Source organism: Scyliorhinus canicula, chromosome 13 (assembly GCF_902713615.1).
Source record: "Scyliorhinus canicula chromosome 13, sScyCan1.1, whole genome shotgun sequence".
NCBI classification, from domain to species: domain Eukaryota; kingdom Metazoa; phylum Chordata; class Chondrichthyes; order Carcharhiniformes; family Scyliorhinidae; genus Scyliorhinus; species Scyliorhinus canicula.
Genome location: NC_052158.1, coordinates 152,706,814 through 152,986,655, shown reverse-complemented (window position 1 = coordinate 152,986,655; position 279,842 = coordinate 152,706,814). Strand labels below are relative to the sequence as shown.

General features: G+C 47.9%; 2 protein-coding genes across 5 annotated transcripts; one reads left to right on the top strand and one right to left on the bottom strand.

Annotated features, from left to right (window-relative positions):
- The first annotated feature begins 82,677 nt into the window (after window positions 1-82,677).
- sec62 (SEC62 homolog, preprotein translocation factor) lies at window positions 82,678-182,088 on the top strand. 3 transcript variants are annotated; one of them, XM_038815585.1, is made up of 8 exons: window positions 82,678-82,791; window positions 146,227-146,335; window positions 150,950-151,055; window positions 151,949-152,156; window positions 167,232-167,327; window positions 176,162-176,222; window positions 176,685-176,804; window positions 179,075-182,088. In XM_038815585.1, the coding sequence occupies exons 1-8, from the start codon at window positions 82,756-82,758 to the stop codon at window positions 179,560-179,562; spliced, it is 1,224 nt and encodes a 407-aa protein (XP_038671513.1). In that variant the 5' UTR covers window positions 82,678-82,755; the 3' UTR covers window positions 179,563-182,088. The 3 variants fall into 3 exon arrangements, with proteins under 3 accessions (XP_038671513.1, XP_038671515.1, XP_038671514.1); XM_038815587.1 differs by lacking the exon at window positions 82,678-82,791 and adding an exon at window positions 85,964-86,079; XM_038815586.1 differs by lacking the exon at window positions 82,678-82,791 and adding an exon at window positions 86,280-86,376.
- Window positions 182,089-187,649: 5,561 nt separating this feature from the next.
- LOC119975711 (NAD kinase-like) lies at window positions 187,650-248,220 on the bottom strand. 2 transcript variants are annotated; one of them, XM_038815526.1, is made up of 13 exons: window positions 248,127-248,215; window positions 245,136-245,303; window positions 234,004-234,297; window positions 218,465-218,548; window positions 216,362-216,491; window positions 211,327-211,435; window positions 210,799-210,884; window positions 206,992-207,094; window positions 204,231-204,391; window positions 197,489-197,588; window positions 196,090-196,247; window positions 193,899-193,981; window positions 187,650-189,547 (listed from the first exon to the last, which is right to left on the bottom strand). In XM_038815526.1, exons 3-13 carry the CDS (start codon window positions 234,288-234,290, stop codon window positions 189,388-189,390), a joined length of 1,461 nt encoding a protein of 486 aa, XP_038671454.1. In that variant the 5' UTR covers window positions 234,291-234,297; window positions 245,136-245,303; window positions 248,127-248,215; the 3' UTR covers window positions 187,650-189,387. The 2 variants fall into 2 exon arrangements, with proteins under 2 accessions (XP_038671454.1, XP_038671453.1); XM_038815525.1 differs by lacking the exon at window positions 245,136-245,303 and having other exon boundaries at window positions 248,127-248,220.
- Between the last annotated feature and the right edge of the window lie 31,622 nt (window positions 248,221-279,842).

Genomic DNA, 279,842 nt, shown 5'->3' with positions numbered 1-279,842 from the left:
TACTGACGCAGCTCATCGCTCATGAACGATGTGCCCTGGTCGCTATGGATGTAGGCAGGGAAAGCAAACAGTGTGAAGATGCTGTGCAGTGCCTTTATTACGGTTGCTGAGGTAATGTCAGGGCAGGGGACTGCGAAGGGGCAGCGAGTGTACTCATCGATGACGGTGAGAAAGTATATATTCTGGTTGGTGGAGGGGAGGGGCCCTTTGAAGTCAATGCTTAGGCGCTCAAAGGGCCAGGAGGCCTTCCCACGTGGGCCTTGTCTGGCCGGTAGAAGTGCGGTTTGCACTCCATGCAGACTTGGCAGTCCCTGGTCATGGCCTTGACCTCCTCGGTGGAGAAGGGCAGATTGCGGGCCTTAATGAAGTGGGTATGCCGGGTGGCCCCTGGGTGGCAGAGGTCATTGTGGATAGCCCGAAGTCGGTCATCTTGCTCGTTGGCGCATGTGCCGCGGGACAGGGCATCTGGGGGCTCGTTGAGCTTCCCAAGACGATACTCGATATCGTAGTTGGAGATGGACAGTTCGATCCTCCACCTCAAGATTTTATCATTTTTTATTTTTCCCCATTGTGCGTTGTCAAGCATGAAGGCTACCTTCGTTGGTCGGTGACGAGGGTGAACTCCTACCAGCTAGGCAGTGCCTCCAGTGCCGCACGGCTTCCACTATGGCTTGTGCTTCCTTCTCAACCGAGGGGTGTTGAATTTCGGAAGCACGCCTGGTTGAGTGTGGCGGCCAGTGCGACTTCTGAAGCGTTGCTCTCTACCTGAAAAGGGATGGACTCATCCACCACGTGCATTGCGGCCTTGGTGATATCGGCCTTGATGCGGCTGAAGGACGCACTGGCAACATCCGTCAGGGGAAAAGTGGTTGTTTGAATAAGTGGGCAGGCTTTGTCCGCATAGTTGTGAACCCACAGGGCGTAGTAGGAGAACAGCCCCAGGTATCATTTTAGGGCTTAGAGGCTGTGGGGAGCGGTGCGTTCTGTGAGGGGGCGCATACGGTCGGGGTCAGGCCCTAGGACTCCGTTCTCTATGACATAGCCGAGGATGGCTGGTTGGGTTATACGGAAGACGCATTTTTCTTTGTTGTATGTGAGATTGAGGGATTGGGCGGCCTGGAGGAACCTCTGGAGGTTGGCGTCATGGTCCTGCTGGTCATGGCCGCAGATGGTCACATTGTCCAAGTATGGGTATTTTTGTGAGGGCCACGAAGAATCCAGCACGAGTCTTCAGGATACAAAGAAATAACATTTATTTACAATAACATATATATACAACAGCAGCTACTTCCCTTGCAGCTAACTCCTCTCTCTCTCTGCTGGTTCCAAACTAGCCAGCTTTATTTATGCAGGGAGTCTGCTAATGATTTCTCCGCCCCCTTTATTGGGGAAGCTCATTCTCCTACAGGATTGTGGGATTGTCATTAGTCCCCAGCCAATGGTAAGCAGGCAGGTTATAACATCCCTCCCCCCCCAAAGTCCAAGGAATCCACCGAAGACCCTGGAGAAGGAGGGCTTCGGACCCGTTTTGCCGCAGGCCGGACCCTATTTGCATGAGGCGCTGGATTGGGAGGCGTGTAACGAGGTGGAGACCGGCGCTTCCGTGATGAACGGCGCAACGGTTGTCCATCCACAACCCGTGGGCCCGAGGATTCCCTCTCTGAGGTGTCTTGTGTCTCCATCTCGGAGTCAGAGTCTGCTGCCTCCATCATCTCGGCGTCTTTATCTCCACGCGGTTCTGTCACGACCTGCGCAGGCTTTGAGTGAGGCACCAGAGGAAGATTGTGAGGAATACTTTCCATTGTGTCTCGTCTCTGTGGCTGTAGAAATGAGCTCCTGAGGCAGGGATCTTTGGAAGTGATCGTCTTCTGGACCGAAAATGGTCTACATGTTTGCGCTGGAGACGACCGTGGGCTTGCACCTGGTAAGAGATAGGGCCCGTTTGGTGAAAGATTACACCAGGGACCCACTGGGCACCACCAGCAAAATTCCAAACGAACACTGGGTCACCGGGCGTAAACTGCTGAATCGGCCGATGCCGATAAAAACCATGTCCCTGCCGTTCTTGTGTGCGACGTACTTTTGCGCTAATGTCTGGGAAAACCATGCTAAGGCGGGTGTGAAGTCTCCGGCCCATCAGGAGTTCCGCGGGAGCTACCCCAGTCACCGCATGGGGGGTGGTCCTATATGGAAACAAAAAACGAGCCAGTCTCGTGTCCATCGACGCAGAAGATTGCTTCTTGAGGCCTCGTTTGAATGTCTGCACCCATTTGAAGCCTGGTGGTAAGGGGCAGAGCGGATGTGGCGTATGCAGTTCATCTTCATGAACCTCGCAAACTCCTCACTTGTAAACGGAGTGCCGTTGTCCGTGACCAGTACCTCGGGGAGGCCATGTGTACTGAAAGACAAACGCATCTTCTCGATTGTTGCGCAGGACGTTATGCATCCCATCTTATGCACCTCTAGCCATTTAGACTGGGCGTCGATTAATAGCAGGAACATGCATCCTTGAAAAGGGCCGGCGAAATCCGCATGCAAGCGCGCCCAAGGCCGCTCTGGCCATTCCCAGTGATGTAGGGGCGTGGCCAGCGGAAGCTTCTGATGCTCCTGGCAAATGGAGCAGTTTTGGCCCACCTTCTCAATGTCGGTGTCGAGGCCTGGCCACCAGACATAACTCTGGGCCAACATTTTCATTTTGATCACACCTGGATGCCCATTGTCCAAGTCTCTCAGTATCAGCTCCTGTCCTTTTTCCGGGGCAATCACACGCGTCCCCCACAAAAGGATGTTGTCTTCCACGCTGAATTTGGACAGCTTGGAGGAAAATGCCCGCCTGGGAGCTGTCGATGTTGCCCACTGGACAGGACTATGGGCCGAACCTTTGACAGGACTGGCTCCGTCTGGGTCCACTCACGGATCTGTGATGCCGTAACAGGCAAGGTGTCCATAAATTTTAGGGTTGCAACCACCTCGCCGGTCGTGGGGGTCGACATGGGGCCGGTCGATAAAGGCAATCGGCTCAGTGCGTCGGTATTCCCTATCTGGGTTCCTGGTTTGTGCTCCAGAAAATACTCGTAGGCAACAAGCAACAAAGCCCAGCGCTGGATCCGTACGGAAGCAATGGGCGGTATTGGCTTATCCTCTGAAAAGTCCCAGGAGAGGCTTATGATCAGTCACGATAGTGAAGTGGCGGCCATACACGTACTGGTGGAAACGTTTCACCGCAAAGACCACTGCCAGGCCCTCCTTCTCGATCTGCGCGTACTTTTTTTCCGCTGCAGTCAGTGTGCGGGAGGCGAAAGCTATCGGCCGCTCGGCCCCGTTCTCCATCTTGTGGGACAGGACAGCCCCAATACCAGACGGGGATGCATCACATGTGACGAGCAAAGGCTTTCCAGGATCATAGTGGGTTAGTAACCCAGACGACGACAATTGTTGTTTTACCTGCCGGAAAGCAGTTTCTTGCGGCTGACCCCAAACCCAGGTGTGATTCTTCTTTAGCAGAAGGTGCAACGGGGCCAGTGTAGTTGCCAGATTGGGGAGGAACTTTCCGTAATAGTTTACGAAGCCAAGAAACGAACGAAGATGCGAAGTGTCAGTCGGGGCGGGGGCCTGTTGAATCGCGCGCGCCTTCTCTGCGACGGGGTGCAAACCTTCGCTGTCCACCCGATAACCCAGGTAGACTACTTCCTTCGCCTGAAAAACGCACTTTGTGCGATGTAAGCGAACTACAGCCTCTGAAAAGCGCCAAAGGACAGCCTCCAAATTTTCCAGATGTTCCTGCTCCAATGTCCCTGTGATCAAAACGTTATCCAAGTAGACAGCAACACGCGGTAAACCTCTCAAAATGCCCTCCATAACGCGTTGAAAAATAGCGCAGGCAGAGGATATCCCAAAGGGCAACTGTGTATATTCATACAGGCCCCCGTGTGTATTAATCGTTACATATGGCCGGGAGGCAGGGTCCAGCTCCAACTGTAGGTAGGCGTGACTCATATCTAATTTTGTGAACGAGAGTCTGCCTGCAAGCTTTGCGTAGAGATCCTCTAAGCGACGCATTGGGTATCGGTCGAGTCGGGAAGCCGTATTCACTATAAGTTTATAGTCACCGCACAAGCGAACTGTGATATCTGGCTTCATTACAGGTACAATTGGTGCTGCCCAGTCAGCGAAACGGACGGGCCTGATGAAACCCAAAGTCTCCAAACGAGTGAGCTCCCCTTCTACCTTCTCGAGCAAGGCGGAAGGCACCGGGCGCGCCCGGAAATAACGCGGCGTGGCTCCTGGTTCGACTTGGATACAGGCTACAGCCCCTTTTATTTTGCCCAAACCGGGCTGGAATACATCTGGATATCATCCTAGCACCCCAGTCAACCCTCCAGAAACTGTTTGGAGGATGTGCTGTCACTGCAACCGCAAATGGCGCAACCAGTCCCGACCCAACAGGCTGGGCCCATGGCCGCGCACCACGGTAAGTGGGAAACGCCCCTCCTGGCGTCCATAAACAACAGGGGTCATCATAATTCCTGCTATGTCCAATGGTTCCTCCGTATAGGTGGCCAACCTGGCCTGTGTGTCGGTTAATGTAAGAGTCTGTATACCCTGCTTGATGCGGTCGAATATCCTCTGGGCGATCTCGGAGACCGCTGCGCCTGTGTCCAACTACATCTCAAGCGGGTGACCATTGACCCGTACTGTCACCTTAATGGGGGCCACACGGGGAGCTGCCACACAATGCAGCTGCAGGCAGTCGTCCTCCGTCTCCATGTCCTCGGGAGTAGTCGCCACAGGTTCATCCAAATGAAAGGTACGGCCCCTGGGCTGGCCCCAGTTTCGGTCGGAACGACGGCGCCTCTGGCGCCCCAGAACCGGCGTCCACGACGGAGTCGGCGCCTACAAGTCTGACATGGACATGGCTCCTCATCCATTGGTTCTGGAGAAGTCTCCCTTCGGGGAGGAATGTCCGACGGCCACTGGCGTCGATCCGGACGTCGCCTCGCCCAAGGTACCGCAGGGGTGCAGGGGAACGCTTTCGGACGGAAGGGGTTACGCCCCAAGGCATGCACCTCCATTCCCTGTAGCTCCTGCAGTCCTCATTCTGCGCTCTCTCGGGACAATACTATTTGAATGGCCTGCTGAAAAGTCAATGTTGGCTCAGCTAACAACTTTCTCTGGGTGGCCGCATTGTTAATACCGCAAACCAAACGGTCGCGTAACATTTCTGATAAGGTCTCACCATTGTCACAGTACTCTGCAATCCTGCATAGCCTGGATAGAAAGTCGGCAAGGGATTCTCCTGGGATCCTCTCAGCGGTATTAAAGGTAACGTTGGACTATCGTGGATGGGGTTGGGTTAAAATGTTGCCCCACTAAGTTCACAAACGTTTTGGTGTCTGGCGCAGCTGGGTACGTAAGGCTCCTAATCACCCCAAACGTATGCGGGCCGCAGGCGGTGAGCAATATGACCACCTGGCACTCGTTTTCGGTGATATTGTTTGTCCGGAAATAGTTACGCATCCGTTGTGCGTACTGGTTCCAGCTTTCCAGCGCAGCATCAAAAACATCCAAACGTCCATACAGAGACATGGTGTGATAGAAAACAACTTCCAACCTGCATCCAACAAAAATCCAGGGAGGTGGCTTCAGCAGTGTAGACAGCTATTCACTTTAACCCTCGTCGCCAGTTTTGTGAGGGCCAAGAAGAATCCAGCATGAGTCTTCAGGATACAAAGAAATAACACTTATTTACAATAACATATATATATACAACAGCAGCAACTTCCCTTGCAGCTAACTCCTCTCTCTCTGCTGGTTCCAAACTGGCCAGCTTTATTTATGCAGGGAGTCTGCTAATGATTTCTCCGCCCCCCTCATTGGGGAAGCTCATACTCCCACAGGATTGTGGGAATGTCATTTGTCCCCAGCCAATGGTAAGCAAGCAGGTTATAACAGGTATGTAGCCCGCAAACCGTACTGGTCCACCATTCAGTCCATCGTTCTCTGAAAGACCAAGACTCCGTTAGTGACGCCTAAGGGAACTCTGAGGAGCTGGAAGAGCCGGCTGACTGCCTCAAAAGCAGTGTAGTGGTTCTCTTCCGGGCGGATTGGGAGCTGGTGGTAGGCCGACTTCAGATCAATCGTGGAGAATACACGGTACTGCGCGATCTGGTTGACCATCTCCTCTATGCGGAGGAGGGGGTACGCATCGAGTTGCGTGAATCGGTTAATTGTCTGGCTCCAGTCCACTAGCCATACGATTCTTTTCCCCAGTCCGGATGACGACCACTTGCGCTCCCCAGGGGCTGTTGCTGGCCTCGATGATCCCTTCACTCAACAGTCGCTGGACCTCCGACTTGATAAACGTCATGTCTAGTGAACTGTACCGCCTGCTCCTGGTGGCGATGGGCTTACAGTTAGGAGTGAGATTCGGAAAGAGTGAAGGGGGGGAGACCTTGAGGGTCGCGAGGCTGCACACCATGAGGGGGGGCAAGGGTCTGCCGAACTGTAAGGTCAGGCTTCGGTGGTTACATTGAAAGTCCGAGCAGTAGGGGGGTGCAGAGGTGGGGGAGGACATAGAGCTTAAAACAAGCGTACTCTGCGCCCTGCATTACGAGATTGGCGATGCAGTACCCCCAGATCTGAACCAAATGGGACCCGGAGGCAAGGGAGATTGTTTGGGAGGCTGGGTAGGTGTGGAGGAAGCAGCGCCTTACCGTGCTCCCGGAGTTGAAAAGACAGGAGGTCTCGTGTCCATTGACCCTGACGACCATCATGGAGTTCTTCAGCTGTTTTGGCTGCGACTGGTCGAGGGTGACTGTGCCCAGCTGCGGGTAGTCTGTGTGCTCGGTGGAGTCACAAGATGGCTGCCCCCATCTGTCACACGTGTCGGTTGGTGACGCGGCCGGCGGCCAAGATGGCGGCCCCAACGAGTCGCACGATGACGCGTCTGACAGGGGCATTCCGGGCAGGTACGCAGCCGCATTGCGGGGTCTGCGAGTCCATGAGTCGGACCTGGTGTGCTTTAGGCCGGCCCAGACAGACTCCAGCGAAGTGACTCTTTTTCCCACAATCGCTACACGATGCTGTGCGGGCTGGGTAGCACTGCCGGGGATTTTGGCTATGGCCACAGAAGTAGCACTGCGGTTCCCCGGGCTGGGCTGGCAGACGCACGGCACAGGCCTGCGACATAGTTGGGTCCGACGGGGGCCGCGATGAGGGTACCCACGATGAGGGTGCCCACGAGGGATCGGCAGGCCTGCGGGGAATGCTCTGAGGTTCTGGTAGGCCACCTCTAGCGAGGCCGCTAGCTTTACCGTGTCCCGCAGATCGGAGGTCCCGTTTTCCAGCAGACGCTGCCTGATATAGTTCGAGCGGACCCCCGCCACGTAAGTGTCCCGGATCTGTGAGTTCACGTGCTCCTCCGCCATCACATCTCGATAGCTGCAGTTCCTCGCGAGTAGGGTCAGGGTTTCGAGATACTCGGCAGCAATTCTCCGGCGCATTGACGGCGAGTAGTGAGGAGGTGTCTGGCGAATACCTAATTTACGGGCTTCACAAAGTGTGCCTTGAGTGTTGCGACCGCCGCCTCGTACATGGCCGCTTTCTCAATTATTACTGAGATTCGATGGTTCACCCGAGCGTGGAGGAGTCGCAGCTTAAGAGTCTCTGTGGGAGGCGTTGTGGAGGAGGTGAGGTAGGCCTCGAAGCATCGGAGCCAATATTCGAATATTTCCTTGGCTTCAGATGTGCGGGCGTTGAGTTCGAGCCTGCCTGGCTTTAGAGCAGCTTCCATAGTGCTGTCTACGACTAATAAATTGATATACCTTCAATTCACCAAGAGGCAGAGAGACCAAGTGAACAGTAGGCTTTATTAGTCATGAACTTGCCTAGCCTGAGTCAGTAGTACAGATGAATGCTGCCCACAAGAGGCCGGCCTTTATAAGGCCCCGGTGTGGGCGGAGCCAGAGGCGGAGCCATACCGGGGTTACAGTACAGTACCTGGAAGCAGTTCATATCACCACTTCCAGGTCATAGGTCACAGGTTATGGTATCATGCATGCATTATGGTGAATACATTCACCTCAGTAACCAAATGCAAACAAACTATTTGCTCAATTTCCTTTGCCCACCTGAAGGCACCTGTGTGACAACAGATAAGTGTCACCCTCAGTTGTGCATTTATGGGCCTACCTAATTGAATGGTGTGACCATGATGGGCTCCACGCTCTATTCCCCTCTCCAGACCCCAAGCTCTAATTCCCCATCGGGCCCCACAATCTATTTCCCCTCCTCCCATTTGCACTGTTTCTGATCCATCACATAGCGTCTGCTTCCTGACAAAATTGAAAACTGTCCCTTGACAAGCTGAAAAAAAATCTCATTGACAGGGTCAATAGGCCAAGAATCTGACTCACCCGGGTGACTAGGTCCTGCCTTCTATTGTCCTGAACCCAAGTTGCCAATGGTAAACTGGCACAAAGGCTGGTGGTAACATTTTCGCATATGTCTACCTTCACATTTACCCCCATATACGGGCAAAAATCCTGCCCTGGTTGTACTTCCAGCTTTCCTATTTGCTTCGACCATCGTGGGCATATGTCATACAAAGGGCAGCACGGTAGCATTGTGGATAGCACAATCGCTTCACAGCTCCAGGGTCCCAGGTTCGATTCCAGCTTGGGTCACTGTCTGTGTGGAGTCTGCACATCCTCCCCGTGTGTGCGTGGGTTTCCTCCGGGTGCTCCGGTTCCCTCCGACAGTCCAAAGATGTGCAGGTTAGGTGGATTGGCCATGATAAATTGCCCTTAGTGTCCAAAATTGCCCTTAGTGTTGGGTGGGGTTACTGGGTTACGGGGATAAGGTGGAGGTGTTGACCTTGGGTAGGGTGCTCTCGATGCAGAGCCGGTGCAGACTCGATGGGCCGAATGGCCTCCTTCTGCACTGCAAATTCTATGATATCTATGATTCTATGAAACCCTGTTTGAGTACTGATATATTTAGGTATTTACACGTTTGTTAACTGCCAAAATTGACCCCACTTATTCTAATGTTAGCTGATTTAGGAAAACGCAAAGCTTTGCTGGCTGTTCTAGAGGGTGATACAAAGTGGCCATACCACTGACCACAATCTAAAAATGTTACTGCACCTGAAAATTTTAATTATGTATAAAACACATTTTATTATATAGAAGCTGTTGATGCTGAAGCGTAAAATGGAAATCCAATCGGTAATGCTTCCCATTTGGGGATTTAAACATATCTTTCCGGGCACAATTACTTGCTCCAAGTCGAAAGATGTCCCAAACATATAAGCCTATTCTCCTGCAGCCTCTGTTGCAGTCCCAGCTCTGGTTAATACGCAGCTTGTCAATTTTTAAAAGAAAGCTGATGATAAAAATAATGATTGAGATTCCTGAAGCAAATGGAATTTGTTTTCTGTCAAAGTAAATTGAAATTAAAGTAGCGCACCTGAATGACCTCAAGGCATAGATCAAATCGTATGCCTTAATTAAAGTATAGGTCCAAATCCACAAGTGCCTAATTCATTGCTGGATAGGATGTTGTGATAGAATTGATTAGCTCTTCTTAATTTTTCACATTTGAAAATTTGATTCATTAAGGACTTGTCATCAAGAGAGTCCTTGCTCGCGGTCAAATACAACACAGCACGGCACACCAAATCCATTGGGTTTGGAAGGAAAAGTTAGAAACAAAGATAATTTATTTGTGTTATAATGGGGCAGCCTTTATTTTACCTAAATAGGCTTTTCTGTCATGCAAGTAATGATATTTTTATTTACAGATGGACGGGCCAATTCTAATGTCATTTCATAAATAATGTTAACAGTTCCCTATTTTTCAAACTTTACATTATTTGAAGTCATGTTTATGTAATTCACAGAGCCTGTCCAACCTTATGTCATACTTTGTTAACCTATTCCCAGTGTTTAAATGAACAATACAGCTTAGGAATAGGCTCTTCGTCCCTCCAAGCCTTTACAAGTCATGATACCACCCTTGGCCAAAACCCTCAGCACTTCCTAGTGCCATATCCCTCTACACCCATCCTATCCATGTATTTATCAAGATGTCTTTTGAATGGCGTTAATGTATCTGCTTCCACAACCTCCCCTGGCAAAGCATCCCAGGCACTCACCACCCGCTGTGTAAAAAAACTTGTCTCGGCACATCTCCTCTAAACTTTGCCCCACGGACCTTAAACCTATGCCCCATGTTGACTGACCCCTCTACCCTGGGAAAGAGTGTCTGCCCATCCACTCTATCCATGCCCCTCATAATCTTGCAGACTCCTATCACCTTCAACCTCCATCGTTCTAATGAAAACAGTCCGAGTCTATTCAGCCTCTTGCATAGCTAACATCCTCCAGACCGGGCATCATCCTGGTAAACCTCCACTGTACCCTCTCCAAAGTCTCCACATCGTTCTGGTAGTGTGGCGACCAAAATTGTGCGCAATATTCCATGTGCAGCCTTACCAAGGTTCTAAACAACAAATGAAATTTGACTAGGAGCCGGATTCCAATAAGAGCTCTTTCTACACATGCATGGATTGTGGACCTCATTTTAATCCCCTCCCCACCTTACCCAGTGAAAATGAGACAAGGGAGGGATGAAGACTTGGCCAAATGTATTTATTGGCTTAAGGTCAGCCCTGTTCCAACTCCACCAACCTGCAAGATGCCGATGAATCCACAAGAGGCAGGCCTAATTCCCATTCAAAAGTCACGGCCTTATCTGCTAAGCCAGTACGGAAGGCTGTGAATGGCTAGACGTAGCCAAGGTGAGTTTCTGAATGTTTTCGCCAAAGTGCTTGCGATCCGGGAAAGCCATTCTTGACGGGGCCCTTAAGTACCCAGCTCTACAAGGCGTCCTTGTGCCTCCCCAGCCCCAGCATCCCCACAATCAGGATGGATTGCAGCCCACTCCATCGACACTCCCCCCTTCATACTGATCAGCTGCAGACACCTTCTCACGATGACTGTCAGGTACCACTCTATGGCTGGTTTGTGCTGGAATTTAGGGGTATTTATGAAAATGAGACCTGGAATGTTGACATCCGCAGGGCCTTCATGTCTCTGAACTCTCCGACTATGTCACCCATTCTGATGCATATGTGCGCCATTTACAATAAAACAACCACACCTTCTCCCCCACTCCTTTTAAAATTGGGGCCTTGCTGTCTCAAGCACAACAAATTAGTTCATGGAATTTTATGTTCCTGTGCGGTAATCACCAGGCATGATTCCTGCTTGGCATGGGGCACATTGCCACACCAGGTCCCCCACATTTCACTCATTATTCATACATAAAGGAGAAGCTGATCAGATCTTGTAGCATGGCAGGATGGTAATTTGTGCCACTGTCATTACCTCATGTGGGTCAAATGTCTGGCCGCCACAGTGAAACGGCACCCCCACACACATTCACTCTCTGAAGCCCAGGATATGTTGTGACGAGTGAAGCAATGGCCCCGAGAAAATCCAAGCCACGGGGATGCACAGTGGCACCGTGGTTAGCACTGCTGCCTCACAGCGTCAGGGACCCGGGTTCGATTCCGATCTTGGGTGACCGTCTGTGTGGAGTTTGTACATTCTCCCCCGTGTCTGCGTGGGTTTCCTCCGGGTGCTCCGGTTTCCTCCCACAGTCCAAAGCTGCGCAGGGTAAGTGGCGGCCATGCTAAATTGCCCTTTAGGGTAGGTTTGTATGAATAGGACAGAGGGATTGAGCCTAGGTAGGATAGTCTTTCGAGCGGTAGGTGCGGACTTGATGAGCCAAATGGCCTCCTTCTGCACTGTAGGGATTCTATTCTATCTGCCCCAAGTTCAGTGACAAGTGCCTGCAGAGACACCCCCAATCATGTGACTCTGTCCAGTCCTTCCTTTACCTCTGCCCAGTCACTGCCCTCTCAACCAAATGTGTGCCATCGTGGACATGACACCCCAGGGAGGAGGACACCCTCTCCCAGTGGCCATGAAGGTCACTGCACCCCAAAACATTTATGCCACCAGGTCATTCCAGGACTCGAGCGGGGACTTGTGTGGCATATCACAATTTTCCACCCACAGGTGCATCCAGGAAGTGATGGATGATCTACATGCCCGGGCATCAGACTATATCACCTTTGAGCTGGACCAAACCCACCAAGATGTCTGATCTGCAGGAATTGCGGCTATTGATGTGATGCTCCAGATGCAGGGGGTGATCGATGGCACGCATGTCAATCTGCAAGCAGCGGAGCATCAGGGAGTGCCTTACATTAACATGAAGGGGTTCCACTCCCTAAATGTTCAGATCATGTGCGACCACTACCTCAGAATCATGCACATTTGTGCATGACAGGGACCTGTGTCCATGCATGACAGCTACGTCCTAGGTCACGCGGAGATCCCCGGTGTCTTCTAGGACTACCCCAGGATGACGGGTTGGCTCATAGGGGACAAAGGCTACCTGCTGGGGTCATGGCAAATGATTCCAGTGCAGAGGGCTGAGACCAAGGTAATGATTGTAATGAGACCCATCCTTACTACCCGTGCTGTCATTGAGCGGTGCATCAGACTCCTCAAGATGCAGTTATAATGCATTGACTGCTCTACTGGTGCCTTGCAGTTCACACCCCCCCCCCTCCTCCAGAGAGTCCCCCCCTCCCCCCTCTGCTGTGCCCTCCAAAGTCTGGCACAACAGCTGGGGACGTGTTGGAGGAGGAGGAGCAGGAGGAGGCAGAGAGACATGCGGCCTCATCTGAGAATGAGGATGAGGCAGTGCAAGAGGCGGTGGAGGATGAGCCCGAGGAGAAGCCGGAGGATGGAGGACATGCAGGGACAAGTGTCCAACATGTCAGAAGGACCAGGGAGGCCTCCATCACCCCAGAGTATCCCCAGACAAGGTTGTGTTCATCAGCTCAACAACCCCCCCCCCCCACCATTTCCTTCCCCCATCCCCCTGCCCTCCCATTTTTCCCACCCCGCCATTCTTCTCCCTCCTCCCTATCCCCTCCCCAATCACCTCATCCTCTCCCTCCATTTCCCTCCTTCATTCCCCTCAACCCTAATCCTCCCGTCACCCCCCTTCCCTCCATCTACCCATTCCCCTACCCCTCATTGCTCTGCACCATTTGCCACACCCCTCCCCCATCACCACACCACCCCCTCCCTGACCACCCAGTTCCTCCCTCCAAGGATCTGTGCAACATCACTCCAGGGTGGGTGATGGGCCTGTGTCGGCGCTGTCAGCGGGTCAGTATACAAGGCAGGAGAGTGAAGGTCACTCGCTGTGAGGAAAGATCTGGTGCTCCTCGGTTTCTGCTGAAGCCTGACTCCTGCCTCTCTGCTCACAGCACCTCACACCCATCCTCTGACGGGGTCTGCATCGGGGGCTTTTAATCTTGGACCACTGTGTCCATGGGAAGTGGGTTGGGGGGAGCAGAGGGCAACAGTGAGTGGGGGTACGGGCAGGCCCGCTGTACGAATTAACATGGCAGAGGCTTCACATGTATGAGGTGTGACATGTTTTGATAGTGAAAATTTCACTGTGACAGATTTCCATTTACCCTAGACAGATAGTGAACCCCACCCTGTGCCCACTCAGTGTTTCTCACGCTTCTTGATCTTCCGCGGTCTCGTTCTATGTCTAGGTGTGTCCCAGGATGCACATCAGAGTCGGAGGCAGCCTGCTGCTTCCCATGCCCTTGGTGCCCTTGGCAGACATCCCCTGAAGGGCATGTAGCCAGGGGGCCCAGGCTGACTTACCGGTGTCATTGGTGTCACTGTGCCACCCTGTTCTGCCCACTGCCCTGAGATGCACCAGTGTTAGGAGGGCGGGGATTTGGAAGAAATGGAGACGACTGTACTCTCCTTGGTGCTGGGTGCCACGTTGGCCTCTTGTGCTTCCTTCTCCCTGAAGGTGCCCGTAGGACCCAGGGGGACTCCACAGGATGGAGGTGCAGGTGAAATGAGCTCCAGAGACCTGAGTCATCGAGTGTGCCAATCCTGGAGGCTCCCCATTGTTTGCACCATGGTGTTGACACCCTCAGCGATGCTCCTCAGTGACTGGACCATGCTCTGCAGTGCCTTGGCAATGTCCACCTGCGTCTGGGACACATCCCTCAGCGACTGGGACATGATCTCTAGGCCTTCAGCCATGGTCATCACAGATTGGGCCATGCTTTGGACACCACCACTCAGGATCTGAACGTAATAGAACATAGAACATAGAACATAGAACAGTACAGCACAGAACAGGCCCTTCGGCCCTCAATGTTGTGCCGAGCCATGATCACCCTACTCAAACCCACGTATCCACCCTATACCCGTAACCCAACAACCCCCCCTTAACCTTACTTTTATTAGGACATTACGGGCAATTTAGCATGGCCAATCCACCTAACCCGCACATCTTTGGACTGTGGGAGGAAACCGGAGCACCCGGAGGAAACCCACGCACACAGGGGGAGGACGTGCAGACTCCACACAGACAGTGACCCAGCCGGGAATCGAACCTGGGACCCTGGAGCTGTGAAGCATTTATGCTAACCACCATGCTACCCTAATGCTCCAGGTGTTTCACTGTGGTCCACACCAAGCGGTATTGGGGTCAGCGTCGCACATTGTCTGCATCATCTACAACACCTGAAACCTTTGGGACTCCTCCAATTGGCTTTGCGGTTGCGGGAAATTTGCTGACAGCCCATCCTGAATCTCACAGCTTTGTCCGATCATCTGCATCAGCTCTGGCATAACCTTGTCCAGAGGCTCGGCACCTGGCTGGGACCCAGCTGTGTCCTGGGATCAAGCAAACCTCTGACTGCCGTCTTCCTTGTATGTTCCTGCCTCCACCTGATATGCATCAGCAACAGTGTGGTCCTCACCAGATTGTGGCCCAGAAGCCTGTCCATGACAGTCGCCCACCGAGCTGTGTGTCTCTGAGCAGGTGGAAGATGCGATGCCACGACAGTGGTCTCTTTGGAGCTCTCCTCCGAGGTGTCCTCTTGGGTGGCGGGGGGGGGGGGGGGGGGGGGGGGGTATGAATTTGGGTGGTCCGACCTCATCAGATGGTGAACCTGCAAGACATTGGACATGTGGTCAGTGAGAGGAAAGGATAATTTTGTCTGATATGAACAATTCGCTTGGGACAGGTCGTCTGGGTGAAAGGGCAGTGGATCCTCCCCTCTCTGGTGCAGGCTGACCTCGCTGTCGGTGGCTGCTCTCTCCTCGGGCAACACTGCGATTTTCAGGGTCCGTTCCTCATTGGGGGTGAGGACTCAAATCTGGGGCTGGTTTAGCTCACAAGGCTAAATCGCTGGCTTTTAAAGCAGACCAAGCAGGCCAGCAGCACGGTTCGATTCCCGTACCATCCTCCCCAGACAGGCGCCGGAATGTGGCGACTAGGGGCTTTTCACAGTAACTTCATTGAAGCCTACTCATGACAATAAGCGATTTTCATTTTCATTTCAATCTCTGGGCTTCCTCCACCCCTGCCTTAGCCCTTTCCTGCTTATTATGGCCATCTTGTCTTGCGGGGACAAAGAGAGAGCATTGTGAGCAAAATGCTTGCTGGGTCAGGGGGTCTCTAGCAAGAGACATATGTGAGGACCGCAGCTGGACATGCTGGTAGGTGTCGGGGGTTTTGAGGAACAAATACAAAGATCGGATATGGGGAGGGTGTGAGGTGGTCAACCAGTTGGTTGGAGGGGGAGGAAAGGGGTTTGGGAATTTGAGGGGTGGTAGATGGAACTGATGCCAGGAGAGAGGTGGTAATGTACCCTTGCAGCTCGTTGGAGGTCGTTGGTCTTCTTCTGACATTATACTGTGGTCCTCCTGGTCATGCTGCCCGCACTGTCAGCCTCCCAGGCAGCATTGCTGACCCTGCTGCTGGACCTCCGAGCACCTCGGGGCAACAGGGTGGTCCGACTCTCATCCAAAGCATCAAGAAGCATTGTGAGGTCAGCATCCCAAAGTGAGGAGCAGGTCTGCGCTCTGCCATGCTTGTGTGTTGACTGGGAATGAGTAGTGAGGGAGCACTTAAAAGCATCTCCCTCTTAGCGGCGAGCTGCTGGGGCATGGGTTGGGTGAATCAGACAGCCAGGGAGCCAATAATGCCAGGAATCTTGTGGGGGCTCACTTTTGTCACGAAGTGCCTTTGAATACAGGCCACAATCTCACCAACGCAGCCATCACGAAACATCCTGCCAAACGTGCCGAAACCGCACCTTGAAATGTTTCTGTTGAATCATGACCCTAGTCTATAAAGAGTGTCTTAGTGGAGGAAAGTCAGGTAGAGGGGCAGAGAGGTGAAGGCAGGGAATTCAAGAGCTTAGGGTTGAGGCAAATGAAGGCCCGACCACCAGAGTGGGACTGATTGATATTGGGGGTGCTCAAGAGGCCAGAATTAGATGGACACAGATATCTCGGAGTCCTGTTGAGCTGGAGATCACAGAGATAGGGAGGGACAAGAGCATGGAGTAATTTAAAAACACTTGGGCTGGATTCTCCGCCGGCAGGATGCTCCATTTTTAAAATAAATTTAGAGTACCCAATTATTTTTTTTCCAATTAAGGGGCAATTTAGCGTGGCCAATCCAGCTAACCTGCACATCTTCTGGGTCGTGGTGGTGAAACCCTCGCAGCAACGGAGGAAATGTGCAACCTCCACACGGACAGTGGCCCAGGGCCGGGATTCGAAACCGAGTCCTCGCCACCATGCTGCCCTGGGATGCTCTGTTTTTCCAGCAGCCCAGTGGTTTCCCGACGGCGTGGGGCTGTCCCCACAATGGGAAACCCCATTGACCAGCCGGCATAACGGAGTATCCCGCTGGCGGGGTGAAACAGAAATGTGGGGGGGCAGAGAATCCAGTCCGAGGATTTTAAATTATTGTAAGTTAAGAGGCAGGCAACAGAGTTTTAGAGGTCTTCAAGTTTGTGCAGGGTTGAATGCGGGAGACCAGCCAGGAATGTGTTGGAACAGTTAAGTCTAGACATAACAAATTTTACTGTGTCATGAATTTTCAATGATTGTATGATTTACAGGGCGGCACGGTTGCACAGTGGTTAGCACTGTTGCTTCACAGCTTCAAGGACCCAGGTTCAATTCCCGGTTTGGATCATTGTCTGTGCGGAGTCTGCGCGTTCTCCCCGTGTCTGCCCGTGTTTGCCCGTGTTTCCTCCCACAGTCCAAAGATGTGCGGGTTAGGTGGATTGGCCATGCTAAAATTGCCCTTAGTGTCCAAAAAATGTTAAGTGGGGGTTACTGGGTTACGGGAATAGGGTAGATACATTGGCCTCAGTCTGGTGCTCTTTGTAAGGGCCAGTGCAGTCTCGATGGGCCGAATGGCCTCCTTCTGCACTGTAAATTCTATAATTCTATTATGAGCTGATTGATGGATTGTACAAAAGTTCAACTGCAACTGATAACAAAGTTTTAAAAGCTCCAGAGTTGCTTTGGACAGTTTGTTGATTCCCTTAAATATAATTTTAATCCCTCCAGAACTAGTAGGAAGTAGGGAGTGAAGTAGATTGTAAAATCATAGCAGTGTATATTTTTCAAGCTCCTGCTTTTATTTTTGTCAAGCAAAATGTTGGAACAATGACATAGGAATGCATGATGACATAAGTATTTTCGAACATTTTTCACACTCTTATGTGCAGTATTGCTACATTGGAAATATTAAACTTTGCCCCTTCATTTGAATCATTGCATCAAGAATTGAAGAAACATGCTGTTTTTTTCCATTTCTACAAACTACAGCTCATTATAGTGTGAATAAATAACATTTTGTTTCCGACCTGCCCCTAGCTAACCCCATGGATTTGTGATACTGCGCTGTGTTGATTTTAACCCGGGGCTAGGACTCTCTCTGGGCACCTCAACTCCAATTAATCAAACTTCCAGATGTCAAAAAATAGAGTCAGTTAATTAATTTGTAACTTGGTGTCCTGTCAAGCAAATGCACTGAGCAAGGCGGATATGGAATTAGGACCAATGCTGTAATTATGGCACATGATCTGATGTTTGCTGTGGGATCACTCTGATGCTCTGATCTAATCTCATTGCATTGACCAATACAGGCAGTTAATTTATTTACTTCAGCTGTGTCTTTATTCCATGTTTCTTCAACTTTTAAATGAAATAATAGTAAATCTTAAGTGCAACTACAGCTGAAGGCAGAAGATATTTGTTTGACGTCTTTGGTGCTCTTCCCGACTTGAATGATAGGGGTGTTAATGTTGTTTTAAATCGCAATTTTGTTACATCCTTCATAATCTAAGGGCATCTCAAAGTCCTTGCCAGCCAATGAAGTACTCGTGAAGTGTAATCACTGCTGTAATGTAGGGAACGCACAGCAGTGTAGGTAAAAAGGAATGCTGTGAATACCAGTATGCTGAAATGGAGTCTGAAAATGCTAAAAATGTAGAGTGGAACTGCGATCGCGTTGTAGGGAATATGAAGCCAACTTTCAGGTGTTAGAAAAATGCACTTTTATCCTTTTCAACTTTTATTTCACAATCACATGGATGTTTTGCGTCTAATAGCAGCTACACCTCAATATAAAAACAAATTCCACTGCTACCTGTTTTCCAGCTGTACTATTTCTGTTCGATATCTGGTCCGTCCCTCTGCTGTTCGGGTACCTTCTCCTTCTTTGAGCATCTCACCTTCTCCATCATTTTCCTCTCCTTGAAAGTGATAATTCTCTACTGCCCACCCAACTACCACTCCAAATTAGTCACTGGGATATCTTCACTGTTTTTCTCCTTCATTCGTTAAACAGACAAGTTCCTCATTCTCGGTGATTTCAAACTCATCACGCTCTCAATCCTCTGCATTGGCTGCTCTCCAATCCTCCCTGAATCTCTCCCTCATATAAACTGCACTTCCCAAACTCATGACCATCCTTCAATCCTGTCATTTATTTAGCAAATACGAGAAGCTTCTTCCAGCCCTGCTGTGTTGAGTTCCATGGCCCAGACGTGCCCGAATCTCAGTGCTATGGAGGAGTTGGATAGTTAGTTCCCTAATGAAGCCTCGTCCATTTCACCTGAGTATGTAAATGGAGTATTGTGCAGAACACATGCCCACATTTACATTTCCTTGTCAGCAGCTCTATTAGGAGGTAGATATTAAGATTGTGCTTGGTGACAATAATTTTATGGAACAAGAAACCGTCCAGATGGACAGTTTCTCTGTCAAAAGGGATAAGATTTTGAGAATTGGAAGGAAAGAGGTTACGCCACTTCTGATATTGGAACAATATCATTATTTTTTCACTATTGCTGGGTCAAAAATCTAGAACATCCTCCTTAACAGCACTGCGGCTCACCTACACCATGTCAACTGCAGCGATTCAAGAAAGCAGCTCACCACCACCTTCTCAAGGGCAATTAAGGATGGGCAGCAAAAACTGGCCTTGGCAGTGACACTCTGATTCCAAAAGTGAAAAAATGTCAGGTCTAAATTGGGCAGCACAGTAGCACAGTGGGTAGCACTGTTGCTTCACAGCTCCAAGGTCCCAGATTCAATTCACGGCTTGGGTCACTGTCTGTGCACGTTCTCCCCGAGTCTGCGTGGGTTTCCTCCGGGTGCACCGGTTTCCTGCCACAAGTCCCGAAAGACGTGCTGATAGGTAATCTGGACATTCTGAATTCTCCCTCCGTGTACCTGAACAGGCGCCGGAATGTGGCGACGAGGGGATTTTCACAGTAACTTCATTGCAGTGTTAATGTAAGCCTACTTGTGATAATAAAAATAATTATTAAAAAAAGATTATTATAAAGGTATCAAAGGCATGATTGAGGGTTTAGTAGCAGATGAGCTGAGGCAAGGGTGAAGCCAGGCAATGTTATGGGAGTGAAAATAGGTGATTTTGGTGAGTATGAAATAAGTGAGCAGAGGCTCATCTTGGGATAGAATATAACACTGAGGTTGTACACAGATTGGTTTGGTCTCAAACTGTTGCCAGGGAGAGAGATGTGTCAGTAGCTAGAGAATGGAGTTTAGAGCGAGGATTGAAAACAATAGCTTCAGTATACCTAATATTTAACTGGACAGAATCCCTGCTCTTCCAGTACTGGATGTTGGATGAGCAGGGTGATAGTTCAGCAACATGGAGGAGTGGTGAAAGGTGCTCCTGAGATGAGTCAGTGTATATAGGAAAATTAACACAGTGGGCGGAATTCTCCACTTACCAACACCGAAATCGCAAAACGCGATTGGACGGAAAATAGCTTCCGCCGCTATCTAGATGCTCAGGCTTTCTAATGGCGTAAATACGTCGCGTGCCATGCGGGGTAGAAGTACAGTAGGCATATCATTAGCGGGCCTGACACCCGATACTCCGACGCCTCCGCGATTCACCACCTTCGATGGGCCGATTTCCCGACAGCGTCGTTCACTTGTGGTTTTAAAAATCGTGAACCGAGCGCACTGGCTGCTGAGCGAGAGAGAGGAGGTAGGAATTGGCGTGGAGTGACTGCGGGCTGCTTGCCCAGACACCGGTCATGCTGGCTAGGGCAAGGGGGCACTTGCCAGGGTCAGGGGAGGGGTGGGTGAGGGGCACAGGGGGAGCAGCCTGGGTATCCTCCCACAGGACTGGGGTGGTGTCCAGGCACCAACTTCTATTACGGCAGCCATCCTGCTGAACAACCACTGACCACCCACCCCAGCCCCTGGTCCTTCACAGTGGCACCGGCCATATGGGTGTGCCCACTCCCACACCCCAGCCCCCGCCACAGCGCACGCTTCCCCCCCCCCCCCCCACCTACGGCCCCGAACACCCCGCCTAACCAGCCGCCACCCACCAGGGGGCCACCCAGGGCCACACCCAAGGCAGCTCCCAGTCAGGGCGGTGTTAGCCAATGGTGCCCCCGGCAGCAGGGACGGGAGCCAGGTCCGGGGGCATCAATGGGGCCGGATACCAACGGGGCAGGGGGAGGGAGGCCTGCGTTGGCTGGGCCTGCCGTGCCAACCGGGGCCACCATGGAACCCATGGAACCTGGCTGGGCACGGGAGTATGCGCCATGCTAACATGTTGGCCTTTCACCCTCTGCAGACAAAGGTATTCGAACATCAACCTGCGATGCTGGCCACTGTGGTTATTTTTTTTTTACGCATTTTATTCAAACTTGTATCAAAGTAGTTACAGCAAATAAACACGCCGGGAAACATTCATCCCAACAATCAACTATACAGTTTGTACAGATTTTTCTCCTTTTTCACCACCCTCTCCCCATCACCCACCCCCCCCCCCACACACCCCCCTGCTACGAACTGCTCCTCAAACACGGTCACAAACATCCCCCAACTTTTCTCAAACTCCCCTGCTGAACCCCTTACCTCATACTTTATCTTCTCTAACCGCAGGAAGTCATACAGGTCACCCAACCAAGCTGCTACCCCCGGTAGCGATGCCGACTGCCACTCCAGCAAAATTTGTCATGCAGTCAGAGAGGCAAAGGCCAAGACATCGGCCTTCCTCCTCTCCATGAGCTCCGGCTTCTCTGAAACCCTAAATATCGCCACCAAAGGGTCCGGGTGCACCCCCTCCTCCACTACCCTGGCTAAGATCGTCAACACTCCTGTCCAGAATCTTCCCAATTTTTCACAACCCCAAAACATGTGCGCATGATTCGCTGGCCCCCGCCCACACCTCTCACACTCATCTGCTACCCCCTTAAAGAACCCACTCATTCTCGCCCGAGTCATATGCACCCTGTGCACCACCTTAAACTGTATCAGGCTCATCCTTGCACAAGAGGAAGTCCTGTTTACCCTTTGCAGTGCCTCACTCCATAATCCCCAATTGATCTCCATTCCCAACTCCGCTTCCCATTTCTCCTTGATCTTCACCACCCGCTCGCCTCCCTGCTCCCCCAGCCACTTATATATATCCCCAATTCTTCCCTCCCCTTCCACATCTGGAAGCAGCAGTCACTCCAGCAGGGTGTATCCCGGCAATCTAGGGAACCGCTTCCAGACCTTTCGTGCAAAGTCCCTAACCTGCAGATATCTGAACTCACTACCCCTCGGCAGCTCTACCCTCTCCCTTAGCTCCTCCAGACTGGTGAACCCTTCCTTCAAATACAGATCATTCACCTTGGCCAGCCCCACTTCCCTCCACCTCCTGTATACACTATCCATCCCCCACCCCGGCTCAAACCCATGATTCATGCACAGCGGCGTTAGCAACGACATCCCTTCCACCCTAAAATGCCTCCTCAGCTGATTCCATATTTTCACCCTGGACTGTACCACTGGGCTCCCTGACTACCTACTCGGAGCCATTAGCAATGCTGCTGTCACCATAGCCCTCAAACTAGACCCCTTGCAAGATTCCTTCTCCATCCTAACCCACTCTACCCCTTCTCCTTCCCACCACCACCACAGCTTGTCCACATTCGCCGCCCAATAATAATGAAGCAAGTTTGACAACGCCAACCCCCCCTGCTGCCTCTGCCTCTGTAGCAGGGTTCTCCCCACCCTCGGCACCTTCCCCGCCCATACAAAGTCAGAAATGATTGTGTCCACTTTCTTAAAAAAGGCCTTTGGTATAAAGATCGGGAGAGCCTGAATGATAAACAAGAACCTCAGCAGAATATTCATTTTCACCACTTGGACCCTCCCTACCAATGTTAAATGCAGTGTATCCCACCTCTTAAGATCCTCCCTGGTCTCCTCCACCAGTTTCGTTAAGTTCCACTTATGGAGCCCTGTCCATTCTCTCGCTATCTGAATCCCCAAGTACCTAAACCTATCCCTCGCTACCATAAATGGCATCCCCCCTAAATTAGCTCGCTGTGCCAGCTCATTCATCGGGAATACCTCGCTTTTCCCGATATTCAGCTTAATCCCGAGAACTGTACAAACCTCCCCAACAGGCCCATAATCCTTCCCATACTCTCCAACGGATCCGAAACATACAGCAGGAGGTCATCGGCAAAGAGCGACACCTGATGCTCCCTCTGTCCCCTCATTATCCCCCTGCCATTCTGTCGACCCCCTAAGAGCCATCGCCAATGGCTCTATGGCCAGCGCAAACAGCAGCGGCGACAGCGGGCACCCCTGCCTCGTACCCCTGTGTAAGTCAAAGGCCCTGCAAGATACCCTGCGGCCGTGTGAGCGGTGGCCACTCAGAGAGGAGGGGGAAGTTGCAGCAGAGGAACGGGCTGCAGAGGGGCAGGTGGCGGCTGCACAGGCTATAGGGCCGGCCACCCAACACGTCGAGGAGGAGGAGGAGATGCCAAGGAGGCGCCGCATGTGGCTGCAAGTGTACCGGCGCCGCATGACGTTCGAGGACCTGCCAGACCAGGGATGCAGCCGCAAACTGCGGGTGAGCAGAGGGACTGACAGACACATCTACCAGATGATCGCACACGTGGGGGAGGACACCCACACCTGGGCGCAAGTTGACCTGGAAGTTGCAGTGTTAGAGGAATGAGTTTTAAGAACGAGAATCTCAGGAAAGTGAGAGCAAGTTGTGTTCGCCAGTTCAGACCATGGTGAAGTTCACCACATAATTTCCTGACATTTCTGTTGTCCACAACATGACCACTACACCTTCATTCTCTCCACTCCTATCTCAAGTTTCAAAAGAAACTCCCACACACTCCCATCATTTTCTATTTTTATTTTGTCTTCATTGCTTCATTAACCTGAGTGTGTTGTCCTTTGCGTGGCATTGTTCACTCACGCCAAATTTCCTACTTAATCATTTCCCTCCCCTTGTTTTTCAACCCTTTGAAACAGGAAACACCTTTATAATCAGCAAATAGGCGATTAGTTTTCTTCAAAGTCTCCTTCTTTCCAAGGGGAACAAACCTTGTCATACTCTCTCACACATCTGTCAAAACTCAGTTTGTTTCCTGTTCACTTTTATTTTGTAAATCGTGGTGGTACAGCGCCCTCAGCTGGTGGATTTCTGATTTTATTTCAGTTAGACCATAAGACCATAAGACATAGGAGTGGAAGTAAGGCCATTCGGCCCATCGAGTCCACTCCACCATTCAATCATGGTTGATTTCAACTCCATTTACCCGCTCTCTCCCCATAGCCCTTAATTCCTCGAGAAATCAAGAATTTATCAATTTCTGTCTTAAAGACACTCAATGTCCCGGCCTCCACCGCCCTCTGTGGCAATGAATTCCACAGACCTACCACTCTCTGGCTGAAGAAATTTCTCCTCATCTCTGTTCTAAAGTGACTCCCTTTTATTCTAAGGCTGTGCCCCCGCGTCCTAGTCTCCCCTGCTAATGGAAACAACTTCCCTACGTCCATCCTATCCAAGCCATTCATTATCTTGTACGTTTCTATTAGATCTCCCCTCAACCTTCTAAACTCCAATGAATATAATCCCACGATCCTCAGACGTTCATCGTATGTTAGGCCTACCATTCCTGGGATCATCCGTGTGAATCTCCGCTGGACCCGCTCCAGTGCCAGTATGTCCTTCCTGAGGTATGGGGCCCAAAATTGCTCACAGTATTCTAAATGGGGCCTAACTAGTGCTTTATAAAGCCTCAGAAGTACATCCCTGCTTTTATATTCCAAGCCTCTTGAGATAAATGACAACATTACATTTGCTTTCTTAATTACGGACTCAACCTGCAAGTTTACCTTTAGAGAATCCTGGACTAGGACTCCCAAGTCCCTTTGCACTTTAGCATTATGAATTTTGTCACCGTTTAGAAAATAGTCCATGCCTCTATTCTTTTTTCCAAAGTGCAAGACCTCACACTTGCCCACGTTGAATTTCATCAGCCACTTCTTGGACCATTCTCCTAAACTGTCTAAATCTTTCTGCAGCCTCCCCACCTCCTCAATACTACCTGCCCCTCCACCTATCTTTGTATCATCGGCAAACTTGGCCAGAATGCCCCCAGTCCCGTCATCTAGATCGTTAATATATAAAGAGAACAGCTGTGGCCCCAACACTGAACCCTGCGGGACACCACTTGTCACCGGTTGCCATTCCGAAAAAGAACCTTTTATCCCAACTCTCTGCCTTCTGTCTGACAGCCAATCGTCAATCCATGTTAGTACCTTGCCTCGAATACCATGGGCCCTTATTTTACTCAGCAGCCTCCCGTGAGGCACCTTGTCAAAGGCCTTTTGGAAGTCAAGATAGATAACATCCATTGGCTCTCCTTGGTCTAACCTATTTGTTATCTCTTCAAAGAACTCTAACAGGTTTGTCAGGCACGACCTCCCCTTACTAAATCCATGCTGACTTGTCCTAATCCGACCCTGCACTTCCAAGAATTTAGAAATCTCATCCTTAACGATGGATTCTAGAATTTTGCCAACAACCGAGGTTAGGCTAATTGGCCTATAATTTTCCATCTTTTTTCTTGTTCCCTTCTTGAACAGGGGGGTTACAACAGCGATTTTCCAATCCTCTGGGACTTTCCCTGATTCCAGTGACTTTTGAAAGATCATAACTAACGCCTCCACTATTTCTTCAGCTATCTCCTTTAGAACTCTAGGATGTAGCCCATCTGGGCCCGGAGATTTATCAATTTTCAGACCTTTTAGTTTCTCTAGCACCTTCTCCTTTGTGATGGCAACCATATTCAACTCTGCCCCCTGACTTTCCTGAATTGTTGGGATATTACTCATGTCTTCTACTGTGAAGACTGACGCAAAGTACTTATTAAGTTCCTCAGCTATTTCCTTGTCTCCCATCACTAGATTACCAGCGTCATTTTGGAGCGGCCCAATGTCTACTTTTGCCTCCCGTTTGTTTTTAATGTATTTAAAGAAACTTTTACTATCATTCCTAATGTTACTGGCTAGCCTACCTTCATATTTGATCCTCTCCTTCCTTATTTCTCTCTTTGTTATCCTCTGTTTGTTTTTGTAGCCTTCCCAATCTTCTGACTTCCCACTACTCTTTGCCACATTATAGGCTCTCTCTTTTGCCTTGATGCATTCCCTGACTTCCTTTGTCAGCCATGGCTGCCTAATCCTCCCTCTGATAACCTTTCTTTTCTTTGGGATGAAACTCTGTACTGTGTCCTCAATTACTCCCAGAAACTCCTGCCATTGCTGTTCTACTGTCTTTCCCACTAGGCTCTGCTTCCAGTCGATTTTCGTCAGTTCCTCCCTCATGCGCCTGTAATTACCTTTATTTAACTGTAAAACCTTTACATCTGATTCTACCTTCTTTCTTTCAAATTGCAGACTGAATTCTACCATATTATGATCACTGCTTCCTAAGTGTTCCCTTACTTTAAGGTCTTTTATCAATTCTGGCTCATTACATAACACTAAGTCCAGAATAGCCTGTTCCCTCGTGGGCTCCATCACAAGCTGTTCCAAAAAGCCATCCTGTAAACATTCAATGAATTCCCTTTCTTTGGGTCCACTGGCAACATTATTTACCCAGTCCACCTGCATATTGAAGTCCCCCATGATCACTGTGACCTTGCCTTTCTGACATGCCCTTTCTATTTCGTGGTGCATTTTGTGCCCCTGGTCCTGACCACTGTCAGGAGGCCTGTACATAACTCCCATTATGGTTTTTTTGCCTTTGTGGTTCCTCAACTCTACCCACACAGACTCCACATCGTCTGACCCTATGTCGTTTAGTGCTATTGATTTAATTTCATTTCTAATTAACAAGGCAACCCCGCCCCCTCTACCCACCTCTCTGTCTTTTCGATAGGTTGTAAATCCCTGGATGTTTAACTGCCAGTCCTGAACCCCCTGCAACCACGTCTCTGTGATGCCTACCACATCATACCTGCCAGTCACAATCTGGGCCACAAGCTCATCTACCTTGTTCCGTACACTGCGGGCATTTAAATATAGCACCTTTAATTCCCTATTGACTGTCCCTTTTTGTTTTCTTAGCGTGGTGGACCTTGGTTTACTGAGCCTTTCCATACACTGTGTCATATTTTGTGAGATGGGGACTATCGTAACCTCTCCTGAGCTCTGTCTTTTCGTGATTTTTTGTAATCCTAAGCAGCTACGCTTCCCACTGATTCCTTCACCTCTTGGTTCCCTGACTTTCCCTTCCCCCCCAATCTCTAGTTTAAAGTCCTATTGACCACCCTATTTACTCTTTTCGCCAGAACACTGGTCCCAGCTCGGTTCAGGTGGAGACCATCCCAACGGTATAGGTCCCCCCTGTCCCAAAACTGATGCCAGTGTCCCATGAAAAGGAACCCCTCTTTCCCACACCACTCTTTCAGCCACGTGTTAACTTCCCTTATTCTTGCCTCCCTATGCCAATTTGCACGTGGCTCGGGCAGTAATCCGGAGATTATGACCCTTGAGGACCTGTTTTTTAATTTGAATCCTAACTCTTTATAATCTCTAAACAGGTCCTCTTTCCTAGACTTGCCTAAGTTGTTGGTACCGACATGGACCACAACAACTGGATCCTCCCCCTCCCTCTCCAATATCCTTTCAAGCCGGTCAGAGATGTCCCGCACCCTAGCACCGGGCAGGCAACATACCATGCGGGACCCTCGATCCTGCTCACAAAGGATACTATCTATCCCTCTGATAATAGAATCCCCTACAACTACAACTTGCCTATTTACTTCCTCCCCTTGAATGGCCTGCTGAACCATGGTGCCTTGGTCAGCTGACTCATCCTTCCTGCAGCCCTGTTCGCCATCCACACAGGGAGCAAGTGCCTCGTACCTGTTGGACAGGGTCAAGGGCTGAGGCTCCTGAGTTCCTGACTGCTGGTTCCCTTTACCTGCCTGACTTGCAGTCACACCCTGCTGTCCCTGGCCACTGGCAGGATTTAAACTATTTACTCTGACAGGTGTGACTGCCTCCTGAAACAAAGTGTCCAGGTAAGCCTCCCCCTCCCGGATGTGCCTCAGTGTGTGAAGCTCAGACTCCAGCTCATCAACTCTGAGCCGGAGTTCTTCGAGCAGCCAACACTTGCTGCAGATGTGGTCGCTGCAGCTCGCAATGGGATCTCCCAGCTCCCACATCAAGCAGCTTAAGCACATCACCTGACCAGCCATCTCTAATTAATTAATTTGTTTAATTTAAGTTTACGAGTTTTAAATTTGGGGCAGTTTGGTTACCAACCAATCAGATCACTACTTCCCTCTGACGTCACTTTTGAAATAAAAAAAAGTGGAAAACAGGAAGTTACCGTTAGGTCTGTATACTCACCCAGAGACTGCTCCTCCTCCTCTGAACGGCTCCCGAAACTAGGCCTCGATCCCCGGGTTAAAGTGAGTTTTTATACTCACCCAGAGATTGCTCCTCCTCCTCTGAACGGCTCCCGAAACTAGGCCTCGATCCCCGGGTTAAAGTGAGTTTTTATACTCACCCAGAGACTGCTCCTCCTCCTCTGAACGGCTCCCGAAACTAGGCCTCGATCCCCAGGTTAAAGTGAGTTTTTATACTCACCCAGAGACTGCTCCTCCTCCTCTGAACGGCTGAAACTAGGCCAACGGACAGAACTTTTTTTTTGGTTAGAGGAGGAGGAGGATGGGTGGGAGACACTACGTAAGTAGTGTTTCGGGTAAAGCTGTCACTCGAGAACAGCCCCTTCACAAACCAGCTTCAACTTACGCTGACCGCACTGCACGTATGCAAATGTCCCCGGAACAGCCAATCAGAAGCTCTGCTCTTTCAATCTTCATCTGCGTAGTGCCTATTTATTCTTTCCTTGGCGATGAAGGATAAATTACATGACCACAGAATGTTCCAAAATGATATACAGCCGATTAAATGCATTTGCAGTGTAGTCACTATTGCAATGTAATGTAGAAAACTCCTCAAGTTCAATTTGCGCTCAGCAAAATTCCACAAACAGCAATATGATAATAACCCAAAAAAACAGTGATGTGGAGATGCCGGCGATGGACTGGGGTGAGCACAGTAAGAAGTCTTACAACACCAGGTTAAAGTCCAACAAGTTTGTTTCAAAAACGAGCTTTCAGAGTACTGCTCCTTCCTCAGGTGAAGTCACCTGAGGAAGGAGCAGCGCTCCGAAAGCTAGTGTTTGAAACAAACATGTTGGACTTTAACCTGGTGTTGTAAGACTTCTTGCAAAAAAAAGTGTTTCAGTGATGTCGGTTGAGGGCTACATATTGGCTCGGACACCGAAGAGAACACCCATGCTCTTCTTTGAAATAGCACCATGGCATCATTTGTGTCCACCTTAGATTAACACCTCGGGTGGGGGGGGGGGGGGGGGGGGGGAATCTTCCAGTGCCTCCAATGGCAAACCCCCACCATGGGTTTCTAGGTGGAGGTGGGTGGGTTCAATGGGAAATCCGATTGACAGCGGCAGGACCAGAAGACCCCACTGCCGGCCAACAGCAAGCCACAGTGCAGCACTCTAACAGTACAGGAGTGACAGTACACTGTGCTGCACTCACTGCTACTTTAAGTAGCCATGTGGCGCCAGGATCACAGACACTTTCGACAGGTAAGCACAAAACTGTTTCAAAGCTCCATTACGCCACAATTAGATCACCCCTCCAACTCCATTATGCCACTCAAATGTTAATACTTACCCTTCCCATTACCTGCTATCCCATGACGGCTGCCCTTTTTCGAAGGCCTCTGAAATGACGTGAAGTCTGCAGCTGCACAGACTGAGGAGAGCAACCTTGCTGGAAATGTAAGCAGCCCCAGTTACATCAATGATCTGTGACCAACAATTTGGGATGTGAGCCCTGAACTGGGCCCAAGGTGGGCTCCACTCTACTGCACCTACATTGAGGGAGTTGTGGCCCTCCCACAACCCCTCCCCTCACACCACCCCCCACACAGGAACTTAAGGTGTGAAGAACCTGGTCATGACAAAGGCAAGGTTAATGATTATGTAAAACACTGGACTAAGATAGGAACCGAGACATGTGATGTCATGGTAACAAAAGTAAATTACTGCAAATGCTGGAATCTGAAACAAAAAACAGCATACACTGGAATTCAGCAAAGAATCGTCATACTTGAGACGTTCTCCATTCTCTCTCCACAGCTGCTGTCAGGCCTGCTGAGGTGATGTCATGGTGTTGGACACGAAAAGAAAGGAATGTTTGCATTTATAAACTTTTTTTCGCAAAGTGCTTCACGACAAATTGCTTTATACACACCAAGTTCTCGAAAACCTGTTTTTTTTTCTTCATTTAATCATTGATTGGATATGGACGATGCTTACTCGGCCAGCTTTTAGTGTCTGTTCCTAATACATAGAACAGAATATAATTATAGAATCCCTACAGTGTGGAAGGAGGCCATTTGGCCCATCAAATCTGCACCGACCCTCTTTGCACCCAAATGCCACACAAGCAGTCACCCAAGATTGGAATTGAACCCAGGACCCTGGCACTGTGAGGCGACAGTGCTAACCACTGTGACACCATGTTAATACCCTTAATATGGTGGTGGTGAGCTGCTTTCTTGAATCTTGCAGAGTTCCAGGATTTTGGCCCAGTGGCACATGCAGTGAGGGAACAGCAAAAGAGTTCCAAGTTAGGATGGTGTCTGGCTAGAAACAGCACATTATGCAGGTCCTCTCAGAGGGTGGTGAGTCTGTGGAACTCTTCCTCAAAAGGTGATGGAAGCAGAGCCTTTGAATATTGTTCAAGCAGAGCTAGATAAATTCTTGATAAATTAGGGGGTGAAAGGTGAAAGGTTATCGGGGTAGGTAGGAGGGTACAATCAGATCAGCCATGATCTTACTGAATGGCGGAGCAAGGTCGAGGGGCCGAGTGGCCTCCCCCTGCTCCTAATTCGTATGTTCGTATGAAAAGGTTTGACATTTTTAGACTTGGAACCAGGAGACATGCGGCAATTGAATACTTTACTTTTAGTTCAAGATATTCTCACTTGTGTATGGAATTGTTGTTTGCAGTGCTTGTGAGGTTCGATTTGCTGGGATGTTACTGTTCAATATTGCTTAGGACTAGGTTCAAAGAAGCAGAGCTAGTTGCATAATGTGAATGACCAAGTTATGCGTAATCGACAAATCCGTAGTTGTAAAGTGTATCCATCATACTGAAACCTGAACTTTCAATGGACCCTATAAATAGAGGCATACAGTTCAAATGCGAAGAAGCTTTGCTGAACTTATATAAAACAGACTGACCTCACTGTGATTATAGTCTCCAAAATTCTGGACACCTGAAGGGGGTGAAGGGGAGGGTTAAGGTGGGGTACGTGGCCCAGGAATAGGAGAAGAACCAGAGCGCCCATGATTTCCCTTCCAGGCCCTCATCACTCTCACTTCACCTCTTGAATTCAGCTCTGTTGTTCATGTTTGGACCGAGGCTGCAATGAAGTCAGGAACTAAGTGACCCTGGTGGAATCGAAACTCAGCATAAGTAAGCAGGGTATTACTGAGTAAGTGCCACATGATAGCACTGTCAACAACACATTCCATCACTTTGCAAATGATCAAGAGTAGACTTAGGGGTGTAAATTGGCCAGGTTGGATTCGACTTGCGTTTTGTGGATATGACATACCTGGACAATTTTCCACATTGTTGGGTGGATGACAATGTTGTAGCTGTAGTGTAATAGTTTGGCTAGAGGAATGGCTAATTCTTGAGCACAAGTCACACCAGGCTCAAATCTCTTCTGGAGTTGCTGTGTAAATGCCCACAGGGACGTCTCTGTGCAAGTGCAATTAGAATGAAATACAAGCTCGGTTTGCTCGTTGCTGACCACAAAATGCAGGCTGATAAATCTTTCTTGAGAAACCATGCTCAGATTTTGCTGGAACATGGCATCTCCTGCTGTTCTCTCTTAGTTAAACTTGTTCATCCATGTTTAGATTTTCAAAAACTTTGCCCAAATGTTTTCTGTAATTGTGACCTGATGACGGTGCAGTGAGGGTAGGCGACAGGACATCTGGGAACTTGGGAAACAACATGACCATAAGTGTATCTCCTTAATCCTGTGCAAGAGCCTTTCTTCCTCACTACAGATTGCTAACTGAGTTGTGAGTTAAAACTGAAATGCATCGTTCATCTGCCATTTTGTTTCAGTAAAACTCGGCCTAATGTACATTTGTGAAAAATATAGACTATAGTGAATCAAACAACAGTGTGGACTCAGTGTGTGACTGATAATGGTCAGGTTTATTTTCAATATAGAATGTTATTGTCTGACATTATTTGTTTGTAATGACATATAACACTAGTTTTAACCAACCTCAGTATACCTGAAGGACTTAAAGCCACAGAGCATTTGGGATTTCATAACAACACAGCATTAATTTAGGCAAAGGCCTCCCATGTGTTAAAATAGAGCTATGTGTGTAAACAGAGGTTGTGAAAGTTAGAAAAACACAGCTGAGCAGCCCAAGGGTTAAGAATTAATTTTCCTACTCAAAGGTGATGCAGGTTACAATTTCTCATCTCCAAGTTAATGGCTCTGCTTGACCAGGCATCCAATCAGAAATTAATTGCATTAGTTTTATGTTGGCATTCAGACATGTAAATAGCTGGAAGAGATAAGAGTACTTAACCCCAGAACAACACAACAGGCAGGTAAAAACACCTGTGACTTTCTAAATAACAATGCATGAGAACATCTCTCTGACTAAAGGTGAGGGCCTTGCTTATTCTCATAAAAATGAATCAAAATGTGATATCCAATTGCTTACTTCCCCAGTTTTTTCTCTCATCCCCTGTAGACCCGGCAGGGTTAATTTGCACATTTTCTTTTATTTTTTAAGTCTATTTATTGGGATTTTCAATTTTTTACAAACAAAATTCACAACAAACAAGCAAACAAAAGCAGAAAGTTAGCTATAGATGTCAATGTACAACAGGTACAGCACAAAAAAATAGTCATTACATAATCGGGAACAAATAAAACTGGTGATTCAGGGACAAAATTCCCAATCTGTCCCTCCCACAGATAAATGACCCATCCGCACCCAAACAGGATACAGGTGGCATTATAGACCTGCACCACACCCATCGCGACAAAACAAAATGCCAGAGAAGAAAACAATATCCCAAGAACCCCAGTGGTAATGGGAATCGACTTACTCTTACTGAGACAGTTAAACTCTTCCCCAGACCTAGACCGGAACAAGCAGCCATCAGTTAAGGTAAAGTGTAAAAACGGCAGGAGATCCCAGACCCGTGTTATGCTCCTCGTGCTCAATGTGGGACGTGGCCGATGCCCCTGACTCCTTCATGTGCGGGAAGTGAGTCCAGCTGTAGCTCCTGTTAGACTGCATGACGGCTCTGGAACTGCGGATAGACTCACTTTGGAGCATCCGCGATGCTGAGGAGGTCGTGGATAGCACGTTCAGTGAGTTTGTCATGCTGCAGATTAGGATTGGTGAGAGAGACAGGGAATGGGTGACCAAAAGGCAGAGAAAGAGCAGGAAGGCAGTGCAGGTGTCCCCTGCGGCCATCTCCCTCCAAAACAGGTATACCGTTTTGAATATTGTTGGGGGAGATGACTCACCAGGGGAAGGCAGTAGTAGCCAGGCTCATGGCACCGTGGCTGGCTCTGCTGCACAGAAGGGCGGGAAAAAGACTGGCAGGGCTATAGTCGTAGGGGATTCAATCATAAGGGGAGTAGACAGGCGTTTCTGTGGTCGAAAAAGAGACTCCCAAATGGGATGTTGCCTCCCGGGTGCACGGGTCAGGGATGTCTCAGATCGGCTGCAGGACATACTGAAGGGGAGGGTGAACAGCCAGTTGTTGTGGTGCATATAGACACCAACGATATAGATAAAAAAACGGGATGAGGTCCTACAATCAGAATTTAGGGAGTTAGGAGATAAGTTAAAAAGTAAGACCTCAAAGGTAGTAATCTCAGGATTGCTACCAGTGCCACGAGACAGTCAGAGTAGAAATTCAAGAATAGTCAGAATGAATACATGGCTTGAGAGATGGTGTAGGAGGGAGGGGTTCAGATTTTTGGGACATTGGAACCAGTTCTGGGGGCGGTGGGACCATTACAAATCGGATGGTCTACACCTGGGCAGGACTGGAACCAATGTCCTCAGGTGTGCTTTTGCTAACACTGTTGGGGAGGTTTTAAACTAATGTGGCAGGGGGATGGGAACCAGATTAGGAAGTGAGAGGTCAGTAAAGAGGCAGCAACTAAAGCCAGTAAGGTACTAGATAATAAACTCATTGTGACTAAGGGGAAGAGTAGACAGGGAAGAGATGATGAACGCAAAGGGACAGGTGGTCTGAGGTCCATTTGTTTTAATGCGAGAAGCGTAGCAGGTAAGGCAGATGAATTTAGGGCTTGGATTAGTATCTGGGAATATGATGTTATGGTATTACTGAGACTTGGTTGAGGGAAGGGCAAGACTGGCAACTAAATATCCCAGGGTATAGATGCTTCAGGAGGGATAGAGAGTGAGGTAAAAGGGGTGGAGGAGTTGCATTACTGGTCAGAGATGATATCACAGCTGTGATTAAGGAGCGCACTATGGAGGATTCGAGCACTGAGGCAATATGGGTGGAGCTAACAAATAGGAAGGGTGCAGTAACATTGTTGGGACTTTACTACAGGCCTCCCAAAAGCTAGCGTGAAGTAGAGGTACAAATATGTAGACAGATTATAGAAAAATGTAGGAGCAATAGGGTGGTTGTGATGGGAGATTTTAACTTCCCCAACATTGAATGGGACTCATGTAGTGTTGGAGGCGTAGATGGAGCAGAATTTGTAAAGAGCATCCAGGAGAGTTTTTTAGAGCAGTATGTAAATAGTCCAACTCGGGAGGGGGCCATACTGGACCTGGTATTGGGGAATGATCCCGGCCAGGTGATTGAAGTTTCAGTCGGTGATTACTTTGGGAATAGCGATCACAATTCCGTACGTTTTAGAATACTCATGGACAAAGACGAGAGTGGTCCTAAAGGAAGAGTGCTAAATTGGGGAAAGGCAAAGTATAACAAAATTTGGCAGGAGCTAGGGAATGTGGTTTGGGAGCAGCTGTTTAAGGGTAAATCCACATTTGAAATGTGGGAGTCTTTTAAGGAAAGGTTGATTAGAGTGGAGGACAGACATGTCCTTGTGAAAATGAGGGATAGAAATGGCAAGATTAGAGAACCATGGATGATGGGTGGAATTGTGAGACTAGCTAAGATGAAAAAGGAAGCATACATAAGATCTAGGTGACTTAAAATTGATGAAGCTTTGGAGGAATATCGGGAAAGTAAGACAAATCTCAAACGCGCAATAAAGAGGGCTAAAAGGGGTCATGAAATATCTTTGGCTAACAGGGTTAAGGAAAATCCCAAAGGCTTTTATTCATATATAAGGAGCAAGAGGGTAACTAGAGAAAGGATTGGCCCACTCAAAGACAAAAGAGGGAATTTATGCGTGGAGTCAGAGGAAATGGGTGAGATTCTTAATAAATACTTAGCATCGGTATTCACCAAGGAGAGGGACATGACGGATGTTGAGGCTAGGGATGGATGTTTAAATACTGTAGGTCAAGTCGGCATAAGGAAGGGGGAAGTTTTGGGTATTCTAAAAGGCATTAAGGTGGACAAGTCCCCAGGACTGGATGGGATCTATCCCAGGTTACTGAGGGAAGCGAGGGACGAAATAGCTGGGGCCTTAACAGATATCTTTGCAGCAGCCTTGAGCACGGGTGAGGTCCCGAAGGACTGGAGAATTGCTAATGTTGTCCCTTTGTTTAAGAAGGGTAGCAGGGATAATCCAGGGAATTATAGACCTGTGAGCTTGACGTCGGTGGTAGGCAAACTGTTGGCGAGGATACTGAGGGATAGGATCTATTCGCATTTGGAAGAAAATAGATTTATCAGTGATAGGCAGCATGGTTTTGTGCAGGGAAGGTCATGTCTTACAAACCTAATAGAATTCTTTGAGGAAGTGACAAAGTTAATTGATGAGGGAAGGGCTGTAGAGGTCATATACATGGACTTCAGTAAGGTGTTTGATAAAGTTTCCCATGGCAGGTTGATGGAAAAAGTGAAGTCGTATGGGGTTCGGGGTGTACTAGCTAGATGGATAAAGAACTGGCTGGGCAACAGGAGACAGAGAGTAGTGGTGGAAGGGAGTGTCTCAAAATGGAGAAAGGTGACTCGTGGTGTTCCACAGGGATCCGTGCTCGGACCACTGCTGTTTGTGATATACATAAATGATCTGGACAATGGTATAGGTGGTCTGATTAGCAAGTTTGCAGATGGTACTAAGATTGGTGGAGACTGTCAGAGAATACAGCAAAATATTGATAGATTGGAGAGTTGGGCAGAGAAATGGCAGATGGAATTCAATCCAGGAAAATGCGAGGTGATGCGTTTTGGAAGATCTAATTCATGAGCGGACTATACGGTCAATGGAAGAGTCCTTTGGAAAATTGATGTACAGAGAGATCTGGGAGTTCAGGTCCATTGTACCCTGAAGGTGGCAACGCAGGTCGATAGAGTGGTCAAGAAGGCATACAGCATGCTTGCCTTCATCTGACGGGGTATTGAGTACAAGAGTCAGCAGGTCATGTTACAGTTGTATAGGACTTTGGTTCGGCCACATTTGGAATTCTGTGTGTTGTTCTGGTCGCCACATTACCAGAAGGATGTGGATGCTTTAGAGAGGGCGCAGAGGAGGTTCACCAGGATGTTGCCTGGTATGGAGGGTGCTAGCTATGAAGAAAGGTTGAGTAGATTAGGATTGTTTTTGTTGGAAAGACGGAGGTTGAGGGGGGACCTGATTGAGGTCTGCAAAATTATGAGAGGTATGGACAGGGTGGATAGCAACAAGCTTTTTCCAAGAGTGGGGGTGTCAATTACAAGGGGTCACAATTTCAAGGTGAGAGGGGGAAAGTTTAAGGGACATGTGCATGGAAAGTTTTATACACAGAGGGCGGTGAGTGCCTGGAACGCTTTGCCAGCGGAGGTGGTAAAGGCGGGTACGATAGCATCATTTAAGATGCATCTAGATAGATATATGAACAGACGGGGATCAGAGGGAAGTAGATCCTTGGAAAATAGGCGACAGGTTTAGATAAAGGATCTAGATCGGAGCAGGCTGGGAGGGCCGAATGGCCTGTTACTGTGCTGTAATTTTCAATATTTGTTTGTACACTGATGTGATGACAAAGTGGCAAAAAACAAAGAGAGAGAGAGAGAGAGAGGGGACCAGGCACAACCAAACTTTAATACTCAGCCTAGGGCCTCCCATGGTAGAAGTAAAAAGAGAGCCAGCACAAGAGAACAAGCCAAATAAAGGATATTCAGACCTGCCTCATTGACAAGATCTCTGGCAGCAGTTAGAACAGTCAAAGGTGGAAATGCAAGTCAAGAGAAACAACTGACTCCACCCCCACCCACCCCCCCCCCCCCCCCCCTTCCCCCACCCTCAATGGAGAGTCCAACAAACCCTAGTCCTCAACATGGGCGGCACGGTGATGCAGTGGTTAGCACTACTGTCTCACAGCACCGGGGACCCAGGTTCGATTCCGACCTCGCCCCCCCCCCCCCCCCCAACAAATCCCTCAACTCTAACTATGGGGGACCTTCCTTGAATGTAGTGAGGACAAATCTAACCTTAGCACCCACCCTTAGAATAAAGAAATTGCACAAATCCCAAACTCAATATTCAGCCTTACATGATAAAAACTTTTCAAATTAAAATAACCCTACCCTGCCACGTCTCCCGGCTTCCCTAGCAACTAACGGTGACCAGGGGCGAAATTCTCCCCTACCCAGCGGGGCGGGGGTTCCCAGCGTAGCGGAGTGGTGCCAACCACTCTTGGCATCGGGCCTCCTCAAAGATGCGGAATTCTCTGCACCTTTAGGGGCTAGGCCCGCGCCGGAGTTACTCCCGCTCCGCCGACTGGCACCAACAGCCTTTGGCGCTACGCCGGCCGGCGTCGAGGCTGGCCGAAAGGCCTTCGCCGGTCGGCGTGAGTCCTTGCATGCGCCGGAGCGTCAGCGGCCGCTGACGTCACCACCGGCGCACGCGGGGTGGAGGGGGTCTCTTCCACCTCCGCCATGGTGGAGGCCTTGACGGCGGCAGAAGAAAAAGAGTGCCCCCACGGTGGGCTGCGATCGCGGGCCAGGCCACCGTGGGGGCACCCCCCGCCCCAGCTCTTTAAAGTACAGAATAGAACATAGAACATAGAACAGTACAGCACAGAACAGGCCCTTCGGCCCTCAATGTTGTGCCGAGCCATGATCACCCTACTCAAACCCACGTATCCACCCTATACCCGTAACCCAACAACCCCCCCCCCTTAACCTTACTTTTAATAGGACACTACGGGCAATTTAGCATGGCCAATCCACCTAACCCGCACATCTTTGGACTGTGGGAGGAAACCGGAGCACCCGGAGGAAACCCACGCACACACGGGGAGGACGTGCAGACTCCACACAGACAGTGACCCAGCCGGAAATCGAACCTGGGACCCTGGAGCTGTGAAGCATTTATGCTAACCACCATGCTACCCTGCTGCCCCCCATGCTACCCTGCTGCCCCTAAACGACTGCTCTCTCTGATAGAACCCCTCAATTGCCCCCCACATGGTGCACTTGACTTTTTTGAGGTATTAAAACTCCATAAGAACCCCCAAACATACTGAGGCACTGGGCGGAGAAGCTGACATTCACCACAGCACCACCCGCCTTTGAGCAATCAGCAAGACGAAGGCCAAAACATCAGCCCCCATTTCCAGGTCCGGCAGGTCCAGTATCCCAAATATGGCCCCCAACACACAGGGCTTCAGTTCAATTGCAGAATCGCCAACTTGGTGCTAAAGAAGGAGACCCAGAACCTCACAAGCTTAGGACATGACCAGAACATGTGCATATGGTTATCCAGATGATTCCCAAACTCACACTTATCCCCCACTCCCCCAAACAACCTATTCATCCTAGACCTGGTCAGATGGGCCCTATGCATTCCCTGCAACCATATTAACCATAATCACGCAAACAAAGACATAGTGTTCACCCTCCACAGAGCCTTGCACCACACCCATCCTTCAATTCCAACCCCAACTCCTCCTCCTACTTGACTTTAACCCCCTCCACCGAAGCTGCGTACCCCGCCATAATCCTTCCACAAATCCCCGAGGTGCTCCCCTCCTCCATTATGCCAGCAACAAAACCCTCTCCAGCAACGAGGACGACGGCACCACAGGGATCGTTGAGTAAACTTTTCTCAGAAAATTGACAACTTGGAGATACCTAAATGTATCCAACTGCGGAAGCTCAAATGTATCCGACAACTCCTCCAAGGTCGCAAATCGACCCACCCCCAAAAAACAAATCCCTCGTCTCCTCCGTTATAACCTGCCCAGATCCTATTGGCTGGGGACAATTGGTTACCCATGTTTCTTGGGGAATATGAGCCCCCCAAATGAGGGGTGGAAGCGATGCAATAATTAGCAGTGTCGCTGTCTACATTGAGCTGGCCAATGTGGTACCGGCTAGAGAGTGAACCAGTAGTGAACTGCTGGTAATGTGTACGGATTGTTACAAATGAAGTTACTTTCTGTTTGACTCTACAAACTCTTGCTGGATTCTCTGTGGTCCTCAAAAGATCCTGCCATCTCCTAAACCTGACGTCCAACCTCGCCAGCTCAAACATAATCATTTGCACAAATAAGCACCAGCTTCGATATCGCCCCCAATTTAAAGAGCTGCCAAAATTGTCTCTGTAGCTTTAATGTGGAGGCCACCACCGTGTTCGCTGAATATTTCCCTGGAGAAAACGGAAGCGAGGCCATCATTAATGTCCCCAACCCTGACCCTCTACGCGAACCCGACTCCCTCTGCACCCATAGAGCCTCAGGATCCCCATACCACCCCAGTATCTTTTCTGCATTCATCACCAGCAATAATATAGCAACGCCACGCCTCCTGACTGCTGGTCCCTCTAAAGGATTGTCTTCTGAATCCTAGTTACTTTACCCACCCAAATAAAGGACAAAATCAATCTCTCAACTCTCCCAAAGAAGGGTTTCTGCAGAAACATCAGCAAACACTGGAACAGAAACCGCAGTAAAATGTTCACCTTCACCGACTGAATTCTGCCTGCCAAGTGCAGAGGGAGACTATCCCACCTCTGCAAGTCGGCCTTGACCCGACTCACCAAGCTCACAAAGTTCGACTTGCAAAACCGCGCCCCCTTCCTCACAAAATACCAGGAATTTAGTGTGGAAAACTGCACTATCCCGCGGGGAGAAAGAGTGGTCATCCCGCGTCCAGGTTAGCACCTGATGTTACAGGAGCTACATAGAGGCCACCCAGGAGTCTCAAGAATGAAGGTGCTCACAAGAAGGCACACCTGGTGGCCTAGACTCGAAGTGGGCATTGAGAATATGGTAAAACAGTGCCTGATCTGCCAAGAGAATCAGATCTTGCCATCAGCCAGCTGCACCTTTGGGAGTGGCAAGGGAGACCGTGGGTGTGGGTTCACGCCAGACTTCGCCAGACCGTTCATGGGTTCTATGTTTTGAATCTTAATCGTCACCCAATCCAGAAGAATGGATGTACATCAATGGCCTCCACTACATCCAGCGCCTGCGTAGAGAGATGCTGACAGTAATTTAGCATCTGCAGAATATGAAAAAAAAATGAAAATCGCTTATTGTCACAAGTAGGCATCAAATGAAGTTACTGTGAAAAGCCCCTAGTCACCACATTCCGGCGCCTGTTCGGGAAGGCTGTTAAGGGAATATTGGAGGTCCTTATAATGGACAATGGGACCCCATTCACCAATGGGGAAATTCCAGGCGTTTATAAGAAGAATGAACTGAAGCACATCCATACGGCACAATATTACCCATCCTTAATCCTTAAACGGCCTAGCCAAATGGCCAGTCCAAACATTCAAAACCACAGGCTCGCTCGAGACAAAACCAGCACACTTCCTTTTAATTACAGGACCAGTCCACAAAAACAACAGGACTGTCACCAGCAGAACTATCAATGGGTTGGCGCCTCCTGACTGAACTCAGCTTAATGTTCCCCAGCTTAAACAGGAAAGTAGAGACAAAGCAAGAGGCCCAGAAGAAAAATCATGACAGCCGGAGACCAGATAGGACCTTTAGGCCGGGCGACACTGTCCACCACCGTAACCTCGGAGATGACGTTATAATACGGAAAACAGGGTCAAAACCAGAGAGAAAACCCTAAGAGAGCATGTTGACCACCTGAGAAAGCCTTTGAGTTGTAAAGAACACAAAGTTAGCCTTCAAGACCGTGTCTCTTGGATTACTACACCCAGTTTTATGAAGGGGTTTCACCAGCAGCTGAGCTGAGACAGGAGTGGATTTGAATGTTGTTACAGAGATGGAAGTAGGTAGTCTTTGTCATGAACTGGATATGAGATTGGAAGCTCATTGTCATACCGTTAATTCACTGTGAGACCGTGAGAACGAGTGAACATTAGGCTTTAATATCCATGAACCCGCCTACCAGAGTCGGCTGTATAAATGAGTGCCACCCACAGGTGGCCGGACTATATATGGCCCCAGTGAGGGCGGAGCCAGAGGCGGAGCCCACCGGGGTTCCAGTACAGTACCTGGAAGTAGCCCATATCATCACTTCCAGGTCATGGGCCACATTATCATACAGGCAGTACAGACAGCTCATGTATTAGGTGAAGTACATTCACCACACTCATCACAGTGACAAATAAGCTGTCAAAAGGCATCATCACCAGTGTATATGTGGGACATTTTGTGTTTTTGAATGATGCATTAAGTTGCAGCATGTAGATGGGAAATTAGAGGAAGCCAACCAGCCAATGGGTAGAAACAGCAACTCAGCAGCACGGTGGCAGAGCAAGTGCATGTCAGAGGCCGAGAGAAAGAACAAGGAGAGGAAATCCCAAGCCAAAAACTCATTGAAAACCCAGTCACCTCTGGTATGTTGTCCCAATTACCACAGAGCATTCCAGATGCAGATTGGCCTCAACAATCATCCATATACCCACCAGAACCCTGCCAAACACACCAGACAGTGAACATGGTCATCGTCACACCGAAGGACAAATTAACATTAATTAACGGGAATGAAAGCCAGGTAGTTTATCTCATCAAGTTGACTATTAGAGAATAGAACCATAGAATTTACATTGCATTCGGCCCATTGAGTCTGCACCGGCCCTTGGAAAGAGCACCCGACTTAAACCCACACCTTCACCCATCCCCGTAACCCTACCTGACTTTTTTGGGGGGGGCACTAAGGGCAATTTAGCATGGCCAATCCACTTAACCTGTACATCTTTGAACTGTGGGAGGAAACCGGAGCACCCGGAGGAAACCCACGCAGACAGAAGTTCCCTTCTCACTCGCAATGGGTTGCAACATGGAATTCACCGGAGAATCTTTCCCTTAGTAGGTATATTTCATATGTAAACAGGGGTCGGTTAGCTCAGTTGGCTGGACGGCTATTTCATGATCCAGAGCGATGCCAACAGCACGGGTTCAATTTCAGTTCCGGTTGAGGTTATTCATGAAGGCTCCATCTTCTCAACCTTGCCCCTTGCCTGAGAAATGGTGACCCTCAGGTTAAGCCACCACCAGTCAGCTCTGTCTCTCAAAAAGGGGGAGAGCATCCTTTGGTGACTTTCATTTCATTTCATATATGTAAAGTTGTCTTTCTTTTAATATCAAGAGTTTTCTTTTCCTCCTTTCTTATTGATATCATTATCTTTCTTTCATTTAATCATTAATAATTGTTTAATGGTTGTTTAAGAAAGATTTTATTTCATGCATTGCTTTGTATTGAGTTACTCATGCCTATTTGTCCAGAGTATGGCTCAGAGTATGGCATCTTGGGGCCTCACGGTAGCATGGTGGTTAGCATCAATGCTTCACAGCTCCAGGGTCCCAGGTTCGATTCACGGCTGGGTCACTGTCTGTGTGGAGTCTGCACGTCCTCCCTGTGTGTGCGTGGGTTTCCTCCGGGTGCTCCGGTTTCCTCCCACAGTCCAAAGATGTGCGGGATTAGGTGGATTGGCCATGCTAAATTGCCCGTAGTGTAAGGTTAATGGGGGATTGTTGGGATACGGGTTACGTGGGTTACGTGGGTTTGAGTAGGGTGATCATTGCTCGGCACAACATCGAGGGCCGAAGGGCCTGTTCTGTGCTGTACTGTTCTATGTTCTATGTTCTAAACCTAGCTGACACTCTGCAAGGGACTCTGACCCTGTAACAGCACCCTCAGCATTCACAGCCTCTCTGGGACACACTTCCTCATTTCCAACATTCTTTGAGATAAAGTCCTTCCAGTTTCCCTTCATGATTGGAGGGTGATGGCCCTTTGTTCTGCATTCCACTACGAGAGTAAATACTGAAAGGGCAGAGAAACTATCGAATCCTTCTATCATTTTAAACATCTCAATGAAATCGGCCCACAGCCTTCTGAATACAAGCGAAGTTTATGCAAACTGCCGCATCATTTAACTCCTTAAGCCCAGGAACAGTCTGATAAATTTGCACTGCATCCCCTTTGTGATCAATGTAATCTCCTTGAAGAGCACAGACCTGAACTATAACACTCCAGTATTGAGGGAGTGCTCTGTCGGGGGTGATGGGCATGATTCTCCAGTCTCGTCTGTGGCGGGGCCAGTTGCAAGCAAGAATGGAAATTTGGCGTTCCCGCAAAAACTCCATTCGTACTCAACGGCTCCAGAAAATCCTAGCCACGGACAGAAGATTTTGCCCGTTGTCTTTTGGATAAAGAGACAGATTGAATGGTAGTTAAATTTGCTGATGACACAAAGATAGGTAGGAAATAAAGTTGTCATGGAATGAGGGAGTTTACAGACGGGTTTAGATAAGTTAAATAAGTGGGCAAAGGTTTAACAGGTGGAGAATAATGTGGGAAAATGTGAACTTGGAGGCAGCACGGTAGCACAGTGGTTAGCACAGTTGTTCACAGCTCCAGGGACCCGGGTTCAATTCGCGCCTCGGGTCACTGTCGGTGTGGAGTCTGCACGTTCTCCCTGTGTGGGATTCATCCGGGTGCTCCAGTTTCCTCCCACAGTCCAAAGATGTGCAGGTTAGGTGGATTGGCCTTTGTGTCCAAAAAGGTTAGGTGAGGTTACTGGGCTATGGGGGATAGGGTGGAGGTGTGGGCTTAAGTAGGGTGCTCTTTCCGAGGGCTGGTGCATACTCGATGGGCCAAATGGCCTCTTTCTGCATTGTAAGTTCTATGATTCTATGAAAAATGGGGTACAGCAACAGTGGTTCTATCTGGGAGGGACATGAGGCAGTGTAGGAGGACTATGAAGCTGAGCTATGGGCCCCTTCTTGGGACGCACAGTCAATTGTTGATGGCATCACAGTGGACAGAATCCAAGTCAATAACAAAGGAGAGAGATCTCATTGCCCAAGAACTGAAATCCAATTCTTTCCTTCAGTGCTGTTAAAGGTTCAACATTGACAGAGTATAAAGTAGGAATGTAGTCTTGGAGAGTGAAGGCAACTGTGAAGGGGGCACAGCTGCATCCTATCTGGTATTCCATCAATGAAGGGCAGCCACAGGTTACCAATGAATGCCATTCATCACTGGCCAAAGAGCTTCCACTCATTGACAATGAGTAACGAAAGGCCATGACATGCCACTTCAAATAATGGAATGCAGAGCAACTTTGGTTTAATTATTTCATTTATCACCCCACACAGAGTCTCAGATGTCACATATCTGGAATGGAATGTTGCTCATCTCAATGTGTGCACGAGTGTCTCAGGGTTAAGGCTGAATCAGGCACAACGCAACCAGGGCACCGCCCCAAATCTGTGCAGCCCCCATTTGCCATAGCTTTCCCACCCTTCCCTTTCTGCACCTGTTAATCATTGTTTCATTTCAGAGAAATGGCAAAAAGACAAATGGATCCAGGGCTCAATGCTGCATTTCTCAGACTTCTCGTTCAATGGATGAGGCGAAGGAGGGAGAGGCATCACCACGCGCATATCCAGCAGGAGGCACCACTTGAGAGATCTGGCCAAGCGGAGCCTGAGCATGAGGACAATGAGGAGGAGAGACCCACATAACGGAGGGAATTCACCACACCAAGGGTTTATCATCACGATGTATCCTACTTAAAAATGAGTGAGAGGCGGTGCCGGGCACACTTGTCCCAAGATCTTCTACCTGTGCTACGTTCTTCATGAAGATCTGATGCCATGTGAGGTTCGAAGCTTTCCCCTGCCAGTGGTTCTGACTTTGAAGGTAAAGGCAGCCCTCAATTTCTTTGCCTCAGGGTCTGTCCAGGGATCAACAGGGGACATGCAACATCTCTCAGTCCGCAACACATCGTGTATAAGTAAGATCACCGAGACCCTTCACAGGACCAAGCTCAGAGATTCACTGTGTTATGGGCCAGGGTTTAGAGAACCCCAAAGTGTATTAGGGAGTTCACCTGACCCACAACTTTTACTAGATTGTGATATGGGGAGCACACGGCCCACTCTACAGGGGTGGTAGAGCAGAAATGGAAAAGTATTTTTTAAAGCAAAACAATGTTTATTCTATGAACTCAAGTTAACCTTTTTAAAATATACAGTGAACCACTTAGCAACCATTGGAACCATTCCATACTTGGAACTGTGATGTTGTTGCCATTACAGAGACCTGGTTGAGGGAAGGACAGGATTGGCAGCTAAACGTTCCAGGATTTAGATGTTTCAGGCGGGATAGAGGGGGATGTAAAAGGGGTGGTGGAGTTGCGCCACTGGTTATGGAGAATATCACAGCTGTACTACGGGAGGGCAAGTCAGAGTGTGGCGAGGCTATATGGGTAGAGATCAGGAATAAGAAGGGTGCAGTCACAATGTTGAGGGTTTACTACAGGCCTCTCAACAGCCAGCGGGCGATAGAGGAGCAGATAGGTAGACAGATTTTGGAAAGGAGTAAAAGCAACAGGGTTGTTGTGATGGGAGACTTCAACTTCCCCAATATTGACTGGGACTCACTTAATGCTAGGGGCTTGGACGGGGCAGAGTTTGTAAGGAGCATCCAGGAGGGCTTCTTAAAACAATATGTAGATAGTCCAACTAGGGAAGGGGCTGTACTCAACCTGGCATTGGGGAATGAGCCTGGCCAGGTGGTAGAAGTTTCAGCAGGGGAGCATTTCGGGAACAGAGACCACAATTCAGGAAGTTTTAAAGTACTAGTGGACAAGGATAAGAGTGGTCCTAGGATGAATGTACTAAACTGGGGGAAGGCCAATTACAACAATATTAGGCGGGAATTGAAGAACCTAGATTGGGGGCAGATGTTTGAGGGCAAATCAACATCTAACATGGCGGAGGCTTTCAAATGTCAGTTGAAAGGAATTCAGGACCGGCATGTTCCTGTGCGGAAGAAGGATAAATACGGCAAATTTTGGGAACCTTGGATAAAGAGAGATATTGTAGGCCTCGTCAAAAAGAAAAAGGAGGCATTCGTCAGGGCTAGAAGGCTGGGAACAGACAAAGCCTGTGTGGAATATAAGGAAAGTAGGAAGGAAATTAAGCAAAGAGTCAGGAGGGCTAAAAGGGGTCACAAAAAATCATTGGCAAATAGGGTTAAGGAAAATCCCAAGGCTTTTTAAATGTACATAAAAAGCAAGAGGGTAACCAGGGAAAGGGTTGGCCACTGAAGGACAGGCAACAAAATCGATGTGTGGAGCCAGAGGAAATGGACGAGGTACTAAATGAATACTTTGCATCAATATTCACCAAAGAGAAGGAATTAGTGGATGTTGAGTCTGGAGACGGGTGTGTAGATAGCCTGGGTCACATTGAGATCCAAAAAGACGAGGTGTTGGGCATCTTGAAAAATATTAAGGTAGATAAGTCCCCAGGGCCCGATGGGATCTACCCCAGAATATTGAAGGAGGCTAGAGAGGAAATTGCTGAGGCCTTGACAGAAATCTTTGGATCCTCACTGTCTTCAGGTGATATTCCGGAGGACTGGAGAATAGCCAATGTTGTTCCTTTGTTTAAGAAGGGTAGCAAGGATAATCCAGGGAACTACAGGCCAGTGAGCCTTACGTCAGTGGTAGGGAAATTACTGAAGAGAATTCTTCGAGACAGTATCTACTCCCATTTGGAAGCAAATGGACGTATTAGAGAGAGGCAGCACGGTTTTATGAAGGGAAGGTCATGTCTCACTAACTTGATAGAGTTTTTCGAAGAGGTCACAAAGATGATTGATGCAGGTAGGGAAATGGATGGTGTCCATATGGACTTCAGTAAGGCCTTTGACAAGGTTCCTCATGGCAGACTGGTACAAAAGGTGAAGTCACACGGGATCAGGGATGAGTTGGCAAGATGGATACAGAGCTGGCTAGGTCATAGAAGGCAGAGAGTAGGAATGGAAGGGTGCTTTTCTGATTGGAGGGCTGTGACTAGTGGTGTTCTGCATGGATCAGTGCTGGGACCTTTGCTGTTCTTAGTATACATAAATGATTTGGAGGAAAATGTAACTGGTCTGATTAGTAAGTTTGCAGACGACACAAAGGTTGGTGGAATTGCGGATAGCGATGAGGACTGTCAGAGGATACAGCAGGATTTAGATCATTTGGAGACATGGATGGAGAGATGGCAGATGGAGTTTAATCTGGACAAATGTGAGGTAATGCATTTTGGAAGGTCTAATGCAGGTAGGGAATGTACAGTGAATGCTAGAACCCTCAAGCGTATTGAAAGTCAGAGAGATCTTGGTGTACAGGTCCACAGGTCACTGAAAGGGGCAACACAGGCGGAGAAGGTAGTCAAGAAGGCATACGGTATGCTTGCCTTCATTGGCCGGGGCATTGAGTATAAGGATTGGCAAGTCATGTTGCAGCTGTATAGAACCTTAGTTAGGCCACACTTGGAGTATAGTGTTCAACTCTGGTCACCACACTACCAGAACGATGTGGTGGCTTTAGAGAGGGTGCAGAAGAGATTTACCAGGATGTTGCCTGGTATGGAAGGCATTAGCTATGAGGAGCGGTTGAATAAACTCGGTTTGTTCTCACTGGAACAATGGAGGTTGAGTGGCGACCTGATAGAGGTCTACAAAATTATGGGGGGCATAGACAGAGTGGATAGTCAGAGGCTTTTCCCTCGGGGGCATAGGTTTAAGTTGTGAGGGACAAGGTTTAGAGGAGATGTACGAGGCACGTTTTTTACACAGAGGGTAGTGGGTGCATGGAACCCGCTGCCGGAGGAGGTGGTGGAAGCAGGGATGATAGTGACATTTAAGGGGCATCTTGACAAATACATGAATAGGATGGGAATAGAGGGATACGGACCCAGGAAGTGTAGAAGATTTTAGTTTAGATGGGCAGCATGGTCGGCACAGGCTTGGAGGGCTGAAGGGCCTGTTCCTGTGCTGTTTTTTTGCTTTGTTCTTTGTTTCAAATGTTCTGTCCATGTCTGGCTGAAAATTACCACATCTTCGATGTATACCGCACAATTGGGTAATCCTGAAACAACTGTATTAGTTAACCTTTGAAATGTGGCTGGGGCGTTTTTCATATCAAGTGCCATTGGTAGATACCATCTGGAGTCACAAAAGCTGAAATCTCCTTCCCCCTTTCAGATAAAGGTATCTGCCAGTAACCTTTAAGTAAATCCAGTTTGGAAATAAAAGCTGATTGTCCCACTTTCTCAATGCAATCTTCCAAGCGTGGAATAGGATAAGAGACCATTCTTGTAACTGCATTCACCTTCCTATAGTCCACACACAACCGTTGGGTACCGTCTGGTTTAGGTAACATCACTATGGGTGAGCTCCATTGGCTGCAACCCACTTCAATTATGCCATTCTTAAGCGTACTCTCAATCTCTTTGTTAACCTGTGCCAATTTTAAAGGGTTAAGAATTTATGGATGTTGTTTGATCGGAACAGCATTTCCCACATCTACATCATGTGTAGCCATTTTAGTACTTCCCAATTTATCTCCACAAATATGCCCATGTGACATCAATAACTCTTTCAGGTCAGTTTGCTTTTGCTTTGGAAGGTAACTCAACAATTTATCCCAATTTTTAAGAACATCCTCGTTTTACAATTTAATTTGAGGTATATCAAATTCACAGTCATCTGGATTTCGTTCATCAATTAGAGTTAGAATCATTAAAACCTCCGTTTTCTCTCCTTCCCTTTCAAAGTACCTTTCAAGCATTTTCGCATGACACACTCGGTGAGTCTTCCTTCTATCTGGTGTTTTTACCACATAATTCACCTCACTTACTTTCCTTTCAATCTGATAAGGTCCACAAAACCTAGCTTTTAAAGGTTCACCTACCACTGGTAACAACACTAAAACTTTATCTCCACTGGCAAAACTACGAATTTTGGATTTCTAGTCCGCGACCCGTTTCATCACATTTTGTGCAACTTTTAAATGTTGTCTAGCCAATTCACCGGCTCTATTTAATCATTTCCTAAAATTCGACACGTAATCCAATACTGTAATTTCCGATTTCTCACTCACCAATTTTTCCTTAATCAATTTAAGTGGCCCTCTTACCTCATGACCAAAAATTAGTTTAATAACACTCTGGTATACACTCAGATTCCTCTTCCATATTTGCTTGCTGATAAATCAATTTTATATCCATATCTTTTTGTTGTAACTCCGCCACTTTTCCTGAACTAAACATACCTGCCTCATCCTCCACCTGTTCTTGTTCTTTTTCAACCATCTGTTCAAAAATAGTTTCTGATAATTGCACTTCAACTTCATCTTCACTCTTTGCTTTCTCCTCTTGTCTTAATCTGTGACTTTGTGACCTTGTTACCACACAATCCAGAAAAATCCCAGGAAATTCATTCTTCAAGACTTCAGTTGTCTGATTTTCCACTGGCTTATCAACCACAGTAGGCATCACTCCCACCTGCGATCCAGCTATATCATTACCCAAGATAAACTATTCCTGGATAAGATAGTTTCTCTATTACTCCTACCACTACTTCACCACTCTTCACTGGACTTTCCAACCTTACCTTATATAACTGAACACTACTCCTCTCACCCTGAATTCCACATATGATCACCTTTTCTGGCAACATTCTTCCCAAACTACATAACTCCTCATCTCTTCCCATTAAAGATTGACTAGCTCCCATATCTCTTAAAATTGTGACTTCTTTACCTGCTCCTCCTGATACACATGAGTAAACTTTACCCACACAAGTAAATTCTTTAGAGAGATCTGGCACCTTCTTATCAGTCACCTCTTGATCAGGCTGTACAATCTTTTGCGCTTCCTTCGCTTCACTTGGGCTTTCCTTTACCACTTTAACAAACCCGACTGTCTAATCCTGTTTTACCATATCAGCCTTCCCAGTGCTTTTCTTCAACCACCAACACTGTGACTTTACATGGCTTGGTTTATTACAGTGAAAACATTTGAAACTTTTCCTTTCTTTTCCACCCTCCTGGATCTCTTTTTTAATCTGAGGTACACTCTCCTTATTATCTCCCATCAGATCACTTTTAACTTTTCCACTTGAGTATTTCTCATGTCCCCAGTTTCTATCCCTCACAGGCTGAAACTGATGTTGGAAACCAAACTTTGATTTATGAATTAATTCATAATCATCTGTCATTTCTGCTGCTAATCTCGCAGTTTTAACCAAATTCTCTTCCACATGAGTTCTCACAACATCAGGAATTGAATTTTTAAACTCCTTCCAAAAGAATAATTTCTCTGAGAGCTTCATACGTTTGCTCTATTTTCAAAGGCCTTATCCGCCTATCAAATTTACTCTGTTTGAGTCTTTCAAACTCCATGTATGTTTGACCAAATTTTTCCTTAAATTTCTAAACCTTTGTCTGTAGGCTTCAGGCACCAGTTCATATGCACCTGAGATGGATTTTTTCACCTCCTCTTATGTCCCAGATACCTCCTCCGGTAGTGATGCAAACACTTCACTGGCCCTACCTACCAGCTTTGTTTGAATCAGTAATACCCACATGTCCTGTGGCCATTTCATTTGTTTAGCCACCTTCTCAAATGAAATGAAAAAGACTTCCACTTCCTGCTCGTCAAACCTTGGCAATGCTTGGACATCTTTAAATAAATCCGCTCCACGCCTTCGACTATAGCACTCTTTTTCACTATCCTCATCACTATCATCCAACTGTACGTTTCCCTTTACGTCTGCCAATTTTCACTGACTGTCATGTTTCATGGCCATTTTCTGAAGTTCAAACTCTCTTTATCTTTTTCCCTGATCTGCATCTCCCTTTCTCTCTTTCTTTTTCCTCTCTCTCTCTCTTTCATATTCAAGCTGCTTTAATTCTTTCTCGTGTTCCATTTGTTTAATTTGCAACTGAATTTTTGCCGTTTCCAATCAGTCAAACTGTATCTCAGGCAACTTTAAATGCTTAGCCACCGCCATAATGACCTCATCTTTTCGCATTTTGTCAGGTTATGTTAATTGCAATGTTTTTCCCAAATCTAACAGTCTGCTTTTAGTCTCTGTCCATAAGGTACTGCGTGTGACCGTCTCCATCCCCAAAAACCTCTGAGCCTCTGAAAGAGCCATTGTCCACAACACACACCCTACTTGAACTAAAATACCACATCTGAAGAGCGCCCACAATATGCTCACTCCTTACTGCCTTTAAGTTCACTCAGCCAATCCAATAGATAGACTTTTATCTCCCTCGAGCCCCGAATTTGTTATGGGCCAGCATTTAGAGAACCCCAAAGTGTATTCATGAGTTCACCTGACCCACAACTTTTAATAGATTGTGGTATGGGGAGCACACGGCCCACTCTACAGGTGTGGTACAGCAGAAATGGAAAAGTATTTTTTAGAGCAAAACAATGTTTATTCTATGAACTCAAGTTAATCTTTTTAAAATATACAGTGAACCTCGTAGCAACCATTAATTCAAATACAACCCACCAAAGACTACAACACTAATCCATTAAGCTTTCCTTTTAACATCCATTCGACTTAAAACACCTTTTACCAGAAGCACATCAGGTTAAAGTCATTACTGTTTTTAGTTTTAAATCACCAGGATCGATTTACAGTCTTTAGATTACAGAGAGATTCATACACCTTCTGGCTGTGACTGCAGCTATTCAGCTCGAAAACGAAACTAAAACACACCCTGCAGCCTGCTCAAAAACAAAAGTAAAAAGCTGACAGACAGCCCAGCTCTACCCACTCTCTGACATCACTGCAGTAGTAAACACCCATTTCTTAAAGGTAATCTCACTACGGATATCTATATACACACCCATTTATAAACACCCATTTCTTAAAGGTACTCTCATATGACAACTGGTTTCGCAGCCATCTCAGACTTTCCAAGAGTGCAGGATGCAATAGACTTCACGCATATGGCTATACGCGCTTTCTGGCAAAGCCCTATTGTCTATTAACTGCAAGGATTACCATTCCATTAATGTGTGACCAACTGGTGGTGCCCATCACAAGCATATTCTGCATGTGTGCGCATGGTACCCTGGGAGATGCCACCCTCTGTCACTCCTGAATTTTCAAGCAGCCAGAACATCTGAAGAGATGGCTGCTTGAGGATTGGCTGGTGACCCCCAATATGTCGCCATCAAACACATACTGAGGAGAAGTACAATGCTGCTCACAGCTCCACATGCCCCCTTGAAGAGCAGACTATAGGATTTCTGAAGAGTCGCTTCAGATGCCTGGACTGTTCAGGTGGCTCACTGCAATACACACTGAAGCGTTCCCCACAGGATTGCAGTGTGTTGTGCCCTTCACAATCTGACTATGTAAAGAGCCCTAGCAGGAGGGTGAACTGAAGGAGGATGAGAGATCATCGGAGGATAAAGATGTGGATGTTGAGGAAGCCCAGGGGGCTGCTGAGGGACAGTATGAGTGCGCTGATGCCATGAAGGGAGGAAGACACGGGAGACATGCCATGATTCTTTAATAGCTGACCGGTTCCAGAAAGAGTGAAGGGGCTGGTTTAGCACAGTGGGCTAAACAGCTGGCTTGTATATAAGAACAATGCCAGTAGCGCGGGTTCAATTCCTGTACCGGCCTCCCCGAAGAGGTGCCGAATATGGTGACTAGGGGCTTTTCACAGTAACTTCATTGAAGCCTACTTGTGACAATAAGTGACTATTATTAGTTAAGTGAGGTCATATGGACACACTCCCCGAGCCCTCAAAACCAATCCCTCTCATCTCAGGAAGTGGCCAAACATTCACTGGGAGAATGAGTCCTGCATTCACGTGCACATCCTGACCTTATAACTCGCTAGGACATAATCTTAACTCTGGTCAGCACTGCTCTGTGACTAACCATCCACTGAGGAACAACGTTTTCGATCCCATCTAATGATGCAAACTCTGTTGTGACTGAGATCAGAAGCAGCCTAGTGATCTCATCCTATAGGGTATGTCTTGGGTTGGGACACTGATGGAACCATCAATTCTACGGACTCGTGCTTGTAGGATTAGAATAGCGGTTTTAATATACTTACAACAGAGCCAGCCTGTTCGCCGTTGAACTTTCGATGAACTGGCCGGCTGGCTCTGTGGCACGGATCTTTATACAGCAGCTCCAGGGGGAGGGGTTTTGGGTGGAGCCAAGGGGGGAGCCCAGTACAAACTCTCGAGTACTCCCAGAGCTACTCCTCCTGGTGGTCAGGTAGTGCAACTGCACTTACAATATCGGTACATATATACAATGGGAACAGAGTGACATTGGTAACTTATAATACCGTGTGAATCTCATTCACCACATTCATCCCCTGTGAAAAAAATCAAGTCCGGCGGGGGTGGTGGCTCACAGAGTTAGTCTGTCCGGTGGACGAATTAGAACATAGAACATAGAACACTACAGCGCAGTACGGGCCCTTCGGCCCTCGATGTTGCGCCGACCTGTGAAACCATCTGAAGCCTATCTGACCTACACTATTCCATTTTCATCCATATGTCTACCCAGTGACCACTTAAATGCCCTTAATGTTGGTGAGTCTACTACTGTTGCAGGCAGGGCGTTCCACACCCCTACTACTCTCTGAGTAAAGAAACTGCCTCTGACATCTGTCCTATATCTATCACCCCTCAATTTAAAGCTATGTCCCCTCGTGTTGGTCATCACCATCCGAGGAAAAAGACTCTCACTGTCCACCCTATCTAACCCTCTGACTATCTTATATGTCTCTATTAAGTCACCTCTCAGCCTTCTCTCTAATGAAAACAATGTCAATTCCCTGAGCCTTTCCTCGTAAGACCTTCCCTCCATACCAGGCAACATCCTAGTAAATCTCCTCTGAACCCTTTCCAAAGCTTCCACATCCTTCCTATAATGTGGTGACCAGAACTGCACACAGTACTCCAGGTGCGGCCGCACCAGAGTTATGTACAGCTGCAGCATGACCTTCTGGTTCCGAAACTCAATCCCCCTGCTTATAAAGGCTAATACACCATATGCCTTCTTAACAGCCCTATTAACCTGGGTGGCAACTTTCAGGGATTTATGTACCTGGATGCCGAGATCTCTCTGTTCATCTACACTACCAAGAATCTTGCCATTAGCCCAGTACTCTGCATTCCTGTTACTCCTTCCAAAGTGAACCACCTCACACTTTTCCGCATTAAACTCCATCTGCCGCCTCTCAGCCCAGCTCTGCAGCTTATCTATGTCCCTCTGTATCCTATAACATCCTTCAGCACTATCCACAACTCCACCGACCTTCGTGTCATCTGCAAATTTACTAACCCATCCTTCTACACCCTCTTCCAGGTCATTTATAAAAATGACAAACAGCAGTGGCCCCAAAACAGATCCTTGCGGTACACCACTAGTAACTGAACTCCAGGATGAACATTTGCCATCAACCACCACCCTCTGTCTTCTTTCAGCTAGCCAATTACTGATCCAAACCGCTAAATCACCTTCAATTCCATACTTCCTTATTTTCTGCAATAGCCTACCGTGGGGAACCTTATCAAACGCCTTACTGAAATCCATATACACCACATCAACAGCTTTACCCTGATCCACCTGTTTGGTCACCTTCTCAAAAAACTCAATAAGGTTTGTGAGGCATGACCTACCCTTCACAAAACCGTGTTGACTATCGCTAATCAACTTGTTCTTTTCAAGATGATTATAAACCCTATCTCTTATAACCTTTTCCAACATTTTACCCACAACCAAAGTAAGGCTCACAGGTCTATAATTACCAGGGTTGTCTCTACTCCCCTTCTTGAACAAGGGGACAACATTTGCTATCCTCCAGTCTTCCGGCACTATTCCTGTCGACAAAGATGACATAAAGATCAAGGACAAAGGCTCTGCAATCTCCTCCCTGGCTTCCCAGAGAATCCTAGGATAAATCCCATCTGGCCCAGGGGACTTACCTATTTTGACATTTTCCAAAATTGCTAACACCTCCTCCATTTGAACCTCAATTCCATCTAGCCTGGTCGACTGAACCTGAGTGTTCTCCTCGACAACATTGTCTTTCTCCAGTGTAAACACTGATGAAAAATATCCATTTAACGCTTCCCCTATCTCCTCTGATTCTACACACAACTTTCCACTACTATCCTTGATTGGCCCTAATCTTACTCTAGTCATTCTTTGTTCCTGATATACCTATAGAAAGCCTTAGGGTTTTCCTTGATCCTATCCGCCAACGACTTTTCGTGTCCTCTCCTCGCTCTTCTTAACTCTCCCTTTAGGTCCTTCCTGGCTAACTTGTAAATTGTTCGTTGCAATCTGCGGAGCACCGGGGTTGCAGCCTCTTGCGGTGGCTGGGTGGGTGTTGAGAGCTGGGGTACAATGGCAGACTCCGGGGTGGGTCTCGTCCAAACTTCATACACCTCTGGCTCGACCGGAGACTGGAGGCGCTGGGGGCGGGCTGGTGCTGGCACGTGGAACAGGTGGAGCGAGCTTGCGGGATCGGGGGTGCGAGGGGGCGGCAGCATAGGGAACGGGTAAGGGTTTCCTCAGTGGGGGTAGGGGGGGCTGGATCCAGCGGGTGCCAGGTCCCGAAGGGATACTCTGTCCTGGCGACTGTCCGGGAACTCCACGAATGCGTACTGTGGGTTGGAGTGGAGGAGGCGCACCTTTTCAACAAGGGGTCGGTTTTGTGCGCCCTGACGTGCTTCCTCAGGAGAACCGGGCCTGGTGTCCTCAGCCATGCCGAAAGTGAGACCCCCGTGGTAGTGCCCCTAGAAAAAATGAAGAGCCGCTCGTGAGGGGTTTGATTGGTCGCTGTACAGAGGAGGGATCTAATTGCGTGGAGTGCGTCTGGGAGGACTTCTTGCCATTGGGAGACTTGGAGTTTTCTAGACCGGAGGGTCAGTAGGACGGTCTTCCAGACCGTCGCATTCTCCCTCTCCACCTGCCCGTTCCCCCTGGGGTTGGAGCTGGTAGTCCTGCTCGAGGCGATGCCCTTGTCGAGCAGGTACTGACGCAGCTCGTCGCTCATAAAGGACGAACCCCGGTCGCTGTGCACGTAGCTGGGGAAACCAAACAGGGTGAAGACACTATGCAGGGCCGTAATGACTGTGTGGGAGGTCATGTCGGGGCACGGGATGGCAAAAGGGAATCGGGAGAACTCATCTATGATGTTGAGGAAATAAATGTTCTTGTTAGTGGAGGGCAGTGGCCCTTTGAAATCGATCGCAAGGCATTCAAAGGGCCTAGAAGCCTTGACCAGGTGGGCCCTGTCTGGTCTATAGAAGTGCGGTTTGCACTCTGCACAGATCGGGCAGTCCCTGGTGACCGCTTTTACCTCCTAGTTGGAGAAAGGCAGGTTTTGGGCTCTGATGTAGTGGGCGAGCCAGGTGACCCCTGGATGGCAGAGGTCATCGTGGATGGCTTTCAGACGGCTGATCTGCGCGCTGGCGCATGTCCCGCGGGATAGGGCATCCGAGGGCTCGTTGAGCTTCCCCGGTCGATATTTAATATCGTAACTATAGGTGGAGAGTTCGATCCTCCACCAAAGGATTTTATCGTTTTTTATTTTGCCCCTTTGCGAGTTGTCAAACATAAAGGCAAACGATCGTTGCCAGAAGCCAGCACCCCTGAAACAACGGAGGAACAAAAGCTCAGCCTACTGCACGCGAGGGTAAGCCACAGAATCTCCACACAGCTAAATCTGGTCGGTTCTTACACCGCAGCACTGGCTTCTGCCAGGTAGGCCTTAAAACATCTCAGCCAGTGGGAGAAAATTTCTTTAGCCTCTGCATCCTGCGGTCGAGTTCTAGGCGTCCGGGCTTGAGGGCTGCTTCCATGATTTACTTCGACTGTTTCGTAAGTATATTAAATTGATGGAACCATCAATTCTACAGACACGTGCTTGTAGGATTAGAATAGCGGTTTTAATATACTTACAACAGAGCCAGCCTGTTCGCCGTTTAACTTTCGATGAACTGGCCGGCTGGCTCTGTGGCACGGATCTTTATACAGCAGCTCCAGGGGGAGGAGTTCTGGGCGGAGCCAAGGGTGGAGCCCAGTACAAACTCTCGAGTACTCCCAGAGCCAATCCCCCTGGTGGTCAGGTAGTGCAACTGCACTTACAATATCGGTACATATATACAATGGGAACAGAGTGACATTGGTAACTTATAATACCGTGTGAATCTCATTCACCACAGACACTAATACTGGGGAGACCCAGATGCCACTGGAGTTTCATTGCTGATGTGCTAACCTCACTCATTCCAGTCTCTTGAGGAACAAAGATTACGAACTTTTCATCATAAACGTCTGATAAAGATTTTAGCAAATCTTCCTGACAACACACAAGGCTCAGGAGACTAATTGCACTAAGGTCGAAATCACATGAATGTTAATCTCAGAGTGGGACATTATCACCGAGTGGGAGGATGGCTAAACCTCGAGGTGCTTGATGGCCGGCACAGATACAATGGGCCGAGTGGCCTCCTTCTGTGCAGTAAAACTCTATGGCCCTTGATAAGAGGATTCCAAAGTGCAAATTTGCAACGCCTTCAGTTAACCAGATCATTCACATAACCATAAAATGATTCCAAAAATGTGCAATTTAATTACAGTGACAATGCACCCTTGGTGCAGAAGTGACATGTAAACATTTCAACTGATATAACCCGACCACCAAACCTTGGTGCAACCCCAACATCCACAGCAGAGATGGAGACAGCCTGCTGACTGCTACGTCCTGATGTCTGCAATGACCTTGGTGAATGGCCTCTGCTGGCCTGAGCCCTGGAGGGACCTCATAACGGTCTCCTGCTCAAGGGCAGATGTGCCCTCAGTGGCCTGCGCTGCTGGAATGGTTACAGTACTAAATTATTTCATTGGTTGTAAAGCACTTTGGGCCATTCCAAAGTTGTTAAAGGTGTTATTTTAATGTTTGCAAAGAGCAAAAACATCACTATTGACTCCGACATCCCGATTTGTCTGTCCACAATCTTTAAAGTCGACAACTAATTACATGTGGATGAATGAGTGGAAGCACTTTCACTTTTGAACCAAAGAGTAAGTGACACATATAACCAGGAGGGACCTGAGGAATCAAACCATCCATTTTATTTTTCAAAACTACCATTAGGAGGGAACAACCAATTAAGTTATTCTTAATAACTTAAGAATAAAAATCAACCAATCAAGTTATTCAAAAGTATTTATTCCGGGAGCCATGCATTTTTTTCCTCCATGCACTGCATTTTATTGTTCCAGATTATGGTGAACCTGGATGTTTAATTGGTTTTCAGACTTAGGTGACATTTATATTTCTCATCTTCCAAATCCCAAGATCTTCAAAGATCATGCCATTGATGGGGAGACTCTCCCTCTCCTGACAGAAGGACATCTTCTAGACACAATGGGTCTGAAGCTGGGACCAGCATTGAAAATCCGATCTCAGGTTCATTCCAGGCTGTCACATAGTGTCAACTCTAACTTTATCCATCTCTATTGACAACCGCGATGGATGATTGACCCGGTCATTGGACACATAAACAATTATTGACATAACAAATGGATTTTCGCTGTTGCATCAAACCAGCAAATGTCCATTTTCATTGTGGGAAATTTAAAATAGTTTATTACTATCCTCCTCACATTCTTAGTCTTGAGAGTTAACTTGATCACATGATGCTAGACTGCAAGTTTCTTACAACAGTCACAACACCAGAAAAGCACTTCAATGACTGTAAAACACTTTGGAATATTTCTAGCCTGTGACAAGAGTTAGATAAATGCAAGAACTTTCTTTCTTTGGGTCAGAAGGATGAAGCTTTTGTCCCAGATATAATCTAATTTCCGATCCAGCTTGGTACTCCAACGTGTGAGCTTCTCTGGATAAGATGGGTTTGCCTGAACCACCCTTTCTTGTTGCTCTGATGGACTAAAGATTCTAATTGAAGAATAGTGCACCCAGGTCCCTGGCCAACATTATTTGATCAAACACAGAGTATCAAAAGCAGAGTAGCTGCTAATCCTTCTCAATGCCATTTGTGACAGAAAGATTGTTCAACTGCATAAGAACAAATGTCAGACGACAAAGTAATTCATTGTACGTGAATCACGTTGGGTTGTTTCTGCAAAGAATGATAAACTGCTTTCATAATAATCTAATTTAGTGTAACAAGTAGCTTTACATTACCACTGCAATGAAGTTATTGTGAAAATCCCCTAGTTGCCACACTCCGGCACCTGTTCGGGTACACAGAGGGACAATTCAGAATGTCCAAATCACCTAACAGCACGTCTTTCGGGATTTGTGGGAGGAAACTGGAGCACGCGGAGGAAACCCACGCAGACACAGGGAGAACGTGCAGACTCTGCAGAGACAGTGACCCAAGCCAGTAATCGAACCTGGGACCCTGCCACTGTGAAGCAACAATGCTAATCACTGTGCTACCGGCCTTCATCTGGCTACTGGCCTCATTGACCTAAACTAGGCAGAAATGTGACTTTTGTTGTGAAGTGATTTCGATTGAAAACAAGCCAATTCATTGTGACGCTCTGCATAATGACACAAAGACTGATAACCATTTTTTATTGATTCTCATTTTAGCTTTCTCGGCGTGTAGCGAATGTAATATATGCGAAGAACTCACCCCTCTCTGCACCTCTGCAGCATGCTTTGAGTGAAATGTCAGTTGTAATTTCACCCGTGACCTATGCTGGAGGTGCTGGTCTCTCGGGAACTCCATGTGGGCGAGACCAGCAAAACTTCAAGGTTCCAGAACAGAGTACAATGGGAAAAACAGACCAAGGCAGCTGACGGACAATGTCGCTTACAGACTCCTGAAAAGGTTGCGTTTAAATTGTTGAGCTGCAATCAGCATGTGTACCATTTGAATTTTAGAAAATCTCCCTCTATAAAATTGCCGAGTCAGAAATCTTCCTTGAATTGTAAATAAGCTGCCTGTAGTTCAGTGAGTAATAAATCATGTTGATGCCCCAGAAGCTAAGGTTCTAAAAGATTTCACAAGGATACAGAAATGGCTCCAAGTTTACAATTAAATAGAGGGTGGCGTGTTGGCACAGTGGTTAGCACTGCTGCCTCACAGCACCGAGGTACCAGGTTTGATCCTGGCTCAGGGTCACTGTCTGTGTGGAGTTTGCACATTCTCCCCATGTCTGCGTGGGTCCCCCACAACACAAAGATGTGCAGGGTAGGTGGGTTGGCCAAGCTAAATTGCCCCTTAATTTGGGAAAAAAGAAAGAATTGGGCACTCGAAATTTAATTTTTAAAAACAATTAAATATATAACAGGGATTTATCTTTGCAGCAATGGAATTTTCAGAATATATGGAGAAGCTAACAAAGTTAATTCTCAACTACAATTCCTTTCTTCTCTCTTTCAGTTTTTCTCTCTATCTCTCCCACCCATTCTCTCTTTGTTCAGTCATTTTTGCTTTCTCTCACTCCACCTTTGTGAGTTTCCATGCAGTCTACTGTTCACTATTTTTCTTTCCCCCCCCCCCCCCATTCTCCTTTCATCTTTTCCTCACCCTTCTTCCTTTTCTTCCTCGTTTTATTTTTCTCTTTTTACTTCACTTGGCTCCCTTTTGCTCTCACACTGTCACCTTTTGCTCTTTCTCTAGCTTTATCTCTGATTTACTCTCTCTTTCTCTTTCCTTCCATCTTGTTACCTTTCTCCTCTCATTCACTCTCAGTGCTTCATTCTCATTCAACTTTTCTCTCTTTCGCTCTCTTCTGTCTCTCCCCACCCTCCCCCAGGCCATTCTGCAATGTGTAAGCTGCCAATCAAGTACCATTAACATAACGTGGGCTGCTCCCAGTCCAGGATATTATGCAGCTTCACATATGGGGGAAATGTGGACTTTCTGCTATCGGCTAAAGTAGGAGATAGCAAGTCAACAAATCATTTTACACCTCTTCCCATTGAAATCAATGGAAATTTTTTAAAATTGGGAGAGGTGTAAAATGGGCTGCTAACTCACTATCACTCATTTTACACTAATAATAATCTTTATTATTGTCACAAGTAGGTGAAATGAAATGAATGAAAATCGCTTATTGTCACGCGTAGGCTTCAAATGAAGTTACTGTGAAAAGCCCCTAGTCGCCACATTCCGGCGCCTGTTCGGGAAGGCTGTTACGGGAATCGAACCGTGCTGCTGGCCTGCTTGGTCTGCTTTCAAAGCCAGCAATTTAGCCCTGTGCTAAACAGCCCCTAGGTTTACATTAACACTGCATTGAAGTTACTGTGAAAATCCCCCCGTTGCCACACTCCGGCGCTTGTTCGGGTACACAGAGGGAAAATTCAGAATGTACAAATCACCTAACAGGCGCGTCTTTCGGGATTTGTGGGAGGAAACCGGAGCACCCGGAGGAAACCCACGCAGACACGGGGAGAACATGCAGACTCTGCACAGACAGTGACCCAAGCTGGGAATCGAACCTGGGACCCTGGTGCTGTTAAGCAACAGTACTAACCACTGGAGTCACAATCTGTGTGTCTCATTAAAGGCTCAAAACTCAACTGCAAAATGCATAGTTTTAATTGCATTTTTCTAGGTCGCTACTCAGGCACCATTTTTAATTCGAGAGCACCCCAGAATACCTGCCTCTTTAACTAAGTTTCTACATGATAATTGCACAGCTGATGAGCAAACACATTTTGTTCCCTGATAAGTGTTGCCATAGTTTTCTTGTAATTTTTAGATAAAGTGACACTTGCACTGACCAGCTTAAGGTGAAGAAAGAGGCCATTCAACCCATTGTTTTGGGTCCATCTCTCTAAAAGAGCTACCCAATTAACCCCACTCACCTATCATTTCCTCACTCTCTTTTTCATTTTTAAAATTGAAAGATTCATGTGTGCCTTTTGAAAGGTTTTATAAATGTCATTTCCACTGGTGCTTCCTGTTCTAAATTCAATGTCCTATAAATTTTGAATTTAATAAAACAAATTCAGTCACAATTTTCGTTCCTCTGGTGGCAATTTTAAATCTGTGTCCACCAGTCACCAACTCACTGACCAATGCGAATAACCTTTCCGTAGATAACTTCATAATTCTCAACTCTTCAAAAAATTTATTAACACATGAAGTTTCAAAGATCAGTTCCTATCCACAGGCTCTGGTGTGTGAAATGCACAGCCAACATATTCTGTGTATCTTCTAGTTTCTCTTCGCCTTTGAGCCTCACAAAAGGTTGAGGGCTTTTCTCTTTGGAGCGGAGGAGGATGAGAGGCGACATAATAGAGGTTTATAAGATGATTAGGAGGATAGATAGAGTGGATGTTCAGAGACTATTTCCTCGGGTGGATGGAGCTGTTACAAGGGGGCATAACTATAAGATTCAGGGTGAGAGATATGGGAGGGATGTCCGAGGTAGGTTCTTTACTCAGAGAGTGGTTAGGGTGTGGAATGGACTGCCCGCTGTGATAGTGTCGGTCACTTTAGGAACTTTCAAGCAGTTATTGGATAGGCACATGGAGCACACCAGAATGACAGGGAGAGTGATAGCTTGGGCGCGATTCTCCGACCCCCACGCTGGGTGGGAGAATCGCAGGAGGGCCGGGCGAATCACGCCACGCCGCCCTGGCACCCCCACGCGATTCTCCCATCCCCCCCCCCCCCCAAATGGCATGTTGCGTTTTGCGACAGACCGCTCGGAAATCACCGCTCGCCGTTTCTAACGGCGATCGGCGATTCTCCGGACTGAATGGGCCGAGCTGCCTGCCGAACCCGACCGGTTCACGTTGGTGCCAACCACACCTGGTCGCTGCCGGCGTGAACAGTGCGCGACCGCTGTGTGTGGGGCCTGTGGGGGGTGGAGGGAGGATCGAGCACCACGGGCGTGCTCAGGAGGTGTCTGGCCCGCGATCGGTGCCCACTGATCATCGGGCCAGCGTCTCTAAAAGACGCACTCTTTTCCCTCCGCCCCCCGCAAGATCAAGCCGCCATGTCTTGCGGGGCAGCGGAGGGGAAGACGGTAACCGCGCATGCGCGGGTTGGCGCCGGCCAACCTGCGCATGCGCGGCTGACGTCACTTAGGCACCGCCGGCCGTGTCATTCCGGGCGCGCCGCTTTGAAGCAAGCGTCAAGGCCCGGCGCGCAAAATTCACGAGCCGCCGCTCCTAGCCCCCTGGGGGGGGGAGAATAGGGGCCGAAGAGTGGCCTCCGACGCCAGAGTGGAACACTCCGGATTTCACTCCGGCGTCAGCTGTTTGTCTCCCCTTGGGAGAATTGCGCCCCTTGTTCTTGGTTTTGGACAATACTCGGCACAACATCGAGGGCTGAAGGGCCTGTTCTGTGCTGTACTGTTCTATGTTCTATGATGTCTCAAAGCACTTGTTGGGGGGGGGGGTCATGTGATGCGAGCACGGGAGAAGCTACATTTTCCCGAGTACTGGCTCTGCTCATCTTTTAATCATCCTTGTGAACATTTATTTTTTGTCTTTTCTTGGTGCACATCGCTTATACTGTGTCCCGGGAATTGTTGGCCGGTGTTTCGACATGATACAGCTGAGAGAGAATGCTGAAATCCTAGCTGGTTCGTGGCTGCTGCGGGGGTTATTAATAGCGCAGTTGTTTTTGAGCAGATTCCTCCCCTGACGGTGTGCTGTGCACCAACGGATGATAGCTGTTCAACGAAGATGCTGTTCGGTTTGAAAATCTCGGCTCCGCAGTGCAGATCATCAAGGCCCAATTCCAAGCAATGAAGGATGTTTTTATGGAGGCGAATGAGGAGGTTCTTGCAATAGAGAGAGTACTGTCCCAGGTGGGAGCACGCCTGTGTCTGGTTGAGTTCATGTCATCCATCCTCACAGAGGCATCATGGCCAGTCCACTTAACCGACACATCTTCGGACTGTGGGAGGAAACCAGAGTATCTGGAGGAAACGGACACAGACTCGGAGAGAATGTAAAAATTCCACACAGTCACCCAAGGTCGGAATTGAACCGAGTCGCTGGCGCTGTGAGGCAGCAGTGCTAACCATTGTGCCACCATGCCGTCCATTTCGAGAATCCTGATCTGGAGGTTAGAGAGCTTAAATTCGGTGCAGCCCTTCAGGACAGCATGGTAGCACAGTGGTTAGCAATGTTGTTTCACAGCGCCAGGAACCTAGGTTCGATTCCGGCTTGGGTCACTGTCTGTCTGGAGTCTGCATGTTCTCCCCGTGTCTTTGTGGGTTTTCTCCGGGTGCTCCGGTTTCCTCCCCGAAAGACGTGCTGTTAGGTGAATTGGACATTGTGAAGTCTCCCTCTGTGTACCCGAACAGGCGCTGGAGTGTGGCGACTAGGGGCTTTTCACAGTAACTTCATTACAGTGTTCATGTCAGCCTACTTGTGACACCAATAACGATTATTATTGTTACATTGAATCTTGTCTTTGAGGGCTGGCGTTGGGTTGGCCTTCCAACCACTGGTCCTGTGTTGTCCTGCTCCTGATGTTGGTTGAGAGGGGATGGAGATGGCCAAGCCAGCCGGGTCATCCCCCCCACGACTGGAGCCTAGTTTATTGACCGCCTGGGTTCTGGTGAGATGGCATTCTGGAAGTAATGGTGCCTCGTGCTTTGATCATTTAATCATGGGAGATCCTGAAGACTGCTCATCGATTCTGAACCTGCCTTATCCTTTCTTTCTTTGTGTGTCAATGGAGAAGTCTTTACCCTGCGCACTGCCTCGCACCTCAGTTATTATTACTATCCTGGACTTTGCTCCCTTAAAATCATGTTGTTGTCATTTTATTTGCTTGCAGGGAAGTGAATATTATGGGTGTGATGTTCCGCACAATCCTGATTTAATAAGTTGATGTCATGTTAAGCTGAATGTTGAATCTGGGATTTGTGCACAGTCTTTTTATCCTTTGATCGTTGTGATGGAGGGAGGGGCGTGCTTTTTGTTGTCTCCCCCCCCCCCCCCCGTCTCGCTTAGATGGAAGATGAAAAGAGGTGGAGCGGGGTGAGGGTTGAGGGTATGGGTTGGTGGGGTTAGTTCTGTCCTCACTGCGTTCGAGGAAGGTGCTCGGTAGTTAGAGCTAATCGGTTTTGTTTTTTTCTTTTCTTACCCCTTCTGTTAATTCTGTCTGTGGTGATATGCATCACTGTAGATACTCAAGGGGTTAATGTAAATACATGTAGACTAGATAGACACTAGATGGAGCACCAGAGACATGACACACAGACACTCAACCAATAGATCAGTTAGAAAGGACATGACCAATGTTAGGCTTATTAGATGTTGTGGTATGAAGAGGCAAAAGTTCTGCTCCTTTTTCACCAACACACTTTTATTTGTTCCGACTGACTATTCACAAAACTCTACACATCACCAGACCCAGAGGCCACCTGAAGCCCCTTTACATATCAGTGTCAATCATTGGACACTTAACATAAATGAGACAACTAATTGCAATGTCTCTTAACCCATTACTTAACAACCAATGGGTATTCACGACACACACAGAAGTGACACTACCACAGGAGGGCATTACACCAACCCATATAAAAGGACACAGCACACATGATCTTCCTCTTTCCAGTGGAGACACTTAGTGAGACCACAGGGTTAATTCAACACATCATACCCACCACCTGGATTGTAGCAGACTGGTTCGTCAGTCTGAGTAGCTATAGCAGGATTAACAGGAGAGTTGAATCCAAGTAGGAGAATCGTTAACAGTTTAAAAAACGTGTTAAAGCTATCTCCAAGACTGAACCTTCCTTTGTCAGAGTGCACATCAAGGAAGCAGCTTATGCTACGTCAAGAGCATAACAAAACACTGTCTTACAGCTTCTTCCTTTGCTTTTGGGCCCAGGCGGACTGTGTGATATCTAATGGTTGTCTGTTGGGCCCTGGGCCTGAAGAAGAGGAGTTTAATTACTCTGTCAGTGTCAATGTAATTGACTCTTTGCTCAGGGGTTATCCGTTTCTTTTTCTTCCTTCTGTTATACTATTTTTGAAGCTATGGGTACGATGTGACTCTGTGCTGTTGCCTGTATCCTGTTTGGGTGCAAGTGGGTCTTGTATCTGTGGAAGGAACATGTTGGGGAGCTTGTCCCTGCTTCATCCGGTCTTATTTATTCCCATGCTTGCAATGACTTCCATTTTGTACTGTGCCTGTTGTACACCCACACTGTTGTCAGGGAGGGCTTGTTGCAGACAGCAAGGCCCACAAACATTCATTAAATGATTAGGCAGCTGTTTTTTTTTTAGTCACGTTGGTTGAGCAGGACACTGGGAGAACCCTCCACCCCCCTACCCCCCACCCGCCTCGTACTCCTGCACTTCTTTCCAATGGTGACACGGTATCTATTACATTACCTGAGAGGGCAGATGGGGCTACGAATCAATGCCTTGTCCAAATTAATGTATGTCAGCACCTCATGGGATATGTTGACTTTGATTTTTTTTTTGCTGAGGTCATGGAATGAGACCTGGAACCACAATCTCCTGGCACAGAGACGAGAAGGTTCCCACTAAACCCCGGCCGACACCTATCATTCTCCAGTGACACAGGTTCGTCCAGATTCAACTGTGACAATAATGGTCAGAACATCAAAGAAAGACAACACCACGTCTGGGCAGCACGGTAGCCTTGTGGATAGCACAATTGCTTCACAGCTCCAGGTTCCCAGGTTCGATTCCAGCTTGGGTCACTGTCTGTGTGGAGTCTGCACATCCTCCCCGGTGTGCGTGGGTTTCCTCCGGGTGCTCCAGTTTCCTCCTACAGTCCAAAGATGTGCAGGTTAGGTGGATTGGCCATGATAAATTGCCCTTAGTGTTGGGTGGGGTTACTGGGTTATGGGGATAAGGTGGAGGTGTTGACCTTGGGTAGGGTGCTCTTTCCAAGAGCCGGTGCGGACTCGATGGGCCAAATGGCCCCCTTCTGCACTGTAAATTCTATAATTCTATGATATTCACTTGAGTACAGGATAGAGATGGCAGAAGGTGTCAATCCCGGCAATGCTTTATCTGAAGCATCTTAAATCAGAGTTACAACTTCAGTTGGGTGCAGGAGATTTGATCACTTGTTCCTGTCCATTGATCTTCAGTATGGAGAGCTCAGTCACCTCCAACACAAGTCCAACTTTAACCAACTTGTTCCTTTGGTGATTGGAAATTTCTGAATTACTTTGAAAATAAAGGTGCCAGAAATATTCACAAAGCCTCTTCTGCGTTTTTACAATTTATTTAACATGTTCACTTCAGAGCATAAACTATAAAATTTTAGACGTTTTGAAATTTATCATTTTTATTATTTTTTGGCCCTGTTCTTATTTTTTTGTCACATGAGAGTACCTTTAAGAAACGGATGTTTATCAAATAGCTGTAGTGGATGTACCTGTAAGAAATGGGTGTTTAGTGATGTCAGTGTGTGGGTAGAGCTGAGCTGCGACTCTGCTTTTACTTTCGCTTTGAGCAAAAAAATCTGGTGTGTGTCTGTGTGTTTGAGTTTCGATTTGAAGTTGAAGAAGCTGCAGTCACAGCAAGAAGGTTCATTCTCTCTGCAATCTAAAGACTGTCTACAGATAATTTGAGTATTTCAAAGTAATAGCTGTTTCTGTAGAGAATTTAAACCTGCTGTCCTTCTGTAAAAAGGGTCTTTTGGTCTTATGGATGTTGTTAGGAAAGTTATGAAGGGTTACATACAGAATATTGTATCTGTGGGGATTATCAGTGTTGATAGTTGTTAAGATGTTTACTGTGGGTTTATAAAGTGTTAATTGGTTTCATAAATAAACAAAGTTTGTTTTAAAAATACTTTAGATCTCTGTTGCATCACACCTGTAAAGTGCGCCCTTGTGCTCCCCATAACCAAAATCTATTAAAAGTCGTGGGTCAGGTGAACTCCATGATACACTTTGGGGTTCTCTAAACCCTGGCCCATAACGTTTTCTATCTGATGTGTACAATAAAGTGTGGGGTGCACCAATAAGGAATACAAGTTAATGGAACATTACAAAGTATAGAATCGTCCTGATTCACTCAAAAGCCTAATTAAATGTAACACAAAATGCAGACCTTTTCCGAAAATTATGCATTCATTAATAAGATTTGAGCATTACTGGCAAGGGAGCGCTGACCCATCCCTGGATTCCCTTGAGAAGGTGGTGGTGAGCCCCTTTCTTGAATTGCTGCTGTGTCCATGAGATGAATTCCCACAGTGCTGTTCCAGAGGGAATTCCGGAATTTTGACTCAAAGGAAAGATCAATATATTTCCACGTCAGGATGATGTGTGACTTGGAGATGGTGGCGTCCCCATTGTAGCCACCGAAGTTGGCCATTCCCTCAATACAAAATGGAGGAACGCAAAGCTTGCAGGTTAAAATGGACAAAGTTTGCAGCACAAGCAGGCTGCAACAAGCCAATGTGTATTCTGTCTGCTAAGAGAGCAGACAGCACCGATACGAACATTCCGCATACTAATGAGGCAATCTCCGGGACAGTTAACATAGCAATGGAACGATTGCAGGGACAATGGACAAAAATAGGGAAGTGATTGCAACAGTGTATGGGAAACCAGACACCCCGGCACCAGCGGGGTTCGAAGACAAAGCACCTGAAGGCCCGCCCAGTAGCCAAGCGACAGCCTCAGTATTGGGGGGATTCAAACAAATCGATTGGGAAGAGACCCAATCGATCCCCAGCAGATAGAGGGTCTGCCCAAAGGGTGCGAAGCCCTAGGACCTATAAAAGACAGGTCTCAAACTTAGTTTGTTCTTCTTGACCAGCCCTCCTCTCTTGACCAGCCCTCTCGACCAGCCTTTACCGAAGAAGACCTTGGCCGAGAGAGAGGAGAGGTTTGGGACAGCAGCTGCCAGCAAGTAAGTGTCTCACAACGATTGCTACCAGAGATAGACACTCCTGACCCCTTTTTAACCCATACCAACCTGAAGTCTGCGGACCAGTGCAGAGCAAGAGGCCTTGTCCCCTGATCCGGCAGTTCCCTTTAAGATAAGTATTGGTTTATATAGTGGTAGGAATAGTTTAATCATCTTAGCGTGTGCATGGGTAGTATTATATTTGTATTATAATAAACTAATTTGTTTGAACTTACTAATTGGTGTATGGTTTTATTGCTTTGAACTTGACCTTGAAACTTGTGGCGGTATCTTAACGATACCTGGCGACTCCAGAACTAAGTAACGAAACAGAGCCAAATTGAGTGTTAAGCACACTCATCCAGAATGAGCAACATTTAGTGGCGACATCCGCCGGGACTCGATTAGAAGTGGGCCCCCCCACTCCGAGAGAACCCAGAAATTTGAATCTCAAATCCAATTGGGAAAAGGAAAAAATCCACACGTGTTCAAGGAGTTCAAATTAATAATCATAATTCGGAAGTGTGTTTTTGCATGCGTAACTAACAGGGTTGTAAGGTTAAACCGAGAGATTTTTGTTGCGACAAACTGTCAGGAGTTTTATAAGTCAGAACATAGCGAAAGCCGTACTCGTATTTTAAAGCATTGCCTTATTATCCCTCATTCCAAATTAAAGAGAGCATAGAGAAAAGGAAATGGCCATGCAGGCAATGGAACGCCTCATGAACCCAGAGCAGTTCGTGGTCGCAGCGACCAACAGTAGCAGAGTAGGTCAGTATCCCGTATGGGAGCTGGAACTCAGGAAGTACCTCAAAGGTAAAGGATGGCCCCTTTGGAGTGAATTTTGTGTGAATGAGGAGACAGGTCCCGGGAGTATAGGACATACTTAGTGGGAGAACCTATCTCAAATTCATAAAAAGAGTTTAGGAAAAGCACGCAAGCCGATGGCAATTGTGTCCTGCTTGGCACAATTGCGAGGCACAGAGGAGGTCGTTCGGACGCTCCGCAAAGAATTAGAAGAGAGGAATAGAATGAGCAAAGTGGATGTCAGGGGCATCGAAAAGGAGAATCTAGGTTTAAGGCAACAACTGGCAGAGAAGGACAGAGAGTTGGATGATGCCAAGAGGGCACATCAGTCTTGTCTAGCCCATCTGAGCAGTTCCCAAGCCCAGTATGAGAAAGCCTATCAGGATGTGCAGCGCGCAGTTCTGATAAGAGAAGATTCAGAGAAGCAGATAGAGGCACTGCAAAGGCAATGCTCTGACCTAAAGGCAGCTTTAAGAGCACTCCATGCTGCCACCACTGAGCAAAGGCAAAGCACAGTGGATCATGCTAAATGGAGGAAGCAGATTGCGCAGCTGCAATCTCTGCTTTCTGGGCAGAATGGGTTCCAAGAGACATTTGGGACCCAATTAGATGAAGAAAATGCCCCAGATTGGCAGGAATTGAGCGAAACCGCGCAGCGCTCTGTTCAGGGAACATGTGCGCCAGCAGCGCAGCAGAAAAGGAAAGCACCCCAACCCCCCACAGATCAGATAGCACCCGCACCTATGAACCCAGTCACCACCCAAAGAAAAGCAGCCGCAGAAGGCGCACCCGAGGTCACCTACACCACCCCCTTAACCGTAACACAACTAATGGACGCGTGTGAGAAAATCACCCCGTTCCTCCCCACTGCAGACCCCCACCAATTTTTCGCAAGAGTAAAACAGCAGGCGACCATGTACGGCCTGGATGAGCGAGAGCAAGTGAAGCTCACAGTTTTGAGTTTAGACTCATCAGTAGTAGCAGCCTTACCCGACCCACAGAACGTTGGAGGAGGCACCCTCGAAGAGATGCATACAGCTATTTTAGACGCGATAGGGAACAACAGAGGAGACCCAGTCGAAGGCCTAAATAAGTGTCGGCAGAAAAGGACAGAGCACCCCACAGCATTCGCAGGAAGGCTGTGGATTCATTTCACTGCCGTTTTTGGCGATTTAGACCGCGCACATTTAAATGGACCCGCACCATCATCTCCCACGCCACAGATGCAGGACAGAATGTCTGCAGCAGTTATGACCCCTCAGAAGAGGCCCATAATGAAAAATGGGTATTGAAAAGATCGTCCCGCGCTTGGGAGCAATCTGTCCAAGGCAAGGTAAAAGTAAAGACCCCAGAAGAAGCTCAGGCTGCAGCAGGTATTCAGGCAGTTAGAGCACACCAAAACCCCGCATGGGTAAATGAAGGAAAGAACAGCCCCCCACAGAAGTCGCAGGAATGTTACAACTGCGGACATTTAGGACATTTTGCAAAAGAATGCAACGCCCCGCAGAAATCTCAGAGAGGCCAGCAGACAGGCACTCTGACCAGGAACAAAGCAAAGCCAATCCACAGTATAGAGACGCTGTCAGGACAGACCAATGTGGACGGGACGGACTGATGGTGTTCGGGCTCCCCCACATGGGTCTGTGACACCCTCTGGGACCGATCCGGAAGACCGGTGGTCACAGCATAAATTAGAGGGAAGCCCATAGAATTACTTTGGGACACCGCACTACCATTAATTCCTCCACTACACCACAGGCAGACACGTGGCCCACCACAGCTTCAATTACACTCAGCGGATTTACAGGCCACTCACAGCAGGGACACATTACAGCCCCTGTATCAATCCAACTAGGGAATATCTCCACCAGACACCCCGTTGTGTTAGTTAATCTGCCCCGCACAGCAGAACACATACTGGGTATTGACTTCATGAATGCCCACAGCCTGTCGTTCGATCCAGTAAATCAATGTGTCTGGCGAATGGCGAAATCTGACAGAGCACCCGCAACTCTCACAGTAGGAGAGTACGCAAATAGGATTAGCGCAGTAGGCGACTATTGTTTTGACCCGACCATGCTTAGCACGGACAAACAGGTTAGGGCAGTTTTGAACAGACACAGGACAGCATTTGCCAGTCACCGGCACGACTGCGGCAGAATGACTGGACAAGTTCAAGTTACTGGACCTAACCCGAGACCACAGAGACAGTACCGATTTCCCCTAGAAGCAGAGGGAGAAATTGGAAAGGTTATAGAGAGCTTATTAGAGCAGGGTGTATTTAGGACAGTAGCCTCAACTAATAATGCCCCTATTTGGCCAGTGAGGAAGCCCGACGGATCATGGCGTCTGACCATTGATTATCGGGAACTCAACAAAGTTACCCCAGCAGTAGCCCCCACGGTAGCAACAAGTCCCAAAACCATGCTCAAGCAGGGACTCCACTCCAAATAGTTCACGGTATTGGACATTAGCAACGGCTTTTGGTCAATCCCATTGGCAAAGGCGTGCCAGTACAAACTTGCCTTCACTTTTAAAGGACAGCAGTATACGTGGACATGCCTTTCACAAGGATTCCACAATTCCCCCTCCATTTTCCACCAACAGCTGGCAAATGACCTGTTCGCAGAGAATGAAGAGAAGTGAGGTGTCCAGATGATGTAAAAAGAGGAACCGCTTGAGAGAAGCGCTGTCCTTTCTGATGGAACCTGCACGCATGTTTGTATGTTTGTTTGTTAAATGTTTGATATGGACATTGGCCACTCAGTTTTCAGCTGAAAAGCTTGTGACCATCTCACATTCCCCCGCCATATCACTGGAAATGTCTTCTGCTGAATCGATCAATGTTCACGACTTGTCTTCTGTTTACAGATGTTGTTCCCGACAACTTTAATCTGAAATGTCTGAAGCCCAGCTCAAGGCTTCACCCTTCACCCCACTAGGAGCATCTTGGCTCCCCTTTTTTTTAGGTACCCCTCTATTCTGGGAATAGAGGCTGCAATTCAACAATGACTACATTCTTGCCCGTTCGTTTCAGGTTGCTCAGGCAGTGGAGAAACGGCATTGAGGACCCGCCCTGTCCGAGGATCACCCCTCTGGTCAGCTAAGCTCGGGTACAGCACAGCACGCCCTATCCGGGGATCCCATTCAACTCTTACCCGTCGCGCCCATACGCAACTCATTCGACCTTATTCATTTCTAAAGCTTGGTTTCATTTTGTTAAAGGTAGCCCTTCGGCCGCCACTCCATATGCTATTTACATCCAGGAACATTTTGGGATGGTAAATTGCAACACTCTGCGAGACGGCTCGCACTGGTTTAGTAGATAAATATATGTCTGGTCCTAAATCCGCTTTTTTTTAAAATGAGGGTGTCACATGGAGGTGACCATCATAAAGGGAAATTTGGAACAAGAAGACAGATATACTTAAAGTCAAGATATTAAACTGAACACTAACAGATAATATGCTTGATCCCATAGCTTTCGGACGTTCGAGAGAGGAACCAAAGCAACAGCACAGCAAGATCCCAGGAAGGAAAGAGAAGAGAAGAGAAGAGAAAGAGAAGATGAAGAGCACTCCAATTGCTATGTTTTTAGTTTATGTGGCATCTGTGTGGTTGCACGTGGACGCAAACCCCCTTTCCCACAGTACAACATTTGCTAACTTCTCCCAAACCCAGACCACCCCCAGCCCAGTCAATGGTAACAGTACCACGACCTGGTGTACCAGATTTCTGACATGGAACTCCTTGTCATACGTCATTGAATCACTTTTGGTGATTGCAGTTCTCTGTATTCTAGTCCTGACCCTCAGGATGAGGAAATGGAGAAGGAGAGCCTACCACTCTTGTGCCTCAACAGTGTATAGAGTAAGATCCCCTATTTTTGGATTCCACCAGTCCCCCGAACCCATGGAAATGTAATCAAGTATTTATTTTTACACTCAATGCCTTTATAAAATAAAGAGATTCTTTCTATCAATGATGTACCTCTGCACTCGACTGCCGAGTCAGAGAATGAAATGTAATGATGCTGCTGTGTGAATGATTAAGGATTTAGAATGTTGTAGAATGTTTATATATGAGATGAAAGTAGTTTATTGAGGTTAGTTAGAGGTTCCCGATTCCAATTGATAATGCGCGTCCCCTTTGACATAGCGCCAATCAGAAATTGTTAGTTAAAATTTTTTTGCCATAATTGAGGAAAGGATAGAAGCCATGGAACTCGCTGAGGTCAGGGGACCCAAAGACACCGTACTTGGGTGATCCTTCATGATTTCTCATGAGGATCACAAGGAGGGAGTGTAGCCACCGAAGTTGACCATTCCCTCAATACAAAATGGAGGAACGCAAAGCTTGCAGGTTAAAATGGACAAAGTTTGCAGCACAAGCAGGCTGCAACAAGCCAATGTCTATTGTCTGCTAAGAGAGCAGACAGCAACGAAACGAACATTCCGCATACTAATGAGGCAATCTCCGGGATAGTTAACATAGTAATGGAATGATCCCAGGGACAATGGACACAAATAGGGAAGTGATTGCAACAGTGTATGGGAAACCAGACACCCCGGCACCAGCGGGGTTCGAAGACAAAGCACCTGAAGGCCCGCCCAGTAGCCAAGCGACAGCCTCAGTATTGGGGGGATTCAAACAAATCGATTGGGAAGAGACCCAATCGATTCCCAGCAGGTAGAGGGTCCGCCCAAAAGGGCGCGAAGCCCTAGGACCTATAAAAGACAGGTCCCAAACTTAGTTTGTTCTTCTTGACCAGCCCTCCTCTCTTGACCAGCCGTCTTGACCAGCCTTTACCGAAGAAGACCTTGACCAAGAGAGGAGAGGTTTGGGACAGCAGCCGCCAGCAAGTAAGTGTCTCACAACGATCACTACCAGAGATAGACACTCCTGACCCCTTTTAACCCATACCACCCTGAAGTCTGCGGACCAGTGCAGAGCAAGAGGCCTTGTCCCCTGATCCGGAAGTTCCCTTTAAGATAAGTATTGGTTTATTTAGTGGTAGGAATAGTTTAATCATCTTAGCGTGTGCATGGGTAGTATTATAATTGTATTATAATAAACTCATTTGTTTGAACTTACTAATTGATGTATGGTTTTATTGCTTTAACTTGACCTTGAAACTTGTGGCGGTATCTTAACGATACCTGGCGACTCCAGAGCTAAGTAATGAAACAGAGCCAAATTGCGTGTTAAGCACACTCACCCAGAACGAGCAACACCATGCATCTGCTGCCCTTGTCCTTCTTAGAAGTCATAGAGGTTTACAGCATGAAAACAGGCCCTTCGGCCCAACTTGTCCATGTCGTCCAGTTTTTACTGGGGCAGCACGGTAGCACAAGTGACTAGCACTGTGGCTTCACAGCACCAGAGTCCCAGGCTCGATTCCCCGCTGGGTCACAGTCTGTGCAGAGTCTGCACGTTCTCCCGTGTCTGCATGGGTTTCCTCCCGGACCTCCAGTTTCCTCCCACAGTCCAAAGACATGCAGGTTAGGTGGATTGGCCATGCTAAAGTGCCCTTAGTGTCCAAGAGGTTAGGAGGGGTTATTGGATTACAGGGATAATGTGGAAGTGAGAGCTTAAGTGGGTCGGTGCAGACTCGATGGGCCAAATGGCCTCATTCTGCACTGTATGTTCCATGTTCTATGTTACCAGTAAACTAGTCCCAGTTGCCTGCATTTGGGCCATATTCCCCCACATTCCCAGCTTTCCTACATCACTGTCTAAATGCTTTTTAAAAGACAAGATTGTACCCGCCTCTACTACTGCCTGTGGCAGCTCGTTCCAGACACACCACCCTCTGTAAGAAAAGATTGCCCCTCGAGACCCTTTTGTATCTCTCCCCTCTCACCTTTGACCTATACCCTCTGGTTTTCTTGGTGATAGAGGTTGCACGTTTGGAAGACCCTGTCGAAGGAGTCTTTGTGGGTAGCTGAACTGCATCTTATAGAATGATGTAAATCAAACAATAACAGTTCACATAATAGTACAAAGTATTAGACAAAAATCAGACTGGATGTGGAACTTTCAAATGGGGAAGGGAATTATATATTTGAGTATTGTGGTCTAATTATCCCTGCCACTTAACTCTACTTCGCCTGAATTGTTTCCTCAGTCTTTAATTAGGTAAAAGAAAAGGCAATTAAATATAGTTGACGTACAGATGGACTGTTACCAATGACTAACGGTGCAGGCTCGAGGCGGTGAATGGTCTCCCCCAAATGTCTTGGGGTGAGCTGCAGAAAATTAGCATAAACTGTCATTGGGGATTCCCTTAGAAATGGAAGCTAGACTGTTTTGATAATTGGCAGCCAATCCACAATGTTGGCACCAAGACGGTAATTTAAAACTTGACATCGCATCCAAGACAAGTAATGAAATTGAGTTCAATACATCTGGTAACTAATAACCACAAAGGTCATTGTTGTGTCATGAGATACCCAACAGGTTCACTCAGGTACTATGAGGAAGTACAAGGAAGGTCACCTGCAGCCCATAACTGGTCTGAACTACACTATGTGATTGATTCTATATGTGTTCTGAAGTGGTCGACGATCCCTATAAGATATCCTGGTTGTGTATATGTTTGCTCACATGTTATGAAACTGGACTTTACTGGATGGTTATATTATAAAATGTTTTATTTAACTTAAAGTAAATTGAGAATTCTAGAAGCACCCCAGAGACATGCCGCCGTGATGTGGTTGGTATGGAGAAGAAACAGTAAGCCACTGAACTATCAAATGACAATTTTCACAATTTTACGCAGTGACCTGCAGGAAAGGGACAGCTGTGTTTTGAGACACTGCGAGAGAGAGAAAGCAGCTAATACTGTATCGAAGCAAAATGCTTGTTTTGTGTCAACAACCAAGCAGGATGCTGGTTGAAAGGAAGGGATAGTTGGGACATTTGATGATTTAATGAACAAGAAATTGCCAAGATGAAAGTCTGACCTGGAAGACTCAGGCTGAATGTAACGATTTTTGAAGGACCCAGGAAGTTTTAACCTTGCACGGCAGTGAGAAACTGACTGTTGGAAAGTAAGGAATTACTTTGGACTTGTTGCTGTAATGCTGCTTATCTCTATGCAGTGCATAGCAAAAGTGGTTATAACTCATATGATGATTGCTTCGTTGATTAATGAAAAGTACCGTTTCCGTTAGTTAGATGTATTAATTGCTATGAATTAATGTTTGATCAAATTGATTTTTCTTTGTATGTTGTCATAAAAGTCTTTAAATTTCTGTTTATTGCTTGGAAATTCATCATTTTTATGTTTCTATGGGGATCATAACACGTGGATGGAGGTCCACAGGATGCAGGCAACGACCTCTCGGGCCACTGTCGAAAGGTTGCGTCACAGGTTAGCACACACGGAATATCTGAGGTGCTAGCTTCCGACAAAGGGATGGCATTCGGCGCACACCAGAACATATCTCCCTCAACTCCAGCAACGCCAGAGGCATCAATGGCATAGTGTAACCACCTCCCTCCGGATGTCAGACTCATCTGTACCCCTGCAGGAGCCAATCACAGATTCTTAAACCCAACATAATACAAATATAGGAAGTAAATACCCGGGATCCCCAGTTCTGGAAGGATGTTTTACACTCACCGCACAACACAACATAATCCTAACCTCAGGCACAGTACAGAATCATCATCAATCCACACATTGATACAGAGAGGACCAGCAGCTGTAAATTCGGATTATGGTCAATGATTCCCAACACATTAAACGAGACAGGATAAAAAGGAGAGCGACCAGGAGCAAAAGTTCTCAGGATGAAAGTGGACCAAGGTACATCCATCAGTCCATATTCTTCTGGCAGAAGCACAGTACAGGACCAGGCTCGGCCCCACGTCCTCACGGACTTAGGAGTCAATAAACCAAGGATATTCGAAGCACATCAAAAATCTAAGCCTCTCAGGATGTCTCTAGTAAGTTCATTCAAGAAGGGATGCACCAAGCATAAGAGGGGAAGAAGAAATCGATCACAGCACCCGTCTTGGCCTAGTCCAGAACATTCTGAGACAAAGGAGTCAATACCCCCAAGATACCCAGCAGGGCCCACCACCTCACTTCACTAACCACATCCCTGTATCTCACTAACCACATCCCGGTACCTCACAAAACATATGCAGGACAGTGCACTATCTCACCAACCAAATCAGGGCTGATAACAGAACATTGCTCACCCAAATCAGAGAGAACAACACCCTGCCCCATCAGGCAGGAACCCCCCCCCCCCACCCCGAGAAAACCCAAGAATATGAAACACAGACTAGCACTGTATGCCCTTGCAAGAAGGACGCTAGCGCTGCCTCAACAGAGAGCAAAACACTGCCTCCCCATGGAAGAACCAAGCACAACGAGGAGGATATTCAGGACACCAATATATAAGACCACCCGGAGGGCGCCTAACTCCCCCATCAAGCCCACCCCCAAACCGAAGAAGGCCTCGGACAATGCAGAGGCATAGCAAGCAGGCTCTCACTTCAATAAATCGATCGTGGATAAACCAACCTCACCCAGGCTTCCGCCACCACTCATTTTCCTCCTATCTCAATAGCCCTAAAAATGCCAACCACAAAAAAGAATCAGCAGGAACCCAGACCTCTCCAGGTTACATGATCTGTACAGACCTTCAAGGAGCCAAGTACGGATTCTCAAAAACAACAAAAGAAAAACAAAAATGCAAAATGAAAACCCAATACAATTAGCTTTAACTGGGGTCTTTCCTCAATCCAAGTGAGGACCAATGTCACCCACCACCACACCTACCATCCACCCATCACCTCGCTGGGCTCTACTCACCTTCTCGAGAAACGAGACAAGGAGTGTCTAAAATGCATTCCCTGGGGCATCACAGTGGCGCAGTGGTTAGCGCAGCTGCCTCACAGAGCCGAGGTCCTAGGTTCGATCCCAGCTCTGGGTCACTGTCCATGTGGAGTTTGCAATTTCTCCCCGTTTTTGCGTGGGTTTCGCTCCCACAACCCAAAGATGTGCAGGGTAGATGGATTGGCCACGCTAAATTGCCCCTTAATTGGAAAAATGAATTGGGTACTCTAAATTTTAAAAATTAAAATTAAAATAATAAAATATAATACGTTTCCTGCTCATGGATGCAAGGGTTACTGCACATTAAAAAAAATAAGTCTGTGCACAGACCACATAATCACTTTGCCAATTCAATATGCTTTTTGCTAAAATAGGAGAACAATCGATCCTCATTCCTTATCCTCAAACAGCGTACACGCTTGTCAGGAGAAAAAACATGAAAACAACATAATCATAACAGAACAAAGTCCAGGATTATGGATGAACTGCAGGATTTCTTCAAATTTCATCAAACGAAGCTAGGCCTCTGCCCCTGTGCCCAGGAACCCAGGCCCGATCCATGGGGGGAATGGCTTGACATGGCCAGCCACATCCAAACCTTCACCACAGGCATCGCAGACAGTTTGGGACCTCCATCCGACCCCAGGCCTCAAAGAGCAGATACAATGTACTCCGTCAAACCTTCTCTCAAGGATACTTCACCAAGGTGAGCACCAAACCTCTGCACCACCGAGCCCAGATCATCATCCAGAACATCATTCGCAACGGCGATCATCATCCCAATGCAGACAGCATCGCCAAGGCACGAAGCCGCTCACCAGAAAATGTGGAGATGCCAGTGTTGGACTGGGGTGAGCACAGTAAGAAGTCTGACAACACCAGGTTAAAGTCCAACAGGATTGTTACAAACACGAGCTTTCAGAGCGCAGCTCCTGAAGGAGCAGCGCTCCGAAAGCTCGTGTTTGAAACAAACCTGTTGGACTTCAACCTGGTGTTGTAGGAAAAACCATCACTGCGAGCTGGCCCCCACCCCAGCCACCGGGGTGTTGCTGCAGTTTCCTCTCCCGGGCAGGAGGTGGCGGTGTTGCTGCAGTTTCCCCTCCCGGGCAGCAGGTGGCGGTGTTTTTTTTTTTATTTTATAAATGTTTTTTATTCAGTTTTAATGTTTTATATTGAACAAATTACAAATTGTTAGAGAGAGAAAAAAAAAAAAAAAACGCAAAAATTAACATATATATTTACAGGTGAGCATCTTCGTAGTAATAACTGTGGCCTCCCCCTTTTCGCCGGCATACATATTTTACATTCCCCAACATGTTTATTGGCATTTATTTAGTTTGGTTTTGGGCCTTAGCTAGCCATCAAACCCCCGTAACGAGCCCGTAGCCCCCCCACTCCCCGCCGGCTACCTTCCCCCGACTATTCTTCCTCTTGTACATTGGCCACAAATAGGTCCCGGAACAGTTGCATGAATGGCTCCCACGTTCTGTGGAAGCCGTCGTCCGACCCTCGGATGGCGAATTTGATTTTCTCCATTTGGAGAGAATCCGAGAGGTCGGACAGCCAGTCTGCAGCTCTGGGCGGTGCTGCTGACCGCCAGCCAAACAGGATTCTACGGCGGGCGATCAGGGAGGCAAAGGCAAGGGCGTCCGCCCTCCTCCCCAGGAATAGATCTGGCTGGTCTGAAACCCCGAAGACCGCCACTATCGGGCATGGCTCCACCCTCACCCCCACCACTTTGGACATAGCCTCGAAGAAGGCTGTCCAGTACTCCACAAGTCTGGGGCAAGACCAGAACATGTGGGCGTGGTTGGCTGGGCCTCTTTGGCACCGCTCACATCTGTCCTCCACCTCCGGGAAGAACCTACTCATACGGTTTCTCGTTAAGTGGGCTCTATGTACCACTTTTAGTTGCATCAGGCTGAGCCTTGCGCACATGGAGGTGGAGTTGACCCTATGCAGTGCTTCGCTCCAGAGTCCCCACCCTATCTCCATCCCCAGGTCGTCCTCCCATTTCCTTCTTGTTGCGTCCAGTACGGTGTCGTCCCTATCTACCAGTCGGCCATACATGTCACTACAGTTCCCTTTCTCTAGGATACTTGCGTCCAGTAGGTCTTCCAGTAGTGTCTGTCGTGGCGGTTGTGGGTACGTCCTTGTCTCCTTTCGTAGGAGGTTTTTGAGCGGCAAGTACCGTAGCTCGTTCCCCCCAGCTAGCTGAAATTTCTCTGTCAGTTCGTCCAGTGTTGCGATCCTGTCGTCCGTGTATAGGTCCCTGACTGTCAGTGTCCCCCCGTCCTGTCTCCACCTTTTGAAGGTGGCGTCAGTCAGTGCTGGTTTGAACCTATGGTTGTTGCAGATGGGAGCCTTGTCCGACATTTTGTTCAGGCCAAATTGCTGCCGCAGTTGGTTCCAGGATTGGAGGGTGGCTGTCACCACTGGGCTGCTGGAGTGTTTTTTGGGTGGGGATGGGAGTGCTGCCGTGGCGAGGGCCCGGAGGGAGGTCCCCATGCAGGAGGCCTCCTCCGCACGCACCCACTCGGCTTCTGGCTCCTGGATCCATCCCCTTACTCGCTCGGCTATTGCCGCCCAGTGGTAGAATTGTAGATTCGGGAGGGCTAGCCCCCCCCTGGATTTTGTTTTCTGTAGGACCTTCTTTGGGATCCTAGCATTTTTACCCCCCCATACGAACGCCATGATAAGTTTGTCCAGCGCTATGAAGAAGGCCTTGGGGATGTAGATCGGAATGGATCTAAACAGGAAGAGGAACCTGGGCAATACGTTCGTTTTGATCGTCTGGACTCTTCCTGCGAGGGAGAGCGGGAGTGTGTTCCATCTTTGCAGGTCCTTTTTAACTTCCTCCGCCAGGCTGGTGAGGTTCCATTTGTGGATCCCTTTCCAGTCATGGGCTATTTGGATCCCCAGGTAGCGGAATTTATGTCGGGCTGGTTTGAACGGCAGCCCCTTTAGTGCTGCCCGCCCCCCCCCCCCCCTTGCTGGTGGCAGGTGGCGGTGTTGCTGCAGTTTCCCCTCCCGGGCAGCAGGTGGCTGTGTTGCTGCAGTTTCCCCTCCCGGGCAGCAGGTGGCGGTGTTGCTGCAGTTTCCCCTCCCGGGCAGCAGCTGGCGGTGTTGCTGCAGTTTCCCCTCCCGGACAGCAGGTGGCGGTGTGGTTGCAGTCCCCCCCTTCCCCCCCCCCCCGCAGCAGGTGGCGGTGTGGTTGCAGTTACGACTCCCGGGCGGCAGGTGGCGGTATGGCTGCAATTTCCCCTCATGGGCAGCAGGTGGCGGTGTGGCTGCAGTTTCCCCTCCTCGGCGGCAGGTAGCGGGATGGCTACAATTTCCCCTCACGGGCAGCAGGTGGCGGTGTGGCTGCAGTTTCCCCTCCTCGGCGGCAGGTAGCGGGATGGCTACAATTTCCCCTCACGGGCAGCAGGTGGCGGTGTGGCTGCAGTTTCCCCTCCCGGGCGGCAGGTGGCGATGAGGCTGCAATTTCTCCACCTGGGCGGCAGGTGGCGGTATGGCTGCAGTTTCCCCTCCTGGGTGGCAGGTGGTGGTATGAATAGTTTCCCTTCCCGGGCAGCTGTTGGTGGTGTGGCTGCAGTTTCCCTTCCCGGGCGGCAGTTGGCGGTGTGGCTGCAGTTTCCCCTCCCGGGCGGCAGGTGGCGGTGTGGCTGCAGTTTCCCCTCCCGGGCGGCAGGTGGCGGTGTGGCTGCAGTTTCCCCTCTCGGGCGGCAGGCGGCGATGTGAATAGTTATCCCTTCGGGCGGGAGGTGGCGGTGTGGCTGCGGCTCCCCCTCCCGGGCGGCAGGTGGCGATGTGGCTGCAGTTACCCCTCCCGGGCGGCAGGTGGCGGTGTGGCTGCACTTACCCCTCCAGGGCGGCAGATGGCGGTGTTGGACACTGGTCGCTGAGTCTCGCGATGTTTGGCTACCCCGTTACACGTCACTTGGGACCGGTGAGATGGCGGAGCGACGCAAACAGAAGAAGCGGAGCCAGGTACCTGGGAGAGAGAAAGGGGCGAGTGGGGAGGGAGAGAGGATGGGGAGAGGCCACGGGTTAGGGTTAGGGTAGTCAAGGGGATATGGGGGGAGTCAAGGGGATATGGGGGGAGTCAAGGGGATATGGGGGGGGGGGAGTCAAGGGGATATGGGGGGGGGGGAGTCAAGGGGATATGGGGGGGGGGGAGTCAAGGGGATATGGGGGGGGGGGGAGTCAAGGGGATATGGGGGGGGGGGAGTCAAGGGGATATGGGGGGGGGGGAGTCAAGGGGATATGGGGGGGGGGAAGTCAAGGGGATATGGGGGGGGGAGTCAAGGGGATATGGGGGGGGGGGAGTCAAGGGGATATGGGGGGGGGGAGTCAAGGGGATATGGGGGGGGAGTCAAGGGGATATGGGGGGGGGAGTCAAGGGGATATGGGGGGGGAGTCAAGGGGATATGGGGGGGGGAGTCAAGGGGATATGGGGGGGGGGAGTCAAGGGGATATGGGGGGGGGGGAGTCAAGGGGATATGGGGGGGGAGTCAAGGGGATATGGGGGGGGGGAGTCAAGGGGATGTGGGGGGGGAGTCAAGGGGATGTGGGGGGGGAGTCAAGGGGATGTGGGGGGGGGGGGAGTCAAGGGGATGTGGGGGGGGAGTCAAGGGGATGTGGGGGGGAGTCAAGGGGATATGGGGGGGGGAGTCAAGGGGATATGGGGGGGGGAGTCAAGGGGATGTGGGGGGGGAGTCAAGGGGATGTGGGGGGGAGTCAAGGGGATGTGGGGGGGGGGAGTCAAGGGGATGTGGGGGGGGAGTCAAGGGGATGTGGGGGGGAGTCAAGGGGATATGGGGGGGAGTCAAGGGGATATGGGGGGGGGGAGTCAAGGGGATATGGGGGGGGGGAGTCAAGGGGATATGGGGGGGAGAGTCAAGGGGATGTGGGGGGGGGAGAGTCAAGGGGATGTGGGGGGGGAGAGTCAAGGGGATGTGGGGGGGGAGTCAAGGGGATGTGGGGGGGGGAGTCAAGGGGATGTGGGGGGGGGAGTCAAGGGGATGTGGGGGGGGGGAGTCAAGGGGATGTGGGGGGGGGAGTCAAGGGGATGTGGGGGGGGGAGTCAAGGGGATATGGGGGGGGAGTCAAGGGGATGTGGGGGGGGGAGTCAAGGGGATGTGGGGGGGAGAGTCAAGGGGATGTGGGGGGGGGAGTCAAGGGGATGTGGGGGGGGAGTCAAGGGGATGTGGGGGGGGAGTCAAGGGGATGTGGGGGGGGAGTCAAGGGGATGTGGGGGGGGGAGTCAAGGGGATGTGGGGGGGGGAGTCAAGGGGATGTGGGGGGGGGAGTCAAGGGGATGTGGGGGGGGGGAGTCAAGGGATGTGGGGGGGGAGTCAAGGGGATGTGGGGGGGGAGTCAAGGGGATGTGGGGGGGGGGAGTCAAGGGGATGTGGGGGGGGGGAGTCAAGGGGATGTGGGGGGGGAGTCAAGGGGATGTGGGGGGGGGAGTCAAGGGGATGTGGGGGGGGAGTCAAGGGGATGGGGGGGGGAGTCAAGGGGATGGGGGGGGGAGTCAAGGGGATGGGGGGGGAGTCAAGGGGATGGGGGGGAGTCAAGGGGATGGGGGGGGGAGTCAAGGGGATGGGGGGGGAGTCAAGGGGATGGGGGGGAGTCAAGGGGATGGGGGGGGAGTCAAGGGGATGGGGGGGAGTCAAGGGGATGGGGGGGGAGTCAAGGGGATGGGGGGGGAGACAAGGGGATGAGTGGGGGAAGACTGGGTGGGGAATGGTGGTGGGTTGAATGGAGAGAGGGGAGGATTGTGAGGGGAGGAGGAGGGGGGATTGTGGGGAGGAGGAGGGGGGGATTGTGAGGGGAGGAGAGGGGGATTGTGAGGGGAGGAGGGGGGATTGTGAGGGGAGGAGGGGGGAGATTGTGAGGGGAGGAGGGGGGGTTGTGAGGGGAGATGGGGGGAGATTGTGAGGGGAGATGGGGGGAGATTGTGAGGGGGGGAGATTGTGAGGGGGGAGGTGGGGGGTTGTGAGGGGAGGAGGGGGGTTGTGAGGGGATTAGGGGGGGATTGTGAGGGGAGGAGGGGGGGATTGTGAGGGGAGGAGGGGGGGATTGTGAGGGGAGGAGGGGGGGATTGTGAGGGGAGATGGGGGGGATTGTGAGGGGAGGGGGGGTTTGGGAGGGAGAGGAGGGGGGATTGTGAGGGGGTGGGAAAGTGGGGATTGGACAGAAAGGGGCCTCACAGAGGTGTTGGGCTGACATTGGGGAGGAATGGGGCAAGGGAGCAGATAGAGAGGGAGGCTTTGGACAGAGGGTGTGAGAGGGGGGATGGCAGAGGGAGTGTGCGAGAGGGGGGATGGCAGAGGGAGTGTGCGAGAGGGGGGATGGCAGAGGGAGGGTTTGTGTATAGGGAGTGTGTGAGGGGATGGCAGAGGGAGATTTTGGTCAGTGAGGGTGTGGTAGAGGGAGTGTGTGAGAGGGGAGGTGGCAGAGGGAGCGTGTGGGAGGGGAGGGTGGCAGAGGGAGTGTGTGAGGGGGGATGGCAGAGGGAGGGTTTGGTCAGTGAGGGTGTGTGTGGGGGGTTGGCAGAGGGAGTGTGTGAGAGGGGGATGGCAGAGGGAGTGTGTGAGGGGGGATGGCAGGGAGTGTTTGGTCAGTGAGGGTGTGTGTGGGGGGGGTGGCAGAGGGAGTGTGTGGGAGGGGAGGTGGCAGAGGGAGTGTGTGGGAGGGGAGGTGGCAAGGGAGTGTGTGAGAGGGAATGGCAGAGGGAGGGTTTGGTCAGTGAGGGTGTGTGTGGGGGGTGGCAGAGGGAATGTGTGAGAGGGGAGGTGGCAGAGGGAGTGTTTGGACAGAGAGGGAGTGTGTGAGAGGGGGGATGGCAGAGGGAGGGTTTGGTCAGTGAGGGTATGTGTGGGGGGGTGGCAGAGGGAGTGTGTGGGAGGGGAGGTGGCAGAGGGAGTGTGTGGGAGGGGAGGTGGCAGAGGGAGTGTGTGAGGGGGAATGGCAGAGGGAGGGTTTGGTCAGTGAGGGTGTGAGAGGGAGGATGGCAGAAGGAGCGACAACAAAGTTGCGGGCAGGGAGAAAAGGGGGCTGGGGGGAATTGTGGAGCAAAGGGGAGGGAGGTGAGAAGAGGGCAGGGTGTCTGAGTGTGGTGTACACGGGAGAGGTAAATGGGCATAAGGAAAGATTACAGAGGGACAGGAAGATGGGGCAGAAAATTGAGCAGGATGCCAAGGGGCTGAGTGACAATGAGTCGGGCTCCTGCACAGTGAGACAGGAAGGAAAGTGGGTTCTGGTGAAGGGAAGGTGAGTGTGGCTTAACTCCTGGTGGATCCAGAGCTGTGGGGTTCTTAACTCTGAGCTCCTGTTTTGTTGATTTAAATTGCATTTGTCTCTGTAGTATGAGCTGAATTTGGTACCAAGTCAGATGGGATGATGTTGGGATGATGTAATTGTGACACAGGTGTTGCTCTCCTGGGACACGATCAGCAGTTGACTGCAGTCTGTGTTGAAGACTCCCAGCCTGAAGTGTTGAAGACTCCCAGCCTGAAGTGTTGAAGACTCCCAGCCTGAAGTGTTGAAGCATTGGCACATGATCAGATGGTGCATGATTCCCCTCAAATCTATCTCTCTTATTTGCTTCAACCACTTCTGTGGTTAAAATGTTTCTCGCACGAACCACTCAGGGTTAAGATGTTTCTCCTTATTGGAGTTTTAGGGCAACTCTGTATTTATGGCCTCCAGTTTCACTCTCCTACAGGCAGAAACTAACTAAGTTTAATTTCACCTCTCATCTGTAAATCACTCAACTCATTCAAATCTTTCCCTTACTGGTTTGACAGTTCACCATCGTTATGGTTGCTTAGGTAGCTCCATGGTATGTTCTTGACATTTAAGTTGCGGTGTAAATGTTGGATATTAACTAAGAGAATCGCCATGCAATTTTATGGTGTCAACCAGTGCAGCCGGAGTCGAAATGTCATTGGTTCTGTAGGCTGATGGTCACTGTGCGGCACTGAGAGTGAGGTGCCATCTTTCAGTCGAGACATTAAACTAAGGCCATACCTTCCCGACTTAGGTGGATATAAAAAATTTCATGGTACCGTTTGACAAAAGAGCAAGTAAGTTTCCCCTAAGTGTTCAACCGATATTCAGCCTTCAAGCAACAGTTTCAATAAAGGATTTGCTGGTCATTGCTGTTCCTGGGGGTTTACTGTGCACAAATTAGCTGCCGTGTATACCAGACGACAACAGTAACTACACTTCAAAGATATTTCATTGGCTCTTTAAGATACTTTGGGATGTCCTGTGATTGTGAAAAGATATTTGAAGATAATAGTTGGCCTTAAATTTATTATTATTATTATTATTATTGTCATAAGTAGGCTTACATTAACACAGCAATGAAGTTACTGTGAAAAGCCCCTAGTCGGCACATTACGGCGCCTGTTTGGGTACACAGAGGGAGAATTCAGAATGTCCAAATTACCTAACAGCACGTCTTTCGGGACTTGTGGGAGGAAACCGGAGCACCCGGAGGAAACCCACGCAGACACGGGGAGAACGTGTAGACTCCGCACAGACAGCGACCCAAGCCGGGAATCGAACCTGGGACCGTGGAGCTGTGAAGCAACTGTGCTAATGGAATTGCTTTCTTTTTGAGCTGCTGTTTATTTTTCCAACAACAAAGCTTGGGGCAAAGTAACTTCATGGACCTGGCTCTGGCATCAATATCAAATGCTGGACTTCTTTGAATACACAAGCTAAGAACCTGCATCTTGTAGTCAGGTCTATATTTTGTTGCAATATGAAAGTGTGGGATATTGAGCTTTGTTAGAGAGAGTCAAAAGTCAAGACAGAGCCATTCTGTTGGTCATTGGCCTTTTCAACTCTTGATCAACATCTCTGGGTCTTCAGCTGGTGGGAGAGTAGGGGAGAATGTTTTGTTCCCCACCCTTATGGCTGTGATGGGTTTGGAATTGCTCTCTCTCTCATACATTCCCCCCCCCCACCCTGGGGCACACCGACTGCACCGATCCTAACCTGCACGCTCCAGTGCGCCACTGATCCCTTGTTACCAAGGTTCCCGTGTTGCCATTAGTGTTACATGTGTGCACTGTTGTGAGCTTGAACAGAAGATCCTGGTTCCTTATCCCTGAGTTAGGCTTGGAGAGAGGTTAAAGATGATGCTGGAGTAACTTCATTTGATGAATTGGGCATTTTCGCTCCCATTGTTTTTGATAGATGCACCAATTAATCTCTCACCCTACCACCCCTGATTGCACCAGTAATGCACTTTCCTGCCTGAACAGCATCACCTGTTGGGGCAGTAACATTGGCAGTTCCAGTAGATGAGGAAGGTGGGCTGGCCAGATAGGCCGAATAGTGGCAAATGGAATTTAACTCTAAAAAGTGTGAGGTGATGCATATTGGGAGGACTAACAAGGCAAGGGAATACACAATGAACAGTGGGGCCCAGAATGTACAGAGGACCAGAGGGTCCTTGGGATACATGTTCAAATGTCCCTGAAGGTGGTTAAGGCAACTTATGGGATACTTGCCTTTATTAGGCAAGGCACAGGATATAAGAACAGGGAGGTTAAGGTGGAGCTGTATCAAACACTCATTAGGCCACAACTTGAGTGTGCAGTTCTGGTCACCACGCTATAGGAAGCATGTGATTGTGATGTGAAGGACTAGAAAGGGTGCAGAGGAGATTCACCAGGATGTTGCATGGGCTGGAGCATTTCAGCTATGAAGAGAAGCTGGATAGGCTGGGGTTGTTTTCCTTAAAGCAGAGATGGCTGAGGGGGGATCTGATTGAGTTGTACAAAGTTATGAGAGATATAGATAGGGTAGATAGGAGTAAAATTTTCCCCTTAGTAGAAGGGTCTAACCGGGGGGATGTATTTTAAGGTGATGGGCCTAGAGATGAGAGAAAGCCTTTTCATCCAGAGGGTGGGGGAACTCAGTGCCTGAAAGGATGGTAGAGGCGGGAACCCTCACAACATTAAGAAGCATTTAGATCAGGGGTTCTCAACCTTTTTTAACCCATGGACCCCTTTTCCTCTTAATTTTTTTTTGTGGACCCCCATAGCCATTCCACAGAAAAAAAGCTTCTTATATGCGTGGTAAACTAATCCTAAAGTCCATCTACCTTACCGTGAGGGTTGGAAATGGATTAGTGGTATTTTCGTACGTTGCCAAACTTATTCTAATATGAAAAGTAATGAAAAAAACTTTTTACTGACTAAATTGAATTAAATTACTCTAAAAATAACCAATTCATATCAAATATACACAGTTTCTAGTGATTACTGTGTTAAATCATTCATTAAACTTGTCAAGGAGAAACGTGGCATAAGCGTCAGGTCAACCGTGGGTATTTAATAAGCTGCTTCTGTCATTAAAGGACCTCCGGGCTGTTCCTAGGGAACAATAGCCAGGGCAATCTTCAACAACAACTGTCATTAAAGCACAATAAAGCCATTTGTCATCAACCGGTATGGATTATAATCTCTCTTTGACCTTTGTCAGTGCGAGAGAGAGAGAGAGAGAGAGAAAGGTGAATATTCATCATGAAAACAAACATTTTATTCTTCTACTTGATTCTCAGTAATAACAATTGTTCTGAATTAGAATTGCTCTATGGATCACTAAAATATCACCGTGGACCCCCAATTCGGTATTTTTTTGTGTTGACCCCCAGGGTCCATGTGGACCCCGGTTGAGAACCACTGAATTTTAGATGATCACTTAAAACGCCATAGCAAACAAGGCTATGGACCAAGTGCTGATGAATGGGATTGGAATAGATAGGTGCTTGATTGCCGGTGCTGTACATTTCTGTCACTCTGTGACTCTTAAATGACAAATGACAAACACACTTCAAATTAATTTTCAGCATTTTTCTGGATGGTGTAAAGGGAGCCCTTTAGAGATGCGTCCTTTAGGCATGTGTTGTATAATTGTTTATTGCATTCCGGGTAAGGGTATTGAAATGACTTCCGTGCCTTTCCAAGTGAAAAGATTGAGTCTGGAGCCAGTTCATGACTTCTCTTGGATATCAACACAATAGCATCTATAACTTCCATTAAATAGCACCACATTAGAAAGCACTTCACAGGAACATTATCAAACTGAATTTGACATTGTGCTGCAGGAAAGTATATTAGGATAGGTGGCCAGACGATTTGGTCATTGTAGAGCAGGGGTGGGCAAACTACGGCCCGCGGGCCGCATGCGGCCCGCCAAAGGTATTTCTGCGGCCCACCAAGTCATTAAAAAAAAAAAAATTTTTTTTTTTAAAGAAAATTTTTTTTTTTTTTTTAAATTTTTTTTTAAAGGTTAATGGGGGGGGGGCTGTTGGGTTACTTACTGGTATAGGGTGGATACGTTGACTTGAGTAGGGTGATCATTGCTCGGCACAACGTCGAGGGCCGAAGGGCCTGTTCTGTGCTGTACTGTTCTATGTTCTATATGAGGTGTCCAGAATCATAACCGGGTGAAGTAATTATTTTACTTAATATACTATGCGGCCCTTTGTGAATTGTGAATTTCTGAATGTGGCCCTTGCACGGAAAAGTTTGCCCACCCCTGTTGTAGAGGGTTCAATTACTAGGGGGCATTGGTTTAAGGTGCGAGGGGCAAGGTTTAGAGGAGATATGAGGCAAGTTTTTTACACAAAGGGTAGTGGGTGCCTGGAACTCGCTGAGAGGAGGTGGTGGAAGCAGGGACGATAGTGACATTTAAGGGGCATCTTGACAAATACATGAATAGGAAAGGACACGAGAAGGCTACAAAAATACATTGATAACTTAAGTGAGTGGGCAAAGGTCTGGCAAATATAGTATAATGTGGGAAAATGTGAAGTTGGCCATTTTGGCAAGAAGAATAGAAGAAGCATATAATCTAAATGGCAAGAGATTGTGGAGATCCAAGATTCAAAGGGATCTAGGAGTCTTCGTGCCTGAACCACAAAAGGCTAGTATGCACTTTTCTCACTGGAACGACGGAGGTTGAGGGGCGACCTGATAGAGGTCTACAAAATTATGAGGGGAATAGACAGAGTGGATAGTCAGAGGCTTTTTCCCAGGGTAGAGTGGTCAGTCACTAGGGGACATAGATTTAAGGTGCAAAGGGCAAGGTTTAGAGGTGATGTACGAGGCAAGTTTTTTTTTTTACAGAGGGTTGTGGGTGCCTGGAACTCGCTGCTGGAGGAGGTGGTGGAAGCAGGGACGATAGTGACATTTAAGGGGCATCTTGACAAATACATGAATAGGATGGGAATAGAGGGATACGGACCCCGGAAGTGTAGGAGATTTTAATTTAGACGGGCAGCATGGTCGGCGCAGGCTTGGAGGGCCGGAGGGCCTGTTCCTGTGCTGTACTTTTCTTTGTTCTTTATTGGAGCAGTTTTTAAAAGCGGAGAGTGAGACCGAGAGATCTAGGGGGAGAATTCCAGAGCTTAGCGCCTCGGTGCCATGGCTGCCAATGTTGGAGTAATGGAAATCTGGGATACACAAGACACCAGAATTTGAGGATCATCAAGCTCTGTGAGTAGGGATGCTGTGGGTTCAAGAGGTAAGGAGGGACGAGGACATGAAGGGATTTGAAAACAAGGGTGACATTTATAATATTGAGTTGTTGCCAGATCAAGAGCATAGGTCAGCGAGTACAGAACTGCTTAAGTATAAGACGGTTGTGCTTTGCACATCATCTTGCAAGTGGCTGATTGGTCTGTGATGGAAATTTGGTCTCGCTCAGAACTGAAAACTGTAACAGCTGAGTGATTTATAAAGGCAGCCAACACTTCCTGTTGCTTAAACTGTACACTTAATAATTTGCTGATGTGGATGTCCACAGTTTTGTGGCTTCTGAGAAAACTCTTCTCTGTTTCCTAATTCACAGCAAATTCTGTTCACTCTCACTCCTGTGCTCACAACCCCCCTACCCTTTTTAAAGTTCTCATTGTTTTTAAATTCCTCCATGGCTTCTCCCTTTCCTACCTCTTTAACCTCCCCCAGCCCTATGACCCTCCGAGATCACAATTCTTCCAGTGCAAAAGAAGGCCATTCGGCCCACCCTGTCTGTACCAGCTCTCCAGATGAGCCGTTCCCGCCATTCTCCCTGGAGCCATTCTGATTAATTGTTTCTACACCCTCTCTTAATGCCTTCACGTCCTCCTTGTACTTCAGCCTCCATGCATAAATTCCCTTTTTGGTCCCGAATCGCCCTCCTTTTACTATTTATATGCTTGCAGAAGACTTTTATGTTGGCTGCCAGTCTCTTTTCATACAAGCCAGCAGCACGAGTCGCCCATTCGGGCCCTGGCTCCATCATTTAATAAGATCATGGCTGACCGAATAGTGACCTCAGATCTGTATGCTGCCTCCCCCCAGTAAATTACCACCTCCTTGTTTATGAAGGATCTGTCCACATCCACCTCAAAAATATTTAAAGACTATTTTCTCTGCGTTTTGAGGAATAGAGAAAAAGTTTTGCCTCATCTCCGTCTTAAATGGGTGACCCCCTTATTTTGTAAAAAGTAGCCATGATGTGGCGATGCCGGCGTTGGACTGGGGTGAGCACAGTAAGAAGTCTTACAACACCAGGTTAAAGTCCAACAGGTTTGTTTCAAACACCTGAAGAAGGAGCCGTGCTCCGAAAGCTCGTGTTTGAAACAAACCTGTTGGACTTTAACCTGGTGTTGTAAGACTTCTTACTTTGTAAAAAGTGACTCCTAGTTCTAGATTCTCACAAGAGGAAACATCCACCCTGTCAAGACCCCTTAGAGTCTCATATGTTTCAATCAAGTCGCATCTTACTCTTAACTCCAGTGGGTAAAAGCCTAGCCTATCCAATCTGCCCATCCCCGCTATTAGTCTTGTAAACCTCAGAACTGCTTCCAACGCATTTGCATCCTTCCTTAAATAAGGTAAACAATACTGTACACAATACTTCAGATGTGCTATTACTCGTGCCCTGTACAACTGAAGTGTAACCTCTCTACTTTTGCATTCAATTCTCCTTGCAATAAATGATAACATTCTATTAGTTTTCCTAATTACTTGCTGTACCTGCAAAAAACAAAGAAAAGTACAGCACAGGAACAGGCCCTTCGACCCTCCAAGCCCGTGCCGACCATGCTGCCTGTTAAAAACTAAAATCTTCTACACTTCCTGGGTCCGTATCCCTCTATTCCCATCCTATTCATGTATTTGTCAAGATGCCCCTTAAATGTCACTATCGTCCCTGCTTCCACCACCTCCTCCAGCAGCGAGTTCCAGGCACCCATAACCCTCTGTAAAAAAAAAAACTTGCCTCGTACATCACCTCTAAACCTTGCCCTTTGCACCTTAAATCTATGTCCCCGAGTGACTGACCACTCTACCCTGGGAAAAAGCCTCTGACTATCCACTCTGTCTATTCCCCTCATAATTTTGTAGACCTCTATCAGGTCGCCCCTCAACCTCCGTCGTTCCAGTGAGAAAAGTGCATACTAGCCTTTTGTGGTTCAGGCACGAAGACTCCTAGATCCCTTTGAATCTTGGATCTCCACAATCTCTTGCCATTTAGATTATATGCTTCTTCTATTCTTCTTGCCAAAATGGCCAACTTCACATTTTCCCACATTATACTATATTTGCCAGACCTTTGCCCACTCACTTAAGTTATCAATGTATTTTTGTAGCCTTCTCGTGTCCTTTTCACAACTTACTTTCCTACGTCTTTGTGTCATCGGCAAATTTGGCAACCATCCCATCCTTCCCTTCACCCAAGTCATCTATATAAATTGTAACTGGTTAAGGTCCCAGCACTGATCCCTATGGCACACCACTCATTATATCCCTGTTAGCCAGCCAACGCTCTATCCATGCCAATTTGTTACTCTCTATGCCATGAGCTTATATTTTCCACAATAACTTTTGATGTGGCACTTTACCAAATGCTTTTGGAAAACTTAAGTACAGTATATCCACTGGTTCCCCTTTATCCGCAGCACACATTACTTCCTCAAAGAACTCCAATAAGTTGGTGTTAAACATTGGTGTTGACTCTGCCTGATTATCTTGAACTTCTCCAAGTACCCTGCTATAGCTTCTTCAATAATAGCTTCTAACATTTCCCTTTTGAAAGATATTAAGCTAACTGGCCTGTAGTTTCCAGCTTTCTGTCTCCCTCCCTTTTGAATAATGCAGTTACGGTTGCTAGACACCTATTCATTGATTACAGCTCCACCTTTAATACCATAATCCCAGCCAAGCTCGTATCCAAACTCCTAAACCTAGGACTCTCTCTACAACTGGATCCTCGACTTCCTGACCCATAAACCACAATCGGTAAGGATAAAGAACGACACCTCTTCCACGATAATCTTCAATACCCGGGCCCTGCTTGTTTTGCCCCCTACTATGCTCCTTATTTACAAGACTGTGTGGCAAAATTCAACTCCATTTACAGGTTTGCTGATGACATGACTGTAGTGGGTCAGATCTTAAACAATGATGAGTCAGGGTACAGGCGGAAGATAGAGATATTTTGCAACGACAATAATCTCTCCCTCAATGTCAGCAAAACGAAGGAGCTGGTCATCGCATTCAGGAATCCAAGTATCGTACACACCCCTGTCTGCATCAATGGTGACGAGGTGGAGATGGTTGACAGCTTCAAATTCCTAGGTATACGCATCACCAATGGGGCTGGTTTAGCTCACTTGGCTAAATCGCTGGCTTTTAAAGCAGGCCAGCAGCACGGTTCGATTCCCGTACCAGCCTCCCCGGACAGGCGCCGGAATGTGGCTACTAGGGGATTTTCATAGTAGCTTCATTGAAGCCTACTCGTGACAATAAGCGATTTTCATTTCATTCAATAATCTGTCCTGGTCCACCCATGTCGATGCTTTGACCAAGAAAACACAACAGCGCCTATACTTCCTCAGGAAACTAAGGAGATTCGGCATGTCCACATTGACTTTTACCAATTTTTACAGATGCATCATAGGTAGCATCCTATCAAGCTGCATCACTGCTCGGCCCAAAAAATTGCAGAGAGTCGTGAACACAGCCCAGTCCATTACGCAAATCTGCCTCCCATCCATTGACTCTGCACCTCTTGTTGCCTTGGGAAAGCAGGCAGCATAATCAAAGACCCCTCCCCACCCGGTTTGTTCTCTCTTCCAACCTCTTCCATTGGGAAGAAGATACAAGAGTCTAACATGCACTAACATATTCAAAAACATCTTCTTCCCCGCTGTTACTAGACTCCTGAAGACCCTCTTATGGACTGAACAGATCTCTCTATGCATCTTCTCGACTGTTGTAGCACTATGCTCTCTATGCTTCACTTGATGTCTGTGTATTTACATTGCATATTTTATCGTATGTCCTATGTTTTTCTCATGCATGGAATGATCTGCCTGGACTGTACGCAGAAGAATACTTTTCACTGTACCTCGATACATGTGACTAATCTAAATCTAAAAATCTATCTCTCAATCTAATGGAACCTTTCCCAAATCTAGGGAGTTTTGAAAGTTAAAACCAAAGCATCAACTATTTCTCTCGCCACTTCTTTTAAGAACCTAGGAGGAAATCCATCAGGACCCGTGCTCTTGTCAGTCCTGCAGCTCCAACAATTTAATCAGTACCACTTCCTTCTCTGGTGGCTGCAATTTTCCTGATTTCTCCCTCCCTTCCATTTCCTGCTTTATTGCTGCTTCTGGGATGTTACTTGCCTCCTTTATAGTGAAGATTGGTGCAAAATACCTGTTCAGTTTGCCTTGTTTTTTCATGATCAATTCTCCAGCCTCACTTTCTATTCGACCAACGGTCACTTTGTTAACTTGTTTCTTTCCAAAATATTACAGAAACACTTAGTATCTGTTTTTATATTTCAGGGCAGCTTTCTCTCGTACTCTAATTTTTCCCTCCTTATTAATCTTTTAGTCAATCTTCTCTTCTCTTTGCTTTTTCACTTCCCCTCTGAACCTTCCATATTCAGCCTTGTTATCAGTTGGACTTTCCACTTGACGTCTGTCATTTCTATCCCTTTTGTCATCCAGGGAGTTATGGAGTTATTTGCCCTACCTTTTCCTGAGGTCGTAATATAGTTTCTGCGCAAATTAATTCTTCTTTGAAGGTTACCCATTGAACAGCTAAGGATTTTCTTATGCACCTTGGACTCCAATTTATTCAGTCCAAATATATTCTTGCTCCATTGATTGGATTGGATTTGTTTATTGTCACGTGTACCGAGGTACAGTGAAAAGTATTTTTCTGCAAGCAGATCATTCAGTACATGGAAGAAAAGGGAATTAAACAAAATTCAAGAAAATACATGAGAATACATAATAGGGCAACACAAGATATACAATGTAACTGTTTTCTCCTGGAATAATTATCTTTATTCTGGATTGTTCTTTGTCCTTCTGATATAATGATCACTATTCCCTAAATACTCACTTACTAACATTTGATTCACTTGGCTCACCTCATTCCCAAGGACCAGATCTGGCAGTGCTTACTTCCTCGTTGGGCTTGAAACATACTGGTGTAGAAAAGTTTCATGAGCACTTTAGGGACTCTTGCCCCTCTCTGGTCTTTACACTACCACTACCCCAGTCCATATTTGGAAAATTGAAGTCCCCCATTTTAACTGCACCATCGTTTTTGCAACTGTCTATAATGTCCTTGCAAATTTGTTCCTTTACGACCTTGGTGACCTATAGACTGCACCAAGCAATGTAATTGCACTTTTTTTGTTCCTTGGCTCTAACCAAATAATTTCTAATTTTGACCGCTCTGGGACACCCTTGTTCTGCAGCACTGCAATGTTCTCAATCAATGATACCACACCTTCCCCTTTTCTTCATGAAAAATGAAAATCGCTTATTGTCACAAGTAGGCTTCAAATGAAGATACTGTGAAAAGCCCCTAGTCGCCACGTTCCGGCACCTGTTCGGGAAGGCTGGTACGGGAATTGAACCGTGCTGCTGGCCTGCCTTGGTCTGCTTTCAAAGCCAGCGATTTAGCCGTGTGCTAAACCAGCCCTGGTTCCCTAAATACCTTAAATATTCATTCCCTAAATACTTTGTGTCCAGGGATATTTAACAGTCCTGCCCTTCTTTGAGCCAGGTGTCTATTATAGCTGCAACATGATGTTTCCACATGGCAATTTGCACCTGAACTCGCTCATCTTATTTACCATACTCTGTGCATTGATGTACATGCACAATAACCCTGATTTAGAAGGGCTGTGAAATTAGCGTCATTCCTTGCGCATAAAGGGTTCAACAGAAGTTGCAGCGAATCCTCTTTTAAACAAGTGGGGTGCAATGTGAAGGCGTTGCCACTCTGTCTGTTAGCTTTGACAAAGAGTCATCGGACTCGAAACGTTAGCTCTTTTCTCTCCCTACAGATGCTGCCAGACTTGCTGAGATTTTCCAGCATTGTCCCGCTGGTTGTTAATTCCTACTCTTTTGTTTCTTGTCTGCCAACCAGTTTTCTATCCATCGCAATACACTACCCTAATCCCATGTGCTTTAATTTTACACACTAATCTTTTATGCAGGACTTCTTTCATAGGATGTAGGTGTCACTGGCAAGGCCAGCATTTGAGTACCTTCCTAGGCCATTTCAGTGGGCAGCCAGGCCCATTGCCAAGGATCTGGAGTCATGTGTAGGCCATACCGGTTTTTACATCAGTTGAAGGCAGTTTTAGGGTCACCATTATCGAGACCAGCTTTCAATTGCAGATTTATTTTATTCATTGAATTTAAATTCTGTAAGCTGCTGTGGTGGTTTTGAGACCGCGTCCCCAATGCATTAGTTTGGGCCTGTAGATTCTTAGTCCAATGATATTACCATGCAAGTTGATACAGTGGTTAGCACCGCAGTCTCTCAGCGTCAGGGATCCGGGTTTGATTCCGACCTTGGGTGACTGTCTGTGTGGAGTTTGCACATTCCCCTGGTGCCTCTGGGTGTTCCAGTTTCCTCCACACTCCAGGGATGTGCAGGTTAGGTTGCCAGGATAGGGTGGGGGAGTGGACCTGGGTAGTGCTCTTCCGGAGGGTCGGTGCAGACTCAATGGACCGAGTGGCATGCTTCTGCACTGTAGGGATTCTCTGATTCTAAACCGTCTCCCCATAAGAGGCCAGAATTAGAGGAGCAAGGAAATCTGGGAATGGAGGAAATTACAGAGATGAAGTGTGGTAAGGTCATTGAGGGATTGGGAAAACAAAGATGAGAATTTTAAAATTCAAGTTGTTATTGTGCAGCACCAGGGGTCTAAAGGTGGCTGCAATTTGAGGAACTGGAAGAGAATATCGGCTTTAAGTACAACAAAATAAAGACATACCTTTACGAAGAATCTTTCATGACTTCAGAATGTCCCACGGTGATTTCGTCAATGAAGTGCTATTAATATCGGGAAAATGGCAGGTGATTTATGCACCGCGAGCTCCCATAAGTCAGAATGTGATCATGACTAAATGGTCTGTTTCCTAGTGATGTAGGTTGAGGGAAAATTGGGCAGGACACTGGGGAGAAGTCCTTTGCTCTTCAGAAAAGGATCTGTTGTATCCACCTGAGCAGGCAGACAAGGCCTTGTTTTAACATCCCATCCCAAAGGTGGCATTTCCAAAACTCACTCAATATTCACATAAGTGCAGCAGCTATTGTAGATGAGTGTCAATACTAAACTTTACACAATACTTGGTTTACTTTCAGCTTTGACTGTAAACGTGAATGGTCCAATTTCAGAAATATTCAATGTGTGCAGAAATGAAATGAAAATGAAAATCGCTTATTGTCACGAGTAGGCTTCAATGAAGTTACTGTGAAAAGCCCCTAGTCGCCACATTCCAGCGTCTGTTCGGGGAGGCTGTTACGGGAATTGTCCTCTTGCCCAATTTCTTTTATAAGCACACTTTGTTAACATTAGTGGATGTAAATTCTGCTGATAAATCACCATGCATGGTGTGCTGTATTGGGTGAATGGTGATTCACTCTCGCTGGAACAAGTTCAGACTTTAGGAGATGGGACTGGCCACAAGCAGACAGATATGATTTCACTGCCAGGGTAGCTCCAAGCAGTACTGTAGATCAGTGATTTTCAAACTTTCTGCCTGTGAACCAATTTTACCAACTGGCCGACCTTCGAGCGCCCCGCCGGCCGACCTTCGGGGACGGGCGCCCCGCCGGCCGACCTTCGGGACCCAACATTTTCACTTCCCTGGATAGATGGATAAAGAACTGGCTGGGCAACAGGAGACAGAGAGTAGTGGTGGAAGGGAGTGTCTCAAAATGGAGAAAGGTAACTAGTGGTCTTCCACAGGGATCTGTGCTCGGACCACTGTTGTTTCTGATATACATAAATGATCTGGACGAAGGTATAGGTGACCTGATTAGCAAGTTTGCAGATGATACTAAGATTGGTGGAGTTGCAGATAGCGAAGAGGACTGTCAGAGAATACAGCAAAATATAGATAGATTGGAGAGTTGGGCAGAGAAATGGCAGATGGACTTCAATCCAGGCAAATGCGAGGTGATGCATTTTGGAAGATCTAATTAAAGAGCGGACTATACGGTCAATGGAAGATTCCTGGGGAAAATTGATGTACAGAGAGATCTGGGAGTTCAGGTCCATTGTACCCTGAAGGTGGCAACGCAGGTTGATAGAGTGATCAAGAAAGCATACAGCATGCTTGCCTTCATTGGACGGGGTATTGAGTACAAGAGTCAGCAGGTCATGTTACAGTTGTAAAGGACTTTGGTTAGGCCACATTTGGAATACTGCGTGCAGTTCTGGTCGCCACATTACCAGAAGGATGTGGATGCTTTGGAGAGGGTGCAGAGGAGGTTCACCAGGATGTTGTCTGGTATGGAGGGTGCTAGCTATGAAGAAAGGTTGAGTAGATTAGGATTGTTTTTGTTGGAAAGACGGAGGTTGAGGGGGGACCTGATTGAGGTCTACAAAATTGAGAGGTATTGACAGGGTGGATAGCAACAAGCTTTTTCCAAGAGTGGGGTGTCAATTACAAGGGGTCACGATTTCAAGGTGAGAGGGGGAAAGTTTAAGTGAGATGTGCGTGGAAAGATTTTTATGCAGAGGGTGGTGGGTGCCTGGAACGTTTGCCAGCGGAGGTGGTAGAGGCGGGCACGATAGCATAATTTAAGATGCATCTAGACAGATATAGGAACGGGCGGGGAACAGAGGGAAGTAGATCCTTGGAAAATAGGCGACAGGTTTAGATAAAGGATCTGGATCGGCGCAGCCTGGGAGGGCCGGAGGGCCTGTTCCTGTGCTGTAATTTTCTTTATCCTTTGTTCTTTAATTTGATAGGTGAGCCGGCTTGGTCCTCACCATTTCACTTGCTTTGTTATTCAGTGTCACATTTCTGATAAGGATTTCAGCTGATGATTTAAGATCTCACTGCACAATTGAAAAAAATCAAGAGGTTTGTCCTCTAACTCACCATGTTTAGTCTTTAAATGCCTTATTAATAAGGCATAATTAATAAACCCATACCCCAAGTAATCGTCTTTACACTGCTTTGTTCCTTTTTTCAGCTTCTTAATGGGGTGTTCACCAGAGGCCCTTGAGCTCACACCAGCACTGCTGGCAGCTATAAAATGGAGGAATCTTCTCGTGCCCAGAGCATCAGTGTACAGGGCGCATGGCTTGCTCTCTGCCGCCACTCCAGGCAGGAAGAGTCCCAACGATATATTTTTTAATCTGCTCCTGGGTCAGCGTGCGCTGACATCAGGAGGAGGTGGTCTGTTCCGCTGGACGCCGGGCCTGCGCACTGCTGAAGCGGCACGCATGCACGGAATGGCCGGCATTTTGAAAGCCAGTCACGCCGTTAGGCACTAAGTTCCGCGATCGGGAATGCTGCAACACATGGCCCCGCGACCCACCTGACACCCACCTGCAGGTCGCAACCCTAGGTTTGAAAATGACTGCTATAGATTTCTCCTTGTCATGTGTACAAGCGAAATCCCAGTGGGGAGAGTGATTATTTTTGATTCAACATCCACTTCCCTTTTTTAGCACATTTTAATGCCCCAAGGTTCTTTGCAAGAGCATTTGACACAAAGATTTGACTCTGCGCCACATTGGGAAATAATGGGATAGGTGATCAACAGGGTACACTTAATATTTTAGAGGTCCTTGTGGGATCGTGTCGCGTCTTTTCGTCCGACGTCACTTCGTCCAACGACACTAAGTCCACGTCTTTTGGTCCAACGTCTTTTTGTCCGCACGTCTTTTGGTCCAACGTCTTTTTGTCCAATTATCCAATTACAAATTAACTCCGTATAAAACCATTTAATTGATAAAATGCAAGTACAATACAGCAAGTGAATTTAATTGCCAAAATGCAAGTAATTGATAAAATGCAAGTAAAATGCAAGTTGAAAAATGCAGTTAAAAAAATCTAAAAATGCAGTTAAAAAATCTAAAAGTTTACTAATTACTTAAAATTCCCAAAGTTACTTAAAATTTATGTAAATTGTAAGCAACATTCCTCAAGAAATCAATTTTTGTTGTAGAATCATATTAAACGACCAATCTTTTGAGGCGTTCAGTTATTTTCTTATATCGCGTACATGAAGTCGACTGATCTCCCCGAAGAATTTGAGCCTTTTTGCCTATTATGAACCCTTCCTCTTCCTTCAGAGTTTTGATTAAGCTCCAGATATTCAAATGAGCTCCACCCGCCGAATGCTTTATCGCAGAATGAAACCCCTCAGCAGCATTATTTGTTCTCAGTAGATCTTGTAGAACACGCTGATTAACATTCCATACAGCTGTCGGGAATGTAGGTGTTTCTCTCCTTCGTCTGGCATCACGTCCTTTTGCTCTTCGTTGACACAATGAACTTTGCCATTTCGGGATGGGCGAATTAAGAAAGAGAACGATAATAACTATCCTTTAACGAGGCTCGTTAAAGGAAAGAGACCGGTAATAAAAATCCTTTATTGCATATTATACCTTGCTATGTGCATTAGAGAAGATTTCTATTTACAAAAAGTTAATGTGGGGAGTGGAGTGGAGTGCTAATAAGCAAGTTACAAAAAGTCTTTGACAACAAAAATCATCCGACAAAAAAACGTAACAAGTCACAAAAAGCCTTTGACGAAAAAAATCATCGGACAAAAAGACGTTGGACCAAAAGACGTGGACGAAGTGTCATTGGACGAAATGACGTCGGACGAAAAGACATAGCACCTTGTGGGATATCCCCAGATCCCTTAGTCCATGCTGTGAGCAACACCAGGAGTGCTACTGGTGTACCTGTTGCTCCAGTAAAGGGAGAGGCGAACCAGAGTATGAAAGCAGCTGTATTTGTGCATCATTTTATGACTGCTTATACATTTTTTTTAAGTGACTGATCTTATTTGTTCTCAGTTGGTTAGTATACTTTTATAATCTTATAATAATAATCTTTATTGTCAAAAGTAGGCTTACATAAATACTGCAATGAAGTTACTGTGAAAAGCCCCTAGTCGCCACATTCTGACGCCTGTTCGGGTACACGGAGGGAGAATTCGGAATGTCCAAATTACCGAACAGCTCGTCTTTCGGGACTTGTGGGAGGAAACCAGAGCACCCGGAGGAAACCCACGCAGACTGAGAACCTGCAGACTCCACACAGACAGTGACCCAAACTGGGAATTGACCCTGGCACTGTGAAGCAACAGTGCCAACCACTGTGCTACCATGCCGCCTATATTGTGGGACTTTATTCCAGATACTTGTTTTTGAATAGTTATTTCCACGAATCGTTCTAAAATAGAGTTTGGGAAGAATCCCTACAGTGCAGAAGGAAGCCATTCAGCCCATCGAGTCTGCACTGGTCCTGCAAAAGAGCACCCTATCTAGGCCCTATCCCCATAACCTCACCAAACCTTGGGTACTAAGGAGCAATTTAGCATGTCCAATCCACCTAACCCGCGTCATCTTTGGACTGTGGGAGGAAACCGGAGTACCCGGAGAAAACCCACGCAGACACGGAGAATGCCCAAACTCCACACAGTCACCCAAGACCAGAATCGAACCCGAGTCTCTGGTGCTGTGAGGCAACAGTGCTAACCACTGTGCCACCATAGGCTTTGAGGTTGATGGATTCCGACAATTGCAACCTGTGCCTCTGCTGTCTAGTAAACATTGCAATGCTGCAGAAATTTTCTTGAGACAAGACATTACTACATGAACCATAAGCTCCAACTCCTCACCTATTCATGCCCTTTGGATGAGCCATCAAAGTCCTTTCCACATCCACTATAGGATTTCCTTCAAGAAAATTCTGCGAAGACTGAAGCTGTCTTTGGTCCCTGCCACTAATTTGATTCCCTAGCCATCAACTCCATTGCTTTTGCTGACCACCCTCATCAGCTGACCCAGATTGTTTACAACCTTACCATTGGAGCTGAGCCTCCGACACCCCATCAGTTTGACCATTCACGTCACACTTGTACCTTAAAGTGACCATTTCCTAACGAGGGAGAATCTAACCAGCTGCTCATGACGTTCAATGGTGTTAGCATTGCTAGTCCCCAAGTATCAACATCTTTGGGGTCACCATCGAAACAGAAACTCAGCTCAGTCAACCATATGGATACTAGAACAGAATAAGAGGTTGAGAATTCTGCAGTAACTCACTTCCTGTCTCCCCAAGTCTGTCCACCATCTACATGGCACATATCAAGTGTGACGGTGTACTTTCCACTTGCATATATTAGTGCACCTCCAACAACAGTCCTTGCCAATGCTTGTCAGGTATATTTGTGGCCCACAAGCTGCTGCTGATTTTGCCCAGCACCACCTGGATAACCTCCTCAATGCCACCAATTCAGTGCCAGCTCGCTTCACACACAGTCCATACAGTAAGCAGAGTAAAGAAAGTTTGGCCTGATTTGACACGGTGCAACTCCAAACAGGGTGTGGAGTTTCTTCCCGGTTTGGTAACACCTATAGTACTGTGGGCTAAATACAGACATTATGCTGGTCCTGGGTCTCGGGGCCTGCTTTATTGCCTTTTGGTGCGTGAAACCTCTTTGACCAGGAAACCATGATCATTGTTTACTGCAAAATCCTTTCCAGATGAAGTCAGACATATTTGCACCGAGATTTGATGGGTCCTTGCCTGCCTGCTGCTGACAATGCACTAGGAACCAATTTGCTTATGAACGACTGTGTACATCAAGATTTTGTTAATTAATATTGCACAAGAAACTGACAAGAGTTGCACGCAGGGCCTGTTTTGTTTATTGAATATTTCCCAATATCCTGCTGGATGAGGGAAATGCATGTTTTCCAATATGCATACTGGCATCTCCAGTTTGGACTGCTGCTGGGTCACAGCATAACTAGTTTTGGTTGATTGCTCTTGTGAATAATTGACTGGCTTCCCAGTGATAACTAGAATTGGAGAGGTAGGTCGATGGTGTGGTCTCGGGCTTTGTAAATGCACCCTTCGACTTGTGCATGCTGTAGTTCCTCATCACGCATAAAGGCGTTCCCATGAACTGCAAGGGAAACAAGTTTGCATGGCTTAATGCAGACACTGGATGCTGTAGAACCTGCCAAACCCACATTAATATTGTCAGTGCTTCAGACACTTAGCACAGTTTTCAGAGCATAGCCTGGGCCCCGTTTCATAGATCATAGAATTTACAGTGCAGAAGGAGGCCATTCGGCCCATCGGGTCTGCACCGGCTCTTGGAAAGAGCTCCCTACCCAAGTTCAACACCTCCACCCTATCCCAATAACCCAGTAACCCCACCCAACACTAAGGGCAATTTTGGACACTAAGGGCAATTCATCATGGCCAATCCACCTAACCTGCACATCTTTGGACTGTGGGAGGAAACCGGAGGAAACCCACGCACACACAGGGAGGATGTGCAGACTCCGCACAGACAGTGACCCAAGCCGGAATCGAACCTGGGACCCTGGAGCTGTGAAGCCATTGTGCTATCCATAATGCTACCTTAAGTGGTACTGCCCCACTTCTAACTTGGAGAACCAATGTTGCGGGGCCTCTTTGACCTATCCCTCCCAGTGCAAGTACCTGCTGCAAGAAAACCCTGGTCCCTCTTTGTACCGTACATGCTGCCAGGAGCCTCTTGGCCTATACCTCCCTCCTGAAATCAGTATTCAAAAGACAGCCTACAGCTCTTTTTGAACTTGACTACCGTACCTAATATTTCCAAACCATTTTTCCTAAACATTGGCATGTTATATTTACCAGTTGATATCCCACCTTGTAATCTTTGTAAATTTTGTCATCACCCAGTCATTTTTCATGAATCGTGTTTGTAATCTAATGAAATCCACACCATGCTATTTTGAAAGGAATAAAGCACCCTCAGTACTGCCTTGGGAGTGTCAGACTGGATTATGTACTTGGGTCTCTGGAGTAGGAGTTGAATTCCTGATTTGGAGGTGGGAATGGTACCCATTGAGCTATAGATGATGATTGCTCATGTTTTTTAGCAGCTTGGGCAGTCAGTGTGTGACTTCGGTCACAAAGTTTAAGGCTAATTGCCCAAAGATGGAGATTATTGCCATCGTTAAACATCCACATCTGCAAACTAATTTGAAAGGTATGTAAATAACTTTAAAAGAATTAACCAAGACTTGACGTGGGAGAGGAGGCAAGTCCTTTTTTTGTTTTCAAAATTAAATTGCTTTTTTAAAATGTTAGGGATATAATTTTGTCACCAGAGACATAATTTTCCCCCAAATGTTCAATAATCATAACCATTAGCAACATAATTGAAGTAAAGCAGAATAATCCAATTCATCACAGTTATTGTAATGAAGTAGCCTCGGGCTCTTTCATATTTCACTTTCAGTCCACCGATTAAAATATTATGGAACTGAAATTTTCCAAGACTACAGAACCTATGTTAATTATTGCCCCACCTGATCTGTAATGGATAGAATGTAACCACACAAGAATTGCCATTTTGCGCCAATTTTTTTCAAAATGTCTGGATTTGTAAATAGTTATGTTGAACCCCACATTCTTTAGCAGACTTCACCAAAATTAAGTCCAATTAAGTATTTTTGAAGTGTATCATGATTGTAATGCAATGTAGAAAACAGGGAAGCCAGTTTAAGCACAGCAAGCCTCCTATGAGACAATGACCTTGTGATCGTGAAATTATTGGAAAAGAATTCTGAGGGACAGGATTAGTCAACACTTGGAAAGGCAGGGATTGATCAGGGATAATCACTGATTTGTTGGTGGGAAATCCTATCTAACTAATTTAATTGAGTATTTTGAGAAGGTAACTAAATATATTGATGAGGGTAGAACAGTTGATGTGATTTTCATGGACTTCAATAAAGCCTTTGTCAAGGTCCCACATGGAAGGCTGGTCGAAAAGGTTATAGCCCATGGGATCCAAGGCAAATTGGATGCAAAATCGGATTACTAATTGGAGATAAAGATGGAGGATTGCTTTAGTGATTGGGAGCCTCTGACCGGTGTGACACGGATCAGTGCTGGGATCCTTGCTGTTTGTTATATACATTAACGACTTTGATGTAGACGGTATAATTAGTAAGTTTGCAGGTGACGTGAAAATTGATGGTAGTTGTTGGCAGTGATGATAGTCTTAGGCTACAGACTGATATTGATCAGTTGGTAAATTGGGCAGAGCAATGATAGATGGAATTTAATCCTGATAAGTGTGAGATGCATTTTGGGAGGTCTGATAAGGGAAGGATATACACAATGAACGGTATGTCCTTGAGTATTGAGGAACAAAGGGACCTTGGTGTACACGTCCATGGATCCCTGAAGGTGGCAGCACAGTTGGATAGGGTGGTGAAGAAGGCATACAGAATGCTTGCCTTCATTAGCCAGGGCATAAATATAGGAGCAGGGAAGTCTTTGTAGAACTTTATAAAACATCAGTATTGTGAGCAGTTCGGAAGAGCATGATTGCACTGGATGGGGTGCAGATGAGTTTCACCTGGATGTTGCCTGGGATGGAAAGTTTCAGCTATGAGGAGAGACTGGATAGGCTGGGTTTATTTTCCCTGGAGCAGAGGAGGCTGAGGGGGTGTTGATCTGATAGAGGTATACAACCTCAAACAAACCATTGTTTGCAGCAAATTACCAAGCCTTCAGAACAGCGACCACAACACCACACAACCCTGCCAGGACAATCTCTGCAAGACATGCCAGATCATCGACATAAATACCACCATTACACGTGGAAACACCACCCACCAGGTACGCGGCACATTCTCGTGCGACTCGACCAATGTAGTCTACCTCATACGCTGCAGGAAAGGATGCCCCGAAGCGTGGTACATTGGCGAGACCATGCAGACACTGCGACAACGAATGAACGGGCATCGTGCGACAATCACCAGGCAGGAATGTTCCCTTCCAGTCGGGGAACACTTCAGCAGTCAAGGGCATTCAGCCTCTGATCTCCGGGTAAGCGTTCTCTAAGGCGGCATCCAGGACACGCGACAACGCAGAATTGCCGAGCAAAAACTTATAGCTAAGTTCCGCACGCATGAGTGCAGCCTCAACCATGATCTTGGATTCATGTCGCATTACATCCACTCCCCACCATCTGGCCTGGACTTGCAAAATTCTACCAACTGTATTACATCCACTCCCCACCATCTGGCCTGGACTTGCAAAATTCTACCAACTGTCCTGGCTTGAGACAATTCACACCTCTTTAACCTGGGATTATCCCTCTATCTGGATCTGTAACGATTTGATTACCTGCTAATGCTCGCATTCCAAGCATTGTCCGGCATCTCTGACTTTGTCTATATAAATGTTTCTGGAACATACCTCTCCATTCACCTGAGGAAGGAGCAGTGCTCTGAAAGCTCGTGTTTGAAACAAACCTGTTGGACTTTAACCTGGTGTTATAAGACTTCTTACTGTGCTCACCCCAGTCCAACGCCGGCATCTCCACATCAAAATTATGAGAGGCATAGATAGGGTAGACCATAAGAATCTTTTCCCCATGGCAGAGGTCTCTAAAACCAGAGGGCATAGGTTTAAGGTAGGGAGTAAGTGGTTTATAGGGGACCTGAGGGAACATTTCTACACCCCAGAGGGTAATGGAAATATGAAACACGCTGCCTGAGAGGTGGTGGAGGCAGGTACCCTCACAGCATTTAAGAATGATGTGGGAGATGCCGGCGTTGGACTGGAGTGAGCACAGAAGAAGTCTTACAACACCAGGTTAAAGTCCAACAGTTTCGAATCACTAGTTTTCAGAGCACAGCTCCTTCCTCGGGTGAACATTTAAGAAGCATCTGGACGAGCTAGTAAATGGGATTAATCTAGATTGGTATTTGCTGGTCAGCCTAAACATGGTGAGCCAAAGGGCCTGTTTCTTTGCTGTATGACTCTATGCCCGGATTTGCTGTTTTGTTGGCTATGGGATAAATATTGGCCAGGGCAAAGGGAGAAAGAACACCCCAGTTCTTTGTCAGTGATCAGCCTGCCCCTCAGTCTTGCACTGGGAGTGTCAGCCTACATTCTAAGCTCAAATCTCTAGAGGGGTCTTAAACCCAGAGCTTTCAGATTCCGATGTGAGAGTGCTACCCACTAAATCACAGCTCACACTAACTGCATGTCCCTGCACAGGCCAGCTAAGAGGTTCCAGACATCACTGCTGCAGAAGCTTTAGCTGATCTAAATTACACTTGTCCACGTATATACATGTTTCAAGGGTGAAATGCAAAAGCTTGCTGCGGACTGCGAGTAAATAGGTTTTTTTTTTGCAATTTCATTTTTCATGTTTATGCTTTCAGACCGAGCTGTTCATTTTGCCATCATTCAGAGATACAGTCTGTTTTTCGGACTGGAGGTAAGTATGCAGTGATGACCTCGGGTCAGTATTTGGACGGCACAGTAGCATAGTGGGTAGCACTGTTGCTTCACAGCTCCAGGGTCCCAGGTTCGATCCCCGGCTCAGGTCATTGTCTGTGTGGAGTCTGCACATTCGCCCCGTGTCTGCGTGGGTTTCCTCCGGGTGCTCCGGTTTCCTCCCACAAGTCCTGAAAGATGTGCTGTTAGGTGAATTGGACATTCTGAATTCTCCCTCAGTGTACCCGAACAGGCGCCAAAATGTGGCGACTTGGGGCTTTTCGCAGTAACTTTATTGAAGTAACTTCAATGTAAACCTACTTGTGACACTAAAGATTATCTTTTTTAAATAATAAAGATCACTGCTGTTTTTCATGTGTCCTGATAACTGGGAAATAAGTGACATCATTTTAAAATTTACACATGATTGGAAATTCAAAAATGTCAGGAGTGAGGAGAATAATAAACTTCACATGGACATAGACATTCACGTGGGCAGACGTAGGGGCTGGTTTAGCACACTGGGCTAAATTGCTGGCTTTGAAAGCAGACCAAGGCAGGCCAGCAGCACGGTTCAATTCCCGTACCAGCCTTCCCGAACAGGTGCTGGAATGTGGCGACTAGGGGCTTTTCACAGTAACTTCATTGAAGCCTACTCGTGACAATAAGCGATTTTCATTTCATTTTTTCATTTTCATATGGAGAATGAAATTTAATGCAAAGCAGTGTCAAGTAATTCATTTCTGTTGGAAGAGTGAAGAGTAAAGAGTAATGTTCCCTTAAAGCTGTTCTTCACGTAGCAGTTTCTGTGCAGGCTACTCGTGCAACAGTCCATTTAAATTACCATGCATGTGCAGGCGGGTTAAAAACATATTCCAGGGGCAGTGCATTTAAACAAATCGTCTCAAAAATAAGATTGGAGAGTATGTGGATGATATAAACTAAATGGTACAATTTTAAGGTGGGGGGGGGGGGGGGGGGGGGGGGATGTAGATATAAAGAGACCCAGACTGTATGCCTTAGATGGATGCCAGATCCTTGGATTTAGAAATAAAGGCATAGAGTGCAAAAGCAAGCTGGAACTTTATAATTCGCTGCTTAGGTTTCAGTTGGAGTATTGTTGCCGATTCTGGTCACCACAATTTAGAGAGGATGTCAGGGGGAGTGAGATATGATATACATGGGGAAAGAGGATGTGTTAAACTGAATAAGTCACAAGGCTGGATGGAATGTACCACAGGGTGTTAAAATAAGCCAGGTAGGAAATATGCTCTGACCATCATCTACCAATCCTTACCAAATGCAGGTGTGGTGCCAGAGGATTGGAGGACTGTTAACGTGTTGCACGTTTTACTATGGGTGTAAAACGCGTTTATTGGAGTGTATTAACACGCCTCCGTTTAAAGGCCGTGTGCTTAACACTACTAGGCTCTATGTATGTATTTTCAGCTCAGGAGTCGCCAGATGCCGTATAGACACCTCACAAATATTCCAAGGTCAGGTTCAAAGTAATAAAACGATACACCGATTAGTAAGTTCCAAACGATCAATATTTATTATACAATTATAATAAATACGCATGCACACGCTAAGGGACTAAGCTATGACTAAACTAAGCAATCAGAATACTTAACTAAACAGGAACAGGCAAGGTCAGGGAGCGAGGCCTTCGTTCCGATCTTGGTCTGCAACCTTCAGAGAGCGTGCTGGTCACTGGGGGTCTAGAGGGCCTGGTTCGCGTAGCGAGCGTCGTATTGGCACTTACGGTTCGGCGGCTGGTGCTCAACGGCTGGAGTCAGGATACAGGTTGGAGTTCTTGGTCAAAGCCGGAGCACGAAACAACAGACAGGACCATGGGTGGGGGTCTATCTTTTATAGGGGTCCCCAATGTCCTTGCCTTTTCCTGGGCGGGCTTTACCTTCAGGTATCGATTGGATCGCTCCCAATCGATATCTTTTGAATTCCTCCAATGTGAGGGTCTCTCTTGATGGCGGGGGCGGTTTCTATAGTGGATACTTCTGGTGCCGCTCTGTCTGGACATCCACTCAAAGTATCTTATTCAAACCCAAATGTTGCCATTGTGTGTGCCTAGATCTGGACTGCCTCATTAGTATGTAAAGCGTTCTGCCATTATCACCTTTGGTTTGAGATCTTCCACCTGGCCAGAAACTAGTTTTGCTGCTTGCAAAATGCTAATGAGTGTTTGCAGGCTGCTGCCTTGGCTAAACTGTTTTTCCCTGCAGTCTTAGCGATTCTCCATTTTGTTTAGTTCAGTGTCCATTTTAGGTGGCTACAGTGGCTACATTCCCTCCTTGTGATCCTCACAATCAAAATATTGTGAAGGATCACCTATGCACGTTGCTTCGAGTGCTTCTGGGGTGCCTTCTTTGTGTTCCCTGACCTCGGCAAGCTCCTGAGCGTCTACTCTGTCCTTAACTATGGGAAGAAAAATTTTTTACCTGACATCTCTACTTGGCGCTATGTCAAAGGGGACATGCATTACCAAAAACCGGGAACCTCTACCTATCACAATTATCCTTATTTTACCTTAAACATTTCATTACAGACTAAACCTCATCCATTCATACCACATCACATAACATTTCCTGACTCGGCAGTCGAGTTCAGGACAATATAATACATGGGTATATTTTATTTTATTCACAGTGCTTTATTCATCATGGGGCAAAGGGGATTGATGAAACCGATAAATAGGGGATCGAACTCCATAGACGGTTGAGGGGCAGGAACGGGAGGCTCTCCTCTTCCACTTCCTCAACCTGAGGGTCTGTACGAGTATGCCGAGGACCGCAATCACTAGCAGTGATTCAATCACGTATGACATGGAGTACCATGTCATAAATTTTGTGCACCAGGTCTGAACCTCACTGATCAGAGCTGAGCACGGGGGAGTTGCTGTGAGTGAATCATTTACGGCGAGGGTTGTGGGGGAAACGTGTCTTGCTTTGACATAAACAAATACAACATTTAAGAGCAATAAGTAGGCTTCCATCATCTTCTCTTCGTTCTCCTTTTTCTTCCTCCTGTATGGCCGATCCTTGCTGTGATCCCTGTTTCGTCCTTCGAAAGCTATGGGATCAAGCACAGTATCTGTCAATACAGCTTAATATCCGTACTTGTTAGTGTATCTGTCTTTCAATTCCAATTGACCCATTAAAAATGACTGGCCAATTCACACCCTGTGACTCCCCTCATTTTTTTTTTCAAAAGCGAATTTAATGAACACAATACACCTAACAACTCTCCTCCTGCGAGCCGTCTCGCAGGCTTTGCTCATTTACCATCCGAATGTTCCTGGATGTAAATAGCATGTGGGATAGCGGCCTAAGGGCTGCCTAACGAAAAATGAAAACAACTTGGAAACAAAAGGTCGAATGGGTTGCGTATGGGCCGCTACGGGTACGATTTGAATGGGATCCCCGGGTAGGGCGTGCTGTGCCATACCCGAGCTTGGCTGACCAAAGTGGGTTCTCAGACAGGGCGGGTCCTCAGTGCCGTTTGTCCACTGCCTGAGTAACCTGGAGTAAACGGGCAAGAATGTGTTTACCGTGGATTTGCAGCCTCTATTCGCCGAATAGAGGGGCACCTAAAAACAATGGAGGAGCCAAGATGCTCCTTCATCTGAAAACAGGGAACAAGTCGTGAACCGTGTCGGTTCACCAGAGGATACAACTGAAGTTCTCAGAGGTATCTGCAGACAAACTAACGTGCGTGCGAGGTGGTCGCAATCTTTTCAGCTGAAAAGATCTGCAATCAAACCCTTAACATATTAACAAGAAAAACATAAACTGACACAAACATGCGTGCAGGTTCCATCAGAAAGGACATCGCTTCCCTCAAGCGGTTCCTATTTTACATCATCTGGACACCTCACTTTTCCTCTGTCTCTGTGAACAGGGTCACAAAGGGGTTGCCGTATCGGGATTCAGACACCGTGTCGTCCTGCTCTCCCGGATCCCACACCCTTGTGTGGATCAGGCATGATATCTTTGAATTGTGTGACCGGGGGTCACGTTCGTCATTGCGGACAAGTCGGTACGAATTGTCCCTGTGCCAGAGTGTTGGGTCCAAAAGTGAATGGGTATTGTCGGGGTCGGGTGGTGGGTCTGGGTTTTTAATGTAAGTGACTTCCATGGGGTCACTGTAGTCGGGGTCATTGTCGCTGCAATGTGGGCTGTAGTGTGGTGTGCTGTGGCTGTCCTCAGAGTCAGTGTCTGTATCGATGTCTCTGCTGCGGCAGCTTGTGGGCGTTTCGGGGCGTGGTCTGTCGTGGTCAGTGGGCGGAGTCGTGGGCGAGTCCGATGAAGAACTGGTCTGTGAGGGGGATGGTGGAAACGTGTCTCTAGTGGGTGGGGTGAGGTGTTCTGCTGCGTCTAGCAGGACATGGTGTGCATGGTTGGCCTGTGTTCCATATGCCTTTAACTGGTTGATATGGAACCACGCGGTCTTACCATTAGGATATTTTATCCTATAAACTGAGGGGCTAATTTTATCCGAAATTGAGTATGGGCCGGAATATTTTGGTGCCAAAAAACTGCTGGGATTGTATACAGATAGCATTACCTGTTGTCCAACCTGGAATTCTGTGGGGTGTACGGTCTTATTAAAGAATGCTGTGCTTTGTCTACGGCGTTTCCCTAGCTGAACTGCGGCTGCGATCTGTGCAGACCTCACAGTCTCAACCAGGTCTTTAACCGTCTTTTCGTGTGTGAGGGCCGTCACTTCGGGGCTAGTCATGTCCAGTCCTAAAAGGAATTCAGTACCTTTCATAGGGCGTCCGGTCATGAGTGTGTGTGGTGTGTATCCTGTGGAAGTTGAAACTGTATTTCTGATGAACATGAGTGCAAATGGGAGCACTGAATCCCATGTGGAGTTGTTCTCTTGAACCATTTTTCGAAGCGTGGATTTTAGGGTCCGATTCATGCGCTCTACAATCCCGCTGGACTGTGGGTGATACGCAATATGAAAATTTTGTTTTATGCCAAATATTGTCAGGACGTTCTTCATGACCCGTCCTGTGAAGTGAGATCCCTGGTCCGAATCAATGCTTCGGGGTAAACCCCATCTCGTGAATATGTGGTGGGTCAGGATCTTTGCAGCTGTCTTAGCTGTATTCGTTCTAGAGGGGAATGCCTCTACCCATTTGGTAAAGGTATCGATGACCACCAGAACGTATTTATAGCCATTCCTACAAGGGGGCAATGGTCCTATAAAGTCGATCTGGAGGTTTGTCCAGGGGCCATTAACTGGTCGAGTATGCCGAAGTTGTGCCTTTTTAGAATACCTCTCCGGGTTATTCTGGGCGCAAATAAGGCAATTCTCGATGTAGTGACTTACATCTGTCCTTAGGTTAGGCCACCAACAGAGCTGCCTGAGGTGCCTCGTGGTTGCGTCCATCCCTTGATGCCCGTGTCCATCATGGAACAAAGCAATCATTTCATTCCTGTCCTGCTGCGGGACCACACAAAGCTGATCCTTTATGATCACACCCTCATGTGTGGTCAGTGCGTGTCTGAACTTGTCATACTGTGGCACAAAGTTGCCTTTGAAAATCTCCCTGAGATCCTCATCTTGCTTCTGTGCCTCAGCTAAATCCCTGATATCTGTTTGTGAGACTTGAACCGCGCTCACAGGGGCGCTAGCTGGTGCGCTAGCTGGGGGTGTCCACAAGTGTCCTCGCCTGGAACCTGCCTTAGCCAGCGCGTCGGCTTTTACATTCCCAGGGGGGGATGACCTATGGAGGCTTCTCACTTTGATAATGCCGAAGGTCCTGTCCTTCGCTTTCTCTAAAATGTGTTGGAGTAAAGGGGCTGATGGAAGGGGTTTCCCATCTGCGGAGACAAAACCTCGTGTCCTCCACAGGGATAGAAAATCTGTTAAACTATTACAGACATATAGACTGTCCGAATATATGTCCGCTGGGCTGGGGAAAGAATCGGGGTGGTCCACTATATAAGCTATGGCCGCGAGCTCTGCTGCCTGAGCGCCTAAGTGTCCTGGTAATTTTAAAGCTATCTCTTCGTGAGCGCGCCCCTGCGCGTCCTCGACATAGATGCCGCATCCTGTGATACGCTCACCTTCTAAAACCGTGGATGAACCGTCTACGTATATCCGTAGTGGTCCACACGTGTCTGTGTGTTGGGGGCTTTGTTTTGGGTTCCCTATCTTCCTGGGGGGTGTCTTCGCTATAAAGGGTCCTGTGTTATGTAAGGGGGCTACAATTTCACATTCATGGGGCTGTCCTGGGTATTGGAGGTTGTCGGCTAAAAATGTGTGTGTGCGCGTCCGTTTTACTGTAATGTCCCGTCCTTGTAAGAGTAGTGTCCACCTAGCTGCCCTAATCTGGCTAACTGAACCGTCCTTCAGTCGACCGTCTAGGAGTAACTGTGTGGGGGTGTGCTCGGTCAAAATGGTGGTGGGGTTGAGTCCGGTAATGTACGAAAAATATTGCACTGCCCAGAAGACAGCAAGGAGGTGCCTCTCGCAGGCTGAAAATCCTTGTTCAACTGGGTCTAACAGTCGGGAGGCATAAGCCACTGGTCTTAGCTGCTCGTGCCGTTCCTGAAGTAACACGGCCGAGAGGGTCAGATCTGTGCTCGCTACCTCTATTGCATAGGGGGAAAGTTGGTCTGGGACTTGTAGCGCGGGTGCTGCGCTAAGGGCTTTCTTTAACTCTTCCACAGCCTCTGTATGCTGCGGAAGCCATTCCCAGGGGGCTCCTTTCTTAAGGAGGTCTGAGAGTGGGGCGGCTTTTGTCGCGAATCCGTCGATGTGGTTCCGACAATAACCAACCAGTCCTAAAAACGACCAGAGGGCTGAAACATTCTGGGGAAGGGGCAATTTGACAATCGAATCAATTCTTTTGAATTCGATCTCGCGTTTGCCGTGTGTGATGACTGTTCCCAAATACATCACTTTGTTTTCCAAAATCTGGGCCTTTCTTGGGTTAACTTTACAGCCAATTGAGGTTAAAAGTTCCAGGAGTTCGGCCAGAAGCGTAATGTGCTCTGCCTTTGTGTCTGTCTGCAGTAGTAGGTCGTCTACATACTGTACCAGACATTCGGGGCGGGAAAATTTTTCTAAACCATTCGCCAACTGTCGGTGGAAAATGGAGGGGGAATTGTGGAATCCTTGTGGAAGGCATGTCCACGTATACTGTTGTGTTTTAAAAGTGAAGGCAAATTTGTACTGGCACGCCTTTGCCAATGGGATTGACCAGAAGCCATTGCTAATGTCCAATACCGTGAAAAACTTGGAGTTGAGTCCCTGCTTGAGCATGGTCTCGGGACTTGTTGCTACCGTGGGGGCTACTGCTGGGGTTACTTTATTGAGTTCCCGATAATCAATGGTCAGACGCCATGATCCGTCGGGCTTTCTCACTGGCCAAATAGGGGCATTATTGGTCGAGGCTACTGTTCTAAGCACACCTTGCTCCAATAAGCTACCTATCACTTTCTCTATTTCTCCCTCTGCTTCTAGGGGAAATCTATATTGTTTTTGTGGTCTGGGGTCAGGTCCGGTAACGTGAATTTGTCCAGCCATTCTGCCGCAGTCATGCCGGTGACTGGCAAATGCTGTCCTATGTTTGTTGAGTACTGCCTTAACTTGTCTGTCCGTGTTTAGTGTAGTCGGGTCAAATGAATAGTCTCCTACTGCACTAATCCTGTTAGCGTACTCTCCTACTGTGAGAGTAGCGGGTGCTCTGTCCGATCTTGCCATTCGCCAGACACATTGGTTCACTGGGTCGAACGACAGGCTATGGGCATTCATAAAATCTATCCCTAGGATGTGTTCTGCTGTCCGGGGAAGATTTACTAGAACAACGGGGTGTTTGGTGGAAATGTTCCCTAGCTGGATTGCGACGGGTGCTGTAATGTGTCCCTGCTGCGAGTGTCCTGTGAACCCGCTAAGTGTGATGGTGGAGGTGGTCGGCCACGTGTCTGCTTGGGCCGTGGTGGTGGAGTTAATTGTGGTGCGGGAGCCTCCTGTGTCCCAAAGTAACTCTATGGGCTTCCCTCTTAACTTTGCCGTGACTACCGGTCTTCCTGATGGATCCCATAGTGTGTCACAGACCCAAGTGGGGGAGCCCGAACACCGTCAGTCCGTTCCGTCCACATTGGTCTGTCCTGACTGGATCCCTATACTATGGATCGGTTTTGTTTTATTCCTGTTCAGAGTGCCTGTCTGCTGGCCTCTCTGTGATCTCTGGGGTGCATTACATTCTTTAGCCCAATGTCCTAACTGGCCACAGTTGTAGCATTCCTGCGACTTCTGTGGAGGGCTGCTCTTTCCTTCATTCACCCACGCGGGTTTTTGGTGCTCTCTCACTGCCTGTATGTCTGCTGCAGCCTGAGCCTCTTCTGGGGATTTCACTTTACTCTTGCCCTGAACTGATTGCTCCCAAGCGCGGGACAATCTTTTCAGGACCCACTTCTCATTATGGGCTTCCTCTGAGGGGTCATAGCTGTTGCAAGCACTCTGTCCTGCTTCTGTTGCATGAGAAATTATGGTGCGCGTCCATTTAACCATATTTTCACGGTTCAAATGGGCTCTATTTAAATCGCCAAATACTGCGTTAAAATGGATCCACAGCCTTCCGGCGAATGCTGTGGGGTGCTCGGTTTTCTTCTGCCGGCACTTATTAAGTCCTTCTACGGGGTCACCTCGATTATACCCTATGGCATCTAAAATGGAGGTGTGCATTTCCTCTAGGGTGCCTCCGCCAACGTTCTGTGGGTTGGGGAGGGCTGCTACAACCGATTGGTCCAAACTCAGAACTGTGAGTTTAACCTGCTCTCTCTCGTCCAGGCCGTACATGGTAGCCTGTTGCTTTACCTTTGCGAAAAACTGGTGGGGGTCTGCGGTGGGGAGAAACGGAGTGATCTTCTCACACGCGTCCCTGCGTTGGGTTACAGTTAAGGGGGTGGTGTAAGTAATATCGGGTGCGCCTTCTGTGGTCGCTTTTCTCTGGGTGGTGACTGGATTCATTGGAATGGTAACGAGCTGATCTGTGGGGGGTTGGGGTGCTTGCCTTTTCTGCTGCGCTGCTGGCGCACATGTTCCCTGAACATAACACTGCGCTGTCTCACTTAACTCTTTCCAGTCTGGGGCATTCTCCTCATCTAACTGCGTTCCAAAGGTGCTTTGAAACCCATTTTGCACCGAAAGCAGCGATTGCAGCTCTGCAATCTGCTTCCTGCATTTCGCGTGGTCTACGGTACTCTGTCTTTGTTCTGTGGTGGCAGCATGGAGTGCTCTCAAAGCTGCTTTAAGGTCAGAGCATTGCCTCTGCAAAGCCTCTACCTGCTTCTCTGATTCTTCTCTTATCAGGACGGCACGTTGCACGTCCTGATAGGCCTTTTCGTACTGGGTCTGGGAACTGCTGAGATGGGCTAGACAAGACTGATGTGCCCTCTTGGCATCATCCACCTCTCTACCTTTCTCTGCCAACTTCCCTCTAAGATCCATGTTTTCCTTTTCGATGTCCCTGACATCCACTTTACTCATTCTATTTCTTTCTTCTAATTCTGCCCGGAGCGTCTGAACGACCTCCTCTGTGCCTCGCAATTGTGCCAAACAGGACACAATCGCCATCGGCTTACGTGCTTTACTCATATTTTTCTTGTGAATTTGAGAGAGGTTCTCCCACCAAGTATGTCCTATACTTCCGGGACCTGTCTCCTCATTCAAACAAAACTCTTTCCAAAGGGGCCATCCCTTTCCTTGCAGATACTGATATAAACTAAATGGTACAATTTAAAGGTGGGGGGGGGGGGGGGGGGGGGGGGGGGGGGGGGTACAACTACAAACGTTGTACCTTTGTTTATGAGGGATAGACCCATTAATTACAGGCCAGTCAGTCTAACCTTGTTAATGAGTCACAGAGTTTTACAGCACAGAAAATTCTGAGAGACAGGACAGCCTGTCACTTTGAAAAGTACAGAGTAATCAAGGACATTCAGCATGGATTTGTTAAGGAAAGATCGTATCAAGTTAACTTTATTTAATTTTCATTGAGGAAGCAACAAGGAGGAATGATGAGGGTAATGCAGTTGATGTGGTCGACATGAATTTTACCAAAGCTTTTGACAAGGTCCCACATGGCAGACGGATTTTAAAAATAAACAAATGTGGGATCCAGATCCAGGAGAATGAGGCAAGCTGAATAGAAAATTGGCTCAGTGGCAGGAAACAAAGGGTATATTTATGACTGGATTCCATGCTCCCCCTTTTCCCCCACCCTGTGGTTGATGAGGCCTTCACGATGTCAACCCATTTCCTGCAATTCTGCCCTCACCCCTTCCCCTCCCTCCCAGAACCAAAATAGGACCCCCCTCTTCCTCAGTTTCTACCTGACCAGCTTCCATGTGCAAAGGATTATCCTCCGCCATTTCTACCAACTCCAGCATGATGCCACCACCAAACACATCTTTCCCTCAACTCTTTTGTCAGTATTCCGTAGAGATCATTCCCTCTGATACCATGGTCCACTCCGCTATTACCTCTACACATCACCCCCTTCCCACATCACTTTCCCATGGAAATGCAGGAGGTGAAACACATAATAATAATCTTTATTAGTATCATAAGTAGGCTTACATTAACCGAAAATCCCCTAGTTGCCACATTATGGCATCTGTTCGGGTACACGGAGGGAGAATTCAAAATGTCCAATTCATTTAACAAGCATGACTTTCGGGACTTGTGGGTGGAAACCGGAGCACCCGGAGGAAAGCCACGCAGACTTGGAGAGAACATGTAGACTCCGCACAGACAGTGACCCAAGCAGGAAATTGAACCCGGGTCTCTGGCGCTATGAAGCATAGTGCCCTTGCCTCCTCTCTCCCCACTGTCCAAGGACCCAAACGCTCCTTCCAAGAGGCTGGTTTAGCACACTTTCTAAAGCCTCCACATCCTCTGGTAGTGTGGCGACCAGAATTGAACACTATACTCCAAGTGTGGCCTAACTAAGGTTCTATACAGCTGCAACATGACTTGCCAATTCTTATACTCAATGCCCCGGCCAATGAAGGCCAGCATGCTGTATGCCTTCTTGACTACCTTCTCCACTTGTGTTGCCCCTTTCAGTGACCTGTGGACCTATACACCTAGATCTCTCTGACTTTCAATACTCTTGAGGGTTCTACCATTCACTGTATATTCCCTACCTGCATTAGACCTTCCAAAGGGAGGAAACCGGAGTACCCGGAGAAAACCCACGCAGACACGGAGAGTGCTGTGAGGCAACAGTGCTAACCTCTGTGCACCGTAGGCTTTGAGGTTGATGGATTCCGACAATTGCAACCTGTGCCTCTGCTGTCTAGTAAACATTGCAATGCTGCAGAAATTTTCTTGAGACAAGACATTACTACATGAACCATAAGCTCCAACTCCTCACCTATTCATGCCCCTTGGATGAGCCATCAAAGTCCTTTCCACATCCACTATAGGATTTCCTTCAAGAAAATTCTGCGAAGACTGAAGCTGTCTTTGGTCCCTGCCACTAATTTGATTCCCTAGCCATCAACTCCATTGCTTTTGCTGACCACCCTCATCAGCTGACCCAGATTGTTTACAACCTTACCGTTGGAGCTGAGCCTCCGACACCCCATCAGTTTGACCATTCACGTCACACTTGTACCTTAAAGTGACCATTTCCTAACGAGGGAGAATCTAACCAGCTGCTCATGACGTTCAATGGTGTTAGCATTGCTAGTCCCCAAGTATCAACATCCTTGGGGTCACCATCAAAACAGAAACTCAGCTCAGTCAACCATATGGATACTGGAACAGAATAAGAGGTTGAGAATTCTGCAGTAACTCACTTCCTGTCTCCCCAAGTCTGTCCACCATCTACATGGCACATATCAAGTGTGACGGTGTACTTTCCACTTGCATATATTAGTGCACCTCCAACAACAGTCCTTGCCAATGCTTGTCAGGTATATTTGTGGCCCACAAGCTGCTGCTGATTTTGCCCAGCACCACCTGGATAACCTCCTCGATGCCACCAATTCAGTGCCAGCTCGCTTCACACACAGTCCATACAGTAAGCAGAGTAAAGAAAGTTTGGCCTCATTTGACAAGGTGCAACTCCAAACAGGGTGTGGATTTTCTTCCCGGTTTGGTAACACCTATAGTACTGTGGGCTAAATACAGACATTGTCCTGGGTCTCGGGGCCTGCTTTATTGCCTTTTGGTGCGTGAAACCTCTTTGACCAGGAAACCATGATCATTGTTTACTGCAAAATCCTTTCCAGATGAAGTCAGACATATTTGCACCGAGATTTGATGGGTCCTTGCCTGCCTGCTGCTGACAATGCACTAGGAACCAATTTGCTTATGAACGACTGTGTACATCAAGATTTTGTTAATTAATATTGCACAAGAAACTGACAAGAGTTGCACGCAGGGCCTGTTTTGTTTATTGAATATTTCCCAATATCCTGCTGGATGAGGGAAATGCATGTTTTCCAATATGCATACTGGCATCTCCAGTTTGGACTGCTGCTGGGTCACAGCATAACTAGTTTTGGTTGATTGCTCTTGTGAATAATTGACTGGCTTCCCAGTGATAACTAGAATTGGAGAGGTAGGTCGATGGTGTGGTCTCGGGCTTTGTAAATGCACCCTTCGACTTGTGCATACTGTAGTTCCTCATCACGCATAAAAGCGTTTCCATGAACTGCAAGGGAAACAAGTTTGCATGGCTTAATGCAGACACTGGATGCTGTAGAACCTGCCAAACCCACATTAATATTGTCAGTGCTTCAGACACTTAGCACAGTTTTCAGAGCATAGCCTGGGCCCCGTTTCATAGATCATAGAATTTACAGTGCAGAAGGAGGCCATTCGGCCCATCGGGTCTGCACCGGCTCTTGGAAAGAGCTCCATACCCAAGTTCAACACCTCCACCCTATCCCAATAACCCAGTAACCCCACCCAACACTAAGGGCAATTTTGGACACTAAGGGCAATTCATCATGGCCAATCCACCTAACCTGCACATCTTTGGACTGTGGGAGGAAACCGGAGCACCCGGAGGAAACCCACGCACACACAGGGAGGATGTGCAGACTCCGCACAGACAGTGACCCAAGCCGGAATCGAACCTGGGACCCTGGAGCTGTGAAGCCATTGTGCTATCCACAATGCTACCGTGCCTCTTAAGTGGCACTGCCCCACTTCTAACTTGGAGAACCAATGTTGCGGGGCCTCTTTGACCTATCCCTCCCAGTGCAAGTACCTGCTGCAAGAAAACCCTGGTCCCTCTTTGTACCGTACATACTGCCAGGAGCCCCTTGGCCTATACCTCCCTCCTGAAATCAGTATTCAAAAGACAGCCTACAGCTCTTTTTGAACTTGACTACCGTACCTAATATTTCCAAACCATTTTTCCTAAACATTGGCATGTTATATTTACCAGTTGATATCCCACCTTGTAATCTTTGTAAATTTTGTCATCACCCAGTCATTTTCCATGAATCGTGTTTGTAATCTAATGAAATCCACACGATGCTATTTTGAAAGGAATAAAGCACCCTCAGTACTGCCTTGGGAGTGTCAGACTGGATTATGTGCTTGGGTCTCTGGAGTAGGAGTTGAATTCCTGATTTGGAGGTGGGAATGGTACCCATTGAGCTATAGATGATGATTGCTCATGTTTTTTAGCAGCTTGGGCAGTCAGTGTGTGACTTCGGTCACAAAGTTTAAGGCTAATTGCCCAAGGATGGAGGTTATTGCCATCGTTAAACATCCACATCTGCAAACTAATTTGAAAGGTATGTAAATAACTTTAAAAGAATTAACCAAGACTTGACGTGGGAGAGGAGGCAAGTCCTTTTTTTGTTTTCAAAATTAAATTGCTTTTTTAAAATGTTAGGGATATAATTTTGTCACCAGAGACATAATTTTCCCCCAAATGTTCAATAATCATAACCATTAGCAACATAATTGAAGTAAAGCAGAATAATCCAATTCATCACAGTTATTGTAATGAAGTAGCCTCGGGCTCTTTCATATTTCACTTTCAGTCCACCGATTAAAATATTATGGAACTGAAATTTTCCAAGACTACAGAACCTATGTTAATCATTGCCCCACCTGATCTGTAATGGATAGAATGTAACCACACAAGAATTGCCATTTTGCGCCAATTTTTTTCAAAATGTCTGGATTTGTAAATAGTTATGTTGAACCCCACATTCTTTAGCAGACTTCACCAAAATTAAGTCCAATTAAGTATTTTTGAAGTGTATCATGATTGTAATGCAATATAGAAAACAGGGAAGCCAGTTTAAGCACAGCAAGCCTCCTATGAGACAATGACCTTGTGATCGTGAAATTATTGGAAAAGAATTCTGAGGGACAGGATTAATCAACACTTGGAAAGACAGGGATTGATCAGGGATAATCACTGATTTGTTGGTGGGAAATCCTATCTAACTAATTTAATTGAGTATTTTGAGAAGGTAACTAAATATATTGATGAGGGTAGAACAGTTGATGTGATTTTCATGGACTTCAATAAAGCCTTTGACAAGGTCCCACATGGAAGGCTGGTCGAAAAGGTTATAGCCCATGGGATCCAAGGCAAATTGGATGCAAAATCGGATTACTAATTGGAGATAAAGATGGAGGATTGCTTTAGTGATTGGGAGCCTCTGACCGGTGTGACACGGATCAGTGCTGGGATCCTTGCTGTTTGTTATATACATTAACGACTTTGATGTAGACGGTATAATTAGTAAGTTTGCAGGTGACGTGAAAATTGATGGTAGTTGTTGGCAGTGATGATAGTCTTAGGCTACAGACTGATATTGATCAGTTGGTAAATTGGGCAGAGCAATGATAGATGGAATTTAATCCTGATAAGTGTGAGATGCATTTTGGGAGGTCTGATAAGGGAAGGATATACACAATGAACGGTATGTCCTTGAGTATTGAGGAACAAAGGGACCTTGGTGTACACGTCCATGGATCCCTGAAGGTGGCAGCACAGTTGGATAGGGTGGTGAAGAAGGCATACAGAATGCTTGCCTTCATTAGCCAGGGCATAAATATAGGAGCAGGGAAGTCTTTGTAGAACTTTATAAAACATCAGTATTGTGAGCAGTTCGGAAGAGCATGATTGCACTGGATGGGGTGCAGATGAGTTTCACCTGGATGTTGCCTGGGATGGAAAGTTTCAGCTATGAGGAGAGACTGGATAGGCTGGGTTTATTTTCCCTGGAGCAGAGGAGGCTGAGGGGGTGTTGATCTGATAGAGGTATACAACCTCAAACAAACCATTGTTTGCAGCAAATTACCAAGCCTTCAGAACAGCGACCACAACACCACACAACCCTGCCAGGACAATCTCTGCAAGACATGCCAGATCATCGACATAAATACCACCATTACACGTGGAAACACCACCCACCAGGTACGCGGCACATTCTCGTGCGACTCGACCAATGTAGTCTACCTCATACGCTGCAGGAAAGGATGCCCCGAAGCGTGGTACATTGGCGAGACCATGCAGACACTGCGACAACGAATGAACGGGCATCGTGCGACAATCACCAGGCAGGAATGTTCCCTTCCAGTCGGGGAACACTTCAGCAGTCAAGGGCATTCAGCCTCTGATCTCCGGGTAAGCGTTCTCTAAGGCGGCATCCAGGACACGCGACAACGCAGAATTGCCGAGCAAAAACTTATAGCTAAGTTCCGCACGCATGAGTGCAGCCTCAACCATGATCTTGGATTCATGTCGCATTACATCCACTCCCCACCATCTGGCCTGGACTTGCAAAATTCTACCAACTGTATTACATCCACTCCCCACCATCTGGCCTGGACTTGCAAAATTCTACCAACTGTCCTGGCTTGAGACAATTCACACCTCTTTAACCTGGGATTATCCCTCTATCTGGATCTGTAACGATTTGATTACCTGCTAATGCTCGCATTCCAAGCATTGTCCGGCATCTCTGACTTTGTCTATATAAATGTTTCTGGAACATACCTCTCCATTCACCTGAGGAAGGAGCAGTGCTCTGAAAGCTCGTGTTTGAAACAAACCTGTTGGACTTTAACCTGGTGTTATAAGACTTCTTACTGTGCTCACCCCAGTCCAACGCCGGCATCTCCACATCAAAATTATGAGAGGCATAGATAGGGTAGACCATAAGAATCTTTTCCCCATGGCAGAGGTCTCTAAAACCAGAGGGCATAGGTTTAAGGTAGGGAGTAAGTGGTTTATAGGGGACCTGAGGGAACATTTCTACACCCCAGAGGGTAATGGAAATATGAAACACGCTGCCTGAGAGGTGGTGGAGGCAGGTACCCTCACAGCATTTAAGAATGATGTGGGAGATGCCGGCGTTGGACTGGAGTGAGCACAGAAGAAGTCTTACAACACCAGGTTAAAGTCCAACCGTTTCGAATCACTAGTTTTCAGAGCACAGCTCCTTCCTCGGGTGAACATTTAAGAAGCATCTGGACGAGCTAGTAAATGGGATTAATCTAGATTGGTATTTGCTGGTCAGCCTAAACATGGTGAGCCAAAGGGCCTGTTTCTTTGCTGTATGACTCTATGCCCGGATTTGCTGTTTTGTTGGCTATGGGATAAATATTGGCCAGGGCAAAGGGAGAAAGAACACCCCAGTTCTTTGTCAGTGATCAGCCTGCCCCTCAGTCTTGCACTGGGAGTGTCAGCCTACATTCTAAGCTCAAATCTCTAGAGGGGTCTTAAACCCAGAGCTTTCAGATTCCGATGTGAGAGTGCTACCCACTAAATCACAGCTCACACTAACTGCATGTCCCTGCACAGGCCAGCTAAGAGGTTCCAGACATCACTGCTGCAGAAGCTTTAGCTGATCTAAATTACACTTGTCCACGTATATACATGTTTCAAGGGTGAAATGCAAAAGCTTGCTGCGGACTGCGAGTAAATAGGTTTTTTTTTTGCAATTTCATTTTTCATGTTTATGCTTTCAGACCGAGCTGTTCATTTTGCCATCATTCAGAGATACAGTCTGTTTTTCGGACTGGAGGTAAGTATGCAGTGATGACCTCGGGTCAGTATTTGGACGGCACAGTAGCATAGTGGGTAGCACTGTTGCTTCACAGCTCCAGGGTCCCAGGTTCGATCCCCGGCTCAGGTCATTGTCTGTGTGGAGTCTGCACATTCGCCCCGTGTCTGCGTGGGTTTCCTCCGGGTGCTCCGGTTTCCTCCCACAAGTCCTGAAAGATGTGCTGTTAGGTGAATTGGACATTCTGAATTCTCCCTCAGTGTACCCGAACAGGCGCCAAAATGTGGCGACTTGGGGCTTTTCGCAGTAACTTTATTGAAGTAACTTCAATGTAAACCTACTTGTGACACTAAAGATTATCTTTTTAAATAATAAAGATCACTGCTGTTTTTCATGTGTCCTGATAACTGGGAAATAAGTGACATCATTTTAAAATTTACACATGATTGGAAATTCAAAAATGTCAGGAGTGAGGAGAATAATAAACTTCACATGGACATAGACATTCACGTGGGCAGACATAGGGGCTGGTTTAGCACACTGGGCTAAATTGCTGGCTTTGAAAGCAGACCAAGGCAGGCCAGCAGCACGGTTCAATTCCCGTACCAGCCTTCCCGAACAGGTGCTGGAATGTGGCGACTAGGGGCTTTTCACAGTAACTTCATTGAAGCCTACTCGTGACAATAAGCGATTTTCATTTCATTTTTTCATTTTCATATGGAGAATGAAATTTAATGCAAAGCAGTGTCAAGTAATTCATTTCTGTTGGAAGAGTGAAGAGTAAAGAGTAATGTTCCCTTAAAGCTGTTCTTCACGTAGCAGTTTCTGTGCAGGCTACTCGTGCAACAGTCCATTTAAATTACCATGCATGTGCAGGCGGGTTAAAAACATATTCCAGGGGCAGTGCATTTAAACAAATCGTCTCAAAAATAAGATTGGAGAGTATGTGGATGATATAAACTAAATGGTACAATTTTAAGGTGGGGGGGGGGGGATGTAGATATAAAGAGACCCAGACTGTATGCCTTAGATGGATGCCAGATCCTTGGATTTAGAAATAAAGGCATAGAGTGCAAAAGCAAGCTGGAACTTTATAATTCGCTGCTTAGGTTTCAGTTGGAGTATTGTTGCCGATTCTGGTCACCACAATTTAGAGAGGATGTCAGGGGGAGTGAGATATGATATACATGGGGAAAGAGGATGTGTTAAACTGAATAAGTCACAAGGCTGGATGGAATGTACCACAGGGTGTTAAAATAAGCCAGGTAGGAAATATGCTCTGACCATCATCTACCAATCCTTACCAAATGCAGGTGTGGTGCCAGAGGATTGGAGGACTGTTAGTGTGTTGCACATTTTACTATGGGTGTAAAACGCGTTTATTGGAGTGTATTAACACGCCTCCGTTTAAAGGCCGTGTGCTTAACACTACTAGGCTCTATGTATGTATTTTCAGCTCAGGAGTCGCCAGATGCCGTATAGACACCTCACAAATATTCCAAGGTCAGGTTCAAAGTAATAAAACGATACACCGATTAGTAAGTTCCAAACGATCAATATTTATTATACAATTATAATAAATACGCATGCACACGCTAAGGGACTAAGCTATGACTAAACTAAGCAATCAGAATACTTAACTAAACAGGAACAGGCAAGGTCAGGGAGCGAGGCCTTCGTTCCGATCTTGGTCTGCAACCTTCAGAGAGCGTGCTGGTCACTGGGGGTCTAGAGGGCCTGGTTCGCGTAGCGAGCGTCGTATTGGCACTTACGGTTCGGCGGCTGGTGCTCAACGGCTGGAGTCAGGATACAGGTTGGAGTTCTTGGTCAAAGCCGGAGCACGAAACAACAGACAGGACCATGGGTGGGGGTCTATCTTTTATAGGGATCCCCAATGTCCTTGCCTTTTCCTGGGCGGGCTTTACCTTCAGGTATCGATTGGATCGCTCCCAATCGATATCTTTTGAATTCCTCCAATGTGAGGGTCTCTCTTGATGGCGGGGGCGGTTTCTATAGTGGATACTTCTGGTGCCGCTCTGTCTGGACATCCACTCAAAGTATCTTATTCAAACCCAAATGTTGCCATTGTGTGTGCCTAGATCTGGACTGCCTCATTAGTATGTAAAGCGTTCTGCCATTATCACCTTTGGTTTGAGATCTTCCACCTGGCCAGAAACTAGTTTTGCTGCTTGCAAAATGCTAATGAGTGTTTGCAGGCTGCTGCCTTGGCTAAACTGTTTTTCCCTGCAGTCTTAGCGATTCTCCATTTTGTTTAGTTCAGTGTCCATTTTAGGTGGCTACAGTGGCTACATTCCCTCCTTGTGATCCTCACAATCAAAATATTGTGAAGGATCACCTATGCACGTTGCTTCGAGTGCTTCTGGGGTGCCTTCTTTGTGTTCCCTGACCTCGGCAAGCTCCTGAGCGTCTACTCTGTCCTTAACTATGGGAAGAAAAATTTTTTACCTGACATCTCTACTTGGCGCTATGTCAAAGGGGACATGCATTACCAAAAACCGGGAACCTCTACCTATCACAACTATCCTTATTTTACCTTAAACATTTCATTACAGACTAAACCTCATCCATTCATACCACATCACATAACATTTCCTGACTCGGCAGTCGAGTTCAGGACAATATAATACATGGGTATATTTTATTTTATTCACAGTGCTTTATTCATCATGGGGCAAAGGGGATTGATGAAACCGAAAAATAGGGGATCGAACTCCATAGACGGTTGAGGGGCAGGAACGGGAGGCTCTCCTCTTCCACTTCCTCAACCTGAGGGTCTGTACGAGTATGCCGAGGACCGCAATCACTAGCAGTGATTCAATCACGTATGACATGGAGTACCATGTCATAAATTTTGTGCACCAGGTCTGAACCTCACTGATCAGAGCTGAGCACGGGGGAGTTGCTGTGAGTGAAACATTTACGGCGGGGGTTGTGGGGGAAACGTGTCTTGCTTTGACATAAACAAATACAACATTTAAGAGCAATAAGTAGGCTTCCATCATCTTCTCTTTGTTCTCCTTTTTCTTCCTCCTGTATGGCCGATCCTTGCTGTGATCCCTGTTTCGTCCTTCGAAAGCTATGGGATCAAGCACAGTATCTGTCAATACAGCTTAATATCCGTACTTGTTAGTGTATCTGTCTTTCAATTCCAATTGACCCATTAAAAATGACTGGCCAATTCACACCCTGTGACTCCCCTCATTTTTTTTTTCAAAAGCGAATTTAATGAACACAATACACCTAACAACTCTCCTCCTGCGAGCCGTCTCGCAGGCTTTGCTCATTTACCATCCGAATGTTCCTGGATGTAAATAGCATGTGGGATAGCGGCCTAAGGGCTGCCTAACGAAAAATGAAAACAACTTGGAAACAAAAGGTCGAATGGGTTGCGTATGGGCCGCTACGGGTACGATTTGAATGGGATCCCCGGGTAGGGCGTGCTGTGCCATACCCGAGCTTGGCTGACCAAAGTGGGTTCTCAGACAGGGCGGGTCCTCAGTGCCGTTTGTCCACTGCCTGAGTAACCTGGAGTAAACGGGCAAGAATGTGTTTACCGTGGATTTGCAGCCTCTATTCGCCGAATAGAGGGGCACCTAAAAACAATGGAGGAGCCAAGATGCTCCTTCATCTGAAAACAGGGAACAAGTCGTGAACCGTGTCGGTTCACCAGAGGATACAACTGAAGTTCTCAGAGGTATCTGCAGACAAACTAACGTGCGTGCGAGGTGGTCGCAATCTTTTCAGCTGAAAAGATCTGCAATCAAACCCTTAACATATTAACAAGAAAAACATAAACTGACACAAACATGCGTGCAGGTTCCATCAGAAAGGACATCGCTTCCCTCAAGCGGTTCCTATTTTACATCATCTGGACACCTCACTTTTCCTCTGTCTCTGTGAACAGGGTCACAAAGGGGTTGCCGTATCGGGATTCAGACACCGTGTCGTCCTGCTCTCCCGGATCCCACACCCTTGTGTGGATCAGGCATGATATCTTTGAATTGTGTGACCGGGGGTCACGTTCGTCATTGCGGACAAGTCGGTACGAATTGTCCCTGTGCCAGAGTGTTGGGTCCAAAAGTGAATGGGTATTGTCGGGGTCGTCGGGGTCGGGTGGTGGATCTGGGTTTTTAATGTAAGTGACTTCCATGGGGTCACTGTAGTCGGGGTCATTGTCGCTGCAATGTGGGCTGTAGTGTGGTGTGCTGTGGCTGTCCTCAGAGTCAGTGTCTGTATCGCTGTCTCTGCTGCGGCAGCTTGTGGGCGTTTCGGGGCGTGGTCAGTGGGCGGAGTCGTGGGCGAGTCCGATGAAGAACTGGTCTGTGAGGGGGATGGTGGAAACGTGTCTCTAGTGGGTGGGGTGAGGTGTTCTGCTGCGTCTAGCAGGACATGGTGTGCATGGTTGGCCTGTGTTCCATATGCCTTTAACTGGTTGATATGGAACCACGCGGTCTTACCATTAGGATATTTTATCCTATAAACTGAGGGGCTAATTTTATCCGAAATTGAGTATGGGCCGGAATATTTTGGTGCCAAAAAACTGCTGGGGTTGTATACAGATAGCATTACCTGTTGTCCAACCTGGAATTCTGTGGGGTGTACGGTCTTATTAAAGAATGCTGTGCTTTGTCTACGGCGTTTCCCTAGCTGAACTGCGGCTGCGATCTGTGCAGACCTCACAGTCTCAACCAGGTCTTTAACCGTCTTTTCGTGTGTGAGGGCCGTCACTTCGGGGCTAGTCATGTCCAGTCCTAAAAGGAATTCAGTACCTTTCATAGGGCGTCCGGTCATGAGTGTGTGTGGTGTGTATCCTGTGGAAGTTGAAACTGTATTTCTGATGAACATGAGTGCAAATGGGAGCACTGAATCCCATGTGGAGTTGTTCTCTTGAACCATTTTTCGAAGCGTGGATTTTAGGGTCCGATTCATGCGCTCTACAATCCCGCTGGACTGTGGGTGATACGCAATATGAAAATTTTGTTTTATGCCAAATATTGTCAGGACGTTCTTCATGACCCGTCCTGTGAAGTGAGATCCCTGGTCCGAATCAATGCTTCGGGGTAAACCCCATCTCGTGAATATGTGGTGGGTCAGGATCTTTGCAGCTGTCTTAGCTGTATTCGTTCTAGAGGGGAATGCCTCTACCCATTTGGTAAAGGTATCGATGACCACCAGAACGTATTTATAGCCATTCCTACAAGAGGGCAATGGTCCTATAAAGTCGATCTGGAGGTTTGTCCAGGGGCCATTAACTGGTCGAGTATGCCGAAGTTGTGCCTTTTTAGAATACCTCTCCGGGTTATTCTGGGCGCAAATAAGGCAATTCTCGATGTAGTGACTTACATCTGTCCTTAGGTTAGGCCACCAACAGAGCTGCCTGAGGTGCCTCGTGGTTGCGTCCATCCCTTGATGCCCGTGTCCATCATGGAACAAAGCAATCATTTCATTCCTGTCCTGCTGCGGGACCACACAAAGCTGATCCTTTATGATCACACCCTCATGTGTGGTCAGTGCGTGTCTGAACTTGTCATACTGTGGCACAAAGTTGCCTTTGAAAATCTCCCTGAGATCCTCATCTTGCTTCTGTGCCTCAGCTAAATCCCTGATATCTGTTTGTGAGACTTGAACCGCGCTCACAGGGGCGCTAGCTGGTGCGCTAGCTGGGGGTGTCCACAAGTGTCCTCGCCTGGAACCTGCCTTAGCCAGCGCGTCGGCTTTTACATTCCCAGGGGGGGATGACCTATGGTGGCTTCTCACTTTGATAATGCCGAAGGTCCTGTCCTTCGCTTTCTCTAAAATGTGTTGGAGTAAAGGGGCTGATGGAAGGGGTTTCCCATCTGCGGAGACAAAACCTCGTGTCCTCCACAGGGATAGAAAATCTGTTAAACTATTACAGACATATAGACTGTCCGAATATATGTCCGCTGGGCTGGGGAAAGAATCGGGGTGGTCCACTATATAAGCTATGGCCGCGAGCTCTGCTGCCTGCGCGCCTAAGTGTCCTGGTAATTTTAAAGCTATCTCTTCGAGAGCGCGCCCCTGCGCGTCCTCGACATAGATGCCGCATCCTGTGATACGCTCACCTTCTAAAACCGTGGATGAACCGTCTACGTATATCCGTAGTGGTCCACACGTGTCTGTGTGTTGGGGGCTTTGTTTTGGGTTCCCTATCTTCCTGGGGGGTGTCTTCGCTATAAAGGGTCCTGTGTTATGTAAGGGGGCTACAATTTCACATTCATGGGGCTGTCCTGGGTATTGGAGGTTGTCGGCTAAAAATGTGTGTGCGCGCGTCCGTTTTACTGTAATGTCCCGTCCTTGTAAGAGTAGTGTCCACCTAGCTGCCCTAATCTGGCTAACTGAACCGTCCTTCAGTCGACCGTCTAGGAGTAACTGTGTGGGGGTGTGCTCGGTCAAAATGGTGGTGGGGTTGAGTCCGGTTAAGTACGAAAAATATTGCACTGCCCAGAAGACAGCAAGGAGGTGCCTCTCGCAGGCTGAAAATCCTTGTTCAACTGGGTCTAACAGTCGGGAGGCATAAGCCACTGGTCTTAGCTGCTCGTGCCGTTCCTGAAGTAACACGGCCGAGAGGGTCAGATCTGTGCTCGCTACCTCTATTGCATAGGGGGAAAGTTGGTCTGGGACTTGTAGCGCGGGTGCTGCGCTAAGGGCTTTCTTTAACTCTTCCACAGCCTCTGTATGCTGCGGAAGCCATTCCCAGGGGGCTCCTTTCTTAAGGAGGTCTGAGAGTGGGGCGGCTTTTGTCGCGAATCCGTCGATGTGGTTCCGACAATAACCAACCAGTCCTAAAAACGACCAGAGGGCTGAAACATTCTGGGGAAGGGGCAATTTGACAATCGAATCAATTCTTTTGAATTCGATCTCGCGTTTGCCGTGTGTGATGACTGTTCCCAAATACATCACTTTGTTTTCCAAAATCTGGGCCTTTCTTGGGTTAACTTTACAGCCAATTGAGGTTAAAAGTTCCAGGAGTTCGGCCAGAAGCGTAATGTGCTCTGCCTTTGTGTCTGTCTGCATAGTAGGTCGTCTACATACTGTACCAGACATTCGGGGCGGGAAAATTTTTCTAAACCATTCGCCAACTGTCGGTGGAAAATGGAGGGGGAATTGTGGAATCCTTGTGGAAGGCATGTCCACGTATACTGTTGTGTTTTAAAAGTGAAGGCAAATTTGTACTGGCACGCCTTTGCCAATGGGATTGACCAGAAGCCATTGCTAATGTCCAATACCGTGAAAAACTTGGAGTTGAGTCCCTGCTTGAGCATGATCTCGGGACTTGTTGCTACCGTGGGGGCTACTGCTGGGGTTACTTTATTGAGTTCCCGATAATCAATGGTCAGACGCCATGATCCGTCGGGCTTTCTCACTGGCCAAATAGGGGCATTATTGGTCGAGGCTACTGTTCTAAGCACACCTTGCTCCAATAAGCTACCTATCACATTCTCTATTTCTCCCTCTGCTTCTAGGGGAAATCTATATTGTTTTGTGGTCTGGGGTCAGGTCCGGTAACGTGAATTTGTCCAGCCATTCTGCCGCAGTCATGCCGGTGACTGGCAAATGCTGTCCTATGTTTGTTGAGTACTGCCTTAACTTGTCTGTCCGTGTTTAGTGTAGTCGGGTCAAATGAATAGTCTCCTACTGCACTAATCCTGTTAGCGTACTCTCCTACTGTGAGAGTAGCGGGTGCTCTGTCCGATCTTGCCATTCGCCAGACACATTGGTTCACTGGGTCGAACGACAGGCTATGGGCATTCATAAAATCTATCCCTAGGATGTGTTCTGCTGTCCGGGGAAGATTTACTAGAACAACGGGGTGTTTGGTGGAAATGTTCCCTAGCTGGATTGCTACGGGTGCTGTAATGTGTCCCTGCTGCGAGTGTCCTGTGAACCCGCTAAGTGTGATGGTGGAGGTGGTCGGCCACGTGTCTGCTTGGGCCGTGGTGGTGGAGTTAATTGTGGTGCGGGAGCCTCCTGTGTCCCAAAGTAACTCTATGGGCTTCCCTCTTAACTTTGCCGTGACTACCGGTCTTCCTGATGGATCCCATAGTGTGTCACAGACCCAAGTGGGGGAGCCCGAACACCGTCAGTCCGTTCCGTCCACATTGGTCTGTCCTGACTGGATCCCTATACTATGGATCGGTTTTGTTTTATTCCTGTTCAGAGTGCCTGTCTGCTGGCCTCTCTGTGATCTCTGGGGTGCATTACATTCTTTAGCCCAATGTCCTAACTGGCCACAGTTGTAGCATTCCTGCGACTTCTGTGGAGGGCTGCTCTTTCCTTCATTCACCCACGCGGGTTTTTGGTGCTCTCTCACTGCCTGTATGTCTGCTGCAGCCTGAGCCTCTTCTGGGGATTTCACTTTACTCTTGCCCTGAACTGATTGCTCCCAAGCGCGGGACAATCTTTTCAGGACCCACTTCTCATTATGGGCTTCCTCTGAGGGGTCATAGCTGTTGCAAGCACTCTGTCCTGCTTCTGTTGCATGAGAAATTATGGTGCGCGTCCATTTAACCATATTTTCACGGTTCAAATGGGCTCTATTTAAATCGCCAAATACTGCGTTAAAATGGATCCACAGCCTTCCGGCGAATGCTGTGGGGTGCTCGGTTTTCTTCTGCCGGCACTTATTAAGTCCTTCTACGGGGTCACCTCGATTATACCCTATGGCATCTAAAATGGAGGTGTGCATTTCCTCTAGGGTGCCTCCGCCAACGTTCTGTGGGTCGGGGAGGGCTGCTACAACCGATTGGTCCAAACTCAGAACTGTGAGTTTAACCTGCTCTCTCTCGTCCAGGCCTGTTGCTTTACCTTTGCGAAAAACTGGTGGGGGTCTGCAGTGGGGAGAAACGGAGTGATCTTCTCACACGCGTCCCTGAGTTGGGTTACAGTTAAGGGGGTGGTGTAAGTAATATCGGGTGCGCCTTCTGTGGTCGCTTTTCTCTGGGTGGTGACTGGATTCATTGGAATGGTAACGAGCTGATCTGTGGGGGGTTGGGGTGCTTGCCTTTTCTGCTGCGCTGCTGGCGCACATGTTCCCTGAACATAACGCTGCGCTGTCTCACTTAACTCTTTCCAGTCTGGGGCATTCTCCTCATCTAACTGCGTTCCAAAGGTGCTTTGAAACCCATTTTGCACCGAAAGCAGCGATTGCAGCTCTGCAATCTGCTTCCTGCATTTCGCGTGGTCTACGGTACTCTGTCTTTGTTCTGTGGTGGCAGCATGGAGTGCTCTCAAAGCTGCTTTAAGGTCAGAGCATTGCCTCTGCAAAGCCTCTACCTGCTTCTCTGATTCTTCTCTTATCAGGACGGCACGTTGCACGTCCTGATAGGCCTTTTCGTACTGGGTCTGGGAACTGCTGAGATGGGCTAGACAAGACTGATGTGCCCTCTTGGCATCATCCACCTCTCTACCTTTCTCTGCCAACTTCCCTCTAAGATCCATGTTTTCCTTTTCGATGTCCCTGACATCCACTTTACTCATTCTATTTCTTTCTTCTAATTCTGCCCGGAGCGTCTGAACGACCTCCTCTGTGCCTCGCAATTGTGCCAAACAGGACACAATCGCCATCGGCTTACGTGCTTTACTCATATTTTTCTTGTGAATTTGAGAGAGGTTCTCCCACCAAGTATGTCCTATACTTCCGGGACCTGTCTCCTCATTCAAACAAAACTCTTTCCAAAGGGGCCATCCCTTTCCTTGCAGATACTGATATAAACTAAATGGTACAATTTAAAGGTGGGGGGGGGGGGGGGGGGGGGGGGGTACAACTACAAACGTTGTACCTTTGTTTATGAGGGATAGACCCATTAATTACAGGCCAGTCAGTCTAACCTTGTTAATGAGTCACAGAGTTTTACAGCACAGAAAATTCTGAGAGACAGGACAGCCTGTCACTTTGAAAAGTACAGAGTAATCAAGGACATTCAGCATGGATTTGTTAAGGAAAGATCGTATCAAGTTAACTTTATTTAATTTTCATTGAGGAAGCAACAAGGAGGAATGATGAGGGTAATGCAGTTGATGTGGTCGACATGAATTTTACCAAAGCTTTTGACAAGGTCCCACATGGCAGACGGATTTTAAAAATAAACAAATGTGGGATCCAGATCCAGGAGAATGAGGCAAGCTGAATAGAAAATTGGCTCAGTGGCAGGAAACAAAGGGTATATTTATGACTGGATTCCATGCTCCCCCTTTTCCCCCACCCTGTGGTTGATGAGGCCTTCACGATGTCAACCCATTTCCTGCAATTCTGCCCTCACCCCTTCCCCTCCCTCCCAGAACCAAAATAGGACCCCCTCTTCCTCAGTTTCTACCTGACCAGCTTCCATGTGCAAAGGATTATCCTCCGCCATTTCTACCAACTCCAGCATGATGCCACCACCAAACACATCTTTCCCTCAACTCTTTTGTCAGTATTCCGTAGAGATCATTCCCTCTGATACCATGGTCCACTCCGCTATTACCTCTACACATCACCCCCTTCCCACATCACTTTCCCATGGAAATGCAGGAGGTGAAACACATAATAATAATCTTTATTAGTATCATAAGTAGGCTTACATTAACCGAAAATCCCCTAGTTGCCACATTATGGCATCTGTTCGGGTACACGGAGGGAGAATTCAAAATGTCCAATTCATTTAACAAGCATGACTTTCGGGACTTGTGGGTGGAAACCGGAGCACCCGGAGGAAAGCCACGCAGACTTGGAGAGAACATGTAGACTCCGCACAGACAGTGACCCAAGCAGGAAATTGAACCCGGGTCTCTGGCGCTATGAAGCATAGTGCCCTTGCCTCCTCTCTCCCCACTGTCCAAGGACCCAAACGCTCCTTCCAAGAGGCTGGTTTAGCACACTTTCTAAAGCCTCCACATCCTCTGGTAGTGTGGCGACCAGAATTGAACACTATACTCCAAGTGTGGCCTAACTAAGGTTCTATACAGCTGCAACATGACTTGCCAATTCTTATACTCAATGCCCCGGCCAATGAAGGCCAGCATGCTGTATGCCTTCTTGACTACCTTCTCCACTTGTGTTGCCCCTTTCAGTGACCTGTGGACCTATACACCTAGATCTCTCTGACTTTCAATACTCTTGAGGGTTCTACCATTCACTGTATATTCCCTACCTGCATTAGACCTTCCAAAATGCATTAACTAATTTGTCCGGATTAAACTCCATCTGCCATCTCTCTGCCCAAGTCTTCAAACGATCTAAACCCTGCTGTATTTAGATCGTTTGGACTGCGTAGACCCGATTAAAGCGTCAATTGCACGGCTGGAGCTTAGATTGGATGCCCAAGATCGGGCGATCCAGAAAGTAGAGAAGGCATTGGCTGACCAGGAGGAACATCAAACTGCGGTGGAGCTGAAGGTGAGGATGCTGAGCAACCAGCAGAAAAGGCTCCTCGAGAAGGTGGAGAACCTAGAGAATAGGTCCCGCCGGCAGAACTTTAGAATCGTTGGGCTCCCGGAGGGGTCCGAAGGAGCGGACGCTGCGGCATGAATAGCGGACATGTTCGAGAATTTGTAATAATCACCGGTTTGCCCCAGGAAGGATGGACGGAGGGTTTCGGAGATGGCAGAGAGTAGGGATTGAGAGGATGGGGGATATGTTTATAGAGGGGAGCATTCCTAGCTTGAAGGAGCTGGAGGAGAAATTTGGAAACTTGGCGAGGGGAAACAAATTCACATATCTGCAGGTGCGGGCCTTCCTATGCAGGCAGGTTTCAACCTTCCAGCTCCTATCACCAAGGTGGGTGCAGCACAGGGTAGTTTCCAGAGGGTGGGTGGGAGAAATGAGGGTCTCTGACATTCACAAGGAACTTATGGGGTCAGAGGAGATGCAGACTGGGGAGCTGACGCGCAAGTGGGAAGAGGAGTTGGGAGGAGCGATAGAGGATGGTCTATGGGCAGATGCGTTGAGTAGAGTCAACACGTCCACAACATATGCCAGGCTCAGCCTGATACAATTCAAGGTCGTTCAGCGGGCTCACATGACAGTGGCCCAGATGAGCAGATTCCTTGGGGTAGAAGAATAGGTGTGCAAAATGTGCGGGAGGGCCAGCGAACCATGTCCACATGTTCTGGACATGTCCAAAGCTTGGGGGATTCTGGCAGGGGTTTGCAGATGTCACGTCCACGGTGTTAAAAACAAGTGTGGCACCGAGTCCAGAGGTGGCGATTTTCGGGGTGTCGGAAGACCCAGGAATCCAGGAGGAGAAAGAGGCAGATGTTCTGGCCTTTGCTTCCCTGGTAGCCCGGAGACGGATATTATTAGCTTGGAGGGACTCAAAGCCCCCGAAGTCGGAGACCTGGCTATCTGACATGGCTAGCTTTCTCTGGAGAAAATCAAGTTCGCCTTGAGGGGGTCAATATTGGGGTTCGCCCGGAGGTGGCAGCCGTTCGTCGACTTCTTTGCGGAAAATTAATCGTCAGCAGAAGTGGGCGGTTAGTTTAGCTCAGGGGTTAATAAAGGTGGGTCCTGTAAGGGAGGAAGACGGCTTTTGCACTGTTTATAGATTCATGTATATTGTTTATTTTGTTGTCGTTGTAAAACCAAAAAATACCGCAATAAAATGTTTATTTTCAAAAAAAACAATGTTGCCTGAAGTTGAGGTCCTGGCCTGTTCTTCGAGCTTGTGTTAAGCTTCACTGAAACACTGTGCCAGATCAAGGGCAGAAACATGAGCACGGGGACAAGGTGGCGATCTAAAATACCAAGCGGCTGGAAGCTTGGGGTTATGCTTGCGAACCGAGCAGAGATGTTCCACGAGGCAGCCAACTAATATGCGTTTGGTCTCCCCAATGTAGAGGAGGCCGTACAAAGGCAATAATATATTGAAGGACTCTGAATAGGAAAGGGACGTGAGGCGGATAGTTTTTAAGCACGATAGGGGTTGAGGGTTTTTTTTTGAGGCAGCGGGTGGTAACGGCAGACCTTGCTAATGCAAACTATTTGCAAATTGGATTTTACTAGCAAATGTTTTCTTTGGTCCTTTCATATGCAGAGCCATTAAATAAAATTTAAATGGAAATTGTTCTTGCAAAGTTTACTGTTTTTGGTGCAATCAAGCTGCTGAATTTAATGACTGAAAGATATACAAAGTTAAACCACAAGCCAAACAAAGCATTTTATTCTCTTTAAATGAAAGATGTTGGATTTTGAAATGTGATTCTCAGAACAGCCTATAGTCAAGGGATAGCTTCTCAAAATCCCATATGATTGCCTCAAATGCGGGGAAGCAGCTTTGAAGCAGTTTTTATGATTCGGGCATCGCCCTTCTGAGCTCACCGATGTCTGTTGGTACTATTGGGTGCTGGTAAAGGAAAAAAGTCGTCATTTCTTTCTGGAGCTCCATCAGCTGTCTCCTTGACGATAATGTGTGAAACGTAAGTGGTCTCATTAACGGAACAGAGGCCAAAGCCTCAATTTTAACTGCACAGAGCTTGTCATTAGTGTTGGCATCTACCACTTCCTTGGTAGATCTGCTTCATTTTCCCAGTGGAAGAAAGTTGTTTCCAAAGTTTTTCTCAAGTGCGTCACAGCCTGGTAGAATGTATATTTTTCAATTAGAAAATATGATTCCGGAACTTCCGGTTGCGGCTATGCGGAGCTAAGCCGCACGTTTGGCAGCTCCCGCTAGAAACGGACTTTGGGGCTCTTTTCAGGGCCCCCAACGGAGCTTTATCGATGATTCACGACTTGGGAAGGGGTCTGCAGTAGATCCCCAGGGTTCTATGGTCCGGACCAGGAGTGGGGTGAGCAGAAAAGCGGTGGCAGCGCCTCTGGAAAAGTGGGGGAAGGAAAACAAAATGGCGGCCGGCGGAGCCCTCGAGGAGTGGAGGCAGTGGGCGCAGGAGCAGCAGGAGACTCTTCGGCGCTGCTTCCAGGAGCTTATGGTGGAGCTGCTGGAGACTCAGACAGCCCAGGGGGCCGCAATCCGGAAGCTGCAGCAGCAGCGGCCTCCGAAAGGGAGGATGAGGCCGCGGCCGTCGCGGGGAAGGTGGAGATGCACGAGGCGCTCCATAAAAAGTGGCAGGAGCGGTTCGTGGAGATGGACAACAGGTCGAGGCGGAAATATTTACGGATCCTGGGCCTCACGGAGGGGCTGGAGGGGTCGGACCTGGCGGCCTATGTGGTCGTTTTGTTGAACTTGCTGATGGGAGCTGGGTCCTTCCAGGGGCCCCTGGAGCTGGAGGGGGCCCACAGAATACTGGCCAGGAGGCCCAAGCCGAATGAGCCGTCGCGGGCGGTGCTTGTGCGGTTCCACCGGTTCGTTGACCGGGAGTGCGTGCTTCGGTGGGCCAAGAAGGAGCGGAGCAGCAAGTGGGAGAACACGGTGGTGCGGATCTTCCAGGACTGGAGTGCGGATGTGGCTAAGTAGAGGGCCGGGTACAACCGGACGAAGGCGGTGCTCCACAGACAGAGTGTGAAGTTTGGCATGTTGCAGCCGGCGCGTCTGTGGGTCACCTACAAGGACCGTCGCCATTATTTTGAGTCCCCGGAGGAGGCGTGGGCCTTCGTGCAGGCTGAGAAATTGGACTCAAACTGAGGGTCAGGGATGGGGGTTTTGTATGTAAATGTAACTGTCTATTTTTTTTTGGAGGGGGGGGGTTCTCTGTTTCATGCAGGATGTGTGTTGGCTGTAGGGTGTGTGGGGCGATGTCTTTATGTCTTTTTGTATGGGTCTGATGGACGGGTTCGGGCAGGGAGGTAAACTGGGAGTGCGGGGAGCTGGTGGTGGGGACCGGCAATGGGAGTTGCCCTAGAGGAGGCGGGGTTGGGCAGGGTGAAAGCGTGGGCTTTCCTCTGGTTTCCCACGCTGCGGGGTGATGGGGGCAGGGTCAGGGCTGAGAGGCACAGGCCTTTGCTGGTTGTTATTTTCCCGCGCAAGAGCGGGGGGGGGGGGGGGGGAGAGAGGAGGGCCTGCTGATGGGCACGGAGGAGGAGGAGTAGTCCCAAGTGGGGAGGGGTCGGAGGTGTGGCGGGAGTCGCCGGAGTCAGCAGATGTTAGCTGGCTCACGGGAGTGCTATGGAGGGGGGGGTGCGGCTGGGAGGGGTCCTAGCCTTGGGGGGGAGGGGTTGCTGCTGAAATGGCCAGGAAGGAGCTGGCGTATGCGGGCCGGGGGGGGGGGGAGTTGTTGCCGTGGGGAACAGGCCGAGCGGGGGGCGCTGGCCAATGGCGGGCAGGGGATGGGTTATGGCTAGTAGGCAGGGGAGGGGGGCAGGGAGCCCTCTGATCCGGCTGATAACCTGGAATGTGTGGGGGCTGAACGGGCCGGTCAAGCGGGCCCGGGTGTTTACGCACTTGAAGGGGCTGAAGGCGGATGTGGCCATGCTCCAAGAGACGCACTTGAAGGTGGCGGACCAGGTTCGACTGAGGAAGGGATGGGTGGGCCAAGTATTTCATTCAGGGCTGGATGAGAAGAATCGGGGGGGGGTGGCGATCCTGGTGGGGAAGAGGGTGTCGTTTGAGGCGTCAAAAGTGGTGGCTGACAGTGGCGGGAGGTATGTGATGGTGAGTGGTAAGATGTAGGGGGAGCGGGTGGTGCTGGTGAATGTTTACGCCCCAAACTGGGACGATGCGGGGTTTATGCGGCGCATGTTGGGCCGCATTCCGGATCTGGAGGCGGAGGGCCTGATCATGCGGGGGGAGGGACTTCAACACGGTGCTGGATCCCCCATTGGATCGATCCAGGCCCGAACGGGTAGGAGGCCGGCAGCAGCTAAGGTGTTGAGGGGGTTTATGGATCAGATGGGAGGGATGGATCCCTGGAGGTTTTCTCCCACGTGCATAAGGCCTATTCCAGGATTGATTTTTTTGTCCTGAGCAGGGGGCTGGTTTCGAGGGTGGAGGATGTTGAATACTCTGCCATTGCCATTTCAGATAATGCCCCGCACTGGGTAGACCTCGGGCTGCGGGAGGAGAGGGACCAACGGCTGTTCTGGCACTTGGAGGTGGGACTGCTGGCAGATGAGGAGGTGGCCGGGAGGGTTCGGGGGTGTATCAAGAGGTACCTTAAGGCCAACGATTACGGGGAGGTCCGAGTGGGGACGGTCTGGGAGGCATTGAAGGCGGTGATTAGAGGGGAGTTGATTTCCATCCGAACCCATAAGGAGAGGGGAGAGCAGAGGGAGAGATTGGTGGGGAAGATGGTGAGGGTGGACAGGAGATATGCGGAGGCTCCGGAGGAGGGATTGCTGGGGGAGCGGCGTAGCCTTCAGGCCAGGTTCGATCTACTGACTACCAGAAAGGCGGAAGCTCAGTGGAGGAAAGCACAGGGAGCGGTGTATGAGTACGGGGAGAAGGCGAGTAGGATGCTGGCACACCAGCTCCGGAAGCGAGATGCGGCCAGGGAGATTGGGGGAGTGAAGGATAGAGATGGGAAGGTGGTGCGGAGGGGGGTAGACGTTAATGGGGTCTTTAGGAACTTTTATGGGGAATTGTACCGGTCTGAACCCCCGGTGGAGGGGGGGGGGAATGGGGCGCTTCTTCGACAAGCTGCGATTTCCGAAGGTGGAGGCGGGGCAGGTGGAGGGACTGGGGCGCCGATTGAGCTGGAGGAGCTGGTTAAAGGGATAGGGGACATGCAGTCGGGGAAGGCGCCGGGGCCGGATGGGTTTCCGGCCGAATTTTATAAAATGTATGCGGACCTGTTGGGCCCCCTGTTGGTTCGGACCTTTAACGAGGCAAGGGAGAGGGGGCTTTGCCCCCAACTATGTCACATAGAGAGTTAACAGGAGTATTACAGGATTTGTATGGGCGCATGGGACTCCGAGGGTGAGAAGGGTGTTTTTGGAGCGGGGCAGAATTTGGGGGGGGCTGGCGCTGCCCAACCTCTGTGGGTACTATTGGGCTGCCAACGCAGCGATGGTGCGTAAGTGGGTAATGGACGGGGAAGGGGCAGCATGGAAGAGAATGGAGATGGCATCCTGTGTGGACACGAGCCTGGAGGCGCTGGTAACGGCGCCGTTGCCGCTCCCTCCAACGAGGTATACCACGAGCCCGGTGGTGGTGGCTACCCTCAAAATTTGCGGGCAATGGAAATGGCAAAGGGGGAAGGTGGGGGGCTCGATGGAGTCCCCGATACGGGGGAGCCACCGGTTTGTTCCAGGGAGCATCGATGGCGGATTTCTGGGTTGGCACAGGGTGGTATTAGGAGGTTGAGGGACCTGTTTGTGGATGGGAGGTTCGCAAGCCTGGGTGAGTTAGAGGGGAAGTTTGGGCTCCCCCCGGGGAACATGTTTAGGTACATGCAGGTTAGGCCGATTGCCAGGCGGCAGGTGGAGGGGTTCCCTCTGTTGCCCCCACGTGGGGTACGGGACGGGGTGCTCTCGGGGGTGTGGGTTGGAGGAGGGAGGATTTCGGACGTATACCGCGTAATGCAGGAGGTAGACGAGGCCTCGGTGGAGGAGCTGAAGGGTAAATGGGAAGAGGAACTGGGTGAGGAGATTGAGGAGGGGACATGGGCGGAAAGGGTGAATTCCTCCTCTTCCTGTGCGAGGCTTAGCCTCATACAGTTCAACGTGCTGCACAGGGCCCACATGACTGGGACGAGAATGAGTAGGTTTTCGGGGGCGAAGACAGGTGTGCTAGGTGCTCGGGGAGCCCAGCAAACCACGCCCATATGTTTTGGGCATGCCCAGCGCTGGGGGAGTTTTGGAAGGGGGTAGCAAGGACGGTGTCGAGGGTGGTAGGATCCAGGGTCAAGCCAGGCTGGGGACTCGCAATTTTTGGGGTTGCAGTGGAGCCGGGAGTGCAGGAGGCGAAAGAGGCCGGTGTTCTGGCCTTTGCGTCCCTGGTAGCCCGGCGGAGGATCTTGGTTCAATGGAAGGATGCGAGGCCCCCAAGCGTGGAGGCCTGGATCAATGATATGGCGGGGTTCATCAAATTGGAGAAGGTGAAATTTGCCATGAGGGGATCAGTACAGGGGTTCTTTAGGCGGTGGCAGCCTTTCCTGGACTTCCTGGCGGAACGGTAGGGAAATAGGCTGGCAGCAGCAGCAACGCGGGGAGGGGGGGGGGGGGTTTTGGTTCGGTGGGAGGGAGAATTGTGTACATGGGTTTGTTGGATGTGGCGGGTGTTATCTCTTTTTGTTGTTTGCTTTTTTCTGTTTTTGTAGTTGCTTTTGTAGTTGGGTGGTTGTTCTTGGGTTTTTACCATGGTTGTTTTGTTAATATTGTTTTGTTTATATTTTGTGAAAATCTTAATAAAAATTATTTAAAAAAAAAAAGAAAATATGATTCCGTTTTTTCATGGGTCATTAATTGTGTGGAGAACAAAATGTTTTGTATTGAGACTTCCCGCCCACATTTAGTTCACCTCTGTGCAGTCTGCTTCTGATCATTCAAAATCATTTGTTCCATTTAGAAGGGAAAAAAAATTGTCCAGGAATGTGAATTAATCTGGGGCTTTACAAATCCTTTGTGCATCTGCAAACTTCATTACTATGAACGTGCACATTATAGAAGCAAGCTGAATTGGGAACTAGAAACTGGGAATTTTAGCCCTTCAAAAGAATTGAATGGTCAGATAATTTGCATGAAACTACTAAGTGAAGTGTGATTAGATCTAACTACCAGTGTGTTGCACCTAATATCGGTTTTAGATATCTGGTGATGTGCCAGACACTTCCAGTGCCTCTAATCAGCAGTCATTCTGAGCCTGGTATTAATTGTTGTGGGGTTAGTGGAACTGGAGGTCTTTTTTTTTCATAGAATTTACAGTGCAGAAGGAGGCCATTCGGCCCATCGAGTCTGCACCTGCTCTTGGAAAGAGCACCCTTCCCAACTGCACACCTCCACCCTATCCCCATAACCCAATAACCCCACCCAACACTAAGGGCAATTTTGGACACCAAGGGCAATTTAGCATGGCCAATTTACCTAACCTGCACATCTTTGGACAGTGGGAGGAAACCGGAGTACCCGGAGGAAACCCAACGCACACACGGGGAGAACGTGCAGACTCCGCACAGACAGTGATCCAAGCCGGGAATCGAACCTGGGACCCTGGAGCTGTGAAGCAATTGTGCTAATCACTATGCTACCGTGCTGCTCTAAAGTCAGTTTTTAACAACAGTTGGATCAGTAACCAGCAGGGATCTCATTAGACATGCCCGTCAGCCTTGCATATATATTTTATACCCCTTCTGGGGTTATGGTTGCCAGCCAGATTCAGAATTCATGAGCTATCTCCTTAAAACAAAAGCAGAGCAGAATAACTAGAAGAGTAATAAGCTTCAGATACATTTTAGGTGTATCAACAGATTCAAAAACGGCTTCTTCCCTGCTATTACTAGACTCCTGAATGGCCCTCTTATGGACTGAATTATGTCTCAACACCTTGTCTCTACTGTTGGAGCGCTGTATTCCTTATGCTTCATCCGACGTCCATGTATTTACATTGTGTATATATCGTATGTCCTATGTTTTTCATGTATGGGACGATCTGCCTAGGCTGTACGCAGAACAATACTTTTCACTGTACCTCTGTACACGTGACAAATCTAAATCTAAATTTTTAAGTTGCCTACAATCTAATATTTTGATCTTTCCGGAAAAGGTAGGCTTTTGGGCACTGTTCAGTTTACAATATGTTAATTGAAAAGTAATTGTTTTCCAAAAAACTTTCTGAATGTTTAAAATTCCATTCCAGAGAATAAGTGAACCAGTATCCTTTGGAGATTTATGATTTGGAGATTATGATAACCTGTTTCAAACTTAATTTGTCTTTAAAATTATGAAACATTTTGCTAGGGTAGACACAGAGGTGTTTCCACTTTTAGGGGTGCCCAAAGCTGAGAGCCATGAATATAAGATATACTAATAAATCTAATATGAAACTGTCACGTAGAATGGTTGAGGAAAATGGCATAAATGTCCGTTTGGACCAAGGCTACGATGAAGTCTGGAGCCAAGTCCTCCTGCCAGAGTATAAACTGAACATCAGTGAGTTGGTTATTAGTAAGCACTAAGTGTTTGTACTGTTGATGACACCTTCCATCACTTTGCTGAAAATTGGGAGTAGGCTCATGGGGTGCTAAGTGGTCCAATTTGATTTGTCCTTTTCGGTGGATGGAAATATAACCTGGACAGTTATGCACCATAAAAAGAATTGGCCACTGGCCTTGTATTTTAGCTTGTTGCTGTATTATCCAGTTTATGATTACCACAATGTGAAAGTGTTAATTCTTGAAATACCGAGTAATTATTTAATCTGTGCCTATGACTTCAGTTAAATGACTTCTCTGAAGAGCTAAGCAGGGCTGCCTATATCAGCAAAAGTGCAGAATTTGTATACTATGCTGACCTTGTGCTGTTCAGATCCTCTATTGAGTTACATTGAGTTTAATCAGTGTACTTGTTGGTTAAGGTCCATTTTCATTTTAACCTCGATGCTGGTAACGATCTAAGCTTAAAAGGGGCATCCCGAAGACCAAGACATTATTGTGCCTAAATACAAAAGCTCCCAGTTGAATGTGCTCATCATGTCTTTTGTTTTTAAGGAGGTTGGAGAACCAACTAAAGAGGAGAAAGCGGTGGCCAAGTATTTACGTTTTAATTGCCCAACCAAGTCCACCACCATGATGGGCCACCGAGTTGATTATTTCATTGGTAAGATCATATTGCAAAAATTAAAACCGTTTAGGCAACTGCAAAATTCATTCATATGGGTGTATACATGTGCTTATGTTAGTACATGTATATACACCTTTGTGTGTAGATTTGGTACAGGCATGTATGTGTTGATGCTTGTGTGTGCATCCAAAATCTCGGGACAAGTTACTCAGTTGGTGTCCATTAAATGTAGGCTGTGACATTGAGGATAATTCCTGAAGTAATCATGGCAATGGGAGTACATCACTTAGCCCTTCATGCCTGGTCCACCTTTTGAGTTAGATTTATACCAGTCCATTAATTCACCTTGTCTCCTAATGCTCTTGCCCAACAAAATCGATCCATCTCAATCTTGAAAGCCTTCGTTGTCTTAGTGAATATTCTGGAAAGTGAATAAATGCTATACTCCAAAGCAAAGGCTGTTCATTCGGACAAGTCCAAGCATTTTCATTCATGTCAACCTTGCCTTTTTTGCTTTTCCCCTGGTTCCCTCTCTGGAAACCTTTCCATTTTTCTCTTGAACCTATTCCTTCCTCCATGATTTATTCCACAAATTAATTACACTTTACATAATTATATTTGAAGAGCTTTCTTCCTCCTTACTACCTAATTTTTGATATGTTCTCCATGAAATTTGAACCTCCTGCCAAGTTGAGAATTTGGCTGAAACCAACTTTTGTTAGGTTTCCCCCGAAAATGTATTTCTTTTTTTTTAAAAATAATTTTTATTCAAATTTTCACATTTTCACAAAAAAGAAAACAGTAACAGAAAATTAAGAACAAACCCCCCCCCCCCCCCCTATGTATACAACAGAGAAAAAATAAATAAACACCCATCGTTGACAAAGCTTTAACCCACACAAAAACAAAGAGACAACCCCCCCCCCCACTTTTGATTTTACCGTTCTGCCAGGAAGTCGAGGAACGGTTGCCACCGCTTGAAAAACCCCTGTACCAACCCCCTCAAAGCAAATTTCACCCTTTCCAATTTAATAAACCCCGCCTTGTCATTGATCCAGGCCTCAACGTTTGGGGGCCTCGCATCCTTCCACTGAAGAAGAATCCTCCGCCGGGCTACCAGGGACACAAAGGCCAGAATACCGGCCTCTTTCGCCTCCTGCACTCCCGGCTCCACTGCAACCCCAAATATTGCGAGTCCCCAGCCTGGATTGACCCTGGATCCTACGACCCTCGATACCGTCCTTGCTACACGCTTCCAAAATTCCCCCAGCGCTGGACATGCCCAGAACATGTGGACATGGTTTGCTAAGCTCCCAGAGCACCTAATACATCTGTCCTCGCTCCCAAAAAAACGGCTCATCCTTGTCCCGGTCATATGAGCCCTATGCAGCACCTTAAACTGTATGAGGCTAAGCCTCGCACAAGAAGAGGAGTTCACCCTTCCTAGGGCGTCCGCCCATGTCCGCTCCTCAATCTCCTCACCCAGCCCCCTCCAATCCCCCGACTCCCTCAGCGCCATAGCCAGGGGTTCAATTGCCAGCGCAAAAAGTAGGGGGGGGACAGGGGACACCCCTGCCTCGACCCTCGATATAATCGAAAATACTCCGACCTCTTATTCGTGGCCACACTCGCCATCGGGGCCTCATACAACAACCTTACCCAACTGACAAACCCATCCCCAAACCCGAACTTTTCCAGCACCTCCCACAAGTACCCCCACTCGACCCTATCAAAGGCCTTCTCCGCATCTAGTGCCACCACTATCTCTGCCTCCCCTTCTACCGCCAGCATCATTATAACGTTCAAGAGCCTCCGTATATTAGTGTTCAGCTGCCTCCCCTTCACAAACCCCGTTTGATCCTCATGAATAACCTGCGGCACACAGTCCTCAATCCTCGTGGCTAAGATCTTCGCCAACAACTTGGTGTCCACATTCAAGAGTGAGATCGGCCTGTGTGACCCACACTGCAGGGGATTCTTGTCTCGCTTAAGAATCAAGGAGATCAGCGTCCGAGACATCGTCGGGGGCAAAGCCCCCCCTCCCTTGCCTTGTTAAAGGTCCTAACCAACAGGGGGACCAGCAGGTCTGCATACGTCTTGTAAAATTCAACCGGGATCCCATCCGGCCCCGGCGCCTTCCCCGACTGCATGTTCCCTATCCCTTTGACCAGCTCCTCAAGCTCAACTGGCGCCCCCAGACCCTCCACCCGTTCCTCCTCCACTCTCGGAAATCTCAGCCGGTCTAAAAAGCGCCCCATCCCCCCCTCCTCCGCCGGAGGTTCGGACCGATATAGTCTCTCGTAAAAGTCCCTGAAGACCCCATTAATGTCTACCCCCCTCCGCACCACATTTCCTCCCCGATCCTTAACACCACCAATCTCCCTGGCCGCATCCCGCTTACGGAGCTGGTGTACCGGCATCCTGCTCACCTTCTCCCCATACTTGTACACCGCACCCTGAGCCTTTCTCCATTGAGCCTCCACCTTTCTGGTGGTCAACAAGTCGAACTCAGCCCGAAGGCTGCGCCGCTCCCTCAGCAATCCCTCCTCCGGCGTACCTCCTGTCCACCCTCACCATCTCCCCCACCAATCTCTCCCTTTCTCTCTGCTCCCCTCCCTGTGGGCCCGAATGGGGATCAACTCTCCCCGAACCACCGCCTTCAGCGCCTCCAAGACCGTCCCCACTCGGGCCTCCCCATTATCGTTGGCCTCTAGATACCTCTCGATACATCCTCGAACCCGCCCCCTCACCGCCTCGTCTGCCAGCAGCCCCACCTCCAAACGCCACAACGGGCGCTGGTCCCTCTCCTCCCCCAGCTCGAGGTCCACCCAATGCGGGGCATGGTCCGAAATGGCTATCGCCGAGTACTCAGCGTCTACTACCCTCGCAATCAGCGCCCTACACAAAACGAAAAAATTGATCCGGGAGTAGGCCTTGTGCACGTGGGAGAAGTATGAAAATTCCCTGGCCCTCGGCCTCACGAACCTCCATGGATCCACCCCTCCCATCTGGTCCATAAACCCCCTCAGCACCTTAGTCGCCGCAGGCCTCCTACCCATCCTGGAACTGGATCGGTCCAGTGGCGGATCCAGCACCGTGTTGAAATCCCCCCCCCCCCCCCATTACCAGGCCCCCCGCCTCCAAATCTGGAATCCGGCCCAACATGCGCCGCATGAAACCCGCATCATTCCAATTCGGGGCGTATACATTGACCAGCACCACCTGCTCCCCTTGTAGCTTGCCGCTCACCATCACGTACCTCCCGCTGCTGTCTGCCACCACACTCGACGCCTCAAACGACACCCTCTTCCCCACCAGGATCGCCACCCCCCGGTTTTTTGCATCCAGCCCCAAATGAAACACTTGTCCCACCCACCCCTTCCTCAACCTAACCTGATCCGCCACCTTCAGGTGCGTCTCCTGAAGCATAGCCACGTCCGCCTTCAGCCCCCTCAGGTGCGCGAACAAGCGGGACCGTTTAACCAGCCCATTGAGTCCCCTCACATTCCAGGTGATCAGCCAGATCGGAGGGCCACCTGCCCCCCTCTCAGCCCGTTCCCCACGGTGACAGACCCCCATCCCGCTCGCCTCTGCACGCTCCAGCTCCTCCTTGGCCATTCCAGCAGCAACCCGGTATCTCTCTTCCCACCCCCCCCCCCCCCAAAAGCTAGGGCCCCCCTAGCTGCGTAACACCAGTTATTGTACTTCAGTAAGTCAGCCGACTCCTGCTGACCCCGCCACCCCAATTACCCTCCCCAGTGTCTCACACCCATTCCCCCAATGCCGACCGCGCCCCCATTCCAAGCCCCGACCCAAAACGCGGGAAGACAGGCACATGACCCAACAGGGCCGCGAACCCCACCCAAACCTGCAAACAGTGAAATGATAAAAATCCCAACATGACATCAAAAAACACCCAAGTAAACAGATAACAGTCCCGAAAAGCAGACAAGAAAAAATAGAACAGCAAAAAAACATCGTCCAATAGAACCAAAAAGAAAAAAGCGAAAGGATATCAAGGAGGACAAAGCCTCCAGGGTGTGTACAATGTTCCCCAGCCCCCAGTCTTCAGTTCATGTCCAGCTTCTCTGCCTAGACAAAAGTCCAGGCCTCCGGGGAGTCAAAGTAAAGTGGGAGTTCTTTATAGGTGACCCACAGGCATGCCGGCTGCAACAGGCCAAATTTGACCCCCTTCTTGTGGAGCACTGCCTTCGCCCGGTTAAACCCAGCTCTTCTCTTCCCCACCTCCGCACTCCAGTCCTGGTAGATCCGGATCTCCGTATTCTCCCACTTGCTACTCCTCTCCCTCTTCGACCAACGAAGCACACACTCACGGTCAACCAAGCGTTGAAAGCGGACCAGCACCGCCAGGGCGGTGAATCTATCAGGGGTTATGGGGAGACGGCGGGAGAATGGGGATGAGAAAAATATTAGCCATCATTGTGTGGCTGAGCAGACTCGATGGGCCGAGTGGCCTAATTCTGCTCCTATGTCTTATGGCCTTGTAGGGCGAAAGGAATAGAAGGATATGTTGATGAGGTTAGATGAAAAGGGATGGGAGGAGACTCATAAGCACTGGCATGAACCTGTTGGGCTGAATGACCTGTTTCTTTGCTGTAAAGATTTTGTAATACTGCCATCACCTTTCAGCTTCCAAAGCAGTTGACTGTTTGCTGGATTCAAAATGGGCAAAATCAAAGAAAGGAGAGGAGGCTGTCTTTACAACTAGGGAATCAGTAGTCGAATTCTGCAACAGGTGGGTGGAATTTTTTAATTGCCAAATTTGCAAACTCTGTTTTCCTCCTGTTAATGTCATCAGGCTTCCTTGAGTGGGTGGGATTCGGGATGGCATGTGGTTGGTAAGCAATGCCACTTTGGGGAGTGGTGGCTCCATGGTTTCATGTTTAGTAGTTGACGGTTGGAACCAGTGGTAAGCTCGATAACCTGAACCAGGCTGGTTTACAGTACTTTGGCTTACTACTAGGATCTTAAAGGGTGAGAGTGGGAGGTTGATTCCTTCCCTATAGCTCGGTACCCTAATGGGCAAGAGAATCATGACTAGACTGTATGGAGGTAAACTTTCCAGTCCCTTGCAACTTAAAAAAATATCCGTTTGATATCTCATCCGAACACCCAAAAATATGGCTCTTTATTCATGTACTTTGGATAAAGATAATATAATCCCATCTGTAACAGTGAGGGTAAAAGCTTCAGCATTTCTCAATTCAATAAAATCAACCACAGAAGTAGTAACGGGATTCCAGGATTTCTCCCAAATTAATTTTCCAACGGAAGCTTATTAAAGCGAGGACATTAATTTATAGAACTCCTATCACAACCTCAGGATTTCCCAAAGCATTTAATAGCCAATGAAGGCGTTTTTGCAGTGTCGTGACTGTTGACACATACAAAACGCAGCTGTCAATCTGCGCACAGAAAGCTCCCACAAACAGCAGTGAAGTAATGACCAGAATAAATTGTTTTCACATGCCTAGTTGAGAAATACATTTTGACCAGCAAATTTAGGTGCCAGAGAGCAGCAGATATGTCCACAACCCTCCCTCTGCAAGAATAAGTTACAGCAGGGAAGGGGGAAAAATATTTTTACGTTGAACAGAAATAAATCCTTTTCTCCTGTGATGCCGACAGGCTTCTTAAGAAGCAGTTCTTCCACCGTGCATTGAAAGTGATGAAAAAGAAGTCTGAGAAGGAAATCAAAAAGGAGAAAGAGAAAGTGAAAAATGACAGCAGCAAAGAAGAGGAAAAGAAGAGCAAGAAGGAAATCTCAAAGGATGAAAAGAGTAAGAAAGAGAAGAAAAAAGACAGTGAGAAAGAAGAAAGCAAGAAGGAGAAAAAGGTAAGAGACCTGATTCCCGAGTGAAGAATGCCCACGTGTTCTACAGTACTCCACAGGTGCCTTTATGTAGCACTTTTGACATAGTAAAACACTCTGAGACACAGGATTATTATCAAGCAAAAATTTGACACTGAGCCAAATAAGGAGATATTAGGACAGGTGACCAAAGGCTTGATCAGAGATTTTAGGAAGTGACTTAAAGGAGAAAAAAAGAGGTAAAGTTTGGGGTGGAATTCCAAACCTTAAGGCCCAGGCCTGGAGCACAGACACCAGTGGTGAAGTGAAGGAAATGGGGAGGCAGAACAGGCATCTCCATTGTGATCGGCGATCTAGATTTGGATGACGTGTCGAGTTCATTTGGGTGGAGGTAAAAAAACAGCAAGGACACTACGGGCAATTTAGCATGGCCAATCCACCTAACCCACACATCTTTGGACTGTGGGAGGAAACCGGAGCACCCGGAGGAAACCCACGCACACAGGGGGAGGACGTGCAGACTCCACACAGACAGTGACCCAGCCGGGAATCGAACCTGGGACCCTGGAGCTGTGAAGCATTTATGCTAACCACCATGCTACCCTGCTGCCCATATATTAATGCCATGGAGAAAGGAAGTGAATGTAGTGGGGCCAGATTTGCAGAAAACACAAAAATAGGTGGAAAAGCAAGTTGCGAGAGGCATACAAACAGTTTGCAAAGAACTATTGATAGGTTACGTAAGTGGGCAAAAAGTTGTCAAATGGAGTATATTATGGGAAAATATAAAGTTGTTCATTTGGAAGGGAGAACAAAAGAACAATATTATTTAAATGTAGAAAAACTGCACAACTGCAACGCACAGGGGGTGGGGGGTACTTGTGCACAAAACACAGAAAGATGGCACACAGGTGGAGCAGGTAATCAGGAAGGCTATTGGGGGTTGGAGTGTAAGAATAGGAACATCTTACAAGGTACTGGTGAGACCACACCTGGAGTACTGAGAGCTGTTTTGGTCCCCTTATTTAAGGAAAGATATTATTTCATTGGAGGCCATAAAGAGAAGATTCACTTGAATGATCTGGTATGGAGGGGTTGTCGTATGAACAATGGTTAAACAGGTTGGGACTCTACTCATTGGACTTCCGGTGGCAACATGTAGAAGGGCAGTCGCACACTAGGTGGCCCCGCCAGAGGACTTTAATTTAAGCCCTTTTCGCCCAATTTGTGAAGGAGATTTGGGCTGGAGTTTGGTTCGATTGATGGGTTAAGATTCCCACATCAAGGGGATGTCCAATAAATACAAGACAAGGCAGCATCAAAATAAGGAAATATTATTGAACTCTGAAGCCTCATGAGCTCTGTTGGTGAGGAAATTGGCGGAGGATGCTGTGGCATCGGTGGCCACTCCACTAACAGCTGAGATGCAGGCATCCTAGCAGTGAAATTAATTTAAATGAAATGAAAATCGCTTATTGTCACAAGTATGCTTCAAATGAAGTTACTGTGAAAAGCCCCTAGTCGCCACATTCCGGCTCCTGTTCGGGGAGGCTAGTACGGGAATTGAAACATGCAGCTAGTCTGCCTTCGTCTGCTTTCAAAGGTTACGTAAGTGGGCAGTGATTTAGCCCTGTGCTAAACCAGTGGAACTTCAGAAACTATAACGGGGAGGTCTCTTAAGGATCCTGAAATACTTATTGAGGGGGCAATGTCCTCTATTCAAGCGGCTTTTGCAAACGTGAATGAAGTGGTAACGGTGCAGGGCGCAGAGCTAAAAGTGGTGGAGGTGACTCTTTCAGGGCAAAGAGACCAGAACACCTTTCTGGAAGTGGAGATGGTCTGGGTGGCCAACGACAACAAGGCACTGAAATCCAAGGTGGATGATTAGGGTGGTACGGTAGCACAGTGGAATAGACTTCAAGATAAAGTAGTGAAGGTTAAAACCCTTAAATCATTTGAGAAATCATGTCAGCAGCAGAAGGATGTAGCGGAGGGGGGGGGGGGGGGGGGGGGTGGACTTTAGGATAATATTGGATGAGTGAAATAAAATGGACTTAATTGATCCCCCATTATCATCTTCTACCCTTGTTACATTGTTGCTTGCTCCTTTTGTAACCTGCATTCATTTTAAAAGCCGATTTAGTTGATGGCACTGGAATTTAAAGATTGCATCACATCGATAAATTCACTCAATTTCATAGTGATACGGTCACTCATTTCAGCAAATAGAATGGCTTTACAGCTCATCTCGCCTGTACCGGTATTAATTCCACAACAGAATTGTCTACTCTAATCCCATTTTTTGTAATTAGCCCCCTCAAAAATATCACGAGTGACTACTTCAGGAACTAAATGGAATAGTATATTCCATTATCCTAATCACCGTCTGTGTGAAAACATTTCTTCTTACCCAATCATTAACATGCTGAAGTGATCTTTTGTACAAGATCCCTTTCATAAGTTATAACAGTTAGAACGCAGAACTGCCTTGCCCCTCCCACCCTTAACCTTTCACGAATCTTAAGTGACACATTTCCCCCGGCTTTGAATTTGTTTTTGCAAATGCCTGCAACGGGAACCATTAAGTCGTGTTAAGTTCTATGAGCTTGAACACTTAATTTGCCACCTCAGCAACTTGAATTGGATTTTTTCCAAGTTGCTAATTGGTTTTCCTTCCTTGAGTTCTTATTGGTTTTGATGTGAAAGAAGCTGGAAACTGTTCATACAGGTGTTCATCCATAAGCATTATTTTTTTTAAATCAGTTTTTACTAATAATGCAGATGCTTTCTCGAGTTCTGAATTTATTTTGGTTTGCTCACGGTTTCTAACTCAAAGGGAGGTTGTGTAATTCTGCAAGATTCCAAAGCCTTCCTGTTTGTGCGCTTCCTGCCATCAAGCTGCTCATCTGAAGCACAGTCTAACAGCAGACGTTTTATCTAATAGAAGTCTTTTTATAGATAATTGGGGTGGGGAGGCATGGCCCAATATGGGAGGAACAGTTCTGCGCAAAATGGCTGTAACAGGCCAGCAAACCGAAAGCACAAAAGAATGGATAATGAGGGGTTGGAAGCATTTTGTTTTATTCTGAGGAAACACAGGAGCACCTTTTAGGAGTAAGTTCGAACAGATGGGGGTAATTTTTCTGTTATGGGCCAGGGTTTTGAAACTCCAAAGTATCTTATGAAGTCCACCTGACCTACAACCTTTAAGTTGAATTTGGCTAGGATGAGCACAAGGGCCTTCCCTTCAGGTGTGATTCAACAGTCTTCCCAGACACTTGAATCAAATCTAAGAACTTAGTTAACATTTATATAAACACACAGCAAGAATTGTTATCAATTATAAACATTAAAGACACCGCACAGCTACAGTGATCTATGTATTACACTTAATGAATTCCCCCCTTAACTGTTCCAATTCAAAAACAAAATCCCCAAAACCCCTCTTCGAGGGAATGGCCCAGCATTCTCACTTAAATGAGACTGGCTTTCCCTGAATATATTTTTTAAGTTACCAAAGCAGGTAGTCACAAACTCTTTACTACTTCTGGAACAGATATTTAAAATGAAAATAGGGAGAGACAGGCCAAAACACTTATTTCCTCTGTCTGAGTCCACAACAGTCAAAACTGAAAACAAAATTAAAGCAAACCTCTCAGCCACAGTTCAGCTCCACCCACAAAATTACAACACTGAAGCCATGTGATAAGACAGAAACCTTTCTTAAAGGCACACCCCCATGATATTTCCTAGAAAAAAGATGAGAGAGCCTTAATAAACTAACCCTTGATCTCACTGTCCTTGCAAACTATTATCCCATCTCAAAATACTCTCTGGGGGGGTTTAAACTAATTCAGCAGGGGCATGGGAACCTGGATTGTAGTTTTGGGGTACGGGAGATTGAGAGTAGAGAGGTCAAGAGCACAGATTTGACTTCGCAGGAGGGCACCAGTGTTCAGGTTGGTGGTTTGAAGTGTGTCTATTTCAATGCCAGGTGTATACGAAATAAGGTAGGGGAACTGGCAGCATGGGTTGGTACCTGGGACTTCGATGTTGTGGCCATTTCAGAGACATGGATAGAGCAGGGACAGGAATGGTTGTTGCAGGTTCCGGGGTTTAGGTGTTTTAGTAAGGTCAGAGAAGGGGGCAAAAGAGGGGGAGGTGTGGCGCTGCTAGTCAAGGACAGTATTACGGTGGCAGAAAGGATGCAAGATGGGGACTCTTCTTCCGGGGTAGTATGGGTTGAGGTTAGAAACAGGAAAGGAGAGGTCACACTGCTGGGAGTTTTCTATAGGCCACCTAATAATTCTAGAGATGTAGAGGAAAGGATGGCGAAGATGATTCTGGAAAAGAGCGAAAGTAACAGGGTAGTTGTTATGGGAGACTTTAACTTTCCTAATATTGACTGGAAAAGATATAGTTCGAGTACATTGGATGGGTCGTTCTTTGTACAATGTGTGCAGGAGGGTTTTCTGACACAATATGTTGACAGGCCAACAAGAGGTGAGGCCACTTTGGATTTGGTTTTTGGTAATGAACCAGGCCAGGTGTTAGATCTGGAGGTAGGTGAACACTTTGGAAACAGTGACCACAATTCGGGGACCTTTACATTAGTGATGGAAAGGGATAAGTATATCCCGCAGGGCAAGAGTTATAGCTGGGGGAAGGGCAATTATGATACCATTAGACATGACTTAGGATGTGTGGGTTGGAGAAGTAGGCTGCAAGGGTTGGGCACACTGGATATGTGGAGCTTGTTCAAGGAACAGCTATTGCGTGTTCTTGATCAGTACGTACCAGTCAGACAGGGAGGAAAGGGTAGAGCGAGGGAACCGTGGTTTACCAAAGAAGTGGAATCTCTTGTTAAGAGGAAAAAGGAGGCCTATGTGAAGATGAGGCGTGAAGTTTCAGTTGGGGCGCTTGATAGTTACAGGGAAGCGAGGAAGGATCTAAAGAGAGAGCTAAGACGAGCAAGGAGGGGACATGAGAAGTCTTTGGCAGGTAGGATCAAGGAAAACCCAAAAGCTTTCTATAGGTATGTCAGGAATAAAAGAATGACTAGGGTAAGAGTAGGGCCAGTCAAGGACAGTGGTGGGAAGTTGTGTGTGGAGGCTGAGGAGATAAGCGAGATACTAAATGAATACGTTTCGTCAGTATTCACTCAGGAAAAAGATAATATTGTGGAGGAGAATGCTGAGACCCAGGCTATTAGAATAGATGGCATTGAGGTGCGTAGGGAAGAAGTGTTGGCAATTCTGGACAAGGTGAAAATAGATAAGTCCCTGGGGCCTGATGGGATTTATCCTAGGATTCTCTGGGAAGCCAGGGAAGAGATTGCTGAGCCTTTGGCTTTGATTTTTATGTCATCATTGGCTACAGGAATAGTGCCAGAGGACTGGAGGATAGCAAATGTGGTCCCTTTGTTCAAGAAGGGGAGTAGAGATAACCCCGGTAACTATAGGGCGGTGAGCCTCACGTCTGTGGTGGGTAAAGTCTTGGAGAGGATTATAAAAGATACGATTTATAATCATCTAGATAGGAATAATATGATTAGGGATAGTCAGCATGGTTTTGTGAAGGGTAGGTCATGCCTCACAAACCTTATCGAGTTCTTTGAGAAGGTGACTGAACAGGTGGACGAGGGGAGAGCAGTTGATGTGGTGTATATGGATTTCAGTAAAGCGTTTTATAAGGTTCCCCACGGTCGGCTATTGTAGAAAATACGGAGGCTGGGGATTGAGGGTGATTTAGAGATGTGGATCAGAAATTGGCTAGTTGAAAGAAGACAGAGTGGTGGTTGATGGGAAATGTTCAGAATGGAGTTCAGTTACGAGTGGCGTACCACAAGGATCTGTTCTGGGGCCGTTGCTGTTTGTCATTTTTATAAATGACCTAGAGGAGGGCGCAGAAGGATGGGTGAGTAAATTTGCAGACGACACTAAAGTCGGTGGAGTTGTAGACAGTGCGGAAGGATGTTGCAGGTTACAGAGGGACATAGATAAGCTGCAGAGCTGGGCTGAGAGGTGGCAAATGGAGTTTAATGTGGAGAAGTGTGAGGTGATTCACTTTGGAAAGAATAACAGGAATGAGGAATATTTGGCTAATGGTAAAATTCTTGGTAGTGTGGATGAGTAGAGGGATCTCGGTGTCCATGTACATAGATCCCTGAAAGTTGCCACCCAGGTTGATAGGGTTGTGAAGAAGGCCTATGGTGTGATGGCCTTTATTGGTAGAGGGATTGAGTTCCGGAGCCATGAGGTCATGTTGCAGTTGTACAAAACTCTAGTACGGCCGCATTTGGAGTATTGCGTACAGTTCTGGTCGCCTCATTATAGGAAGGACGTGGAAGCTTTGGAACGGGTGCAGAGTAGATTTACCAGGATGTTGCCTGGTATGGAGGGAAAATCTTATGAGGAAAGGCTGATGGACTTGAGGTTGTTTTCGTTAGAGAGAAGAAGGTTAAGAGGTGACCTAATAGAGGCATACAAAATGATCAGAGGGTTAGATAGGGTGGACAGCGAGAGCCTTCTCCCGCGGATGGAGGTGGCTAGCACGAGGGGACATAGCCTTAAATTGAGGGGTAATAGATATAGGACAGAGGTCAGAGGTGGGTTTTTTACGCAAAGAGTGGTGAGGCCGTGGAATGCCCTACCTGCAACAGTAGTGAACTTGCCAACATTGAGGGCATTTAAAAGTTTATTGGATAAGCATATGGATGGTAAGGGCATAGTGTAGGTTAGATGGCCTTTTGTTTTTTCCATGTCGGTGCAGTGCAACATCGAGGGCCGAAGGGCCTGTACTGCGCTGTATCGTTCTATGTTCTATGTTCTAAATAGCACTTTCCTCACCAAAGCACTTGAACCTGTTGTCATTTCCCAAATCCATTCCCATCCTTCCCAAGCTCCTATGCTTGAAGCCCTTCAAACATGTTTCCACCCCGCCACAGTTTCAGTGTCACAAATGACAACCAATGTGACAGTGACAAAGGTAAACTTTCTCTGCGCCTATTTGCAGCCTTTGCCATGGTTGACCACACCATCTTCTCCATTGTTGTCTAGCTGGGTTTATTCTCATCTATTTAATCATAGCCAGAATATCACTTGCAATGGCTTCTATTCCTGCTCCCACACAGTTACCTCTAGTGTCCCCCGGGGACCTATCCTTGGCCCCTTCTATTTGCCATTTACATTCTTCCTGCTCAGGGACATCTTCTGAAAGTGCAATGTTAGTTTTCACATGTATGTTGATATTTTTACATGTATGTCAGCTCTACCTCACCACTACATCTCTCCACTCCTCCACAGCTGCTAAATTATCAAACTCCCTGTCTGGCATTGAGTAGATAGCCAAAATTTCCTCTTTAAATATTAAGAAAGCAGATGCCATTCTTTCGGACCCTGCTTCAAGCTCCACACCTTTGCAACCACCCATCTCTCTCCTTGGCTACATATGGAGAGCAAGCCAATCTATTTGTAACGTTGATAGCACATTTGACCCCAAGATTAATTTCTGGGCTTATAGCACGCCATCACTAACAGCCTATTTCCACCTCTATAATATCACCTGACTTCACTGTCGCTGAAATGCAGAAATCTAACTTCAGGCACAGCAAAACAAAAAGGGACAACTTTGAGAAGGGACGCAGTCAGGAGTGAGGGTGTTGTATCTAAATGCGCAGCATATGAAACAAGGTAAACAAGCTTGTTGCGCACATTGAAATTGTCAAGTACGATGTTGTGGGCATCACAGAGATGTGGCTGCAAGGGGATTTTAGGGCTGGGATCTAAATGTCCAAGGATATGTGTCCAATCAAAAGGACGGACAGGGTTGCATTGTTGTTAAATTAATTTAAATCGATAGCAATACGCGATTATAGGGTCAGAGAGTATAGAATTTGTGCAGCTAGAGTTGTGGAATCGCAAAGGGAAAAAAGACCCTGATGGGAGTTGTGTACAGGCCCCCAAGCAATAGTCAGGATGTGGAGCAGAAAATAAATCAGGAGATAGAAAAGGCATGTAAGAAAGGCAATATTACAATAATCATGGGGGACTTCAATATGCAGATGGACTGTCAACTCTCAGGTTGATAGCGGATCCCACAAAAAGGAATTTGTGGAATGTCTACACTGTGGTTTTCTTAGAGCAACTTCTGGTAGTGCCCACTAGGGAACAGGCAATTCTGGATTTGGTGATGTGTAATCAGGCAGACTTGATTAGGGAACTTAAGTTGAAGGAACGCTTAGGGGGCAGTGACCACAATATGATAGAATTCTCCCTGCAGTTTGAGAGAAAGAGAAGCTGGAATCAGATATACTGGTTTTACAATTGAATAAAGGTAACTACAAAGACATGAGGGAGGAGCTGTCTCGAGTTTATTGGAAGGGGAGCCTAACAGGGAAGACAATAGAACAGCAATGACGGGGGGCTTTGGGGGTTATTCAAGAGGCACAACAGAAATTTATCCCAAGGAGGAGGAAACATGCTAAGTGGAGGACAAGGCATCCATGGCTGACGAGGGAAGACGAGGGCAGCGTAAAAGCAAAGAAAAAAGCGTACAAGGTGGTGAGGATTAGTGGGAAGGCAGAGGATTGGGAGGCCTTTAAAAGCAAGCAGAGGGCAACTAATAAAGCAATAAGGGGGAGAAGATGAAATATGAGTGTAAGCTAGCTAGTAATATAAAAGAAGATTGCAAGATTATTTTTTGGTATATGTAAAAGGTAAGCGAGAGTTAAGAATGGGCATTGGACCACTGGAAAATGAGGCTGGAGAAGTAGTAATGGGGAACAAACAAATGGCAGGTGAACTGAATAGGTACTTGGCATCAGTCATCCCCGTGGAAGACACCAGTGCCGTACCAGAACTTCAGGAGAATCAAGGGGTGAGTGTAGTGGCCATCACTAAGGAGAAGATGTTGGGGCAACTGAAAGGTATGAAGGTGGATAAATCCCCCAGGCCGGAAGGACTACATCCTAAGGTTCTGAAGGAAATAGCTGAAGAGATTTTGGAGGCATTTGTGGTGACCTTTCAGGAATCACTGAACGCAGTGAGGGTCCCAGAGGATTGGTAAATGACTAATGCAACACCCATGTTTAAGAAGGGAGGGAGGCGGAATGCAGGAAATTATGGCTGGTTAGCCTGACTTCGGTTGTTGGTAAGATTTTAGAGTCTGTTATTAAGGATGAGATTGCAGAGTACTTAGAAGTGCATGATAAAATAGGACTGAGTCAGCACAGATTTGTCAAGGGAGGTCATGCCCGACAAATCTGTTGGAATTCTTTGAGGCGGTAACGAGGAGGTTAGACAAAGGAGAACCAGTGGACGTGATCTATTTAGATTTCCAGAAGGCCTTTGACAAGGTGCCCTACAGGAGGCTGCTAAATAAGATAAGAGCACATGGTGTTAGGGGCAACGTACTGGCTTTGATAGAGGATTGGCTGACTGGCAGTAGGCAGAGAGTGGGGATAAAGGTTTTTTTTTCATGATGGCAGCCGGTGACCAGTGGTGTTCCGCAGGGGTCACTGTTGGGACCACAATTACTCACAATATACATTTACCATCTGGAAGAAGGAACTGAGGGCATTGTGCTAAGTTTGCAGATAATACAAAGATATGTAGAGGAATAGGTTGTGTTGAGGAAGCAGGAAGGCTACAGAAGGACTTGGACAGGCTAGGAGAATGGACAAAGAAGTGGCAGATGGAAACGTTGGGCAGCAAGTGGTGCAGTGATTAGCACTGCTGCCTCACGGCGCCGAGGTCCAGGTTCGATTCCGGCTTTGGGTCACTGTCCGTGTGGAGTTTGCACATTCTCCCCGTGTTTGCGTAATTTTCGCCCCCACAACCCAAAGATGTGCAAGCTAGATAAATTGGTCATGTTAAATTACCCCTTAATTGGAAAAAATGAATTGTGTACTCAATTTTTTTTTTAACATACAATGTGGAGAAGTGTGAGGTTATACACTTCGGTAGGAATAATAGACACAGCGGCTTCTAAATGGGCAAAGGTTTCGGAAATGAGGAGCTCAAAGGGACTTAGTCCTAGTTCAGAATTCTCTGAAGGTTAACATGCAGGTACAGTTGGCAGTTAGGAAGGCAAATGTAGTGTTAGCATTCATGTCGAAGGGCTAGGATACAAGAGCAGGGATGTACTTCTGAGGCTGTATAAGGCTCTGGTCAGACCCCATTTGGAGTAGTGTGAGCAGTTTTGGCCCTGTATTTAAGGAAGTATGTGCTGGCCTTGGAAAGGGTCCAAATGATCCCCGGAATGAAGGACTTGTCATATGAGGAGCGGTTGAGGACTCTGGGTCTGTATTCAGTGAGTTTAGACGGTGAGGATGGATAGCATTGAAACTTACCTAATACTGCGAGGCCCAGATAGAGTGGACGTGGAGAGAATGTTTCTTTCCACTTGTGGGAGAAACTAGAATTTTCAGCACAGCCTCAGCCTCAGATTGAAGCGACAATCCTTCAAAACAGAGATGAGGAGGAATTTCTTCAGCCAGAGGGTGGTGAATCTGTGGAACTCATTGCCGCAGAAGGCTGTGGAGGCAAAATCACTGAGTATCTCTAAGACATGGATAGCAAGGTTCTTGATTAATAAGGGGATCAGGGGCTATGGGGAGAAGGCAGGATAATTGGGATGAGAAAAATATCAGCCATGATTGAATGGCGGAGCAGACCTGATGGGCCGAATGGTCTTCTAATTGCTGACCAAAGTTGGCTCCTGATCAGCGCAACATCTCAATTTTAAAATTTGCATCCTTGTTTTCAAATTCTTCCATGGTCTTGAATCTCTTTCAGTTCTACAACTCCTCTGGATATTGTACTGCGCTAATTCTAGACTCTTGAGCATCCCTGATTTTAATTGCTCCACTATTGGTGGCCACGCCTTCAGTTACTTCGACCCTAAACTTCAGAATATCTTCCTTAAGAATAATTATTATTATTGTCACAAGTAGGTTACACTGCAATGAAGTTACTGTTAAAATCCCCTAGTCGCCACACCTGTTTGGGTATACAGGGAGAATTTAGAATGTCCAATTCACCTAACAAGCACGTCTTTCGGGACGTGTGGGAGGAAGGCAGAGCACCCGGAGGAAACCCACGCAGACGGGGAGAACATGCAGATTCCGCTCAGACAGTGACCTAAGCAGGAATCGAACCCAGACCCTGGAGTTGTGAAGTAACAGTGCTAACCACTGTGCACCGTGCCACCCACAGATCTCTGCCCTTCTACCTCACTTTTCTCCTTTGAGACACTCCTCAAAACCTACGTCTTTGACCAGTCATTTGGTCATCTGACCAAATATCATATGTGGTTCAGTGTCATATTTTGTTTTTTAATACTTCTGTGAATCAACTTTGGGCATTTTATCACTTTAAAGGTACTATATAAATATCTTTAAAATTGAGGTTTTAGTAGGATAGCTGTTGGTAGCCAGGATGTATCTGACACTTAACTCCTGGTATATGTCTGATACCTTTCCATCTCCTACCCACATGCCCGAGACCACTCTGTCCTATATCCTGCGGAAATTCCACCACCTGCTTCTTCAAGAAAGCGCGGACTTGCAGGTACCTAAAGGTATTCCCCGGGGGCAAACTGAATTTCTTCTCCAGCGCCTTCAGGCTAGAGAAAGTCCCATCTATAATCAAGTCCCCCATCCTTTTGATACCCGCTCTGTGCCAGCTTAGAAACCCTCCGTCTATTCTACTCTGGACAACCTGTGGTTGTTTCGTATCAGGGTCCAGACTGAGGCCCCTACCTCCCCCCTGTGTCTTCTCCACTGACCCCAGATCCTCAGTGCCGTCATCACCACCAGGCTCGTGGTGTACCATGCCGGCGGGAGCGGCAGTGGTGCCGTTATCGGTGCCCCCAAGCTAGTATCCCTGCAAGACGCCGCCTCCAGCCGCTTCCACTCCGCTCCCCCCCTCTACTACCCATTTCCGAATCATGGATATGTTACAACACGCCCTTCTCAAAGGACCTTTCCAAGTCTCCTCCATTATCATTTGGAGGTTTGTGTCAAAACTGGGGAACTGTCCCACAGCCTAATCAAGCAACTGTCTGGCAGTCATGCTCAACGATTCATATCTTGTAGCCTTCGACTTCTCCATCATTATCCATGGGTTGGTCCTCTTGTGGCAGTAGACTGGTATAGAGCCAGGTTGTGGTTCTGGAGTCCTCACCATCGAGGCTGGACTCGTAAGATCTCACGGCATCAGGTCAGATATGGACACCTGCTAATTACCATCTGCCGCTCTCCCTCTCCATGTTGAAGTTAGAAGAAGCACTGAGGGGGACAAAGGCACAAAATCTATCCTGGGTGGGATCAGCACCACTACTGATCAAGTTAGCCAAGCCCTTAAGGACACATCTGCTAACTCAGCTGGTGAGAAAATAAATAAGGGACAAGCCTACTCGACCTTGTCCTCTGCCTGATACAGTATTGGTAGGAGTGACCACAGCACAGTACTTCAGGAGACAAAGTCCCATCTTCACACCGAGGATACCCTTTGTCACATTCGACACTCCCAGCATGCAAAATGAGATAGATTCAGAACCGACAAATGAGACACTGTTGGCCATCAGCAGCAACAGAATACAATCACAAACTATAACTTTCGCTTGGATGGCACGGTAGCATAGTGGCTAGCACTGTTGCTTCACAGCTCCAGGGTCCCAGGTTTGATTCCCGGCATGAGTCACTGTCTGTGCGGAGTCTGAATGTTCTCCCCGTGTCTGCATGGATTTCCTCCCACAAGTCCCAAAAGGCGTGCTGTTAGGTAATTTGGACATTCTGAATTCTCCCTCTATGTACCGGTAAAAAGTGTCAGAATGTGGCGGCTTGGGGCTTTTCACAGTAACTTCATGGCAGTGTTAATGAAAGCCTACTTGTGACAATAAAGATTATTATTATTACCATTACCATCAAGCCAGGGATAAATCTGGTTCAATGAGAACCACAGGCAAGCATGCCAGGACCACTGCCAGGCATACCTAAAGTGAGATGCCAATCTGGTGAAGCTGCAACACAGGACTACATGCATGCTGGACAACAGAAGCAGCATGCAATAGACAGAGCTCATCAATCTCTCTACCAACAGATCAAGTCAAAATTCTGCAGTTATGCCACATCCAGTCATGAATGGTTGTGAACAATTAGCAAGAGGAGGGAGCTCTACAAACATCGCCAAACTCAATGATGGGGGAGCCCAGCACATCAGTGAAAATCCAAGGCTTAAGCATTTACAACTATCTTCAGTCAGAGGTGCCGAGTGGGACGATCCATCTCGGTCTCTGCCCAAGGTTCCCAGCATCACAGATGCCCGTCTTCAACCAATTGAATTCACTCAGCATGATATCAACAAACAGTTGAAAACACTGGATAAATAAAAGGCTTTGGACCCCGACAAGATCCTGCCTGTAGTACTGAAGACTTGTGCTCCAGTACTGTGCCTCTAGCCAAGTTGTTCCAGTACAAGTGTACGTCACTGACATCCATCTGACAATGTGGAGCATTGGCCAGGTAAATCCTGTCCACAAAAAGCAGGGCAAATCCAATCCGGCCAATTACTAGTTCATAAATCTACTCTCAATCATCAGCAAAGTGATGAACGATATTCTTGACAGTGCAGTCAAACAACGCTATTGATAATCTGCTCAGCGGTGCTCAGTTTGGGTCCCGCTGGGGTCACTTGTGCCAGACCTCATTGCACCCTTGGTCCAAGCACTGACAAAAGAGCTACATTCAACTGATGAGGTGAGACTGACTGCCTTTGTCTTCACAGCAACGCTTGACCAAGTATAGAATCAAGGAGCCCAAACAAAATTCAAGTCAATGAGAATCTGGTGGAAATCTCTCCACTGATGGCAGCTGTACTATGCACAAAGGAAGATGGGTTGTGGTTGTTGGAGGCCAATCATTTCAGTCCCAGAACATCGCTGCAGGAGTGCGTCAGGTTAGGGACTAGGCCACCTGTCTTAAACTGCTTGATCAATGACCTACCCTCCATCATAAAGTCGGAAGTGGGGATGTTCACTGATAATTGCACAGTGTTCAGTACCATTCACAGCCCCTCAAATGCTGAAGCATTCTGTTTCTGCAGGCAGCAAGACTTGGGAGACATTCAGCTTTGGCGTGATAAGTAGCAAGTAACATTCATGTCATGCAATGACCCTCTCCCATCAAGAGCGTAACTAACCATCTTTCCTTAACATTCAACAGTATTACCATTGCTGAATCCACCACCAACAATATCCTGAGGTTATTGACCAGAAACCTCTCTGGACCAGATATATAAATACAGTGGCTACAAAAGCAAGTCAGAGACTGGGGATTCTGTGGCAAATAACTCACCTCCGGGTTCCCTGGAGCCTGTCCATCATCTACAAGGCACAAGTCAGAAGAATGGCGGAATGCTCGCCATTTGCCTGGATGAATGCAGCTCAAACTACATGCGGAAAGTTCGATACCATTCAGGAGAGCCCACTTACTTGGCTCCCTATCCTCCACCTTAAACATTCACTCCCTCTGTGTCCAATGCACAGTGCAGCATACCAAGATGAATTACATGCCAAGCTTTCTTCACAACAACTTCCAAGGTTTTCCCCCCTCCCACCTCGAAGAAAAAGGGCAGCAGATGCATGAGAATACCACCACCTGAAAGTTCCCATCCAAGACGCATACTGTCCTGACTTGGAACTACAGTGTCATTTCTTTATTGTCACTGTGTCAAAATCCTGGAACTCCCTAGCTACACTACATGGGCTGCAGCAGTTCAAGTTTTCCCGACCAGTTGAGGAGGCAATTAAAACTGGTCTTGCTAGTTAGGACATTCGCATCCATGAATGAGTGGAAAAAAAACTAGCGTTGATAAACACACAATGGAGAATGAAATAGAAAGATATATTGATAGGATGGGAGGAGGCTCGTCTGAACCATAGACTTGCTGAACTGAATCAGCTATTTCTGTGCTGTAAATTGTATGCTTTATATTCATGCAGGCGGCATATTCATGTTGGACTCTGGTGTTCAGAATAACAGGATATTCTGAGTCAACTCTTGTCTGTCAGTAACTTACATTTTGATTGTTTTATCAGGATGAAGCTCCTGGAACGCCAAAGAAAAAGAAAGAGACAAAAAGAAAATTTAAATTGGAACCACACAATGATCAGCTTTTTCTTGATGGGAATGAGGTAAAGAATGTACATTGAGATTTTTTGCCTGTAAGAAGACCTGTGCCAGCTTTTAGCCATTGCAATCCAAAACTGATTGTACTCCCCTGCTCGCTCTCTCGCGCTCTCTCGTTCTCGCTCGTTCCCGCTCTCACTCTCTCTCTCTCTCACGCTCTCTCGCTCTCTCCCACCACCCAGCACTCCGAGTCTGCTTTTTCAAATATTTATGCACCTCCCTTTAAAAGTGCAGTCATCTCTACCTCACCCACTCCCTGTAGTAATGCATTCTATGTTCCAACTTCCATCACCTAGAATTGTTTCTCTGAATATCTTTCCTCGCCCTCTTTCTGACTTCACAATGTAAGCAGATGACTTAATCAGTTGCACTTTATAATGGAATGTTCAGCAGAGTTGTACCAAAGGCGCCCATTGTATTATCTAGCTGACAAAATGTAAAGTTCACCGTAAGATTACTCATCAGTAAGGTCCGATTTATTTTCACTGAATTACCTGACATTTCATTTGTCCTGGGTAGACTTTTTAAAAATAGTTTTCTTTAAAATGGAATTCAGTAAAATTTGCATGCATTCCTGAGTTGCTGTGTTTTATATTTTGAATAGTATTGTTCTTGCAATTAGCACACCCGGAGAAAGAGTTCTGTGTATTTTGATAGCAGAGACTGTGACAAAGACCCTTAGGAGCAGGATGAGGCCAGGATGTACCTGATCTGTCATTCAGTGACACCATGGCTGATTTGTGACCTAACTCCATAATAGCCTTAACACCTTTGGTTAATAGAAATCTATCCAGTTGTAGATTTGAAATTGACAATTGACCCAGCATCAGAAAAGAGTTCTGAATCTCTTCACCGCCACTCTCTCTCCCCCCCACCGATGTTTACGTGTTTCCTCACAGCACTCCTGATAGGTAAGTGGAGCAGTTAAATGTCCCAAAGCAACTTTTGAGAAGCTACCGGGAGGCACGATGGCACAGTGGTTAGCACTGTTGCTTCACAGCGCCAGGGTCCCAGGTTCGATTCCTGCTTGAGTCACTGTCTGCACGGAGTCTGCACGTTCTCCCCGTGTCTGTGTGGGTTTCCTCCAGGTGCTCCGGGTTTCCTCCCACAAGTCCCAAAAGACGTGCTGTTAGGTGAATTGAACATTATGAATTCTCCCTCTGTGTAACCGAACAAGGCCCGGGCATGTGGTGACTAGGGGCTTTTCACAGTAACTTCATTGCTTTTTAAAAAAATAATTTTTATTCAAACTTTCACAAAATATCAATAACAGAAAATACTAAGAACAGAAAGAACAACCCCCCCCCCCCCCCCCCCCCCAATGTATACAAAAAAGAAGAAATAAATTAACGCCCATAATTAGCAAAGAACATATACACGTCCCTTCAGCCCAAAACAAAGAGACGGCCCCCCTCCCTCCCCCCTGGGTTGCTGCTGCTGCTGGCCTTTTTCTACCGTTCTGCCAGGAAATCTAGGAATGGTTGCCACCTCCTGAAGAACCCCTGCACTGATCCCCTTAGGGCAAATTTCACCCTCTCCAATTTATTAAACCCCGCCATATCGTTGACCCAAGCCTCTGCGCTTGGGGGCCTCGCATCCTTCCACTGAAGAAGAATCCTCCACCGGGCTATTAGGGACACCTCCTGCACTCCCGGCTCCTCTGCAACCCCAAATATTGAGAGCCCCCAGCCCGGTTTGACCCTGGATCCTACCACCTTCGACACCGTCCTTGCTACGCCCTTCCAAAATTCCCCCAGCGCTGGGCATGCCCAGAACATATGGGTATGGTTTGCTGGGCTCCCTGAGCACCTAATACACCTGTCCTCGCTCCCAAAAACCCGGTTCATCCTTGTCCCGGTCATGTGAGCCCTATGCAGCACCTTAAACTGTATGAGGCTAAGCCTCGCAAGGAGGAGTTCACCGTTCCTAGGGCGTCCGCCCACGTCCCCCCCTCAATCTCCTCACCCAGCTCCTCCTCCCATTTACCCTTCAGCTCCTCCACCGAGGCCTCGTCTACCTCCTGCATCACTTGGTACGTTGCCGAGATCCTCCCCTCTACAACCCACACCCCCGAGAGCACCCTGTCCTGAACCCCACGCAGCGGCAGCAGAGGGAACTCCGCCACCTGCCGTCTGACAAACACCCTTACCTGCATGTACCTAAAGGTGTTCCCCGGGGGGAGCCCGAACTTCCCTTCCAGCTCACCCAGGCTCGCAAACTTCCCATCTGCAAACAGGTCCCTCAACCTCCTAACACCTGCCCTGTGCCAACTCAGGAATCCGCCATCAATTCTCCCCGGGGCAAACCGGTGGTTCCCCCGTATCGGGGACCCCATCGAGGCCCCCACCTCCCCCCTGTGCTGTCTCCATTGCCCCCACATTTTGAGGGTAGCCGTCACCACCGGGCTTGTGGTACACCTCGTTGGAGGGAGCGGCAGCGGCGCCGTTACCAGCGCCTCCAGGCTCGTGCCCACACAGGACGCCATCTCCATCCTCTTCCATGCTGCCCCTTCCCCGTCCATTACCCACTTACGCACCATCGCTGCGTTGGCAGCCCAATAATACCCACAGAGGTTGGGCAGCGCCAGCCCCCCATCCCTGCCCGCTCCAAGAACACCCTTCTCACCCTTGGGGTCCCGTGCGCCCACACAAACCCCGTAATGCTCTTGTTAACCCGCCTGAAAAAGGCCTTCGGGATAAGGATGGGGAGGCACTGGAACAGGAACAGAAATCTCGGGAGCACCATCCATCTTAACTGATTGCACCCTACCCACCAGAGACAGCGGCAACATGTCCCATCTCTTGAACTCCTCCTCCATTTGCTCCACCAGCCTTGTGAGGTTAAGCTTATGCAAGGCCCCCCAGCTCCTGGCCACCTGGACCCCCAAGTACCTGAAGCTCCTCTCCGCCCTTTTTAGTGGGAGCCTACCAATCCCCCCCCTGGTCCCCCGGGTGTACAACGAAGAGCTCGCTCTTCCCCAAGTTGAGCTTGTACCCTGTGAAATCCACAAATTCCCTGAGAATCCTCATCACCTCCGGCATTCCCCCCACCGGGTCCGCCACATATAACAATAAGTCATCGGCATAGAGCGACACTCGGTGTTCCTCCCCACCTCGCACCAGCCCCCTCCAGTCCCTCGACTCCCTCAACGCCATGGCGAGGGGTTCAATTGCTAGCGCAAAAAGCAGGGGGGACAAGGGACACCCCTGCCTCGTCCCTTGGTATAACCGAAAATACTCCGACCTCCTCCTACTCGTGGCCACACTCGCCATCGGGGCCTCATATAACAGCCTCACCCACCTGTCAAACCCCTCCCCAAACCCGAACCTTTCCAGCACCTCCCACAAGAAGAAGAAAGAAAGAAAAAGAAAATCGCTTATTGTCACGAGAAGGCTTCAATGAAGTTACTGTGAAAAGCCCCTAGTCGCCACATTCCGGCGCCTGTCCGAGGAGGCTGGTACGGGAATCGAACCGTGCTGCTGGCCTGCTTGGTCTGCTTTAAAAGCCAGCGATTTAGCCTTGTGAGCTAAACCAGCCCCTAAGTACCCCCACTCAACCCTATCGAAGGCCTTCTCCGCGTCCAACGCCACCACTATCTCCGCCTCCCCTTCTACCGCCGGCATCATTATAACATTCAAGAGCCTCCGTATGTTAGTGTTCAGCTGCCTCCCCTTCACGAACCCAGTTTGATCCTCGTGGATAACCTGCGGCACACAGTCCTCTATCCTCGTGGCTAAAATCTTAGCCAACAGCTTGGCATCTACATTTAAGAGTGAGACCGGCCTGTATGACCCACACTGCAGGGGATCCTTGTCCCGCTTAAGGATCAAGGAAATCAGCGCCCGAGACATCGCCGGAGGCAGAGCCCCCCTTCCCTTGCCTCGTTGAAGGTCCTAACCAACAGAGGGCCCAACAGGTCTGCATACATCTTATAAAATTCGACCGGGAACCCACCCGGCCCCGGCGCCTTCCCCGACTGCATGCTCCCTATCCCTTTGACCAGCTCAACCGGTGCCCCCAGTCCCCCCACCTGTCCCTCCTCCACCCTCGGGAATCTCAGCCGGTCCAAAAAGCGCCCCATCCCCCCTCCTCCGCTGGGGGTTCGGAACGATACAGTTCCTCATAGAAGTCCCTGAAGACCCCATTAATGTCTACCCCCCTTTGCACCACATTTCCTCCCCTATCCTTAACTCCACCAATCTCCCTGGCCGCATCCCGCTTGCAGAGCTGGTGCGCCAGCATCCTGCACGCCTTCTCCCCATATTCATACACCGCAGCCTGTGTCTTCCTCCACTGAGCTTCAGCCTTTCTGGTGGTCAACAAGTCGAACTCAGCCTGGAGACTATGCCGCTCCCTCAGCAATCCCTCCTCCGGAGCTTTCGCGTATCTCCTGTCCACCCTCACCATCACCCCACCAGTGTCTCCCCCTCTCTCTGCTCTCTCCTCTCCCTGTGGGCTTGAATGGAGATCAACTCCCCCCTAACCACCGCCTTCAGTGCCTCCCAGACCGTCCCCACTCAGATCTCCCCGTTGTCATTGGCCTCCAGGTATCTCTCGATACAACCTCGAACCCGCCCGCCCACCTCCTCGTCCGCCAGCAGCCCCACCTCCAAGCACCAAAGCGGGCGCTGGTCTCTCTCCTCCCCCAGCTCGAGGTCCACCCAGTGCGGGGCATGGTCAGAAATTGCTATCGCCGAATACTCAGCATCCTCCACCCTTGCAATCAGCGCCCTACTCATAATTTAAAAATCAATCCAGGAATAGGCCTTATGCACATGGGAGAAGTATGAAAATTCCCTGGCCCTCGGCCTCGCAAACATCCATGGATCCACCCCTCCCATCTGGTCCATAAACCCCCTCAATACCTTAGCTGGCCTCCTACCCGTCCTGGATCTGGATTGATCCAGCACCGTGTTGAAATCCCCCCCCTCCCCCCCCCCCCCCCCCCTCCATTGTCAGGCCCCCCGCCTCCAAATCTGGAATACGGCCCAACATGCGCCGCATGAAACCCGCATCGTCCCAATTCGGGCCTATACATTGACCAGCACCACCCGCTCCCCCTGCAGCTTGCTGCTTACCATCACATACCTCCCGCCGCTGTCTGCCACTACATTCGACGCCTCAAACGACACCCTCTTCCCCACCAGGATCGCCACCCACCCATTTTTTTGCATCCAGCCCCGAGTGAAACACTTGGCCTACCCATCCCTTCCTCAATCTAACCTGATCCGCCACCTTCAGGTGCGTCTCCTGAAGCATGGCCACGTCCGCCTTCAGCCCCTTCAAGTGCGCAAACACGCGGGCCCGTTTGACCGGCCCATTCAATCCCCTCACATTCCAGGTTATCAGTCGGATCAGGGGGCTACCTGCCCCTCTCCCCCATCGACTAGACATTACCCTTCCTCAGTCCGCCACGTGCCCGCGCTCCCCGTTCAGCCCGTTCCCCACGGCGACAGACCCCCATCCGGACCCCCTCTACATGCTCCAGCTCCTTCTCGGCCATTCCAGCAGCAACCCGGTACCCCCCCCCCCCCCAAAGCTAGGGTCCCCCCTAGCTCCGTAAACCCTTCCATTGTACTTCCGTAAGTCAGCCGACTCCTGCTGACCACGGCTGCTCCCGCCACCCCAATGACCCTCCCCATTTCAACACAACCACCGCGCGCGCGCCCCCGCCCACTGCTCCTCCAGCGCGGGAGAGAAGCCCGTGCATCCATCCCAAGCCCCGCCCCCCAACCCAACATGCGGGAAAAGACTGGCACGTGACCCAACAGGACCGCAAACCACTCCCAAGCTCTCAACCAGTGGAAAAAAAACAGACGTGACAAAACGCCCAAGTAAACAGATAACAGTCCCAAAAAGCGAAAAAGCAGAACAGCAAAAAGACATCATCAAATAAAACCGATAAAAGCGAAAGGATACCAAGGAGGACAAAGCCTCCGGGCTGTGTACACCGTTCCCCAGTCCTCAGTTCAAGTCCAACTTCTCTGCCTGGACGAAAGCCCAGGCCTCCGCCGGAGAGTCAAAGTAGAGCTGGCAGTCCTCATAAGTGACCCAGAGGCGTGCCGGCTGTAACAGGCCAAACTTCACTCCCTTCTTGTGAAGCACTGCCTTCGTCCGATTAAAACCAGCCCTTCTCTTTGCCACCTCCACACTCCAGTCCTGGTAGATCCTGATCTCCGCATTCTCCCACTTACTACTCCTCTCCTTCTTCGCCCATTTCAGCACACACACACGGTGTGTCGACAAAGCGGTGAAAACGGACCAGCACCGCCCGAGGCGGCTCATTTGGCCTGGGTTTCCTCAGCAGCACCCGATGGGCACCCTCCAGCTCCAAGGGTCCCTAGAACGACCCCGCGCCCATTAGCGAGTTCAGCATCATAGCCACCCAAATCCGAACCTTCCAGTCCCTCTGGGAGGCCTAGAATCCGCAGGTTCTTCCGACGGGCGCGGTTCTCCATCTCCTCCATCCTCGCTGACCACTTCTTGTGGAGCACATTGTGCGACTCCACCTTCTCTGCCAGGCCCAGGCGTTCGTCCTCGCTCTCCGAGGCCTTTTGCCGAAGCTCTCGGATCTCCGCACCCTGAGCCGTCTGGGTCGCCATGAGCTTGTCCAGGGAGGCCTTAAGCGGTTCCAGGATCTCTGCCTTCAGCTCCCTGAAGGAGCGCTGAAGCTGCTCCTGCTGCTCCCGCGCCCACTGCTGCCACGCTGCTGATTCCCCGCCCGCCGCCATCTTGCCTTTCCTGCCTCGCACCTTTCTCTGCTCCAAAGCCGATTTTTTGACCGCTCCACTCCTGGTTCAGGCCATCCACCGGTGGAGAATCTTAGAGGAAGTGTTCCCACACGGGCAAAAGTCCAACCAGTACCGCTACGGGCCCTTAAAAGAGCCCAAAAGACCGAAAATAGCGGGAGCTACCGAACGTGCGGCTTAGCTCCGCATCACCGCAACCGGAAGTCCAGTAACTTCATTGCTAATGTAAGCCAACTTGTGACACTAATAAAGATTATTATTAGAGAAGGTTGAGGGGTTTTAGGTTGAGGTAGAGGTCACTGGAGGAGTCGGGGGGTTAGTCGGGCCAGATGGCATTGTCAGGTAATCAAATCGGTTGTCGGGTGGCTGGGAGATCCATTGGGGGCTCCGGGGATGGGGGGTTAGTACTATAGTAGCCCAGGAGTTGGAACTGGTTTTAATCCTGCTGACCTTTTCTACATAACTCGGAATTTGGGAAGGTTCCACAAGCAGGGAATTTGCCCATAACAGGTCCAAACTTCTCGGGCACTTCGCATGTCGTCAGTGCTTCCAAGGGTTCTCCCATCGTAGCTTCGAGTACGACTATCCAAAGATCAGAAGTTTACGTCATCCTTCTTAAATGTTATAACTGAATTAGGAAGGATATTTTACCTGGAATCATTCACATGCAAGTACAGCATTGCCCCAAAAGGATGTTTTCAGTCGTTTAATTGTGATTGGATCTGTTCCATTTCCTGCTCCAACTTTCTCCCATCCCTCCCAAAGCTGGTGACTCCATGTTGAATTGCAGGGCAGATGCTCACAGGTCTCCAGTCACCTCCAGTGATGGTCAGCATTTGTGTACCAACAGGTGTCGCAGCTAAGCCCCATCATGTTCTCACCAACATAGAACAGTACAGCACAGAACAGGCCCTTCGGCCCTCGATGTTGTGCCGAGCAATGATCACCCTACTCAAACCCACATATACACCCTATACCCCTAACCCAACAACCCCCTCCCCCCCCTAACCTTACTTTTTAGGACACTACGGGCAATTTAGCATGGCCAATCCACCTAACCCGCACATCTTTGGACTATGGGAGGAAACCGGAGCACCTGGAGGAAACTCACGCACACACTGGGAGGACGTGCAGACTCCGCACAGACAGTGACCCAGCCGGGAACCGAACCTGGGACCCTGGAGCTCCGTATAGAGAGCTCACACCAATGATGGGCTGAATGGCATCCTTCTGATGCTGTCTGATTTACTGATTATTTTGATTTGATTTGATTTATTGTCACACGTACCGAAGTATAGTGAAAAAGTATTTTTATGCGGCCGAGGGAACGTACGCAGTACGTACGTGGTCGACAAAGAGAATAATCAACAGAGAACATTGACAAATGGGACATCGACAAACAGTGCTTGGTTACAGTGTGGAACAAGGGACCAAACAAAGCAAATACATGAGCAAGAGCAGCATAGGACGTCGTGAATAGTGTTCTGAAAGGGAACAGATCAGTCCGAGGGGGGAGTCGTTGAGGAGTCTTGTAGCTGTGGGGAAGAAGCTGTTCCTATGTCTGGATATGCGGGTCTTGAGACTTCTGTACCTTCTGCCTGATGGAAGGATCTGGTAGAAGGCAATGCCTGGGTGGGAGGGGTCTCTGATGGATTGGATAGGACTGGATACTCGCCTCTCTTGTACCTCTGTCTACACCCCAGAATCGTGTCTGTCAGCTGCAGGAGTCCTATGCAAAATAATTTAGCACCAGTTCAGTTTCTGGCAAGTGTAGGCACTGAAGGAGTTTTACTTCATATTTAACATGGCAAACATGACACTGGAAAGGCAAAATATAACTTGTTCCATTCCTCCAGCAATGAGTACAACAAAGTTGTTTGGAAAAAGGTTGTTATTAATCTGATCACCTATTATTTGCACCCACGGCTGGGATCAATAAATGTCACAGGTCCAAACAGAATGATCTGATTTTGAGGACATGTAGCTCTGCTTCCAGAACATTCTTCTCTCTGTCGGTGCGGAAATTTGGGATTCTGTAATTTTATTGTTGGGAGCAATCCTCATTTTGACAAATACTCTGACTTTTTCAGGTATTCGTGTGGATCTACGATCCTGTTCATTTCAAGACATTTGCAATGGGACTGATATTAGGTAAATAGCACAACGGTCAATCAAATAGCAACATTTTGTAACTGTGCCTCTTTGTGTGCATATCCCCAGCTCCCCTCCATCTCCCCTCCTTGCCCCTCCATCTCCCCTCCTTGCCCCTCCATCTCCCCTCCTTGCCCCTCCATCTCCCCTCCTTGCCCCTCCATCTCCCCTCCTTGCTCCTCCATCTCCTCTCCTCGCCCCTCCACCTCCCCCCCTCGCCCCCACCTGGTTCTCCACCCCCCTCGCTCCCACCTGGTTCTACCCCGACCCCCCACCTGGTTCTTTCCCCCATACCCCCACCTGGTTCCCCCTCCTTCCCCACCCCCTCGCCCCCAGCTGTCCCTTTCTGCTTCCTTCCTGCCACACCTCTCTTGCTCCTTTGCACCCCCTTGCCCCTCTTCCCTTCATTCCTATTTCAGTCGCTGCCACTGACTAACATATGTGTGTTTGATTCTTTAACAGTAATTGCAGTGATAGCTGCCACACTCTTCCCCCTGTGGCCTGCAGAAATGCGAGTAGGCGTTTACTATCTCAGTGTTGCAGCAGGCTGCTTCGTTGCCAGCATCCTCCTCCTTGCCGTAGGTGAGTAAGAGTTTATGTTCAAAGATTTTGTACCTTAAAATAGCTGTTAATGGGTTTGAACGGTTGTGGATGTATAGATTTCACTGTGTATGAAGAAAAACTGTCAAGATGTTGAGGAAATCGAAGGAACATAAAGTTAATTCCATTTCTTAAGAAAGGTAATTTTGAAGCTAGGTCAAGGTGAAGGAACCCTCCACAGCCTTGCCTGCCAGGTCTCCCTAATCTCCTACGGCCCTCCCAAGATATCTTTACTCCTTCAACTCTGACCTCTCTGTCACCCGTAATTTTAATCACTGCACCATAGATGTGTCTTCAGCTGCCTTTACTCTAAGTTCTGGAATTCCCTCCTTTAAGACGCACATCCCTAATTGCTCTGAGTGGCTCGTTAGGCCTTTTCAAAGGGCAGTTACAAGTCAACCGCATTGCTGTGGATCTGGAGTCACATGTAGGTCAGACCAGGTAAGGATGGCAAATTTCCCTCCCCCTAAAGTACCTCAGTGAACCAGATGGGTTTTTACAACAATCAACAATAGTTTTGATGCATCACTTTTAATTCCAGATTTTTATTTAATTCAAATTTCCACATCTGCCATGGTGGACTCGAACCCAGATCCTCAGTCTCTGGATTAGTAGTCCAGTGAGAATACCACTACACCATCGACTCAGTTTCAGATTTTTTTAAAAAAGTCATCACTTGAGGTCATTGAAATACATTAACGATGTTACATCAGTGCAATTTGTTCTTTGTTCTCTCCAATCCTTTGCTGCTCAAGCCTTGTGCTGCACTTATCCATGTTGCCCTCATATCTTGATCTGCCCACTCCCCTACTGCTATGACACCTACCTCTATCCAACCTGGTAATGGGGCTTATTGAATCCATGCTGCCTCAGTGTACCTGTTGCTGCTACCCTGGCATCTTACCATTTCAGCTGTCGCTTTGCTGCTGAGCTACAGGGATGGTATTGTCAAAGAGAACCAGAGTCCAAGGTTGAACAGAGGACCTGTCAGTACCATACATATTCTGGATGATAGCAATTGTACAGAACTTTCCATCAGGAAATTAAGTAGGTACGGTAAAGCAAGCGCGCAGGACAAGCTATTTACTTAAACAGCAAAGAGTCTGTTTAAACTGAGTCTCTATGAACTACAGCAAGGTCTCCTGATAAAATCAGTGCTTTTCCTCCAGTAAAATTCAGTGAGTGGGATAGTTACCACAGCAACTGTGGGGATTTACCCACTCCATCTTCATTCTGGCTGGAATTTGTGGTGTTCGTGTATGCAGCCTTTGTTACAAAGCTATCTCCTCTGTGAGACATCTCTTCCAACTATACAACAATAACTTATCTAGGCCCAAGACCCGTGATTATCGCTTGCAGGATATACCATGGCAGATTTGGTTGCAAATTTCCATTTGAATCCAGTGTGAGTTTTGTGTTCCAGAGGCTTTGGGAACTGGTTTTGAAGGTCTGCCCCTGATTCATTTCACTTGGGCCTCGATGAGAATTAGTGAGGACACCTCACTTTGACACTAGAGTTTCAGAGCAAAGATTGCAGGTGTTACCTGAGGCATTTGATGTTTACAAAAGCTGTGCCCCTGACGTCCACATCAGGATAAATTGGCTTAGGCTTTTAGATTTTACAAAGCTATTATTTTGGTTCAATCTTAAAACGGAATGTGGAGGGATTCTTCACAAAACAGAATTGCAGGTCTGCAGAGAAAATGCGAGGGAGTGGAACTAGGTGGGACATTCTTGAAGGGTGCTGGGAGACGATGGGCCGAATGGCTGCCTTCTGTACTGGGATCATTCTGTGATCCTATAACTGTTTGACTTTCACTCATGGTTCTAAATGTCACAACAGGTACAGCTGGTAATCTCACTTTTTTGAAAATGTTGAAATCGGGTTGCGTTAGTTGACCGTGCTATGTTGAGAAGAGAATTAGAACTGTGGGTTACCATTGTGGCCCACACAGTAGGAAATTGTAATCTAACGCTGTCGTCCTCTGGTCAGACCGCATCTTGAGTACTCCTGGTATCACTCAGCACAGCACAAGGCCATTTAGTTCATCAGAACTGTGAAAGAGCTATGCAATTAGTCCCACTCCCTCAATATTTACCCTATCAAATCACTTCAAAGTATAGAAGATAATTAATTCTTTTCTCCTGAAGGCAAAGGTTTTTTGATGAGTCAGGTACAGAGAAATGCCATATGTTTTGACTTGAGTTTTAATCTGTCACATAACACGGTACCTATTTGATTCTCTTTGCAGCTCGGTGCATTCTCTTCCTCTTAATCTGGCTCCTCACTGGTGGTCGACATCATTTCTGGTTCTTGCCGAATCTGACCGCTGACGTTGGCTTCATTGACTCCTTCAGACCCCTGTACACGCACGAGTACAAGGGGCCCAAATCAGACTCCAAGAAATCAGACGATGAGACCGATCCGCAGAAACAATTACAGCCTAATGACAATGAGGGGAAGGAGGCAGAAGAGGAAGAGACAAAAGCAGAAGCAACGGCGACGGCAGCAGCAGAGGCACCGGCAGCAGGAAATTCAGCCAGGGAGCGGCAGTCAGACACAGACAGTGACCGAAGGGATGACGACTGCTCCCAGCATAGCAGCGGCAATGGGAATGACTTTGAAATGATCACTAAAGAGGAACTGGACCAGCCCACAGATGATGAAGAGGAGGAGGAGGAAGAAGAAGAGGAGGAAGAGGAAGATGAAGAGACACAGCCATTACACAGTAAGTCGTAGAACAGGGACAATTCCATCTCCAGCAACCAAGCACGAGTAGCTGATGTTGAAAACAATTCCACATTGGGATGGAGACATGTGCCCGGACCACTGTGGATGCCGCAATGAGATATTGTGAAATGTTAAAACTGCCTGATAATCATAGCGTTTTAAAATTCCCTCACCCCAGTCACAATGATCATAAGCCAAGATATTTTGGCAGAGGAGAGTTAGAGGTACCCTGGAAAAGCTTGTTAGCGTTAGCATATTTCACATGCCGAGACAAGTTGTATTCCACACCATCGTGTGTGCGCGCATCATGATATTCCAAAAACGCATACAAAGCCCAATCAGTCCACTTTTGGTAAATCATGTCTGTGTTTATTCTTACTCAGCTGAATGTATCGAGAGACAACAGGTCTTAAATTGGTGCTGCTGTTTGCCATTGATTGTGGAGGTGAATATCACTCAGTGTGTGAGGCATCCTAGTCTCTTCTAACCTGAAACTCACGGGCATTGGTACAGAGATTGTGTGCACTCGGAGCCTGAAGCTTTGGCACACTTCCTGCACGCTGGAAGCTGGTGCGTAGTTAAGAGTCTTGCTACATTCAGGAAATTCACATTTAAACACCCAAAAGAATCCATTGAGGTTTGGAAAACGTACAGGTGAAAAGTAAAATAATTTTCACTACGTTTGCCCGGTGATCAGCTGTTAGCAGGAAGCAGAACACTCTGCCCATTGCTACAATGTTTGCGCAAGGTGGTAGCTTCTTACAGACCATTTATGGTAGTTTGATGGCTAGTAAAGCGGAAAGAAGCAATACAAAATAATTCTGTCAAATAGATTACAGCAATTTCCTGAGGTCCTGGAATCTGAAAACAACCATTAAAACATCAGAATCAAATACCAAATGCTTCACTCTTTACATGGCCATTAAAATTCACTTGTACATCACTTCTGCCAACTTTTGGGGTGAATGTCCATTTATAATCGTTTAGTCAATAAATGCTGATGTGCAAAATACTGTGGATGCTGGAAATCAGAAATAAAAACAAAGGGCTAGAAATGCTCAGGTCAGCCAGCATTTACCGAAAGAGAGACAGAGTTAATGTTTTGAGTCACACTCGACTCAAAATAGAACCTCCCTTTCTCTCTCCACTGATGCTGCCAGACCTGCTGAGTTTTTCCAGCGTGTTCTGTTTTTATATTAAATGCAGATGTGTATTTTGTTGTGTAACCTTGGGTAATGGACAGAACAGGTTAAGTGTATGAAGGTACAGTATTCAATAGAGAACATTACTATAGGGCTGATAATTCGGTGCCATTTTTAAATTCAGGAACATGTGTACAAGAAAGTGGGTGTTTGGGAAGTTGACTTGTCAAGACTGCAGCTGCATGCCTCTGCCCCTTCAAAGTTTAAGATTAGATATTACTCCAGGCCCTTGACCAAAATAGCTGAATGGGGATGGGGAAACAAAAGGTAAAGGCTGAGAGGTGCACATTCTGTTTCTAAGCTTCCTGAGCTGTGTAAAACATACCTTCTGTCAGTCATGCAGAGTGTCTCTGAGGAGGACCTGTTCTCAGTATGAACATTAGTCTTACTGTAATCGTCACATTTCATGTAATTCCGAGTGTACAAAATCCTTACAAACCAGAGATATGCAGACTTTCCCACAGGTGCCGCACAATCCATAGCCCCTTAACGGTTTGCAAAGACTAGAGATGTTATGGCAGGTAACTGGAAAGCTTGCTGCAGTAGTAAACAGCATTGACATGTTGGCCCATATTTTGTAAAATTAGTCCTACTTTCAGAAGATATCAACTTTACTCACTGACCTCCCATTAATGCGTAATGCAGCATTTTATAAGCCGCGGAAGTAGTTTTCCATCTCCTTTGCTCAAAACAAACACACATTAGAAATATATTTAAATTGGAAAATGTTCAGTCAGTTTTGAGCCTTCCCCCATCATTAGACCTCTGCCGCATTATTGGTAGCTGATGGATAAGTTAAATGTGGAATTTAATTGGTTTCCAGCATCTGCTCGCCGTGCAGTAATTAACTGAGCTCTGACATTTCACAGAGTAACCTGAGAGTGGACCACACAACTTTGTAGTTAACTGTTTAATTAAACTAATAGCACAGAAAAGAAATACTTGGTAGTGTAGAAATTTTCTATATTCATATGCTTTTCCTAATGAGATGATAAAAGCATTTTTTTCTGTTTATCATGTGTCTTTCTTGGAGAAAGATTTGCCAGCGTGCCAGTGGTTTTTCTGGTAGTATCTCAACCTGCTCTCAAATGGTATTTTGAGTATTTGTACATTGTATAGTGTAGCTACAGGCCAGTGCTATTTTGTGTATATTGCAGTGGAGAGAGATAGGGGGAGGGGAAATGCTTGCTCCTTGCTCTTGTTCAAACCTGGTTATGTCCATATTTGGATTGATATATAATTTAAAAGACTTGTCTTTATGATTACTGGAACATTATTTAAACAATAACTGTTTTACCTATTTGAAGTAAATGCAATTAAAAAATGAAACATATGTGTGTCTGTGTATTTCCTTTTCAGTCTAATTCTGACAGCACAAATTAGGTAAAGTGACATTTCAGCTTTGTAAACAGTGGCATTGAGCAGAAAATGCCAGAACCCAGAAAGATTGGTCCCTACTGTGAACCTTGCAAGTTTGTTCAGTGTTCTCATACATCAGAATTTTTTTTTAAAGATAATTTCAAAAGAAGTAGGGGGCATCACATTTGCACAGTGAGTTATGATTTAAATGTGCTGTCCAAAAGGGGGCTGTAAGCTGTTTCAATAATTTGCAAAATCGATTTGGATAAAAGAGAACTTTGCAGGATCATGGGGAATGAGCAAGGGGCATAATCTAATTGGCTAGCTCAGTAAAAGAGCTGGCAAAGACACAATGGGCTGAATGATGTCCTGTGTGTTGTAATAGGGGGGGCACAGTGGTTAGAACTGTTGTTTCACAGCACCAGGGACCCGGTTTGGGTCACTGTCTGTGCGGAGTCTGCACATTTACCCAGTTTAAGACCATAAGACATATGAGCGGAAGTAAGGCCATTCGGCCCATCGAGTCCACTCCACCATTCAATCATGGTTGATTTCAACTCCATTTACCCGCTCTCTCCCCATAGCCCTTAATTCCTCGAGAAATCAAGAATTTATCAATTTCTGTCTTAAAGACACTCAACGTCCCGGCCTCCACCGCCCTCTGTGGCAATGAATTCCACAGACCTACCACTCTCTGGCTGAAGAAATTTCTCCTCATCTCTGTTCTAAAGTGACTCCCTTTTATTCTAAGGCTGTGCCCCCGCGTCCTAGTCTCCCCTGCTAATGGAAACAACTTCCCTACGTCCATCCTATCCAAGTGATTCATTATCTTGTAAGTTTCTATTAGATCTCCCCTCAACCTCCTAAACTCCAATGAATATAATCCCACGATCCTCAGACGTTCATCGTATGTTAGGCCTACCATTCCTGGGATCATCCGTGTGAATCTCCGCTGGACCCGCTCCAGTGCCAGTATGTCCTTCCTGAGGTGTGGGGCCCAAAATTGCTCACAGTATTCTAAATGGGGCCTAACTAGTGCTTTATAAAGCCTCAGAAGTACATCCCTGCTTTTATATTCCAAGCCTCTTGAGATAAATGACAACATTACATTTGCTTTCTTAATTACGGACTCAACCTGCACGTTTACCTTTAGAGAATCCTGGACTAGGACTCCCAAGTCCCTTTGCACTTTAGCATTATGAATTTTGTCACCGTTTAGAAAATAGTCCATGCCTCTATTCTTTTTTCCAAAGTGCAAGACCTCGCACTTGCCCACGTTGAATTTCATCAGCCACTTCTTGGACCATTCTCCTAAACTGTCCAAATCTTTCTGCAGCCTCCCCACCTCCTCAATACTACCTGCCCCTCCACCTATCTTTGTATCATCGGCAAACTTGGCCAGAATGCCCCCAGTCCCGTCATCTAGATCGTTAATATATAAAGAGAACAGCTGTGGCCCCAACACTGAACCCTGCGGGACACCACTTGTCACCGGTTGCCATTCCGAAAAAGAACCTTTTATCCCAACTCTCTGCCTTCTTTCTGACAGCCAATCGTCAATCCATGTTAGTACCTTGCCTCGAATACCATGGGCCCTTATTTTACTCAGCAGTCTCCCGTGAGGCACCTTGTCAAAGGCCTTTTGGAAGTCAAGATAGATAACATCCATTGGCTCTCCTTGGTCTAACCTATTTGTTATCTCTTCAAAGAACTCTAACAGGTTTGTCAGGCACGACCTCCCCTTACTAAATCCATGCTGACTTGTCCTAATCCGACCCTGCACTTCCAAGAATTTAGAAATCTCATCCTTAACGATGGATTCTAGAATTTTGCCAACAACCGAGGTTAGGCTAATTGGCCTATAATTTTCCATCTTTTTTCTTGTTCCCTTCTTGAACAGGGGGGTTACAACAGCGATTTTCCAATCCTCTGGGACTTTCCCTGATTCCAGTGACTTTTGAAAGATCATAACTAACGCCTCCACTATTTCTTCAGCTATCTTCTTTAGAACTCTAGGATGTAGCCCATCTGGGCCCGGAGTTTATCAATTTTCAGACCTTTTAGTTTCTCTAGCACTTTCTCCTTTGTGATGGCAACCATATTCAACTCTGCCCCCTGACTTTCCTGAATTGTTGGGATATTACTCATGTCTTCTACTGTGAAGACTGACGCAAAGTACTTATTAAGTTACTCAGCTATTTCCTTGTCTCCCATCACTAGATTACCAGCGTCATTTTGGAGCGGCCCAATGTCTACTTTTGCCTCCCATTTGTTTTTAATGTATTTAAAGAAACTTTTACTATCATTCCTAATGTTACTGGCTAGCCTACCTTCATATTTGATCCTCTCCTTCCTTATTTCTCTCTTTGTTATCCTCTGTTTGTTTTTGTAGCCTTCCCAATCTTGACTTCCCACTACTCTTTGCCACATTATAGGCTCTCTCTTTTGCCTTGATGCATTCCCTGACTTCCTTTGTCAGCCATGGCTGCCTAATCCTCCCTCTGATAACCTTTCTTTTCTTTGGGATGAACCTCTCCACTGTGTCCTCAATTACTCTCAGAAACTCCTGCCATTGCTGTTCTACTGTCTTTCCCACTAGGCTCTGCTTCCAGTCGATTTTCGTCAGTTCCTCCCTCATGCGCCTGTAATGACCTTTATTTAACTGTAAAACCTTTACATCTGATTCTACCTTCCTTCTTTCAAATTGCAGACTGAATTCTACCATATTATGATCACTGCTTCCTAAGTGTTCCCTTACTTTAAGATCTTTTATCAATTCTGGCTCATTACATAACACTAAGTCCAGAATAGCCTGTTCCCTCATGGGCTCCATCACAAGCTGTTCCAAAAAGCCATCCTGTAAACATTCAATGAATTCCCTTTCTTTGGGTCCACTGGCAACATTATTTACCCAGTCCACCTGCATATTGAACTCCCCCATGATCACTGTGACCTTGCCTTTCTGACATGCCCTTTCTATTTCGTGGTGCATTTTGTGCCCCTGGTCCTGACCACTGTCAGGAGGCCTGTACATAACTCCCATTATGGTTTTTTTGCCTTTGTGGTTCCTCAACTCTACCCACACAGACTCCACATCGTCTGACCCTATGTCGTTTAGTGCTATTGATTTAATTTCATTTCTAATTAACAAGGCAACCCCGCCCCCTCTACCCACCTCTCTGTCTTTTCGATAGGTTGTAAATCCCTGGATGTTTAACTGCCAGTCGTGAACCCCCTGCAACCACGTCTCTGTGATGCCTACCACATCATACCTGCCAGTTACAATCTGGGCCACAAGTTCATCTACCTTGTTCCGTACACTGCGGGCATTTAAATATAGCACCTTTAATTCCCTATTGACTGTCCCTTTTTGTTTTCTTAGTGTGGTGGACCTTGGTTTACTGAGCCTTTCCATACCCAGGAAACTGGGTGAGATTCCTCCGGGTGCTCTGATTGCCTCTCTAGTCCTGAAAGATGTGTTTGTTAGGTGAATAAACATTGTGAATTCTCCCTCCGTGTACCCAAATAGGTGCCAGAGTGTGGCGACTAGGGGATTTTCACAATAACTTCATTTGTAGGTTTCAATTATCATCACCTTTCTGTTCTTTGAAACTCTTATTGCAGGTCCAGTTTCCAAACCTCGGATGCATTCGACTAGTTTACTTACTCAAAGTTTTACTCGGGTGTCTTTATTTACGAGATGAACAAAGGACAAAACAGGTTCACAGTTTAACGCAATTTTATTCACAATTCTGTTACTCAAGAAAATATGACTTGGACCTGAGCTTTGGGTTTTACCCACACTTAGTAAAGGAGGCCAGCAGGCTTCGATCACTTGATGTCTTCTCCAGGTTCGAAACCCAGGGCCCTTTCTTCTTGCGATTGTTGTACTGGGTAACTCCCAGCTTCTCTCCCAAGATCTGTTTGATGCTGCTTTCTTAAACTGGCAAGCTTGGATTAGGTCACACCCATGACCAGCCATTGTCCTAGCCTGACCCTACTGCTTAATGGGAAATACAGAATACTCCTGTTTATCGATGGTGGTTCAATCAAGACCCATTGTCCTCTGAAACTCACCTTTGTCTGACCAGCCATCAGCTCATTAATGTGTCTGATGGCTTCTTGTCTGTCCTTCATCCTGCTGCAAAGTTGATCACTGTCTGGAAGTTTTTACATGTTCATCGACTTGGAGTGGGTAGAACAGGTTTATGCTTTGACGAGTGTTTTTTGCAGCCAGGGTTTCATGAGGCAGTTTCTGTTCCTGGTCCATGTGCCTTCAGTACCACATATCTTCCTCCCGGGAACAAGTCTAGTGAACCTTTGTTGCACTCCCTCTATAGCAATAATATCCTTCCTCATGGGGAAAGATAATGGGACCAAAACTGCACACAGTGCACTGAACTTCTATACAATTGAAGCACAATTTCACTACTCAACCTGTCTTGGAATCTTCTAAATCACCTTTCAGGGACTTCTCTTCCTATTTAAAAAGTGACTGCATCTTTTCCTCCTAATAAAACCGATAGGCTGCTGTGAAAAATGTGAGCTTATGTTCACACAATCTCTTTTCGCACTCTCCTGCTTGATAAAAATATAACAGCCTTATTCTTAATTACAGCATCAGGGAAAAAACTCTACAAATCTGATTGAGTAGGTCAGAGGCTAGGAATCCTGTGATGAGCAACTTGCCTACTGCCTCCCCAAAGCCTAGCCACCATCTACAAGTCAGGAGTTTGAGAGTGTGCAGCTCTAACAATACTAATCTCAACACCATCCAGGACAAATAACCATTTCATTGGCATCCCATCTGCAAACATTCACTCTCTCCACCACTGACTGGCAAGTGTGTACCACCTACAGCTCCTAAACCCATCACTGCTACCATCTAAAAGTAGACGGGCAGCAGACACATGGGAACACCACCATCTGAAAGTTCCCCTCCAAGTCACTCATCATACTGGCTTGTATTGCTGTTCCTTGACTGTCAATGGCTCAAAATCCTGGCACTATGGGTGTACCTATAACAGAGGGGACTGCAGTGCTTCAAGAATTGCCATCTTCTCAAAGGCAATTGCAGACTGTCAATAAATGTCCTAACCAGCGATGCCCACATCCTGTAAACTAATTTAAAAATATTAGGTCAACCTAATCAAGCCAAGTTTATGTAAGGCACTGGGCTATGGCGACTAGGGGCTTTTCAAAGTAACTTCATTGTAAGCCTATTTGTGAAAGATTATTATTGTCAGCATAATTTAAACCTAAACTCTGCTCTGCTGATGAGTCCGTACTGTAGTACCCCAAGGGCAGTATATCCTTTGAGTTTCCTTGCGCAAATAGGGCCTATCAAGGCACTTTACCTTAGTGTAATCTACAAACCTCTATATAAAACTTTATTTTGCTTCATTCAAGTGAAAAACTCAAGCTCCGATCCCTTTCACATTCCACCAATCAAAAAAATGAACCCTTTTACCACTGATCCGCAACCAATTGCAAAATCAAATTCCATTTTTTCGATCCGGCAACAGGAGACATCGGTTTGTTTAAAATTCTTTATTGAAAATGGTTTTTAAGTTTGATGTCCTATACACTAACTTGTTCTGTGGTTATTATGTCACAAGTATGTCTGCAATGAGTTCAACATCTTCCCCATTGAATTGTCCCTTTATCCACAAGAAAATAGAAAGTATTTATAATTGTTTAATAATCTGACAATACTATTTCATCAAATAAAACAATACTAATTTCACCTGAACATAACTTCAGTTATCTCTCAATTTCATGTGGCAAGCGTTTTGAATGCGAATACTGAATGGTCATCAGTAATCTGGTTCAGGTGTAGTTTTAGGGTAAAACACAATCATTACCATTACAGTAAATGAATCTGCCTGTAGTCCCACCCACACTCTACCTGTTGCACCAATTTGGCCTGAGCAGAGCTACAACAGATAGATCATTTGTCTCATTTTGAATTGTGGACAAGCACATACAAAATTAGCCCAAACCAAGTTCAAGTTCAGATACAAATTCCCTTGGGTCACAGTGAAGGTACCCATATATCTGCAGCCTGGGATCCCACAAATAATTATGTGCTGATGCACTGCACAAACAAAAAAGATATTGCAACCCAGTGACATTTCATTGTAACCACTTTGAGGCAAGGTGCAGTAACTGTTAGATCAGCTGTGAAACAAACATACAGCTGCTGAGCTCACTATGGTTCAAATGCAAAATATTTGTAAATTCATCTAGTTGGAAGGTGTTAATTTTTTTTTTTTTAAAGTAACACTCTGCATAACCAGGCAAGGATTCCTCCTCCAATGCAGCATAGCAAGGCCAAAAATAAAAATAAAATCTGGACTGAAAGGGTGCACTGGGTATTTTCACAGTAATTTCTTTCTACGTAGTTACGCTAACGAGTTACACTCACAGTAATGTGATATGTACAATATAAAATTCAAGTATTTTCTATTTTCAACAGGACATCCGAACATCTTTGCTGTAAGTCATCAATAAAACTTTGAGGCTGCAACTAAAGTTGATCATCTTGGAAAGATGCTTTTCTTAAAAATTACTCATTTCCACATTTGGCGTCTCTCTCTTCCCCCCCCCCCCCCCGGCTATGGTCTTGGCACTGACTGAGCAAGATCTAGTCTCAGCAGAGACCTCTGCTGCTAGGAGAGGCTAGCATCAAAGCTTCTTCAAAGACTGAGCGTCCCATGTGAGTCTGAATAAAGGCAAAAGCCAGAATACGTTTGGCTTCCCTCTCATGCAGGCCAATATTAATTAGCATCCCCAATGCTGAGCTCAGCAGCAGGATGCACAACAGGGACACCCCAGGCATCAAGACTCATCAACCTTGTGAGCCAAAACCTTTTTTTTTTTAAACTGCACATCTACAGCGTGTAGATCAATGAATTGCTCCAAGGAAACATACCACTGTACAAATTTGATAACATATAGTCACCTTAAAAGCCAACGATAAAATAACATGAAGTCAAGCCCATTACGAAGAGTTGGTGCATCTTCATTACTCTTCCCCAGCTTCAAGCCCAGTGAATACTCCAGGATGATTAAAGTATGAGGAACTGGGGTGGAGCAGCGGGAGGCAGAAAAGCCATACCCCATGGAATGTAAATATACACTACATCCAGATACGGAATACGGTCTTCTATTTAACAATACAAACAGGTTTGATGCTCCAATAAGCTGAGAACAAAGTGTTATCACATTTTGCTACGCGGGGGTTTGTAGAAAGGGACGCACCCACTGTGGACTAACACTCCGTGTCTGAAGAATCCGTGATTTCTTCAAAGCGTGACTGCTTTTTGCGCACATTCCAGTGCAGACACTCGGCCAGGCTTTCAAACCAGTCATACACCAGGTCATAACAGCAGATAGATGGCACTGGGTAGCATGATGTTGTTACTGTGATGCTAAAAAGAAAACAGCACAATATTATCCCACTCTTACTACCATCAGTCTTCTGCAATGAGGTTTAATGAACTGCACCTCATCTTCCAATCAGAAGTTTTACTGCTTTCCGGTTTCAACAATGAGTTCAACAGTTTTAGATCATATCCGTAGGTGCTGGTAATGGTTCCGCTGTTACAATTAGACTCTCCACATATTCCATTAGCACCCCCTTTTAGCTTGCACAGTCATCCCTTGACAATTAATCATAACTGCCCTCAACCCCATCACAAATCTTTAAAATTCTTTCCTACGCTACCTTTTTCCTGGTTCTGCACGAGCTTAAAACCTGTTAAATCGCTAAATTCTTCAAGTTCTATTGAAAGGCTATTGACCTGAATGAAGCATTAACTCTATTTCTCTTTCCACAGATGCTACCTGACCCGGGTGTTTCGGGTTTTATTGAACATTGTTAGAATTGACAGGCTCAGCACTGAAATGAACTCTTCTCTGCATCCAAAATGGCAGGCACAGGAAGCTCAGGGTGAAGAAAGCCAAAAAGGACTTGTGTCACTGGCCAACTCAAACTGGATAGAGGCCACCAACCTGCCGATCACCAAAACTCAAATCAGTCAGGTGAAAGTCAAACCCAGGACCTGTGCCAGTTCAAGTGGATGCAAGAGTTTCCAACACACGATTCAAAGAAGAGCAGCAGTATTATCCAAGACCTCTCGTGCTCCAATTCTGGCCTTTCCAATTTTAACCAGTCCACCACGGTCAACCATGCCTTCAGCTGCCTAGATGATGAGATGTGGAATTCCCTCCTCCTGAAATCCATTGCCTCTACCTCGCTCTCCTGGAATTCACTCCTTAATACTATCTCCTTGACCAAACCTTTGGTTCTCTTTATGGTGTTAAATTTTGTTTAATAACGCTCCTATGAAATGCAATGGATTGTTTTACCACACTATACAAGCAATTTCTTGCTGTTGTCCTGGCCAATGCTCCCTCCTCAGTGAAAATCTTAAAAACAGATTGTCTAATGACTTATTCATCTGCTGCTTGTGACATCTTGCCATGCATAGATTTGCTTCTGTATTCTCCTAGGCAACAGTAATTGCATTTTAACAGTTATCCATTCTTTGCTTCTTACTGCCTGGGAGCCATCTGCAGCCCGACTACCCTCTGAGTCACAGTGGATCCGCCTCTGGGAAATCACTCACTTTGGGACGCTGACTAAGACAAATTTTAGCGTTCATTGTTATGCTCTGGGAAGGGATAACAATGAAAAATGAAAATCGCTTATTGTCACGAGTGGGCTTCAATGAAGTTACTGTGAAAATCCCCCAGTCGCCACATTCCAGCGCCTGTTCGGGGAGGCTGGTACGGGAATTGAACCGTGCTGCTGGCCTGCCTTGGTCTGCTTTAAAACCCAGCGATTTAGCCCAGTGTGCTAAACCAACCCCTGTTACCCCCCATCTTCTGCAAAGCAAGCCGGTAGACCCTGTAGCTTTCCTTCTCTTTCTGTAAGTAACTGTCCAGGCTTCACTTGGCAACTTCAGATTTACAATAGGTTTCACAAAGAAAAGTCAAAACATTTCCACAAAGCAATCCATCCCCATCTATCAAATATTTGGCATATGGTCCAGTTGGAGGCTCTCTCACCCAAGTCAGAAGGTTGTGGGTTCAATCCTATTTTGGAGACTTCAGTACATAATCCAGGCTAACATTCCAATGCAGTACTGGAGAAGTACTGCACTGTCAAAGGAACAGTCTTTCAGATTAAATGTTACTGAGGCCCTGTCTACCCTTTCAGGTGGATGTAAACCGTGGCAATATTTCAAAGGAGTGCAGGGAGTTCTCACTGGTATTCTGGCCAACATTTATGACCCATAACACATCATTGAAACAAATTATTTATTCAATATCACATTGCAGTTCATGGGAGCTTGCTGTAAGCAATTGGCTGCTGTGTTTCTATATTGCATCAACAACCATGCTTCAAAAAACACACTGGGGCATTATGTGGTTGTGAACAGCAGTATATAATCCAAAAAGTATTTTTTTTCTTTTCCATTTTCACAAGAAGCAAACCAAACCGTGAAAGACCATACATGTGGCTTCAACTTCTCTGAACCTACTGAAAAAGCTAGGGGGATTGAACCAGTGACCTTGCTGCTTCTGAATGTTTTCAATGCTCACTGGCAGCGAATTTACCAGTACAGACACTGATGCGCCCAGCAAGATAGCTAAAGTACTAAATATGTCTTATTGTAGTGAGGGCACTACCACTTTAACCAGCCTTTCGGTCCCCTGCGCTAATACCGGTGTTGGGCTCAATGTCAAATTTTGTTCAATGATTCTGTGTGGTAGCACAAGCTGAATTAAAGTGCAACAGAAAATGTTTTTCCTTAGATGCCAGATGGCTAATGTTAGGCCACCCAGTTTCATAGACATGCACATACTTCAGGGCCTATGAATCACTTTGGGTGTCTAAAATTTCTTCTAAAGCGAGCACTTGTGCTACCACCTCACAGTTTTATAGTATATGATGTAATAATAAAACATTTTTTCATTAATGAGAAGTTTATGTTGAGCAATGAAATGTGATCAGAAATAGATGGTTAAAAAACATCTGGGGCATCTTTTAAAGACAAAGGGTGAATTGATCAATGGAAGGGTTTCAAGAGGGATGTCAGGAGAATAAAGCTGAGGCAACTAAAGGCCGTCGTGAGGCAAAGGAAGGGCGTGGCCCACATGAGGCAAGGGTCAGTGACAAAAGATAGACAGCTGGAAGGGATTGCTGAAGGTTAGTAGGGTGAAGCTATGGCAGCATGGTGACACAGTGGTTAGCACTGTTGCTTCACCACACCAGGGATCCGGGTTCGATTCCCACTTGGGTCACTGTCTGTTCAGAGTCTGCACGTTCTCTCAGTGTCTGCGTGGGTTTCCTCCGGGTGCTCTAGTTTCCTCCCACAAGTCCCGAAATAAATGCTGTTAGGTGGATTGGACATTCTGAATTCTCCTTCTGTGTACCCGAACAGGCGCCAGAGTGTGGCCACTAGGGGATTTTCACAGTAACTTCATTGCAGTGTTTATGTAAGCCTACTTGTGGCACTAATAAAGATTATTAGTTTATAAACAGGGATCTTGAATATGGTTAGTTGGAGTGTTGGAAGCAAATGCAGGTCGGCAAGAATCAGCAGAGTTTGGCTTTGGTTGCGGCATTGGGTGCCGTACTGTGCATCATGTTTGCCCAGTTGCTGCTTTGATGCACGTCTGATCTCTAAACTCACTATTGAGGGAGGCCAAGGATTACTAATATACATTTTTGTTTTAAGAACCGTAAAAAAAAGCCCTAGAAAAATAAAATAGAAATAAGTTGATAGTAAGAAATAGAACAGAATCTCAATTGGCCCACCATTTTAACTGTCTTTTGCCATTTCTTTCTTTCGTGTCTTTCTTAATATATATTTACTCCCCTCCCCCCGCATCTTATCCACCTTTACTTCCCCTTTCTGCCCTTTGCTTCCCCTTCCCCTCCCCCCACATCTACATCTGTCACAGTTTACCCTCTGATGTTAGTTTCTCTGCTGTTTGGTCTTTCATACCTTTGGTTCTCTGGGGACACTCTTTGCCGTTGGTTTCTGTGGCTATTAGCACCCTGTTTCCCTGGGTTTCTGTGGCTATGACTCATCTTTCATTCTCACCCCACAGTATAAATATATCCCACTTGCGCTATCTTTTAACTTTGACAAAGGGTCATCTGGACTCGAAGCATTAGCTCTTTCTCTCCCTGCAGATTCATAGAATTTACAGTGCAGAGGGAGGCCATTCGGCCCATCGAGTCTGCACCGGCTCCTGGAAAGAGCACCCTACCTAAGGTTAACACCTCCACCCTATCGCCATAACCCAGTAACCCCACCCAACACTAAGGGCAATTTTTGGACACTAAGGGCAATTTATCATGTCCAATTCACCTAACTTGCACATCTTTGGACTGTGGGAGGAAACCGGAGCACCCGGAGGAAACCCACGCACACACGGGGAGGATGTGCAGACTCCGCACAGACAGTGACCCAAGCCGGAATCGAACCTGGGACCCTGGAGCTGTGAAGCGATTGTGCTATCCACAATGCTACCGTGTTAAGATGCTGCCAGACCTGCTGAGATTTTCCAGCATTTTCTCTTTGGCCCATCATGTACAGTTATCAGCTTATACCATGGAGCATCAATGTTAAACTACCACCACACACCTATCACCTGCCCCCAACACTCCAGTGATTATACCCGTATGGAACATCTGGCAACTATTAGTACAAAAGAAAGTTCCTGCAATGAGAAGAAAAGAGGTAGCTACAGTTGCAGACTTGCCTGTCAGTATGTTGAATTTCTTGTCTCCTTCTGCCATCAAATGAGACCCATGCTGCGTTCCTGGTATCAGGTGACAACATTATCTTTAAAAGCAAACACAGGTGCAGCTTGTAAGCTTAGAGTTTATTTCACGGATTCCAGGCACAAATCCAAATGCATTTTCTAGGACACTGCATTTGACATTTTTCATAACACGCTTTCCTCACAGAACCAACCCGACTGAATGGCTTAATGCGAGTAACTTGATTCAGCTTGAGAAGAGCAAATATTTGAGGACGCACCAACTTTAGTGGATATCTCCAATTTTCTTCTCTGTTTTCCCATGGCCAGACATGCACTGCAAAGTGCAACTACTTAATCCATCCTCACCCAAAGCCAATAGCCAATTGTAGGGCCCAGTTGCTGCTCCTGTGCAAATCCAGATGATGTTGTTAGGAAATCATAATAACAAGGAATCCAATGTGTTCTGGTGGTTGTATGTCTAAAGAAATCAAGCTTTTTAAAAATGAAGATTATAAACAAGACAGGTTGGCTGGGTTGGTGGAACTCAGGTTCTGATATGCTGATTTGTCTAGGAAGAATCTGAACAAATATTTGCCCACGGTAAGTTGGCAATGGCAACACTGGAGGATAAAGTGTCAGAGGTTAAAGTAAAAATGTTATCAGTTCAAAAAAGTTGGGGTGAATTTCACACAATCTAAAAGGTGAATTCATGATATAAAACTAAGTGACTTCTGAGAAAGTATGTTCAGACAGGGGAAGATAAAAAGGAAAAACGGTATATCAGAGACAAGTTCATGCTACGCAGGGGAATTGTTTTGAGACCACTGCTCACAGCAGCAAGCTGTGTCAACTCCAACAGGTTGTACCTACGGAAAGCCCTTTAGTCTCTGTCCCAAGCCAGAAGCGACCCCACATGCCTGGTGTGGTAACAAGTGATGGGATTTTGCTTATAGTTTTAAAACCTATGGGATGTTGTTTGAGGAGGTTTAGTTCTGAGGTTCTGGAAAGAGGGGGATTTGGAACTGGGTAAAATTAAAGACCGTGTATAGCCATTAGTGTAGTTAAGTCAATTTTGAGTTGAATTTGTGTTTTGTTTAATAATTATATACATATTTTAAAATAATCACAAAAACGTCTAGGACATCCTTCACTGGTCTTCACATTGTTCCTCACATTATACTAAATTGCAATATACACTTGAGAGCCACCATTCCAGTTTCTCTTCTGGGATTTGGAATATCCTAGCATTTAACCTCAGATATGCTGTTAACAAAATTGTGGGCTCTTGGCAGCATAATTCCTTGATTGTATTGGAATTAATGACTTGAAAAGTAAAGAACATGAAGAGGGTATTGAACCATGAGGGTATTGAGATTTTAAAGTGGGTAACTGTAAAATGGATTTGGCAATTGCTACAGCATGTTTGGGAGTAGAGGATGTAACCTTGGAGGGTTTGAAAAATGTAACTGTGGAATTGGCAGATAAGTTGCAATCGGGATTACCTGCAGGGTAAAAGAAAGCAGACGTAATTGAAAGTATAACTAAGCATTTGAAATTGCATGGTATACCCGACAGACCGAGTTCTCCAAAAGGGCAGGCACTTGAATTGGCTAAAATTCAGTTACAACGAAACAATGAGATATAGAGAGAGAGAAAATGAGATGTGAAAACGAGATGGAGGGAAAGGGATAGAGAAAAGATAGAGAAATAGAAATGAAGAAACTTGAAATGGAGGAAAAGGGAGGAAAGACAGGAAAGGAAACTAAAATGGACAAGTTAACCAAGGAAGAAAGAGCACCATCGATCGGAGTCTTGAATATTTACTCAATGGCTAAGCATGCGCAGTCCTCTGGCAGGAAAATTCCAAAGATTCAAGTTTGAGTGAAGAATCTCAATCCGAAATGGCTGATATATCATCCTAAACTAGACTGTCCAGGGGAAGCAGCCTCCTAGCTTCCACCCAGTCAAGACCAAGAATTTTATACACTTCAACAAGATGAACTTTCATTCCCTTAAACTCAAAAGACTATCGACCTATTTAATTCAATGGCTCCTCATAGGATAGTCTGCTCATCCCATGGGTGAATTGTTTGAACAAAAGTATGAAAGCAACATCTCTGAACTGACGGCAATGTACTCAAACTCTGTTCCTGACCACACGCGAACATCGCCGAGTCCACACACTCACCTTTAGTTCCATTCCTGCTGGTACTACAATAGGCCGGAATGAGAGCGAATGAGGGCAGATAGGAGTGATCATGATGGCTGGGACATTTGGGTGCATCATAGAAGCGCCAGCCGCTGCAGCATATGCTGTGCTACCAGTTGGAGTGGACACGATAACTCCTGAAGAAACAATCAAACAACTGTCCAATAAATACTGTTGCACCCATAGACAAGGCAACAAACCCCAAACACCCAGTTCACACTCAGCAAACATAGGAAAACTAACCTCATTACCAAGAGAGTGGTGCGAATGGAAAAACTGCTAACAAAGAGAGAGTAGTTGAAATGCACAGCATTAGTACATTAAGGGAAACTGTCGGGTGGCAGAGTAGCACAGTGGTTAGCACTGCTGCCTCATGGCGGCGAGGACCCAGGATCGATCCGTGTGGGGTTAGTACATTCTCCCCATATCAGCGTGGGTCTCAACCCCACAATCCAAAGATATGCAGATTAGGCGAATTAGCCACGCTAAATTGCCCCTTGGGGAAAAAAAAGAATTGGACACTTTAAATTTAAAAATAAAATATATACTTTTTTTTAAGGGAAACTGGGTAAGTACATGGATGGGAAGGAAATCAAAGAATAGAGGGGTTAAATGAAGTAGGATAGTAGATGACACACGTAGAGGATAAACATGGTCATAAACTGGGTGAAAATGTCCATTTTTATGCTGTATATTCTATGTAACTGAGTAGCTGTGTGAATTATTTGAGATGGGGAGGAATGGTAGGACTACATTCATACATTTTGATCATTATTTCTATTCAGATAATCACTGACCACTGAAACTGACTGCACTGGGCAGAAGCTAATTAACAGCAAAGGGGAGTTAGGCAAGTTCCCAAGGAAGGAGGACTTATGGACGACATGTTATTGGTGGGCAGGCTGGCAATAGTAATTCATCAGTTACTACTGCCCTTTGAAACTTGGCCTCATTATCTTAACAAGTCCAAGTCATTTAGATTTAGCATAAATTTAATAAACTTGTAGTTACAGTATTTATATTTTTATGGCTGTTCCAGTTCCATTTCTTGTCAATACTAACACCCCAAGATGTTGATGAAGGGGTTATATATCTGAACAGCAAAAAGGACCTGCTTAGATTCACTTTTGTTGGAGATTGTCATCACCTGGTGTGGCCTGAACGCGACTTGCCACTTATCCGTCCAAGCCTGAAAGTTGCCCAGGTCTTGCTGCAAGCATGGTCACATGATCAAAGACAGCATCACGTGATATCTAACCCATACAATATCGGAGCTGAGAAAGAATAACCCACTGGGCAAAAATGTTGACTCACTAACTGCTTCCAAAATTGAAAACCAGCAAGTAAATAAGTCTTTAAAAAATATTATTAATCTTACCATCTCCCTGCACAGACGTAATGAGTCTCCCATCCAAGTACAAGTCCACATTAGAGAGGTATGAGGAGGGGCCTCGATCCACCACTACCTCATTCAGCACCTGCAACAACATCCATTCTTGAAATCAATGCCCGTGACAATGTCAAACGGGAGACTTAGACTGGAGGAAAAAGGATCACATTAAACAAAGGATCTACTACAAACCTCAATGCTCACAGCTGAAAATATTTCACTCGTGTTACTTATACTGAAACTGAACTGGACAAGCCATATAAACATTGTGGCTACAAGAGCAGAGTAACTCAACTGACTCTGCAGTGTCTGTCCACCATACACAAGATACATGTCAGACATGTGGTGGAATATTCACCAGTTGCCTAGATGAGTGCAGCTCCAACACAGGACAAAGCAGCCCGCTTGCTTAACACCCCTTCTGCCACCACCTCAAACCATTCACTCCCTTCGCCACTGGTATAGTAGCAGTTCGGTGTACCACCTACGAAGATACACTTTCTAAGTCTCCGTCAACAGCACTTCCAAACATCTACATCACCCAGCAGAGATATCTGTGCACTTCAAGTATCGGTCTGAGCCAAGTTAATTGATCTCAACCAGGGCAATGATATAAATGCTCCAGCTGGTTTTGTACTACTGGGTTAGCTCAGAATAATAGTCAGGACACTCGCTCTTATTCATTATCAAGCAGCTACTTCTGGAAGTGTAGGTGCGTAATGCAGGTTCCCTCCTGTTTGCAGATCTGCAATAAGTTTGCAATATGCAAAGCTCCATGAACAATAATAATGAAAACTCCCAACCTCTGTGGGTGCTATTGGGCTGCCAACGCAGCGATGGTGCGTAAGTGGGAAATGGACGGGGAAGGGACAGCATGGAAGAGGATGGAGGTGGCGTCCTGTATGGGCACGAGCCTGGAGGTGGTGGCGGCTACCCTCAAAATTTGGGAGCAATGGAGACGGCATAGGGGAGAAGTGGGGGGCTCGATGGAGGCCCCGATATGGGGGAACCATCGGTTTGTCCCAGGGAGCATTGATGGCGGATTTCTGGGCTGGCACAGGGTAGGGGTTAGGAGGTTGAGGGACCTGTTTGTGGAGGGGAGGTTCGCGAGCTTGGGGGAGTTAGAGGGGAACTTTGGGCTCCCCGGGGAACATGTTTCGGGACATGCAGGTTAGGGCGTTTGCCAGGCGGCAGGTGGAGGGGTTCCCCTTGTTGCCCCACATGGGGTACGGGACAGGGTGCTCTCGGGGGTGTGGGTTGGAGGAGGGAGGATTTCGGACATATACCGGGTAATGTAGGAGGTAGACGAGGCCTCGGTGGAGGAACTGAAGGGTAAATGGGAAGAGGAGCTGGGTGAGGAGATTGAGGAGGGGACGTGGACGGATGCCCTGGAGAGAGTGAATTCCTCCTCTTCCTGTGCGAGGCTTAGCCTCATACAAAGAACAAAGAATAAAGAAAATTACAGCACAGGAACAGGCCCTTCGGCCCTCCCAGCCTGCGCCGATCCATTTCCTTTATCTAAAACTGTCTCCTATTTTCCAAGGTCTACTTCCCTCTGTTCCCGCCCATTCATATACCTGTCTAGATGCTTCTTAAATTATGCTATCGCGCCCGCCTCTACCACCTCCGCTGTTTCAAGCGTTTCAGGCACCCACCACCCTCTGCGTAAAAAACGTTCCACGCACATCTCCCTTAAACTTTCCCCCTCTCACCTTGAAATCATGACTCCCTTGTAACTGACACCCCCACTCTTGGGAAAAGCTTGTTGCTGTCCACCCTGTCCATACAGTTCAAGGTGCTGCATAGGGCCCACATGACTGGGACGAGGATGAGTAGGTTTTTTGGGGGCGAAGACAGGTGTGCTAGGTGCTCGGGGAGCCCAGCGAACCACGGCCATATGTTTTGGGCGTGCCCAGCGCTGGGGGAGTTTTGGAAGGGTGTCGACGGTGGTGGGATCCAGGGTCAAGCCAGGCTGGGGACTCGCAATTTTTGGGGTTGCAGTGGAGCCGGGAGTGCAGGAGGCGAAAGAGGCCGGTGTTCTGGCCTTTGCGCCCCTAGTAGCCTGGCGGAGGATCTTGCTCCGATGGAAGGATGCGAGGCCCCAAGCGTGGAGGCCTGGATCAATGATATGGTGGGGTTCATTAAATTGGTGAAGGTGAAATTTGCCCTGAGAGGATCAGTACAAGGGTTCTCTAGGCGGTGGCAGCCTTTCCTGGACTTCCTGGCGGAACGGTAGGGAAATAGGCTGGCGTGGGTTTACAAACGGCCATGGTATAAAGGGAAGAATGTTAAATCTAAACAAATCAAGAGTTGGGTTATAGAATATTGGGTTATATTTTGGGAGCTTTAATTGAGCAGGAATGATTACTGAAGAGGTTTACAGACAGAGTAATTTAAAATTATGATGGGAACTGAAAGGTTTCCACTGGTCATTCAGTCAGTGGCTTGAGAGGAGAAGTCTATCAGCTCTAGGGTCCCAGGTTGAATTCTGGCCTTGGGTGTCTGTGTGGAGTTTGCACTTTCTCCCCATGTCTCCGGGTGCTCCGATTTCCTCCCACAGTCCAAAGATGTGCAGGTTAGGTGGATTGGCCGTGCTAAATTGCCCTTAGTCTCCAAAAGATTAGGTCGGGTTATGGGGATGGAGGCGTGGGCTTAAGTAGGCTGCTCTTTCCAAGGGCTTGTGCAGACTTGATGGGCCGAATGGCCTCCTTCTGCAGTGTAAATTCTATGATTCTATAATAACAGAACAAAGAGGAGTTGGGAGGAATTTTTCTTACAACAGTTGTTTTTGCCAAAATCCAGACGGTTGTTAGGTTACTAGAAACAGAAATGAAAGCAAAATCCATAACAGGCTTTAAAAGGGAAGTGAATATCGTTGGAAAAAAAGGTCAGCAGTTGCAATTGGCCAAATGGCCTCCTTCTGTACTGTAAAATTCAAAGATCTACTTTACACGGTTTTGCTCCTGCCTTTTATAAAATGGTAGAATAATGCATTTGTGTTACTAGAAATTCACCACCATTGAAGAAAAAGAGCACCTTTTAGCTAAGGGATTGCATTCTTTGTTAACATGGAATACATCAGTTTAATTAAAACATTGGAAGAAACCATCTCCCAGCAACAGTAAAGTGTGGAATTTCTAACAAACTACTCACAGATCAAGCTATACTCATTTAGCCAGAGCTGCATTATTTGCTCAATGGATCCTCATTGTTTAGCTGCAGGTCATTATCAAAATTAAGTTTTTATTGAATTGAATACAATTAGAATGCCACATTACTCAAGAGTGTACTGCTGTTCTATTGGAAATTTCCCTCTTTGTTCAAGGTAGCTTTTCTCATCACACTGATGCAAAATCTGACAGAGTTCCAGCATGAATTAGCTGATCTTGGCTCAATACTGCTTATCGAATGAAATGGAAGAGGCTCGAGATGGCAAATTCAGTTTTTAAACCAGCTGCAGTTCAACCAAAGAGTGAGAGGGGAATTTAAAAATAAAACTTAAAAATTCGCCCAGAGTTTGTTGGAACCCATTTACATTTGCGAATAAGACATGCCTCATGTGTTTTAATATTTAGATAGCACAGTGCTCCGAGTACTGGGCAAGGAGCTCTGCTTTTTTTGACTAGACAGGTGCAGGGAGGCTAGTACAAGTTGCTGCTGCTGGCCTTCACTGCTGTAATGAACATACAGGCTGTGCAGGGAATGGATTGGTACACCCGTATACTGAACTTTACACAAGTATGTTTTCCCTCATTCAGCAAATCCGGCTGTTGCCAACACCTCTCATCGAAACATACATAGAAAATAGAAGGAGGAGGCCATTCGAGCCTGCTCCGCCATTCGTTCTGTTCATGGTTGATCAACTTCAATTCCCTGATCCCACTTTCCCCCATATCCCTTGATCCCTTTAGCCTCAGAGCTATATCCAATTCCTTCTTGAAATTACACATTTTGGCCCCCACTACTTTCTGTGGTAGTGAATTCCACAGATTCACCACTCTCTGGGTGAAGAGATTGCTCCTCACCTCAGTCCCTTACCCTCAAACTATGACCTCTAGTTCTGGACTCCCCCACCATCAGAAACATTTTTTCAGAATCTACCCTAACTAATCCTGTTAGAATTTTGCAAGTTTCTATGTGGTCCCCTCTCACTCTTCTAAACTCAAATTGATATAATCCTAACCAATTTAGTCTCTCCTCATAGGCCAGACCCACCATTCCAGGAATCAGCTTGTTAAACCTTTGCTGCACTCTCTCCACAGCAAGAACATCCGTCCTCAGATTAGGACACAAAAACTGCACACAGTACTCCAGGTGCAGCCTCACCCAATTCCCTAGACAATTGCAGTGAAACATCCCTATTCCTATACTCAAATTCTCTCACTACAAAGGCCAACATACTATTTTCCTTCTTTACTGCCTGCTGTACCTGCGCGCTTACTTTCAGCAACCGATGCATGATGACATCAAGGTCTCGTTGAGTATCCCCCTCACAATTTACACCCATTCAAATAATACTCTGCCTTCCTATTTTTCTCGTCAGTGAAGCAGAAATATTCACAAGCTCCAACTCCACCTACTGGCTACAACTTGCACAGCCTCAGCATCAGGTATGAGAGAAGGTACATGCATTCAATCAGCAATCAGGGGCGGGATTGTTGCAAGTCCATCCTGCTAACGCAGCTAGCAACGACGGAGAATTTGGCTGCACCGTTCACTGGCGGCAGGATTCTCTGTTCCCGCCGCTTGTCAATGGGATTTCCCATTGAAAACACCCCACACCGCCAGGAAACTCAGGGCGGGGCTGCCGGCCAACGAGCTGCTGCAGAATTCTGGCCCACGTCGCAGCTGTTTGTCAAATCCATGCAGATCTCTAGTCAGAAACACAAGGTTTTGACCCTGCAAGATCACTGGTGGGGAAATATTAAAAATATATTTATTTCAGTCCACTTTTGAAAATTAATTAAACCTCCATCTCCAGTGTCTACATTCGTTGCCTTAACATTCACTAAGATCTTGCATTTATACATCTCGGTTAACACAAGAAAAGATCAGAGGACCTCGGTGGAGCATAATTGGAAAAAGGGTCATCTATATTGGCTACATCAGCTTTGGAAGAAGGGCCGTAAAGATTCAGAATGTTTACGGGTCTCCGCATTAACTGTGAAACTACATAAACCAACATTGTATTCCCTGCAGTTTAGGCGGTTCCGGGTGACTCAAATACATAATTTTTAGGATTTTGAGAGAAATTGGTACTGTAGATAAATAAATTATTTTCCATTGGCTGGGTTTAGAACAAAGAGGTATCACCTTAAAATGAAAACAAGGATGTTAAGGTATCCTAAACATCCCTAGGAAACCACTCAGCTCAAGGAAAATTAGGGACGTACAATAATGCTGGCCAGCCAGCAACACCAACATCCCATTAATTAATTAAGAAACATTTCCTTCAACAAAGATAGCAGAATCATGAAACTCTCAAGCACTAAAAGCAGTAAATGCTCGCTCAATTAATCATTTTAATTCAGAGATCGACCAATTTTTGCTAGCCAAGGGTATACAGGATATGGACTCAGTATACAGGATATGGACTCTAGGTGTAATCTCAAATGGCAGAACCACCTTGAGGGGCTGAATGACCAATTCTATTCCTATGTACCAAAACTTCAGAAGCTAGATTTAAGTAGCACTTAAAGTAGAGGAAGAGGATGTGCACGTAACTAATAGACCTCTGTTGGCACCAACAGTTTCAGCTGCAGAATGCTGCACGATTACTTTAATCACACTAGGTCGGGTTATGTTACTGGACTAGTTAGTAATCCATAGACTGAATCACAAAAGTGCAAATTTAAACAGCTCAAGAATTTGAATTAAATTTCAGAAATAAATGGTGATCGTGGATTGCCCTAAAAATCCTCCACCTTTTTAAGATTAAATGGAAGAGTGAGAATTAATGTGCTTATTTCACAATCACACATCTCTTTTAAACACGGTAATTGTAATAATAATAATAACAACAATAATAACAATAATAATAACTTATTGTCACAAGTAGGCTTCAATGAAGTTACTGTGAAAAGCCCCTAGTCGCCACATTAATAGGCTTCGGGGGGCAGGAAATTCCACTGATTAAATGTTCATACGAAGAAACATTTTTATCTCAATTTTGGAGACAAATAGGTTTTAATTTATTATTAATAATCTTTAGTGTCACACGTATGCTTACATTAACACTGCAATGAAGTCACTGTGAAAATCCCCTAGTCGCCACATTCCGGCACCTGCTCAGCTACACAGGGAGAATTCAGAATGTCCAATTCACCTAACATTAGAAAACCAATGCAGACACGGGGAGAACGTGCAGACTCCGCACAGATAGTGACCCAATCCGGGAATCGAAACCGGGTCTCTGGCGCTGTGAAGCAACAGTGCTAACCACTGTGCTACCGTGCCGCCCATTTAGTAGTGACAATCCGGAATTGATGAGAAACTGCTTTCTCCAAAAAACAATAAGAAGAATATGGAACTTGCTACCGTGAAGAGGATGTGGGATCATACCTTGGAACATGTTTAAAATTTCTATTTCCTTTATAATTTGGTACAAAACAAAATGGTGGATCTTTTTTTCCCCAATTCACGACTTGGGCCTAATTTTCCCCTGCCCTTCTCCTATGTTCCATTAAGGGTAAGGATTTGCAGAAGGATTTATGGTCTTGTCTACACATACATGTAGTACTTGCATGAAGACTTTTCCTGCCTCGTTGTCAATATGACTCTTTGGGGCCAGTCCGTTATCCTGCACCTGGTACTGCCTCTCCACTCCTGCTGTTTTTAATTCCTTAACCACCTTCACCTTCAGGCGACTCCTCAGAATTATCCTGGCATCTCCTGATCAAAGACAAGGTTCCAAAATAAGCTGCATTCACTGAGATTTCCAGTGTTGATCACTCTACTTCCAGTTAAAATTACAAGACAAATAGAGATTAGGGAGCATCTATCCAAAATAAACATATTTTGAATCACCTCCCCATCACTGAATCCCAGTCCTTTAATCAAGGTTTTTAACCTCTAGTACTCGATCAGAAGTCTATCCCGAGCACTGGTTGCTCAGCACAGGAAGAAAACCCAGAGCCTTTCATGCTGTCATCAAAAAGTGCTTATTTTTTTTACTTCGCTGTTCACTTTTAATTCTACTCTCATGGGATATCTCATGGCAAAGTTCGAGTCTTGGATACCATTTACCAGCGTACAAGCACTCTCCCAGCAATGGAGCCAAGCTTCTTCTTATCACTCAGTGCTGACATTAAATCAGCTTTGTGACTTTTCTCTGTATTTGCAGAGAACTTGAACATTTTCCTACATCAATGATCAAATCTGGAAATAATAATTGCGGTCAGCATACCGTACCATCTCCTGACCAGAGATTTATTTGCGATATGGAAATAAATTCTGCAATTTAAAAAACAAAATCATGGGATGTGGGCGTTTACTGCCCATCACAAATTGCCCTCAAACAGAATGGCTTGCCCAGCCATTTCAGAGGGCATTAAAGAGTCAACCACATTGCTGTGGTCTGGGGTCGCACCTAGCCCAGATCAGGCAAGGGCAGCAAGTTTTGACAGTCTTGGTTAGCCTAGTGTTCAGTTTGAGGAGGATATACCGACTTTGGCAAGGGTACAGCACAGATTCAGCAGAATGAGGGAGCATCATCTTAAAATAAAAGCATAGCTAATCAGGAATGAAATGACAAAGTACTTTTTACAAACAAAGGGAAGTGGAAATTTGGATTTTTCCCTCCTATAAGGCTATGGGTCAATTGAAATGCTCACTGCTGCAATCAAGGTTTTTATTAGGGCAAAGGACAAAGGATATAGATCAACGGTTGGTAGATGGAGTCGCGGTAGCAATCAGCAATGATCTAATTGTATGATGGAACACTGAATGACCTACACTGTTCCTACTGCTATTGTCCACACTCCTAAAATAAAAGCACATTTTACTTAAAAAGCCATTTCCAGGGGTAGTACTGCAGTCTCACAGCGCCGAGCTCCCAGGTTCGATCCCGGCTCTGGGTCACTGCCCGTGTGGAGTTTGCACATTCTCCCCGTGTTTGCGTGGGTTTCGCCCCCACAAACCAAAGATGTGCAAGGTAGGTGGATTGAACATGCTAAATTGCCCCTTAATTGGGAAAAAATGAATTGGGTACTCTAAATTTATTTTTTTAAAAGCTATTTCCTCTGTATATGCACAATCTGCCACAAGCAGCCTCCCCTTCACAACGCCACCCACATGAATGGCAATGAGTAGATTTCAATCTTGCATATCTAAAGTCTATTAATCTTCTAAAAATAAAAATTTTAAACAGCACCTTGCAGTTAATGGCTACGAGGAACAATACAGGGAAAGGTGGCATTAATGCAACGTGCGAGGAAAAAGAGGTGCGAGGAAAACGTGATGCAGACTTGAGGAGCCAAATGGTCCGTTTGAGCTGTAATATTCCATTATTCCAATTCATTATAACTTTATATTGCCTTCCACAATGATAGTCAAAAAAATCACTACTCTGCCAATTCAGTTATCCACTGATTTACCGCTCTCTGCTCTGCCCCACTTGCGAACTGTCAATTGTACCACAATTTGGTGATGAGTTGGCAAAAAGCAGAATTAATTTAGTTGTAATGGCCCATCAGTGCAAGCCTTGTGGAACCCTTGGATCATGCTTATGTAGGTTGTTTTGGACTTCATCCCCCCGCCCCTTTTACAGTTTTAAAAAATACCCTTTTGTTACCCTTCTGTTTTTTTACATCAGCTCCACGCTCCTGATCCACGGGCATCCGGTGTGGAGAGGTGAGGAAGGAGGACCACCTTGTGAACCGGCTCCTGGGTCTAGCTAAACTCACCATCAACAGGTCCAGGCAGCAGGCGAACGAGGGGATCGTCTAACCCGACTGTCTACCCCTCGACTGCCACTGTCCCTTTAATTTGTCCCTCAGTTTATTTTATTTGGTTATTTAATTTGCCATTAAAACAAACCAAAGACTGCTGACCACAAGTAGTGCAATCAGGTTATCACCAGTCATACTGAAGGGGAAGAAAACAAATCACTCAAAATCAATGCACTGCCATGGCCATCTTAATGCATCATCTCAAATTGTCCCACCACTGCTAACTCCAACAGATTAGTAAACCATCAGTATGTTAGCCAAGTGCCATGTAGCTTTATGTTAGCCAAGTGCCATGTAGCTCATAGTTCTCTCTCCAGATACTCTCCAAGTCTGCAGACTCTATAATTTTACTGCTGGGGAGTTTTTTTTTTAAAACAAACAGTTGGACGCTTTCACATCTGCTGTGGTTTACTAGAATCCTTATGATAACAGAAATTAATTTTACCACCTGATAAAAGGTCAGACTGAACCTTGAATCCACCATTTACCAATAGTACAGCATTCCACACAGAGGGAAGGTTCCACAAAACATTCCATTCTTACCTTCAATCACATTCGTCACTTCTGTTCTGTAAGACTCAAATTTGAAAGGGGTGAGAAATCCGAGTGAGCCAAGGTGAAACGCCATAACAGGAGGGACACTGGTCTGAAAAACCACAGCACAATTCGTCACACAAAACAGAGCTGACATGTCCATACTGATACAAAACCCAGTTGGCAGGTCCATACAAACATATCTTGACAGATATGGAGTTATGTGACCGAATGAGCACCCTCAGTCAGATATTCAGCAGCACTAACAAGGAAAAGCAGAGGTCAGTAATTGAACAGATAGTGGCATGGTTGGAAAATTAATATTGCTTAATTCAAAAGCAAATTGGATGAGATTGCTTTCAGAAAGTACGGTACTGTACACAAGTATTTTGAACCATGCCATGCAGTGAATGTAGTGTCCTTGGGTTGGTGGGTTGTGGGAAGAAGAGATCAGATGATTTATGGTCTCTGGTTCCCAGAGGTCTCCACCAATGGGTTTTTTTGTCAATTCTCTGGCTTAGCTGTACATAGGATTACATAGGATATGACACAGAAACAGGCCATTCTGCCCAACCAGTCCATGTTGGTGTGCATGGTTCACTTGAGCCTTCTCCTACTTCATTGCATTTAAATCTACCGTTGTAACCACCTCTTCCCTTCCCCATCATATAATTCTCTGGTTTCCCCTCAAATACCATTCACTTCAACCACCAAGGTAGCAAGTTCCCCATTTTCATCACTAGTTGGATGAAGAAGTTTCTTCTGAATTCTTTATTGGATTTTTGATGGCCATCTTATATTAATAGTCTCTAGTCAGGCTATGCCCCACAAGAGGAAACATGGCAGCACGGTAGCACAAGAATAGCACTGTTGCTTTACAGGTTTGATTCCCCACTGGATCACTGTCTGTGTGGAGGTTGCAAATTCGCCCCGTGTCTGCGTGGGTTTCCTCCGGGTGCTCCGGTTTCCTCCCACAATCCAAAGACATGCAGGTCAGGTGGATTGCCCTTAGTGAAAGGTTAGGAGGGGTTATTGGGTAACGGGGATAGGGTGGAAGTGAGGGCTTAAGTGGGACGGTGCAGACTCGAAGGGCCAAATGGCCTCCTTCTGCACTGTATGTTCTATGTTCTCTCTGTACCCATTTAGTCAAAATCTTCCATCAATTTAGGTCACCACTCAGCGGGCTGGATTCTCCGCCGGTGGGGTGCTCCATTTTCCCGGCAGCCCAGGGGATTCCGACGGCGTGGGGCTGTCCCACAATAGAAAACCCCATTGACTAGCCGGCGAAACGGAGCATCCTGCCGGTGGGGTAAAACAGAAATGTGGCGCGGCGGGGCAGAGAATCCAGCCAGTATTCTTCCTTCAAGAGAGAAGACCAACATGTCAATCCTTTGCTGATATGCATCCTCGCACATTTCTGACATCATCCTCTTAAATCTCTACACCCTCTCCAGTGCCTTTACAGCTTTTTACAATATAGTGACCAGAACTGCATGCAGTACTCAAGGTTCGCTACAGAATTAGCATAATCTCTCTATTGGTCAAGTCTATCCCTCCAGAAATAAAAGCTAGTGCTCAGTTCCCTCTTTTTATGGCCTTGGTAAACTGCAATACAACTGTACTAAAAAACCTTCTATTTCTCTACCCCACGTAGACTTGTACTTTCCAAGTAGGTGACCTCTCTAGTCTTCTTGCCAAATGTATACCCTCACATTTATCTGTGTTGCACTTCATTTGCCAATTATTTCCTCATTCTACCAGTGTATTAATGTCATCCTGTAATTTGCCATAATCCTCTTCAGTGTTGATGATTCGTCATTTAGTGCCTTCTGTAAATTTAGACATCTTGCTTTTGATTCTAAGGTCCAAATTGTTAACTTAAATTATGAACAGTGGCCCCAGCAATGATCCTGTGGAACACCATTTCCCACCTTCTGCAACTGGGGCTTTTGTGAAGAGGCCCGGGGGAGGGAAATCCCCAGTCCAACTGGTACCATGTATCATTTGGGGGTTGGGTGGACCGGTGAAACAGGCGAGTTTTCTCACATTTGGAGAGCTTGAGAGTTGACATGGTGCTGTTGTAGGAAACACACTTGAGGGTGAAGGACCAGGTCAGGCTTCAAAAGGGTTGGCCGAGTCAGGTGGGGAAGGTGTTGGCGAGTTTATGAAGGATATGGGGAGCGGACCCGTGGCAGTTCTTACATCCAGGGAATTGAGTATTCCTTTATTTTGCCAGTGCATAATGTGGACTCAAGGACTGACTTCTTTATTATGGGGACCATTGGCGTCGGTGGTTTCGGAGGCACCGAAGTGGTGGTAAGGGGTAAGGCACACGCGGATAGGGAGGGAAGGGAGGAGCGGCAGCGGCTGGTAGATTAAAATTTGGAAGTGGATAGGAAGCAAGCTAAAGGTACCACTCCAGAGCTTTTGTTCAGTGGAAAGGAACTGCAGACACGGATTGATCTTTTGTCTACAGGGAAAGCAATGCATCAGTTAAAGCGAGCAAAGGGGGAAGTAGACGAATACGGGGTGAAAGCCAGTCGTTTGCTGGCGGGGCAGGGTTAGAAGAGCCAGAGGGCTGGAGCAGATTCGGACAGCAATAGAGAAGGTGCAAACGGGAAAGGCACCAGGACAGGATGGATTCCCGGTGGAATTCCAATAGATTTTTGGATAATATTAATCTTTATTGTCACAGGTAGGTTTACATTAACACTGCAATGAAGTTACTGTGAAAAGCCCTTAGTTGCCACATTCTGGCACTTGTTCAGGTACACAGAGGGAGAATTCAGAATGTCCAATTCACTCAAGGAGCACGTCTTTTGGGATTTGTGGGAGGAAACCGGAGCACCCGGAAAAAACCCACGCAGACTAGGGGAAAACGTGCAGACTCCCCACAGACAGTGACCCAAGCAGGAATCGAACCTGGGACCCTGGCGCTGTGAAGCCACAGTGCTAAACAATGTGCTATTGTACCAATTAAAAGAGTATTATAATGAGACATTTTTTTTCATTCGTATTTTACGGGATGTGGGTTTCACTGGCTCAGTCATTTGTTACCCATCTCTAATTTCCCTCGAGGTGGTGGTGAGCTGCCTTCTTGAATCGCTGCAATCCACATGGCATAGGTGCACCCACAGTGCTATTAGGGAGACAGTTCCAGGATTTAACCCAGCTACAGTGAAGAATGAGTGATACATTTCCAAGTCGGGCTGGTGAATTACTTGTTGGGGAACCATCCTTCACTAACTGGCTATCTGGAGACGAACTGTGCATGTTTATAATTTCTGAACAGTACATGTGGCTATTATGTCCAGTTGTCTGTGAATTATCCCATCGCACCAAGGAACTTCAATAGTAATCACAAGTAAACCTTCTCACAACCACTCATTTTCTTTTCAATCCAGCTCAGAGACAAGGGAAAAGAACACAACTTGCTCCTGACCCAATACTGCTGTGCATCATGATCAGACACTACTCCCCTCTCAAGTTCCCATTCCCCGTCAGTGTGCAGTAGTGGCATAACTTGTCAGCATATTTAATTCAAACCTTGTTCTCTGGAGCGGAAATGATTGCTGAAACTTCTATACGTAGGTCATAGTCTTTTCCCCTAGAGTCTTATACAAAAGATGGGAAACTCCTCAAGTATAGTTAGCCAGAATGCACACCAAACAGAAGATTTTCCAGCGGCTGTGGTCATTTTCTGAACTTCTTAATTATTGCCATACATCAAAAGAGACCCTTGCACTTTAATCTAACTTTTCTGAGTTTCCTAACATAAAAGAGGCATAAACGTTTCAGATAAGACTGGTCAAATACCTGGAAGAGCGAGGAGGCGTATAGCAGTGTGCCGTCACCACCCAGGCAAATGATTAGGTCTATGCAGCCAGACAACTCATCGTAACCTGAGATTTAAACAAAGTGGGTGAGCTAATTACAACTATTATTTCAGCAACATGATGGCAATGCCTGAATAATGTCTGGACAAATCAGCCAGGGCCATTTCTCGTCTTCCAATTACATTTTTAGCACAGGGTCATCTGAAGTAGATGAGGAGCGTTATATGGAGTCTAAACTAAAAGTTCATTGATTTCTTGATACGCAACTCAAAGGTAATAGAGAAATTACACAATGGGACCCATTAGCAGCTGAACGAGGAAATGTTAGGTCAACCGTTCCAGTAACACTTGGTTTTCAGAAAAATATAATATTTTCCTTCTCAGTTGAACTCTTCCCCAAATCTAAATGTTCTCCCGAGCTTTTCATGGATTCATTGATTTGGTATGCATTTCCAACATTTATAGATCTGCCCAGCAAGTAACACTCCCCGAGTTTCCCCCATCTCACCTTCTCGGAAAGGACTGAGCTGCTGCCGGATGGGTTCAAAGTTTGCATCTTTAGCGAGTGCTGCATCATCCACCACCTTCTTCTCAACAAACACAACCAAGTGCTTCTCCTGGAGTAAAAGGAAAAAGAAAATATGAAAAAAAAGCATACATTCACTTGAAATTCCAACTATTCCACCCATTTTCCTTGCTGCGAAGAAAAGCTGCCAAGGGACACTTTGCTGCAAGGTACTGTCAACCTGCTCATTTGTGTGGGAAGCAGAGCGGGGGGGGGGGGGAACGAGTGCATAATTTAAACCCATACACAACAGGTTATTTATTATTCCTTCAAATGCATCACTCATGCAGACTTGCTTTGCAACACAGCAACACACAATTCAGTTGGGATATAATCTACTTAGGATGGTAAATCTGCAAACATTAGAGGCTGGTAATAAATTCTCTGGAGAGATCCATCATTTGTGCCTTGGCGTGTAGTATTCTGGTTTCTTTTGGCAGGATTACAAAAAGCATCAAAATCACTTCACGTACTCAGAAACCTCTTGTTTCTCAAGCATCATGGTGCCCAAGGAAAATGTGCAAAACATGAAAAAAGCTATGTTCCTCAAAAGAAGTTTAAATTCTTGAAAAAAACCCTCCCATTCTGGAAGGACATTCCCTTTGCATGGATATTTTCCATAAGCTGTCAGAATGTTTTGAGGTCAGCTGAGAGATAAGGAAAAGAGACAGATAAACAAAGTTGAGGAACAGTTGAGGCATGATCTAGCTGAATGGAAGAACAGGCTAGAGGGGACTTAATGACCTGCTCCAGTACCTATGTTCCCAGGCATTGGAACAAAACTGACCCAAGTGCTGACTGGCAGTTTGTGTGGCGATTTCAAAAGACTGCTTTCATGGTATTTTTTTTAAAGATGTGGTGATGCCAGCATTGGACTGGGGTGAGCACAGTAGGAAGTCTTACAACACGAGGTTAAAGTCCAACAGGTTTGTTTCCAATCACTAGCTTTCAGAGCGAAGCTCCTTCCTCAGATCACCTGATGCACTCCGAAAGCTAGTGATTCAAAACAAACCTGTTGGACTTTAACCTATTACAAGACTTCTTACAGTATTTTCTAAATTTGCCCAATTAAATGGAAAGGTATTTTTTAGATCCTAGATTTAAAAGCGCAACTGAAATCTTCCTAGATCTGACCTCTCCAGACGAAATTGTCAGTTACATGCAAATTGAATCAGTCTCACAGCATCATATCATTTTGAACAATCAATGAAATCCATGACAACATATGAAAATAAGCTTGGTGCTGGGATCTAAACTACGACTGATTTTTTCCTCAACAGAATTGCTGTGACAAGATTCAAAGGGGCACTAAGATAAAAGGTATTTTGCCACAGGCCAGTAGAAGTAGCACTTTCTATTGATGTGCCATCATAAACAGAATGAAAAATATTATTAACCTATCACAATAAACAGGGCAGAAGTTTTCTACTTTAACCCAGCAAAATAAACAGGAAATTAGAATCCTCAGAAAATGTCTCAGCTTCATCGTACGCTCCACCTCAAGCTTTTCCATCCTCTTTGCCTCCATATCCATTTTTTTGGTCAGGAATCTCTCTCATGTAGAGCAGATCTTTCTCCCATTTTCTTAATTCTGATCACTTAAACCTCTCTAGAACGTTTTGTTGGGAACTGCCAATGTGAGAGCAGCAACCTGTGCTCCATTCTCAGATTCTCAACCCCAAGCACGGCCATTGAACCTGCTGCCAAGGCTGGTGCTGTGCTTTTGTTTTGATTGCCCACTCTCAGAAAGGGGCTGTTTAGCACAGGGCCAAATCGCTGGCTTTGAAAGCAGACCCAGGCAGGCCAGCAGCACGGTTCAATTCCCGTATCAGCCTCCCCGAACAGGCGCCGGAATGTGGTGACTAGGGGCTTTTCACAGTAACTTCATTTGAAGCCTACTTGTGACAATAAGCGATTTTCATTTCATTTCAACCTTGCACAAGCTGAACCCCAGCTCTCTCACACTATCTCCCAACTTCCCCTGGATCAGGATCCCACAACTCAGTCTCCCAGGCTGTCAATGACATAGCCATTGAGGGCACGGAGGAGGGCAGAACAGTAGTAGTGGTTAGAATCATAGAATCCTTACAGTACAGGAGGCCTTTCTGCCCATTGAATGTACACCGACCCTCTGAAAAGAGCACTGCTCCCCCACCCGACCCCTGCAACACCATAACGCCAACTAAGCATTGGGCATTACGGGAAATTTAGCATGACCAATCCACCTAATCCACACATCTTTGAATTGTGGGACGAAACCGGAGCATCTGGAGGAAACCCACGCAAACACAGGGAGAATATACAAACTTCACAGTCATCCAAGGTCGGAATTGAACCTGGGTCCCTGTCACCGATTAGTATTGCAGCACAATGGTTAGCACAGCTGCCTCAAAGCACCAGGGACCCAGGGTTAGATTCTGGCCATGGAATTTGCAAGTTCTCCCAGTGTCTGCGTGGGTTTGCTCTGGTTGCTCTGGTTTCCTCCACAATCCAAAGATGTGCAGGTTAGATGAGCTTACGGGGCTAGGGCCGAGATAGGGTAGTTACAGATTCGATAGGCTAATTGGCCTCTTTCTGCACTGTAAGGATCCTATCTCCATTGCCGATCTTCCCGATCTCAGTCCCCTAATCCTACAGTGTTTGCTTCCATCTCCTTTCCAAGATCACAAAGGGGATTGCCCTGGCAACCCCCATCATTTCAGCCTGTCCCACTGACCTGATTTCTTCCAATCTAGACTACCCTTAGCCAGTCTCCTCCTGCCAAATCCATAACTCTACAGATCTCCTCAGTCACTTAGAAATAAAGGGACATGACAAAGTAATTTAGCCTCTCGAGCCTTTTTCCGGTTCCCGTCACGAAACATCTCCCTTCTGCCATGGATGTCCCAATTCTCTATACCACCTTCAAATGAACAAGGCATAGCGAGTCCTTATCCACCAACCATTCTCCTCTGGCAATGTTCTCTCAAGCTGCACAACCGTTGAGCTACCTAAAAGTTTGTGTGTGGACCAGGAAGTGTGGTGTGAGGTGGTGTGAGGTGGTGTGGTGTGGTGTGGTGTGCCCCCTCCCCCTCCACCCGCTCCCCCCTTCCCCCGCCGCCGCCCCAGTGGATGGCAGGCGGGTGTCAGGAGGACTGATGTCAGGAGGCTTGCGGGAGAAGCGCCCAACAGTTGTTACTGGCATTTTTTTTGACAATGCCTGCCGCTGCCGCATTTTAAACGAGAAGATGAGGCTCTGTGCAGACTTTGGGCCAGAAGCAGCAGCTGTGAGCAGGTCACGCGCCCTGCACTTAAACTTGACATCAAGCGTGCTTCTTTCATTTTCTACCTGCTGGTAAGCAAGGACTGTGAAGATGATTATTTTCTTCCAAGACGGCAAGAAACACAAATGAGCAGTATACCTATTGGAGAGGATCTCACAACAGAGTGCGCTGCTTAGGAATGTCCAGGGCAGGACAGAGCAGTGTTCGTGTTAGGAGCTCCAAGGCCTCTGGTTAACAACCTACAAGGAAGCATCTCAACTCGGGAACCAGCAGGACAAAAATGATTTCTTGAGCTATTGTTTTGTCATTTGTGCCATTGCAAATAAGTATGCAAAGCCCATGTGTGTTATATGCAGGGAAGTAGCAAATGAGAGAAGTTTCAGATTTGGAAAGAGAAGTTTCAGATTTGGAAAGAGAAGTGGTGGTGGAAAATTCCTTTTGATTTTGAGACCCCAGAGTCAGTTATTAATTTACAGTGGACTCCAAATGGAAAGACTCGCTGCTGTGCCTAACCTGTGATAGCACATTAAAAACATGCCACAAGCACACGGGGTTGTCAACTTTCTGCCCAGGAACATCCAGTGCCGAGTAAAACAAGCATCTCGTTGCTATTGCTATTGCCAATCTACATGCACAAGGTTGAATTTCTGTTCTCACAAAAGATGAAGACGGCACAAAGGAACTGGCTGAAGTCTGCGCCTGAACCATCCACAACTTCCAAATTTATGATCATCTTCCACGCTTTCCGCCATTTCCAGCATGACACCACCACCAAAAACATCTTCCCCTCTCCTTTCAGCATTCTGGAACAGACCAAGCAGCAAAGCCTGCTCCTCTCCTAAATTATCCGCAACATCGCGTACCCCCCCCAGCCCATCTTCTCATGCAAGAATAGGAGATGCTACACTTGTCCATTAACCTCCTCCCTTCCCAACATCCAGGAGCTCAACAACAGATGAAACAAGAGTTTACTTGGGCTACTTTCAACTGAGTATACAGTATTCGTTGCTTACAATGTGGCTTCTTTGACAATGGGGAAACACATTGGCAATCACTCAGCACATCTTCATTCAGTCCGCAACCCTTACTCTGAGCTTCAGCTGAGGTCATTTTAATTCTCCACCGCACTCTTACTTGAACCGTTCTTAGTTCCTGCATGTTTCAGTGAAGCTCAAAGCAAGCTCGGGGAGCATCTTCCGATTTGGCACTTTATGGCCTGCAGGGCTCAACAATTAGTTCAAAAGTATCAGATTATACCCTTGGTTCCCACAGTTTTGCAGACAGCAGCTCGAGGAACCAGCAGGATAAAGATGATTTCTTGAGCTATGGTTTTGTCATTTGTGCCATTGCAAATAAGTATGCAAAGCTCCACACCCATGTTTTGTTTCTTTATTTGTGCCATTAACCTATATTTTGTCTTCCACCATTATTCCTCATCATTTAATCTCTCCTGCCTTGCACTTTATATCACAATCTCCCTTTGGTTCTCCGCAATCCCCCACTCTTACTTCCTCTATACTTACTTAACCTGCTGCATCTCCAATTTCTTTCCGTTCTGATGAAACCAGAAGCATTGATACTTTTTCTCCACAGATGCTGTCCAACCTACTGAATCTCCTTATTGTGAGGAAAATAAGGGTAGGTACAAACCCACCACCAAAAGGTACGAGAAAGTGGCTGTCAGATCCTTTGTGGTGTCAAGTGTCCTGTCTCACCTCAATGAGGAAGGAGCACAGTTCTTTGAATGGCTCCAGAAGTGCTTCGTCCTTGACTTTTTTGATGACCAGTACGTTTGTCGGTGGCTTGTCCCAGGTCAACCTTTGACTAGTTGGATCCTGAATGTGCCTGAACAGAATTAGAACAAAATAAATAAAGCCTTTCCACAAACCGAGGATCCCAACACATGAATATAGAAGAACAGAATCCACCATATTGTAGATTTTATTGAAAGAAAAACAACTTTGTTTGCCCCCTCATCAGCTTGCGTTTACATAGCCTATTTAACACAGTAAAACACCCCAAAACGCTTCACAGGGTTACTGCAGGGCAATTTTTGTTAAAATTAGGGGAACTGAAGATGATAGGATGCAAGTGCAGCAGTGGCTGCATTTTCAGGAGCTCTTGTGCTATTCATCTTTTATCTTATTCTGTATTTTATTTGGCTGTATAAGCAATCACTATTTGAAGTTGAGCACCATTTTATCATGTTTTTGTGGCTTTGGAGAAAAGCATGGTGGCGCAGTGGTTAGCCACAATATTGGTTCGATCCCAGCCCTGGGTCACTGACCGTATGGAGTTTGCACATTCACCCTGTATCTGCGTGGGTCTCACCCCCACGACCCAAAGATGGCCATGCTAAATTGCCCCTTAATTGAAAATAAAAGAATTGGGTACTCGGAATTTAAGGAGAACAAAATGCAGCTTTATCCTCCTCTCCCTCATTCTCTCGCTTATCTGTTCATCATTTTTCCATGTATACACGGAGGCACCAAGTTTAATGATTAAGCTGAACTTGCTGTGTTGTTCTCCTGTCCTTTTCTCTATTCATGTATGGAGAAGCATTTATGCTGGACTGTACCAGTTGAGGGTTTGTTGTGTTATTTTTAAAAATTGAAAAAACACCAATAAAAATATATATAAAAAAATTAGGGAATTGACAGGATTGGATACAACATTCATTTTACACTCTGCCCAATTTTGCTCTCCACTGAAGTCAATTGAGCGGGATAAAACGATAAAACTGGTATTCTGTGCAATCTCACTGGCTTCTTGCCCAGTAAGTTTGTTAAAATTAACTCTTTTGCAACATGAATGGTGCCGTCTCTTCCTCATCTCCTAATGAATAGCGTTAAAAGCTTAGCGGAAGGTGTGACATGTGGCACAGTGGGACTCCGGCGCTGAGGACCCAGGTTCGAATCCCGGCTCTGGGGCGCTGTCCGTGCGGAGTTTGCACACATTCTCCCAGTGTCTTCATGGGTTTCACCCCCACAACCCAAAGATGTGTAGGTTAGGTGGGTTGACCACCTAAATTGCCCCTTAATTGGAAAAAAAAAGAATTGGGTACTCGAAATTTATTTAAAAAAAGCTTAGCGGGTAAAAGCATCATGTGGTTGGAAATTGAGCAGTTAGAATAATTGAGGCTGCCCACCCACAGCACCATATCGGAGAATCAGATGCAAAGACAATACAACTGCCTACTTATTCGTGCAACTGCTTCCACTGATTTTGGTTCTGCGAATCAGTGTGCTTGCCTGGGTTCTGAATTTACCTCGTTTAGCTGCAGGGTGCAATCTGAAAATGTTCACACATTTGCACTTGCTCACGAATGTGCAGTTTGAGCCAGGTATATTTCTTGGATGACAAAGGACAGGTCCGTACAAACAATCTGCAGCTTTATCCAGGATACACACCAATGCAGATCGCAAGGGTGCCAGTGCTTGCTACTTGCTTCACCTGGCAGTAGCACCTTGCTTGCTCGGGAATAACCACAATGCCATTCCTTGAGCTGGCGGCTCAGCATCTGAAGGCACCACCTGAGCTCCTTTGAAACGTGGCTTTACACGGTGTAACGCAAACTCCAAAGTGATGCAAGGCAACCTCTTAGATCGGAGAGTAGCTAAATGCTGTTTTTGTTCACACTCCGAACTGTTTCTCAGACTGATGCAAAAATGCATTCACTGACCGCAAATTCCCTCGACTGCACAATAAAGCTGCAGCTTTCAAAGTTAAGAAACTGACTTCAAAAGATCAGATGAAACTCAATTGTCTGGAATTCAGTTCAACAAAATCTTGGAGCGGAAACGATGATTTTTACTCACATGATGCTGGTGGAGTTCTGCAGAATGGAGGCTTTTGGTCCAAAGTGTGTATCAGGAGATGGGCCATGGAGGAAGTGTGCTTGTCTAAAAGGAGAGAAGGCATTATTGTGAGTTTGCTTCCTTTCTACAATATCAGCTTCCCTCATGAGTCGATGCTTTTTACTCTGCCTCCCTCCCCAAGCTCAGCAATGAGCCAGGAGAAAAAGCAGTTACAACAGAGGTAGGAAACAAAAATGCACATACTACACTGGTTCATAAGTCAAGGACAGGATGGACAACTACAAACAAAACAAGGTTGCGCAAATTTTCTGATAAGACAGCAGCTGAAATGCACTGTTACTGCAGCAAGTCACTCCCAGACAGCAAGTCAGTTTTATTTAGATCACAAAGGGATTTTGTGAAACTGGACACAGTAAAGAGTAGGAATGCAGGAACAATGGGCAGCAGTGTCTAATGCTATATTCTTTATTTAAAAACTGGCACTGAAGTACATAAAATTAACACAAGCAGTCAATTTGGTGCAACTGATCTTGTTTTACTTACCACACAAGTCTCCCCCCCCCCCCCCCCCCCACAACTTCACCTCATCCTACCAGTACATCTTTCCATTCTTTATTCCCTCAATTATGTTTCTAGATTCCCCTTAAATTAGTTTATGTTACTTGCCCCAATAACACTTTGTATTGAGAGTTTCATATGTTAACCACTCAGTATTAAAAAAAATCAGGCGAATGTTCATTCACATCCTACCTAAAGTACATATACACTGCAGGTCATTTTCAGATGACTGGCAAAGGCACAATCTTTTAGATGAGCCATTGACCAAAGACTCAATCTATATTCTCAGGTGGATATAAAAGATCCGACAGCACGATTCTAAAGGGAGTAGGGAACCTTACCTGGGCTAATCCCACAACAGCATCCCTCAACTGAAAACAGATCATTACCTCATTCAATATGTGGTTAGCTCTCCTAGATTAGACACAAACATATAGTATAGATGCATTTAAGGGAAAGCTAGGTAAGCATGAGGGAGAAAGTAATAGGCTGTGCTGATGGAGTTAGATGAAGCTAGGTGGGAGAAGGCTTGTGTAACTTCATAAAGTATTTTGGAGCTGGAAAGTAACGTACGATTGCATAAACACTCAACATTGAAACCACAGTCCTGACACCTACACTGGTTGATCACTAGTTATAATAACATTCAGCCGATATAGCGAGTGAACTTTCATTTAATGAGGAGAAACATATGCTCAAACACAGATTTTAATTAAGTTTACTAGTATTAAAACAAGTCAGATGCAAAACAACTCTCTCTGCACCGTCCCATTAACCATCTTAAAATTAGTAGAGCACAGGTTAGCAGCAAAGGAGAGCTCCATTTATACATTTTTATGGTTTTATTTATTTCACCATCACAGCACATCAACGGCTTTATAGAACCCCTGCAGTGCAAGCAGAGGCCGCTTGGCCCATTGAGTCCATACCAACCCTCCAAAAGAGCATCTCAGGCCCAATCCACCACCCCATCTCTGTAACCCCACCTAACCTTTGGACACTAAGGGCAATTTAGCATGGCCAATCCACCTAACCTGCACATCATTGGACTGTGAGAGGAAACTAGAGTACCCAGAGGAAACCCACATGGACATGGGGAGCAACCCCGCAGTCACCCGATGTCAGAATTGAACCCAGGTCCCTGGTGCTGTAAGGCAGCAGTGCTAACAACTGTGCAACCGTGACACCCCTTTTTATAGGGTCCCAACAGTGCAGGAGGCCATTCGGTCCATCGTGTCTGCACCAACCCTCTAAAAGAGCACCCCATCCAGGCCCCACTTTGCTACCCCCATCTCCGTAACCCACCTAACCTGCACATCTTTGGACACCAAGGGGCTAACCAATTAGGTACTTTTGAAGTTAATTGTTGTAATGCGGTAAAAATAGAAATCAATTTGCAGACATCAAACTACCACAATGAGCAATATGATAATGAACAGATCATTTGTAACTTGCCGTTGGTCTAGTTTAAAATATTGAGCAGGAAAACAGTGAGAACTTGAAGGCTCTAATTTGAATCATGCCACGGGATCTTTAACATTCATGAGGCACCAAACAGGGCTTTGGTTTAAAATGTCTCATCCAAAAGTGCACCCCCCCTCCCAGTATACCACTAGAGTGTCAGACTCAATATCATACTCAAATCTCAAAAGTGCAACCTGAGCCCAAAAGCTGTGACACAGCGACAGGGATCCAGACTTCCTTGGAATGAAGCAGCACATGCATGGTTATATTTTCTGGCAAAACCCAATTAAATGGCATGGTCTAATTTAGCAGATATGGAAACGTCATGGAACAGGGCCACACCTCTAAGCTGATCCTATGCTACGTTTTTTCATCCCACTGCTGCCCACTAGCAGCCTAAAGGCTGGTACTAGGGTGCAGTCATTGGACTTGCCATTCATTAGGAGTCTAGTTAATGAGTCTTAACCGAAAAGCCTCACAGCTGAACCGGATAGTTCTCCCCTGGTAACACACAAGTACACTGCTCAGGTGACTGATTGAAGGTGCAAGTAAAAGAAAAAAAGACTATAGAAAAAAACACTCAGACCACCAATATTGCCTGAATGCAAAAAATAATGTGAATCCTTATGGAGATTAGTCTTGCATTGCTTGGTTCCAACATTGCCTGAAATATAAAAGCAGCGTGGAGTCTGTTTTCAAAGTGAGTTCTTTAACCTGTCAACAGATTTTAAAAACCTGCATGGGAATAGACTTATATTTTATGGTGCAATATTCCAGTCTGCACTCCGAAATATTGAACTTTTAACTGCTGAAATAGGGGTCTACGCAATCATTTAATTATAGGTGCAAAGGAGAATTAAAATGCGTACCAAGTGTTCGCCTGCAATGTACGTGAAACACCCAATCCAGTTTTTAGTTCTATTGATAGGGTGCCATTGATTTCCCACAGCAATGTTCCTGTTAAGCTGAATTTGTGCTTCACTGTACAGCACCTTGGAAGGTACAGCACCACTCATTCTGGATACAATGTCACTTCTCTGCAGCCAGTCAAAAAGTTCCTCAATTTTGAAAAAACTGGCTCACACCACTACAAAATGCTAAATGGGAAAGAAAAAGCTGTTTTTTAAAAATCCATTTACAGGATGTGGGCATCACTGGTTAGGCCAGTACTTATTGCCCATCCCTAGTTGCCCTTCAGAAGGTGGTGGTGAGTTGCCTTCTTGAACCGCTGCAGTCCCTGATGTGTGGGTACACCCACTGTGCTGTTAGGGAGGGAGTTCCAGGATTTTGCCCCAGCAACAGTGAGGACGGAGTGATTTGAAGGAGAACTTCCAGGTGGGGTTCCCAGGTATCTACTGCTCTTGTTCTTCTAGATGGTAGTGGCTGTGGGTTTGGAAGGTGCTGTCAAAGGAACCATGGCAAGTTACTGCAGTGCATCTTGTAGATGGTCGAAACAGCTGCCACTGTTTATGGGCGAGAGAGGGTTTGAATGTTCGTGGAAGGGGAAATCGATCAAGTAGGTTTTGCCCTGGATGGTGTCGAGCTTCAAGTGTTGTTGGAGCTGCACTATTCCAAGCAAATGGGGAGCATTTCATTGCACTCCTGACTTGCGCCTTGTAGATGGTGGACAGGTTTTGGGGCGGGGATTTCAGGAGATGAGTTACTCGCCGTAAGATTCCTAGCCTTTGACCTGCCCTGGTATCCACAGTATTAACATGGCTAGTTCAGTTCAGTTTCGGATCAATAGTAACCCAGGATGTTGATTGTGGGGGTTCAGCAATGCTGATGCGATTGAATGGAAAGGGCGATGGTTAGATCATCTTTTGTAGGAGATGGTCATTGCCTGGCACTTGTGTTGCGCGAATGTAACTTGCCAGCCCATGCCTGGATATTGTCCAGGTCTTGCTGCATTTGGACATGGACTGCTTCATTATCTGAGGAGTCGTGAATGGTGCTGAACATTGTGCAGTCATCCGCAAACATCCCCACTTCTGACCTTATGATGGGAGGTGATTGATGAAGCAGTTGAAGATGGTAGGGGCTAGGACACTGTCCTGAGGAACTCAACAAACAAGGGCAGCAAGGTAGCATAGTGGTTAGCACAATTGCTTCACAGCTTCAGGGTCCCAGGTTCGATTCCAGGCTGGGTCACTGTCTGCACGTTCTCCCCGTGTCTGCGTGGGTTTCCTCCGGGTGTTCCGGTTTCCTCCCACAAGTCCTGAAAGATGGGCTTGTTAGGTGAATTGGACATTCTGAATTCTCCCTCTGTGTACCCGAACAGGCGCCAGTTCCTTCCCAGCCCAAAGATGTGCGGGTTAGGTGGATTGGCTACGCTAAATTGCCCTTAGTGTCCAAAACAGGTTAAGTGGGGGTTACTGGGTTACAGGGATAGGGTAGATATGCGGGCTTAAGTAGGGTGGTCTTTGTAAGGGCCAGTGCAGACTTGATGGGCCGAATGGCCTCCTTCTGCACTGTAAATTCTATGATTCTTTGAACTCCTGGAGCTGAGATGATTGACCTCCAATCACAACCATCTTCCTTTGTTCCAGGTATGACACCAACTTCTGGCTGGATCTGCTTTCGCCACCACTTTCAGGCATGCAGACGTGATGGGCCAAATGACTTCCTTCTGCACCGTAACAATTCTGAGATTCTGTGCATCACAGATTATAACTCGTTGCATAAAAGCATTCTCATCTCCCCTCTGTTCATTGGCCAATTATCTTTAATTTATGCCCTCTGCTAATCTGCCAAATTCCAACTCATTTGCTCAAACAAAAAGTCCTATAATTCCAAACATATTTATAAACCTCCCTTTCTCTACACTGCGAAGCACAATCCCAGCTTCTCTAATCTCTCGACATATCAGAAGTCATCCTGGATACCATTCTGGCAAATCTTCTCCGTACTCTCCCAAAGCTACGGTACTGTTTTTCCCCCGAGTGAAGCTACTGTTTATCCAAATATATCAAAGTGCTGACTGTTCCTAAAGGGTAAAGGCGCTGTCAAGAAGCAAGGGCTGGCCCTGAGCGGAGGTCGTTTGGACTCATGTTAGAGCTTATAAGTATATGTGCTGTCTCTCTCGTTTCGGAATGTATCTTTTCTATCGTTTGTTGTTTTTGCATGCTTTACCTCAATGTTTCCTGTTTGGGCTCTTTGCTTATTTGCAGTTTTGCTTGGGGGTGGGGGAAATTAATAAAGAAAACAGTTAAAAGGGTTGGGTTAAAATGGATGCTTCAGGGGAACTTTGTGCAAGGGGCTGTTGTCAAGTGACAGTTAAACCCAAAACACTTCCTCAGTGTTTCCCCCCTACCCCCTCCTCTAACCAAAAAAAAAACCACGGTGGTTGGGAAGCGGCAGCAGGGACCTGTCGTGAAGGTGAGTGAGTGCCTTTAAATTTGCTTACCTTTCAGCGGGAGCAGGGTTTGAGGGAATATCAGGTAAGCTCTTCCTTTCTTTTTCTTGTTTTTTTTAAATCTAGAGGTGATGTCAGGGAAGGCAGTACAATGCTCCTCCTGCAGAATGTTTGAGGTGAGGGACGCCGTCAGTGTCCCTGCTGATTTCATCTGTGGGAAGTGCACCCAACTCCAGCTCCTCAAAAACCGTGTTAGGGAACTGGAGCTGGATGAACTTCGGATCATTCTGGAGGCAGAGGGGGTCATAGATAGAAGCTTCAGGGAGGTAGTTACGCCAAAGAATAAAGATAGATGGGTGACGGTGAGAGGGGCTGGGGGTAAGCAGTCAGTACAGGGATCCCCTGTGGTCGTTCCCCTTAGTAACAGGCATATCACTTTGGATACTGTTGGGGGGACGATTTAACAGGGGTCAGCCATGGGGTACAGGTCTCTGGCACAGAGTCTGTCCCTGTTGCTCAGAAGGGAAGGGGGGAAAGGAGTAGAACATTAGTCATTGGAGACTCCATAGTTAGGGGGATAGATAGGAGATTCTGTGGGAACGAGAGAGACTCGCGGTTGGTGTGTTGCCTCCCAGGTGCCAGGGTCCACGATGTCTCAGATCGTGTTTTCGGGATCCTTAAGGGGAGGGGGAGCAGCCTCAAGTCGTGGTCCACATAGGTACCAACAACATAGGTAGGAAAAGGGATAGGGATGTAAGGCAGGAATTCAGGGAGCTAGGGTGGAAACTTAGAGCTAGAACAAAGAGTTATTATCTCTGGGTTGTTACCCGTGCCAGCGAGTCGAGGAATAGGGAGAGAGAGCAGTTGAATAGGTGGCTGCAGGGATGGTGCAGGAGGGAGGGTTTCAGATTCCTGGACAATTGGGGATCATTCTAGGGTAGGTGGGACCTCTACAAACAGGGTGGTCTACACCTGGACCAGAGGGGTACTAATATCCTCGGGGGGAGGTTTGCTAATGCTCTTCGGGAGGGTTTAAACTAGTTCAGCAGGGGATTGGGAACCAGAATTGTAGCTCCAGTACACAAGAAGCTGAGAGTAGTGAGGTCATGAGTAAGGTTTCAAAGTTGCAGGAATGTACCGGCAGGAAGGAAGGTGGTCTAAAGTGTGTCTACTTCAATGCCAGGAGCATCCGGAATAAGGTGGGTGAGCTTGCGGCATGGGTTAGTACCTGGGACTTTGATGTTGTGGCCATTTCGGAGACATGGATAGAGCAGGGCGAGGAATGGTTGTTGCAGGTGCCGGGGTTTAGATATTTCAGTAAGTTCAGGGAAGGTGGTAAGAGAGGGGGAGGGGTGGCACTGTTAGTCAAGGACAGTATTACGGTGGCTGAGAGGACATTTGATGAGGACTCGAATACTGAGGTAGTATGGGCTGAGTTAAGAAACAGGAAAGGAGAGGTCACCCTGTTAGGGCTTTTCTATAGGGCTCTGAAAAGTTCCAGAGATGTAGAGGAAAGGATTGCAAAGATGATTCTGGATAGGAGCGAAAATAACAGGGTAGTTGTTATGGGGGACTTCAACTTTCCAAATATTGACTGGAAACACTATAGTTCGAGTACTTTAGATGGATCCGTTTTTGTCCAATGTGTGCAGGAGGGTTTCCTGATGCAGTATGTAGATAGGCCAACAAGAGGCGAGGCCGTATTGGATTTGGTACTGGGTAATGAACCAGGACAGGTGTTAGATTTGGAGGTAGGTGAGCATTTTGGTGATAGTGACCACAATTCGATTACGTTTACTTTAGCGATGGAAAGGGATAGGTATAAACCGCAGGGCAAGAGTTATTGCTGGGGGAAAGGCAATTATGATGCGATGAGGCAAGACTTAGGATGCATCGCCTGGAGAGGAAAACTGCAGGGAATGGACACAATGGAAATGTGGAGCATGTTCAAGGAACAGCTACTGCGTGTCCTTGATAAGTATGTACCTGCTAGGCAGGGAGGAAGTGGTAGAGTGAGGGAACCATGGGTTACTAAAGCAGTTGAAACACTTGTCAAGAGGTAGAAGGAGGCTTATGTGAAGATGAGATGTGATGGTTCAGTTGGGTCGCCTGAGAGTTGCAAGTTAGCTAGGAAGGCTCTAAGAGAGAGCTAAGAAGAGCCAAGCGAGGACATGAGAAGTCTTTGGCAGGTAGGATCAAGGATAACCCTAAAGCTTTCTATAGGTATGTCAGGAATAAAAGAATGACTAAGGTAAGAGTAGGGCCAGTCAAGGACAGTAGTGGGAAGTTGTGCGTAGAGTCCGAGGAGATAGGAGAGGTGCTAAATGAGTATTTTTCGTCTGTATTCACACAGGAAAAAGACAATGTTGTCGAGGAGAATACAGAGATACAGGCTACTAGACTAGAAGGGCTTGAGGTTCATAAGGAGGAGGTGTTAGCAATTCTGGAAAGTGTGAAAATAGATAAGTCCCCTGGGCCGGATGGGATTTATCCTAGGATTCTCTGGGAAGCTAGGGAGGAGATTGCTGAGCCTTTGGCTTTGATCTTTAAGTAATCTTTGTCTACAGGAATAGTGCCAGAGGACTGGAGGATAGCAAATGTTGTCCCCTTGTACAAGAAGGGGAGTAGAGATAACCCCGGTAACTATAGACCAGTGAGCCTTACTTCTGTTGTGGGAAAAGTCTTGGAAAGGTTTATAAGAGATAGGATGTATAATCATCTGGAAACAAATAATTTGATTGGAGATAGTCAACACGGTTTTGTGACGGGTAGGTCGTGCCTCACAAACCTTATTGAGTTCTTCGAGAAGGTGACCAAACAGGTGGATGTGGATAAAGCAGTTGATGTGGTGTATATGGATTTCAGTAAAGCATTTGATAAGGTTCCCCACGGTAGGCTATTGCAGAAAATACAGAGGCATGGGATTCAGGGTGATTTAGCAGTTTGGATCAGAAATTGGCTAGCTGATAGACGACAAAGAGTGGTGGTTGATGGGAAATGCTCTGACTGGTGTCCAGTTACTAGTGGTGTGCCACAAGGATCTGTTTTGGGGCCGTTGCTGTTTGTCATTTTTATAAATGACCTGGAGGAGGGCGTAGAAGGATGGGTGAGTAAATTTGCAGATGACACTAAAGTCGGTGGAGTTGTGGACAGTGCAGAAGGATGTTACAAGTTACAGAGGGACATAGATAAGCTGCAGAGCTGGGCTGACAGGTGGCAAATGGAGTTTAATGCAGAAAGGTGTGAGGTGATTCATTTTGGAAGGATTAACAGGAAGGCTAATGGTAAGATTCTTGGTAGTGTGGATGAGAGATCTCGGTGTCCATGTCCATAGATCCCTGAAAGTTGCCACCCAGGTTGAGAGGGTTGTTAAGAAGGCGTACGGTGTGTTAGCTTTTATTGGTAGAGAAATTGAGTTTCGGAGCCATGAGGTCATGTTGCAGTTGTACAAAACACTGGTGCGGCCGCATTTGGAGTATTGTGTGCAGTTCTGGTCGCCACATTATAGAAAGGATGTGGAAGCATTGGAAAGGGTACAGAGGAGATTTACAAGAATGTTGCCTGGTATGAACATAAGAACATAAGAACTAGGAACAGGAGTAGGCCATCTGGCCCCTCGAGCCTGCTCCGCCATTCAATGAGATCATGGCTGATCTTTTGTGGACTCAGCTCCACTTTCCGGCCCGAATACCATAACCCTTAATCCCTTTATTCTTCAAAAAACTATCTATCTTTACCTTAAAAACATGTAATGAAGGAGCCTCAACTGCTTCACTGGGCAAGGAATTCCATAGATTCACAACCCTTTGGGTGAAGAAGTTCCTCCTAAACTCAGTCCTAAATCTACTTGAGGCTATGTCCCCTAGTTCTGCTTTCACCCGCCAGTGGAAACAACCTGCCCGTATCTATCCTATCTATTCCCTTCATAATTTTAAATGTTTCTATAAGATCCCCCCTCATCCTTCTAAATTCCAACGAGTACAGTCCCAGTCTACTCAACCTCTCCTCATAATCCAACCCCTTCAGCTCTGGGATTAACCTAGTGAATCTCCTCTGCACACCCTCCAATGCCAGTACGTCCTTTCTCAAGTAAGGAGACCAAAACTGAACACAATACTCCAGGCGTGGCCTCACTAACACCTTATACAATTGCAACATAACCTCCCTAGTCTTAAACTCCATCCCTCTAGCAATGAAGGACAAAATTCCATTTGCCTTCTTAATCACCTGTTGCACCTGTAAACCAACCTTCTGTGACTCATGCACTAGCACACCCAAGTCTCTGAACAGCGGCATGCTTTAACATTTTATCGTTTAAATAATAATCCCGTTTGCTGTTATTCCTACCAAAATGGATAACCTCACATTTGTCAACATTGTATTCCATCTGCCAGACCCTAGCCCATTCACTTAACCTATCCAAATCCCTCTGCAGACTTCCAGTATCCTCTGCACTTTTCGCTTTACCACTCATCTTAGTGTCATCTGCAAACTTGGACACATTGCCCTTGGTCCCCAACTCCAAATCATCTATGTAAATTGTGAACAATTGTGGACCCAACACGGATCCCTGAGGGACACCACTAGCTACTGATTGCCAACCAGGGAAACACCCATTAATCCCCACTCTTTGCTTTCTATTAATTAACCAATCCTCTATCCATGCTACTACTTTACCCTTAATGCCATGCATCTTTATCTTATGCAGCAACCTTTTGTGTGGCACCTTGTCAAAGGCTTTCTGGAAATCCAGATATACGACATCCATCGGCTCCCCGTTATCTACTGCACTGGTAATGTCCTCAAAAAATTCCACTAAATTAGTCAGGCATGACCTGCCCTTTATGAACCCATGCTACGTCTGCCCAATGGGGCAATTTCTATCCAGATGCCTCGCTATTTCTTCCTTGATGATAGATTCCAGCATCTTCCCTACTACCGAAGTTAAGCTCACTGGCCTATAATTTCCTGCTTTCTGCCTACCTTTTTTAAACAGTGGTGTCACGTTTGCTCATTTCCAATCCACTGGGACCACCCCAGAGTCTAGTGAATGTCGGTAAATTATATGGAGGGAAGATCAGCTGAAGGACTTGAGGCTGTTTTCGTTAGAGAGAAGAAGGTTAAAAGGGGACTTAATTGAGGCATACAAGATGATTAGAGGATTAGATAGGGTGGACATCGAGAGCCTTTTTCCTCGAATGGTGATGTCCAGCACGAGGGGACATAGCTTGAAATTGAGGGGAGATAGATATAGGACAGATGTCAGAGGTAGGTTCTTTACTCAGAGTAGTGAGGGCGTGGAATGCCCTGCCTGCAACAGTAGTGGACTCGCCAACACTAAACGCATTCAAATGGTCATTGGATAGGCATATGGACGATAAGGGAATAGTGTAGAGGGACTTTAGAAGGGTTTCACAGGACGGTGCAACAAATAGGGCCGAATGGCCTGTACTGCGCTGTAACGTTCTATGTAATCGTTTTCTGTGTCTGTATGGGAAGGACTGAAGAGTGCCTGTTATTTCTTATCTCTTTTTTTCTTGTTTAACTTGAATTGTGCTATTGTGGGGGTTGTTTATGACTTGTATAGAGTGTTTGCTTAAGTAGGGCTGATCAACATTCTCCATGTCTGCGTGGGTTTCACCCCCACAACCCAAAGATGTGCAGGATAGGTGGATTGGCCACGCTAAATTGCCCCTTAATTGGAAAAAATTGGGTACTCTAAATTTTTTTTTAAATAAAAAAATTTAAAAAAGTAGGGCTGATCTGGGGAAGTGGTGTGGAGTGGTCGGGGGGAGGGGTGCCTGGGAACAATGGGTGGGAGACGGGTTGGCACCGAGGCTGGGAGCCCCAGGCTGGTTGAGTGCAGCTCGTCCACAAGAGCAGAGGTGGGGATGTCCATATAGTTAGATTAGAGCAGGGGTTAGGTGATAGGATGGTGTTGCTAGGGGGCGGAGAAGGGAGGGGCTGTTCTGCTGACGGGGATGGAAACTGGACATGGTAACAGTGAGGAGGTCATGGGTGGAGCCGGCCAGGAGCCGGGCCAGAGGAAGTGTGACACATGGCTGGGGGGGCTGGTCAAGGAAAGGGGGTGGCTGATCGGCATATGGGGGGGGGGGGGGGGCGAAGTGCCCCCCAACCAGGCTGATCACCTGGAATGTTAGAGGGTTAAACGGGCCAGTGAAGAGGGCGCGTGTGTTTGCATATCTGCGGGTTCTGAAGGCGGACATAGTCTTGTTGCAGGAGACGCACCTGAAAGTGGCAGACCAGGTTAGGTTAAGGAAGGGCTGGGTCAGTCAGGTCTTTCATTCGGGGCTTGATTCTAAGACGAGGAGGTTTGCGATCCTGATTAATAAAAGTGTACAATTTGAGGCAAGGGCACAATCGTGGATGGGAGTGGCAGGTTCGTTATGGTGAGGGGTAAGCTCGAAGGGGTGAGAGTAGTCCCGGTCAGTGTACACGCCCCTAATTGGGACGATGTGGATTTTATTAGGAGGATGCTAGGGAAGATCCCCGACTTGGACTCGCGGAAGTTGATCATGGGCGGGGACTTTAATACAGTCCTGGACCCGAGCCTGGACCGGTCATGCTCAAGAACGGGCAGGTTGCCAGCAATGGCAAAGGAACTGAGGGGGGAGCAGATCCGTGGAGATTTAGCCGGCCGACGGAGAGGGAGTTCTCGTACTACTCCCACGTCCACAAGGTGCATTTCCGAATTGACTACTTTGTTGTGAGTAGGGACCTGCTGGCCGGAATGGTGGGGGCAGAATATTCGGCAATTGCCATATCGGATCATGCTCCGCACTGGGTAGACCTGCAGTCTTGTAAGGACAGCTTTCAGCGCCCATTATGGAGGCTGGAAGTTGGACTACTCGCGGACGAGGTGTGCGAGAGGCTGAGGAAATGCATGCAGAATTACCTGCAGATAAACGACACTGGAGAAGTCTCGGCAGCATTGCTCTGGGAGGCAATGAAGGCAGTGGTGAGAGGGAGCTCATTTCAATCCGGGTGTACAGGGACAGGACAGATAGGGCAGAGACGGACCGACTGATTAAGGAAATTCTACGGACGGACAGGAGTTACGCGGAATCCCCGAGGCCAGAGTTACTCAGGAAACGACAGAGCCTGCAGGCTGAATTTGTGGTGCTGACTACAGGCACGGCTGTAGAGCAGCTTAGAAAGGTAAAAGGTGCAATTTATGAGCTTGGGGAGAAGGCCAGTAGAATGCTTGCGCAGCAACTGAGGAAGAGAGAAGCGGCTAGGGAAATAGGGAGGGTAGTGGATGGGGAAGGTAATCTAGTGGATGATCCAGCAGGGCTGAACAAGGTCTTTAGGGACTTTTATAGGAAGCTGTACACTTCGGAACCACCCGGGGGACCGGGGGAGATGAGGCGATTCCTGGACGAGTGGGGAGGGGGTTGGTGGACGGACTGGGAGCCCTGGTCAGGATCAAAGAGGTATTGGGGGGCCCGAAGGTCATGCAGTCGGGTAAAGCCCCAGGGCCGGACAGGTATCCGGTGGAGTTTTACAACAAATTTGCCGGGATAGTGGGGCCGGTGCTGGTCAGGGTCTTTAACGAGGCAAGAGACAGAGGGAGTTTATCCCCGACGATGTCGCAGGCCATCATCTCGCTCATTCTGAAATGGGAGAAGGACCCGGAGGCCTGTGGGTCATACAGGCCGATCTCTTTGATCAATGTAGACTCCAAGTTACTGGCCAAGATTTTGACGACCAGAATTGAGGACTGTGTACCGGATGTAATTGTGGAGGACCAAACCGGGTTTGTAAAGGGCAGGCAGCTGGTGGCCAACATAAGGCGGCAACTCAACGTGATTATGATGCCCCCGGAGAGTAGGGAGGTGGAGATAGTGGTAGGCAAGGATGCTGAAAAGGCTTTTGACCGGGTCGAGTGGGATTATCTGTGGGAGGTACTAGGACGGTTCGGGGCGGGGTTCATCGACTGGGTTAGGCTATTGTATCATGCCCCGGAGGTGTGTAAAGACGAACAGGACGACATCGGACTACTTTAGACTGCACCGTGGGACAAGACAGGGCTGCCCTCTCTCCCCACTGCTGTTTGCGCTGGCCATAGAGCTGCTGGCAATTGCACTGAGAGCTTCTAGGGGCTGGAAAGGGCTGGTCCAGGGGGCAGTGGAACATAAGAGGCTCGTTATACGCGGATGATCTGTTGTTATATGTATCAGACCCAATGGTGGGGATGGACGGTATTATGGCAACCCCGAGGGAATTTGGCCGGTTCTCCGGATACAAACTGAACATGGTTAAGAGCGAGTTGTTTGTAATTCAGGCGAGGGGGCAGGAGAGTAGGCTGAAGGGGTTGCCGTTCAGGCTAGTGGGGGAGAGTTTCCGATATTTGGGGATTCAGGTTGCACGGGACTGCATAAGCTCAACCTATCCCGACTGGTGGAACGAGTAAGGGAGGAGGTCCGGAGGTGGGATGCGCTCCCGCTGTCATTGGCGGGGAAGGTGCAGACTTAAGATGACGATTCTCCCGCAGTTCTTGTTTGTTTTTCAGTGTCTCCCCATCTTTATCCCACGGTCCTTCTTTAAGAGGCTGAATAAAATTATTCGGGGATTTGTATGGGCAGGGAAGTCCCCGCAGGTGAAGAGGATGATGCTTGAAAGGAACAGAGAAGGGGGGCTGGCGTTGCCAAACTTCAGCAACTATTACTGGACGGCCAACATAGCGATGATAAGGAAATGGATGGTGGGTGCGGGGTCGGTTTGGGAGCGGATGGAGGCTGCTTCGTGCAGGGGCACTAGCTTGGCAGCCCTGGTCACGGCGCCTCTGCCGCTTTCGCCGGCATGGTACTCCACCAGCCTGATAGTGGTGGCGGCTCTTCAGATCTGGGGCATCTGGAGGAGGCATGTAGGGGAGGTAAGAGCATCGGTGTGGACCCCAATCTGCGGCAACCACCGATTTGCCCCGGGAAACATGGACAGGGGATATCGACTGTGGAGGGCGGGGATTGTGAGGGTGGGGGATCTGTTCCTGGAAGGGAGCTTTCCGAGCAGGAGCGCGCTGGAGGAAATGAAATGAAAATCGCTTAGTCACAAGTAGGCTTCAATGAAGTTACTGTGAAAAGCCCCTAGTCGCTACATTACGGCGTCTGTTCGGGGAGGCAGGTACGGGAATTGAACCGTGCTGCTGGCCTGCCTTGGTCTGCTTTAAAAGCCAGCGATTTAGCCCAGAAGTTTGGGCTGGCGAGAGTGAACGACTTTAGATACTTGCAGGTGAGGGATTTTGTACGCAGACTGGTGCCATCCTTCCCACGTCTCCTGCTGAAGGGGAGGCAGGACAGGGTAGCTTCTAGGAGAGAGGTGGGAGAGGGTAGTTTCAGACGTCTACAAGGAGTTAATGAGAGCTGAAGATACGCAGACCGAGGACCTGAAGCTTAAGTGGGAGGAGGAGCTCGGGGGAGGGGGAAGAGAAGAGAAGCTGGAGGACGGTATTTGGGCAGAAGCCCTGAGCAGTTTCAGCCTGATCCAGTTTAAGGTCGTGCACCAGGCCCACATGACGGTGGCCCAGATGAGCAGATTCTTTGGGCTGGTTCTGGTCGTGCCCTAAACTCAGGGGTATTGGCAGGGATTCGCAGATGTCATGTCCCGGGTATTGAAAACTGAGGTGGTAATGAGCCCGGAGATGGCAATCTTTGGGGTTTCGGAGGACCCAGGAGTCCAGGAAGAGAGGGAGGCCGAGGTTCCGGCCTTTGCTTCCCTGGTAGCCCGGCGACGAATACTGTTAGCATGGAGGGACTCAAAGCCCCCGAGGGCTGAGGTATGGCTGCCGGACATGGACTTTCTTAGCCTAGAAAAAGTCGTTCGCTTGGAGAGGTTCGCCCGAAGGTGGCAGCCATTTATTGACTTCTTCGCAGAGGAGTAAGCGTCGGGGGGGGTAAGAGTAGAGCAGAGTAGGGGGATATTGAGGCAGGTCCGTGTGTGAACAGAGCCGTGGTTTGCACTATGTTTAATTTGTAATTTGTGTCTTGACTTCTTTTTGTTTTTGTACTGTACAATGTCACTTTTTCTATATGCCGAAATACCTCAATAAAATTGTTTGTTTAAAGAAAAAGGTGAAGGCGCTGTCAATGTTCCCAGGAGAGCAAGGGTGTTGGTTATCCCCATGCAGGTACCATTACTGTACCTGTGTCCAACCTTTCGATGGGTCTTATTTTTCCGTGGAGATTTTTCTACCTGCTCCCGCCTCTTGGGTGACATTTGGTCCCGTTTCTTTGTCGAGGAGTCCAATTTGTCAGCGGTTGATGGCGATGTTTCCTCGCGTTTCTTGGACGAGCGTCCATATCGGGTACGATCCCACATCTCCTCACCAGGGCAGAGGCTATGTTCAGCTTCAGTCTGAGGTCTAGAATCTGAGGGGGTTGAGAGTGTTCTGTCCCCATTCAAGGCACCGCCTTTATCTGCTGCATCCATCGTCCAACTAACGGGGAGAAACAAATAGCATAAAATGAAATGATTCTAATTAATACATGAAAATAATTATGGTCTCATATTGTGAAAATATCATTCAAAAATAGTTACATTACAATAAACATAAAGCTGGTGGTAGCCTTCCTGCCTCTAGGTCAGAAAGTGAAGCCCACAGAAAACAAGCCCAGGCAAGTAGAGCCAGAATTGGACCTTGAACAGGGAATGACCACTAGTTCAGTTTCTGCATTCCTGCCTCGGAGTTATAAAGTTGAGAATGGGCTGCTTATCAGCCCAGTGAGTGGAGAATAAAACATCAGCTGCGAGTTGACTCCTGATGCACTTACCTAATTCAGTGCAGATAGTTATCCCTTTTGTGGAGAGGAGAGGATTGCTGGGATTTCCTAGGTTTGACTAAAGTACACTTTTGAGAAAGCACTCCAAAGATTAACAACCCATGAGGAAGGCAAAGGGAAACTATGGCTGCTACTCCTCCCCGTTAGTGGTTCAAGAATCACATGCAACATATTGCAGAAAGGACCCACTCTGGGACAGCCCTTTTTAAAATTAATTTATGGGACATGGACATCGCTGACAAGACCCATGCTTATTGTCAATCCGCAATTACACTTGTTGAGCTGTCTTGTTGAACTACTGCAGTCCCTGTTGTGATATGTATATATTTTTATGTTTCTGTGGTTATGTACATAAAGGTGCGCATGTGCGCACCCAGAGCTAATTGAAGGAGGGGTTGTCGGTGTTATTATTGCTTTAATATTAGTGGACCTGAAAATCATGGATTGTCTAAAGTAACTGCAATTTCTCAGTTTGGGTAATATTTCTCGATGTTATGCTTAAGAATCAATAAGGGCTGTTGTCAGAAGGATAGCTTTATTGTGTTGTACTGTTGATAAAGCATTTTGGGGGTTATGTTTTAAAGATTATTTTCTAGCTATGCATCTTTCTTCTGTGCTTAACTTCTTTTTTCTCCTTTTAATAAAAAATTTAATTCTTCAATTTTATTTTAAGAAGTTATCACTGGAGTCCTGTGTTTTTGTGTTCAGTACCTTTCCCACCTCACAGCAATGTGGTTGACTCTTTACTGCCCTCTGAAATGCAACCCACACAATTCAAATGGCAACTAGGAATGGGCAACAGCCCTGTCATCAACACACACAATCCCATGACAATAATTGTTTTAAATTCTGCCATGCCAGGACTCTGGTCTGGTGAATCATTGTTGCACTCCATCGATGGATAATATACCCTTCCTTTGTCAAAGACGCCAAATCCAGAACACAATGTGCCAGATGCAGTTGGCCAGTTTGGATTGTTCCTGCTTTTTCTGGCCAGGTCTTAGTTGAACAATTTTCCACTTTGCCAGGTAGATGGCAGTGTTGTAGTTGTACTAGTAAAGTTTGGTTAGAGGTACAATTAGTTCTGGAGCACACATCTCTTCAGCACTGCCACCACAAAGTTGTCATGGTCCACAGCCTTTACTGTATGCACTGCACTCAACCATTTCTTGACATCATGTGCAGTGAATTGGACTTGGCAGAAGACTGACTTATGTGATGATGGAAAATGCAGGAGAGGGCAACGGCAGCAGTGGTTAGCACAGTTGCTTCACAGCACCAGGGTCCGATTCCCAGCTTGGGTCACTGTCTATGCGGAGTCTGCACGTTCTCCCCGTGTCTGCATGGGTTTCCTCAGGTGCTCCGGTTTCCTCCCACATGTTCCGAAAGACATGCTGTTAGGTGAATTGAGCATTTTCAATTCTCCCTCCGTATACCCTAACAGGAGCCGGAGTGTGGCGACTAGGGGATTTTCACATTAACTTCTTTGCAGTGTTAACGTAGGCCTACTTGCAATATTAACAAAAGATTATTATTAGATGGATCATCTATTCAGCACTTCCAGCTGAAGACAGCTGCTAATGCTTCAGCCTTTTCTTGCGAAGCTCTATCATTGTTGAGGAAGGAGATATTCATAATCTCTGGCTAGTAATTTAATTGTCCGTCACCCTTCACGACTTGAGGGTCACTGCAGAGCATCAGCTCCACTGATTATGGGATCATTTAGCTCATTATGGCATGCATCAATGTAGTGCTGGATTGCAGCTTCGGCAGGTTGGCACTGCATTTTTTGGTACACCTGGTGCTATCACTGGCATGCTCTCCTGCATCCCTTAATGAACCAGGGTTGGTTCCCCTGGTTTGATGGCAATGACAGTGAGGGATATGGCAGGCAATGAGTTGAGAGATTGTGATGGAATATACTTCTGCTGCTGCAGAAGCCCCAAAGCACCTTATGGAAGCCCACTTGTGAACTGCTAGATCTGTTCTGAATTTAGCCCGCCATTTGGTTGAGTGCAGTGCATACAATAAAGGGGTAAAGTTTGGCCTGCTACAGCCGGCACACCTGTGGGTCACTTATAAAGACCGCCAGCTATATTTCGACTCCCTGGAGGAGGCCTGGTCTTTTGTCCAGGCAGAGAAGCTGGACTTGAACTGAGGACTGGGGGTTAGGGAACGTTGTACACAGCCAGGAGGTTTTGTCCTCCTTGGTATCCTTTTGTTTTATCGGTTCTGTTGGATGATGTTGGTTTTTTGCCGTTCTGCTTTTTTTTCCCTTTTTGGGACTGTTATCTGTTTACTTGGGCATTTGTTTTGTTTGGATTTTTATTTTCCTTCACCGGTTGGGTGGGGTTCGCGGTCCTGTTGGGTCACGTGCCCGCCTTTTCCTGCGTTTTGGGTCGGGGTGGGGGTTTGGGAGGGAAGCGTGGGCCTTTTTTTTCCCCCCGCGCTAGAGGAGTAGTGGGCGGGACCGTCACTGGGGGGGGGGGGGGGGGGGGGGGGGGGGGGGGGAGAGAAACAGTGGGGGGGGAGGTGTTGCAATGGGGAGGGTCTTTGGGGTGGCGGGAGCAGCCGGGGTCAGCAGGAGCTATAGCACGTAGAGGGGGTCGGGGTGGGGGTTTGCCACTATGGGGAACGGGCTGAGCGGAGGGCGCGGGCAGATTACGGAAGGGTGATGGCTGATCACCTGGAATGTGAGGGGACTGAATGGGCCGTTTAAACGGGCCCGCGTGTTGGCGCACCTGAAGGGGCTGAAGGCGGATGTGGCCATGCTTCAGGAGACGCACCTGAAGGTGGCGGATCAGGTTAGATTGAGGAAGGGATGGGCAGGCCAGGTGTTTCATTCGGGGCTGGAATTTAAAAAAAAAAAAAAATCGGTGGGGGTGGGGGGGGGGGGGTGTGGCGGGTGGCGATCCTGGTGGGGAAGAGGGTGTCATTCGAGGTGTCGAATGTGGTAGGAGGTATGTGATGATGAGTGGCAAGCTGCAAGGGGAGCGGGTGGTGCTGGTCAATGTATACGCCCCGAATTGGGACGATGCAGGTTTCATGCGGCGCATGTTGGCCCGGATTCCAGATATGGAGGTGGGAGGCCTGATAATGGGGGGGGATTTCAACACGGTGCTGGATCCGCCACTGGATCGATCCAGTTCCAGGACGGGTAGGAGGGCTGCGGTGGCTAAGGTGTTGAGGGGGTTTATGGACCAGATGGGAGGGGTGGACCCATGGAGGTTTGCGAGGCCGAGGGCCAGGGAATTTTCATACTTCTCCCATGTGCATAAGGCTTACTCCCGGATTGATTTTTTCGTTCTGAGTAGGGCGCTGATTGCGAGGGTGGAAGATGCTGAATATTCGGCGATAGCCATTTCTGACCACGCCCCGCACTGGGTGGACCTCGAGCTGGGGGAGGAGAGGGACCAGCGTCCACTTTGGCGCTTGGAGGTGGGGCTGCTGGCGGACGAGGAGGTGAGCGGGCGGGTCCGAGGATGTATCAAGAGGTATCTGGAGGCCAACGACAATGGGGCGGTCGGAGTGGGGACGGTCTGGGAGGCGCTGAAGGCGGTGGTTAGGGGGGAGTTGATCTCCATTCGAGCGTAGCGGGAGAGAAGGGAGCGGAGAGAGAAGGAGAGATTAGTGGGGGAGATGGTGAGGGTGGACAGGGGATATGCGGAGGCCCCTGAAGAGGGATTGTTGCGGGAGCGGTGCAGCCTTCAGGCTGAGTTTGACTTGTTGACCACCAGAAAGGCGGAAGCTCAGTGGAGGAAGGCACAGGGTGCGGTGTATGAATATGGGGAGAAGGCGAGCAGGATGCTGGCACACCAGCTCCGCAAGTGGGATGCGGCTAGGGAGATTGGTGGAGTTAAGGATCGGGGAGGAAATGTGATGCGAAGGGGGGTAGACATCAATGGGGTCTTCAGGGACTTCTACGAGAAACTGTATCGGTCCGAACCCCCGGGGGGGGAGGGGGGGGGGTGTGGCGATGTGGCGCTTTTTGGATCAGCTGAGTTCCCGAGGGTAGAGGAGGGACAGGTGGAGGGGCTGGGGGCGCCAGTTGAGCTGGAGGAGCTGGTTAAAGGGATAGGGAACATGCAGTCAGGGAAGGCGCCGGGGCCGGACGGGTTCCCGGTTGAATTTTATAAGATGTATGCAGACCTGTTGGTTAGGACCTTTAACGAGGCAAGGGAGGGGGGGGGCTTTGCCACTGACGATGTCTTGGGCGCTGATCTCCCTGATTCTTAAGCGGGACAAGGATCCCAAACAGTGTGGGTCGTACAGGCCGATCTCACTCTTGAATGTGGACGCCAAGTTGTTGGCAAAGATCTTAGCCACGAGGATAGAGGACTGTGTGCCACAGGTTATCCACGAGGATCGAACGGGGTTTGTGAGGGGGAGGCAGCTGAACACTAACATACTCTTGAATGTTATAATGATGCCGGCGGTAGAAGGGGAGGCGGAGATAGTGGTGGCACTGGACGCGGAGAAGGCCTTTGATAGGATTGAGTGGGGGTACTTGTGGGAGGTGCTGGAAAGGTTCGGGTTTGGAGAGGGGTTTGTCAGTTGTGTGAGGCTGTTATATGAGGCCCCGATGGCGAGCGTGGCCACGAATAGGAGGAGGTCAGAGTATTTTCGGTTACACCGGGGTCGAGGCAGGGGTGTCCCTTGTCCCCCCTACTTTTTGCGCTGGCAATTGAACCCCTGGCTATGGCGCTGAGGGAGTCAAGGAACTGGAGGGGGCTGGTGCCGGGTGGGGAGGAACACCGAGTGTCTCTCTATGCGGATGACCTATTGTTGTATGTGGCGGACCCGGTGGGTGGAATGCCGGAGGTAATGAGGATTCTCCGGGAATTTGGGGACTTTTCGGGGTACAAGCTCAACTTTGGGAAGAGTGAGCTGTTTGCGGTACACCCGGGGGACCAGGAGGGGGGGATTGGTAGGCTCCCATTAAAAAGGGCAGAGAGGAGCTTTAGGTACTTGGGGGTGCAGGTGGCCAGGAGCTGGGGGATCCTGCATGAGCTTAACCTTACAAGGCTGGTGGAGCAAATGGAGGAGGAGTTTAAGAGGTGGGACATGTTGCCGCTGTCTCTGGCGGGTAGGGTGCAGTCAGTCACGATGACGGTGCTTCCGAGATTTCTGTTCCTGTTTCAGTGCTTCCCCATCCTTATCCCGAAGGCCTTTTTCAGACGGGTTAACAGGAGCATTACGGGGTTTGTGTGGGCACATGGGACCCCGAGGGTGAGGAGGGTGTTCTTGGAGTGGGGCAGGGATAGGGGGGGGGGCTGCCCAACCTCCGTGGGTACTATTGGGCTGCCAATGCAGCGATGGTGCGTAAGTGGGTGATGGAGGGGGAGGGGGCAGCATGGAAGAGGATGGAGATGGCGTCCTGTGTGGGCACGAGCCTGGAGGCGCTGGTGACGGCGCCGCTGCCGCTCCCTCCAACGAGGTATACCACGAGCTCGATGGTGGTGGCTACCCTCAAAATTTGGGGGCAATGGAGGCGGCACAAGGGACAGGTGGGGGCCTCGACGGGATCCCCGATATGGGGGAACCACCGGTTTGTTCTGGGGAGAATTGATGGCGGGTTCCTGGGTTGGCACAGGGCAGGTATCAGGAGGTTGGGGGACCTGTTTATAGACGGGAAATTTGCGAGCCTGTGCGAGCTGGAGAGGAAGTTCGGGCTCCCCCCGGGGAACGCCTTTCGGTACATGCAGGGGAGGGCGTTTGTCAGGCGGCAGGTGGCGGGGTTCCCTCCGCTGCCGCCGCGTGGGATCCAGGACAGGGTGCTCTCGGGGGTGTGGGTTGGGGAGTGGAGGATCTCGGCGGCGTACCAAGTGATGCAGGAGATGGACGAGGCCTCGGTTGAGGAGTTGAAGGGTAAACGGGTGAGGAGCTGGGTGAGGAGATTGAGGAGGAGACGTGGGTAGACGCCCTGGGGAGGGTGAACTCCTCCTCTTCTTGTGCGAGGCTTGACCTCATACAGTTTAAGGTGCTGCACAGGGCTCACATGACCGGGACAAGGATGAGCCGGTTCTTTGGGAGTGAGGACAGGTGAATTAGGTGCTCTGGGAGCCCAGCAAATCATGCCCATATGTTCTGGGCATGTCCAGCATTGGGGAATTTTGTACGGGCGTGGCAGGGACGTTGTCGAGGGTGGTAGGATCCAGGGTCAATCCGGGCGGGGGGCTCACAGTATTTGGGGTTGCGGAGGAGCCGGGAGTGCAGGAGGCGAAAGAGGCCAATGCTCTGGCCTTTGCGTCCCTGGTAGCCCGGCGGAGGATTCTTCTTCAGTGGAAGGACACGAGGCCCCCCCCCAAGCGTGGAGGCCTGGGTCAACGATATGGCAGGGTTTCTCAAGCTAGAGAAGGTGAAATTTGCCCTAAGGGGATCAGTGCAGGGGTTTTTCAGGAGGTGGCAGCCATTCCTGGACTTCCTGGCAGAACGATAGAAACAGGCCAGCAGCGGATGTTTTGTGGTTCTGTCCTGTCTATTGAAGGGACGGGCAGCTGTTTTGGGGGAATGATGGGTGTTAGTTTATCTCTTCTGCTGTGTGCGCGTGCGGGGACTGTTCTTTCTGTTCTTTGTTTAAAACATTTTTTTTTAATTCTGCCTTTTTGTTGTTGACGTTATGCAAAAATTTGAATAACATTTTTATTTTTTTTTTAAAAAAGGCGAATGGAGTTTTATCCTTCATTGCTAGAGGGATGGAGTTTAAGGCTAGGGAGGTTATGCTGCAATTGTATAAGGTGTTCGTGAGGCCACACCAACAAAGGAGATTGTCATCGACTTCAGGAAGCGTAGTGGAGAACATGCCCCTGTCTACATCAATGGGAACGAAGTAGAAAGGGTCAAGAGCTTCAAGTTTTTAGATGTACACATCACCAACAGCCTGTCCTGGTCCCCCCATGCTGACACTATAGTTAAGAAAGCCCACCAATGACCCTACTTTCTCAGAAGACTAAGGAAATTTGGCATGTCAGCTACGACCCTCACCAACTTCTACAGATGCACCACAGAAAGCATTCTTTCTGGTTGCATCACAGCTTGGTATGGAGCCAGCTCTGCCCAAGACCGTAGGAAACTACAGAAGGTTGTGAATGTAGCACAGTCCATCACGCAAACCAGCCTCCCATCCATTGACTCGATCTATAATTCCCGCTGTCTCAGAAAGGCAGCCAGCATAATTAAGGACCATACACACCCCGGACATACTCCCTTCCACTTTCTTCCGTCAGGAAAAAGATACCAAAGTTTGAGGACACGTACCAACCGACTCAAGAACAGCTTCTTCCCTACTGCCATCAGACTTTTGAATGTTCCTATCTCGTATTAAGTTGATCTTTTCTCTACACCTTGCTATAACTGTAACATTATATTCTGCAGTCTCTCCTTCCTTCCCTATGTACGGTGTGCATGGTTTGTACAGCATTCAAGAAACAATACTTTTCACTGTAGACTAATACATGTGACAATAATAAATCAAATCAAATTCTTCACCCAAAGTGTTGTGAATCTATGGAATTCCCTGCCCAGTGAAGCAGCTGCGGCTCCTTCATTAAATGTTTTCAAGATAGAGATAGATAGTTTTTTGAAGAATAAAGGAATAAAGGGTTATGGTGTTCGGGTGGGAAAGTGGAGCTGAGTCCACAAAAGATCAGCCATGATCTCATTGAATGACGGGGCAGGCTCTAAGGGCCAAATGGCCGACTCCTGCTCCTAGTTCTTATGCTCTTATACTCTGGATTCTCTCACCATAGTCCTGTTAGAATTTCAGATTCCTCCTCATTCTTCTGAACTCCAGCGAATATAATCCTAACTGACTCAATCGCTCCTCATATGTCAGTCCCACCATACCAGGTATCTGTCTGGTAAACATTCTCTGCACTCCCTCTACAGCAAGAACATCCTTCCAGGTGTGGTCTCACCAAGGTCCTGTACAATTGCTGCTAGACATCCCCGCTTTTCTACTCGAATCCTCTCACTACGAAGGCAAACATACCATTTTCCTTCTTTACTGACTCAATCAGCCATTCAATGAGATCATGGCTGATCTTTTGTGGACTCAGCTCCACTTTCCCACCCGAACACCATAACCCTTCTTTACCACCTGTTGCACCTGCATGCTTACCTTCAGTGACTTATGTACGAGGATACCTAGGTCTCGTTGCAAATTCCCCTCTCCCAATATATGGCCATTCAGATAATATAGTCTGCCTTACCATTTATGCTACTAAAGTGGATAACTCACATTTATCCAAATTATAGTGCATTTACGAAGCATTTGCCCAATCACTCAACTTGCCCAAATCACACTGAAGCATCACTGCATTCTCCTCACAGCAACCCCCCCCCCCCCCCCCCCCCCCCCCCGCCCCCCCAACCCCAGCTTTGTGTCATCTGCAAATTTGGAGATAATGATTTTTTTTCCTGAATTTAAATAACCCACAATTAACGAGCAATTTAGTGTGGTCAATATACGAACCCTGCACATCTTTGTATTGTGGGGGTGAGACCCACACAGACACAGGAAGAATGCGCAAACTCCACATGGACAGTGACCCGGGACTGGGATTGAACCTGGATTCTCGGCACCATGAGGCCGCAGTACTAACCACTGTGCTACCATGCCACACTGGAGATAATGATTTGGATGAGAAAACGAAATGTAATATTGTGAATAGCTGGGGTCCCAGTACCAATCCCTCCGGTACTGCCTGCCATTTGGAAAAATATCCATTTATTCCTACTCTTTGTTCCCTTTCTGCAAACCAGTTTTCTATCCATCTCAATACTACTCCTAATCCCACATGCTTTAATTTTACACACTAATCTCTTATGTGAGTCTTTGTCGAAAGTCTTCTGAAAGTCCAAATAAACAACGCCCACTGGCTCCCCTTCGTCACCTCTACTCGTTACATCCTCGAAGAATTCCAGTAGATTTGTCAAATATGATTTCCCTTTCATTAAATCCATGCTGACTGTCCAATCCTGCCACTGGTTTTCCAAGTGCTCTGCTATTAAATCTTTTATAATGTACTCTGGAATTTTCCATACTACCAACCTCAGCCTGACTGGTCTATAGCTCCCTGCTTTCTCTCTACCACCCTTTTTAAACAGTAGGGTTACATTAGCTACCTGTGGAAACTATTCGAGTCTATAGAATCTTGGAAAATGACATCCAATGCATAAACTGTTTCTAGGACAGGGCAACACGATGGTGCAGTGGGTTAGCACTGCTGCCTCACGGTGCCGAGGTCCCAGGTTCGATCCCGGCTCTGGGTCACTGTCCATGAGGAGTTTGCATATTCTCCCCATGTTTGCGTGGGTTTCGCCCCCACATCCCAAAGATGTGCCGGGTAGGTGGATTGGCCATATCTTTTTATTAAAACAGTAAAAACAATATGTACAAGGCCAAACAGTACAAACACTCATTCTGTGTTGGAGAAACAGGATATCCTCCTCCCCTCAGTACCAATGTACAGGGAGGGGGAGGGGGGGTGAATACTCTGATTATTAAAACAGTACACAACATGTTTCTACAAAAAAAAAACAAATGGTATAAGCACTAAACTTTGCGCTGGAGAGACCAGATGCCCTCACCTCTGTACCAACAGAAGGGAAAGGCAGGGGGGTGGTGGGGAGAGAGGGGAAAGGAGGGCGGCTGGGAGTGGGGGAGTTGGAGTGTTGGTGAAGGGGGGGGGGGGGGGGGCAATAGGGCACTGCCTAAACAATCTACAGAGGCAGAAAAAAAAACCTTCAATTTTCAGCGCAGGTTGGGAGAGCCGAAGGGCCTGTTCCTCTGCTGTAATTTTTCTTTGTTATGATGGCCAGATTCTGGGAGTTCCCAGGAGGGGGTGAGGGGCAACAGTGTCAGGCACGAGTGAGACCCGCACCCCGCTACAGAGCGTCTCGTGCACCCTGCGTTCCCGACACTGGCCGGCTGACAGCCTTCGGACAGTCGCCCTCCGGGCCCGAATCCTCCACCACACTGAGTGCGGTGGGCGACACAAGCCCACCAACCAACTCAGGGGCTGCCTTGATCCTGCCACCGGGATCATGGACAGGCGAGATCTCCTCAGGCTCCTCCCGGGGTCCCACGCCAGTGGGAGGCAATGCTGCAGATGCCTGCTCCGCCCCCGTCGCCTGGTCACTGGAAGGCCCCGAAAATAACTCCGGAAACAGGTCCGGGATGGTGGCAGAGGTGCCCAAAGACAGCGGTTGGGACAGAGGGTCTTCCAAACCATAACCCGCTAAGAACCTAAGAAGCAGGAGGTTATCGCTGAGCCCCTCCCCAGAGAAACTGAACAAGTCCGGGGTACTAAATTGTACTGGGTGGAACGGGCCATCTCGGGTCCCGTCCGACCCCCGAAGCACCCTGCTCGGGGGACAGCAGCAGCTGCTGGGATTTCCTCACTATCCCCCTCGCCTCTTTTCTTTTGGGGACTGGGCGTGACATCAATGAAAATAATCTGGATTGACGCCATTTAAGTCCAGTTGCACCAACCTTCTTCTCCTCTTCGTCCCCTTCCAAGTGTTGCAGCAACCTCCTGTTTACTGGGAGGCCTCAGGCCCGAGGGCTCTGTAGGTGAAACAGTCCCAGCTCCAAGGGCCCTGTAGGTGGAACAGGCAGCAAACAGTCCCGGCCCCTCCTCCTCTCCTTCTGTTGCAGGCTCTGGAAATGCAGGGAGGCAGGCAGGCAGCGTTTCAATCCAGTCCCAGGCTGGAACTCCAGGCCAGGCCAAACCTGCACCTGTGAAGACTCTTTTCTCTCTCTTGCAGCTCCCTATAACATCTGGCGAGTTTCAGATAAACCAGGCAGCAGCAAATGTCATCCTCTCTCTCTCTCTCCTTCATCCAGGCAATTCAGCATGCTAAATTGCCCCTTAATTGGAAAAAAATAATTGGGTACTCTAAATTTAAAAAAAAGTACTGATGGGATATAGGTTACCTGGCCCAGGGGATTTAATCAGCCTCCAAGCTCATCAATTTCCTCCAACACAATTTCCTTATTAATGCTGATTTCCTTCATTTCCTCCATCTGACTAAACCCCTTGTTCCTCAACATTTCTGATACGTTATTTGTATCCTCCATTGCAAAGTCAGAACCAAAGTATGTATTTAGTTGGTCAGCTACTTCTTTGTCCCCATTATAAATTCCCCTGTTTCTGACTGTAAGGAGCCCACATTTGTCTGCACCAATCTTTTTCCTTCAAAAACCTCTTACAGTCAGTTTTTATGTTCCCCACAAGCTTTTTCCTCGAACTCTATTTTCCCCTTATTCAGCAATCCCTTGGTCCTGCTTTGCGGAATTCTAAACTGCTCCGAATCATCAGGTCTGCTGTTTTTTTCTGGCCAATTTGTATGCCTCTTCCTTGGATCTAATACTCTTATCAAATTTTCCCTGTAAGCCATTCCCAACATCACCACAACAGTTTGTGGGGTCTATATACAACCCCTACAAACATTTTTTACCCCTTGGTTTTTCTCAGCTCTACCCATACAGATCCCACATTGTTGGAGCTAATATTCTTCCTCAGTATTGTGTTAATTTCCTCCATGATGGAGAATGCCCTGTGTGAAGACAGCACTTCATCTGAACAAATAGTGGGGTGGTCACTCCAACTAAGACTGTAGATGCATCTGCATAGATAGAGGGATCAATATGGTATTAGTGAACCACTCTTGATACTGATTGCCCCCACCCACTGCTGATCTTTTGCCAATGCTCCTTCCAACAGTGTTCAAAACAGTACTGAATTATCACATGTGTGGGGCAAGTGTTAATCAGCAAATGTTTGGCCTGATGCCATGGGACTCGTGGGGTACAAAGTCATATGGGGGTACAAAGTCATATGTTGAGAACTCCCAGGGCCATTCCTTCCCAACTGTATGCCACCATTTCTGCTCTTGGGACAGGGCATCTCCATCATTATTCCTGGATGAATCTGGAACATTGGTCATAAGGTAGGATTCTGTGAGTATGACTCTGCCAGGCTCTTGCTATCAGATTGCATTCCCAATTTGTCACAGTCAGCCATACTGCTGTAGAGACCAGGCTAAGTAAAGGCATTCAACCTCCTTCCCTAAAGATCATTAGGTGATCCAAACGGGCTTTAACAGCAATCCAGGTACCCATTACTGATTCCAGTTTTCTTAATATACCCGATTTAATTACTTACTTCACCAAATCCAAATTATAGATGGCGCCTGAGCACAGCGACTCACTGCGAGCTCTCTCCCCCAGACCCTTTTTGTTTATCTCCTATCACCGCTTTGACCTACTAAAACTATTTTCCACTTCTTATATAATTCTGCTCTTGCTCATGCAATGCTTTGTTTGGCCCCTTGTTCCACACTGTAACCAATCACTGGTTGTCAACATACTCTGTTGATTATTCTTTTTGTCTACTATGTACATCCTGTGTACGTTCCCTCGGCCGCAGAAAAATACTTTTCACTGTACTTTGGTACATGTGACAATAAATCAAATCAAATCACCAGTAGTGGCTGAATGTTGCCTTTTGATCTTCCGGCCTCTGGATTATTAGTCCAGCAGCACAATAAACTGATAAATATTTCAATCCTTCACAGTACATTTCAATTAATCACATTAGAATATTCCCTGTAAAGAGAAAACAATCAGCAGATCCTCAAATTGCCCGAGTGGGATTTGACCTGACATTACACAGATGATTCATCCAGCCCTCTGGATGGCTAGTCATGTTTTGAAGAGAGGTCAGCGACTTGAAACATAAACCACCCCACTCCCATCGCAGATATTGTCAGACCTTTTTTTAAAATAAATTTAGATTACCCAATTCATTTTTTCCAATTAAGGGGCAATTTAGCGTGGTCAATTCACCTAGCCCACACATCTTTGGGTTGTGGGGGTGAAACCCACGCAAACACGGGGACAGTGTGCAAACTCCACACGGACAGTGACCCAGAGCCGGGATCGAACCTGGGATCGCTGCGCCACCATGCTGCCCAGATATTGTCAGACCTGCTGGGTATTCAGCCCTTTTATACCAGCACCTAAAGCATATTGCCTTGGCTGCTTTGGCATTAACACATTGCAGTGTTAATGTAAGCCTACTTGTGACACTAATAAAGATTATGATTAAATACTAATATTTCAAATGCCATTAGCATTCAAATTTAACATTTAAATTTGACATTAAGACATTTACATGTACCAATATTTGAAGTTCCAGTAGTATTTAAATTTAATATTTAAATTTGACATAAAGATTTTTAAATATATTAAGATTTGAACAAATTCCATCAGCATTCAGATTTAATATTTAAATTTGACATTAAGGTATTTAAATGTAATATTAAGATTTGAACATATTCTATTAATATTTGAATTTTACATTGAATATTTGCATTTAGAACACCAATCTAAGGTATTGATGAACAGAATTGGATTGACATCGGTGACAGGCTGAAGGCCTGCGGGCTCAGGGGAGGGAGACGCTCTCGAGCAATTTACCTGCGGGTCCAGGAACATCCAGAGCACGGCCTGCCCAACCGGCCAGATGCAGCCGCCTCACCGACTCCCTCCCGCCTGCCCGCCACCAGCGGCTGTTACCCGCCCCTCAACGCCCACCCACCAACAACAGCAGCGCCCATCCGCCGCCGCTCTTCAGTTAGCCCTCCCGGGATTGGTCGCCGAAACCACGACCGCCGATTGGTTCTCTTGCCCCCATCCAGCCGATTGGCCCTCCCGCCCCTATCCAATGGGCCCTCCTGTGATTGGCCGACGCTGCTGCTGTGTTCTGATTGGTTCCCGTGCTTTCCGGCCACCAATGTTAGATACTTCAAAGTGTCTGTTTGAATAAAAATCCTCCAAAAAAAACACACACTGCTGTTTACCCTCCACAACATTACAGGAAAGGGAACACTAGAATATAACCAAATCCTGGAGATCTGAAATACAAACAGAGCTCAGCAGGTCTGCCAGCATCTGTGGATACAGTAAGAAGTCTGACCATACCAGGTTAAAGTCCAACAGGTTTGTCTCGAATCACTAGCTTTCGGAGCGCAGCTCCTTCATCAGGTGCACTCCAAAAGCTAGTGATTCCAAACAAACCTGTTGGACTTTAACCTGGTATGGTCAGACTTCTCACTGTGCCCACCCCAGTGCTACGCCAGCATCTACACATTAGCATTTGTGGAGAGAAAGAAAAACAATCCAACAAGATTTCTTCCGAACCAAACAAGAAATTAAACTTTTTCTTTCAGAAAGAAACAACATTTGTCGAGTGCGTTTAACACCCACAAGGACGTTCCAAAGCGCTTTCCAGCCAATTAAGTACATTCCAAGTGTTGTAATGTTAAAAAGCTTCAGGTACATACCCAAAAAGGGCATTGGCAATCATGGACTTCCATTGGATTGATCCATGTTTATGCTTGGCAAAGTACAGCAGTGGTCTGCTGCGGTATGGCTGAGTCGCGGCCATGTGTTGGAGACTGATGCAGGAGGTCTGCTGCAACAGCCTCAGTACTTAACACCGACAACTGCCAATCTCCAGACGCAATTCTGCAACTCATCCGCTTCATTCTGGATTACAACGTCTTCACCTTCGACAACAAGTTCTTCATCCAGATGCACGGAAAAGCCATGGGGACCAATTTCGCACCTCAATATGCCAACATCTTCATGCACACGTTTGAACAAGACCTCCTCACCATACAGGACCTTCAACCGACGTTATATACCAGATACATCAATGAAATTTTTTTCCTTTGGACCCACGGTGAAGAATCACTGAAACGACTACACAAGACATCACAAGACACTACTCTCCAAAGTCAGTTCCATTCTTGGAGACACTCATCTCCATCAAGGACGGTCACCTCAGCACTTCGCTTTACCGCAAGCCCACGGATAACCTCACAATGCTCCACTTCTCCAGCTTCCATCCTAAACACATTAAAGAAGCCATCGCCTATGGGCAAGCCGTCCGCATACACAGGATCTGCTCAGACGAGGAGGAGCGTAACAGACATCTACAGACGCTGAAAGATGCCCTTGTATGAACGGGTATGGCGCCCGACTCATCGATCAACAGTTCCAACGCGCCACAGCAAAAAAACCGCACTGACCTCCTCAGTAGACAAACACGGGACACAACCGACAGAGTACCCTTCGTCGTCCAGTACTTTCCCGGAGAGGAGAAACTAAGACATTTTCTTCGCAGCCTTCAACACATCATCGATGAAGATGAACATCTTGCCAAGGTCATCCCCACACTCCCACTACTTGCCTTCAAACAACCGCGCAACCTTAAACAAACCATTGTTTACAGCAAACTACCTAGCCTTCAGAACAGAGACCACAACACCACACAACCCTGCCATGGCAATCTCTGCAAGACGTGCCAGATCATTGACATGGATACCACCATTACACGTGAGAACACCACCCACCAGGTACGCGGTACATACTCGTGCGACTCGGCCAATGTTGTCTACCTCATACGCTGCAGGAAAGGATGTCCCGAAGCGTGGTACATTGGCGAAACCATGTAAACGCTGCGACAACGAATGAACGGACATCGCGACAATCACCAGGCAGGAATGTTCCCTTCCAGTCGGGGAACACTTCAGCAGTCAAGGGCATTCAGCCTCTGATCTCCGGGTAAGTGTTCTCCAAGGTGGCCTTCAGGACGCGCGACAACGCAGAATCGCCGAGCAGAAACTTATAGCCAAGTTCCGCACACATGAGTGCGGCCACAACCGGGACCTGGGATTCATGTCGCATTACATTCATCCCCCACCATCTGGCCTGGACTTGCGAAATCCTACCAACTGTCCTGGCTTGAGACAATTCACACCTCTTTAACCTGGGGTTACCCCTATCTCTGCATCTGTAAAGGTTTAATTACCTGCAAATACTCGCATTCTAAGCATTGTCTGGCATCTTTGACATTGTCTATATATATATGATTCTGGAACATACCTCTTCATTCACCTGAGGAAGGAGCAGTGCTCCAAAAGCTAGTGTTTGAAACAAACCTGTTGGACTTTAACCTGGTGTTGTAAGACTTTTTACTTTGCTCACCCCAGTCCAACACCGGCATCTCCACATCACAATATATCAAGGGGTTGGAAATGGAAGTCCATTGGGCTGTATAACTCACATTCAATGTATGCAGAAAATATTATATGTATTGGGCGACACTATAGTGCAGCGGTTAGCACTGCTGCGTCACGGCACCGAGGACCAGGTCCGATCCTGACTCCGGGTCACTGTCGGTGTGGAGTTTATAGATTCTCCCCATGTCTGCGTGGGTCTCACCCCCACAACCCATAAATGTGCAGGGTAGGTGGATTGATCACACTAAATTGCCCCTTAATTGGAAAAAAATTAATTGGGTATTTTAAATTCATTAAAAAAATTATAATACATATCAAATTGTATTGAATACAACACGATCTATGCAAGAAAATTATTGCACCTTATCTAATGACCATTTTGAAATGTTTGTAACATTCTTTTTATTGCATAGAAGCATACCGCACCCATGGCTAGCAGTGGTGGACCTGCCTGTCGTCATCCCTTCGTATTCCCCCCACCCACGATGCATGAAGCGTGCAGCTCACAATGCCCCCTCTATGTCCCCGCAGGAGATGTTGGCCCACAACAGACGGGAAAGGGCTCAAACCGGCAGCGGGTGCCCTGGAGGTCGCGGGAGTGGCCGAGGACAGATCAGTCCCCGGGGAAGCAGGCAGGTGGAGAGGGAGAACGGGACGATCTGGAGGGCCGTCCAGCTGGCCCTACGGTCCAGAAATTTCCCGGCCCCCGCTGGCAGGAGGTCCTCCCCTGATGCACTGCACTCCATTCGGTCGCTCTTATGCATTGCGACTAACGACACCCTCCATGAACGTCTCTTTATCTTCCCCAGGAAGTCCACATCGGGGGTGTTGCTCCCGACTTGGCTCACAGCTCCAGGACCCGTACTCCTTCGTAAGCATGTATGCCTCCACAAGGCGGACCCGTTGGTGGGGAGGGTGCAATTGCTCCATGCAAATTCCCAGTATGCCTCCGTAGCGTACCCGACGTCCGCCAGGGTACTGTCTCCCTCAGGGACCTGGCACCAGCAGGTTCCCCACACACACACCCCTCTGGCCCGGCGCCACCCTCCCCTCCCCCCGCACACCCAGCAGCAACCCCCCCCCCGGGACCATCAGTCCTCCCCCTGCCCACACCCGAGGATGAGGAGGATTTTGGCACCCTCCCGGAGTCACCGAGAACCAGATCGACACCAGAATCGCGGCCACCACTGCGTCGCTCCCAACGTCAGATCAAGGCCCCGGACCGGCTAAACCTGGAATTGGTTCGGGACTGTTAAAGCACCTTGTACTGGACTCCAACATTTTTTTGCCTCTGTACATTAAAACTTGTTCCATTTATAGTTCTCCGCCACCCGTGCCAGACTCAATTTTAACAGGGGGTGAATGTGGTAATCACCACTGTTGTATATATTAGGAGAGGTGTGGTAAGGCCCTGTACTACAGGTAAGGAGATAGTCCCTGCCTGCTGGCTCTGCCCAGTAGGCGGAGTATAAATATGTGCGCTCCCCGTATAGCAGCCATTTCGCCAGCTGCTGTAGGAGGCCACACATCTTAGTGTAATAAAGCCTCAGTTGTATTCAACTCTAGTCTTTGTGCAATTGATCGTGCATCGGGGCTGGTTTAGCTCACAAGGCTAAATCGCTGGCTTTTAAAGCAGACCAAGCAGGCCAGCAGCACGGTTCGATTCCCGTACCAGCCTCCCCGGACAGGCGCCGGAATGTGGCGACTAGGGACTTTTCACAGTAACTTCATTGAAGCCTACTCGTGACAATAAGCGATTTTCATTCATTTTTCATTTCATTTCATTTCACCCTTCCACTGACCACATGTCCATTCTCCCGCAGGATCTCCATCCGATGGCGTCACCTCGGAGGAGATTTCCATCAATGCAGAACTGCTGTCGTCCCCAGCCTCCACCAGCGCAGAGAAACACCACTCAGTGGGTGAAAGTAGCATACAGGCTTGAGGGGCACAATCTAGTGAGCACCACACAGTCGCAGGTGCACATCAGGTCGAGGCAGGAACGTCCAGGGGAGACAACAGTCGGAGGTCTGCTGGATCCCAGTGTGGTGAATGTGATTCACACTATATGTAGTTGCCAATATCACTCCATGTATATATGTTCGTTATCTACCCGTTGTAAGATCAATGATGTATATAGTTGCCAATATAACTCTGTGTATATATGTTCACTATCCACCACTGTAAGTGCAGTTGCACTATCCGACCACCAGGGGCAGTCGCTCTGGGAGTATGCAAGTTTGTACTGGGCTCCTCCCTTGGCTCCGCCCAGGATTCCTCCCCCTGGGACCGATGTATAAAGATCAGTGCCTTAGAGCCAGCCTGCCAGTTCATCTGAAGTTCAACGACGAATAGGCTGGCTCTGTTGTAAGTGTATTAAAGCCTCTGTTCAGATCCAACTACACGTGTTCGCTGAATTGATGGTTCCATCACCCAGGACTCAGCTGAGTCCCAGTCAGATGCTGATTCTCTGGCCAGGCTATCCCGGTGCTGATGCAGTCGATAAGGTTCAGCCGTGAGATTCAGAAGGGGATGTCAGCGTTACTCCAGCGGGTCCGTAACCAATGGGAGGAGTCCCAAAGGCTATGGGTGCAGGTGAATGTGCTGGCAATGCATGGGTACCAAGGTCAACACCGCTCGGATGATGACTGCAGTGGAGCACGAAGTCAGCGGCATGAGTAGTTGTGTCCAAGGCGTTGCTCAGTCAGTGACGGTCATGGCTGAGCACCTTGACCGGATGTCCCAGTCACTGAGGGACGTGTCCCTGATGCAGGCTCCCCTCCCCTCTCTCGAGCACTGGGGCAGTGTCTCCGGTGCCCGCCGTTCTGACTGCCTGATTTCGAAGATGGCTCGTCACCACCTCGGATACCCGGAGATTGGTCTTAATTGGTGATCATTGGTTTCTCGCCGCACCGTGGTGGGATCCGGATCTCACCACCGGGAGTGAGCCGGTTAGATCAGAAACCGATCGGCACTCGGAGTGGTTCCCGATTTCAGCCACTCCCGTCATCTAACCGACCCGCTTATTTTCACGCCCGGCACAATGTGGCCAGTAGATCGCACTCATTGGGAGAGATGACCCAAAGCTTGATGAAGTAAACAGGTTTAATGAAAATCCTAAAGGAGGAGAGACAGGTGGAGAAGCAAAATGGTTTCAGGGGGGGATTTCTCGAGCTGAGGACCTGGACAGCTGAACACATGATTGCCAACAGTGGATCGAGGAAAATCTGAAATGAACATCCGCATTAAAACAGTCAGGATTGGAGGAATGCCGCTATCTAGAAGTATAGTAGGGCTGGAGGAACACTTGCAGTGGTGAGGAGCGACAAGACCTGGAGAGATTTGACAATGAGGATGAGAATTTTTAAATTGAGCTATTGCCAGACTATTGAACCAATTGGGTAAATTTCCAACTTGATGTCCCAGTTATAGATTAGTTACCTGTTGTGGAAACCCCACGATTTTCATTTTCATTGAGTTCAATGTTGACATTGTTGTATAATGACACCCCAGGGAGTGCACAAAGCAGCCTGAACAGATCTGGGGGATATGGGAAATTCCTGCAATCTCTGATGATAAGAATCTCTCTTTGCCAAAACCAACTGAATACTGAAGATACATTAATCTAAAGAGAAAGATAAATTATTAATATGTAAAGCAGACCTGATGTTCTGCTGAGTAAACACAAGTCCATCTAAAGTCAATTTAGTATCGAAGATGGATCACTTGAGCAGCCAATTAAAGCTGCAAACATCTTAATACTATTCAGCTGTGTGTAAATTTAAAAAGGGGAAAGATTTCCATTTATTTAATGTCTTTTACAACCTCAGGATGTACCAAAGCAACCTCAGGATGTAGGCAACCCTGCAGAGCATTTATTGCCCATCTCTAATTGACTGAGATATTGGTCGTGAGCCACCTTCTTGAACTGCTGAAGTCCATGTAGGTACACCCATGGTGCTGTTAGGAAGGGAGTTTGAGGACATTGAAGGGGTAGAGATTATGGTTCGGGAGGCACAATCAAAGAAACATTCTCCAGCACAACTTGTAGATAGTGCATGTTGCTGCCAGTGTGCACCAGTCACGGATGGGTGAATATTCAAGGTGGCAGGTGGGGTGTCAATCGAGTGATCTGCTCAGTCCTAGATGGTGTTGAGCTTCTTGATTGCCGTTGGGGCTGCACTCATCCCGGCAAGTGGTGTATTCTGTTAAAGAACATAAGAACATGAGAACTAGGAGCAGGAGTAGGCCATATGGCCCCTCGAGCCTGCTCCGCCATTCAATGAGATCATGGCTGATCTTTTATGGACTCGGCTCCACTTTCCGGCCTGAACACCATAACCCTTAATCCCTTTATTCTTCAAACAACTATCTATCTTTAGCTTTAAAATGAAGGAGCCTCAACTGCTTCACTCGGCAAGGAATTCCATAGATTCACAACCCTTTGGTGAAGAAGTTCCTCCTAAACTCAGTCCTAAATCTACTTCCCTTATTTTGAGGCTATGCCCCCTAGTTCTGCTTTCAACCGCCAGTGGAAACAACCTGCCCGCATCTATCCTATCTATTCCCTTCATAATTTTATATGTTTCTATAAGATCCCCCCCTTATCCTTCTCAATTCCAACGAGTACAGTCCCAGTCTACTCAACCTCTCCTCGTAATCCAACCCCTTCAGCTCTGGGATTAACCTAGTGACTCTCCTCTGCACACCCTCCAGCGCCAGTACGTCCTTTCTCAGGTAAGGAGACCAAAGCTGAACACAATACTCCAGGTGTGGCCTCACTAACACCGTATACAATTACAGCATAACCTCCCTAGTCTTAAACTCCATCTCTCTAGCAATGAAGGACAAAATTCCATTCGCTTTCTTAATCACCTGTTGCACCTGTAAACCAACCTTCTGTGACTCATGCACGAGCACACCCAGGTCTCTCTGCACAGCAGCATGTTTTAATATTTTATTATTTAAATAATAATCCCTTTTGCTGTTATTCCTACCAAAATGGATAACCTCACATTTGTCAACATTGTATTCCATCTGCCAGACCCTAGCCCATTCACTTAACCTATCCAAATCTCTCTGCAGACTTCCAGTATCCTCTGCACTTTTTGCTTTACCACTCACCTTAGTGTCGTCTGCATACTTGGACACATTGCCCTTGGTCCCCCAACTCCAAATCATCTATGTAAATTGTGAACAATTGTGGGCCCAACACTGATCCCTGAGGGACACCACTAGCTACTGATTGCCAACCAGAGGAACACCCATTAATCCCAACTCTTTGCTTTCTATTAATTAACCAATCCTCTATCCATGCTACTACTTTACCCTTAATGCCATGCATCTTTATCTTCTGCAGCAACCTTTTGTGTGGCACCTTGTCAAATGCTTTCTGGAAATCCAGATATACCACATCCATTGGCTCCCCGTTATCTACCGCTCTGGTAATGTCCTCAGAAAATTCCACTAAATTAGTTAGGCACGACGGCCCTTTATGAACCAATGCTGTGTCTGCCCAATGGGACAATTTCCATCCAGATGCCTCGCTATTTCTTCTTTGATGATAGATTCCAGCATCTTCCCTACTACCAAAGTTAAGCTCACTGGCCTATAATTACCCGCTTTCATCTTTTTCCGTCAGGAAAAAGATACCAAAGTTTGAGGACACGTACCAACCGACTCAAGAACAGCTTCTTCCCTACTGCCATCAGACTCTTGAATGTTCCTATCTCGTATTAAGTTGATCTTTTCTCTACACCTTGCTATAACTGTAACATTATATTCTGCAGTCTCTCCTTCCTTCCCTATGTACGGTGTGCATTGTTTGTACAGCATCCAAGAAACAATACTTTTCACTGTAGACTAATACATGTGACAATAATAAATCAAATCAAATTCTTCACCCAAAGTGTTGTGAATCTATGGAATTCCCTGCCCAGTGAAGCAGCTGCGGCTCCTTCATTAAATGTTTTCAAGATAGAGATAGATAGTTTTTTGAAGAATAAAGGAATAAAGGGTTATGGTGTTTGGGTGGGAAAGTGGAGCTGAGTCCACAAAAGATCAGCCATGATCTCATTAAATGGCGGAGCAGGCTCAAGGGGCCAGATGGCCTACTCCTGCTCCTAGTTCTTATGTTCTTATGTTCTTATGACCACCCCAGAGTCTAGTGAATTTTGGTAAATTATCACTCGTGCATTTGCAATTTCTCTAGCCATCTCTGTTAGTACTCTGGGATGCATTCCATCAGGGCCAGGAGACTTGTCTACCTTTAGCCCCATTAGCTTGCCCATCACTATCTCCTTAGTGATAACAATCATCTCAAGGTCCTCACCTGTCATAGCCTCATTTCTATCAGTCACTGGCATGTTATTTGTGTCTTGAGGCACAATCTGGGCTAGTGTGCAGTCAATTCCAGCCCCACTTGACTGGGAGTGGCAACACAATTGAAATGAACAATTATTTACCTGAAAATACCTGAGCTCTTGTCCTTGGCTGCCCAATAACTACAGTCACCAGGTTTGTAAATTTAAACACAATTAATTTATATTAATAACAATAACCATGAGTAGATAGGCAGCAAAAACAACTGGTTAACTATTATTTAATTCCTACCCCCTCACTCTTTAACTTGCCCAATGTTTAGACACACACAAGAGAGACAAACACAGAGGGGAAAGAGGGGTGTGAAGAAAAACATAGCAAAAAAGGTAAAAAGGATAATAATAAAAACAATCTTTATTAGTGTCACAGGTAGGCTTCCATTAACACTGCAATGAAGTTACTGTGAAAATAAAAGTCTCTTTTCAGATGGAGGTTTTGCTTTCAGTCTGTAACGTTTTTCAAAATTGATTCATCAAGCTTAAAAATATCTCTGCAGGTTCAGAAAACAGCATGTAAGCAGTATTTCTGGAGAGAGAGACAAAGAGAGAGAGACAAAGAGAGACTGAGAGAGAGAGAGAGCAGCTCACAGCTTCTTCTCTTTGCGTGAGGACCCGACTGTGCCTTCCTGGATTCTCTGAAAACCATCCCACATGGGTAGGCCCCAATCACCACTGCCTGTCACCGGGCAAATACACCAATCTCTTGGGTGCTAGGAAGTCTGAGTTCTGCTGTTCAAAAGCTAAATCTCTAACAGCACTGTGTACTGTTTTGCAACTTTTGAGTCCCTCACTTCCTCCGCTCGACTGAAAGGTATAGGTCTATTAAATATCCAGGGATCAAAATGATGATGACAAAGTAAAAGAAATGGGAAATAAGGGAATCAACAAGAACGGCTCTTACATACCCCCCTCCCTAAAAGGAATGAAATGGCAGGGCATGGATGTTTCATTATGAGGTACACAAGATGAACCATGATTTGAGATGGAAAGGAAGCCACGTTAGAACAGACCAGGATGTCGGTGCAGAGATGCGAAGAAGCGGGTGGCTTTTAATAAGGCCAAAATGGCATTGTACAAGAGTGGAGTGAGTTTGTAGTGGTGTACCCTGCAAGGCTGCATGTTAACTTTGGGTTAAGGGACCATTACTTTGATACATCGGAGTAGGCTGAAGCTTTTGTCACTCCACTTTTGTTGAGCATGGCAATAATAATAATAATAATAATGGCTTATTGTCACGAGTAGGCTTCAATGAAGTTACTGTGAAAAGCCCCTAGTCGCCACATTCCGGCGCCTGTTTGGGGAGGCCATGGACTGGGATCAAATTAAACGGGTTCTGTGTGGACATAGAAACATTGAAAATAGAAGCAGGAAGAGGCCATTTGGCCCTTTGAGCCTGCTCCACCATTCATTATGATAATGGCTGATCTTCAAATTCAATACCCTGATCCCGCCTTCCATATCCCTTGAACCCTTTAGCCCCAAGAGCATCACAGATTCCTTTTTGAAATTACATAACATTTTGGCCTCAACTACTTTCTGTGGTCGCAAATTCCACAGATCCCCCACTCTCTGGGTGAAGTAATTTCTACTCACCTCAGTGGTAAAAGGTTTACTCCTGATCCTCAAACTTATTATGGTTGCTTATGAAAGGGAGTTTTGGAGTATTTTGAATATATCTGTTGTTATATCTTTGTTTTAGGTCGGGATAGGATTATTTTGTGTAGCGGGGGATGGGAGGCTAGCTCTTTTGTGGGATATCACTTCAGGCACTATTTCTCTTTGGAAATATTTGGCTCCTGGTGGGACCTTGTTCTTGGTGGGGGTGTTGAAATTTGTTGTATTGTTGCAGCCGGGATGGATCGGGGTGTTTCTTTCTCTTTTTTTGGCCCCTGGAGAGTGGAGAAGTTAAACGGGAGAGACAACAGGAACACAAAGTAGGGTAGGAATTAACAACAGGTTTATTGCGATGTACACAAAACTTCAAAAGAGTGTAAATCCTCCCCTCGAAGGGTCACCCTCCCTGACCTGCACCCAGGTCAGGGTTTTTATACTGCACAGTCCTTGGCCCCCAAGGGGGTTATAACAGGTAGGGGCTGGCTCGCTAGCAGAAAACCTTCACCTAGCAAATGGGACCATGGGGGAGGGAGGAGCTGTGGCCTGTTGGACCTGCAAACAGCGCGCAGCGATTCTCTGGCCCGGATGGGCCAAGCGGCCGTTCCGACAGGGTCCCGCTGGCGCCGCCCACCCCTGGTCGTTGCCGGCGGGAACTCTGCGGGAACGGTCAGGGGGTGGCCTGTTGGGGGGGGGGGGTCCTTCACCGGGGGGGGGGGGGGGGGGGGGGATGCTCCGAAGGGGTTTGGTCCGCGATCGGGGCCCACAGATCGGCGGGCCGGCCTCTCCCCCCACCCCGGGCCCACATTCTGCCGCGGCCGGCCTCTGAACACCCACGCCATATTGCATCGGGGCCGGCGTGCATAAGAAGTTCCACGCGCATGCGCAGGATTGAGCTGCCCCAACTGCGCATCCGTGGGTTGGTGTGGCACCCATTTGGCGCCGCGTAAGGACGCTGGAGTGGCGTGAACCGCTCCAGCACTGTGCTGCCCCCCTGTGGGGGTCAGAATAGGTCATGCCATGGCCCTGTTCGCGTCGTCATGAAATGCGACAGCGTTCACGACGGCGCGGGCACTTGGTGCGCACCGCGGAGAATCACCCCCACTTTTTCTTTGGTTGGGGGCTGGGGCTGATTCGGAGGGGAGTTTTGTTCTTTGGAATGTAATCAATATGGATGTTTGGGTGACCTGCTTTAGGGGAGGGGGGATGGTTATTTTTTCTGATGGTGACCATGGGGTTTTCTTTGTTTAATTTTTGGCTTGGTTTGGTGGCAATCTTGGGTGGGCCTTGCACCTCCATCCTCTGGGCAGGTGACTTTGGGTTCAGGGGAAGTGAGAGACCCCGATTCGCTTCGTCACCTGGAATGTAAGGAATTTAGGGGGCTCAGTAAAAAGGTCAAGAATTTTTAATCACCTAAAGAATTTGAGGGTTGTTATGGGGCGGGATTCTCTGTTCCCCGGCGCCGATATTGTAATTGTCAACTGGGCAGAAAATCCCTTTTTTCGACTGAATCGGGAGCGCCGCCTGTTTTCGGATGCTCTGCCCCCTCCAAAATGGCACCATTCCCCCAGTGCTCCAACCCCGATGGGCCGGGTTTCCGACCTCACAGAGGATGTGTGGTCTCAGCGGTCAGGAAATCGGCATGGCGGCTGCGGACCGTGTCTGGGAGGGCTTCAGCAAGGGCTGGGGGGCAGGTGGGGGGAGGGGGGGGGGGTCGCCCGGGGGTGGCGAGGGGGTGTCCAGCTGTTCACTATCTGGCAGGTCGGCTCCACACATGGCCGGTGCCATGTTGTACGGCTCAAGCGCTGCAGGTCGTCGGCGTGCGCATGCGTGGCCACGGACCCGGCAATTCTACGGCCGTTAATATTGGGAAGGCCGTGCGTTTTACATAGCGCGGCTGCTAGCTCACTGGTCGGAGGATCGGTGCCGGGGCCTAGCCGATTTTTACCATGTAAAATGCCACGGATCGTCCTGACATAGCCCCAAAATCAGAGCATCCAGCCTATGGTGTTTTTGTCGTGTATTGGGTAAGGGACCAGACCAGACTACGCAAGGGGTGGGTGAACGAAGTACTTCACTCAGGCTTCGACAGTAGGGCTTGACATTTGGCAATTTAAATCAACAACAGGTTTGTTTTTTTTGGTGGACAAAGTTGTGGCGGTCCCATAGGGTAGGTATGTGATGGTTACAGAGCCTTTGGCAGTTTTGTTGGTTGTATTAGTTAATGTATATGCCCCGAATTGGAACATTACAGCATTTATTCGGAAGCTGTTGGCTTCCATTCCAGAATTGGATACACACCAACTGATTTTTGGAGGTGATTTAAATTGCGTGCTAGATCCGAAGCTGGACCGTACTGGGCCGAAATCGTTGGTGCTCTGATTGTTAGCATTAACGTTTATGGAGACGATGGGGTGGAGGGGAATATTCGGCCATTGTCATCTCATATCATGCCCTACATCCGGTGGATGTGGTTCTGGAATCGGGTCCCACTCAGCACCCACTCTGGAGTTTAGATGTAAAGTTATTGGTGGATTTGGGGTTCTGTGGGCGCATGCGCAAGGCCATTGACGAGTATGTAGAATTCAATAGGAACGATTCTGTCTCCTCTGTGCTTTGGGAAGCCTTGAAAACTGTGACTAGGGGAGAGATTATATCATATATGGAGAGGGAGGCCAGGGTGGAACAGCAGAGGTTTGAGGATGATATATTAGAGGTGGACCGCAGGTACCCATGTGACCCTATCCCAGAGCTCCTGCCGAGCAGGATCAAGCAGCCTCATCAATTGTCTACAGGGAAGGCAGTGAGACAGTCGTGGTGTTCGAGGGGGTCATTTATGAGTATGGGGAGAAGACCAGCCGTCTGTTAACTCATCAGCTGAGGTGGCAGGCGGCCTCCCGGGAGATTATTCAGGTTAGGGATTCAAGTGGTAGTTTGGTTTTCGCCCGGGATAAAGTTAATGCTGCATTTGAGGCTTTTTACAAGAAGCTTTATAGGTCAGAGCCCTCAGAGTGTGTGTGTGTATGGTGTGTGTGTGTGAGTTTACCGGGAAGGGGGGTGCAAATGAGTAAAGTGCCTGGGCCTGATGGGTTTCCAGTGGAATTCTACAAGAGGTTTGCAGGTCAGTTGTTCCCGTTGCTGGTCTCTCTGTGTCCCAGGGATCCCTGCCGGCTGCACTCTCACAGGCCTCAATTTCACTACTGTTGAGGAACGAAAGGATCAACTATCTGATGAACAACTATCCATTCCTCATCCACAGATCTATGAGGATGTCTCCACTTCCTCATCAGAACTCCATTCTATTTTTAAAAATATTTCTATTCTCCTTTTTCACATTTTCTCCCAAATTTGCACCCACCAACAATAAGCAGTAACAAATATAATGTCAAACCCCATATCAACAACAACAATCCCATCCTCCCACCAACTCCCAAACAACTGCCCGCATGTTAACATAAACAAATAACAAAAAGGAATCAGGAATCACCCATAGTCACCATTAACACATACAGTCCCCCTCCCCCCAACACTCCCAACCCCCCCCCCCGACTAATGTTCATTGTTATCCAATTCTTGAAAGTGCATAATAAATAACACCCATGAATTGTAGAACCCCTCCATCCTTCCCCTCAGTTCAAACTTAACCTTCTCAAGAGTCAAGGATTCCAACAGATCCCCCCGCCATGCCAGGGCACAGGGTGGAGAGGTTACACTCCATCCCAACAGGATCCGCCTTCGGGCAATCAACGAGGCGAAGGCTACAACATCTGCCTCCGCACCCGTTTCCAACCCTGGCTGATCTGCCACCCCGAATATGGCCTCCGAGGGCCCAGGTCCAGTTTCAGAACTCCGTTCTTAATTTAATAACACTCTGGAAGCCCCTCAGCCTCAACTTTTGTGAGAGCTGACTGTGCTAATCTATGTATCTCTGGATCCACCTCCTGGGCCTCAATTAGTGAAGTCCTACCAAATACTTCCTCAGAATTATCCTAATTTTCAAGGATAGTTTTGGATACTCTACCATGCGATTTTGGTGTGACTTTAATCTTTGGTGGTTAACTTTGTTTAACCATGGTCACCACACACGATGGAAAAATATCTAGAAATTGTAACTGTTCCGTCTCCTTCCCTTCCCTCAGATTCTCTGTAATCATGGGTGAAGCTACAACCTTCACTCCTGCCAAATCATTCCCCCAACAGTAAGTCTATTATGTCCACTGATAACTTTAACCACTCCAACAACTACAGGATCTGATAATAAATCACACTCCAATTGCACTTTGTACAATGGAACCAAGATATAATCTCCACTTATCCCGTTTACTACCTTAGGTTTCATTGAACTCTCTGGAGGGAAAACCAAATTCCTGTCCAGTAAGAGAGTTTGAGTAGCACCTGTGTCCCTTAAAGTATTTGTGGGTTTGGCTACCTCAGTTGATGAAAATGGGGTGATCTTCCTCTTTGACAAAAACTCTGCATATCTCTCATCAATCTCATTCATCATACCTGCTCAAGTGTCCTTGGTCCAGTTAGAGCCATTGTCTACCCTTTGGTATTCTCTACTTTTGTTCCCTTTTCAAAATCCTCTTTTTGAACTCCAACAAATCCCACAGGCATTCCTTGCAATTTCCAACACGCTGAACAAACAAAGAACAAAGAACAAAGAAAAGTACAGTTCAGGAACAGGTCCTTCGGCCCTCCAAGCCTATACCAACCAAGCTGCCCGTCTAAACTAAAATCTTCCACATTTCCTCAGTCCGTATCCCTCGATTCCTATCCTATTCATGTATTTGTCAAGATGCCCCTTAAATATCACTATTGTCCCTGCTTCCACCACCTCCTCTGGCAGCGAGATCCAGGCACCCACTACCCTCTGTGTAAAAAAAACTTGCCTCGTACATCTCCTCTAAACCTTGTCCCTCGTACCTTAAACCTATGCCTCCGAGTAATTGACCCCTCTACCCTGGGAAAAAGCCTCTAACTACCCACTCTGTCTATGCCCCTCATAATTTTGTAGACCTCTATTAGGTCGCCCCTCAACCTCTGTCGTTCCAGTGAGTACAAACTGAGTTTATTCAACCGCTCCTCATAGCTAATGCCCTCCATACCCGGCAACATCCTGGTAAATCTCTTCTGCACCCTCTCTAAAGCCTCCACATCCTTCTGGTAGTGTGGCGACCAGAATTGAACATTATACTCCAAGTGTAACCTAACTAAGGTTCTATACGGCTGCAACATGACTTGCCAATTTTTATACTCAATGCCCCAGCCAATGAAGGCAAGCATGCCATATGCCTTCTTGACTACCTTCTCCACCTGTGTTGTCCCTTTCAGTGACCTGTGGACCTGTACACCTAGATCTCTCTGACTGTCAATACTCTTGAGGGTTCTACCATTCACTGTATATTTCCTATCTGCATTAGACCTTCCAAAATGCAAATCCAAATGTGCCCCACTTTATTGCAATGGTAAAACCTAGGCCTTGAGTCTCATCTTCACCCTCGGTACCTTCCTTCTTGGTCTGAGGAGGGGATCTCGGAACATTCCCAGCTATCCATTCCTTGCCTTGGCTACCTGCTTTACTTTCACTCCCCCACTTCCTATCCTTTCAAAATTATGGGGTGAAGGAACAAAGGTTTAAATTTATGGATCAACTCATAATCGTCAACCATTATTGCTGCTTGTCTAGAGGTCATCACACTTTGCTCTTCAACATGGGTTCTTATCCCCAGAAGGTAGTGAATTCTGAAATTCTTCTAAGAGAATGACCTCTCTGAGAGTCTCATAGGTAGTTTCAATTCCCAATGGTCGCACCCAGTTGATCTTCCGTGAAACTTAAGGACACGTCAGCAGAATCTCCAGCTGTGCCGAGCACCTCACAAGGACTGCTATTGGCTGATCACTTTAATGATAACAAAATCATAGAATTTTTCATAGAATTTACAGTGCAGAAGGAGGCCATTTGGCCCATCGAGTCTGCACCGGCTCTTGGAAAGAGCACCCTATCCAAGGTCAACACCTCCATCCTATCCCCATAACTCAGTAACCCTACCCAACACTAAGGGCAATTTTGGACATGAAGGGCAATTTAGCATGGCCAATCCACCTAACCCGCACATCTTTGGACTGTGGGAAGAAACTGGAGCACCCGGAGGAAACCCACGCACACATTGGGAGGATGTGCAGACTCGGCACAGACAGTGACCCAAGCCGGAATCGAACCTGGGACCCTGGAGCTGTGAAGCAATTGTGCTATACACAATGCTACCGTGCTGCCCTAATCCTGGAGTCAGACCCAAGAACAGTTGTCTTAGTACCAGAGAGAGTTGGGACGGTTGTCACACCAATATAAGCCAAGAGCCTCTGCAGAGGATGTAGGTGTAAGTGCATGGCTAGTACAAGATGTGCCTATTTTTGGTCAAGTCCATACGTAATGTTGGATCAAAATTTAAACAATGCGTGTGTACTAGCGAAGCATGGTATAAAAGTGTGCAGTTTCTCTGTACACATTAGAATTCGGATCAGCTACTTGTTGAATCAACTCTTCCTGCATAAGCTTAAATAAACAATCGTAACCTTCTCTGAGTCTCCTGAGATTACTTCATAAGAAGTCAATATTTTGCAGGATAAAATTTAACAATACTGGAATATCCTGTGCCCTGAATGTCACAATTGCCACAGGCGCTGGCGTACAAAGCACACAGGAACAAAAAAAATGTTTTAATGAAAAATTAGATTAATGGAATGAGTTTTGTTTATATCAAGTATTAGATTGTTCAAAGGGGCAAGGACATATCAGGGGGCTTGGAGAGGGCATAGTCATATGAGGGTACATTGGAGGCTATGAGGGGACAAGGAGGTTGGGGGCTGGGTGGGCCAGATAGCCTATCATGCAGCTGTGATTATAACTGGGCCAAAATCCAAGGAACTAAGACACACCTTCAGCACTCTCCCCGCTCCATGGCTTCCTCCAAACTCCCCCCCCGCAGCCCCCCCCCTGGAAAAGTGAGCCAACTCCATCTTACCTCCCGCTTCTCTGGCATGACAGTCTAGCAGGCAAAAGCCCTTGAAGGCTTCTGCTGGGAGCCGGGAAGGTGAGTAGCCATCTTTGCTCACAGGCAAAGAGACCGGGGGCACTCGGCAGGGGGGTGGCCTCGGCTGAGGGGAGGGGGCTGATGGAACCATCAATTCTACAGACATGTGCTTGTAGGATTAGAATAGCGGTTTTAATATACTTACAACAGAGCCAGCCTGTTCGCCGTTGAACATTCGATGAACTGGCCGGCTGGCTCTTTATACAGCAGCTCCAGGGGGACGAGTTCTGGGCGGAGACAAGGGGGGAGCCCAGTACAAACTCTCGAGCACTCCCAGAGCTACTCCCACTGGTGGTCAGGTAGTGCAACTGCACTTACAATATCGGTACATATTATACAATGGGAACAGAGTGACATTGGTAACTTATAATACCGTGTATCTCATTCACCCCCTGTGAAAAAAATCAAGTCCGGCGGGGGTGGTGGCTCACAGAGTTAGTCTGTCCGGTGGACGAATTGTTCGTTGCGATCTGCGGAGCACCGGGGTTGCAGCCTCTTGCGGTGGCTGGGTGGGTCTTGAGAGCTGGGGTACGATGGCAGACTCCGGGGCGGGTCTCGTCCAAACTTCATACACCTCTGGCTTGACCGGAGACTGGGGGCGCTGGGGGTGGGCTGGTGCTGGCGCGTGGAACAGGTGGGGCGAGCTTGCGGGATCGGGGGCGTAAGGGGGTGGGAGCATAGGGAACGGGGTAAGGGGTTCCTCAGTGGGGGTGGCGGGGGGGCTGGATCCAGCGGGTGCCAGGTCCCGAAGGGATACTGTGTCCTGGTGACCGTCCGGGAACTCCACGAATGCGTACTGGGGGTTGGAATGGAGGCGGCGCACCTTTTCAACAAGGGGGTCGGTTTTGTGCGCCCTGATGTGCTTCCTCAGGAGCACCGGGCCTGGTGTCCTCAGCCACGCCGGAAGTGAGACTCCCGTGGTAGTGCCCCTAGAAAAAATGAAGAGCCGCTCGTGAGGGGTTTGATTGGTCGCTGTACAGAGGAGTGATCTAATTGCGTGGAGTGCGTCTGGGAGGACTTCTTGCCATCGGGAGACTTGGAGTTTTCTAGACCGGAGGGTCAGTAGGACGGTCTTCCAGACCGTCGCGTTCTTCCTCTCCACCTGCCCGTTCCCCCTGGGGTTGTAGCTGGTAGTCCTGCTCGAGGCAATGCCCTTGTCGAGCAGGTACTGACGCAGCTCATCGCTCATAAAGGATGAACCCTGGTCGCTGTGCACGTAGCTGGGGAAACCGAACAGGGTGAAGACACTATGCAAGGCCCTAATGACTGTGTGGAAGGTCATATCGGGGTATGGGATGGCGAAGGGGAATCGGGAGAACTCGTCTACGAAGTTGAGGAAATAAATGTTCTTGTTAGTGGAGGGGAGTGGCCCTTTGAAATCGATCGCAAGGCGTTCAAAGGGCCTAGAAGCCTTGACCAGGTGGGCCCTGTCTGGTCTATAGAAGTGCGGTTTGCACTCTGCACAGGTCGGGCAGTCCCTGGTGACCGCTTTTACCTCCTCGTTGGAGAAAGGCAGGTTTCGGGCTCTGATGTAGTGGGCGAGCCGGGTGACCCCTGGATGGCAGAGGTCATCGTGGATGGCTTTCAGATGGCTGATCTGCGTGCTGGCGCATGTCCCGCGGGATAGGGCATCCGAGGGCTCGTTGAGCTTCCCCGGTCGATATTTAAATATCGTAACTATAGGTGGAGAGTTCGATCCTCCACCGATGGATTTTATCTTTTTTTATTTTGCCCCTTTGCGAGTTGTCAAACATAAAGGCAACCGATCGTTGGTCGGTGATGAGGGTGAACCTCCTACCTGAGAGGTAGTGCCTCCAGTGACGAACAGCCTCCACGATGGCTTATGCTTCCTTCTCGACTGAGGAGTGTCGGAGTTCTCAAGCGGATAGGGTACGGGAGAAAAATGCAACGGGCCTCCCTGCCTGATTTAAAGTGGCTGCTAGAGCTACCTCTGAGGCGTCGCTCTCAACCTGAAAGCACCATGGCTGCTTTGGCGATGTCCTCCTTGATGCAGCTGAAGGCCTGGCGCGCCTCAGCAGACAGGGGAAATAGTGTGGCCTTAAAGAGTGGGCGGGCTTTGTCCGCATATTGAGGGACCCACTGGGCGTAGTATGAAAAGAACCCCAAGCACCGTTTGAGGGCCTTGGGGCAATGAGGGAGGGGGAGGTCTAAGAATACGGTCCAGGTCTGGGCCCAAGACTCCATTCTCCACGACGTAGCCGAGGATGGCCAGTCTGTTTGTGCGGAAAACGCATTTCTCCTTGTTATATGTGAGGTTTAATTTCTGTGCCGTTTGGAGAAAACGATGGAGGTTGGCGTCGTGGTCCTGCTGGTCATAGCCGCAGATGGTAACATTGCCCAGATACGGAAACGTGGCCCACAGCCCGTACTGGTCTACCATTCGGTCCATTGCTCGTTGGAACACCGAAACCCCATTAGTGACGCCGAAGGGAACCCGGAGGAAATGGAAGAGGCGGCCATCGGCCTCGAACGCCGTGTAGTGGCGGTCCTCCGGGCGGATTGGGAGCTGGTGATATGCAGACTTCAGATCCACCGTGGAAAATAGCCGATATTGGGCGATCTGGTTAACCATGTCTGCAATTCTGGGGAGGGGATACGCGTCTAGGAGCGTAAAGCGATTTATGGTCTTGCTATAGTCGACGACCATGCAAAATTTTCCCCCGGTCTTGACGACCACCACCTGAGCTCTCCAGGGACTATTACTGGCCTCTATGATCCCCTCACTGAGCAGCCGTCGGACCTCCGATCAGATAAAGACCCTATCCTGCAGGCTGTACCGCCTGCTGCGAGTAGCTACTGGTTTGCAATCTGGAGTGAGATTGGCGAAGAGAGGAGGGGGGGAGATGCGCAGCGTGGCGAGGCTGCAGATAGTGAGTGGGGGCAGGGGCCCGCCGAAGCTGAGGGTGAGGCTCTTGAGGTTGCACTGGAAATCCAGGCCTAATAAGAGTGGCGCGCAGAGGTCGGGCAGGACATAAAGTTTAAATTTCGAATAACTAGCACCTCGAATTGTGAGCGTAGCGACGGTGCATCCTTGGATTTGGACTGAGTGGGAGCCCGAAGCGAGGGCGATAGTTTGGCTCACAGGAAAAATAGGAAGCGAACAACGTCTTACCAGCTCTGGGTGTATGAAGCTCTCGGTGCTCCCGGAGTCAAAGAGGCATGGCGTGCTGTACCCGTTGATCTGGACCGCCGCCATCGAACTTCGTAGGTGCTTGGGGCGGGATTGATCTAGGGTGACCGCGTTGAGTTGCGGGCCGCGTGATGGGTGCCCAGGGAAGTCGTAATCTTCCGAGTGGGCGTCCAGTCGAGTAGATGCCGGTACGTTCTGGCGAGCTTGATGCAGGATCGCTGCGCTGAGTTGCGGGCCGCGTGATGAGTGCCCGGGGAAGACGTAGTCTTCTGATGAGCTATCTGAGCATGGAGATGCAGATGGGGCCCGTGGATCGCACGTGGTGAGCGGCGAGAAAGATGGCATCCAAGATGGCGGCCCCCGTGAGTCGCACGTGGCCGGCCGCATGGTGGAGGTTTGCCAAGATGGCGGCCCCCATGGATCGCACGTGGCGGGAGGGGGCGGAGTCGGGGCATAGGCCGCAGTGTTTCGGGCCCCGTGGGCCCGCTGGTGCTAGGAGCGATTTGTTCTCTCTACTGGGGAGTTAGAAACTGGGGCCCTTTTCGCGAGGCACACTCTGGCATAGTGGCCTTTCTTCCCGCAGCTGCTGCTGGTCACGGATCGGGCTGGGCAGTGCTGCCGCGGATGCTGGCTTTGTCCACAGAAATGGCAGGCTGGGGCAGCTGAGTAGCTGGCTGGGGCAGCAGAGTGACTGGCTGGGGCCGCAGAGTAACTGGCTATGGCAGCACGATAGCTGGGGGGCCGTGCGGCACAGGCCTGGGGGAGTCGTTGGTCGGGGGCCCACGATGAGGTTGCGGGGTCCGCGGGAAACGAGGTGAGGCTGCGGAAGGAGACTTCCATAGTGGTAGTAGCCTCCACAGTAGTGCCTAAGTCCTGGGCCCGCTTTTCTAGCAGTCTTTGGCGCACATAGTTAAATCTAAGGCCCGCTACGAAAACGTCCCGCACAGCAAGCTCCCTATGTTCAGCCGCGGTAATGGCCTGATAATTACAGTCATTAGAGAGATTGTTCAGTTCACTCACAAACTCGGCTTGCGTTTCTGTAGGCCGCTGACGGCGAGTCGTAAACACGTGGCGTGCATAGACCTCGTTAATGGGCCTAACGTACATTTTGTCCAATATCGCCAGCGCTGCGGTGTAAGAACCGGCCGGGTTTAGCTGTGTGGAGATTCTGTGGCTTACCCTCGTGTGCATTAGGCTGAGTTTTTGTTCCTCCATTGTTCCGGCGGTGCTGGCTTCTGCCAGGTAGGCCTTAAAACATCTCAGCCAGTGGGAGAAAATTTCTTTAGCCTCTGCATCCTGCGGGTCGAGTTCTAGGCGTCCGGGCTTGAGGGCTGCTTCCATGATTTACTTCGACTGTTTCGTAAGTATATTAAATTGATGGAACCATCAATTCTGTGGACACGTGCTTGTAGGATTAGAATAGCGGTTTTAATATACATACAACAGAGCCAGCCTGTTCGCCGTTGAACTTTCGATGAACTGGCCAGCTGGCTCTGTGGCACGGATCTTTATACAGCAGCTCCAGGGGGAGGAGTTCTGGGCGGAGCCAAGGGGGAGCCCAGTACAAACTCTCGAGTACTCCCAGAGCTACTCCCCCTGGTGGTCAGGTAGTGCAACTGCATTTACAATATCGGTACATATATACAATGGGAACAGAGTGACATTGGTAACTTATAATACCGTGTGAATCTCATTCACCACAGGGGCATCTGTGGGCAGGGTGGGCCGCCATGCAAAGGGGGGGAGGGGGAGGAGGGAGGCACTGGGGGGAGATGCTGCACGCATAACCACCCTGCCAACATTGGATCATGTGTACCCATTCCGGGGGCAAACCCCAACCCCCACCCGTCTGCCCCACCGTCTGCCGAGGCCTCTGGCCATGCAGCTGAAGGCTATTGCTAATGGGGATTGGCAATCATGGTTAAGTGAGCACTTCACACAATCCAAGTGGATTCCCGTTGGTGGAAGGGCCATATAGCATGTGAGAATCATTGCCTGGCATCCCAATCACACCTTGATGCATGGACACTGTGCTTGAATACTGCGGGAGGCAACACCACACATCTAGTCGCCAACATCCGAACACCCAGGGGATGGGACACAGCTGTGGGGTCATGTCCATGGCCGGAGGGTGGCTCAGTGCTAAGGGGTGGGGGAGATGCCTGGAGAGATCAGTTAAGGGTTCAGAGGTCGGACTGCATTGCTTGTGGTCAAGAGTTTTTTAATGAGTCACAGGTGCCCAACAATGCCCCACTCTCCCGATGGTGCCGCCCCACTCTCCCCACCACCCACTCACCCCCCTTGCCCTCTCCCCCCCTCCTCCCCAGCAGCCCTCTCCCCCCCCCACTCCCCCAGTGCCCTCAGTGATCCTCAACATGCTTAACCTTCCTTGCTCTGCCGCTAAGTCTAGGTGTGTCCCCGGGTTGCACATCTAAGGTGGAGGCAGCCAGCTGCTTACCATGTCCCATGGCCTTCGATGCCCCTGGCGGGTGTTCCCTGGGGGCTCTGGGGCAGGAGTGCCTGGCCCACTTGTCGACAGTACCATGTACAGCCGTGCCACCCTATCCATGTGCTGACTTCGCAACCTCATCAGAGGGGTGAAACTCAGGGCAGCTGGTGGCCACCATCACCGCTCCATGGGATGGGTCTGGGTTGGCATCCAGTCCCTCTCCTCCCGCTCAGTGCACATAGGGCCCTTGGATTCACCTGTTGTGTTCTGCTGCTTCTGATAACACTGGCTGCTACTTGATGCAGTCTTAACTAAAGATGCTCCAGACTCTGAAATGAGTTCAACGTGTTTATTGAACTATTAACACAGTTCTCAAATGAGTTTGACTCTCTGCTAATCTAACTGTAGTAACTCAGTCTAACTGTACCAGCTTGCTCTAAGTCGTGTGCTGGGGTGTGATGCTGCTGATCAACCCTGTCTAACTCTCTAGATGTCTGTCTGTTGAAAGAGGCAGGGTGTGAGTGCCTCATCCCTTTTATAGTGTTTATGTCCTGCCCCCTTGTGGTGATGCCACCTCTGAGTGTCCTGACTGCCCATTGGTTGTGTCCTATTCTGAGTGTTCATTGGCTGCATGTTTGCATATCTTGACAAGGGGCAGCTGCTCCGAGCCCGGCTGCCCCTGCGCCATTTGGCTCTGCCAGTGCTGGCAGCTCCCCGATGTCTGCACCATGGTGTCGACGCCCTTGGCAATGCTCCTCAGTGATTAGGCCGTGCTCCACAGCACCTCGGCAACGTCCACCTGCGACTGGGACAAGCTCCGCAGCGACTCGGCCATTCCCATCTGAGAGCGGGACTTGTCTCACAGAATCTCATCAAGGTCCGCCTGGTACTGAGTCACATCTCCCAGCGAATCGGACATTCTGCCGAGGCCCTGAGCCATGGCCGTCACCGACTCCACCACTCCTTGGACACCTTCACTAATGCTGCTGACGTTGTGCACCAGGCTCTCCATTGTGGTCGCCACCCTGGCAGTGTTGGCCTCAGTGCCACTCATTACCGGTGACATCTCCTGCGCCCGTGGCCTCTGGGACTCCTCCAAGCAGCTATGGACCTGCTAGGGTGTTTCTGACATCTCCGTCTGAATGTCCCGGCCGTTCCCGAACATCCCCATCAGCTATGAATAATCATGTTCCAAAGGCTCAGCATCAGGATGGGACCCAGCTGGGTCTTAGGATCCAGCAGATTTCCGACTGCTGTCTGGCCTGGGGGTTCCTGCCTTCACCTGATCTACATCAGCAGCAGTGTGGTGCTCACCAGATTGTGCCCCAGTCCAGGGGGTTGCACTGGTGGAGGGTGGGGATGACAGCTGTGACGGAGCTCCCCTCCAAGGTGTTCTCCTGAAAGGCAGGGGAGGAAGTCGCCTCCAGGGCCTGTCCCTCGAATTCGTATGTTCGGCACCCCTCCGCCAGCCTGAGCCCTCTCCTGGCGATTTGCTATTTTTAAATTTTGAGTACCCAATTCAATTTCCAACTAAGGGGCAATTTAGCATGTCCAATCTACCTACCCTTTGCATCTATGGGTTGTGGGGGCGAAACTCAAGCAAACACGGGAAGAATGCGCAAACTCCTCATGGACAGTGACATGAACCGGGGTCGAACCCGTGTCCTCTGTGCCGTGCGACAGCAGTGCTAACCATTGCGCCACTGTGCTGCCTTGTCTCCCGGCAATTGTGGGAGAGCTTCTCCTACGGAGAAACAGAGAGACATCATTAGCCGCATGCGTGGTCCACAGTCATGAGGGAGTGGGGGGGGAGGATGTGAGGGAACGGGTGGAGGGTGTTGACCGGAGAGGGGGGCTTGAAGGGAGTGTTGGGGGCCGCTTGGAGGGCTGGGGAGGGTGGATGCTCTAATGGGGGCGGAAAGGTCTCGGAAGGGGAGGGGGGCTTTGGTGTTAACTCACTCTAAATGCCCAGAGAATAATAATAATCTTTATTATTGTCACAAGTAGGCTTACATTAACACTGCAATGAAGTTACTGTGAAAAGCCCCTAGTCGCCACATTTCAGTGCCTGTTCGGGTACACAGTGGGAGGAAACCGGAGCACCCGGAGGAAACCCACACAGACACGGGGAGAATGTACAGGCTCCACACAGATAGTGACCCAAGCCAGGAATCGAACCTGGGACACTTGAGCTGCGAAGCAATGGTGCTAACCGCTGTGCTACCGTGCTGCCCTGGTCGTTGACCTTCTTGCGACACTGGAGGCCAGACCTCATAGTCACACTCCCCAAGCTCACAGCCAGCACAACCTCATCCCAGGCGGCCCTGGCTGCACTGTGGTTCACATGGACCCTCGGGGGAACAGGACCTGCCTCCTGGCCTGCACCATATCGAGGAGCCTCCCCAGGTCTGCATTCCCCAATCATGTGGCTGGTGTCCTGGGCGTCATGGCTGTGAGCTGATTGGGGTTTGCTGTGCAAGTGCTGCTCAACCTTGTTAGCAGAGGTCGGGGGGGCTGGTGAACGCAGTCCTGGCGAATTCACTGGCGAACCTTCATTTGCGGCGAGAAACCTGTGGGGCCTCGCTAAGTGGACCAATTAACGTTGAATAACATTGTTGGCTACGCCTGGCCAAGCGCCAGGAAGCTTGCTGCAGTTCCCGCTCACTAACATACTTAGAAACCAATCCGGAGAATCGCGCCTGCAGTTTCAAATGATGTTTCGTGCAAGTAACATGGGAGACTTGCCAGTGACACATTAAAAGGATACGTCAGCACATGTCAGGCATCACACTGCAGACACTAAACACCCCAGACGCCACACTCCAGAAATCATACTTTGTACCAGTTGCATAACAAGTGTAACAAGATGTGGTGGTATGATTTGCATAGCTGTCTGCCATTGGTGCAGAACACCGGCTTACCATTGGCCCTGGTCGGTCATGTGCCTCTCGACCGATTGGTTGAGACCAGTCATGTGACGGCTCTCCGATTGGTCGAGAGGCTGAGTTAACCACGCCTCCATACTGAGGTATAAATAGTCAGAACACCCGGCGGTCGTCCATTTTATTGTAGTCGACCTCAGAGCTAAGTTCTAGCTTATTAAAGCCTAACTTTTGTACAGCAACTCGTCTCACGTGCAATTGATGGCTCATCAATTTAATAAGCTAGATTTTTGAAGATGGAGTTCCGGATCAAGCCCGAATGCCTCCGCATCAGCCCGCAAACTCAGAACTCTGCAGAAATTTTTCAACATTGGCTGGCATGTCTCGAAGGATACCTGGAGTCTGCAACCAGCCCCCCCACCCCCACCATCGCACAGAAGCTTCACATCCTCCACTCCAGCGTGGGCATAGCAGCCTATGCAATGATCAAGGAGGAGAAAGATTACAATGCCGCCATGCTTAAGCTGAATGGACAATTTCTTAAACCAGTCAACAGAGTATTCGCCCGACATCTTCGGGCCACCAGACAACAGCTCCCCGGTGAGTCATTAGACGATTTTTACCAGGCCCTCGCTGTCCTGGGGAGGAATTGCTCCTGCCTTCCAGTTTCAGCTACGGAGCACATGGAACTGCTGATCAGAGATGATTACGTGGCTGGGATGCAGTCCCCCGCTATCCGCCAGTGGATGCTGGAGAAAGACGACCTCAGCTTAACTGAGGCACAGACGCTCTCCACCTCCCTGGAGGTCGCCGATTTAAACGCTCGCGCCTATGTCCCCAGCACCATCCTGGGCCTCCTGGCACGCTTCCCCACCGCCATCCGCCGCTCCCGACCCCCCTCAGGTCTGCGCCGCGGGACGCCCCGACAAGTCCACGGGGCCCCGCTGCTATTTTTGTGGGTTCACGAAACACCCTCGCCCGCGCTGCCCAGCCCGCTCCGCCCTCTGTAAGAGCTGCGGGAAGAAGGGCCACTTCTCCACTGTCTGCCAGGGCAAAACGGTCGCTGCTGTTCCGCACAGCGACCAGGGATCCCCCCCTCCAGGCCCTTGCTGGCCCCTCCTGGACGCCGCGCAACTCTCTCCCCCCCGGGCCCCTGCGCCCAGCCTGCGCGCCCCTCTCTCTCCTCCGGCTCCTCCCAGTCCCCTCCTGGATGCCGCGCAACTCTCTCCCCCACCGCCCCCGGGCCCCTGCGCCCGGCCTGCGCGCCTCTCTCTCTCCTCCGGGTCCTCCCGGTCCCCTCCTGGATGCCGCGCAACTCTCTCCCCCACCGCCCCCGGGCCCCTGCGCCCGGCCTGCGCGACTCTCTCTCTCCTCCGGCTCCTCCCAGTCCCCTCCTGGATGCCGCGCAACTCTCTCCCCCACCGCCCCCGGGCCCCTGCGCCCGGCCTGCGCGCCTCTCTCTCTCCTCCGGGTCCTCCCGGTCCCCTCCTGGATGCCGCGCAACTCTCTCCCCCAACGCCCCCGGGCCCCTGCGCCGGCCTGCGCGACTCTCTCTCTCCTCCGGGCCCTCCCGGTCCCCTCCAGGACGCCGCGCCGATCTCTCCCCCCCCCCCCCCGCCCCCGGGCCCCTGCGCCCGACCTGCACGACTCTCTCTCTCCTCCGGGTCCTCCCGGGCCCCTCTAGCGCACCGTGCAACTCTCCACTCACCGCCCCCGGGCCCCTGCGCCCAGCCTGCGCGACTCTCTCTCTCTCCTCCGGGCCCTCCCGGTCCCCTCCAGGACGCCGCGCCGATCTCTCCCCCCCCCCCCCCCCCCCCCCCCCCCCGCCCCCGGGCCCCTGCGCCCGACCTGCACGACTCTCTCTCTCCTCCGGGTCCTCCCGGGCCCCTCTAGCGCACCGTGCAACTCTCCACTCGCCGCCCCCTGTCCCCTGCGCCCGACCTGCGCGCCTCTCCCTCTCCTCCGGGCCCCTCCAGCGCACCGCGCATCTCTCCACTCGCCGCCTCCGGGCCCCTGCGCCTGGCCTGCACGCCGCTCTGCCCCCGCTCCCAGCCGCTCCGATCGGCCCGCTGGCACCGCTAACCCCGCCCCCAGCACCCACGAGGACCCCACAGGCGCCGCCATCTTGGGGCGCCGACACAACGTGCGAGCCCTGGGCGCCGCCATCTTGGGGCGCTGACTCCACGTGCGGGCCCTGGGCGCCGCCATCTTGGGGCGCCGACCCCACGTGCTTATCCTGGGCGCCGCCATCTTGGGGCCCCGACTCCACATGCGGGTCCTGGGCGCCGCCATCATGGGGCCCCGACTCCACGTGCGGGTCCTGGGCACCGCCATCCTGGGACCCCAACTCCACGTGCTGATCCTGGGCACCGCCATCCTGGGACCCCAACTCCACGTGCGGATCCTGGGCACCACCTTCCGGGACTGGCACGCAAGGTTCTTCCAGCATCTACTCGGACGACGACGACGAATATGGATTTTCTCCATGGCTCGCGGCCATTCAGCTCGACCAGTCACGTCTACGCACGGTCGCCAAAACGACAACGCCGATCTACCTCAACGGCCACAAGACGGGCTGCCTGTTGGACTCCGGGAGCACGGAAAGCTTCGTTCACCCTGCCACGGTAAGACGCTGCGCGCTCCCTGTCCATCCTGTAAAATACAAAATCGGGTTAGCCTCAGGTTTGCACTCCGTCCGCATCACCGGGTGCTGCATCGCGGACCTCACGGTCCAAGGGAAGGTTTTTAAAAATTATAAAGTCCTTGTCCTCCCTGACCTTTGCGCACCGGCACTCCTAGGACTGGACTTCCAGTGCAACCTGCAGAGCTTGACCTTCCAATTCGGCGGCCCTATACCCCCCTCACTGTCTGCAGCCTTGCGTCCCTCAAAGTGGACCCCCCCTCCTTGTTTGCTAATCTCACCCCCCGATTGCAAACCCGTCGCGACACGGAGCAGACGGTACAGCACCCAGGACCGGTCCTTCATCAGGTCCGAGGTACAGAGGTTGCTGAAGGAAGGGGTCATCGAGGGCAGCAACAGTCCCTGACGAGCCCAAGTGCTGGTGGAGACTGGGGAGAAAAACCGGATAGTCATCGACTATAGCCAGACCATCAACCGGTTTACGCAACTGGACGCGTATCCTCTCCCCCGTATTTCCGCCATGGTAAACGATATCGCGAAATACAAGGTCTTCTCCACTGTGGACCTTAAGTCCGCTTACCACCAGCTCCCCCTCCGCGCGAGTGACCGCAAATACACCGCGTTTGAGGCTGATGGGCGCCTCTACCACTTCCTTAGGGTTCCATTTGGTGTCACAAATGGGGTCTCGATCTTCCAACGGGAGATGGACCGAATGGTCGACAAGTACGGATTACGGGCTACCTTCCCGTATCTTGATAATGTCACCATCTGCGGCCACCATCAGCAGGACCATGACGCCAACCTCCAGAAATTCCTCCAAACCGCAAAACTCCTTAACCTCACATACAATAAGGATAAGTGCGTGTTTAGCACCGACCGTCTAGCCATCCTTGGCTACGTAGTGCGTAAAGGAGTGATCGGCCCCGACCCCGAACGCATGCGCCCCCTGATGGAACTCCCTCTCCCCAATACCCTCAAATCCCTCAAACGCTGCCTGGGTTTCTTCGCATACTACGCCAAATGGGTTCCCAACTACGCTGACAAGGCCCGTCCCCTCATTCAAACCACGACCTTCCCGCCATCGACAGAGTCCTGCCAGGTCTTTAGCCGCATCAAAGCGGACATTGCAAAGGCCACGATGCGCGCCATCGATGAGTCCCTCCCCTTCCAGGTCGAGAGCGACGCATCAGAAGTAGCTCTGGCGGCCACCCTGAACCAAGCGGGCAGACCCGTGGCCTTCTTCTCCAGAACCCTCCAGGCTTCCGAACTCCGCCACCCCTCTGTGGAAAAGGAAGCCCAGGCCATAGTCGAAGCGGTGCGACATTGGAGGCACTATTTGGCCGGCAGGAGGTTTACCCTCCTCACAGACCAACAGTCAGTAGCCTTCATGTTTGATAATGCACAAAGGGGCAAGATTAAGAATGACAAGATCTTACGGTGGCGGATCGAGTTGTCCACGTACAACTATGAGATCTTGTATCGTCCTGGGAAGCTCAATGAGCCTCCTGATGCCCTGTCCCGCGGTACTTGCGCCAGCGAGCAGATAGACCGCCTCCGCTCCCTCCACGCGGAACTCTGCCATCCAGGGGTGACCCGTTTCTACCATTTCATAAAGGCCCGCAACCTGCCTTTCTCCATCAAGGAAGTCAGGACAGTAACCCGTGACTGCCACATCTGCGCACAGTGCAAACCGCACTTCTACCGCCCCGAGCGTGCACATCTGATCAAAGCATCCCGCCCCTTCGAACGTCTCAGCATTGACTTCAAGGGGCCCCTTCACTCTAGCAACCGCAACATTTACTTCCTGGCGTTAATCGACGAATACTCCCGCTTCCCCTTCGCCATTCCCTGCCCCGACATGACCACATCGACCGTCATTAAGGCCCTCCTCTCCATCTTCTCCCTGTTCGGCTACCCCGCATACATACATAGCGATCGGGGGTCCTCATTTATGAGCGACGAGCTGCGTCAATTCCTGCTCAACAGGGGCATTGCCTCTAGCAGGACGACCAGCTATAACCCTCGGGGTAACGGGCAGGTCGAGCGGGAGAATGGTACCATCTGGAAGACCATACTACTGGCCCTCCGGTCCAGAAATCTCCCTATTTCCCGATGGCAAGACGTGATCCCCGATGCCCTACATTCTATCCGCTCACTCCTCTGTACCGCAACAAATCAGTCACCTCATGAACGTCTTCTTGTCTTCCCCAGGAAGTCGTCCTCCGGATCCCCTCTCCCGACGTGGCTGGCCGCCCCCGGACCCATCTTGCTCCGGAAGCATGTGCGGGTGCACAAGTCCGACCTGTTGGTGGAACAAGACCAGTTACTCCACGCTAACCCGCAGTATGCGTATGTGGAGTACCCCGCCGGTCGGCAGGACACGGTCTCCCTCCGGGACCTGGCACCCGCCGGCGTGCGGCCTTCCCCCCCTTCACCACAGACCCTCCCTGTTTTTTTCCCCCCAGCGCCCCACCCAGGCCACCCCTTCCCCATCCATGGCGTCTCCACAACCAGCTCGGGTGACGGAGACTGTTCAAGGACCATCGCTCCCGGACTCCAGGACGTCAGCGGAACCACCACCATCGGCTGAACCGACGTCACCTACTCCACTGCGGCGGTCTGCCAGAACGTCACAGGCCACGAAAAGACTGATCGAATCGATTTAAATTACAACAGCTCCATGGACTTTGTTGGGACTTTGTGTACTATTGCTAATTGTCTGGGCCAGTGGGAAGCCAAAAATGTAATAAAAGAAAAAGGAGAGAAAATTTTTGTTCTCCCGGCTGCTACTCATACCACCAGTTCTCTCCCCCCCCCCCCCCCCCCCGGCTCTCGTTGATACCCCCCCCCCCGGCTTCTTTCTCCGCAAGGGGTGAAAGTGGTGGTATGATTTGCATAG

Coding starts and splice junctions, on each gene's coding strand:
- sec62 (XM_038815585.1), top strand. CDS start 82,756: ATGGCGGAGCGACGCAAACAGAAGAAGCGGAGCCAG. Junction 152,157..167,231: donor AAAGCAAGAAGGAGAAAAAG/GTAAGAGACCTG, acceptor TTGTTTTATCAG/GATGAAGCTCCTGGAACGCC. Junction 167,328..176,161: donor TTTTTCTTGATGGGAATGAG/GTAAAGAATGTA, acceptor TGACTTTTTCAG/GTATTCGTGTGGATCTACGA.
- LOC119975711 (XM_038815525.1), bottom strand. CDS start 234,290: ATGGATGCAGCAGATAAAGGCGGTGCCTTGAATGGGGACAGAACACTC. Junction 197,589..204,230: donor TCTTCATGCAAGTACTACAT/GTATGTGTAGAC, acceptor ATGTTGTTGCAG/GTGCTGAATGAGGTAGTGGT. Junction 193,982..196,089: donor CAGCAGGAATGGAACTAAAG/GTGAGTGTGTGG, acceptor TTGCTTTTAAAG/ATAATGTTGTCACCTGATAC.